General features: G+C 36.8%; 4 protein-coding genes across 10 annotated transcripts; 2 read left to right on the top strand and 2 right to left on the bottom strand.

Moving 5' to 3' along the window:
• Window positions 1-47,420: 47,420 nt before the first annotated feature.
• Window positions 47,421-113,430, bottom strand: Pank1 (pantothenate kinase 1). Its single transcript, XM_034637070.2, has 7 exons — window positions 112,669-113,430; window positions 76,820-77,172; window positions 66,272-66,525; window positions 61,025-61,201; window positions 60,412-60,535; window positions 55,377-55,502; window positions 47,421-48,877 (listed from the first exon to the last, which is right to left on the bottom strand). Exons 1-7 carry the CDS (start codon window positions 113,369-113,371, stop codon window positions 48,818-48,820), a joined length of 1,797 nt encoding a protein of 598 aa, XP_034492961.1. The 5' UTR covers window positions 113,372-113,430; the 3' UTR covers window positions 47,421-48,817.
• Kif20b (kinesin family member 20B) lies at window positions 112,229-234,879 on the top strand. 5 transcript variants are annotated; one of them, XM_071611100.1, is made up of 33 exons: window positions 112,229-112,501; window positions 138,494-138,623; window positions 174,709-174,856; window positions 177,536-177,622; window positions 177,707-177,823; window positions 178,608-178,746; window positions 179,401-179,585; window positions 183,167-183,203; window positions 183,910-184,137; window positions 185,184-185,295; window positions 186,679-186,750; window positions 186,838-186,984; window positions 187,651-187,813; window positions 188,352-188,639; window positions 191,593-191,732; window positions 193,507-193,645; window positions 194,604-194,832; window positions 196,012-196,043; window positions 197,127-197,277; window positions 201,705-202,944; window positions 203,261-203,399; window positions 204,299-204,418; window positions 206,024-206,084; window positions 213,252-213,377; window positions 214,726-214,853; window positions 216,132-216,287; window positions 220,554-220,730; window positions 222,882-222,992; window positions 224,813-225,010; window positions 227,074-227,178; window positions 227,621-227,759; window positions 233,195-233,337; window positions 234,637-234,879. In XM_071611100.1, exons 3-33 carry the CDS (start codon window positions 174,710-174,712, stop codon window positions 234,712-234,714), a joined length of 5,334 nt encoding a protein of 1,777 aa, XP_071467201.1. In that variant the 5' UTR covers window positions 112,229-112,501; window positions 138,494-138,623; window position 174,709; the 3' UTR covers window positions 234,715-234,879. The 5 variants fall into 5 exon arrangements, with proteins under 5 accessions (XP_071467201.1, XP_071467202.1, XP_071467203.1 ...); XM_071611102.1 differs by lacking the exon at window positions 112,229-112,501 and adding an exon at window positions 135,187-135,277; XM_071611101.1 differs by lacking the exon at window positions 138,494-138,623.
• LOC114096446 (ubiquitin) lies at window positions 129,574-129,943 on the top strand. The gene has a single exon (XM_027939954.2). It carries the CDS (start codon window positions 129,695-129,697, stop codon window positions 129,926-129,928), a length of 234 nt encoding a protein of 77 aa, XP_027795755.1. The 5' UTR covers window positions 129,574-129,694; the 3' UTR covers window positions 129,929-129,943.
• Window positions 157,448-172,939, bottom strand: Lipt2-as1 (LIPT2 antisense RNA 1). Of its 3 annotated transcripts, none has more exons than XM_027939943.2 (3): window positions 172,812-172,939; window positions 167,319-167,463; window positions 157,448-160,095 (listed from the first exon to the last, which is right to left on the bottom strand). In XM_027939943.2, exon 3 carries the CDS (start codon window positions 159,874-159,876, stop codon window positions 158,215-158,217), a length of 1,662 nt encoding a protein of 553 aa, XP_027795744.1. In that variant the 5' UTR covers window positions 159,877-160,095; window positions 167,319-167,463; window positions 172,812-172,939; the 3' UTR covers window positions 157,448-158,214. The 3 variants fall into 3 exon arrangements, with proteins under 3 accessions (XP_027795744.1, XP_071467200.1, XP_071467199.1); XM_071611099.1 differs by lacking the exon at window positions 172,812-172,939 and adding an exon at window positions 172,497-172,793; XM_071611098.1 differs by lacking the exon at window positions 172,812-172,939 and adding an exon at window positions 172,268-172,486.
• Window positions 234,880-237,511: the final 2,632 nt, after the last annotated feature.

Raw genomic sequence — 237,511 nt, 5'->3', positions numbered from 1 at the left:
ATAATATCGTTATGCCTTATGTTATCCAATAGAGAGGGATAGTCAGTTTAAATTGCTTTGTCTTAAATATTTTGACCGAACCCAATAGAATAAAGAACTTGCTTCTTTAATGTTAGGTTTTAAAACGCGTTTAACGGATATCCAAGATTTTAAAGGGAGCCAGGGTCGGAAAGATGAGACAACAGCATCCTCTTGTGTTCACCACTGGAACTTCCAACACCTTTATCTGATGGCCTGTGACCAGTCAATAACTAACTGCTTGGGGCACTAGGTTTGATGCAACACAGCAGAACACACAGGGGTCCTGCCATGTCGATACAGAAACTGTGAAATAAATCTGACCCAACGTTCCTATGTGTGTGTGTGTGTGTGTGTGTGTGTGTGTGTATATATATATATATATATATATATATATATATATATATATCAATCACAGTGAATCTCACCATCATGTGCAGTCACAAGACAATAATTTAAACGAAATTATAAATAAATAGCAGAAAGATCAGTAGAGTAGAGGGAAGGAAATGGGGTGGGAGGAAGGGAAGGGGGAAAAGTACTGGGGACTGAATTAGAACAAATTATATTCTATGCTTTTATAATGATATCAAAATGAATTCTATTGTCATGTATAACTAAAAAGAACCAATAATAATAATAAAAGGGCTGGGGATGTGACTCAGTGGTGGAGCATTTACTTAGCATATGCAAGGCCCTAGGTTCAAACCCCAGTACTGCCAAAACATGAAAAATAAAATACAATAAAATTAGCTATTCAAGCCATGAAAGGACACCCAAGAAACTTAAATGCTTTTTTTCTTTTCTCTAGCAGTACTGGCATTGAATCCAGAGGGCACTTAACCACTGATGCACATCCCCAGCCCTTTTTTAATATTTTATTTAGAGACAGCATCTCACTAAGTTGCTTGCAGCCTTGCTAAGTTGCTGAGGCTGGCTTTGAACTTGCGATCTCCTGCCTCAACCTTCCCTAGCCACTGAGGTTACAGGTGTACATCACCACACCATCACTTACTTTTTAAAAGGTAAGTGCTAGGGTGCACAGCCTTAAATGCACTTTACTAAGCAAAATTAGTCAATGAGAAAGTGCCACCTACTGTTTAAATCCAACTGTGCTGGTGTTCTGGAAGCAGCAAGCTGAGGAGATTGTAAATGATCAGATCAGTGATTACCAGGGCTTCAGGCAGGTATGGGCAGTGGGGAGAGATGAATAGGTGGAGCACAGGGCAATTTTAGGAAAAGAAAACTGTTATGTATGATACTGTAATGGTGGACACGTGATATTTTTTATTTATTTCAACCCACAGAATGTACAACACAGAGCATGAACCCTAATACAAACTTCAGACTTTGGGTGATAAGCACATGCTGATTTTGGTTTAACTGTAACAAATGTGCCTCTCTAGTGTAGGATGTTGATTGTGGGAGAGGATGTTGGAGGGGAGAGCATATGGGACTGTCTGTACTTCCTGGTTAATTTTGCTGTGAACCTAAAATATCCTTAAAAATGAAGTCTGTTGAGAAAGTCTGGTATTCAGATTCCAGCAGAATGCAATCTGAGGATTCTTGTGCTTGTTCATATTCCTTGTCATCCTGGGAACAGGAATATTCATAATAATAAAAGGCAGGTGACAGAAAATCCAAGTGATAAAGAAAAGCATGCTTTAGGAGGCTGTCATATTTGAAAAGGTATAAATAAGTAATTATTTCTGGAGAAGAGATTGAGAAAACTGTCTCATCTGATTTCAGACTTCAGAACAAACTAGCAATCCTAACAAATAAGCTGTCTGGATGAACAGAGAGCAAAGGTTGTAGAAATTTTCCAGGACTGCATAAGCCCACCAAACAAATATTTGCTGAACACCCAGATGAAAGGCACTGGAACTGAAGTAGTAAATAATATTATGGAGTTACAAGGAAGAATTTCATGCTCCTCTAACTTTGGATGTTTCCAAAAGGGTTTAAGAACTTATAATTCTCTGCAAGATCACGTGGCCATGGTGTTCTTACCAGAGCTCTTGCAGAGAACAATCTTTTTTTCAAAACCTCAACACCCTTAGGTCCCAACTTTCTAAAGCACAAGAAATAAAATCAAGAATTAATAAATGGTATGGATTCAAACTTAAAAGCTTCTTCTCAGCAAAAGAAACAATCAATGGGGTGAAGAGAGAGTCAACATTTTGGGAGCAAATTTTTGTCACACACACACACATCAGATAAAGCACTAATCTCCAGGATATATAAAGAACTAAAAAAATTTAACACCAGAAAAACAAACAACCCAATCAATAAATGAGCTAAGGAGCTAAGCAGATACTTCTCAGACAAAGAACAAATATGTGAAAAAATGTTCAACATCTCTAGTAATTAGAGAAATGAAAATCAAAACTACTCTAAGATTTCATCTCACGCCGGTAAGAATGGCAGTTATCAAGAATACAGACAACAATAAGTGTTGAAGAGGATGTGGGGGAAAAGGCACACTCATACATTGCTGGTGGCACTGAAAATTGGTGCAAACAATCTGGAAAGCAGTGTAGAGATTCCTTAGAAAACTTGGATTGGAACCACCATTTGACCCAGGAATCCCACTCCTCACCCTATACCTAAAGAACTTAAAATCAGCATACTATATTAATGCAGCCACATCGATGTTTATAGCAACTCAATTCACAAGAACTAAACTGTGAAAGCAACCTAAATGCCCTTCAATAGATGAATGGATAAAAAAACTGTGGTATATATACATAATGGAATATTACTCAGCATTAAAAGAGGACAAAATTATGGCACTTGCATAATTTACTTGCAGGTAAATGGATGTGGTAGGAGAATATCATGCTAAGCAAAGTAAGCCAATCCAAAAAAACCCCAAAGGCCGAATGGTCTCTCTGATAGGTGGTTGCTGATCCATAATGGAGGTGTGGGGGCTTGGGAAAAATGGAGGACCTTTGATTAGGCAGAGATGAGAAGAAGGGGGTATGGGGGCAGGAAAGATGGTGGATTGAGATGGACATTATTACCCTAGGTACATGTATGACTGCACATATGGTGAGACACTACATCATGTACAATCAGAGAAATGAAAAGTTGTGCTGCAATTGTATACAATGAATCAAAATGCATTCTGCTGTCATATATACCTAATTAAAATTAATTAATTAATTTAAAAAACCCTCAATACCCTGAATCCCATTCCACAAGACCGTCAAAGGATTGGTGTATGCAATTTTGCTTTGTCTATCATTTTAGAACTAGTCTATCTGGAAAATATTGATAATAATAGCTTGCATTTTCTGGAATATATACATTTGCAAAACACCTTTCTGCATTTTGCTAGTACCCACTCATTTGGTCTGCTTAATATTCACCCTATTGGGTGAATATTATTGTCTTCTTCAAATTCACAGATACAGTCATCTTGATCCTTGACAAAGATGTCAAAAACACATTGGAGAAAAATAGTCTTTTAAATAAATAGTGCTAGGAAAACAGGATATCCATAAATAGAAGAATGAAGTTAGATCCCTATCTCTCACCCTGAACAAAAAATCAATTCAAAGTAGATCAAAGACCTAGGAGTTAAATCAGAAACACTGCAACTGCTAGAATAAAACAGAGCCAACACTACATACCGGCACAGTCACTGATTGCCTTAATAAGACACCTCAAGCTCAAGAAAACTGGAAATCCGTAGATGGGACAGCATGAAAGTAAAAGACTTCACACAGAAAAGGAAATAAGAACATGAAAAAAGAGTCTACAAAATGGGAGAAAATCTTTGCCAGCTCCTCATCCAACAGATTAATATCCAGAATATATAAAGAACTCAAAAAACTTAACACCAAAAGAACAAACAACCCCGTCAAAAGTGGATAAATGAACTAAACAGCTATTTCTCAAAAGAAAAAATACAGATAAACAACAAATATATAATAAAGTGTCCAATATCCTTAGCAATCAGGGAAATGCAAATCAAAACTATACCAAGATTTCATCTCACCCCAGTTAGAATGGCAGGCATCAAATACAAATAATAATTGCTGGTGAGGAGGTGGGGACAAGGTACACTCATGCATTGTTAGTGGGACTGCAAATTGGTACAACCACTTTGAAAAGCAGTATGAGATTCCCCCAAAAGACTAGGAATCGGGGACTGGGGCTGTAGCTCAGAAGTAAAGCATTGACCTAGCCTGCCTGAAGGCCTGTGGTCAATCCCCAGCACCATGAATTAATAAATACCCTATGTCCATGTAGGATTATACCACAATGAACCCCAGTCATATATATATATATATATATATATATATATATATATATATATATATATATATATATATATAATTATTGATGGGAGATCAGTAGAGTTGAGCAAGAGGATGGGGGAGGGAGAAAGAGAGAAAGGAAAGGCACTGAGGAATAAGACTCAGCAAATTATGCACATGTGCAATGTGGCATAATGAATCCTACTATTAGGTATAATGATAATGCACCAAAAAAAATTATTGTCTCTTTTGAGGAGACAAAGCCCAGGTAATTATGTTACTAGGCATCAGCTCATGTGGGGGAAGCAGTCTGACCACTCTGTCTACCAACTCTAAATGACAATAACTAGCACTAGAGCTTCCAAAAATAGTTCTGTAAGTTGTTCATTAAGCAAGGTTGCTACCCAAGGAGGTGCTTGTGGATAGAAATCTGGTCCCCACCCAATCTGCCAAACTGGATCTGCAGGGCCTCATCTGCCCAGAGGTCTTTACCTTGTTATCCCAAAGTTGCCAGCTGAAGTCTTTGTGTGGATCATCTCATGTAATCCTGCCTATCCTGTTTTCAAGATCCCGTTACTTCCTACACATGCAAAGAGCTCTGTATTGCATATATTTTGGAAAATTCAGCACTTGAATTATTTGTAAACTTAGCTATGAACAACACCTGTCAAAAGATGATTACCTCTGGACTGGGGCTGTGGCTCAATGCTGTGGCCTAGCATTGTGAGGCACTGGGTTCGATTCTCAGCACCATATACAAATAAATAAAATAAAGGTCCATCAACAACTAAAAAATATTTTTTTTAAAAAAACGATTACCTCTTGGGCAACTTTAATTAAGCAGCTGTGTCAACTAACAGAGAATGTATAACTTTGTAACAGGCTGGTAAAATATCAAAACTTAAACTATCTTAAACTCATTTTAGTAGTAATATTTTTGTCTATTTAAGAATTCGGTGGATTTAAGAATTCATTTGCTGTATTTTTTTGAGGGCCACGTAAGAAGAATTTAATAAACAAGGAAACTGTTGTTACCCTAGAGCAAAACCTGGTCAACTGAGGGAGAAATACAGGAAATGGAATTTGCTTATTGTTTCACATTATATAATTTTTTTTGGAACCATAGATTGAACCCAGGAATATTCAACCAGTATTATTAATATTTTAATTAGAGACAGGGTCTCACTGAGTTGCTTAGAGCCTTGCTAAATTGCTGAGGCTGGCTTTGAATTTGCAATTCTCCTGCCTCAGCCTCCCAAGCCACTGGGATTACAGATGTATACCACCACGTCCAGAACATTATATACTTCTTTAAGGCTTATAACATGTCAAAATCCATATTGGGCATTAAAGGTACAAAGAGGCTGTGAACTATTGTCACCAGACAGAATAAATGTTCCTCATACCAAAATGTATTTTAGCTAAGTCAAGTAATATTGCTAGAATTTCTGCACAGAATCTTTTCAAAGCACCCTCTATGATAGTAGTCCCAGAGAGATCCTCAAAATGGAATTGCCTTTTAGATTGTTCAAATCCTTGATAACCCCTGGGCTTGATTGTATTGACTACCTTAATAGTTTAATACATAAATACCAACATGAGTGTGAATTTTTAAATACTCAAAGTTAACATAATGTTTCTCAGATTATAGTGCATTTCCATAGACATTATTTCATTTGAAACCCATCAGACTCAGAAAGAAAGATGTTACTTATTTTTATCCCTTTGTAGAGGATTAAGTAAACCCAAGAAGGTTGAATAAGTTGCCTAGGATCCTTTAGTTAATGAATAGAACCAGGTTTTCTAAATCAAGCCACATAGATTTCACAAGGACAAAACAAAATCCCCTATAATATTTTTTTATTCAAACCTTGACAGGAGTACTATTCATTGATGGTTGAATAAAAGATTTATGGTATAATAATTCTTTCAATATTAAAGAAATATTTTTAACACATCTGAAAAACATTACTTTCTAGAGACCACAGTTGCCTATAACCCACCTATAATAACTAGACCCATGGCATAGTGTATGATGGGGCACGAAAGAAGCCACAGTGGCTAGTTTTTTAGGTATGAGTCGGCTTTGCAATGAAAGCGGTTCTTGAATTGATAAAATTTCACTTTAGTTTGGTTAGTTTCACTAAGCAGCATAGGCAACAACCAGGAAATTTCCAGGAAAGTGATGCCATCTAGTGGTAAGATCAGGGCAGAGGCTATGTATCTTCAGGAGAAGGCAAAATGCTTAATTATTCAACCATGAAAATTAATGAATTACTGACACATGCTACAAATACAGGTGAACCTTGAAAGCATTGTGGTAAGTGAAAGAAGCAAGATGCAAAAATTTACATATTGTATGATTCCATTTACATGAAATATTCAGAATAGGTAAATCCATAGAGACAACACATTGATGCTTGCCCAGGCCTGGGGGAGTTGATGCTATTGGGTGCAAGGTTTCCTTTGAGTAATGAAAATGTTTTGGAATTAGATGTTCCAAATGTTCTAGATACTGTGAAAGTTGTAAATATACTAAATGCTACTACTACAGTGTTAGTTTTAAATGCAGTAAATGTGTGGAGCATATTAATTGGCAATATCTACATTTACACAAAACATTTTACATTTCTATTGTAAAAATATTTACAATAGAAAATATTTGTCCTATCATTTGTCCACTGAGGGAATGCCCTAGGTGCTACAAAAAGATGAAGATGTGAAAGCCAGTTTCCTTAGAATTTAGAGTTTAATAATGAAGCTTCATACATTAAATAAAAATACTAGAAGTTAGATCGTGCTAAAGGCACACAGGAGACCAGGGATACCACACTTCTCAGTAGGGGCCCAGGCAGGGTGATCTTGCAGGAAGAGTGTGAAGAATGTGGTTTCTGATCTGGAACTTGATGAGAACCACACATTGGGTACAGAACCTTGGCCTAAATTTAAAAGCCCCTCCAGCACAATGGTATGCAATTTGTTGCTTGCTTCAGCAGGGAAATCTGGCCATCAATACTCAAGAGCCCTAGGGGCTCCTGGCAAACATCTAGAAGTGAATTCCCATCATGCTGCTTTGACTGAGATCTAGGGGCCATCTGTGGAGTCCTTCCCCATACACAAGAATTCAAAATAAATCATGTAAGGTAGAGCATAACTCTTCACTCCTTCAGTGTGGACCACACATAGAGGCTTCCAAAGAGTATAGTATCAAAAAGGCATTAAAAAGGGAGAATCTACAGTGGAGAAACCTGACAAACACTACTTAAGCCAAGTGATCAAGATTAACATCTTCCCAGTTGTGATAGTCTGTGCCCTTGACATAATATGATTAAAATGGCACTTCAGATTGGCGTAGTGTTGTATGCCTGTAATCCCAGGTGCTTGGGAGACTGAGACAGGAGGATCACAAGTTTGAGGCCATCTTCAGCAACTTAGCAAGGTGTTAAGAAACTTGGTGAAACCCTGTATCAAAATAAAAATTTTTTTAAAAAAGGCTAGGTATGTGGCCCCAGTGGTTAATTGCCCCCTGGGTTCAATCTCCAATACCAAAGTGGGGAAACAAAAAAAGAATGGCACTTTCCCTCTGTGACCTTTCTCCCCAAATCCATAACCTCAACCTAATCATGAGAAAACATCAGACAAATCCCAGTTGAGAGACATTGTACAAACTGCTTGTCCAGTACTTCTCAAAACTGCCAAGGTCATCAAAAACAAGGAGAGTGTGTGAAGCTGTCACAACCAAAAGTCATCTAAGGAGACACAATGACTAAACAATATGATATCCTAGGTGGAATCCTGGAGCAGAAAAAGGTTACTAGGTAAAAATTATGGAAATCTAAATAAAATATGGACTTCAATTAATTGTAATGTACTAATGCTGGTTCATTGATTGTAGCAAATGTACCATGCTAATGATGTTAACGATAGGGAACACTAGCACAGTATAGATAGGAACTCTAGTCTGTTCACATTTTTCTCTGAATTTAAAACTGTTATATAAGAACATATTTTAAAATGTATTACAAGCCAGGTACAGTGGTGCAAGCCTATAAATCCAGCAACTCCGGAGGCTAAAGCAGGAGAATCACAAATTTGAGGCCAGTCAGTGCATATTAGTGAAGCCCTGTCTCAAAATTTAGAAAATTAAAGAAGAGCTGAGAATGCAGCTCAATGGTAGAGCAACCCTGCCCATTAATCTGGTAGATATTATCCTTGACCACACATTATAATCACTTGGGGAGATTTTTTAAAATATTGAAAACCTGGCCTCTCACCCTGAAAATTAATTGGCATCTCTTGCAGACAGGAACAAGAAATCTGCATCTTACAGGCCCTGCACCTGTTTCCTATGCTCACTAATAACTACCTCCTGGGCCAAAAGTTTAGGCAGACTCGATTGTCACTTGATGGAAGACATCAGGTGGACAAGACATGGATGATATAAGTTTCCTGTGCAGTGGGGAAACTACTGAATGCCAAATAGAAACAAAGTGCTTGAAAAATTAAATGATGTCTATTTTTACAATACAATGAAGTGTCTAGGTGAAATATTTGTCGGGTCCTTGGTATTGTAGTGGGTCCTCAGTGGGTCCTTAATTGGTATGTATTGTGTGGATGGGTCAATAAGTAAAAGAACAAATAAAAACATCATTAGTGAGTCCCTACAAAGTAAGGAAGGTATGACTAGAGGAAACATGCTTTTGTTCAAGACTGAGTACCTACTGTGCACCAGGACCTGAGCTACATCCTAGAGTCACTAATTTTCCAGTAAGAAATAGACAAATTATGACATTTGCAGGTAAATGGATGGAGTTGGAGAATACCATGCTAAGCGAAGTAAGCCAATCCCCAAAACTCAAAGGCCAAGTGTTCTCTCTGAGAAGTGGATGCTGATCCATAATGGGGGGGGGAGGGGGGAAGCATGGGAAAAATGGAGGAACTTTGGGCAAAGGGGAAGAAGGGGAGGGAAGGGGACATTGGAGCAGGAAAGATGGTGGAATGAAATGGACATCGTTACCCTAGGTAAATGTATGACTGTACATATGGTGCGATGCTACATCATGTAAAGAGAAATGAAAAATTGGGCTGCAATTGTGTTCAATAAATCAAAATGTATTCTGCTGTCATATATACCTAATTAAAATAAATAAAAAATAAATAGAAATAGACTCTTCGGTCTTTCACAGCTGAAGGTGGGGGAGGGGTGTGTGGGCAACATGCTTTTTGCCCTCCTGCATTTTTCTCTTTTTCCCCCTAATCTTTCCTAATGAGGAAAATGAATAGTCTTGGTGTGGGAATATGTGCCAATGCTGATTCTCCAAAGAGCCAGAAAATGAAGTAAGCATCCTAATGAGAGGACAGATCAGTGAGCCAGAAGAGGATGGAGGCATGAATCCTCACATCTGCCCTCCAGCCCTTGTGGACATTTGGCAGTTCACTCCCACTGTCCTGGACAGCTGTGCACCTCTCTGGAATCCTTACTTCTGAGGAAGCATTACAAACCTTCTGTGTATTCCACAAAGCACAGAGTCGAAATAAATTAGATTTAGGTCCCCCTTCAAATTTCCCAGCAGCAAAATTTTAGGAAAATTCAAATAGACTACTTCTGCTATTAATACATGGTGTTGGTATAGTCCTACCATCTGTGTTAAATTATGACTGCCATAACTGTTGCATATTTTTAAATAAATATTTGGAGAATATTCACGCCAAGATGAAAGTGTGTTAATCTCACATTCGTAAACCATATAATTCCAAGCTTAATATGTAACCCAAGTGTGAAGATTTTTTAAAAGGCTAGAAAGCCTTTTTAAAGTAGAAAGGAATGTAAAGATCAATTATATTTCCTCACCAAAGCCAGAAAAGTTTTCCCTTTATAATTATGCCAATTGACTTTCAAGTCAATGTGTGTTATTAATCACCTCCACAACCCTGACTTGATTTAAAATCAAACATGTGGTGTGGTCATATGATCAGAATGTTCTTTGCAGCCTCAGCCTTGTGTTGATTAAAATACCAACTTTAACTTTTTGGGGGGAGGAGGAGTACCAGGAATTGAACCTAGGGATGCTAGCCCTTTTTCATTTTTTAGTTTGAGACCCTGTCTCTAAGTTGGTTAGAGCCTTGCTAAGTTGCTGAGGCTGGCCTTGAACTTGCAATCTTCCTGCCTCAGCCTCCTAAGTTGCTAGGATTACAAGCGTGTGCCATTACAACTTTAACTTTTTGAAAGAGTGGTCTCTGTCTTCCATCAGAACCCCCAGGAAAGTCACGCTTGTTGAAAATAATAATGAGGGGGGGAAAAGAACCAAAAAAAAAATTATAATCACCATGTGATATTGATTCTCTGAAAGCAGAAAATGTACCCCCAAATTTCTTAACACCTCTGCTCAGTGAGTCTTGTGGGTGGCCAGCCCTTAGAACAGCCAGCTGTGACTTCCAATAACAAGGAGTCTTGATCCAAGTGATGTAATTAGTTCAAATGTCAAAATCCTTGGGGGATTTTGTATACCTCCTGTGGAGTCTTTTTTTAAGTGCAACAAAGAAGCAATAAGAGTCATAATTGCATGAAATATTACAATTAATAAAATCTTATTTTAAATAAAATGTTTATGGTTATTAATGATAAGATTTAAATAGCAATTAATGAACACATGTTGCAACTAAGTCCATGAAACAACTATATATACAAAGCTATATATATATATATATATTGCTTTATAATGAAACACTTCATATAGCTTAAGCCTCCAAATTTATGACCTTATACTTTCAGAATAATATAATCTATACATAGCAAAACCAAATATAGTGCTCTGACATTTTATAACTTCAGTTTCATCTCATTAAGTGGGGGAAAATGTGTCTCACCAAAGGGAGGAAAACTAACAGTTACATAGTAAAAGTTGAGAGCAATGTGCTCATTTTCTAATATTCAATATGTACAGGTCTTTCAAAGTAATATGGTCTCAAGATATAGGTATTATGTGCTAATAAACTTTGTAAAGCTTGCCTAAATATCTAGATGAGTAAGTGATTTTCAGTCATCTGGGAATTTTGACATTCCAGAGCCTGAAGAATTTAAAGCATGCTCTCTCTACACAGCTCATGGAGAGCACAACTTTAAAAAAAGAAAAAGAAAAAAAACAAGCAATGCTTTGCTATTACTTTTATGTTACAATTTGGGGAAAATATAAAAATCCTTCTTAAGATAATCAGTGGGCCCTGGATTCTAGGTTGGCAAAAATTTAGGACTACAAACAGGAGTTGGATCATAAGAGGTTATTAATTATGAATACTGGTTGAATTTAGTAGGCTTTTCATGCAATGGATATTAGCAAACAATGGGGTGCAGCTGCACTTCAGTCGTAAAGACCTTTATAAACATGATTTAGACAGCTGAGATTTTTTATCACAGAACTTTGTTTCTCTTGTTGTTAGGAAAATTTGAAGTTCCCTAGATAGAGAAGAACTGCATGATAGCAAGACAGTTACTATTTTCCTATACCTCCAAATAATTGTATAGTTGCCATTCAGTACAATGATATGTTGGAAGAAAGAGAATGTTTATATTTCTTTTCCAATTGTACTTAAAGTGTCTAGAGTGGTTATAGGGCACTTAAAAAATGCAGTGTTTGTTTTTTGTTTGTGTGTTTTTTGTTTGTTTGTTTGTTTTTTGAGCAATCAGAGTTGACAGCAACAGTAAGGTCAGGTTGACCTGGCAAATTTGTCTTTGTTACTTCATGTTTGAAGGGAGGAAAGTGAATCACCTGAGTGTCAGCATGTCAAGTAGAGTAACTGTCCCACCAAGACATTCCTTCTGCCCTGAAAACTAAATTCAGAATTGCCTCCTCATGCCAAAGGTGATATTAGAAAAATGTAGGAGGAGAATTGAAAACTAAAATTGGATTACAAAACTGTGTTTGCCAAATCAGTTTCAACACAAAGTAGGGGACACATTTGTCTCTATTGTTTTAAGAGGGAATAGTCATCATGCCTGCCGCAGATATGGTTGATTGGCACGTATATGGTGCAATCATTTTGAACACAGAGTTAGCAATTGGGTTGGGTTATTCCTTAGTGGATTATCACATAGACCTATTTTCCTACAACTGGGTATGACCTGCCAGAGACCCAGGAAGTTTTAAGTGTGGATATGTGCCGCAGTCTGGCTGGGCACAAATCACGAGCCACCACACAGCTTGTAGATTCAAACAGCAACTCTTTATTCCCGAACTCACACCAGCCGTCTACAATCACGTTCTGGGGAAATCCATGTTCTCTGCCCAAATTCACCTCCACTTTGCTTCTATCTCCAAAATATACTGTCTGAATCCCGTGAGAACTCAAGGGGAACTCAGGCAGCAAGATATGCCCTATTCCCAGCAGGAATAATCTTAAACCTTAAACCTGGAACCTAAACCGGGAATGCCCTAATCTGCCTTGGTCCTTGAGCAAGGTCACCTACATTCAATGTCACTGCAACATGGGGTACGCTGGCAAGGAAATTGTCATACCTACTTGGCTAATGGCTCCCAGCATCTCCCCCCTTCTGATTAATTAAACAACAAGCAATGTGGCTTAAGGACCGTGCCTGGTAGGTTGTCCAATTCAACATATGGTTCTTACCCGTCATCGGAAAACTGACCTTTAGGCGTCAGCCTCCTGTCTTAGGTTGATACCACTGCAATTGGATCATACCCATCACTGACTACCGGTCCAGCATACAGCCATTGGCCCCCAAATTTTAGACCATCACTAGCAGAAGGGAGGAGGATACAGAAATGCCACAACACCAAGCCAATTGACGGCTCCTTGGGAAAAACTGCATCACTGGTGACACCATCAGCAAAAATATGCCAGCATTACCACAATTCACTGCACCAAACGATAGTTACATAGTCTAGGCAAGTTCTGCAAGCAGTTCAAAGCAGAGGAATCTATCAATATGTCCATTTCCTCCCCAAATCCGTTTCCTCCCAAAGTAAGTTGACTCCTTGATTGAGCATTACTTGTTGAGTTATATTCATTGATGCATCAGTTTATACAGCTTACTGTGATAGCTATCATAGAAGCTGTAGTCTGGTTTTATCTTTGTCTTCACCGGCACTGGGATGGAGATAGGAATTCTGGCAATGATGCTAAAGAGACATTATCCTGAAAAGAATTATTAAATATAATGAAAAGGAAAGGTGAAAGTAAACAAACAGATCTGTTAACCTACTTTAAAAACAATCCTTAACAGCTGTTTACCTAATTTAAATTAAACCATTTAAATCACGTGAATAAAAAATAATAATAATAATAATTCGGATCCATTTTTTCATGAGCGCTCCTCATATAAGAAATATGGACATACGCACATACAGACATACAACACAAAACACAAGAGTGTACACAAACGTACAACACATAAGAAAATAGTAAAGGCCTTGTAGCTTTACCTAGGTGAAATCTCCATTGCAATGTTTAAAAACTTCACAGTTAAAAAATAAAACTGATCAGAAAAACATTAACCTAGGTTTGTATGAGCTCAAAAAATAAAAATAGAACCTTATGATGTGGAAAAATGCAATAATAAAATAGCTATTGAAAAAAGCATCCTGGTTAATCACTGTCGCAGATGTAAGAATGGCCAAGCTGGAGTTCTGGATATCAGCTGTTATGGATTTGAGTCAAATCATCTTCTTTTGGATCTGTAGAAATTGTTTTAGTTAATCTCTCTGGAATCCAAATCAGCTGCTGTTCTCCCTGTGGAAAAACACAAACAGACCCCCGACTCCAGACAATCACTGGGTCAGGAACTTTCCATTGTCCTGTTACTTTCCAAAGTACTTTAGGCTTATGTACATTTTTTGGATACATATGCCTTTCCGCAGCACTAAGTCCTGATGAATCCAAATTTTAAAAGTTTAGAGTAAAAAGGGTCATTTTAAGTTTATCTTTGGGGGATATATACCCCTTTCCAATTCCCTCTTTTTGCTTTAATAAGTATGTCTGTATCTAATAGTTGTCTTAGCTTTTTGCATTTTCTACCTGAAATACCTTACTTGAATCCTATTATCTTCTCATTTTTTTTAAGCAATGCCTTTAAGATTAACTAAGCTTCTTTCCTCCATCATGAAGGCATTTTAACCACCTTCAATTTAACCTTTTAAAGCCTTTTAATTATCATCTATACTGTACTTTTAAATGTACTTTTTCACCACCTACAACTTCACTCTTTTAAACAAGGCTTAGATTTTGTTTAAATCGCTTCAATGTTAGTTTACATGGCTGCCCTTCAACCAAAGGCTTTTTTTTTTTTTTTAAACTCCATTGAGAAGCTTTGTCTCAATCTGCCATGTACAAATACCTTTTTCTTCTTTCTTCCTTTCTCAAGCTTTTAAAGTAAGTCTAGTTTCCTCAAAATCTTTTTTAAATGGCATTTTACAACTTTTTACTTTACCACACAGAGATTATCTCATCTAGAAACATTTCTTTTTCTTTTAACCTTCCATATTACAATATATTCCCACATCTTGAATCTTTTTATATCTTTTTTAACTCTTAACCCTTTTTATAAATTTACATTCTGAAACAACTCTTATAAAAATTCTGATTTAGACAAATTACTCCACTTTAATAAGATGAAAGACTTTCATGTTTTTTATGATACTATAATACTATAATTGAAACCCAACTGAAAATTTTTCTACTCTTTGTATATAAATTACACATGATAGAATCTTAACACTTAGTAACCTTGTTTTAGCAAAGACACAGACCAAAGCAATATTAAACATTTTTCCATTTACCAATTTATGAAAACACACATAATGTTTAAATATATTACCTTATGGAACTTAATAAGTAAAGAGTATTTGATTTCATATTTAGTGGTTGATATTTTAACACTTTAGCTTTGTAAATTAATCAGATGTCTGTAAAAACCAAGATCTTAGACAAATGTAGTAAACAGAACTAGCCATCTTTTTCTTGAAGAAAAATCCTTCTACAGGATACCATGATGGTCCCATTGATATACTTAATAACTTGTCTTTAAAAAGCCATGGGCTACATTTTTGTATTGTATCAACATATGCCCTAACTGTTGTTGGTCTTACTGGGGTGCCTCCTTCCTCTAACAATTTCTCTTCCTCGGAGGCGAACAACTTCAAATCTTGAGTCAACCATTTTCCCCAGTTTGCCTGAGAAAGTTCTAAGAACAGGCAGCTCGAAACAAAAACAAAATAAATCAAAACAATAACACATTGTTTTTTGAATTGGTCACCCATTCTTTCGCTTTTCCTCAGGGGCGAGCAATTTCACTTACCTCCAGGCTTCAGAAGTTCCCCGCACGGGACGCCAAATGCCGCAGTCTGGCTGGGCACAAATGCCGCAGTCTGGCTGGGCACACAATCACGAGCCACCACACAGCTTGTAGATTCAAACAGCAACTCTTTATTCCCAAACTCACACCAGCCGTCTAAAATCACGTTCTGGGGAAATCCACGTTCTCTGCCCAAATTCACCTCCACTTTGCTTCTGTCTCCAAAATATACTGTCTGAATCCCGTGAGAACTCAAGGGGAACTCAGGCAGCGAGATACGCCCTATTCCCAGCAGGAATAATCTTAAACCTTAAACCTGGAACCTAAACCGGGAACGCCCTAATCTGCCTTGGTCCTTGAGCAAGGTCACCTACATTCAATGTCACTGCAACATGGGGTACACTGGCAAGGAAATTGTCATACCTACTTGGCTAATGGCTCCCAGCACTATGTAACTAGTGACTATCCTATTGCATAGTGTAGCTCTAGGTCATATCCCTTATTTCAGAATTCTTCTGAGAAACAGGGTGCATGCCCATAGGACCTGCAACTCAGGAGATGAAAGTGGCTAAAACTTAATCAAGGTCACACAGTTACTAGGGTCACATAGCTACTTATTGGAGAAGCTGGGATTCAAACATCTCTCAGAGTGACTTCAGATATAAAACTCTTAATATCCTAACATAGCTGTTGCTGTTATTACTTGCTTAATTCTTTCATTTCAGTCCCTCTAAAGGAATTCACTGGGGGCTTTAAACCTAATGCTTCACAGGGTAATAACCAACCGCCCTGGTTTGCCTGGACTAAGGAAGTTCCCAGAATGTAGAACATCCCAGGCACAACACTAATTAATTGTCAATTTTTTCTACCAGTTTGTGGCAGATAAATAGATAGGTTGACTCAACTCCATTTCAACCACTTACAATATGCTATATTGAATGCTAAAAGTGAGAAAGTAGATGACTTCATGTTCCCAACTTCCTTGCAGTTTGGATCTAGCTTTGCCAAACAGATGCACTTGTGCAGCATCTACAAGACCAGATTGAGGAGGAGACTGTGTTTCTGCTGCTTTATCTGACAGGTAGTACAGTAGCAACAGAGATCTAAGCATCCTGTCATTCATAGATTTAGAGAGACAAACAACAGGGCTTGCATTTTGCAGGGCAGTACACTAAGAGGGAACGGAAACTCTTCCACCCTTCCCTTTTTCCAGCTCTGTACTCCATACCTTGCCTATGCTTCTTTTCATCGGGCTGCTTATCTATATCCTTTAGAATATCCTTTATAATAAATGGATAAACATAAGTAAAGTGTTCCCCTGAGTTTTGTGAGACATTCTAGCAAATAATCAAACCTGAGGAACAGCTCAAGGGAACCCTAATTGGTTGGGCACAAGCACATGTAACAAGCTGGGACTTGTAGAATTGAATCCTTAACCTATGGAATCTGACATAACTCCAAGTGGACAGTGTCAAAATTGAATTGTAGATGTAAGACACCCAGTTGGTATCTAACAGATAGTTGCTTGGTATCTTTGTATGTTGCCGGGGGTATGGGGACTCCCACACATTTTGGTCACAGAAGTTGTCCTATATTGTGATAAGTATGAAAATAGAAAGGAGAAACAGTGTGTTTTTTCCCTTAAAAATAGTTTTAATTACATGCAGTTGATAAACCCCCACTATCAAGAAGGGACTTTTCCTGGACAAGGCAATTATATGAAAAATCTAAAAGTCCAGAATGCTAGAACTATGTTATAAGAACCTCCCTATCACTTCTATCATTTTTTTACTACCAGGGACTGTACCCCAAGGGCGCTTAACCACAGAGCTACATCCCCAACCATTTTTATTTTTTACTTTGAGATGGGGTCTCACTAAATTGCTTAGGGCCTTGCTAAGTCACTGAGGCTGGCCTTGAACCTGTGCTCCACCTACCTCAGCCTCCCAAATTGCTGAGATTACAGTTGTACACCACTACTCCCAGTCCAACTCTTACCATTCTTGAACAAATGTGCATACACCCTAATCACCAGCATTCTGAAAATACTAGAACTTTGATTATGGAAAAATGACTACACACACACACACACACACATACACACATATTGTACACACACTCATATTGTCTCTCTCTACCTCCTCTTCCCCTTTTCCATAAATTGGATCACTCTTTCAAATCTCCTTAGATGACAGGTCACATCTCAACTTCCAGGTACTAACATAAATATGATTTCCTATGTACTCCCACTACTTCTCCTTTTCCACTAATTGTCTCTCACATTATTTTATTTAATTGCTATGTCATTTAACACAACCTGTTTTTATTTATTTACTTTTTTATTGCTGTCTTTCCCTTCAGTCTCCTATCCCCTCCAAAGAATGTATGTCCCATGATGGCAGGAAACTTTTTTCCCTTGGTTATCAACGTAAGTCCAGTACTTGAACAGTGACTTGCATATGGTAGCATCAGCTAAAAATATTTGTTGAAAAAAGTTTTAAATAAATATTCAAAATAGAAATCAGAGCTAGATTTTTTTTTCTTTTCTTTCTTTCTTTTTTGTTGTGCTGGGGATGACTAGGAAATTCTTTTAAAAGATAAAGACTCTTTTGTAAACAAGAATATAATATGCTAGACTGCAAAAAGTTATCAGTAAAAATAAAACACCCCAGAAGCTGGGGCTATAGCTCAGTGGTAGAGTGCCTGCCTGGAATGTATGAGGCACTGGGTTTGATCCTCAGCACCAGATAAAAATAAATAAATAAAGATACTGTGTAGGGCCGGGGATGTGGCTCAAGCGGTAGCGTGCTCGCCTGGCATGCGTGCGGCCCGGGTTCGATCCTCAGCACCACATACGAACAAAGATGTTGTGTCTGCCAAGAACTAAAAAATAAATATTAAAAAAAAAAAAAGATATTGTGTCTATCTACAACCAAAAAAATATTTAAAAAAAATAAATAAAACACCCCAATAATCAGGCATTTGCAATCATGGTGTAAAATATACAGGTAATGGGAGAGGCACCACCTTCAGCAGAATTATGAACCATGTAGAAGTAAAGGAAAAACCAAAACTGTTCTCTCTGCTATCACATTCACAATCCAGAACCTTATGTGATCAGATGTGTTAGGCAGGATTCCCCACATGCTAGACAATTTTGTAGACACCAATTGGGTGGCCTACAATTCCATTCTGATGCTTTCTACCTGGAGATAACAGCAGGTTCCACAAGTTAAATAAGGACAGAATCCCACAAAACTGACTCCATGTCTGGGTCTTGCTAAATTACTTAGGGCCTCATGAAATTGCTAAGGATGGTCTTGAACTTGTGATCCTCCTGCCTTGGCATCCTGAGTTGCTGGGATTATAGGGGTTCACCACCAAGCCCGGCAATCTTTTAATTTGCTTATCACTTGGTTTTTCTGGTGATTGGTTCATGAGACCCCACCCTAAATCACCTCATTTGCGTAAACTCAGTTATGATCAGAAAAGGTCTGTTATTTATAACAGAAGACAATCCTCAAGAAATTTCAGGGTATTAGGAGCTCTGTGACAGGAACTGGGGACAAAGACCCAATATATTTTATATTATACCAAAACAGGCTCTGGGGCTATTCAGACTTGAGTTTGAATATCAGTGACACCATTTTCTTCCATGTGAACTTGAATAAGTTACTGAGCCTCCCTAATTTCCATATCTTTAACATGAGAATGATTATAATACTCAACTGACACAGCTACCTTGATTACAAAGATAACAGAGTGTGCCTAGTACAGTGAATGGTACATGAGGACTCAATAAATGTTAGATAATATGACAAAATTATGATTTTGCATACTTAAAATTATGCCCAAAACTTGGGGTAGCTTTAATTTTAGCCTATTGTAAAAAACAGAAAATCAGATGGTCCATTTTCACAATATAGTATTTAGCCTTAATCACCCTTTTAATGATAGCCCTTCCCCTTGCCAGTCCCAATTTTAAAATTAGTCAGTCATGTAGATTGCAACCTTGAGCTCCTCCTATCAGAGCAAGAGGCAGTGCTACTTAAGGATAAAAACAGGCAGACTGCCCATGCAAGTGTGCCTGCTTGCAAAACTTTGTTCAGGAGGGCATTCTTCTGTAAAAGTAAAGTTGGCCTTGCTGAGCTATTTGCGAGCACGTGTTTGATTATTTGCAGCAGTGCCCTGGTATTTCCAACACTATCAAATTTATAGATGGCTACATTTCAACCCCTTTTATATCATAATTAGTAAGTACTTAAAAATTGTTAGTGACTGACAGGAAGTTTGTTTGTGAGGGATTGAGTTTTATTCTTGCACACACAGTTGTTACTGGCAATTTTACCAAAGTTCTAGGCCAGGAGCCTGACTCTGATGATCCAACAAATCAGGTCTGGCAACTTTCCCCAAAAACCAAACAGAAAAGGTAATAGTGAGAAGAATGAAAGGAACTTTAACCGGTGTAGCTACAGAGCCCGTTTTCCAGGGTCTGACAATGACTTTAAAGTTTTATAGAAAGGGTAATGAAGACAATGGTAGGGGCTCCAGATAGCCAGAGGAATTGCACAGCCACCAAAGCAGATGATCTTCAGGCATCTCCATCATTATATCAAAATAGGACAGGCAGGGTCTTCTCTTTAAAAAGTTACCGTTCTCTGGGGGTTAGTTTCTACTCATCACGAGATGTTTATCCCATCATATCTTGGGCTTTTTGTTGTTGTTTTGTACTGGGAACTGAACCCAAAGACACTTTACCACTGAGCCATATCCTCAACTCTTTTTATTTTTTGAGATAGAGACTAAGTTGCTGGGGCTTGCTTTGAACTTGCGATCCTACTGCCTCAGTGCCCTGAGTCACTGGAATTAGAGACATGCACCACTGCACCTGGACAGACCTTGTTCATGTAATCACAGGTGACTCAGAATCAAGGAGACAGATGCAAAATGGAGGAAAAGATGCCAAGTCTTTAATCCTGCTTTTAGCCATCTATTGGACATTTATGAGCAAAAGTGAGGAGGAGTCTTAAGCCCTGTTACAGTAGTGACAGCTGCCAATGCTATTTTTGTCATCTCTGTTGATCAAAACAAACAGCAACAACAACAACAACAAAAAAAAAAAAAAACTAAAACAAACATAATTAGCAACCAGAGGATTTTAGGTATAAGCATTTGCAGAAATTAGTCCATCAGTAGAGAGAAAAGCAACCATAATGGAAAAATAGTAAAGAAAAAGGGATTACTCCTATGTGGTTAATTATTGTGAAAGGCTGTTTACAAGGGAAATTGCCCTAAATCCTCTCCAATGTTTCTTTCCAATGAAGAATTTTCCTTATATTTGATTTGTCCTATTGAGGGGGACAGGGTAAATTCATTCTTCAAATCAGCAAGTAGTCTATAAAATGCCTACTATATTATAATACAGATTGGACTGCAAAAATTCATTCTACATCCACACCAGCCATAGTTAATTTCTATTCAGTGTTCAAAACTCAGTTTAAATTTTAATTATAAAAATTTTAATTATAAAAATTGTAACAATTTACTTTTAATTTGTTTTTTAGGTGGGGGAGAATACTGGGGATTGAACTCAGTGGCACTCGACCACTGAGCCACATCCCCAGCCCTATTTTTTAATTTATTTTGAGACAGGGTCTCACTGGTTGCTTAGTACCTTGCTTTTGCTGAGGCTGGCTTTGAACTCAAGATCCTCCTGCTTCAGCCTCCCAAGCAGCTGGGATTACAGGAGCTCATCACTGTACCCAGCTAGCTTAAAAATCTTAATTGACTATTTTTTAGAGATGGGGGTGGGGTAGATGTTGGAAATAGTGTGTTGTCTCACTATGTTGCCAAGGCTTGGTCTTAAACTCCTAGGCTCAAGCAGTTCTTCTCTCTCAGCCTTCCAGGTAGTTAGGACTACATATTTATGTCACTATGACCAGAAATTCATTTTTGATTCTAGAATCAGGCAACACTTCATTCCATAAAATAGAATAGGTGTTTCAATGGATTAAACATAAGTTATTTTTTGTGGTTTATTTGGTGCTGAGGATTGAGCCCAGGGCCTCCCATTTGCTAAGCATACACTCTATTACGGAGTACACTTCCAACCCTAAGAAGTTGGTTTTATAGACCAAGAAGGGCTGAAAGAAGCAGAAAGAACAAAAAGCAGATTGGTTATTTCAAAGTTATTTTACTTATAAAGCAGGAACAGGGAAATTAAAGAATAGAAAAATAACTGTTGATTAACATCAGGTTATTTCAGGTTAGCTTTTTTTGTGTAAGCATTAAGGCAGAAGGAACTTCAGTATCTTGCAATGAAAACTGGCCTGTTTCCATTGGAAATTTGGCTTTATTTCCTAGGATTTCTGGGAAAGTCAGATAATAACTTAGTTTCTGTTTGGTAGTGTGAGACTTTAGCCTGGGTGACTCCATTTTTATTTTTAGTCTGGGTTATTGGGGTTAGTGTAAGATTTTAGTCCAAAATAATGGCCTCTTGTAATTTTTATTTAATGACATTTACCATTTTGCTTTTTGATGAATGTATGCTTAAGACCTGTCTTTTCTGTTATATAGATGAGGGCTAGGATTTGTTTTTTCTTGTTGCTCAATTCTGAAGAAAGGAAAAGTGAGAAGCTCTGATGGGTAGATGGGTCACCAGAACATCACTAAGACATTGCAGATTCACCACTGAAAGTATAGGTGATTGCCCCTAAAAGTACCTGCCCAGCAGCTAAAATGTAAACAACTTATGCATTCCTTCCCTAAATTTTCAATATAAAAATACTCTTAGCTCTAGGACTAGTGGATATATCTCCAGGTGCTTCATAGGCTTGCTGTCATCAGTTGTTGAAACTTGTCTTAGGACCTAGTCATTTTTCTGGCTAGCATCTGTACCACTCAGTAAATGCTTTTATTTCAGAGATCCCTTGGTCTCAAGAGTTTTGATTTAACAAAATTATGTCTTTGGGGGCGAGGGTGGGAGAGTATGGGAATAGAATCCAGGGCTTCATACTTGACAGACAAGTCTTTACTATCGAGCTACATTTCCAGACCTTTACAAAGAAAAAAAAAATATTTTAAGACTGGGTCTCACTGAGTTTTCCAGACTGACCTCAAATTTGAACTCCCCCTGCCTCAGCCTCCCAAGTACTTGGGATTATAGGCATGTAGCACTGTAGGCTGGTCAACTGATTATAGGCATGTAGCACCGAGGCTGGTCAACTGATTATAGGCATGAAGCACTGTGGCTGGTCAAAACTGTCTCGAGTGTACCCTTTCTCAGAACCTCACATTAGAGCTGATGTAGTTAAGTGAATAAAAACTTGAGCATGATATTGTTATCGGTGGTTGAGAATCAACCAGGGTATTGGTCTTTGGGTGTAATTGTCTAAGATTAGGCAATTACTCCCATGCAGACACTGAGGTATACAATGAGACAGAGACAACATTTATGGTAGGTTTATCATAAGGCAGGGAAAAGCAAAAGAAAGTGAGATTAAACACTGGAGATAAGAATGGGCAGATCTACAAAAAAAAAAAAAAAAAAAAAAAAAAAAAAAAAACCTACCCTAAAATGATTAGACCTTTTGTTTTTGTTAGGATAGTGGGTAGAAGCTTTCAGTAACTTGAAACCTTGGCCACTTTCTTTGGACCTAGTGTTTGTGTAACTGATGCTTGTTTGGGGGAAGTTTTACTCTAGTAATCTGTGAAAATCGAGGGCATGCACCGGTGTACTTGCATCACTTTCACCTTTCTGACTTAACACCATTGGCAGAGGTCACATTATGGTCAACTGACCCTTGGAACAGCTTCTGGGTGCATGAGCAACTCTGGGAACATGGTGTGTGCCTCTAAGTCTACAGGAGTTGTTTGTTGTGGAGCCTCTTTCTGGAATGCGGAAAGAACACTGGTACCTCTGGATTAATTCCTTGTCAAGAATCCTTTTAGATTTGCTTCCCTCTCCTGCCTTTTCTCATTCCTGCTGATCTCTAGCCAACTACCTATGCTAATAGTTTGTTCCTATTTCTTTGTTTTATTTTTGTTTTTACTTTTTTGTGGTGCTGGGGATTGCATCTTGTTTTTCTTTTTTTTTTTCACCTGGTTAAGGCTGGACATATTTGATTTTATTATAATTTATGCAAGTAACTAGAATTTCTAGAATGATCATGTGTAATGATGACCTAGTGGATGGGTTTTATCTGTGTTCTTCAGAAAATAACAGTAAGTTACAAATTTGGTTTCCAAATAATTAAAAACCAGGGTGTAGCTCAGTGATAGAGCACTAGCCTAGCATTAAGAGACCCTGGGTTCATCCCCAGCACTGCAGAAAAACAACAAACAAAACCAAATCCCAACTGCAAGCTTCTTAATCTACAGACATTTCCAAGAACCCCCACCCACAGAAGCCTTTCCCTGATAGCTCATTGGCCAGGCAACTCCTAAATCAATCACAGACTTGTGCTAATCAGGATTGTGCTTCTGAGTCTGGGAGGTCCACCTCCTCAGAAAGTTCTTCCACCCACACCAACAGAAAAAAGGAGAGGCCCCCCCCCCCCGCCCCCGCCAGTCAGGAAGAGGAAAACTTGCTTTCAAGACAACACCTGATGTGTCTGCCCGGCTTTCACTCTGCAGCCTCAATTGATTTACTTATACTAGGAGGGAACTGCATCCTTGTTTCCACCCACATTTCTTTAGCTCCAGTTTTTGTGCCTGGTACAGGGTTGAGTCCTGGAGATTGAACAATAGGAACTCCTACTTCTTCGCTCAAACTCTTAAGAGAAAGACACCTAGCTGGTCAAAAAGGATATATGTTGGCTGAGAAAGGGATTTAGTTTTTTGTTTGTTGATCCTTAAGAAGATAAGAAAAGAAGAAAAAAAAATATTGCACTGAAATATGGTAAGTGTTGAATTATACTGACATAGGCAGAGAGTGATATGGCTTTATCAAGAAATAAAAATAAGGCCAGGTACAGTGGCACACCCCTGTAATCCCAGCAGCTTGGGAGGTTGAGGCAGGAGGATCACAAATTCAAAGCCAGTCTCAGTTTAGCAAGGCCCTAAGCAATTTAGCAATACCCTGTCTCAAAAAATAAAAAGGGCTGGGGATGTGGCTCCGTGGTCAGTGCTCCTGGGTTCAATCTTTCATAACCACCCCCTAAAAAAAAAAAAAAAAAAGCAAGATAAAGAAAAATGGAGTCAGGAGGCATTGTTAAATCTGGTCTTAGATCCACGGCTGAAGCTTTGAACTGAAGCAGACACACCCACTCCCAGATGCAAACTGACTTTTGTACTGGGCCAAACCCCAGATTTCTGAAAAACATTGTTTATTAACTCTAGTGACCATCTGTATAATGGACCCCTGCCTGCAGTCTACCCAGAAACTGAGACTGTATCCTGTCCATTCCTTATAAAACAGCTTAACAGCTTAACTTTTGTCAGCACCAATCATAATTCCTGACTAGCAAGTGATGTAATTTCCAACCAACTTGAAAAAAGAGATGAGGATGTTGTTTGGTGGTAACACTACAAGTTATAAACAATATTTCATAAAACCTCAGAGCACTTATTCTGGGCAACTAGGATACATGCCTCCCCAGGTGGCCTCACTTTGGCTGGAATAAAATTCTTTGTTCCCACTTTTGGTGTGCTTCAACTTGAGTTTTAGGTTGACAGCTTATACCAGAGGGACACCCAACCCAACCGGGGTCTGAGTAACTCCAGTGGTATGAGAATCTACCCAGAAAGACCCTTACACTGAGTACTTAGGCTGAGTATTGATCAATGTGGACACAACCACACAGTACCTTTGAGGAACAGTAGTTTGTGCAGTTTCACAGAAGCATAGAGTATGAATGGGATGGCAGGAGATAAAGGCTGAGGCAGGCAGGTCATGAAGAACTCATTGCCATACTAAAGGGTTTGGATGTATTATGAATCGTAGGGCATCCAGAAGGAATTTAGTACAAGAATGTCATGATCAGATCTGTTTTTTAAAAAATATTTATTTATTAGTGGTGCCAGGGATTGAACCCAGGGTTTCATACAGCTGGGCAAGTACTCTACCACTGAGGTATATGCCTAGCCCGCAATAAAATTTTATTTATTTATTTATTCACTTATTTATACTGGGGATTGAAGGCAGGGGTGCTTTGCCACTGAGTCACATCCCCAGCCCCCCTTTTATTTCCAACAAAAATTTTAAAAGGAGGGTTGAAGATGTAGCTTGGTAACCACACTTGTCTAGCATGAATGCCTGGGTTAAAGCTCCAGAACTGTCAAAAATTTTAAAAGGAGCCAGGAGCAGTTCAAACTATTTGGGATGCTAAGGCAGGAGGATCACTTCAGCCCTGGGCAACAAAATGAGACCCCATTTCTTTAAAGAAAGAAGAAAAATTAAAAGGAAAAAAGTTATTCTTTTGGGGGAGAGTACTAGGGATTGAACCCAGGGGAGCTTTAACACAAAGCTATATCCCTAGTCCTTCTCATATTTTATTTTATTTTTTTGGTACTAAGGATTGAATTGAGGGGCACTTGACCACCGAACCACATCCCCAGCCCTTTTTTGTATTTATTTAGAGACAAAGTCTCATTGGGTTGCTTAGTTCCTCACTTTTTTTTTTTTTTTTTTTTTTGCTGAGGCTGGCTTTGAACTCACGATCCTTCCACCTTAGTCTCCCAAGCTGCTGGGATTACAGGCGTGCATCACAGCGCCCAGCCACTTCATATTTTATTTTGAGATAGAGTCTTGCTAAAATTCTGAGGCTGGCCTGGAACTTGCAATCCTCCTGCATCAGCCTCCCAAGTCACTTATAGATATGCACCATGGCACCTGGCTTCTAAATTTTTCTTCTGTACCGTTGATGTTGGAACATCAATGATATTTTCTGTCTCTCTAGTAAGTTGTAAGCCCTTTGAGGGTAGTAAAGACATATACTTTGTCTTTGTGTTCCCAGTATGTTTCAGTGCCAACAATTCATAAACACTTAAAATAGAAAATTGATGGATTAATGAGTGAAGGATGGAGAGAAGTGGATTGGATTTTCTCCTTCCTTATGTTCTTCCAAACATTATTTATTCCATGCCCCTCCTGGAGCTCATACCTCAAAGTTACCCTCTTACCTACCTCCCGTGGGCAAACTTGTGAGATGCCATCTGGCTTTCTCTTTATCACATTCAGGGTGTAATTGATCCAGGGCACCAGCTTGACAAGGGTAAGGGAAAGGACATGGGTGGAAGACGATCATAAGAGGTTATTAATTATGAATACTGGTTGAATTTAGTAGGCTTTTCATGCAATGGATATTAGCAAACAATGGGGTGCAGCTGCACTTCAGTCGTAAAGACCTTTATAAACATGATTTAGACAGCTGAGATTTTTTATCACAGAACTTTGTTTCTCTTGTTGTTAGGAAAATTTGAAGTTCCCTAGATAGAGAAGAACTGCATGATAGCAAGACAGTTACTATTTTCCTATACCTCCAAATAATTGTATAGTTGCCATTCAGTACAATGATATGTTGGAAGAAAGAGAATGTTTATATTTCTTTTCCAATTGTACTTAAAGTGTCTAGAGTGGTTATAGGGCACTTAAAAAATGCAGTGTTTGTTTTTTGTTTGTGTGTTTTTTGTTTGTTTGTTTGTTTTTTGAGCAATCAGAGTTGACAGCAACAGTAAGGTCAGGTTGACCTGGCAAATTTGTCTTTGTTACTTCATGTTTGAAGGGAGGAAAGTGAATCACCTGAGTGTCAGCATGTCAAGTAGAGTAACTGTCCCACCAAGACATTCCTTCTGCCCTGAAAACTAAATTCAGAATTGCCTCCTCATGCCAAAGGTGATATTAGAAAAATGTAGGAGGAGAATTGAAAACTAAAATTGGATTACAAAACTGTGTTTGCCAAATCAGTTTCAACACAAAGTAGGGGACACATTTGTCTCTATTGTTTTAAGAGGGAATAGTCATCATGCCTGCCGCAGATATGGTTGATTGGCACGTATATGGTGCAATCATTTTGAACACAGAGTTAGCAATTGGGTTGGGTTATTCCTTAGTGGATTATCACATAGACCTATTTTCCTACAACTGGGTATGACCTGCCAGAGACCCAGGAAGTTTTAAGTGTGGATATGTGCCGCAGTCTGGCTGGGCACAAATCACGAGCCACCACACAGCTTGTAGATTCAAACAGCAACTCTTTATTCCCGAACTCACACCAGCCGTCTACAATCACGTTCTGGGGAAATCCATGTTCTCTGCCCAAATTCACCTCCACTTTGCTTCTATCTCCAAAATATACTGTCTGAATCCCGTGAGAACTCAAGGGGAACTCAGGCAGCAAGATATGCCCTATTCCCAGCAGGAATAATCTTAAACCTTAAACCTGGAACCTAAACCGGGAATGCCCTAATCTGCCTTGGTCCTTGAGCAAGGTCACCTACATTCAATGTCACTGCAACATGGGGTACGCTGGCAAGGAAATTGTCATACCTACTTGGCTAATGGCTCCCAGCATCTCCCCCCTTCTGATTAATTAAACAACAAGCCAAGTAGATATGCATTTATTTTATTTATTTATTTTTTTTTTTTGGTGCTGGATGGAACCCAGGGACTTTTGCATGCTAGACTCTACCACCGAATTACACCCACAGTCCCTGGATACACTTTTAAATACTGATAGTAACATGACCTTTTAAGACAATGATTCTCATATTTTGAATATTTAAGTATTGTCTGGGGAGTTTTACAGAAAGCTTTCTGGGGCCCCACTCCTGAGATTCAGATTCAATAGATCTGGAAAAAGGCTCCCAAACAGGCATTTTATACAAATTCTCCAGGTTATTCAAAGGTATGTTAGCCTAAAACACATTTTAAGATACTCAGTAATACCAATATCTCCTGAGATAAAAAGCCATTGACATTGGAGATGTTCAGTTGACTTAAGCAATGAGAACATGAACTCTATTTAAAAATGAAAACTATCTTTGACCTACATTATCTCTAGGTACAAAAAAAATTAACAGGAATAAAAACAACTCAACTCTTTTTTAAACCATCTGGAAGGATTGATTTAGACAAGCGTGTCATAATACAAATTATAAGCAGGACAAGTTACTGAATGAAATGGGAAATACATATTTCAAATAATAATTGAGAAAATTGATTTTACAATCAACAATTATTCTATTTTTCAAAATAATTTCGGCATGGGTTTTCATAATTGATGCAAGTATTTCTTGTGGGATGAAACAGAATGTATATAATTTTAGCCACACAGAAGTTTAGTCAGTAAATTGATCTTTTGTTTATTTTATAAATACTTTGGTGTGCACAAGCCTATCATTAATGTTTATGTAGACTGTGGTGGGAATATGACAAGGGAGAAAAAGAAAGATAGCCAAGTGGAGAAATATTAACATTAATGGAATAACAATAGAGGAAGGCACTTGAGCTAAGACCTCAGACCAGCCAATATGACATTTTGAGCGTGGGCATGCATAAATTTCAAAGAATGCTAGAAGTGATTGTTATAGATTCACATTATTAGTTCTATATGCAATCCCTATTGGAGAATGGAGACAAATCTCTGGATCATTGGGTTACAAAGAAGACTTAATATCTTAATATGCTTATTTTTCCATAATACTTTTGTCTTTAGAACAAAGGTATCATGAAAACCACCACTAAATCAAAGCTAAAATGGGAAAGGAAAAGGCTCATATTAACATCATCATCTTTGGACACATAGATTTGGAAAAGTCTACCACTGCCATCTCATCTACAAATGTGGTGGGAGGACAAAATAACTGAAAATTGTGAAGAGGCTGCTAAGATGGGAAGGCACTCCTGCAAGTGTGCCTGGATCTTTTTTTTTTTTAGATATACATGACAGTATAGTGTATTTTGATAGACATACACGGAATATAACTTAGTCTAGTTCGGGTCCCATTCTTGTGGTTGTACACGATGTGGAGTTTCACTGGTCATGTATTCATATATGGACATAGGAAAGTTAGGTCAGATCCATTCTACAGTCTATCCTATACCCATCCCCCCATCTTCCCTTCATTCCCCTTTGTCTAAGAACTTCTATTCTCCCCCACCCCTTGTTTTGTGCTGGTATCCCCATAACAGAGAGAACATTCAGCCTTTGATTTTTCGGGATTGGCTTATTTCACTTAGCATGATGGTCTCCAGATCCATCCATTTGTTGGCAAAAGTCATGAAGTCATTTTGCCTGGATCTTATAAACTGAAAACTGAGCTTGAAGTTAGCATCACTATTGAGATCTCCCTGTCGTATCTGAGACCATGAAGTACTATGTGACTATCATTGATGCCCTAGGACTAGGAGGCTATCAAAAACATGATGAGAGACACCTCTCAGGCTGACTGTGCTGTCCTAATTATTGCTCTTTGTATTGGAGAATTTGAAGCTGCCACCTTCAAGAATGGGCAGACCCAGGAGCATGCCCTGGCTTACACACTGCCAACCAGTTAATCATTGGCATTAACAGAATGTATTCCACTGAGGCACCCAACAGCCAGAAGAGAAACAAAGAAGTCATTAAGGAAACCAGAACCTACATTAACCAAATTGGCCACAACCCTGACACAGTAGCATTTGTGCTGATTTCTGGTTGGAAGGGTGACCGAACAGCTGGCTTCAGTGCTCGGGTGATTATCCTGAACCATCCAAGCTAAATAAATCCATGCTGGCTATGCCCGCTACTAGATTGTTACACAATGTACATTGGTTGCAAGTTTATTGAAAGAAAAGATTCATTGCCATTCTGATAAGAAACTGGAAGATGGCCCTAAATTCTTGAAATCTTGTGATGCTGCCATCATTGATATGGCTTCAGACAAGCCCACATGTGGGGAGAGCGTCCCTCACTATTCTTCTGTAGGTTGTCTTGCTGTTTGTGATATGAGACAGACATTTCCTATGGATGCCATCAAAACAGTGGACAAAAAGACTGTTGGAGCTGGTAAGGCCACCAAGTCTGCCAAGACAGCTCAGAAGGCTACGTGAATATCAGTCCTAACATCTGCCACCCAAGTCTTACTCAGTGGTGGAAGAATTGTCTCAGGACTGCTTGCCTCAATTGGCCATTTAAGTTCCATAGTAAAAGAATGATAACAACATATCACAAAACCTTCAGAAGGAAAGGAGAATGTTTTGTGGATCATCGGGGTGGGGGGCATTTTTTAAGTGATTAGTTTTTAAAAACAGCATTTTTATTTTTTGCAATGTTAGGGATTGAATCCAAGGCCTTTTATACCAGGCTAAGTGCTCTACCACTGAACTATAACTCTGGCCCCTAAAATCCATACTTTTTAATGGAAAACAACTTGACTAAAAAATCTGTTGAAGCATTTTTGAGACCCATTAAAGCAAAGTTTAATGAAAAAAAAAAAAAAAGGTGATCTAGGCAGAGACCCGGATCTACAAGCACAACCTGACATGTCTATTACTTTAGTTAGACGACCAAAACCTCCACCGTACGCTTGCAACAGATCAACTAGAACAAAAAACATAATTAACTTAAACACCATCAGATTTAAAGATTTACACAATGTGCCCACAAAGACTTAGGATGAGATTGCTTAACCAAAAAGAAACATTCAGAACCCCAGTATAGAATGATTGTCATGGGACTTGATTTTCAAAAAAGTTTGTCTGAGAACCTGCACTTTTCTTCCCACAAATATCATAGTCAGAGGGTCATCCCTGGGTATATCACTTGTCTTCTCTTCTCTGAGGGGTGAGGGGCACCTGCATCCTGACTTTGAGTGTGTACAGTACACCTTTGGGATCCTTAAGTAAATCTGGGCTTGTGCCTTTCTTTGGCAATATCCTGAAATTCTTCTCAGTGGTGAAAGTCAAGAACACACCTAGGCCTTGTTATGATCCTATTCTCTTTGAAGGGATTTCCTTGGATCCTTATGCAGTGATGATAGAAGCTCTAATTTTCCCCAGAAAGCTATTTTGGGATTCCTGCTTATTGGCTCCTGATCATGACATGTCCTTTTTTTTTTTTTCTTTAAGAGAGAGAGAGAATTTTTTAATATTTATTTTTTAGTTTTCGGTGGATACAACATCTTTATTTTATTTTTAGTTATAGGTAGACACAATATTTTCATTTTTATTTTTATGTGGTACTGAGGATCAAACCCAGTCCCTCACGCATGGTAGGCAAGCTCTCTACCTCTGAGCCACAACCCCAGCCCCTTTATTTTATTTTTATGTGGTGCTGAGGATCGAATCCAGCGCCCCACGCATGCCAGGCGAACGAACTACCTCTTGAGCCACATCCCCAGCCCCATGATCTAACTTTTGATCTTTTCTCTTGTAAAATGAAGATGAGGGGTTGGGGTGTAACTCAAGGTAGAGCACCTGCTTAGCTTGCCTGAGGCACTGGGTTTGATCTCCAGGGTGGGAGTGAGACAGGGCATTGGCATAAGAATTTCTACCTCATTCATTATCTGGGTGAATTAAAGGAGGTTATATACATGGATCCAAGCATAGAAAAGGCTTAACCCATCGAAGCTGTCATTAATGTGAACTCTTTTTGGTGTGAACATCTTTTATTCCCATATGGTAACTTTGTAAAGGATAGGCTCAATGCCCACTTCTTGGAGGCGCAGAAGCTCAAGGTTGGGAAGGACATTAAAGGTCATCTCTAGTCCATGCCCTCCCCTCTCCATCCAGTGGCAGATCAGAACCTGTAAGAATTCAACACAGGCACCTTCTTTACTGACACCCTCTAAATGGCCGTTTGGCATTTATTTAGGGAATGTAAAAGCAGGACAATAGCGAAACACAGCGTTTCCCTTTCTCATACTTAGTAGCTTCACTATGGGAGAGACCTTTAGCAGAGTTTTGCAATTTACACCTCAGTGATCAAAATTAACTTCTCCTGAATTGAAATGTAAGACTCAGTCAATGCTTCCAAAGTCTCTTTTGCAGGATTGAATCAATGAGTAAAAACTAATTAATTTGAATAGCAGTTACTCAATAATTAACCCTCTCCATGAATTACTAAATCTCTTTGTCTTCAAGTTTGCATAGATGTGTGTTTAGAATTTGGTATCCAAAAACTATGCACCATATGGGTTTAAAAAAAATAGAGAAAATTCAAATCGTAATGCCATCTACCTTTTTTAAAGGGTGAATTTCTTATATCCAAGTGAGGCTATATCTTGGTAATCTCTTTCCCTATGGCCATTAAAAGAGATTATGCCACTGATGAAATCATCCTTAAAGAACAAGCTTTACAATGGACAAAGATCCCCAGGTTTGTTTTCACGGAAACAATCCTCATGTTTAATTAACAACCAGGGGAGACTGCCGTGAACAGCTGAGGTTAGAGGTGAACTGCAGAAACACAGGCTAAAGGACATCAAGAATTGTGCAATTAACTCAATGTTCAGGGCACAGTCAACACAACTCAATTGTTCTGGACAACCAAACCATTTTCTCTGCAGTTGCTGGAAGTTGTGTGGGTAGGATCTACAGATAATTGCCTCACTTTTCTATTTCATTTTGCCTGTCTAAACATTGCATAAATAGCTACTAGATAAATTCAATATTGATGTTGGCACATGAACTGCCAGTCAAAAAAGTGACTACTTATTTTAAAATTTATAAATCCAACATAAATAGTAATCAAACCCCAAAGGAGAAGGCCTAAAAATGTTCCTATTTAAAATTCACAGTAGCATTTAACTTACCTAATTTTAACCCACACACTTAAGGAATTTAATATAAAAATACTCTTGGAATACATTTAAAATAATGTGACATTTGACAAACTATTCAAGTATTAAATTTAAAAATATGATCTGCCTGAATTAGTTTAATATAAACTCTATATCCCTTACTTGTAGGATTAACTTGGGGTCTACAGGGGATATACCACAAACACATCATAAATGCTAGAAAAGCCGGCTATGAAATACATTTTTAATATATCAGGGTAAACAAACTTGAGTAGTTCGAAATAATTATTGTCAAACTTAAATTCTCTTTAAAACACGAGAATACATAGATGATCTGCCTCACATAATTCATAGGCATGTCATGGCAGTCAGATTGCATAAATTCTCTAGCTGCCAAACTTGGTTAATATAGCAACAAACGTCTTGTAACCAAGTGGGTGGGAGAAGAGAGAAAAGTTAATAAAAAACAAAACAAAACAATTATTTTAGTTACTTTACAACCTAAGAGAAAATTTAAAACTCTTCTTAAGCTATGACTGCAAAAATTTAAAAAGGAAATCCATTTGTTTAAACACACACACACACACACACACACACATACACATACACACAAAGAGGGCTGGGTTTGTGGCTCAATGGTAGAGTGCTCACCTACCATGTGTGAGGCCCTGGTTCGATCCTCAGCACCACATAAAAAATGAGTAAGTGAAATAGAGGTATTGTGTCCAACTACAACTAAAAAATAAATATTTAAAGCAAGAAAGCAAACAAACAACAACAACAAAAAAAAAAAAAAAACACAAAGAACCTTGCCAGGCTCAAAGGTGCCTGCCTGTAATCCCAGTGACTTTGAAGGCTGAGACAGGAGGATGGCAAGTTCTGAGGCCAACCTGGGCAATTTAGAAATTGCTAAGAAATTACTAAGAAACTTAGTAAGACCCTGTCTCAAAATGAAAAAGAAAAAGGGCTGAGGATATAGCTCAGTGATAAAGTACCCCTGGTATCAATCCCCAGTAAAGAAGAGAGAGAGAGAGAGAGAGAGAGAGAGAGAGAGAGAGAGAGAAAGAAAGAAAGAAACTATACAACTAGGCAACTAAGGCCGAGGTTATTTGAATTTATATCACATTGTCCTGTCAACCACACCAAATTTTGGCCACACAAGTTTAATAAAATGCACTTAGTGACTGAACATGTTGTGATAATTCAAGGAACGTCAGGGGAAAACAGGTGGAAGAGCAAAAGCAACAAGCAGAATATTTTACAAATTGAAAATGATACCAGTAAGATTGAAAAACAAAATTGACATATGTAATTTCACTTTTGTGCTATATTCAAAAGACTTTTACAGTCTTTTAATTTAGGTTGCCTTTTAAAAACTTTATTGAAATGTAATTGCCTCATATTAAATTAATCTATTTCAAGTGTACAACTTGATGGCTTTAAATTGAGTTATATAAACATCACCACAATCAATTTTAGAACATTTTCATCACCACAAAAAGAAACCTTATCCCCATTAGCAGCTACTCTTCCTTTATAGGAAACTCCTATCCCTAGGAAACCACTAATCTTTCTGTCCCTACAGGCTTGCCTGTTCTGCATATGACATATAAATGGGATCATGCAGCATGTGGTCTTTTGTGACTAGCTTTTCCCTTAGCACGTGCTTTCAAGTTTCGTGTGTCTTATATGTTGCAACAAATCACACTATTATGAACAACTGTAATGCACCACTAAAATGTGGGAAAAAATTAAAAATTTTCAAAAAAGTTTCATGTGTCTTATACTTTATTCCTTTTTATGGCAATATAATTTTACATTGTATGAGAATGCACATTTCATTTTATATTCATCAGTTAATGGACATTAATTTGTTTTCTAGTTATCATGAATCATTTTTTTTTCTAGAATATTTACAAATAAGTTGTGTGTGGATGTGTTTCCATTTGCCTTAAATGGATACCTGAGAGGAATTGCTGGATCATGTGGTAACTCTATAGTTAACCTTTTGAAGAACTTCCAAACTGTTTTCCAAAGCAATTATACCCTTTTAAAATCCCATCAGCAAGACACGAAGGCTCCAATTTCTCCACTCCTTTGTTAATATTATTATCTATTTTTTATTATACCCATGTTAATGGGTACAAAGTGATATGTCATTGTGATTTTTGATTTGCATTTCCCTAATAACCAAGATGTCAAGCATTTTTTCCAACCCCTAACCCCAGTGTTAACTAAGGTATAATTGACAAAAGTATAAATTCACAATGTACTATGGAATCCTTGTTATATGTATACATTATGAATGATTATTACAATAAAGCTAATTAACCTGTCACTTCCTAGTTGTGTGTGTGTGTGTGATGACAACATGTAAGATCTCTTGTAGCAGATTCCAAGTATACAATGCAGTATCATTAACTGTAGACCAGAGTGGTCATCAGATCTCCAGAATTTATTCATCCTGCATAACCAAAACCTTGTATCCTTTGAAAAATATATCCTCCATATTTCATTCACCAACTCCTTAGGTATCTTTTCATATAGTTCTCCTTTGTAAACTTTCTTAGGAGAAATGTCTGTTCACTTTACCACTGAACTACATTCCCAGCATTTTTTATTTTTATTTTTTTATTTTGAGACAGAATCTCACTAAGTTGCCAAGATTGGCCTCAAATTTTCAATTCTCCTTTGTCAGTCTCCAGAGTAGCTGGGGTTACAGGCATGTGCCACGTGCCTGGCCCTTTGCCCATTTTAAAATCATATTTGAATTCACTTTTGTGCATGGTGAGAGAAAGGGATTCAGTTTCATTTTGTTGCATATGGATTTCCAGTTTTCCCAGCACCATTTGTTGAAGATGCTATCCTTCCTCCATTGCATGCTTTTAGCCCTTTATCAAATATAAGATAGTTGTAGTTTTGTGGATTGGTTTCTGTGTCCTCTATTCTGTACCATTGGTCCACCCGCCTGTTTTGGTACCAGTACCATGCTGTTTTTGTTACTATTGCTCTGTAGTATAGTTTGAAGTCTGGTATCGCTATACCGCCTGATTCACACTTCCTGCTTAGCATTGTTTTTGCTATTCTGGGTCTTTTATTTTTCCATATGAATTTCATGATTGCTTTCTCTATCTCTACAAGAAATGCTTGATATCAAATCAGAGACGCGCCGTCTGATAGAAGAAAAAGTTGGCTACGATCTACAGTCGGTGTGGTCGGGCTCCAAATTCCTCAATAGGACACCCATAGCACAAAAGTTAATAACTAGAATCAACAAATGGGACTTACTCAAACTAAAAAGTTTTTTCTCAGCTAAAGAAACAATAAGAGAGGTAAATAGGGAGCCTACACCCTGGGAACAAATCTTTACTCCTCACACTTCAGATAGAGCCCTAATATCCAGAGTACACAAAGAACTCCAAAAATTAGACAATAAGAGAACAAACAACCCAATCAACAAATGGGCCAAGGACCTGAACAGACACTTCTCAGAGGAGGACATACAGTCAATCAACAAGTACATGAAAAAATGCTCAACATCTCTAGCTGTCAGAGAAATGCAAATCAAAACCACCCTAAGATACCATCTCACTCCAGTAAGATTGGCAGCCATTAGGAAGTCAAACAACAACAAGTGCTGGCGAGGATGTGGGGAAAAGGGTACACTTGTACATTGCTGGTGGGACTGCAAATTGGTGCAGCCAATTTGGAAAGCAGTATGGAGATTTCTTGGAAAGCTGGGAATGGAGCCACCATTTGACCCAGCTATTCCCCTTCTTGGTCTATTCCCTAAAGACCTAAAAAGAGCATGCTATAGGGACACTGCTACATCGATGTTCATAGCAGCACAGTTCACAATAGCAAGACTGTGGAACCAACCTAGATGCCCTTCAATAGACGAATGGATAAAAAAAATGTGGCATTTATACACAATGGAGTATTACTCTGCATTAAAAAATGACAAAATCATAGAATTTGCAGGGAAATGGATGGCATTAGAGCAGATTATGCTAAGTGAAGCTAGCCAATCCCTAAAAAACAAATGCCAAATGTCTTCTTTGATATAAGGAGAGTAACTAAGAACAGAGTAGGGACGAAGAGCAGGAGAAGAAGATTAACATTTAACAGGGATGAGAGGTGGGAGGGAAAGGGAGAGAGAAGGGAAATTGCATGGTAATGGAAGGAGACCCTCAGGGTTATACAGTGGAGGAGGTAGAGAGAGAGGAGGGGAGGGGAGGGGACAGGTGGGGAGGGGGGAGGGTGGAGGATGGGAAAGGCAGCGGAGCACAACAGACACTAGTATGGCAATTTGTAAATCAATGGATGTGTAACTGATGTGATTCTGCAATCTGTGTATGGGGTGAAGGTGGGAGTTCATAACCCACTTGAATCAAAGTGTGGAATATGATATGTCAAGAAATTTGTAATGTTTTGAACAACCCACAATAAAAAATTTAAAAAATAAAAAAAATAAATAAAATAAAATAAAATCATATTTGTCTTTTTATTATTGAGTTGTTTGTAGATTCTAGATACAGACCAAACACATGATATGCAAATATTTTCTCCCCTTCTGAAGTTAGTCTTTTCATTTTCTCGATGGTTTGCTTAGAAGAAGGAGGGATTTTGTGGGGCGGGTCCTGGGGATTAAACTCAGGGGCACTCAACCACTGAGCCACATCCCCAGCCCTATTTTGTATTTTATTTGGAGACAGAGTCTCACTGAGTTACTTAGTTTCTTACTGTTGCTGAGGTTAGTTTTGAACTCACAATCTTTCTGTCTCAGCCTCCCAAGCTGCTGGGATTATAGGTGTAGAAGCATGAGTTTTTAATTTTGATGAAGCCCATTTGATCTTTTTCCTTCATTTGTCATTTTTATTCTTGCTGTCACAACTAAGAAGACTGCCTGCACCCTAGTCATGAAGATTTACCTGTCTTTTTCTAATAGTTTTACAGTTTTTATTCTTACACTTATATCTGATACATGTTTAACATTTGCGTAAGGTGTAAGCAAGGAGTCCAACTTCATTCTTTTTCAGTTGTGCCAACCTCATTTGTTCCCCAAACTGTGTTCTCTCTATCAAACTATCTTGGTTGGCTTGTGGGAAAAATCAATTGCTGTAAGAGTAAACATTTATTTTAGGGCTCTTGATTCTATTCCATTGGACTTCATGTGTCTATCCTTGTCAGCGTTCCACTGTCTTGATGAGTGTAGCTTTGTAATATATTTTTAAATCAGGAAGGATGTATGAGTCCTCCAACTTTGTACTTTTTCAAGAGTGTTTTTTTGTTTTGTTATTCTGGTCTCTTGAGTTTCTATAAGAATCCTCTTCTCAATTTCTGCAATAAAAATAACAACAAAAAAGCATCTGGAATTTTGATGAGACTTGCAATGAATCCGTAGATCATTTGGGAGAAGTACTGCTATTTTTATATACTATTAAGTCTTTTGATCTCTGATCATGGGGTATCTTTCCATTTATTTAAGTCTTCTTGAATTTCTTTGAACAATCATGCTTTGTAGTTTTTAAGAATATAACTTTGACCAGATGTAGTTGGTGCACTCCTGTAATCCCAATGACTGGGGAGACTGAGGCAGGAGGATCTCAAGTTTGAGACCAACCTCAGCAACTTGGTGAGATCCTGTCTCAAAAAATAAAAAGGGCTGGGGATGTAGTTTAGTGGTAAAGTACAACTTCTGGGTTCAATCTTCAGTACAAATAAATAAATAAATAAAAGAATATAAGTTTGCATTTCTTTAATTCCTAAGTATTTTATTCTTTTTGTTGCTATTATAAATGCAATTGGTTTTATAATTTTTTTCAAATAGTTTATATTTGCTAGTTTATAGAAATACAGTTTATTCTTGTAAACTGCAACTTTGTTTTTTAAAATTCTAGTCATTTTTTTTTCTTTTTTAGTGGACTCCCTAGAATTTTCTATATGCAAGATCATGCCCTTTGAAAAGAGAAATAGCCTTACTTCCTTTTCAATCTGGGTGAATTTATTTCATTTTCTTGCCTAATATCACAGCTAGAACCTCCAGCATAATACTGACTAGAGGGACAAGAATGGATATGTTTTTCCTAGTCCTGATCTTTGCAGAAGAGCACTCAGTCTTTCATCATGGAAGAAGATGTGAGTTTTTTTCATACATGCCTTTTATCAGGTGGAGATGTTTCCTTCTATTCTCAGTTTGATGAGTGTGGTTGTTTCTTTAAATCATGAAAGTTTGGTGAATCTTTACAAATGCCTTTTCTGCCTCTTTTGATAGGGTCATGTGGCTTTTGTCTTTATTGATGTGATACTAAACTGGTTGAATGAAGCAAAAAAGATTGAGGGTGCAAAAAAGAGAAGAAAAAGGATACAAAAACCAGAGGAGCAATATAGGAAATCCAACATCCACAAACCAGTGGGCCCATCAAAATCACTCTTCATTTTGTTGCAGTGGTTTTATATTTAACATTTCCCTTTGATTCCTTATTAGAGTTTCCATCTCTCTACTTATTTTATCCAGCTGTTTCTACATGTTGTCTACTTTTTCCATCAGCACTCTTAATATGTAAATCATAATCACTTTATTTTCTTTCTTTCTTATTTATTTTATGGTGCTGGGGATTGAACCCAGGGTCACTCTACCACTGAATTATATCCTCAACCCTATTTATTTTTATTTGAAGCAGGGTCTCATTAAGCTGACCAAGATGAACTCAAACTTGTGATCCTCCTGCCTCAGGCTTCTAAGTAATTGAGATTACAGATGTGTGCCACTGCACCCAGGTGATCATACTTATTTTAAATTCAGCAGTTGGTAATTTTAAAATCTGTGTTATTCAATCTGGTTCTGGTGATTACATTATCTCTTCAAGCTATTTTTTTTTCTTGTCTTTTAGCAAGTCTTGTAATCTTTATTAAAAACTAGACCTGCCAGGCACTATGGTGCATGCCTGTAATCCCAGTGGCTCAGGAGGCTGAGGCAGGAGGCCCTGAGTTCAAAGCTAGTTTCAGCAATTTAGTGAGGCCCTAAGCAATTTAGCAAGACCCTGTCTCAAAATAAAACATAAAAAGAGCTGGGGATGTGGCTCAGTAGTTAAGTGTTCCTAGATTCAATCCCCATATAAAGAAAAAGAAAAAGAAAAAACTTAGATGTGATGTACTAATAAGAACAGAAGTAAAAAGACTTCAGGGTGAGTTAAGGTAACCTGGCGGCTAGGAGTTGGGCTGTGTTTAATGTTGCTATAGCTGTAAATGCCAGAGGTGACAAATTCTTCAAGTGTTTTTGACTCTGTTCCCTTGGGGAACCCAAACAACTTCTTTTAAATAGTCTTCACCTTTCAGTTCCTTCAGTTGCATTCCACTTTTATTTTACTGTAGCCCTGTTGATACGGTGGTAATATGCAGAGAGGGGAAAAAGTCAATACTGTTATGATTAAATCTCAGTCTTATAGTGGGCCTGTGTCCCCGGGTTGCAATCTTTTTTTTTTTAATTAGTTCATTATATATAATATTGGGGTTCATTTTGACATAATTATACAAGAATGGAATATAATTTACTCCGACTCAGTCCACAGTATTGGCTCTTTCCCTTTCTCTCTCCCTCACTCTGTTCCCTTTTCTCTACTCTACAGATCTTTCTTCTATTTACTTATAGTTTTTTTTTTTCTTCTTAACTAGTACATTCTGGATATACATAAAAGTGAAATTCAATGTGGTGAATTTCGTATATGTACATAGGAAAGTTTGGTTAGATTCATTCCACTTTTCCCATTCCTCTTCCTTCCCCCTCAATCCCCTTCCTCTACTCTACTGATTTCTATTTTCATGAGATTCCCTCCTTTTCTTTTCCCACACATGAGAGATTACATTTGACCTTTGACTTTCTGAACTTGGCTTGTTTTACTTAGCAAGAGTACTCCAGTTCCGTGCATTTACCAGCAAATGCCCAGGAGGCAATCTTCACAACGATTCTTAGCATTTCTTCTACCCCCTTAGATGAGTCAGAGAGGATAAAGAGCACTCAAGTTGGGTAATTGCCCCTCCCACAAGGGGAGATGTTTCTGATAAGTCCCTCCCCACCCCAGAAGAAACCTTTTTCTAGGACAACACTCAGACACATTTCAAAAGGAAACATTTTTTTTTTCCTTCCTTCTAGAGACTTGAAGGACTTTTTCTTGACTCTTCACCATAAGAACCTGATGGGGTTCCTGGAAGCATATCCCACGAAAGTTTGGGAGACCCTCTCCTAAGACAACAGCCTTCATGAGTTTCTCACTCAGTCTCCACCAATTCATCACAATTAGGGTGTAAATGCTCTACCCAAGATGTTTATATTTACCAAATATTTTAATGAATTTCCTTAAATTAGAATATTGAGTTACATAATTTGTAGTTTGAAGTCCTTAAGTATTAGCCATCATATAGCTTAAAAAACCTGCCTTTGGGTTAGAGATGTGGCTCAGAAGTGGAGCACTCACCTAGCATGCGTGAGGCACTGGGTTCGATCCTCAGCAGCATGTAAAATAAAGATATTGTGTCTACCTATAGCTAAAAAATAATAATTAAAAAATCTGCCTTTAAAATTATACTTATGGGCTGGGGTTGTGGCTCAGTGGTAGAGCACTTGCCTCACATGTGTGAGGCACTGGGTTGGATTCTCAGCATCACATATAAATAAATGAATAAAATAAAGGTCCATCAACAACTAAAAAAAAAAATTCAAAACTGTACTTGTATGTCTAATAATGCATATATTTATTCTAACTAGAGACTTTTTTAGAGCTTAAAAATTGTATTTCAAACTTTTTAACCAAATACTTTGTGATCATATATTATGCTTTAAAAAATAAATCAGTATGGGGGCTGGGGTTGTGGCTCAGTGGTAGAGCACTTTCCTAGTACATGCAAGAGCCTGGGTTCCATCCTCAGCACCACATATAAATAAATAAGTAGAATAAAGATACTGTGTTCAACTACAACTAAAAAATAAATATTAAAAAAATCAGTATGTAAAACACCAAAAAAATAAAATAAATGTCCTATCAGTTTTGGTAGGTAAACTGGTCTCAGCTGTGATTTTTTTTTTTTCTTTTTTTTGGTATTGCTTTATCTCTTCAAATTTCTGGGTGGTAGATTTCCATGCCACCTCAGTTCTCTGAAGAGTTCAAGAAAAGTCATTGATTTTCAGTTTGGCCAGCTTCTTTCTTATTGTAAAAATGGGAGTGATGAATTGATGAATTTCAATATTTTTACCTGTTGAAACCGAAATGGGAAATTGAAAAGTTTCTAAAAACTTCCAAAGGAAAGAAGAAAAATAGTTACATAAAAAGATTAGGAACCAGAATAACATTGGACTTTCTTATAACAATACTGGAAGCTTGGTAATAATAAGTTCATGTTTTCAGAATCACAAGGCAAAATAAATATTGTAAATTCTATACCTGCCAAACTGTCCATTGGGTATGAAGGTATAACAAAAATGTTTTTAGACATTTTTGGCATGCAGGTCTTCAACACATTTTTCCTCCATCATTTTACCCTTTCTGAGAAGACATTATGCTCAAAATGAAATGTAACAAGAAAAAAGAAAACTTGGCTACTCCTATTGTTCATAGTCTTATGCTATGATAATGAAAATTTGGGGGTGGGGATATAGCTTAGTGGTAGAGTGCTTGCCTAGTATGTAGGAGGCCCTGGATTGAATCTGATCACAATATAAACAAATTTTTTTTTTTAAAAAAAAGCTTAAAAAATTTAAATCTAAAAAGAAAATGACCTTTCTTTGTGGACTGGTTGAGAGCTACTTGTTTAAAAGATTAACTAAGTCTTCGTAATTGATTCTAGTTTAGAATATGTGGGTACCTGTTAAGAGTGAATAAAAAAGAAACAAATATTTAATGCAAATTATTTTTATTTTTGTATTGAAGGGACGAATGCTTGTAAACTAGCATTTTAAAGTTGATTTTAAAGGGCCCTTCATAAATGTTATACTGTATTGCCAGTAGACACCTTTCTGAAAATGGAATAAGTGAGCTCATTATGAGAAGAAATGCTGTGGCTTTGCTGGGGGGAAAAAAAGACTGACATGCATAGATTCAAAAAGTGCTTAAATTGTGCTCTTGAGTGAATCTGGCATCCAACAATGAAGATTCAAGTGAACAATTAAAATAATTATTTCATGAAATGAGTACCAAAAATAGATGTATTATGAAATTTATATCCTACTCAATTATAAATGTGTATGTGAACAAATGTTCTAACTAAAATAAAAAGAAAATGAATTATCTATCAAACTGTTTCCTAAAAACACCTTTCCTTTTCACTGGGGAGGTGGCAAGAATGAAAGCAAGGTGAACCTGTCATTCCTCAAAAACTGAGACCATGACTTAATCATATCTGCATCCAGCAACTGTCTGCCCAGGGAAGTCCCTCCTCTTCTATCATTTCACCTGTGTTATGATTTTGATATGAGGTGTTCTCCAAGAGCTCCTGTGTTAATGCAGGAATATCCTGAAGTGAGCTGATTAGGTTACACCTAACCAGTCCACCCTACTTTGAATGGACTAATCAAGTGGTTACTATAGGTAAGTGGGCATGACTGGAGGAAGTGGATCACTGGGAACATGCCATGGAAGGGTTCATCTTTCCTGTGGCCCTTCCCTCTCTCTCATTTTCTCTCTTTCTGTATCCTGCTGTCATGAACTAAGCAAATTTTCTCCACCAGGTCTTTCCCCGAGGGTGTTCTGCCTCCCCTTGGGCCCAGAGCAATAGAGTCAGCTAGCTAACCACAAACTGAACCTCTGAAACTGTGAGCCAAAATAAACTTTTCTTCCTCTAAATTGTTTTTATCAAGCATTTTGGTCACAATGATGGAAAACCTGACTAATACAACTGTTTCTTTTCTTTGTAGCACTAATGGCTTCCTGGTGTATTCGTGTTTTTTTTTTTGTTGTTGTTGTTGTTGTTTATATGTTTAAAGTCTCTCTCTGTCACCAGAACATAAGCCCAATGAAAATAGGAACCTAGTAAGTTGTCTTCTTTACAACCAAATGCTGCCTGAATGCTACTCAATGCTTCCATGTCATAGACATTCAGTAAATATCGAAAAAAAAAAGAAAATGAATGAGCACTTAATAGAACCATTAAACAATGTGCCATAATTAAATATTCTTCACAAATTTGGAGTTATCTTCTGATCACTGAGAGGATAATTATCTTCACTTTAACAATTCTTGCAAATGATAAGAATTTATGGTTGTCCCTGGTGTTGAAACTTTCCTGTTCACTGACTATGCTCATGCTGATTTTGTAGCTATGAGCAGTCTTCATCCTCTAGGAAATTCTCACATAACCTCAGTTACAAAGAAAACATGGTCCAGTGCAGCTACTGCATGAGGTATAGCTCAATAGGGGAAATAAACCTGATAACTAAATAGCGTTGTGTTCAAAATCACAATGCTTAGTTTACTCAGTTGCCTCAAGAGGATAATTTGTTCTATCATTTTGAAGTCAGAGTATTTCCATTTTCACTTTACTTGAAACCCTTTGATGGTTCCAAACTGACCACAGAAAAGTTTAATATCTTTAGCATGGAATACGAGTCCTTCAGCAGTTGGTCTGGTTTCCTCTCTCCCATAATCTGCTTTCTCCCTCATGAACAAGGTTCCAGCCAAAGCGTACCAGTCCCAGTTTCTTGAAGAAGCCAGGCTGTTTCTTCCTTCGGAGCTTTGCTTACCCGGCATCCTCTGCTTGGGAAGCCCTTCCCTCCTGTCCCACCTGATAGCCCCTATTCATTGGATAAGACTATGAAGTCTTTTCTAGCACCCTTCACAAGGAGAAGTCCTTGGACCATGCCCTCCTTCCAGTGCCACTCTCTACCTCACAGACTTCCTATAGGACTTGGCCCATGGCTACTCCTAAAACTCCATTTCCTACCACTCCTCCCATTTTTTTACCCTACACACTTGGCCTCCTTGCAGATCCTCCAAACTCCCATTCTCATTTTCTGTGAGTGAAAAACAAAACATTTCCCTGGTATTTACAGTGTGTTCCCAACTTGATTCAACTCTGATCAAAGGTCACCTCCTCTGAGAGGTTATGTTTAACCACATGAACCAAAGGAATTTCTCCCTTTCTCATTTTTCTCAGTAGTTATCCCCTCCCTATCTCTGTATCCTAGTTTACCTCTTTTTTCATAGTACTGACCTAACATTATATTATATATTGAGTAATATAAGTTCTGTGATTGTGGGTCTTCATTTTGTTTACTGCCATAAGTATTTGTGAATGAATGAATAAATGAATGCCACTTGTGGCTCATTATTATATGCTTTGGCTTAAGACTGCTGTCCTTCTCTCCTGGACAGCAGGTGTTATAATCTCTGTATGTAATCTCTTATGCTCTTGGTCTTCATCTTCTTCCTGGTACAGAGTAACTTCTATACTCCTTGTATATTAATAATAATAAAAGAATAATTCCCGACCAGGGAACTCTGAATCTATGTGTACTGCAGAAGCTACATCTCTTTATCTGAAATTCTTAGGTTTAGATACGTTTTCAAAAGTCAGAATCGGGGACTGGAGTTGTGGCTCAGTGGTAGAGCGCTTGCCTAGCATGCGTGAGGCACTGGGTTGGATCCCCAGCACCACATAAAAAAATTAAATAAAGGTATTATGTCCGTCTACAACTAAAAGAAATTTTTTAAAAAGTCAGAATAATTTATTACTTAATACCCCAAAAATGTAGGGTGAGTACCCTATAATCAAATACATTAATGCTCAGCAACAAAACGTGAAAAGTCCCATTACTTGGGATAAATAATGCTCAAATCAGTTTTTGCTACCAAGTTAGTTATCAAGGTAAATTTCTTTAAGTTTGGGATTTTGGAATTGTGAATGAGCATTGAGGATATGTACTGGTGTGTGGAGATCTGTAAAATAGCTCCACACTCAAATTAGCATCAACTTCCTCATCCCAGAAGGTGAGAAATCACTGATTTAATGCACTAGTGTAAAACATCTAAATATTTTTATTACTGCTAACATGAAAAAGCATTTATTGTGTGTTAACCCTTGTCCTCCTTCAATGTGGTTGTAAAACAATTACTTGTCCTATTTTTACAGGTGAGGAAACTAGGGAGGTTTAGCAACTTGCCTACACAGCTAGTAACTGGCCAAGCCGCATCCAAACCATATTATATGATAGCTGTCTCACAATAAAAAGTCACAGTCTGGGCCACCTGATCCACCTGATTTCACACAGCACAAGATGAAAATTCTTAGTTTTGCCAAATTTCTCTGTGGTGTTGACTCTAAGAAAATTTCTGTAATTCAAGTGAAATAGACTGGCTACATGTAGCCAACTGATATTTATATAATGAAATAATGTATTTCCTCAGATAAAACATGTTTTAAATGTTTGTAATGAGAGATCAAGTGATTTTAAATAATCAAAAGTACATATAGTCAGCTGGGCATGATGATCCACGCCTGTATTCCCCGCTAAGGCAGGGGGATTCTAAGTTGGACACCAGCCTCACATCTTAGCAAACTCCTCAACAACTTAGTGAGACCCTGCCTCAAAATAAAAAAATAAAAAGGACTAGAGACGTAGCTCAGTGGTAATGTGTTCCTGGGGTCAGCACCCAGTGCCCAAAACAAAACCAAAGTACATAGAGTCACACTAACTTGCCCTGATTTCCTTTGTAGAACCATGATCTGCAGATCCAAGGTCTGCTGTTTCCTGATAAGAGACCATGAAAGGCACTAATTTTAGATAATATCATTTTCAAGAATACCCACTCTTAGTTGCTTGAATTTTTGTAAGCCAGGCAAGAGCTGATAAAATGTATTTGTGATGAGCAAATTACAAACTCCTTTGGAATTACTGAATACAGCAGAAATAGTTTGGCATTAAGGAGTCAGTCAAGGAGTCAGTCGTATAAGGGGCTACAGCTTCAACTAAAGACACTTTTGGATCTTACCACACTCATTAAAGCCTCAAATTATGAAATGTAGAGCAAAAAAGTACAACACAGACTCATTTTACAGTACAAAGCAGATAATATGAATATGAAGATTAAGAATTGAAAATAACATATACACTAAAAACATCACAACAGAAATGGGTTTTATTTTAACCAGACAAGTGAATTTTTCAATTAGCATCAACTTCCTCAAGATTTGAAGATATCAAAATTAAAGGTGGCGCTCAAAGGTAGAAAAGGGAACATTATCATGGAGCAACTGCACTGCTCTTCAAAAATCCCTTTCATCGACAGGCTCGACCAAAAAGATCATAAGATCTCATGTGTTCTATGTACAAGACCCTCACTTGAAAGTTACCCATCAGTCTTAAAGGAATCTCTCAAAAAAGAAAAAAAAATATAGAGAGATCAGTATTATAAATTATTTTTTAATTTTAGAAACTGGGGTGAAAGTACAGTTTTCAGTTTAAAATATTAAAAATGAAAAAAATTAACATTATTATTTAAGATGTCTTGTTACAAAGCATCTAGGTACATAAACATACAAAACAGTTATTACTACCTGACATTCAATGCATGACTTCCCCTTCATGTGACAGTTCATCTGCTGGGAAGCTTTTCCCAATAAGTTCCAAACTTCATGCACAAGAATTACATGGATGAAGGCATTTCATCATAGGATAATTCAATTTAATAAAACACAGCAAAAAATAAATCCAGCGAATCACTATATTTATAAGGGATAAGATAAAATTGCATATCATTTTCAACTTTTGTCAGACTCATTAAATTCATTAACACATTTAAAGTCTTCTCCTCATGGGCACTTTTGAGAGCTTTGGATTGTGTGTTTTAACTTTGTATTGAGTTGGTCAGCACCTTGATTGATATGAACAATTACATTAAAGATAGATTGTGGGTAGGAGAGAGGGAGATCAGAGGATAACAAAAACAGGGGGAGGGACTCATGTTTTTCATAAGACATTCAAACAGAAAGGACCAAAAAAAAAAAAAAAAAAAAGCATACAAACAAAAAAAGTGTTCACAGTAAAACATGTCAGATTTGTAGTTTCATTTGAAACCAACAGCAAATCATGAAACGTCATGAAAAATATAAGTAAAGGTAAAATCTCCTAGAGTAATTACTAAATGAAGTTAAAATTACCACACCGATCAGTAAACCCCAGAAGAAAAATGAATAGCGCTTACATTTCAGGTCCTTCTAGACACCATACAATTTTTCAAAGTTAATGCATAAAATTGGTGGGTTTGGCCACACTGCACAAATTATTTTTTTAAAAAAAATACAGTATACAGAAAAAACTCTTATATTTCCCATTTTAAATCATAAGCTCAAAACCTAAGAGTCAAAGATCAGCTAGAAGAATTTTAGATTATTTACAAATCCAGCAGGTTCCTCTGCCATAATGGCTTGGCTTCCATCCACAGCGATTTTCTCCTTCTCCAGCAGTACCTTTCAGCTCTCTGTCCTCACAGGAGGCTGTTCCCTCTACTGCTCATTTCTACTGGTCATCGGTCATTTTGAACAGTTCCAACAATGCCCCAACAGCTCCAAAATAACCCTACAAAAATAAAGGAAAACTTCTGTAGGAATGTCTTGGAACCTTAGCCAAAGACCTCTTATTTTTCATAATTCTAGAAATGGTGCCCCTTATAGGAAAGAGAAAATTTTAAAACTGAATTCTTAAGCTGGAGATATAGCTCAGTGATAGATAGTGTGTCTAGCATGTGTAAGGCCATGGGTTCAATCCCCAGTACAGCAAAACGAACAAACATACATGGTGGAATAACAACAGCAACAACAATACATTTATTTGAATGACTACTTGCTTATATATATATATGTACTATACAGGTTAAATATATAAAGTGTTTAGAAAGATATCTGGCACAAGTTATGTGCTAAGTGCTGGATACTTCTAGTATTATAGCTGTATTTCATTTTAACCTTTGCCATGGCAAAATCTACATTATTATTTCAGATGAGAAAAGAAAGGTAATAAATTACCCTGTCAGGGTTATGTGACTTGAGGAAGGGCTCAACACCCACGTTTATCTGACATCAAATCTGTATCTCATGGAAGAAAACCCTAAATTTCCCTCAGAAAATTTGAGGAAGGCCCTTAAGTCAGCGGCAGCCTCATTTTGCCCATCTGTAAAACGTAAGCCCAAGCTCTGTGAAGATGAAAAGAAACTAAAAACACATTTTAGCAACTTTCATTTTAGCCTATTGAGCTGCTATATATAAAAGTCCCAAAGACAGGGTAGTTCAGAAACAATTGCAATTTATTTCTTAAGACTTCTGGAAGCTGGGAAGTCCATGATCAAGATGTCTGGCAAAATCAAAATCCCAACGGCATTTCTTGTAGAAATAGAGAAAGCAATCATGAAATTCATATGGAAAAATAAAAGACCCAGAATAGCAAAAACAATGCTAAGCAGGAAGTGTGAATCAGGCGGTATAGCGATACCAGACTTCAAACTATACTACAGAGCAATAGTAACAAAAACAGCATGGTTCTGGTACCAAAACAGGCGGGTGGACCAATGGTACAGAATAGAGGACACAGAAACCAATCCACAAAACTACAACTATCTTATATTTGATAAAGGGGCTAAAAGTATGCAATGGAGGAAGGATAGCATCTTCAACAAATGGTGCTGGGAAAACTGGAAATCCATATGCAACAAAATGAAACTGAATCCCTTTCTCTCGCCATGCACAAAAGTTAATTCAAAATGGATCAAGGAGCTTGATATCAAATCAGAGACACGGCGTCTGATAGAAGAAAAAGTTGGCTACGATCTACATACTGTGGGGTCGGGCTCCAAATTCCTCAATAGGACACCCATAGCACAAAAGTTAATAACTAGAATCAACAAATGGGACTTACTCAAACTAAAAAGTTTTTTCTCAGCTAAAGAAACAATAAGAGAGGTAAATAGGGAGCCTACACCCTGGGAACAAATCTTTACTCCTCACACTTCAGATAGAGCCCTAATATCCAGAGTATACAAAGAACTCCAAAAATTAGACAATAAGAGAACAAACAACCCAATCAACAAATGGGCCAAGGACCTGAACAGACACTTCTCAGAGGAGGACATACAATCAATCAACAAGTACATGAAAAAATGCTCACCATCTCTAGCAGTCAGAGAAATGCAAATCAAAACCACCCTAAGATACCATCTCACTCCAGTAAGATTGGCAGCCATTAGGAAGTCAAACAACAACAAGTGCTGGCGAGGATGTGGGGAAAAGGGTACACTTGTACATTGCTGGTGGGACTGCAAATTGGTGCAGCCAATTTGGAAAGCAGTATGGAGATTTCTTGGAAAGCTGGGAATGGAGCCACCATTTGACCCAGCTATTCCCCTTCTTGGTCTATTCCCTAAAGACCTAAAAAGAGCATGCTACAGGGACACTGCTACATCGATGTTCATAGCAGCTCAATTCACAATAGCAAGACTGTGGAACCAACCCAGATGCCCTTCAATAGACGAATGGATTAAAAAAATGTGGCATTTATACACAATGGAGTATTACTCTGCATTAAAAAATGACAAAATCATAGAATTTGCAGGGAAATGGATGGCATTAGAGCAGATTATGCTAAGTGAAGCTAGCCAATCCCTAAAAAACAAATGCCAAATGTCTTCTTTGATATAAGGAGAGTAACTAAGAACAGAGTAGGGACGAAGAGCATGAGAAGAAGATTAACATTAAACAGAGATGAGAGGTGGGAGGGAAAGGGAGAGAAAAGGGAAATTGCATGGAAATGGAAGGAGACCCTCAGGGTTATACAAAAGAACATACAAGAGGAAATGAGGGGAAAGGGAAAAATAATACAAGGGGGAGAAATGAAGGACAGTAGAGGGGGTAGAGAGAGAAGAGGGGAGGGGAGGGGAGGGGAGGGGGGATCGTAGAGGATAGGAAAGGCAGCAGAATACAACAGACACTAGTATGGCAATATGTAAATCAATGGATGTGTATTTGATGTGATTTTGCAATCTGTATATGGGCTAAAAATGGGAGTTCATAACCCACTTGAAGCAAAGTGTGAAATATTATATATCAAGAACTGTGTAATGTTTTGAACAACCAACAATAAAAAAAAAAAAAAAAAGATGTCTGGCGAGGGCCAGTTCTTCATAGACTGCTGTCTTTCTCATTGTAACCTCACATGGCCAAAGGTTGCAAGGCAGCTCTCTTGGGCCTTTCTTATAAGGATGCTAATCCTATTCATGAGAGCTCAACCCTTATGATCTAACCATTCTCCAAGGCCTACCTCCTAATACCATCCTCTGGAAGATTAGTGTTTTAACAGGTGAATTCGGTTTTTAGGGACAACACACAAATATTCAGTTTGGGTTGTTTTACAAAAATCTGGAGACTTCACCCTCTGGCATTTACCAGACTCTGCATTTACTGCTGAGATAGGTGCAAAGGTATCAGGACATGTCAGGGCCTTTGCTGCTGCTGCTTCCAGCTAAGTTTGATTGAGGCCTCACTAGGCACTAGAAATTATTCTAAGCATGTGAGGTGGATGTACTCATTCAATCATCACAGTAACTCTATGAGACAAATATTATTGTTTCATTTTGCAAATGTTAAAACAGAGGGAGAGATATCATAATCTAAGATCTCACAGTCAATAAAAGTTGTGCTCTGAACTGCTAGCTATACTACTTAAAGGATGTTCTACCATAACATTAGTTGAATGAAAGAGAAATTGAGTGAGTAAGGTCTCCTAACAGCAGGGCAAGAGACTAGAAAGCCACCAACTAAATCAGAGTCTCCCAAAAGTTGTCCCTCCATAATAGTTTCTGGTAAGGCTTGTCTAATCCAGAGTGAACTTAAGAATGTAGAAATTTTTCTAAGGAACACTTTTAAGCAGTTCACTAGCTGGAGAGTCTGAGTTATGATAAATGGTAATAAATCAAATCCACCATCCACAATGGTTTAGGATGGTTCAATGATACTGGTGACTGACTACATGAATTGAATGACTACTATAGAATTGAATTTTCCTAAAACGTTGGATCTGTTTTCTATCTTGCCACCAACTACCCGTTTGACCTTGGAGATGACTTCTTGTCCCTGCCAGCTTCTATGTCTTGTTCTCTACATTAAGGCAAGAAGATCTGGACATAAAGTTGCCGAATAAAGTACAGTTAAATGCCAGATAAAATAATCAAGCATCCTGCATTTTTTTAGGGCTAAATACGGCAACTGTATTAGAGCAGAACAGTAGTTTTCTTTATTTTCCTTTAAATTATGTTTTTTAAAAGCTGTGATGCTCCTCTATTTTTCAAACAAAACCTTACATCATGAAAACTTCATAAATAAGCAGAATCATAGAGTTGTTCTCTTTGGGGGGATGAAGGAATGAAGGTTCTGGGATCTTATTCTCCTTCAACCAAAACAAGCTACATAACTGGGTTTTAATCCTGCTGGAAGAAAGAAAGAAGGAAGGAAGGAAAGGACTTTCAGTATTAATTTCTATCATGGGAACCTATTTATATTTAAGTTCTTACTGTTGTATATACATTAAGAAAACAAAATATGGATGTAAAGATCTCTAAATAACTTCTAAATTTACCAGTAGCTTCTCAAATAAATAATTCAGTTTGGAAGATAAGAAAATGCCATTCATTACAACTGAAATTTACAATACTAGTTCTCAATATTTTTCTGCAGCAATATGCACAAGAGATTAGGTACTGCTTGTGATGAATACTAGCTCTATACAGCACTGGTTTTTAAAGGGGGATAGAACCAATGGGGAAAAGAAAAGAGGGCCCCCCACTTGATCTATGTTATGTAGACATGCCCTTATCAAAGATGCCTTGTATTAACTGGTGCTGTTTCTCATGTTAACAAGGTCACTATCATCCAGATGTGCTCACCTCTCAAGGCTGGTAGGCTCCTCTTAGTAGCCCAAGAATATCTGTTCTCACCAGTGAAGCTGCTTACTTGCCAAGAATCAGCTGTGTTTATCTCACAGTTGTTTTTAAGAGTTTCATTGTTTAGGTAACAATCTAATTATGACCATATAAACCAATAAAGTGCAAAATGATGATCAGTTTTATGAAAATTCAGCAAAGCTGAAAAAGGTAGTCACAAGCCATTGCTCTTTACTTAGGCGGATGCCACAACATGAAAGAGGAAAAAAACTAGAAGGATTCTACAACTTAACTGCTCCATAAGTATCTTTCTTGATCCACTTAAAAGAAACAAACTGAAAATCCAAGAAGTTACATACTTACAGAAAACAGTAGTGCCCTAATCACATAAACCATTCTCAAAAATGGAATTTTGGTCCTACACTGAAAGACTGGTAAGTAGATACACATTTATGCATTTTAAAATTAAAATAAAATGATTAGAGTAGGGAGATGCTTTTTTAAATGATAACCTATTTTAACTGACTTTAAAGTTTTTTTAAAACTGGGCATGTTAGTGCACACCTGTAATCCCAGCAACTTTGGAGATCGAAGCAGGAGGATCACAAGTTCTAGGTCAGTCTTGGCAACTTATTGAGCTCCTGTCTCAAAAGTGAAAAGGGCTATAGATGGAGCTCAGTGGTAGAGGGCCCCTGGCCCCAATCCCCACAATAATATAAATAAATAAGTAAGTAAATAAATAAATAAATAAATTTTATCAGTGATTGACAATTAGTAATTATATATATTTATGGGGTACAAAAGTGATATTATGACTTTTCAATTCAATGGGATGATTAAATCAAACTAACCAACATATCTGTTACCTCAAATACTTAGCCATTTTTTTTTGCAGTGAGAATATCTGAAATTTAGTCTCAAGACAATTTTGAAATACACAGTACACTGTTCACCACACTGTGCAGCAGATCTCAAAAAAGACTTACTTCTCCTATCTGATTTTGTACCCTATGACCATCATTTCCTCATTCTTGCCAACTCCCAGCCTCTGTAACCACCATTCTGCTTTCATGAGTTCAGTTCTTTAAGATTCTACCCATGCCAGGTGTGGTGGCACCCGCCTATAATCCCAGCCACTCAGGAGGTTGAAGCAGGAGGATCTTAAGTTCAAGGCCTGCCTCAGCAACTTAGCAAGGGCTTTAGCAACTAAATGAGACACCTTCTATAAATAAAATATAAAAAGGGGCTGGGAATGTGGCTCAGTGGTTAAGCACCCCTGGGTTCAATCCTTGTACCAAAAAAAGAAAAAAAGAAGAAGAAGAAAGAAAAAGATTCCACATGTAAGTGAGAACATGTGACATTTATTTTTCTGAGTTTGACCTATTTCATTTAGCATCTTGTTCTCCAATTTTATTCATGTTGTCACAAATGACAGAATTTCTTTTGTTTTTAAGGCTGAATAGTATTCCATTAGATATCATATTTTCTTTATCCATTCATGTGTTGCTGATGATGAACACTTAGATTGATTTCATTTCTTAGTTATTGTGAATAATCTGTAATAAACGTTGGCAGGTAGACAACTTTTCAATATCCTGATTTCAAATCTCTTTGGGTAAATACCCAGAAGCGGGATTGCTAAGTCCTAGGGTAGTTTCTGAGAAACATCCACAGTTTTCCACAATGGTTATATTAATCTACTTTTCCAGTGGCTTTTTTTTTTTTTTTTTTTTTAATTAACCAACTACCAGTCCTAATTATTAGATAAAAAGCTTCCATTTTCTGGCAAGCCTGCATAGTGACACATGCCTGGAACCCCAGCAACTCGGGAGCCTGAGACAAAAGGACCACGAATTTGAGGCCAACTTCAGCAATTTAGCAAGACTCACAATTTACAGAGACCCTGTCTCAAAGTGAAAAATAAAAAAGACTCGGAATGCAGCTCAGTGGTGAAGAGCCTCTGAGTTCAATCCTCAGCATCCTATCCCCTGCCCCCAAACTTTCTGTAGCTCTTTGTTATCCTTTGCATAAATGCAAAGTTTAAATTGGCAACATTCCTACTTGACCAGTTATAAAATGAAGAGACCCACTCATATGTTAGTCAACCTACACTCCATGTAGAACAATTCAGTCTGTGGAAGCTCAACCCACCTCATGTTCCAAAAACAGAGCCTTCAGTTGTCCTTTGGACCAAAAATCCATGGCATATGCTAGCAGCTTCATGGAGACCATATTGATTCTGAGAAAATTCCCAACAAACACAACTCTGTCAATATTCTGGAAAAAAAAATTGAAGACAAACAATTGAACCATGGCAGAAAAATACCATCAGCAAAGATCCCAATGTTCTGTATGTCGTTGTACAGAAGCTTGCACAGTGAACCATTTTGGTATCTCCAAAATGAAGCTGAGCAAACCTCACAGTGCACTCCGGAAGGATAGGAGGGGGAGATTTTAGTTGGATAAAGCAGAAACTGACATCAGGGTTGTTTGCAAGTGTTGTTAGATTGTGTTGGGTCTAACATGTGGTTCAGCTCCATATAATTAATATATATCATCATAACTGAAGTTCAAGTTTAGCTAAATTTTCTTGTGCATTTCTTAATTTCCTAAACTTCCAAGTATAAAATATAATTACAACCAACTCACAGAAGAAACGGCTATGGCATGGTAGATTCATCAAATGACTTTTGCTGTTTACTCTAGGCTGAACACTGGGGATATAAGAAGGACACAACACTCCATCTCTGCCCTCAGGATGTGTGGTGGTGGAATATCCTGTTTGGTCCACGTATGGGTTAAAACATGGTAACAAAAACTCCATTTATGGGGCTGGGGTCATGGCTCAGTGGTAGAGTGCTCGTCTAGTGTGTGTCAGAAACTGGGTTCGACACTTAGCACCCCATATAAACAAATGAATTAAATAAAGGTCCATTGACAACCAAAAAATATTTTTAAAAAACTCCATTTGTATTTTTTGTTATCATGGATATAGATTTGCATTCTAAACACACACTTAAGAATATTCCTTTCCTCTCCTGTCCATGCAGACATGCTTCAAATCCTGCAAGCTTCCCCTCCAGCTGTACTAGCAGCCCTTCCTACTTTCCCAGGTACTTCTTAAGCTTAAGACTGAGCCCAGCCTGTCTGCATGCAGAGGCTGCTCACCACTCACTCAGAAGAGTGCCAGTTGCTAGGACCACTTACATCAAAAGCAAGAGTCTTTGAAAGTGCCATTATTTTCTGCTCAGTCTATCAGGAGTAATCAAGGTCTGGGAGCATCGCCTTTTAACTGTCTTAAGTTTTAGCAATGCACATTTATGAAGCCATTAGCCACTGGAAATTTCCTATGGGTAGAGGGGTCAGGTAATTTTAATAAGTTTTTATTAAAAATAGAACTGTAGTCACAAACTATCCAGACTAAGAAGTGGAAAGGAAGACTCAAAGTAAGAAACTCAGTTTAAAAAAGAATTTGATTAAATTTAGAGCTCAAGGTAGGACTTGCTCAAAGTTGAGTACTGCATTACTCTGGGAGAAGCCAGAAGGAGTAGAAGTAGCATTAAAAGCTGATGAGAGGGCTGGGGTTGTGGCTCAGTGGCAGAGCTCTTGCCTAGTGTGCGTAAGGAACTGGGTTTGATTCTCAGCACCACGTAAGTAAATAAATAAAATAAAGGTCCATCAACAACTAAAAAAAAAAAAAAAAAAAAGCTGATGAGAGGGGCTGGGGTTGTGGCTCAGTGGCACAGCGCTTGCCTAGCACATATGAGGCACTGGGTTTGCTCATCAGCACCTCATAAAAATAAATAAATAAAATAAAGGTACTGTGTTCATCTACAACAACAACAACAACAAAAACCTGATGAGCACCAGGTGTGGTGGTGTATACCGGTAAGTCCAGCTACTTTTGGGGGTAAGGCAGGAGGATCACATGCTCAAGGCCAGTCTAGGCAATTTAGCAATACCTTATCTTAAAAAATAAAAAGAGTTGGGGATATAGCTCGGTGGAGTGCCCTTGGGTTCAATCCCCAGTATTTACAAAAAACAAAAACAAAACAAAACTGAGAAGCATTCCATGTTTCAAATATATTTCAGGTGATTAAAAGTTGCAAATGTCTGGGCTGTGGTTGTGGCTCAGTGGTACAGTGTTTCCCTAGCATGTGTGAGGCACTGGGTTCGATTTTTAGCACTACCTAAAAATCAACAAGTAAAATAAAGTATTGTGCCCAACTACAACAACAACAACAAAAAATTTAAAAAGATTTTTTTTAAAAGGAAAAAAATAAAGACATTAGAAGAAAGAATAAATTCTTTCTAGAAATAATATCGAAGTACAAGGGGTATAATACTAAGAATTCATTGAAAATTGATATATTTACTTTAAAATTTTTAAACACTTAATTCAGAGGAAAAACATCATCTCAAGCAAATCCAAATGGAAAGCAATAAATAGCAAAAATTTTAAGTACATGTCAAATAAAATGTATTTTTATCAAATAAAGAGGTCCTATGAACGAATAAGAAAAAAAACAACAATGTAATATAGAAATGGGTAAAGAAGCTTATACTTTTATGCTCTGCTTGGTGGGAATATAAATTAAAATCACTTTTATTAAGGGCACTTTGTAATATCTGTCAAAATTATAGTGAACATATCCTTTGACTCAGCAATTTCCCTTCTGGGAGTTTATCTGCCAGATATATTGACATATATGCAAAACGTGTGTGTATACAAATATGTGTGTATTCATAAATAAATACAGTGCAGGCTTTTCAGAGACTAGAAATAAAACAAATATCACTAGAAAAGTGACCAAATCAATAACTGCATATCAATATGTTAGGATGCTGTATAGTCATTAAAAATGAAAGTTTAAAATATATTGATATGAACAATCTCAAGATAGGTTATGTAAAAAAGCAAGAGGCAATATTTTCAGAGATCCACACTGAAGTACAGATAGACTGATACAATGGTTAGAATTTGCTTTCTGATATTCTAGCAAAAAAAAAAAAAAAAAAGAGAGAGAGAGAGAGAAGGAATTGAGAGGAGTAGAAGGAGAAAGAAAGAAAAATACATAAAGCATTGTGACAAAGTCCTGATAACTGCTGAGTCTGAGCTGTTGGACATGTGGAGGTTCTCTGAACTAGTCTCTTTATGCATGTTTACTAATTTTCATAATAAAAAGCTGAGAAATTAGGCAAGATGTAGAATACTATATAGAAAGTGAATTAATTGTATGGAATGTGATTATATCTTAGCAAAGCTGTTATTTTAAAAAAGAAGGTTATGTAGAGTTTGCTACCTTTGGAAGTATATATTTATTCAAAAACAAACAAAAACTAAAACAAAGGGCTGCCTCTATCTAGTGAGGTTCCTATTGAGTGATAGGGTAGAAATGGTAACTCACTTCCTTGTATGTTTATTCTGCTGTCTTATAAACACAAAATGCAGATGTTTATATTATCTATTCAAAAACAGAAATATGAAAGTTTAAAGTGGATGGAAAAGTATTTCACAGCATTCCAATCATCACAACAAAAACGTAAACATGGTGCCCCCATCCATGCAATGGCTGGAGTCAAGGATTCTCAAGTCAGTGAATCTAGAGAGCAAGACAAGGACAGAAGACTTAGTTACTGTGCTCACAGGGCAGTGGAACAATGCCGGTCACTGGTGTGTCCCCTGGGAACCAGCACTGAATGAACACCCTCTAATGGAGCCTTGGCCCCTAGGTAATGGTCAAGTGCCTTCATTCATTAAACTCCAACAGAAACATCCAGTTACTCAAACCAGTATACAACATGACTACATTTTCATGTAGTGAAAAATAAAATCTGTTTTCCTCCCTAAAGGGATTATGATACCTGTGAAGAGACCTGCTGGCTCACTTCAGCCAGAAGTGCAAGGCAGAGGCCGCTCCATGGCAAGTAGGGGAAAGGGCAGCTATTGCTCTATGTGGCAAGGGACATAACTGTGTACCTGACCTTCCAGAGCCTGTGAGTACTGCGAGCTACACACATATTAGTCGTGGGGCTTGTTTGGCTACTTGGATAAACACCCTTTCTAGGTTAATGCCAAAAAAATAACCTCTCTGTTACAATGAATCTCATGACCAAAGTGGACTTCAAAAGGGCATATCTCTGGAATACACTTTTATCTAATTATCAGCCTCCCACTTAATCCCCAAACTGAGGACTTCCAAAAAGTTATGACCTTGACCCATAAGTCAGCAAAATATGCTAGGAATGTTGTAAAGAAGGTGTCTCTTTTGTAATCCCAAAGCTCAAAGGCAAGGTTACCACCCACCCATAACAAAGAATGCCTCATATCCTGACGTTCCACTATTCAACAGGGAGGGGCCAGGAAGGGTTTCGAAGTATCTGTATTATTCTATTTCTTGATCTGGGTTGTGGCTATACAAGTTGTGTGTCTGTGAGAAAGTTCATCGAGCTGTACACTTAGAATTTGTGCCCTCTTCTGTGAGTATGTCATATAATTACATACAAACTCCGTTACTGATTTACTGTTACTATTTCTCCTATTACCTGTTCCACACCCCAACTTCTTTTTCTTGTCTTCCTGACAGACCTCGGTGAAAGAGAGAGTTGTTCTACTTTACAAATCTTGTATTTCAGAAAAGGGTTCCATTTTGCAGTGTTTCAAGACAATGTTAGTAAAGCTTTGTCTGTCACCAGCTCCACCCCTTCTTATGCCTGGGGCTCTGGCTAACCTCCACTGTAGCAAGCTCTCTGTGCTTTGATAGCCCTGTACAATGCTGCTTGAACTCCATGCCACAAGGCAACACTGTAAAGAAGCTGAAAGCAAAGAGAATATCGGACATTGCAAGTGGAAGCATTTTATCTGCAATTATTTGCAAGGATGCCCAAAGCTTTCGCTCACATTTCAATGAACACAGGGCCAAAATGATGGTTAGAGAGGCTGCGACATGGGTTGGAATTTTACCATGTTTCCACAGTTTGATGGTTTACCATTTGTCAGCTTGTGTCTGCTTAAAAATATAACACATACTCTTCCCCCTCCCCCAACACACACACCTCCTATTCTCTAAGGTGTAACTATATAATAAAAAGCAGATTTCCCAAGGATCTGCAGTTTCTTAAGAGTCAACAGTTATCACACTATGATAAGTAAAAACACATGGCTTTCCCCAGGTTAAGGCTTTACCTCATTCAGTGCACACATCCGAGCAATGGAGCCAATGTTGTTGGTGATGGTGACCAAGGTGGCCCGGGCGAGGTCTTCCTTGCTGATGGAATCTCGCTTTTCTTTACTCATCATGTTGCCAAAGCTATGTTGGAAATATTAGTGAGAGCGTTCAAAATCATCCTCAGGCAGGATCTGTGCTTCCACCAAGGCACTGTGGAAGGCTCTATGAATCTCTGTTCAAGCTCAATTTACCTGATTTTGCTATCATGGTTTACAAGCAGACAAGATTACAGTATGAATGGCTGGTTGCCCCTTTCTTAATAGGGACAAAGTTGAATGGCTATAATGTAGGGAAATTTTTTAATACCTCTAGATATCTGGACAAGAATGGAACAGAGATAACTGTTGCAGTTTTCCAGAACCTTCTTTCAAAGTTGCCTTATTTTAAGCACAAGCATCAAGGGCTAAACATCTCAGTGTTCATTAAGGACAGGAAATCAAGTGTGAGAACTGATATGATTGATATTTGCACCAGGCTGGTGGGCTGACATTTGAAAAAATAAATGAATGGCCAGGGTGGAGAGGCTGCCTCATGTATAGTCACTACTGCTCCTAGCTACTTAGTCTCTACCTTGATGCTACAGCAGATCCTTGAAGGCCAAATCGTTCATAGTCTCCTCCGTAAATGTCCTTCACCAGCTTATCAACATTGGTGCTGTCGCCTTTAGCTGCCATTTCCAGAGCTTCTTCAAAGGTCTCACAACCAGTCAGCAAGCAACATAGGCCTAGGAATGTTCCACCTCCAAGACTGAAGGAACAATAAGGTTTATTTTTAAATTTTACTTGAAGTTATGCCCATCCGAGTCCCCAACTACATCAAGACTATTAATATGGGTTAAGAAAAACAGAAGAAAAGCAAAGGGGCACTTTATTTGAAAACAAAAGGGCATTTAAAGAACTAGAGTACAAAAGAACTCTTGTAGATTGGGTCAGAAAAGAGGGCAGAGGCTAACATTAAACATAAGGGAAAACTTGCCCCTAAATTTGCGAACAAAACTAGAGAAAGACTCTCACTGATTTCTGTTGTGAGACCTTCAACCAGCCACTAACCTAAGCTCTTCATTCAGTCTTTCCACCTGTGAAATGGAACCTCTTCTAATTGGGTGGTCTGAAAGCAACAAATAACTGATATTTTAAAACCATATGAAGCTGAGTACAAACATTTTGAAAGAGAAATAGTGAATATATAATTCCCAACTAACTATGGAACTAAACTCTCGAATGACAAAACCGACCTAGGACTCAGCAGGAGCCATCAGCCTGAAGGCTCTCTTTCACCTGACATTGCTTCCCTAGCAAAGAAAATCTCATTCCACCTTCTTAGATCTATAGATCTATCTGATATTAAAGTTGTTTTCCCTGGTAGACTTTGGATATTTGGTTACTGATATTTTACTTATTACCCAAGGCTAAAAACCAGTCACAAAGGTCACAAAATCATTCCAATGCTTCAATTATGTTTTGAAAACTTTCAATCATTTGGGGAAACACTCCTCTAAGATAGTCTTTTTAGACAAAATTAGACACTAATTATAGTAGGAGAGGACAAACTCAAATGTGCATTAATATCAAAGTTACCTCCTGGAAAGAAAAGCAGATTCTGGGTAAAGCTACCATCAGGGAACTCCTAGCAGGAAAAGGAGTTCGTTTCTAAATGGTTAAGTCTAAGTTTTACTCTTCATTTATTATGTGAAAAAATAAACACGAGAGAGCTGCTTATATCAATTGGTTCAGAATCCCCCTCAAAGCCACTAGCTCTGGGAACCCAATTTATATTTTTGCACTAGCTTTTAATTCTAAGGAAAAAAATAAGTTAGCATTAAAGTTATTTATTTATTCATTTTTGGTACTGGGGATCAAATCTAGAGATGTTCTATCTATAAGCTGTATCTCCAACCTTTTTATGTGATTTTTTGAGACAGAGTTTTATTAAGTTGCTGAGGCTGGCCTCAACTTGAGACCTTCCTTCTTCCCTCAGCCTCCTGAGTTGCTGGGATTACAGGTATGTGCCAAGAGGCCTGGTTGGAGTTAAGGTTATTTTTACCTTAAATTTTAAAGAAGAAAATTCAAGGTTAATGACATTCACTGTCAATAACTGCTAACAAGAAGGTACAAGATTGAAGAATAGGCACATAGTTCTTTAAACTGCATCTAAAGCAAAACTGTGTAATATTCTTAAATTGTGATTCTTAAAAAAAAAAAAATGCAAGTTTGGAGAAATTATGGGTTCTTTTCCATGGAGAATAATGTAGCTAAGCACCACTAGTAGTAATAGAAATTTAGGACTTCCTCTAAGAGAGTGTGTCGTCATTTGCATATAATATGGTGTGTCATGCTATATTGTTGGTTTCAGCCTATCTTAGAAAGCTAGTGTGGGTATTTTGTCTTTGCTTTTTTTTTTTTTTTTTTTTTTTGTGATGCTCTGAAGTGAACCCAGGGCCTCAGGCATATCAGGCAAGTGATCTACCACTGAGCTACATCCCAGCCCTGCTACTGGTTAGGTTCTTGTTTGTTTCCGGTACCAGGGATTGAACCCAGGGATGCTTAACCACTGAGTCACATCCCAAGCCCTTTTTTGTTTTTCATTTTGATACAAGACCTCACTAAGTTGCTCAGGCTGGCTCTGAACTTGCAATTCTCCTGCCTCAGCCTCCCAAGCCACGGGGATTACAGGTGTGTGCTACCACGTCTGGCCACTGGTGTATTTTAATGAAATATTTTTCGGTTTGTGAGTCATCTGGACTTGTTTTGTTTTCTCCCTATATATTTTTAAAAAGAAGTTCTTTGCTCACATTTCTAGATTCTCACTACCTTTTGTCCTTAAGAATCTTTCTTCAAATATTAGGGATTCATTTTAATTAAGGCATTGAAAAACCTCCTCCAAATGTAGGCAACTGAAGACATTGGCTGACTTAGAAAGAAGGTAACTCATCAACGGATGTGTTGGTAAAAGTGAAAAAGGGCAAATACGACTGGAAAATGGCAGGTGACTCCAGATAAAGAGCTTAATGGGGAAAGCATGCATGCATTGGTACAGCTGGTACACTGCAGATAGGAGAGAAGAATGCACAGTCACAGAAGAGCCAAGAGTCTCCTAGCACTTTATTAATATCCTCAACCTGCTAACCATTATTTAATCAAGTGATTTCCTCCCTGACAATCAGATATACCTGTTTGTTCTGGCAGACGCACATTAAAATCATCAGTATATCAAAGACAAAAATATGTTGCTAGGAAAAGCCACCAAATACTATCATTATTCATAACAGTGCAAGATTTTTGGGAGAAGTAGAAGAAATCTTCAGTTACTCGTTTCAGTAACCAATTTGTTGATAATTTCAGAACACTGGTCATTAATGAGCATTAATGTTCATTACCCTTAAAACAGATTCCCAAATGATTAGATAAGATGTACTGCTACTTTTGCCAGTTTTTTAACATTCCTCTTTTAACAGGCTACACATTCTACCAAAATCAACTGTAAAGTACTATTTTTTTCCATTGACTTTCACACTAAACTTGGAGTTGTGTCACTAGAAAAAAATTGCTACTCAGTCTGGGAAAATTACACATAACCAAATTAATCAAGTTTAAAAGAAAAGTGATATCCCGAAATAAATGGCATGGTCTCTGAGAAATGTTTAATGGGAAAATAGAGTATGATACAATAACAAAAACCTAAAGTTACAGCTTTCAGTTCATAAGAAGAGTATTAAAATTTAAAGCTCAAACCATTTGTTTAGATCAGTGATTCCCAAAAGTATGTTCTACATACTGATATTCACTGCTAACTCAAATAGTTTATGTCTGGGGGTTTTGTGACTTGGACCAAAAGAAACCCTTGGCAGAACAACTCTGATGGAACAAGGATCAGAGACCTCACAAACATAAGGTTCCATTCCCCTCTTCCACTACATGTGGCAGCCCCTAAAAGGGCTCCTGTCCCTGAGCAGGTTCCTGTAGCACACTTCCAAAAACAGATTGAAGAGAGAGCTTACAGGGAAACTTGAACATCCAGACAGTGTATGTTGATATTTGCAGAACACTCATCTTTAATGGATATTTACCAATAACTAGAAGTTATAGGCACTGTTATATGTATAAGAGAAACCAACCATAATTAGCTCCTTAGCAGCTATTTGGGATGACTCAGAACCCTGGAGTCTGTAGACAATGTACCTGACATATAATTCATAAACTGTTAAGTGTTCATCAACTAAATTGTAAGCATCTGTAATTGTGGAAAATATTTAGTTTGTTCCTTGGACTAGCTGTATGGATTCAATTACTCTTTATAGGAAGAAGACTATAGTCGCTTAAAAATTATAACTTTATCAGATTACTCTCTAAGGTAAAACCAACTCAGCTGAAATATCCATGTGTTTGATATTCCTGACAGTACTAATGAGGCCATGAGGTAAATTTTGATCTTGTGTGACAGAACAAGCTTCTGTATTCTCTCAATGAAAAAATGTATACCTTGTAGCAACTGAGTGACAGACTCAAAACTATAGACCCAAGTAGGCTTCCGATGGGGGAAGGGGTTTGCAGGGTTCCTCAAAAGCAGCACTAATGACATTTGCGGCTTGATGATTTTTTGCTGTTGGGGGAGCTGCCCAATACAGTGTAGAATTTAGCATACCCCTGACCTCGATTCTACTAGATGTCAGTAGCATCCCACCTCCATTGATGACAACTAAAACATGCCTCCAGACATATCTAACACTGTCTGGAAGAAGCTAAAACTTCCGCTCTTCAGTGGGAAGCCATTGATTTATGCAGAGACATCATAACTCATGAAAGTACATTGGAAAAGCAGAGCCCCTCTCCTAATGGGTGAGTAGTACTGCTAAATTCCAGTGCTGGAAAAGTCTGTAAAAACAGTGTAAGCAGCAACAGCTTCCATGGCAGAAATGAAATGAGAATACTGAGACCCAGAGATTATACCTTCAATTATCAAAAACAAGGGTTTCAATACCATGCCCTGACACATGTTCTACAAGGCACTAGTTCTGTAAATTGTTCCTTAAAAATGAGTTCTGCTGTCCAATAAGTTGGAAGAATTCTTCTTACAAAATCAGTAAGGAAAACCTTTTTAACTTTGTTTATGTTGGGGTTTCTCAAAAATATTTGACAGGAGATCATTTCCCATGTTGAATCCTCATGAACATGAAGCTGAGCTCATCTGTCCTTCACAGGGCCTTGGGGTGGGGGTGTCCTAAAAAACAAGGCACCCTTACCATCTGTGGTTATAGGAGCTATTTTCCTGTCTACTACATTCCAAAATTCCCTGTGAGCTATACTGACTATTCTAGCTTTCAGCCAGAGTATATACCTGAAGTGGGGAGAAAAAATCTTTGTAAACATTGTTTTGTTTGCTGGTTAGAATGGCATATTATTTTAAGCAATTTGCACTGTGCTAGGCACCAATGAGTCCAACAGAAGGTTTCGCTGAAGTTTTCTCTGACCATAGCAAGTGCCCTTCTACCTGACTTCTATTGGGCTATTGTCCTTACTATTCCTTTAGCATTCAATACGTATCATCTTGTTGGCAATCTTCTGCTGGGCACAACCCTCTCCCCTCAATCTGACCACAATTTCCAGAAAGATAAAGAGTGGATTTTATTAACCTTTATAAAAATCACCCTTTCATTCCCTTAACATGTCACTCAATAAGTCCTTTTTGGTTGGCCAAGGAAGCCAAGACATTTCTTTTAAAAACAGATTCAATAAAAATAACCTTTTTATTACACAGTTCATTGAGGAAGAGACCTGGTGTTAAGCACAGAGAGGTTCTCCTAATGGAAAACATGTTTACCTGGTCCCTGTAACTCTTTTATAGTTGTCCTTGGAGTACACTGCTAGAATGCTGACACCTGAGCCCATGTTAACCAGCAACATAGGGTATGGGTTATCAAGGCAGTATGGCTTTTTTTGACACAATTCAGGATTTGTGGGGTTTTCAAAATAGTAACATTCTGGCTTGCCGTTGAAGCCGACGGAGTCGACGTAAAGCAGACCCTGAATGAGACAGTCCAGTTCATCCAGTTTATGGAGCTGCAGGTCAGCAATCTGAAAGAGAACAAAACCTTGTAAGATACCATGGACCACCTCGGGAGAAGCCCCAAAAGCTTAGCTGGATTTAAGATTGGGTCATTCACTTTAAAAGCAGGGGAACATCCTTGAAACAAGTTGTGAAACTTTGTTGATATTCAATCAGTCCCTTGGAAAAGCAGCTGTGCTAAAAGACAGGCACATGCCTGGAAAAGCATGTTTAGTGGGGTGAATGGTAGTCCCTGTCCATGAACCTGTGAATGTGGTTTGGAAAAACACTCTTTGCAGATGTAATTAAAGAGCTTGAAGAAATCATCCTAAATCATCTGGGTGGGCCAGTGACAAGAGCCCTTGTAAGGGACACACAGGAAAGATGTGAAAGACACACAGGACGAGGTCATGAGAAGATGAAGACAGGATTTGAGAGCTGCCACCAGACACTGGAAGAAGCAAGGCATGGAATCCCCCCAAGAGCCTCTGAAGGAGGTGCAGCCTCAAGAACTATGAGCAGGCTGTGATACAGTGGCACACACCTGTAATCCCAGCAACTTAGGAGGCCAAGGCACAAGGATCACAAGTTCAAAGCCAGCCTTGGCAACTTAGCAAGACCCTGTCTCAAAATAAAATAAAAGAGGCAGGGTCCAGCTCAGTGGTAGAGGGTCTCTGGCTTCAATTCCTATTACCACCAAAACAAAACAAAAACAAAAAATCCTATGAGAAAAAAAAAATCTAATATTTTAAATCACCAAGTTTGTGGTCATTTGTTAAGAAAGGCCATGGAAAATACATGCCATCAAGTGAGAACATTCAGAAAGTAATGAGAATCCTACACTTCCTTGCCTGAGAACTGGTGAAAATCTCCTGAGCTCACAAAGCAGAGCTACCCTTTTCCCAGACCTGGGCTCTGGAGTTAGAGAGATCTGACTTTGAATTCTTGCTCTAAAACTGACTTAGCTAAAGGATATAAGGTGAATTATTTGACTTCTCAGTCTCCTTACCTGTAAAATGGGAATAAAAATGTTGCTGTAAAGATAATATGATAATAATATATGTGATGTGTTTACCCAGGGGTTGGCACATACAAAGGGCTTATCAGCTGGAGTGGCCAGAGTGGCCTTTAATGTTCCTATAAGATAAAAACGCCTACTTTCTTAGGTATGGGGGGTGGGGTGGGGGATGGGAGGGGGTGTTAAGGACAACATGCTGACTGCGGACTAGTATTGGAAGCTAGTGGCCACTTTGCATCCTCAAAAGTTTAATTCATTATCCTTAAGAGTATACCACTGGCCCAGAGATTTGGGTTGATAATCATTTTCCATGGCCAGAAAAAAAATCAAACAAAAATTAGTGATTAACAATTGCCAACATGAAACTCTACGAAATTCTCACAAAAAAAAAAAAAAAAAACCCTGTAAGTAGGTATTTTTAACCTTATTACATAGTTAAGTTTCATGGTGCCTAAGTGACACAACTAGCAAATACCTACCAGTGACTCCCTGTTCTGTTGTCTTCATTGCCATAATGGATATTGTTTCTGGGGTCTGGAAACAACCTATACAAGAACTAGACTTAGATATTTTGCCAAAAAAGACATCATCTTCATTACAATAGTTAGCAAGAAGAAAACTTTTCACTTGGTGTCACTCATCTGAGATTTCTATTTAACAAAAATTGGCTGAATCTATACCTGCAAAGAACTAGAATAGGTTACCAGCAAGGTGGTAGATTATTCTGTTTTTTTTTTTTTTTTCTTTTTCCTGCAGTGCTAGAGATTAAACCCAGAACTATGCTAGTCAAATACTCTATCACTGAGCTACACCCCCAGACCCCGAAAGTATCCTTGATACATGGAAATAAAGATTCTAAATGACCACTGGTGATAAAGTAAATATAGCTCATAAATGGTTCCAAACATTTCATTTTTTTATCAAGTCAAATATTCGAATGAGATGCATATAATTACAGATATATTAAGAGGGCATTTCTATTGGTATAGAATTATCTGGAGCCCTGAAAGAGTATAGTGGGACACAACAGGGTAAATAATATCTCCTCTATTTTCCTCAAGTCCGCAGCCTTCCATTGTATTTACAACATTGGTCACAATCTGGCTGTTTTTTAGATTCCTCAGCACTTGGCTCAAAGGCCTGCCCCTAATCATTACTTAATAAACATATATTAAATGGATCAGGGAAAGTTATCACCTCATGGATCACTCCAAGCTGGAAAGTAGCTATTTCATCAGTCAGTCTGGGGACCATAGGCTAACCTGCTTAAAAATTAATCAGAGGTTCATCAACAATATTGACAGTCAAGCCCAGAACCAACATCATGAACACAGACAGAGTCCATCCAGCTGGACAGTTTGAAACTACATCGGGCAGAAAAAGAAAAGCCTGTCAAGGCAAATAATCTAAGCATATACAATGTCAATCTGAAAGGAAACTTTATTATCTCACCTTTCCCCTCAAAATCATTTTCAAATAAAGTGCTAGTAGCAAACATCTCTTCTATACATTTTACTGAGGGATGGATATATTCTGGAGCCTGAGGTCACACAGCCCTGTTTGTCTAATAGGAAACAGAAATATTAGTCACTTTCTTAGAGAACTATAGGAAAAAAGATGGGCTCCCAGCTTCAGGTAATGAGTCAAATTGCTACTTTACTTTTCAAATAGGCCATCTGAAATTCAAAACCAGGTGGGAATTAATCAGACTTTGCAGTTTGTTGGTAAACCTGAATTAATTTTGTGGAAGGCTTAAAACAGGCACTTAAGATTTCATCTAAGGAGAAACACTCTTTTTTTAAAAAAATATTTTTTTAGTTATACATGGGCACAATATCTTTATTTTGTTTTTTTATGTGGTGCTGAGGATCAAATCCAGGGTCTCACATGTGAGAGGCGAGTGCTCTACCGCTGAGCCACAACCCCAGCCCCAAGAAACACTCTTTCTAGGCAGTTTTCTTTATATTAGGAATCACAAACTCAAATACCTAAAGGAGGAAGTAAGAAAATAGAAGCTGAGCATGGTGGCACACCTCTGTAATCCCAGTGACTCAGGAAGCTGAGACAGGAGGATCGAAAGTTCAAAGGCAGCCTCAGCAATTTAGCTAGGCCCTAGGAAACTTAGTGAGACCCTGTCTCAAAACATAAAAAGTGCTGGGGATGTGGTTAAGTGCCTCTGGGTTCAATCCCTAGTACAAAAAATAAATAAATAAATAAAAAGAATGAGCGAAGCCCTGGTCTACATGGAAGTAACTGAGTAATGGGAACTGTGTCACCAAAACGATCTGCATGTATTTACAATTCACTTCCAGCTCATTGTTGCTATGTGGTAATGGGCCCCAGTGCTGCCAGATGACCCTATTTTGCAAGAACCAGAAATCCAGATTTTATGTGAAACCTTTTAATATTTAAATGTTGGTGGTAAATTTTATAGTTTTGTTTTCCTATTGCAGACCAACAAAACACACTGCTTTTAGTCCATATCACCAATTTTATATACAGTTGCTATGGCTTGGATGTTGTTTGTTCCCCAGGGATCTATGTGTTGGGAGCATGGTCTCCAGTGTGGTGATGTAGGAGTTGATGGACCCTTTAACAGGTGGGTGCTAAAAAAATAGAGGTGTGGCCTAGTGAGAGGTCTTAGGGTGCTATCCTAAGGAGGGGATACTTAGTCTCCTGGGGTGAGTTCTCATCAGAGCAAGTTGTTATAAAAGACTAAACCTGACCCTTGAGTTTCTCTCCTCTTTCGAAATATGACCTTCTCCATTTATCAGGTGGTGGTCTCCAGAACCTGTGTTTTGCTGTTTGACTTTCAGCCTCCAAAACTGCAGTCTACCTCTTTTCTTTATAAAGTTAGGCTGTCTTAGGTATTTTGTAATGGTAACGAAATACTTACTAATACAAGTGATGCATAGCTTAATGAGGAGTATGCATTCTAAGAAATACCTTGTTAGGTGATTTCATCATGAGCAAACATCATAAAATTATATAAACTAATATAGCTACAACATCCCTAAATGATAAAATCCATGGGACCACTTTCATATATGTGGTCTACTATTGAACAAAATGATCTTAAGAGGTCATAACTGTATATATTCCAATGTTTATCTTTATAATGGGACTTTACTGATGACAAATCTGAAATATCAGATCCAGTAAACATGTAGGTAAAGCTTCTACTAATTTGAACATAACCCTGTAACCAAGATTTGCTGATTTATGTTAACAACCAGCTTCCTGGGGAAAAAAGCCTTGGTTTGTAGCAATTACTAATTTCTGTGGTGTAATCACCCTCACCATGGCCAATTTCAAGCTTCTAACCTGCTGTCACAAACACAGAGTACAGAAGAGATGTCCACCAGTATATAAGTTTGAGAGGGGCTGGCAGGGGTTTTGTTTCTTTTAAGCCAGCAGGAGCAGGCTCCAGCTCCCCACTGCTTGTAACTCTTAGCTCTTTTAGAGAGTTCTGTGAATGCCCAAATTTGTAAGTCAAATTTAAATTACTATTCACAAACTTAAAAACAGCAAGCCTGCCCTAAGACTCAAATTCTATGTAAGGAACAGAAGCTAATTGAGAAGTGTATAGATCCCATCTGGAGGACTCTTATTACCTATTATTCAGATAAAATATGTCACTGGGGTCCAGCAGGTTAAGTGACCTACTTAGGATCCCAAAGCTAACAAGAGGAAGAGATAAGGTACAAAACACCTTCAAACTATGATTAGAAACTAACATTGTATAGTTAGTTACAGCAGGCTCTCAAACTTAACATGCAACAGAATCACTAGACGGTTTGTTAAAACACAGGTTGCTGGGCCACTCCCCTAGAATTTCTAATTGCATTTCTAGCCACATTCTAGGTGATACTGATGCTATTGGTGTTGGGACCACAATTTGAGAACGAGTGAGATAGGAGGAGGAGTACCATATTTGGCTGAAGAGCCTAGACTGAGTCCTTTACCAACCCAGGTACAGATGTTTAACCAAATTACATACTCTTCCTGATAGCATCTGTCCTAGTTAATGCACAGGGCTGTTTTTAAGAATCAAATGAGATGGTTGTGTGAAGCTGCTTTGGAAAATGTAAAGTACTACATATAATTACTATACATATGACAAGTAAAATAACTCAGCTCTTCTTATCTCAAGTTGAAATGCTTTTGGAAGCACCATTTCCAACCTGAAGACTTTTCTGAAGAGAGCATTCAAGAATTTCCTATATGTTAATATTAGAAAAAAACACTGATGCTAACACAGGCTTGATGAGGATATATTTATAAGAGGAACTACTTAGTGCTTTAACTCCATATGTCAAAACTAACTAAATAGTTAAATACACAAATAAATAAATCTGATCAAAAGAGGTTTCATAACTACTTCCTGAGAAAAGTTTGGATGTATCCAAATCTGTTTTATCATTCACCTGTAGTAGAGAACTGAATGACAAAATTGTGCTTCAGAAATGAGTGAAAAACAAAGCTGGATGCTACATTACACTTCCCAAGGTGTTTTGGCTGACATTGGCTCCATAAATCACACTGGAAGTGGAAGAAAAGGTTATCTTACTAAACCAAGAACTATCTGTACATAAAGAAAATAGTTGATTCTGAATTAAAACATACACTTAGGTTTCCTTTTCACAAAGAAGACCCAACAGAGACCTGAGAGATAGAGAGAGAGTGAGATGAATTTCAAACAGCAAGGGAGAAATATAACAAAACCTCAAGGTGACTTTTCTTCCCAATCTCAAGCATGAAAGGGGCATCTGTGGGTAGCAAGCCAGGAGGCAATGGTGAACGTCTACCAAACCTTATGATATAACCTCTTGCAATATCACAAATCAGTCCCTGGATTAGTAATGGGAACCAAGTATAAATGTGCTTGAATGGTCTATTTAAGATTCCACATATCCACAATTAGTCTACTTTCTCCTGATGATTTCTGCACCATTACCAACTTTTCCCTCATAGTTTCTGGCATAAGAACATTTTTAAAATTGAAAAACATGTGCCAGGCGTTGTGACACTTGCCTATAATCCCAATGACTAGGGAAGCAGAGGCAGTAGGCAGGAGGTAGGAGACAGGAGGATCACGAGTTCAGGCCAGTCTCAGTAACTCAGTGAGACCCTGTCTCAAAATAAAAGATAAAAAGGGCTGGAGATGTAGATGGGTGGCAAAGTGCCCCTGTGTTCGATCCCCAATCTGCCCCTCCAACAAAATTTAATGTTTTAAAAATTGAAAAACGTGATGAGAGCAATGCGAAAATCCTTTCCTCTATATTAAATTTACATCAACTAAATAAAATTGTTAATCTTATTTATTCAAAGGGTAGATCTTATTTTGCTTAAGTTTTTTCCAACTTCTCATTAATGTTAGCCATGGACTGAACAAAACTCACAATTATCTATTGTAATAAAGAGCTACGTGGGCAGAAGGGATGAATTTTTTCTACAAATACTTTGCTGGGTGTGTGTGTGTGTGTGTGTGTGTGTGTGTGTGTGTGTGTGTTACTGTGGATTGAATCCAGAGACTCATAAATGCAAGATAATCACTATACCACTGACCACATCACAGCCCTTTTTACTTTGAGACAGGGTCTTGCTAAATTGCTGAGGCTGGCCAGGAACAGAATCCTCCTCCCTGGGCCTCCTGAGTAGCTAGGATTGCAGAGGTGCCCCACTGTATCCCTCACACTGTTTTTTCTTGAGAATAATCTTGTTGAGATTAGGAAGTATGATGGTAGATAAAAATGTTAGAATTGGTAAATAAAATAGTCTTCTAGGTTTTTTAAAAAACAAAACCTATAGAGACAGACAGTGGGAATAAACACAAAATTAACCGAAATATACAATGTTCGGTGCACAACCATGCAGAATTCCCTACCTGGAGGGCCGTTTTTTAAAATAGTGGGATTCCTCATTGGATTATCAAATGTTTTAGACCATTTGAAGTTAGATTAAGTTTTTCTATTGTGTTCAATTTTGGTAAATCATTACTTTTGAAAACTAATTTTAGCCAGTTAGAAGTTTGCTTGTGACAGTGATTTTAAAATGTTAAAAAAAAGAAAGAAACTCTTTTTAAATGTTTAAAAAAAAAAAAAAGGAAGCTAATAAAGGAAAGAAAAGGAAGAACCAAATGCAGCTTTGTCCAGTTTAAAATATCCAACACAGGACTCTTTTTTATACATTTAAATTATATGAAGAATAATTACATTACCTAAGGATTTAAATATACTTACTATCAATAACCAGGATATAGTAATCATACCTGACAATTGCTAAACCATTAGTCGGCTGAACTAGGATACTACGGATTGAACCCAGCCTCTGTGCATTGTAGATAAACATACTATATCCCCAGTCTTGCTAAACATCTTTTATTTAGCTCTAATTACTCAGATGAATTTTAAAAATTCCTATCTGCAAAATTTTATTATACACCAAACAATGATTTTGTACAACAGGACTTTACAGGTATGCGTATGCACTGCCTTATTATTTGTTAAATTGTTTAATATATACAGAAGTATATATTGATCCTGTCCAACTTAGCGAGTATGTTTACACTGGGGATGTGGCTCAGTAGTAGAGCACTTGCCTAGCATTCAAGAAGGCCTGGCTTCCATTGTTGACACTGCAAGAAAATAAAAAATTTAAAAATAAGCATCTTCGGTTTTCCATCCTGGAAAGAAGAAGGTGAATATGACAACTAAGTATCTTAGCACTCATTTCTCTATCTGCTCAAAATGCTGTTCCCTAGATATCTGCCTGGCTTGCTCTATTACTTCTTCATATTTCTGTTACGACTTCACAGGACTCCATATCCTTCTGCCTTATTTCTCCCTTCATAGTACTTATTACCATTTGATATATTCTATATTCGTCTGTTTAATTATTGACTCCTTACTCCACCAGAATATAAGTTTGAGAGGAGCTGGCAGGGGTTTTGTTTTTCTCAGAATAGTACTTGGCATGTAGAAGAAGCACGATAAGTTACTTGTTGAATGAGTGAATGCTTAGGAAAGAGGATGGTAAAATCTATTTGTCCTCATAAACTTTGGAAGAATCTGGGCACATCACTTAGTGCATTGTCAAACAGGCTACGGGAGGACATCTGTCTTTCAATTCTGTCTTCATTTGGCCAGGACTGAGTGTGGAAACAGAAGGCAGCCCATGGAATTTTCTTTTAGGTGTATTCCCAGCCTGGCCATGCTATTTAGCAAATACTCCAGATTTGCTCCCTGCTCCAGACTATTCATTTGGCTCCAAAAGCTTCCCTGAAGGAAGATGTGACCTTTTTTCAGCTAAGAACCTTGAGAAACACATCTGTTCACAGCCAATATGTATTGAGAAACTTTCTCCCAGGACATACATTACCCTCAAGGAGGGAGGGAGGCATTGATAGAGGTTGCATAAGTCTACCAGGTCACTTTGGTTCACTTGAGGCTTTCTTATGGAGAGGGAAGATGGCGTGCCCTTGAGCAACCTAGGAGCTCATAGCACTTCCACCCACTTCTGAATCAGAATGGAGCCAAAGCCCCAGATGTCACCTAGAAGGCACAACTCTACTAGAGCCCCTTAAATGCCCATTAAGTTTTAGTTTCCTCATCCACATAAGTCTCTCTCATCTCCAGGTCACTTAACAACAATGCTATACTTCCTTCTCTCCAGAGGTCCCTTTTAATTCTGACATTCTAGAAACCCTCCCTCCCCTCTTTACCTTACTGCCTTTTTACAGATGTTGAAACTGAGACCCACAGGTAGGACACATCTCACCCAAGTCACCCAGCTGATTAAATGCAGAAGCAGGACTTTTTCCATTATGGACTCAATGCTTTTTCCATTATGGACTCAAATTTAGTTCTCATGTCAATGGACCTTAACCTTTTAAGTTTTCAAACTGTTTAGTCGTTAAGCCCCTTTAGAGGGAAAGATTTCATAGGTCATTTAAGTAAGCAGTGGTATTGAACATTACTGCTGGATAAGAAGTAAAAGTGTTACTTTTGAAGATATAAATAAAATTTTCATTTTTAGCCTTATTAAATACTATGAATAATGTCTTCAGGATTCACTAATGACAGACTTTATAGCAAGACTAGATTATATTAGTTCCATGACAAAATATGGTGGTTTGCACTACAGGTTTTGAGAAAATGTATTCTACAACTTCCCTCACTGATTTTTCAATATGATAAGATTAACTAAGCCTTTCTTTTTGTTCAATCCATTTTGTTTATCTAGTTCCCTTTATTTTCCAATATATCTCCACATCTACTATTGAACTTTGTTCTCACTTTACTCTGTGAGATGAGGCTAAACAATACAGCGACTATTGACTTGACAAGAAGGGGGAATTGGAAATGTGGATGTTAAGGAATTACTAAATAAATAAAAACTCTGGACTCCATGTTTCTTGTCTATAGCTTACTTTTAGCCACATCTGTCAAATTTAAATGACAGGTGCAGAGGAGGTATGTACTGCCTGTTGGGATACGACAGCATCATTCCTATGACGCAGAACTATAAGTCTTGAATAATATTCATTAATGAAGGAATTAACCTATAAACAATATTAATATAGCAACTTTTTTAAATAGCAACTTTATATATTATATAATGCTTATATAATATAAACAATAATATAATTCTCATAATTATAGAAAAATATAAAGATTTCACTTTTATTTGTGAGCAAAACTTCTGAATAACATTCATATAACAACAACAACAACAACAACAAAAGACACTTATATTGGGCTGGGGTTGTAGCTCAGTGGTAGAGTGCTTTCCTAGCACGCATGAGGCCTTGGGTTCGATCCTCAGTACCACATAAAGATAAATAAATAAAATAAAAGTATTGTGTCCATCTACAACTAAAAAAAAAAAAAAAGACATTTATAAAACAAATAGGTAGAAAAAAATAATAATTTTACTACGACTTATAGAAAGCCTTCCTGTGAGCTTCAGTTTATACATCTATAACACTGGTATTATGATTATGTAGTAAGAGTCTGTGGAAAATTCTGACATATGTATTTCAGAGGGGAATTTCTATCACCTTGTCTTTAGAATTCCCATACAACAGTAATAGTAACAGAAGAGATGATGACTAACATATATTAAGCATGTACTGTCAGGTACATATTATCTCATTTAATCCTTCTTGTAACAACTCTGTGAGGTGAAGGCACAGATTATGAAGTAAATTTGTCCGAGTTCCAAGGTTAGCAGTCTAGTTCTTAGGCACAAAATGTCACGACTGGACAAGCTTAGTTATTTTAACAAGGACAAGCACCACCTACCATTCTGAAGTCCTCTTCAAACTTGAAGGCCCCGCCTCCTGTGGCACAGAGAGTGGTGTGGAGGCTGGAGAAGTTCTTCTCGCTGCCCATCTGAATGAACCTGTGCATGGCACAGCTGGGGAAGCGGATGAAGTGCAGGTTCCCTTTGCGCCCACACATGGTCAGGTTTTTCAGTTCCAGGTGGACGTCTCGGATCCCAGTTTTCCCATAAGCAGTATTAGAAGTCAAATACTTCCGGATGCTCTTCAGGTTCTCCACTTCCTCTTGTTCCTCTTCGGCTGTAATATCCTTTGGTTCAAAGTAGACCAACTTAACCAGAGTTCCACCAATATCCATGCCGAACCATGGGAATGCTAGAAGACAAAGAGAAAGAGTCCTGCTGAATCCTATACATGAGAAAATTTTCAGTTTTTGAATATTTAATAAGAGAATGCATTTAACATTTGATTTTCTTGAATTTGACTATATGTGCCTAAAAAGGGGCATCAAGAGGAATTCACAATTGCAGAGGTATTCACGACTTCCCACACTCCACTAAGTGAGCAGGCTTTAGAATCAAGTGAGATGAGAAATAGGATTCTGGAGTTCCCTAAGACAGTTTCAGTTGGGCTTCTTGGGGCTTGAGTATCTCGCCAAACTGAATGCTATTTCAATATTTAGTGATTTTTTTTTGCACAGGGCTCTCAAATGTTATTTTATTAGAATTTTAGCCAAAGAAATTGATGTATTCCAATCTCAGAAGAGGAACTGATTTTGCTGGGTGTATCAAGAGAGGGAACATTGGTTTTTAATCCACATGGTGCCTTCATAGAGCACTTTTTAATGATTCATGTTTTGCATCCTGTAAAGATGTAACTCCACAATATACAGGAAGAAGGGGGAGAGAAAGCACACTATGAGAGATGATGGGCAGAGATCATCTGTAGGGTGACAGAATTCTTTTTTTTTTAATTTTTTTTTTTAGTTGTAGATGGACACAATACCATTATTTTTATCTGGTGCTGAGGACTGAACCCAATGCCTTCCACATGCAAAGTGAGCACTCTACCACTGAGCTACAACCCTAGCTCCAGTGGCCGAATTCTAAGAATAGCTTATGTTACATTTGATTTCTTTCTGCATTAGGCAGGGATGCTTTCTCCATTCCAAATAGTCTGCCCAGAAATTCTTAAGCCAAATGTGTCCAAATCACCTGGGAAAGCTTATAATATTCCATATCTGGTCTCCTCTCCCACAGATGCTAATTTAATTCAGCCATTGGTCCCAGGCATAAGAATATTTTTAAAATTCCCCAGTCATTCCAGTTGCAGAGTGGGAACTACTAAACCAGAAAAACCTTGGCCACTGACCGCCAGGTTCACATATAACCACATTTCCTGCCCAGATTGAAACAGAAAGGCATGCCTCTAGATGTATGAAAACTTAACCTACTTGAGATGTTTATCTGAGAGTAAATGAATCTCCATCACAATTATGTTTACTGCTGTTAAGAGAAAGGGCTGAGCTGCCTGAATAGGCTGATTTTAGTTAGAGACATTCTGGAAAATTAGTGCTATGCTGTCCAATGCTCTGCAGTGAACACAGAGCAAACCCAAATGGGAATCCAAGTGTTGGAGTCTCCCTTTTCATGTCCCTCAACAGAATCCATTAGCTAAACCTGAACTGTGATATTGAACCTGAATTTAAAGACTCAGTGAGTCTCGGGCTTCTTTCAAAATTTCCTTCATTTCAACCTTAGGGAACATCTATCCATATGAGCCCTTATCAAATTGTGCACATCACAACTGCCAAATTGTGCATATAACACATGGTAAGAAATAGGGCCTATACAAGGTCTTTTTTTCTAGGCTTCCCTGTTTCCCAGCTCTCTATTCAAGCAGGTTCAGGAAGATTATGTAGGGGAAACCATCCCTGCAAATAAAATCTCCCCTGTGCCTCACTGTTGCTATTTTAGTTATGATCCAAGCCAGCTGCACCATCCTTGGTGAGCAGTAACTCTAATATTATGGAGAAACAAAATTCCAAGTCCCTAAAAAATTAGGAGCAACAAATTCCACTGACAGGACCAGGTTAACAAATGTCCTAATATCTTTTCAGAAGTTTCTAAAGCAAATCCCGCATGGCTCACGGTAGGTCAAGAAACTTGCTTGTCCTAGTAGGAGATAATAGAAAACTGGAAATAGTACATTCCCATTAGTCATTTCAGCTCACAGATGAAGTTTGTTGCTCCATTCTCTAAAATTCATCATCAATGTGACTCAGAATAGGAGCAGCATCATGTTATAAGTCTTGAAATTCAGAACAACTGCATTTCAGGAGTAACTGCCAGAACCAGCTCACTGGAATGTCTTCCACCTCTTTGGATCTTAATTTCCTTATCTATGAAGGGAATGCATTGCATTAGAATGGCCTCCAGTTTCTTCCCTGCTACAAAATTTCTGTAAATTTTTTAAGAGATGCAAAAGAAAATCACAAGCACTCCCAATCATAAAGGCTACCCAGAGGTTGGACACAGTGGTATGTGCCTATGATCCCAGGAGCTTAGGGAGGCCCTAAGCAACTTGTTGAGATCCTGCCTCAAAAAAATTTTTAAAGGGCTGGGGATATGGTTCAGTGGTTAAATGCTCTTGGATTTAATCCCTGGTACTAAAAATTAATTAATTAATCAATCAATTAAAAGTTAACTAGAGTCTTTCTCAGCAGGGACAATGGAGACGTTCTATTGAATATTAACAGGTACCTAGGCTATGCACCCAGCACTGCAGCTGTAATCCATTCTTATCAGAGCAGGAAAGACACTTGCTACTTGGACAGAATGGGAGAAGGGTTTTCTCCAATATTTCTAAGATAACCATTTTGGAAAAATTCTGGCAATATTAACTAAAATTAAAAGTGCACATATTTTTGTAATCAAACTAACCCCCTTTCCTAGGCCATATTAAAACAACAACAACAACAACAACAAAACATTTCAGGAATTAAATGTAAGGATGTTCAAATATTAAGTATAAGAGCTGTCAAATTACCAAAGACAAAAAAAGGTATGGTCTTTACCAATAAAATGTATGACTTCTAAACTGTGGGATATTAGGCAACTGTTAGAACAATGAGCAAAATCTGTTCCGCTACTGGAAAAGATTCCCCCAATTTTCCACTAATGAGAAATGCAAGAGATGCCTGGACGAGGTATATGTTTGTATATGTGCGTGTTTTTCATTTGGTTTGACAAAAAAAAAAAAAAAAAAGGAGGGGAGAGAGAGGAAGGAGGAGGAAAAGGAGGAAAGAAGGACGATTCTTGGATGTTGATTATATGAGTCTCCAGAAAGTCTCTAGAAGGTCCCCAAGTTAGTAATGTGGACAGAGAGTTCAAGTTGTTAAGGTGGACAGGGAATAGCAGGCTGTGAGTGTGGAAGCTAGAGATCCCGGGGAGAGGAGGGGGAAATTCTATACTGTCATACAAGCAGAAATTTAAAAAAGAAAAAGAAAAAACCAGTAATAATGTAAAACAGAAGATATCTCAGCACTGTATAGACAAACCAAGCTATGTAAAACCTATATAAATAATCTAGTTCTACATCAGAAACCCAGTATTCCTCCAAGAGGAAGAGCCCTCACATACTCTTTTATTTGGTTGCCTCTTGCTAAGTACAGCAACTAAAAAGAGGTCTCACTCTTAAAAATACTGCAGTGGAAATCTAAACATTTTATAACTTATTTAGAACCTGGTTTCTTCTTCCTGCTTCACCGCCTGATCATTTTTGAGCCATTTCAAAGCATCTACTGGCAATGTAGGGAGGGGTGTGGAATTTTAAAAATTCAATTCAATATACATCAGCAGTCTAAGTTAAGGTAAGAGGGAACAAGGATTGGAATTCTTGTGTTAGTTTAAGTGGCAACAGAAATCACAAATTTTAGGGGATGAGGGATGTAGCTTAGTGCTCAGTGATAGAGCACTTGCCTATCATGTGTGAGGCCCTAGATTCAATCTCCAGCACTGAAAATGAAGAAAAAAAGAAAGCAAGAAAGGAAGAAACTGCTTTTCTTAACTTATGTTCATTCATTCACCCCCAGTACTGGGGATTAAACCTAGAGCCTCCCACATGGCAAGCAAGTGCTCTACCACTTAGCTCCATCTCCAGTCGTTTTTCTTTTCTTTTTCTTTTGAGCCAGAGTCTTGTTAGGTTACAGAGGATGTCCTTGAACTTGTGACCCTCCTGCCTCAGCCTTCTGAGGGGCTTGCATCATCATGCCTGGTTACCTAAGTTCATTTCTTACTTTCATGAAAAATATAAATGCTCTTCTACTCACATCATAATGTTTTTTCAGGTCACTGTCATATTTACATGTATAGTTCTATTCATCTTCCTGATATCATGATCTGCCTAATTAGAAGAGAAAGGGGAGGAAGAACATCTGAGCTCTTCCATCCATGATTCATGCTTGTTACAAACCCCAGGATATCCAGAGGCTTTGATCAATTCAGCTGAGCTACAGATAAGAGGCGCCTGTTCTTTTTGCCAGAAGGGATGCTGTTTCTAGACACAGAATGCTGATAATCACCCCTTACTCTTCCTTCCTAAACCAGATGTCATTTCTTTGCTTAATTTCCTGAATATTCATCAACAATATTCAGCAGGAAACCAGATTGAAACTTCACAAGACTTCCAGAAACAAGAGTTGAACAAAAATTACGGGAGCTCATTGTTTTGTAGTAAGCTCCTGCACTAGGCTCCAAGAGATCAGGTTAAAACAACATGGACAGATCCTGGGCTTAAACATGATCGTGTGCCTGAGGAACTTCCGCAAGCTATGGCCTAAACATGGAGGACTGAGGAACTTCCGGATCTTAGAGCCTAAACATGGATGCTTGAGGAACTTCCGGATCTGGGGGCCTAAACATGGACGTGCACCTGAGGAACTTCCAGATCCAGGGGCTTAAACATGGACATGCGCCTGAGGAACTTTCGGATGCTACAGCCTAAACATGGAGGACTGAGGAACTTCTGGATCCTAGAGCCTAAATAGGACACGCACCTGAGGAACTTCTGACCCTGGGGGCCTAAACATGGATGCCTGAGGAACTTCCGGATCCAGGGGCCTAAACATGGATGTGCACCTGACAAACTTCCGGATCCTGGGGCTTAAACATGGACGTGTGCCTGAGGAACTTCTGGATACAGGGTCCTAAACATGGACGTGCACCCGAAGAACTTCTGGATCCGGGGGCCTAAACATGGACGCCTGAAGCGCTTCTGGATCCAGGGTATTAAACGTGTAAGTGCACCTGAGGAATTTCCGGATGCTACGGCCTAAACATGGACACCTGAGGCACTTCCGGATCTGAGGGCCCAAAGATGGATGTGTACCTGAGGAACTTCCGGATCCAGGGGCCTAAACATGGACGCCTGAGGAACTTCCGAATCCTAGAGTCTCAACATGGATGTGCACCAAAGGAACTTCCGGGATTCTAGAGCCTAAACATGGACCCTAAACATGGCCCCTGAGGAACTTCCGGATCTGAGAGCCCAAAGATGGACGTGTACCTGAGGAACTTCCGGATCTGGGGGCCTAAACATGGACGCCTGAGGCAGTTCTGGATCCCAGAGACTAAACATAGATGCCTGAGGAACTTCTGGACCCGGGGCTTAAACATGGACGTGCACCCGAGGAACTTCCGGATCCGGGGGCTTAAATAGGGACGTGCACCTGAGGAACCTCCGAATCCGTGGGCCTAAACATGGACATCTGAGGAACTTCTGGATCCTAGAACCTAAACATGGACGTGCACCTGAGGCACTTCTGGATGCTAAGGCCTAAACATGGACGTGCGCCCGAGGAACTTCCAGATGCTACAGCCTAAACATGGATGTGCGCCCAAGGAACTTCCAGATCCGGGGGCCTAAACATGAACGTGTCCCTGGAACTTCTGGGTCCTTGTGCCTATAAAGGGCAGGGTGTGACTCTCAGAAGGGATGTGGCCGATGAAGGGGAGACGAGTATGGGGCCTGTTGGGAGGCAGACTGAGCTGCCGCACCCTGAACTTGAATGTGACGGTGGCCTCACTTCCTGGCCTTCCCCTGGGTGTCACTTCCTCCCCTTCCAGGTGGTGCCAGAGAGGAAGTGAGACCAGGCGCAGGGGCCAAACCCTGAGGAGGGACACCGTCTTTCTCCTCACTTAGCCAGGCGCCCTGTCTGGCTGGGAACGGAGACATCTTGAGACACTGGCTGCCTCCTGCATCCCTGCCCCAGGACCTCAGGGACCACAGGCGGGGACAGTCGTTGATTCTCCCCTGGCCTCTGACCCTCAGCTCCGGGGTCTGCCCAGGGAAAGCTCTGTCTCCCAGAGGGTCAGGGGGCCCCTGTGACTTGCTGCTCCTTACCCACCATCATCCTGAGCGAGAACAGGTCAGGACACCAGACGCTACTGAGAATGATATCTCCTAGATGGGCGGCTGGGGATTTTGCCTCTGTCCCCAGGCCTCAGACACCGGACGTTCCCCCCCACCCCAGAGACAGAAAATAACCCCACACTGCCCAAGACTTATTTTTAAGCTTTGGATTCTGAAATTTTCCTGCTGCCACCTTCTTTGTGAAGCCAGTTTTTCAACAGAGACAATATTCCAGGGGAAAAAAAAAACAAAGCATGGAGTCAATCAAACCAAGCTGACATATCTGGTCCTCCAAGAGAAATCTGGATTGGAAGGAGAATAGCCATTCTCAACTGGTGAAATAATGAAGTTCCCTTGTTCTTATTTTGTGTAAGCAAAATAAATAATCTGATGTTAATCATCAAATTATTTTTGATGAGTGCTTGGCTCATAGGAAAACTGATTCTGTTTTATGGAATGAAGTGTTACCTGATTTTAAAATTTAAAATAAAGCCAATTTGGATTGTTAAATTACACTGTCATAATACTGTTCTTTGATAGCAGAAATAAATAAACCTTTTTAAAAAAATACTGAGATTTGGGTGTCATCTGTCAGTGTAATAGAACCTCTCTGTTCTCACACTTGAAGACTTGAAGTGGAGTATGGCCACGGCTTAAGTCAGGCAGCAAGGGGGGGGGGGGAGATTTTGGAGACTGCTGTAACATTTGGTAAAACAATTGTCTTTGATAACTTAGGTGGCAGGTAGTGTACCTAAAGAATTAGCATATTCAATGAAAGAATTTGAAAGTCAAATATTAGTGGCTATTATTGGCCACTATTGGCTGCATTTCAAAAGTTGAGAGAGAATTAGCTCAGAAATAACTGACTGGTTTACAAACAAAGAGCAAAAGGCCTAATATCCATCAAGTCAGACTTGCAGGGTCAGAAAAAGTGCTACTTGTCTTTCCCAACAGATAAAACAATAACAACAACAAAAAAAAAAAAAAAATGGAGAAAGCCTTTGAGTGAAAGTCAATTAGCATTTAACACAGCTTTTACACTTTCATTCTGAAGGGCCAGAATCGGCTCTCAAACCCACTGTAAACCCTCTGAAGGGGTTAAGGTGTCTCCAAGTAAAAAGGCAGTTAAGGTTGTGGCTTCTCAGTTCAGTCTGAGAAACTAAAGGTGTAGCTCACCCCACAAAGCCAAACTGGTTCAAAGTATCATCCATTAAGTCAACAAGGAAAGGCATGGAAGCAAAAACACAAAGGCATACCGCAAATACCAGGAGAATACCTAGAAAAGAATCCATGGCTTCGCTATAGGCATGTGGAAATAACGGGGAACCAAATAGACAAGGTACCTACTTCCTTTGGAAAAGTTTGCCCTGCCAAGGAAACCTTGAGCCAGAGTCTAAAAATGCAGGGAGAACTGTTCAAGACCCAAAAGAACTCTAGAGCCCCGATACTCTAAATTAGGAAGCAGGAGAGAAAGCTGCTTAGCCTCTAAGAAGAGCATACCTTTGGGGTTCACTTGCCATCTAAAGACAAAATTACATCCATTTGGTTTTATTTTCTATCTCCCCACCCCTTGGGAATCAAACCCAAGGGCCTTAGACATACTAAGCACACATTCTATCCCCAGCCTGATTTTATTTTCTGTTCTAGAATTGAACAACACTGTTCACAAAATAGAATAAGTGTCCCTGCTGGGTGCAGTAGCCCATGCCTATAATCCCAGAGACTCAAGAGGCTAAGGCAGGAGGATCACAAGTTTAAGGCCAGCCTCAGCAACTTAAGAAGACCCTGTCTCAAAAATAAACAAACAAATAAATAAAAACAACAACACAGAAAGTGGTGGGGCTGCAGCTTGGTGGTAAAGTGTCCCTGAGTTCAATCCCTAATACCAAAACAAAATAATAAGTGTTTAAGTGGTCTGAGCAAATGAATTTGGATTTATAGACAGAGAAGCCAAAAAAAGCAAGAACAAAAAGTTGATTGTGCACTTCAAAGTTACTTTCCTTTTGCAAGGCAGGGACAGGGAGATAGAACAATAGAAAAATAACAGTTTAACATCAGGTTACTTCTGGTTATTTCTTTTGTGTAAGGACAAAGGCAGAGGAACTTCACTATTGTGCCTATTAAAATTGGCCTATTTGAGAAATTGGGCTGTTTGTTATCTCTCTAATCTTGATATCTTACAAAGCAATATAAAATTGCTTAGTTTCAGCTTGGTGATATCAAAGTGTTGTGTAATTCCATTTTGATTGTTAGCTGGGTCTGTTAGGGCTCAGTGTAGAGCTGAGTCCAAAATAATGGCCTTCCCTAATTTTTATTGAACAGATTTGATCAAGTAGGCTATTGGAAAAGGACCGACCTCCCAGAGTGGAGTTAAAGGCTGAAGAAAGAATGGACTGGGAGGCCCTCCCAGGGAGACTTGGGGTCCCAAAGCAACATTCTTTACCTACAAAAGAAAAAAAGGAACACAGAGGGATGGATTCCAGAACTGCTTTAGCATTTTAGAATGAGGACCAGTGACTGCTTGGTATCTCCCATTCACCACTTTCTGAATGGCAGTATATTATGGTTTGGATCTGGAATGTCCCTCAAAGACTCATATGTTGAAGGATTTGTCTTCAATGCAGCAATGCTCAGAGATAGGGCTTTGGGGAGATGATCAGATCATGAGGGTTCTGATTTCAACAATAATCCATTGATGCATTCATAATTAAATGGACTACTGAGAGGTGGTAGAAACTGTAAGAGGTGGGGCCTACTTGGAGTAAGTAGGTCACTGGGGGCATGTCCTAGAAGGGAATATATTGTCCTAGACACCTAAGAGAGTCCTGGACTCTCCCTCTCCTTTGCTTTCTGGCCACCAGGAGGTGAGTAAGCTCTGTTAGACCACACCCTCTCCACCAAGGTGTTCTGCCTTATCACACAGGCCAATAGCAATGAAGCTAGCCGACCATGGACTAAAACCTTTGAAACTTTGAGCCCAAATAAATCTTTTTTACTTTTATGTTGCTTTTCTCAGGTAGTTTGTCACAATGACAAAAGCTGACTAATATACCTTGTATATCAAATTTTCCAATCTTTGTTTTGCTGTATTAGTATATAGCCTGCATTGGGGGTGAAGGATAAAAAGCAGATAACTCTTCTTTTTTGTTCTATAGTCTCTAAATAAAGAGGAATCATATCCAGAGTTGACATAGAAATTACTTTGTATTATCCCTTAATTTAAAGCCTAAATTCGGCATCATCCAGAATCTGTGACCAGGTGGGATCTTGGGGTAGTCTCCTTTGGAGAATGTATCTCACCTACAAGAGAAGAATGTGCCAAATATTTGATCATCAGAAGCGAAAATTGTGTTAATCACTAGTGCTGCTGGCCAATATTTCCGGTCTCTTCCTTCCAGGCCCATGGGGTCAGGCTGCAACTCCTGGATATTTAATAACTGAGCTGGGCAGCATTCCTAATCTGGCTAGTGATATATGAATGGAAAGAATGTGTGTCATTTGTAGGCAAGAGCACTTCCAGCTGGATTCAGACCCGTTAAGACTCTGTCTTTGTTACCATAACCAACAAAATTTAAGCTAATGATTGCTCCATTATCTGGGTCTCAGAGTAAAGAAGATAAGCCATAGTGAACCTCCCGGTTGCACCTCAATGGATTTGTGTTGATATAAACCTTTGTTGTTTTAAGACACTGAGATTTCAAGGTTATTTGTTACTGTCAGATAAATTTGCTATTCTATTGCTCTAATAAAATACCTGAAATAATTAACTTATATAAAGAAAAGGTTTGTTTTGGCTCATGATTCCAGATATTCTTTTTTTTTTTTTAAACATATTTATTTATTTATTTTAGTTATTGGCAGACACAACATCTTTGTTGGTATGTGGTGCTGAGGATCGAACCCGGGCCGCACGCATGCCAGACGAGCGTGCTACCACTTGAGCCACATCCCCAGCCCCAGATTCCAGATATTCTAATCTAAGATCAGGTGGCGTCATTGCTTTGAATCTGTGGCAAAGCAGCACATCATGGTAGGAGTATGAGGTGGAACAAATCCGCTCACTTCATCAGCCAGGAAACAAACGGGAGAGATGGGGAAGATACTAGGGTCTTATAATCTCCTTTGAGGGTATACCCCCAATGATTTAAGGATCACCCACCCCAGGCTCCACTTCCTAACAGTTCTTACCTATTGGGCCACCCTCGGGATGAAAACTTTAACATGTGGACATGTTAAAAACTCTTATCCAAGTCATAGCACTTGGCTATCCTGAGTAATATATCTCGCATCAAAGTCTTTAGCTGTTTATTTCTCCAGAATCCTCTCTGCCCAACAGGAACAGATACAGGAGCTGTTATTACTACTGATAACACATGTGGTAGCTCAGTGTTAATAAAAAGGTATATAGGTCCTGTTATATTTATTTTTCTCTAAAACTTCCTCCAAAAGAAAACTGTCAATCTGGTAGTAGTTAAAACTGTAAAATTGAATCTGCATTTCAAAAATTGTGGCATCAATATTTGAATACTCTTTTGATTACATTGCTTTAAAACAAAGCCTGTTTCTTCAAGACTTTTTAGAATACTAGAATAGTTTCTGAGAGACATTTATGCTTCCTGCAGTAAATCTCAATAAAGAAATAAGCAAAGACACAGGGGTGGGGAGTGAGGGGAGAACCAGAAAACTTTTCCTCCAGTCACAGGAAAATTTTTTGTTTGTTTGTTTGTTTGTTTGTGTGTGTGTGTGGTGGTGATTGAACTCAGGTTCTTGTGCATGTGAGGCAAGCACTCTACCAACTGAGTTATATCCCCAGCCCCAGAAACAATTTTTTTTAATATTTCCCCTACTCCCAGGTTCTAGGGGTTGAACCCAGGGGTGCTTGACCTCTGAGCTACATTTCCAGCTCTTTTTATTTCTATTTTGAGACAGGGTCTTGCTAAATTGCTAAGCCTGGCTTTGAATTTATGATCCTCCTGCCTCAGCCTCCCAAGTAGCTGGGATTACATATAGGTACATGCCCCTGTACCTGGCCTCACAGAAACAATTGTAAAGAACTAAGAGAGTCTGCCATGAGAAAAATTGTTGTCCTCTTGATTTCACAGTGTAGAGGACTAAGTGTAAAATCTGAATTTCCTTATACCAGCCACAGAACATTAAGAAGTGTTCCTGGTGAGGAAAGATTTCCTAATGCCCACAGTGATGTGCAGCACAAGCACATTTCAGTCATCGAAGGACCACATGTATGACAGTGGTCCCATAAAATTACATGGCCATCTTAGTTTGTGAGTGCATTCTATGAGGTGCCCACAAGAACAAAATGGCTCAACACAGGCACAGAATGTATCCTGTCGTTAACCAAAGGGTGACTACATTTCTTCGTAAGTATAAACACTTGAGTGTTCAATTACTCCTTTGGGCACAGGTTTGACTCAACAACCTATTACTGCCATGGAGAGTAACAATTCTCTCAAGAATTAGCTAAGTTAGAATTAGCTATAATAATTGTGAATAGGAGCAACAGAATTGAAATTTCTTTCTCCACTGTTTATAAAGATTTGTTAAGCAAATTAGTATAAGGAAAATATATTTGAGTATTGTATAATCAAAAGAAAAAAATATTTTAAAGTACTTTTGAAGATGTTCTTACACTGTTAATAGTAATTATGTTCAAATTGCCTAAGGACTTCTACAGGTTAGAAAGACCTGTTTACTTACATCCAAGTGTGTCATAAAATTATATTTCTTCTAAAATTTCTTATCTTGAGCTGAGGATATAGGTCAATGATACAGCGGTTGCTAGCATGTGCGAGGCCCTGGGTTTGATTTCCAAACAGTAAAAAAGATTTTTTTCTTTTTCTTATCTTGGAAGGACAGTCTTCCTTTCACTATGTGTAAGTTTGGTTAACAGCATGATGTAATTATTTGTAGTATATACACAGAAATATTTAACTTTAGTAGGTAAAAGGAACCTTAGGTCAAGTTCAAACTCCTGTCTACAACTAAGAAAACTGAGACTTAGAAAGATCAAGGAATTGTCCAAGGTCAGTGACAGCAGATATCAGAATCAATTTACAGTTTCATGAACCAATGAGTTTCCCACTTTGCTCAGCCAATCTGAGCCAAATTATCTGTCACTTGCAACTGAGAGTATCCAACAGACAGAATCTGTGGGAACTTTTCTTATTTATTTACCAATCTATAAATGGAGTTACAGTAACCTGTTATAAAGTTCTGTCCCAAATACACACAAGCTCTCAAAAAAAACACACTTTTCACAGCAGAAAATGTAAGAGTTGAAAACCTGGGAACCATTTAAGGACTTTAAAGTGGTGAATGAAAAATTTAATGAAAGGGTTTCTGTTGCACTGTAAAGAAACCAGTAATTATTGCACATGGCGCAATCTGTTAAACATTAAATACTCCATGCAAAGAAATCAGCCATGGTTTTTTTCAAATTAATGCATACCAGATTTCCTTAGTTTGAATTTTAGTCATGTGGTAAAACCTAGAGCTGGCAGGAGTCCAAGCACTCACACACCTACCACTGTGAGTGAAACCTGGTGCTACCTTCCCCTGAGCTCTGTGAAAATACACACGAAAAAGCTCCAGATTCAGAGCCCCCTGGATATCTTGGTCCTTCTTTACCCTAAAGAAATAATTATGCATGTGTCCACATAATTTAGCTTAAAAATTGAAGTTTTACTTGTAATAATTATAAAACTAATATACAGTCCAACAATAAAAGGCTGAATAAACAAATGATTATTCACTAACATGAGACAACACATCACTATGAACATCTTTTTGTTGGACAGCTTTTCACAACATGAGAATGAATGTTCATGTGAAAAAGAACAGAGATTAAATGGTACATTTCACATGGAGACAGTTTTGTCTAAAAACCAAATTGCTATTTGGACAGAAAATATGACTGTAAACTTAAGGCCCAAATGTTTACAACTATTATCTCTGGATCATGGATTGGGAGTGGTTATTTTCTTCTTCTGGCTTTTTCTGATATTTTCATACAAGTTTTTACAATCAACACATTGAAGCTTTATAATTTTAAGTGAGATTAAACTCTCATTTAAAAGTTTCTCTGTAATGATGCAAAGGAAAAAGAAACTGTTTTAACTTTGCTTCAATGAGCACATAGCAGATCTGTGGTTTGCCCAGAAAAAACAACCCACCTGCCTCACCAGTGTCTTCTATTGCAACATCCTACCATATCTAACGTTGCCTATAATCTTAGCGACTCATGAGACTGAGGCAGGAGGATCGCAAGTTCAAGTCTAGCCTGAGCAACTAAGTAAGATCCTATCTCAAAATAAAAACTGGGTCTATAGTGGTAGAATGCTTGCCTAGCATGTGTGAAGCCCTGGATTTGATCCTCAGCGCTGCAAAAAAGTTAAAAATAAAAATTAATGAATAATATAAAGGGCTGACAAATGCAGCTTAGTGATACAGCATCCCTGGGTTTACTCCCCAGTACCCCCCAAATTACATAATTAACTAATTAATTAATTAATCGTAGGGAGTGGGGCCAGGGATAGAACTCAGTGGTTCAATACCTAGTAACCTCCCCAAAAAGAGGAAGAGTAGGGAAGCCTGCCCATCAAAAGCAAGTTGTTCAACAAGTTAGGCACTTGACAAAACAAAGATTCCTTCAGGTAGAAAAGGAATTCCTTCAGGTGGAAAAGGCTTGATTTGCCTTTGTTTTAGTCCTCTTTCAGTTGCTGTAACAAAATACCAGAGGTTGGGTGATTTATAAAATAAAAAGGTTCATCTTAGCTCATGGTTCTAGAAGCAAGGAAGTCCAAGAGGAGGGTACCAGCATCTTCTCAGTGTCTAGTGAGGACCTCATGCTATATCACATCATGGCAGAGTGTGCAAGGTGCCAAGTTAGCTCTGTAGTAACTGGTTCTCATAACAACCAATCCACTCTTAGAGAACTAACCCAGTCTCCGGAAAAAGACAATAATCTGTTCATGAGGACAATGCTCCCATGGGAGCATGACCTCATCATCTCCTATGGCCCCACTTTCCAGTACCATCACACTGACAATCAATTTCCAACATTGGTTTTAATGGGCAAGATCCATATGCAAACCATGGCACTTACCCGCATTACTATGAGGGGGAAAAAAAAAGCATATGCTAAACTTGGCAATTCAAACCACACTTAAAGGGGCACAGGCATGTGTGTGGGAAAGGCTACACATCCTTGTATGATAATAACCCTTCTTTTGCTGTCACAGTCCCAGACCCCGGCTTCCTCCCTCTCGCCCAGAGATAAGAACACAAGAGCTGATCATCTTTTCATATGCTACAGGGAAAAAAAGGATAGGAAGGATTTTTGTTTTAGAGCTTCTGATGCAAGTAGAAATATCATGTCAGCAAAGGAAAAAAAAAAGTAGAGTCTGGGTTTCACCTCTGCCACTCAAGGCCAATTTATCTATCAGCCACCATAGGCACAGTGCATGAAAATATTTCTTTGAAAATCAGAAGAAAAAATATAAATTTTTAAGTTGAAGAAAATGTAGCAATATGGACCAGGTGCAGGGTTGCATATCTTTAATTCTAGTTACTGGGGAGGCTAAGGCAGGAAAATGGTAGGTTCAAGGCCAGCCTCAGCAAGGCACTAAGCAACTTAGTGAGGCTCTGTCTCAAAATAGAAAATAGAAAGGGCTGGAGATGTGGCTCAATGATAAAGCATACCTGGTTCAATCCCCAACACCAATTAGAATTTTAGGGGTAGGAGGAGTATAATCAGTGGTAGAGCATTTGCCTAGCATGTTCAAGTCCCAGGGTTCAAGCTCCAGCACTGGGGAAAACAAAAAATACAGATCACTAGTCTCCTAGAGATTCTGACTCCATGGGACTGGAATGGTGCCCAGAAAAAAAAATTGAGCAGGAGCCTAGGGGAGGGGTGTGGGGAGACGCACTATAATTCTCACTGATTGAGTTCAGAACTACTATTATAGTTGAATCCAAATGAATGCTATAAATAGCTGGACCATGTCTTAAAATCTAGAAAAAGAAGTTTGAGCTATCCTTGCTTGCAAATGGGAGGGCAGAACTCGGGCTGACAGCTGAGGGCAACGCAAGGTAATGACCCAGCAGATACTCCTGTTCCCAGAATATATCTAACTGCTTATTAATGAAATTATTTATGGACAAGTTACACCATAAGTGCCACAGGTGATTTTCAAATTTTAAATACAGCATTTGCAGTTCTAAGTATCATTCCATGCATGATTAAACCCCATCACTATGATTTAGAAGGTCCACTTATAATTAAATTCCATCAATAAGCTCTTCTCTCCCAGTGACTGTCATTTTAAAGGTAGCATGCATTCCATTTTAACTCTGGCAACAGTGTTCATGTATTTAGGTCATGCACCCAGACATTCTTTGCTTTGCAACCCATATGGCTGACCTTGACACAGATAACCACATAAATCAAAACAAGAAACAGAAATACCAATATAAAAGCTATGTTTTAAGGTTATGATTGGAGGAAGAAAAAAAAAAGGAAGCAAAGGAAGCCATGAACTAAGAAGCAAAGGAAGCCATGTACTAAGGTGCCATTCTGGTAACACCAGTAAATGTATTCTTAGCATGGATCTGGGCCAGGAAGAAGCAGGGAAAAGATGGAGTCAGAGATGAAGGGGCCCAAAAATGTCAAACCCTAAAGATACAAAAACATACAATGGAGGAAAGAAAGCCTTTTAACAAATAAAGCTGGGAAAACTGGTTATCCATACGTAGAAAATTAAGGTTAGATCCCCATCTCTTACCCTGCAGAGAAGTCAACTCAGAAAGGATCAAAAGACCTAGGAATTAGGCCAGAAACTTGTCAGCTCCTAGAACAAAATGTAGGGTTGACACTCCATATAAGCATAGGCAATGACTTTCTCAAAAGGATTCCTAAAGCTCAGGAAATAATACCAAGGATCAACAAGTGGATGACATCAAACTAAAAAGCTTCTATCCAGCAAAGGAAACAAGTATGAATGTGAAGAGATAATCTTCAGAATGGGAGAATCTTTGCTAGCTATTCTTCATTCAGAAGATTACTATCTGGAATATATTAAAAACTCAGAAACTTTTAACACTGAAAAAAAAAAAACACTATCAAAAAATGGGCAAATGAACAAAACAGACAATTCTCAAATTAAGAAATACAAATGGCCAACAAATATATGAAAAAATGTTCAACATAATTAAGCAATTAGGGAAATGCAAATCAAAAATACACTGAGATTTCATCTCACTACAGTCAGAATGGCAGTCTGCAAGAATACAAACAATAATGAGAAGGGAGAGGAAATATGGAATAATTTTTTTTAAATCATGCTATATGCATATATAAATATACCACAGGAAATTTCACCTTTATGTGTAAGTAGAAAGAACTAATAAAAATAAATAAAGAGGGCTGGTGTTGTAACTCTGTGGCAGAGCGCTTGCCTAGCACATGTGAAACACTAGAGTTTGATCCTTAGCCCCACATAAAAATGGACAAATAAAATAAAGGCATGCTGTCCATCAATAGCTACAAAAAAATTTAAAATAAATAAATAGATGAGTGAAAGATCAGAGAGTAGAAGAAGGAGAATGGTTGGGGAAGGAGGAGAGAAAGGAAAAGTGGGGGAAAGTGAACTGAAATCAAATTCCAAATTCCAAGTGTGTATGAATGTGTCAAGATGAACCCAACTAGTATATATAGCTATAATGTTCCAATTTAAAAGAAAAAAGTCTTAAGTAAGATTTAAAAAAAAAAGAATACAAACAATAATAAATGCTGGAGAGGATATGGAGAAAAAGAAACATTTTTATATTACTGATGGGATTATAAATTTGTACAACCACTGTGGATATCAGTATGGAGGTTCCTCAAATCTAGAAATAGAAATACCACATAACCTTGATATACCACTCTTCGGTACTTCTCCTAAAGAATTAAAATCAGCATATTATATAATACATTCACACCTGTGTTTATAGCAGCACAATTCATAATAGCCAAATTACAGAACTAGACTAGGAAACGTCAATGTATGAACAGATAAAGAGAATGTTGTGTATAGGCCCAGCATGGTGATGCATGCCTGTAATCCCAAAGACTTGGGAGGCTGAGGCAAGAGGACTGAAAATTCAAGACTAACCTCAGTACTTCAAGACACCCTGTCTCAAAATAAAAAAACAAAAAGGGCTGGGATTGTAGTTCAATGGTAGAGCACCCCTGGGTTCAACCTTCAGTGTGGTGAAAAAATATATATGTGGTATATATGTTCAATGGAATTTTATTAAGCCATTAAAAAGAATCAAATTATGTTAATTGAAGGAAAATGGATGAAACTAGAGACCATTATGTTAAGCACAATAAGCCAAACCCAGGAAGTCAAGGGTCCTATGTTTTCTCTCATATGTGGAAGTTAGAGAGGAAAAAGGGAAAAAAGGAAAGTTAGGTCTCATGAAAATAAAAGGGAGATCAGTGGGCTAGAGGACAGAGACCAGGAGCAGGAAAGAGAGGTGGGAAAGGGTAAGTTCTGGGGAATTATATTGACCAAATTACATTATTATAAAGTGTGCATGTACGAATATATAACAAAAAATCCTACTATGATTTATAATCATAATGCATTGTTTTAGTCAGCTTTTTTTTTTTTTTTTTTTTTTTTTTGCTGCTGTGACTAAAAGGACCCACCCAGAACAATTATAGAGGAGGAACAATTTGAGAGCTCATGGTTTCAGAGGACTTTGTCCCTAGAAGGCCAGCTCCATTCCTAGGAGCTTGAGGTAAGGCAGAACACCATGGTAGAAGAGTGTGGCAGAGGGAAGCAGCTTAGCTTACATGGTGATCAGGAGACAGACATACAGAGATTCTACTGCCAGATACAAAATATACCCCAAAGCTATGCCCCTAATTCCTACCTCCCCCAGGCACACTCTACCACCTCAGTTACCATTCAGTTAATCCTTATGGGGGCAGGAGGAGGTTAACTCACTGATTGGGTTAAGATTCTCACAACCCAATCATTTCTCCTTTGTGCATTGTCTCATGTGAGGTTTTGGAAGACAATTCACATCCAAACCATAATAAGCATCAATAAAAAATAGGGGGCGGAAAAAACTGAAGAAATGTCAAACTCATGAGATTATAAGAGCTTTTTCTCTTCAGTGTCTTCCTCATGTCCCTGAGCAGCTCAGAGAGTACGCTTCTTTCCCAAGGTCCTGAAGCCTTTCCATGTCACCTTACAAGATAAACTGGAACAGAAAGGGGAGTGTCACTCCAGTGATACTTCTCCCCAGCACCCCTGCAGTCAAGCCCTCTGTGTCTTCTGCTCCAGGTCTTTAGGAGGGGAAATGTCAGGCAGATGAAATTTGACTCCCATCCCACAGTAATTTCTCAGGCTGTCCAGAAGAGGCATAAGGAAAACACAATTACAAACAACCATAATCATCACCCCTATTTCTCACCAGGAAGCTAGGGGTTCTGCCCAATCTAGAGATAATAGAAGATGAACATCTACCTTCTACATGGTCGTCAGCTTATCACACCATCTTGTTTATCAGAAATACAGTCCCTGGATGAAAAAAGAAGATTCCACAATTCTTGACCAGGTGTACTAAGGGACCCAACAACTATGCACCTTTGTGATTATCTCCAATGTTACCATTTCTGCAGCCAAAGCTGATCACAGTGTCCACCCAGGTACAGCTCCTCCAGCCTCCTAATACCCTGCAGTGGGGCTCAAGATGGTAATCTCATTACCTGCTTAAGCAAATCTCAGTTTAAACCACCAAGAGGTTTAGTTTTCTGTCTTGACAAGCCACCAGAGCATGCTTGCCTTCTCTAGGGATGCTATTGGCAATTTAATGCCGGGGAATAGTTAATTAAAGAGACTTTGGAGAGAATAGCATTGCTAGGTGGCACTACTAGACAAAACAGCAGATCTACCAGAAATGGCTTTGTTCATTTATTTCAGCCTGGACTATGCAAGACTGGTAAACTTTGAAGTAGAGCTGCGATGGTGGAGGAACTAAAGAAAGATGTGCCAAACCGCTTTCTCTTGATCTCCTTCTACTCCACTGATCTTCCTTATGTCTAAAATCAGCATAGTATAGGAATATAACCACATCAATGTTTACAACAGCACAATTCACAATAGTCAGATTATGGAACCAGTTCAGATGCATATCAATAGATGAGTGGATTAAAAAATGTGGTATACATACACAGCAGAGTTTTAATTAGCTATAAAGAAGAATGAAATTATGGAGTTTACCAGAAAATGGATGGAAATGGAGAATATCACACTAAGTGAAATAAGCCAGACTCAGAAAAATCAAGAGTTGAATGTTTTCCCTCATATGCAGAAGCTAGAGCAAAAATAAGGGGGGAAAAAAGGAGGATCATATTTAAAGATATAAGGAATGCATAAAGACATGAGGAATTTCAGTAGAGTAGAAGGAGATCAAGAGAGAGGGAGGAAGGACAGGAAAGGGGAGAATATGCAGAATCTATATAACAAAATCATGCTATGTCATATATAAATATAGGGAAATCTACCTTTTTGTATATGTATAAAGCATCAATAAAAAACAAACAAATGGGGCTGAGGTTGTGGCTCAGTGGTAGAGCGCTCGCCTAGCATGTGTGAGGCACTGGGTTTGATCCTCAGCCCCACATAAAAATAAAAACAAATAAAAATAAAAGGTATTGTGTCCAACTACAACTAAAAAAATATTTAAAAAACCAAACAAATAAATAAATGAATGAGAGAAAGGAAGATCAGTAAAGTAGAGGAAGGAGAATTGTGGAGGGAGGAAAAGAGGGAACGTGAAGGATAGGGTAATGGGACTGAAATGGAGGAAATCAAGTCAAATTGCATGTATGAGTTTGTCAGAATGAATCCAACTATTATGTTTAACTATAATACTTAAAAAAAAAAGAATGGTTAAGAAAGGAGTGAAGTTCATATCGCCCCAGAACCAAACACTACTTTATCAAAACAACCCTTTGATGTTTGCTAATGGCAGCTCTGTTTAGAACACCCTCTTAAGAACAGTAACCAACACAAAATCTGACGCTTTTTAGGCATTCAAGAAACTTAAAAGGTAGCTGCACATAAGAATCAAACTCACAAAAAGTTGAAAATTATAGGATGTTAGTGTTGGAGGGACATGGCCTACAATAAGCACCTAAGATGCTTAGTATCACTAGTCATTAAGGAAAAGTCAATAAAATCCCAATAAGATATCATTTCAAAATAATAGGATGGCTTTAATAAAAAGAAAAAGAAAACAACAAATTTTGTGAGGATGTAGAGGAAACAGGAATCCTTATATACCACTGGTGGGCATGCTCAAGAGTGCAATCACTTTGGAAAACAGTTTGGCAGGTCTGCCAGAGAAACACAGAACTATGTGACCCAGCAATTCCTCTACCAGGCATATGAAAATATACATCTACATAAACACATGTACCTGCATGTTCACAGCAACATTAGTCATAATAGCTGAAGGAGAAACAACCCAAATTCCCATCAATTGATGAATATGGATAAATAACATGTGATATGTCCATATAATGAAATATTATTTGGCAACAAAAAGAGACAAATTTCTGATACGTGCTATCACACCTATGAATCCTGAAAACACTATGCTAAGTGAAAGCAGCCAATCACAAAATACCACATATAAAATGTCCAGAAGAGTCAAAGCTATATAGACTAACGTGGCTGCCTAGGGATTGACGTTGCAGGAAGATAAGGGAAGTAACTGCTAATATATTTTTGGAGAGACAATGGAATGTTCTAAAATTGATTGTGGTAATAGTTGCACAACATTAAATATACTCAAAACCATGGTTTGTATACTTTAAATGGATTAATTGCATAGTATACGAATTACATCTCAATCTCTTCATTGTACAGGTTAATAAATTTTAAAATAGAAATGCCAAATTATAATAGTTTCTGAAGAAAATCTTCTCAAAATGCATGACCCAATTTCCCATGTTCTTAAACAAAATAGGTTGAACAATATTTAGTTCTTTCTGATGAATCAGAAACATATGAAAATTAATTATTGTGCCCACCACACACTGATGCCCTCAGGAACCATGTAAACTTGGGCTTCCCGGTCTGCTGTCGTTTGAGTATTCTTCTGTTTTTATTATAGCTTTCTCTGTCTTGTTTTTGGACTAAAGGTGTTAATTTCTTGCTATAGCATTACTGCAATGTGTCTCTCAAACAGTGTCCCACACTGTACGAATGCAGAGAAAGGAGAAAAGTAAGTCTCTTAAAAATGTGACTTTGGGAACTGGAGGTGTAGCTCAGTGGTAGAGAGTTTGCTTAGCAGGCACTAGACTCTGGAATTGATTCTCAATACCATTAAAAAAAAAAAAAAAAGTTACTTTGGTGAAGAGTAAACAGACTCCCAGGGGGAGCATGGAAGCATTCCCAAGTGTAAGAAGCCTGAGCATCTCTAGTTTCAATTACTTTCCAACACTGGTGTTGGAAGTATTGTTCAAGTGTTTGCTTCCTTCCAGCTCTCAGCTGCCTCTGAGTTATCACTGGTAAATTGCCAGATGTGATGGTCATTATGATTAGTAGTAAATGTTTTTCTACTAGAATAATTTATTGTTGTTGTTGTTCCAGGGATTAACCCAGAGGGAGTTAAACTGAGCCACATCGAGCCGTTTTTTAGAGACAAGGTCTCACTAAATTGCTTAGGGTCTCACTAAGTTGCTGAGGCTGGCTTTGAACTTACAATCCTCCTGCTTCATCCTCCCAAACCACTGGGGTTACAAGCATGCGCCACTGCTCCTGTCTTTTCAACTTTTAATAAAGGCACATCTAGTGGTAATATTTGATAGAGAAAAGATACTTTACTCATCTGGGACCCTTTAGTTTGAGGGCATAGTGTCCTCCCTTTTCTATCATTAAGAGAGATTTTTCAGACTCTGTAGCATTGGAATTTTTTTATTACTTTTTAATACTGAACCCCACATATGAAAGAGAGAGAAGTGACATCATTTTTGCACTTTTATTTTACAAATCATCATACATCCACGTAAAGTTAATTGTAAGAACAATAGTGGGGCTGGGGATGTGGCTCAAGCAGTAGCGCGCTCGCCTGGCATGCATGCGGCCTGGGTTCGATCCTCAGCACCACATACAAACAAAGATGTTGTGTCCGCCAATAACTAAAAATAAATAAATATTTAAAAAAAAAAGAACAACAGTGCTGTTTTGATCAACATAAAGGCTGGAAATCGTCATTTAGGGTTGAAAACAGCAGTTGCATGAACTTCAGCACCCATTTATTTTTGTGCTTTGTTGACTTTAATATCGAAAAAAGCCTGATTCAGCTAGGCAAAGTGGCACATGCCTGTAATCTCAGGAACCCAGGAAGCTGAGGCAGGAGAATTTTAAATTCAAAGCCAGCCTCGGCAATTTAGCGAGGTTTTTAGCAACTTAGCGAGACTGTCTCAAAATAAAAAATAAAAAGGGCTGGGGAATATGTCTCAGTGGTTAAGCGCCCCTGGGTTCAATCCTAGGTCAAAAAAAAAAAAAAAAAAAAAAAAAACCTGATTCATAGAGCAAATGCAAATCATAGGCTGTATTTTGAATATCTTTTCTTGCCATCTCAGGAAAAAAAATTGATTCAGTAGCTTGGATATATTTGCTGAAAATATTTCATGCAAGCTTAATATTACATATCTAATAACTCTTCACTTTGCTTGTGATAAATATAAAAACCAAACAAAAACCATTCAAATCTTTTAATAAGTACTAAAATGCTAAGAAAACATTAGTGAGGGCTTGACAGGTTACCCATTTATTTGTTATTACATAACTGACCTAACCCTGAGTTAAACAGGTTGCCAAGCAAATATGCCTACAGCTTGACTAAAATTTAATTGAGTCTGGTACACGTGTGTTGAAGTGGTACACTGGAGCTTGTGCAATTTTTTTGTGTACATGTACCTATAGGCCAAACTTTTAAAGAGTTCAGAGGGCTGGGGGTGTAGTTCAGTGTTAAAGCACTTGCCCACTATTTCTAAGCCCCTAGGTTCAATCTCTAGCATGACAAAAAGAGACCTCAGAGCCACAAATTTGCTAAAGAATGGTCTATTCATAGCAATTCAGAAGAAGCTTCTTCCAAGGCATACTTAAAACTGAGACTCACAAAGGTTAAAGGAACTCACCCAGAGCTGGGGATGGAACTCTGTGGTTAGAGTGCTTGCCTGGCATGCACAAAACCCTGGGTTCAATCCTCAGCACCACAATAGAACAAAACTGGGTATTAACAATGTCTCTAAATTATTGAAATATATTAAATAATATTCCTTCTGTCAAAAAAGGCAGGAATGTATAAAAATGGATTTGAAGTATATTTTCATACAACTGAAAAACCCAGTCTGGCATTTACACAGATAAGAATTCACTGATATTTAATTGGTTTGATCCCCAAGAATGTTTGATAAACAGACTGATCCTAAATAGACTCAAGATCTTTGTTCTTGTGCTTAACTTTGAAATAGGAGTTATCTTTCCAAAAATTGTCTGGTATTGTAAATTTCACAAATTTTACCACTACCCCTCCTATTACCCCCCAGTTTAGCTCTAAATCCAGAGACTCCAGATTCTGGGGCTTGAGCCTAGTCCTCAATCCTAATAGTATCTTGAAGAGACTAATAGTGTCTTTGCCTGCCCCACTGGCCCTACTGTAATGGCTTCAAAGGAAAGGAGGGGTGGAGCTCTTTTAAAATCTTCCTTCCTTCTATCCTTCCTTTCTGTACTGGGGACTGAACACAGGGCCTCACACATGCTCCGCAAGCACTCTTACTACTGATCTAAAACCCCATGCCTTTTATTTTATTTTGAAATAAATTCTCACTAAACTACTCAGAATTGGCTTCTATCTTGCCATTCTCCTGTTCCAGCCTCCAGAGAAGCTGGGATCAGAGGATGTATGTGCTACCACACCAGGCAATATTGTTCCTGATTTCTTAATGTCAGACAAAAACTACTTATTCCCTAACAATTAGAAGATATTATTTCTAGTCCAGTGATTTTGAGGTGATCCCAAAGCAGATTTTTTGCACAGGCTATTTCATTCCAAGAATGAGATTTGAAATCTCAATCCATGAGGAAATGGTTAAAAATTAGTTATATACAAACAACAATAGGTATTAGCAAACAAAGGGATTCTCTGGGGGCAACACGATCATCAAATTTTCATTTATTTGCCTACAAGTGAGCTGTAACAACTTCAATTTGTGTACATGTACCTACAGGCCAAACTTTTAAGAGTTCAGAGGGCTGGGGGGTGTAGTTCAGTGTTGCTAAAGAATGGTAGTTAGATAACTGAATTTATTCATTTATTCATCTAATTGTGCATTATTAAATACTATGATTTTAACCTAATGTAATACAGACACTTGTTTTAGCAAATAACAGATTATGGTTATATGTTTAAAGGGTCCATATTTTTTAGAAATACACACAAAAACATTGAATATTAAAGTGAGATGATTGCTGAGATTTACTTCAATATCATCCAGTTTGGAAAGAGAGGAGGTTGGGCATTTATGCTTTTCTTTTTCTTTTTTCAGTGCTGAGGATTGAACTCAGGGCCTTACGAGTGCTAGGCAAGTGCTGCACCACTGAGGTACATCCCCAGTCCACAAGGTTGGGCATTTTATAGAAGAAATACAATAAGATCAAACAAGATTTGATAATTAAAGAAGCTGAGTGGTGAGTACTTGGCAGTTCATTATACTATGTTCTCTAGTTTTGTTTAATGTTTAAAATTTACTTAAATGAAAAAAAAATTATAAAACCAAACACTCTCCAAATACTCATTCAGGACAGTGAAAAGACAAGTGGCACAGAATCAGTTATCTTTGAAGCAAAATTCAAACAGGTCTAAACTGGGGAAGTCCCTATTCTGCCTCCCAAATCTGTGTATGAAACCAGACAGACCAAGCTCCTTTCCTGCTTGGCGAGGACAAATTTTAACCTGCCTGGGCTGGGGATGTGGCTCAAGCGGTAGCGCGCTCGCCTGGCATGCGTGCGGCCCGGGTTCGATCCTCAGCACCACATACAAACAAAGATGTTGTGTCCGCCAAATACTAAAAATAAAAAAAAAAAAAATTTTAACCTGCCTAACCTAATAAGAAACGTAAAATAAAGATATTCTAACAACTCCACCCTGACATTTCAGCACCAATAAATAAATTATATATCACCCGAGAAAGATACAAGGCCCAATTGGCGCCAGATTTATATCTATTTATTTAAAGAAAAATTTTGGTGTTCCCCAAACCACAATAAACAAGTAGCTGAATTCAAGTCATTCACAGCAAGTGTGGTGAAAGCATGCCTGTAATCCCAGAGACTGGGGAGGCAGAGGCTGGAGGATCCCAAGTTCAAGGGCAGCTTCAGCAACTTAATGAGATCCTGTCTCAAAGTAAAAAATAAAAAGGACTGGAGATGTAGCTCCGTGGTAAAGAACCCCTGGTTTCAAGCCCCAGTACAAAGCAAAACAAAACAAAAAGACATGCATGTTATTTTTTCTCCTTTCTTTGGAACCGCTGTTGCATGTATAGCACGCTAATAATACCTGTTTGGTCTACCTACTGGTTAGTTCAGCGCTGAGCCCAACTATCTCTGGGGTAGGAATTTAAGAGGGAGAATGGGAGGCTGATAATACCCTGTCTCAAAATAAAAAATGAAAAGGGCTTTTTTGTGACTCAGTGGTTAAGTGCCCCCGGGTTCAGTCCCTAGTATCAAAAAAAAAAAAAAAAGTTTATCTAACTTCTCATCTTCTGGCATAGTCATACTTAGCAAAGGGCATGTTGTTGACCTTTCCTCCAATTCTCTACCTCAAATGCTTCAGTACTTCAGTTGGTATTACTTATGCCCTTTAGGACTTTTCTTTGTGCCTTTCTGTGAACCAGTCACTGTGTGCTGGTCACTGTTTAACAATTAGATCTCTGAAAATAAAACCCTTGGCTGTCTTGACCTCTGGAGATAGTCTGCATGATATTTATTCCTTGCTTTACCCTAAAGGCATCTCTCTTGAAGACACTGTCCCCTTTCTGTGTTGAATATTTATCTACTTTCCTAAATAAACTTCTGTGGATGCCTTTGGGGTTAAAAAGTAAAATAAAGCTTTGATTTTCAGTTGTTTGCTAACTTCCATGATGTAAATATACCTATCATAGCCAAAGATCTTGTTTATTTATTTATTTTTTTGGTACTGATGACAAAACCCAGGGTTGCTTTACCACTGAGTTACATCCCCCCACCCACTCCCCGTCCAAAGATCTTTTCTTAAAAAATTTTTTTGTAGTTATAGATGGAAAGAATGCCTTGATTTTAATTGTTTATTTTTATATGGTACTAAGGATCAAACCCAGTGCCTCACACATACTAGGTGAATGCTCTGCCAGTGAGCTACAACCCCAGCCCATCTTGAGTGCAGAGTTAGGAAAACTTCTATATGATCAGATCCCAGAGGCAGGAAAAACATCACTATAATTTGCCTAGGATAATTCCAGTATATGTCTGTGGTCCTGACATAATTAATTATGGTACCCCTATTACTATTAAAAAATGCTAATGAAATATTACATGGTGACCCCAAAGAATAAATCACATTTGGACCCTTTCTCATAGTGAACACTTTCTGCAAAAGGAAAAGGACCATCCAGACTTATACTACCTTTTTAGTATATAACATCCTAAATATATAACATCCATTTCATTTTTTTTTCATCAAACATAGGTAATAGTTGCGGACAGATATGGTGGTGTGTGTCTGTAATCCCAGCTACTTGGAGGTTAAGGCAAGAGGACCACTAGTTTGAGGACAGTCAAGACCTCATCTCAAAATAAATTAATTAAAATTTAAATTTAAAAAATATGGAGTTGGGTAAGTATGAATAGCAAACAGAATCAACTAACTCTCCCATGCAGTTTCTTGACTTCTGGAACTACTATGGCATCTGAGTAAAATCAAATTAGGCAACTGGCTTCAAGTTACACTCAGCTTAGAGTCATGTGAAACTGAATATCACATCCAGAGTCTAGCATGGTGCCTGGCCCAAAGGAGTAAAATCTCATTAGTTCCTATAGACCTCACAGGAATGATTAAATCTCAGAGTTCAAGGTCACCTAGGTCAATACTTCTTTGATCTCCTTTATAACAATCCCCAAAAGCCCTCTTCCAGTCTTGCTTTAAATCTTGCCAGCTATGTAATACAACTCCACATAGGGGAATCTAGCAGGAAAGTGTACCGGACTTGACTCTTCAGAGGGTAGGTTCCAGAGTTATGACAATACAGTTATCATTAAATATTTAATGTGCTGTCCTGTAAAAGATGGATAAGATATATTGTATCCTCAAGGAACAGAATTTACAGCAAGGCAGATCCATAGTATAAGGAAGAAAATCTAATGCCACCACCAATAAAAATGGCTAATGTTTATGAAGTACTTACATTTTGCTCCAACCCTCACTATACTGCTGATTCATATCAGACTTAAGGTCAACTAAATCCATCACTGCCTCTTTCACACCTAGACAACCTACCTGGGGCTATAAAGAAGTTGTTTGTATAGAAACTCCAGAGGTTTCCAAGTAACTGGCACTGCCCGGGCTGGCTACAGTTTACAGAGGTTCATGCAGGTCATCTGTTCTGAACCTCCCCTATCTAAAAAGTTTCTACAGCCTCAGATTCAGCAAAGGGTGAAGAAGGCCCACCTGCTAATACTAAAGACAATGGGCAGAAATATCCATCTCATTCATCATTGGCCAGAATGAAGATGGCAAGCCCATTTTTCCCAATCCCTAGAGAATAGGCTTAAAAGATGACCTAAGAATTAGATGCAGATGTTCTGAATTCTGAAGTCTTGTTCAATTCATGTGGCTCTTAGAGAGGAAAAGTGTTCATCTTTCTAATCCTTTTCATCTCTTGTGCATATTTGTCTCACTCCAGGGCTAAGATATCAGTCAAGATCAAAGGAAGACACTTCCTTTTTAAAAAAATAACTTTGTCCTGACACTACATTAGCAGACAAATAAATTACACATTCTTCTTATTGACTAAGTTGACTTGCAATGGGGTAATCCATGAATGTGACAACAAGATCAAGACACAGACCATATACCCAGCTTCTAGAAACATCAGCAGGCATTAGGGAAGCTTCCTTTCAGAAGGTATCTTGCTGCGCCCCTCCCCTGACTCAGGCAATGGCAAGGCCCTACTGAGGTGGATGGCGCAAGGCGTCCAGCCTCTGGAGGAGCGCAGTATGTTTCTGGGAATGGGCTGATTTGTTTTTGTATTCCTTTAATAAGTATAGTTGCAATTTCTCATATGACCATTATGTATGAAGGAAAAAACATGACTTTCCCAATTAATGCAACTACTTCTAAAGAATAGATCTGTTTGCTCTAAATGCAATGATTCAGCTGTGGAGTGTAAATTGTTAATGTCTAATGAAAAACTCCCTGTATTCCTGTCAAGGAAGTTTTTGAGAAATTAAATTAAAATCTAGAGAAGAAAAATTAATGTTAAGAAGACAGATTAGTGCTTGGTACTGGACAACTTGTTCTTGTTCCTGTGCACAATGGTTTGTGCTCTTACTCTTGTTTGATTAAAATTAATAACAAGTCAACCACTTGCCGTAACCATGGCACCGGTTCCAGTCAGTAAGTCAAGAAAGAATAGTCAAGGTATAGGCCAATAGTTTGGGACATTTCTAACTATTATTAAAAGTTAACTAAGCAGAAACAGCTCAAAGCAAAACGCAAACTGAAAGTACAAATGCTTGCTTATGCATAAGCCAAGATACATTCTTCTATTCTAATTGTAGCTACGTAATATTTTGTTTCTTTGAATAATGATTCCTGTTTTGTAACCACAAAGTACTGTGAGCCTGCCAAAATGAAAAGTATATATGATCAGCTTCACAAGTAAAGACTGGGATCAACACCTTCACTTTGGTGTCTGTGTTGTTTCTCCACCCCTCTTTCGCCGACTCCTCACCATCCATTCGTCTCCTGAGACCCCCTGTTGGAGCTGGTCTCCGACAGTATCTCACCTAAGGCCATAGTGCTAGTAAGTATTGAAATGAGAACTTGAATTCAGCTCTGATGGCTCCAAAGATCTTTCCACTGCAGAATGCTTACTTCCTGGGAACTCACCAGGATCCTACGCAGCAGAATCAAAACCCTGAGCCCTCAGTAAAATAATAGTACTCATCTCACAGGGTGCTAGGAATATTTGATAAAATAACCCATGTAAAGTGGTTGGTGCCTGTCACATAACAAGTTAAGTTCTCCTTCATATTGGTTGTTTTACTCCCCTAGACACATAGGTGAGCTCGTTGCCAAAGTTGTACAGATTGCATATATCTATCTTTTCAGAAATTTTCACAAACCAAATTTCCTATTCCCAACATAAGTAATAGTCTTATTGTGGTAGAAGTCAGCTGGCAGTGGAAATAGGCTTGAGTTTAAATTTGGGTCCTACTGGCCAGGTATGGTGGCGCAAGCCTACAATCCCAGTGACTGGGAGGCTGAGGCAGGAGGATCACAAGTTTCAGGCTAGCCTCAGCAACTTAAGCAATTTAGTAAGACCCATCTCAAAATAAAAAATAAAAGGGGCTAGGAATGTGGCTCAGTGGTTAGACATACCTGGGTTCAACCCCCAGTACCAAATAAATAAATAAATAAAATGAGAATACACACATGTGTTTGTTAAAGCACATTCAGAACAAGGGGCACTCAGCCATTGCTCAATAATAGTTACCCACATTACTCCCTGAATCAAAGCTGTTACTTTAAGGACCCACTGTTGTCATGAGTTTCCACCCTCTTTCCAAACTACAGAGATCATAATTTAATGTAACTGTCTCTAAAAATAACAGTCCCACCCTTTTGAATCATATGCTGCTCTCAAATACATTCCCAAGGAGAAAATACGCATACAAATGCACACACTCTTTCACACACATGCACACATGTGACTAACCAACTCTAAGCATCTAAAAGATGCCATGAATTAGGTAATGAGATACCAATCTTGACAGCTGCACTATCTAGAGAAAAGGTCTACTTAAAAATTCTGTACACCACACTGGGTACACCAAACAGTTTCCATAACTGATTCAGAATATTGTGATCCCAAGATGAACACTGTCTTTCATGTTAAAGCTAAAGCACATGTAATTGAATATATAAGTCAAACCCTGACCTATTTATGGTAATTTGTATTTTCACTCACACACACACACACACACACACACACACACACACACACACACAAATCCATGTACCACACACAAAATATTAAGAGTCAGACTGTTACAAAAACAAAAACCTGTCAGTTAAAACCAATACTTCTTTCTTTCCCTACTTATTCTGTCTCCAAAACTATGGTGGGCTTTGTTTTGCTCACTTGTTAAATATCCCATATGTTAAGAATTAAAGCATTACTTCCATCTTTGGTTATCAAACCAAATAAAATATGTTCTGTATTAATGTTGAAATTCACTTACAGGTCTTTTGGAGGAAAAGTGGTGTTCACGCGTTTAACAGAATCCTGATCTTTAAACACTTAGACACTGGACACCTGGGCCTTATACTCTTAATCCTTACTTCAAATGTACATTGTACCATTCATAATGTAATTGACAAACTTGAAAATCATTCTTTTGAATCCATGGGAGAATTGGTTCCAAGACTCCTCAGAGATACCAAAATTCTCGAACACTCAAATCCCTTAAATAAAATAGCACAGTATTTGCATATAAACTATGCACATTCTCTTGTATACTTTTATTTATTTATATTTATTTATTTTTTGCAGCACTCAGGATTGAACCCATGGGTACTCTACCACTGAACTACATCCCTAGCCATTTTTCAATTTTTATTTTGAGACAGGATCTCACTAAGTTGTGGAGACTGGCCTTGAACTTCCAATCTTCCTGCCTCAGTCTCCAGAGTAGCGGGGATCAAAGGTGTTCGCCAATGTATCTGGCTCATATACTTTAAATCAGCTCTAGATTATTTGTAATACCTAACACAAAGGAAATACTATATGAATAGTTTTTAGGCAGCATTGTTTAGGGAATAATGACAAGAGAAAAATCTGTACATGTTTAATGTAAATGCACTTTCTTTTCCAAATATTTTTGATCTAGAGTGGGTTAAATACATGGACCCAGACTCTCTGGGTCAAGTGTATTCACCTATCTTAGAAAATAATTTATTAGAAAGAGTTATGTACACCACCCCAAAAGCAAAGGCTGAATGTTTTCTGTGATGATCTGTAACCGGGATGGGGGCGGATCATGGGGGGAAGGGAGGAACTTTAGATAGGCTAAAGGGAAGGGAGGGGGAGTAGGAAAGATGATGGAATGCGATGGACATCATTAGTACATGTATGAAGACACGAATGGTGTAACTCTACTTTGTGTACAACCAGAGACGTGAAAAATTGTGTCTATATGTGTACTATGAATTGAAATGCATTCTGCTGCCATGTATAACAAATTAGAATAAATAAATATTTAAAAACCAAAAAAAAGAGTTATGTACAAAAATTGCTTTCTAATACAGTAAAATATTCCAAGTCTAATCAAGAATCAAAACCACAATGTTTGAACTAGTAATTCAAAAACTGGATGCATAACCAGGCATGGTGACACACACCTGTAATCTCAGCAACTTGGGAAGCTGAGGCAGGAGGATCACAAGTTTGAGGCCAGCCTCAGCAATTTAGTGAACTCCTGCGTCAAAATTTTAAAAAATAAATAGAAATAAAAAGGACGGGGAATGTGGTTCAATGCTAAAACACCCTTGGGTTTAATCCCTAATGGGGGGAAAATAGGAAAAGAAAAAAAAGTCAGTTTAAGGTTATATCTGCCAGCTCAATTGTCATGTTCTGTGGATTAAGGGTGGGCAGTACTTAGTGTGGTGATGGTGATGACAGCTGACATATATAAATAATGGCTACATTCCACACAGGAATCTAAATTCTTTACATATATTAGCTAGTTTTGTCCTCACATCAACTCCACAGTAGTAGTATTATCTCCACTTTATTAGTATTGAAACAAACATAAAGGTCAAGTAATGGGCTCTGATGATCAAGCTGAGTTTCAAATCCAAGTCCTTTAGGTGGCTGGTTTTATACTACACATTAGGAATTCACAGCATCGTTGTCAGACCGATCATAGCTTCAAAGTATTTGACACACGAACTGACCCATGAGTTGTTATTTAGGTATGCTTCAAAGAATCAATGCAAGAAGTAGACAAGGAATCTCCCTACTGATACTTTATGGAAACTCCATGGAAAGTCTTTTGCCAAAGTCAGCTGTAGAAATGGAAATAGTTATTTCAATGAGATGATGATGTCACTTGTACCATTTTTTTTCTGTGACATCAAATGCATATATTCACATACCTTTCTTTTGGGAGGGGTGCTGGAGATTGAACCCAGGGCCTCGTACATGCTAAACTTGTACTCTACCACTGAGCTATAACTTTAGCTTCCTAATCCAATTTTTAGATTACAGAATGGTGAATAGTTTGCACTGAGCAGTCAGGCTTCAATTTTTTAAATAATCTAAAAATATGGAATTGTTTTTCATTATTCCATTCATCATTTTCACGCCTGCAATATTTTAATGCATACTATTACAAATAGAAATACACCTATCCACACAAATATATCTTAATGCCTCTAGTTTGGATAGGGGCAGGCATTTCATGTAGTAAACTAGTAAGTAAAAATTAATTATTTAACCAGTTTGATGCTTTACCACCAGCATATTTTTAAAGTTCACATTTAAAGGACCCAACTATTTTTTGCAATAATTGTTCATGTAAAATTTGTCAGTTATCTGAAAATAGAAACATGCTTAAATCTAAATACATGCCTCTTTATCAAAGTACCAATTGATTGAACAATATTTCTTTTTTATAAAAAGATATATGAATGTTAATAGGCAAGGTAAAAAAAAAAATTAAACCAGTATTTGTTTGTTTGTTTCTTTTTTTTTCAGTACTGGGGATTGAACCCAGGGGCACATTCTATGACTGAGCTATATTGCAGCCTTTTTTTTATTTTACATTTTACAATATGGTATAAGTTTCTTAGGGCCTTGCTAAATTGCAAAGACTAGCCATGAACTTACAATCCTCCTGCCTCAGCCTCCAAGTCACTGGGATTACAAATATGTAAATCCAGTTTTAGAAGAAATATTGGTAGTAAAATGTGCAGATGTGATTCCCCTGAACCCTGTAAACTTTATTTTAGAGATGTTTGTTCAAATCTGAGAAAAGAAAACATGGTAGGATAATGAAAAGCCAATCTGATGAATCCTTTTAAAACTGTAAATAATTCTCATGGCTACTTAAAAGAATATTTTTATTTTTGTAAGAAATACACCAATTTAGTTTCTGACACGAAGCACACAGCAGCAAGTTATTATTTCTTGTGTATTAAAATAATTCCTATTGGTTTAAAGCACCAAGTTAAGGCTTAGGTTAGTTTTTTTGTCTACAAGCTATTATTTACTTGACCCAAAGAGTATAGGTGCATGTATTTAACCCATTCTAGAACAAAAATATTTGGAAAAGAAAGTGCATTTACATTAAACATGTACAGATTTTTTCTTGTCATACTTTAAATTCCTTAAAAATTATTTTAAGAGGTGTTGTATCCTCAAACACACCATTTGAGCTGGGTGCAGTGCACACACCTGTAATCCCAGCAATTGGAGAGTCTGGGAAGGCTGAGGCAGGAGGAATGAAAGTTCAAAGTCAGCCTCAAAAATTTAGCAAGGCCCTAAGCAATTTAGCTAGACTCTGTCTCAAAATGAAAAAATAAAATAATAAAAAGGGGTGAGAATGTAGCTCAGTAGGTTAATTGCCCTTGGGTTCAACCCCCACTACCCAAAACAAAAAAACATTAGAATTGATAATACTAAACAAAAACTCAATGCAGTTCTCTTTCATTATATTTTAGCTATTTTTTGTTGCAATCTCTATATTTGTAAACATAGATCAGAAAAATAACTAAAATGTGGTTTCAAAAGAAGTAAAACAGATTAATAAACGATAAGCAATCGATATTAAGTCCATAAAAAGAAATTCATTTTCTAACAAGGATCAAAAACAAAAGTAACGAAAAATCTAGGTGCAACATGCCTTTCTTACAACCACAACTAAAATTGCTGTGTGGTTTCAAAGCTCCACACAAAACTTTAACTTGCAACCTTAACATTTCAGATCTATAAAATACAAGCAATGGATTCACCTAAAGTCACGTTAAAAGACTTCCCAAAGTCTTGGAAACTTTAATTCAATGCAGAAAAGTTGAGTCAAAAGAAGACAATAAAAAATAAACCGCGAAAAGTGAAGGTGTTGTGCTGTTTACCAAATACCAAACTTTTACAGAAATCCAAAATCTACATAACAACTTTCCTATATCCAAAGAATAATCATGTACAAAAGATGAAAGTTTGAATGCAATCATTTACTTGCATGCATTCTACTTACTTTGCTTTCTGCCATTTATAAGCTTCATTAAAGACACAAAGAGGTAACAAGTTCAATGAGGTTCGGCTCAGATAAGAAAAAAGTCGTAAACTCGACCTACAAATTTACATCCCAGAACGTCCAGTGGGATAGGTACCCTTTACAAACTACCATTATATATACAAGTTACCGATTGTGAAATAACGCACTTCGGCTCTCTGCACTGTACATTACAATTATAAACCATAACTCTACCCACCTTCTTCCCAGAAAAAAAAAAAAATCCACCTGCAATCCTCATTGGTCCACATAGTTCCGGCCCACATGGTATCAGTGGGTGTGTCCCTCCCAACAGGCCCTCTTATTGGCTGTGAACAGTGTTTGATACGCTGTAATTTTGGGGGGAGGGGGTTGCTCAACTCCACCCCTCCAGACTTGAGCTCTCCAGTAGACCCAAGTTACTGGCGGTTACTCTGTGATTCAAAGGGCTAGCTGGTCGTCCGAGCTGCAATCCCAGAAAGATGAGCCCGCTCTATCCCCACTCCCGGACTCCACCAATTGCTCACAGGCGTGCAATTCCCAGGGGCCAATTAGAAGGGTGGGCAGTGCGTTCGCCTTTTATAGAGCAGTGACCTAAGGACCAGCTCAAGACCATGTCCAGTCGGCCCATTAAGCGGACAGGACCAAACAAGAAGCAGGCTCAATCAATGGTTGGTACCCCTGGGGAAAGAGTCATTCCCGAGCGTTCCCTCCGTGCAGTCCCTGGACCGCAGATGCTGGGGCGCACAGAGTGCACTGCGGTGCTTGCTCCCGCCGTTCCCGGTCCCAGCGCGCTGCGCCTACTTCGCGCTGATGCTCCCCTCCGGGCGGGACTTACGCGGCCTGTTCTTCCTCCCGGAGTCCATCCTCCTCCGCAGCCGGCATTTCTTGGCCGGAGAGTCATGCTGAGCAAGCAGCGGCTGTGGCTGGAGCTCCGACAGGAGCGGGAGGCGTGGGGGCGCCGCGTCGCCGCCGCCCGAGGGGCCCCAGCTGCAAACGAGCGGCGGCTGGACTGGAGGCGGGTGGAAGCCGTTGTGCAGCAGCCCGTTCACGAGGGCTGCGCTGATGCCCGCGGGGGCCCCTGGGGTGTGCGAGGCTGAGCGCTCCGGCTGCCCGCCGCGGTCGCCCATGCTCGGGGCTGGCGGGACAGCGCGCGGGCCCCGGCTCAAGCGGCCTCCCTGGAGGTCATTCTCGGTCGTCTTTATTTCCTCAGATCCTCCCTGCGGCTTCCGACTCAGCAGCCGCAGAGCCGGCGCCCGGGGATGGCGAGCCCAGCGCTCCTCCCCTCCTCCCGCTGACTCCCCCACCTCCTCCACGCCCTCCCCCTCGCGCGCCCGCCCTGCAGCGCCTGCCTGGAGCATGCTGGCCCTGGGCACGGAATCTGGGGTCTCCGTGCACCCCCAGCCGGGGCCCCAGCCGCCCACCTCCCCCTGATCCCTGGGCCGCTCGACTTCAAATGTAGCTTCCTCGCCTCCCAGACCTGTCCCTGTCACTGAGCATGCCCAGTCCTGCCCGCCACCGCCACCGCCGAGTTTCAACATGGGGAATGAAGTTCTCTGGGTTTGCAAAGAAGAGATGGGCGGATTGGGCTTTGTATGGCGAGCGAGCTAAAAGGGTACTGGGTGAGGTCGACGCGAGGGATTCAGCAGCTTCAGGAGGAATGTGGGAGGAAGCCAAATATTTGCAGAGGTTTCAGGTTTGCTAATTCTGTCCCCAGTGGGCTAGATACCTTTGCAAGGTCACTTATGTTGCCACTACCCAACCCCCTGCCGCGCGTGAGTGTGTGTGTGTGTGCGCGCGCGCCTGCGTTAGGTGACCAAACTACTCAAAGGCCTAAGGAAAGAGAACGATTATTTATAGAAAGGTAGGCAGACTTGGGGAGGAGTGAAATTTCTTTGCTGGCATACACAGACCAATACCATGTGGTCTCATGGAGTTAGTTGTCTAGCAAGGAGGAAAACTAGGAATACAGTCAGTGGAAGGACAAAACTGGGTAGGATTAACTGGTGCTGGAAGAGACCATGAAAACAGAAGCAATCCCAAGCTATAAAAAGCGCTTTCCTCACCCAGAAAGGACCTGAAGAGACAATGTCATGTTATTTATAGAATTAGGAGTTGTCTCTTGTTTTAAGAAGGGAAGGCAGCATTAAAGGGTCATCAACACCGTGAGTTTTGGAGTCAGCCCTGGGTTCCAGTTCCAACTCAACCACTGAGCAAACCCAGAGAGACTCATTGCTCAACTCACCTGGCAACAGGAAACTCAAGGGGGAATGCTCAGTAGGCAGGACAAATTTGGATGGAGAGGATCTTATGAAAATTATGTAATTCGAGGCCTTTGCTTTTGTATTTGTAATGTGGGACATTTGTGGGGAGATTTATCTAAAAGTGCCTGGTTCAATCTTGAAGCACAATAAATGCTCCAAAAACTGTTACATAAAAATTACAGGAGGTCATTGTTTTAAATTAACCTGCTGCATAGACCAGGCTGAATATCAAAATTGTGTTATTCATGTTAAAGTTCCAGGTCACCAAGCTGGAGCTAAGCTGTTTATCTATCCTTCCTAGGAATCTGGATTAGAGATAACAGTCATAGGCCCAGGATGTTTCTTTGTTGTTGTTTTGTTTTGCAATACTGGGGATTGAACCCAAGACCTGGCACATGCGAAGGAAGTGTTCTGCCACTGAGCTCCATCCCCAGCCCAACAAGCCAGTTTTAATTAGCAGTAATGAAGTGCCCTCTGCCTTAACCCTTATGCCAAATAAGTAACCTCATGTTGATTTATTAGTCATTATTGTAGTTTTTCTCTCTGTCCTTCTCTTATAAGAAAAATAACTGAAAGGAGCTATTTACTTTAGTTTTTGTTTCTGCTTTCTTCAAGCCCTCCTCTATAGAACCAACTTCCTTTGCCCTGCCTATTGGAACACTATTCTACTTTATGGAATGAAGTGTTACCCAATTCTGGAATTAAAAATAAATCATCAAATTGTTATGGTTTTGTCCTTTGACAATTATTACCTTTGTTTCACTTATTTCAGCAATTCACACTTCCTTTCAAGTGAGGGGAACAAATTATGCTCACAGCAATATTCATTGTGTGTAATATTCTTTGTCATTTGTACTTAATCTACAGAGGGCAGTTCCTTCCAGCAGACCTGGAATTGGAGAGTTACAACCATTGGGATACTACAGTGCTCTGGTCCATCCTCTTGGTTTTTGCTTGCTTGTTTTTGCTTTCAGATAAAGAAATCTCAACTCTCTCTGCTTCCCTGACCTCATACTATTTGAAGACAGAGAAATAAACCTAAGGGATCTAGCCCCTGCCTGCCTACCTCTCCTGCCTCATCCCAGGCTCTTCCTCCTTTCAGTTCCTTGAACATCTTCCATCTGCTGTTTCTATTGCCTGCAGTTATTTTCCTTCAGACATTTTTGTCTACTAGTCTCACCCCTTAGATCTCCATTTCCACCTCTCATATTCAGAGAATCTTCCCTGCCCTTTAGGACTCTAGGTTTTCCTGCTGTGCTTCCCCCCAACCCCTATATTCCCTGCATGCCTCCTTATCAGTTTATAACTATAAAATACATCCTATCACTCATTTGTAAATGGTAATAATAAGAGGACTACACTGAGCTAAAATAATGAAATGAATTAATATATGTAAAGTGCCTAGCACACTATAAGTGCTATGAAACAATTGAATTTTATTCTGTTGCTGTTTCCCCCTCCTGTAAGCTCCATTAAGGTAGATGATTCTTTTGTTCATCACTGAATCATTAGGAAGCTCTTGGTAATCATTTGTGATTGAGTCAGTGAATTAGGTGGTATTCCACCTAGGCTCCTTCTCACTTTCTACTGTAAATTTGCTAAACATCACTATTGCCACTTGTCAATATTTAAATACACAATTTTCAAATTTCCACATCATCAAACTGAGTCCTTTGAGAAGCAACTTAACACCAGAGATGCAAGTAGAAGCTTTAGCACTGTGGTACCTCCAAGGACATATTCTCTCCAGCTTGATTCACTGACATGGTGAGAAAGGCTTGAGCCAAGTGGCTCAGACCCAGGCAGGGCAGAAGTACTGGTACAGGGAACAGAACGTCTTCCACCCATGTCCTTTCCCTTACCCTTGTCAAGCTGGTGCCCTGGATCAATTACACCCTGAATGTGATAAAGAGAAAGCCAGATGGCATCTCACAAGTTTGCCCACGGGAGGTAGGTAAGAGGGTAACTTTGAGGTATGAGCTCCAGGAGGGGCATGGAATAAATAATGTTTGGAAGAACATAAGGAAGGAGAAAATCCAATCCACTTCTCTCCATCCTTCACTCATTAATCCATCAATTTTCTATTTTAAGTGTTTATGAATTGTTGGCACTGAAACATACTGGGAACACAAAGACAAAGTATATGTCTTTACTACCCTCAAAGGGCTTACAACTTACTAGAGAGACAGAAAATATCATTGATGTTCCAACATCAACGGTACAGAAGAAAAATTTAGAAGCCAGGTGCCGTGGTGCATATCTATAAGTGACTTGGGAGGCTGATGCAGGAGGATTGCAAGTTCCAGGCCAGCCTCAGAATTTTAGCAAGACTCTATCTCAAAATAAAATATGAAGTGGCTGGGCGCTGTGATGCACGCCTGTAATCCCAGCAGCTTGGGAGACTAAGGTGGAAGGATCGTGAGTTCAAAGCCAGCCTCAGCAAAAAAAAAAAGTGAGGAACTAAGCAACCCAATGAGACTTTGTCTCTAAATAAATACAAAAAAGGGCTGGGGATGTGGTTCGGTGGTCAAGTGCCCCTCAATTCAATCCTTAGTACCAAAAAAATAAAATAAAATATGAGAAGGACTAGGGATATAGCTTTGTGTTAAAGCTCCCCTGGGTTCAATCCCTAGTACTCTCCCCAAAAAGAATAACTTTTTTCCTTTTAATTTTTCTTCTTTCTTTAAAGAAATGGGGTCTCATTTTGTTGCCCAGGGCTGAAGTGATCCTCCTGCCTTAGCATCCCAAATAGTTTGAACTGCTCCTGGCTCCTTTTAAAATTTTTGACAGTTCTGGAGCTTTAACCCAGGCATTCATGCTAGACAAGTGTGGTTACCAAGCTACATCTTCAACCCTCCTTTTAAAATTTTTGTTGGAAATAAAAGGGGGGCTGGGGATGTGACTCAGTGGCAAAGCACCCCTGCCTTCAATCCCCAGTATAAATAAGTGAATAAATAAATAAATAAAATTTTATTGCGGGCTAGGCATATACCTCAGTGGTAGAGTACTTGCCCAGCTGTATGAAACCCTGGGTTCAATCCCTGGCACCACTAATAAATAAATATTTTTTAAAAAACAGATCTGATCATGACATTCTTGTACTAAATTCCTTCTGGATGCCCTACGATTCATAATACATCCAAACCCTTTAGTATGGCAATGAGTTCTTCATGACCTGCCTGCCTCAGCCTTTATCTCCTGCCATCCCATTCATACTCTATGCTTCTGTGAAACTGCACAAACTACTGTTCCTCAAAGGTACTGTGTGGTTGTGTCCACATTGATCAATACTCAGCCTAAGTACTCAGTGTAAGGGTCTTTCTGGGTAGATTCTCATACCACTGGAGTTACTCAGACCCCGGTTGGGTTGGGTGTCCCTCTGGTATAAGCTGTCAACCTAAAACTCAAGTTGAAGCACACCAAAAGTGGGAACAAAGAATTTTATTCCAGCCAAAGTGAGGCCACCTGGGGAGGCATGTATCCTAGTTGCCCAGAATAAGTGCTCTGAGGTTTTATGAAATATTGTTTATAACTTGTAGTGTTACCACCAAACAACATCCTCATCTCTTTTTTCAAGTTGGTTGGAAATTACATCACTTGCTAGTCAGGAATTATGATTGGTGCTGACAAAAGTTAAGCTGTTAAGCTGTTTTATAAGGAATGGACAGGATACAGTCTCAGTTTCTGGGTAGACTGCAGGCAGGGGTCCATTATACAGATGGTCACTAGAGTTAATAAACAATGTTTTTCAGAAATCTGGGGTTTGGCCCAGTACAAAAGTCAGTTTGCATCTGGGAGTGGGTGTGTCTGCTTCAGTTCAAAGCTTCAGCCGTGGATCTAAGACCAGATTTAACAATGCCTCCTGACTCCATTTTTCTTTATCTTGCTTTTTTTTTTTTTTTTTTAGGGGGTGGTTATGAAAGATTGAACCCAGGAGCACTGACCACGGAGCCACATCCCCAGCCCTTTTTATTTTTTGAGACAGGGTATTGCTAAATTGCTTAGGGCCTTGCTAAACTGAGACTGGCTTTGAATTTGTGATCCTCCTGCCTCAACCTCCCAAGCTGCTGGGATTACAGGGGTGTGCCACTGTACCTGGCCTTATTTTTATTTCTTGATAAAGCCATATCACTCTCTGCCTATGTCAGTATAATTCAACACTTACCATATTTCAGTGCAATATTTTTTTTCTTCTTTTCTTATCTTCTTAAGGATCAACAAACAAAAAACTAAATCCCTTTCTCAGCCAACATATATCCTTTTTGACCAGCTAGGTGTCTTTCTCTTAAGAGTTTGAGCGAAGAAGTAGGAGTTCCTATTGTTCAATCTCCAGGACTCAACCCTGTACCAGGCACAAAAACTGGAGCTAAAGAAATGTGGGTGGAAACAAGGATGCAGTTCCCTCCTAGTATAAGTAAATCAATTGAGGCTGCAGAGTGAAAGCCGGGCAGACACATCAGGTGTTGTCTTGAAAGCAAGTTTTCCTCTTCCTGACTGGTGGGGGCGGGGGGGGGGGGGGCTCTCCTTTTTTCTGTTGGTGTGGGTGGAAGAACTTTCTGAGGAGGTGGACCTCCCAGACTCAGAAGCACAATCCTGATTAGCACAAGTCTGTGATTGATTTAGGAGTTGCCTGGCCAATGAGCTATCAGGGAAAGGCTTCTGTGGGTGGGGGTTCTTGGAAATGTCTGTAGATTAAGAAGCTTGCAGTTGGGATTTGGTTTTGTTTGTTGTTTTTCTGCAGTGCTGGGGATGAACCCAGGGTCTCTTAATGCTAGGCTAGTGCTCTATCACTGAGCTACACCCTGGTTTTTAATTATTTAGAAACCAAATTTGTAACTTACTGTTATTTTCTGAAGAACACAGATAAAACCCATCCACTAGGTCATCATTACACATGATCATTCTAGAAATTCTAGTTACTTGCATAAATTATAATAAAATCAAATATGTCCAGCCTTAACCAGGTGAAAAAAAAAAAAGAAAAACAAGATGCAATCCCCAGCACCACAAAAAAGTAAAAACAAAAATAAAACAAAGAAATAGGAACAAACTATTAGCATAGGTAGTTGGCTAGAGATCAGCAGGAATGAGAAAAGGCAGGAGAGGGAAGCAAATCTAAAAGGATTCTTGACAAGGAATTAATCCAGAGGTACCAGTGTTCTTTCCGCATTCCAGAAAGAGGCTCCACAACAAACAACTCCTGTAGACTTAGAGGCACACACCATGTTCCCAGAGTTGCTCATGCATCCAGAAGCTGTTCCAAGGGTCAGTTGACCATAATGTGACCTCTGCCAATGGTGTTAAGTCAGAAAGGTGAAAGTGATGCAAGTACACCGGTGCATGCCCTCGATTTTCACAGATTACTAGAGTAAAACTTCCCCCAAACAAGCATCAGTTACACAAACACTAGGTCCAAAGAAAGTGGCCAAGGTTTCAAGTTACTGAAAGCTTCTACCCACTATCCTAACAAAAACAAAAGGTCTAATCATTTTAGGGTAGGTTTTTTTTTTTTTTTTGTAGATCTGCCCATTCTTATCTCCAGTGTTTAATCTCACTTTCTTTTGCTTTTCCCTGCCTTATGATAAACCTACCATAAATGTTGTCTCTGTCTCATTGTATACCTCAGTGTCTGCATGGGAGTAATTGCCTAATCTTAGACAATTACACCCAAAGACCAATACCCTGGTTGATTCTCAACCACCGATAACAATATCATGCTCAAGTTTTTATTCACTTAACTACATCAGCTCTAATGTGAGGTTCTGAGAAAGGGTACACTCGAGACAGTTTTGACCAGCCACAGTGCTTCATGCCTATAATCAGTTGACCAGCCACGGTGCTACATGCCTATAATCAGTTGACCAGCCTACAGTGCTACATGCCTATAATCCCAAGTACTTGGGAGGCTGAGGCAGGGGGAGTTCAAATTTGAGGTCAGTCTGGAAAACTCAGTGAGACCCAGTCTTAAAATATTTTTTTTTTCTTTGTAAAGGTCTGGAAATGTAGCTCGATAGTAAAGACTTGTCTGTCAAGTATGAAGCCCTGGATTCTATTCCCATACTCTCCCACCCTCGCCCCCAAAGACATAATTTTGTTAAATCAAAACTCTTGAGACCAAGGGATCTCTGAAATAAAAGCATTTACTGAGTGGTACAGATGCTAGCCAGAAAAATGACTAGGTCCTAAGACAAGTTTCAACAACTGATGACAGCAAGCCTATGAAGCACCTGGAGATATATCCACTAGTCCTAGAGCTAAGAGTATTTTTATATTGAAAATTTAGGGAAGGAATGCATAAGTTGTTTACATTTTAGCTGCTGGGCAGGTACTTTTAGGGGCAATCACCTATACTTTCAGTGGTGAATCTGCAATGTCTTAGTGATGTTCTGGTGACCCATCTACCCATCAGAGCTTCTCACTTTTCCTTTCTTCAGAATTGAGCAACAAGAAAAAACAAATCCTAGCCCTCATCTATATAACAGAAAAGACAGGTCTTAAGCATACATTCATCAAAAAGCAAAATGGTAAATGTCATTAAATAAAAATTACAAGAGGCCATTATTTTGGACTAAAATCTTACACTAACCCCAATAACCCAGACTAAAAATAAAAATGGAGTCACCCAGGCTAAAGTCTCACACTACCAAACAGAAACTAAGTTATTATCTGACTTTCCCAGAAATCCTAGGAAATAAAGCCAAATTTCCAATGGAAACAGGCCAGTTTTCATTGCAAGATACTGAAGTTCCTTCTGCCTTAATGCTTACACAAAAAAAGCTAACCTGAAATAACCTGATGTTAATCAACAGTTATTTTTCTATTCTTTAATTTCCCTGTTCCTGCTTTATAAGTAAAATAACTTTGAAATAACCAATCTGCTTTTTGTTCTTTCTGCTTCTTTCAGCCCTTCTTGGTCTATAAAACCAACTTCTTAGGGTTGGAAGTGTACTCCGTAATAGAGTGTATGCTTAGCAAATGGGAGGCCCTGGGCTCAATCCTCAGCACCAAATAAACCACAAAAAATAACTTATGTTTAATCCATTGAAACACCTATTCTATTTTATGGAATGAAGTGTTGCCTGATTCTAGAATCAAAAATGAATTTCTGGTCATAGTGACATAAATATGTAGTCCTAACTACCTGGAAGGCTGAGAGAGAAGAACTGCTTGAGCCTAGGAGTTTAAGACCAAGCCTTGGCAACATAGTGAGACAACACACTATTTCCAACATCTACCCCACCCCCATCTCTAAAAAATAGTCAATTAAGATTTTTAAGCTAGCTGGGTACAGTGATGAGCTCCTGTAATCCCAGCTGCTTGGGAGGCTGAAGCAGGAGGATCTTGAGTTCAAAGCCAGCCTCAGCAAAAGCAAGGTACTAAGCAACCAGTGAGACCCTGTCTCAAAATAAATTAAAAAATAGGGCTGGGGATGTGGCTCAGTGGTCGAGTGCCACTGAGTTCAATCCCCAGTATTCTCCCCCACCTAAAAAACAAATTAAAAGTAAATTGTTACAATTTTTATAATTAAAATTTTTATAATTAAAATTTAAACTGAGTTTTGAACACTGAATAGAAATTAACTATGGCTGGTGTGGATGTAGAATGAATTTTTGCAGTCCAATCTGTATTATAATATAGTAGGCATTTTATAGACTACTTGCTGATTTGAAGAATGAATTTACCCTGTCCCCCTCAATAGGACAAATCAAATATAAGGAAAATTCTTCATTGGAAAGAAACATTGGAGAGGATTTAGGGCAATTTCCCTTGTAAACAGCCTTTCACAATAATTAACCACATAGGAGTAATCCCTTTTTCTTTACTATTTTTCCATTATGGTTGCTTTTCTCTCTACTGATGGACTAATTTCTGCAAATGCTTATACCTAAAATCCTCTGGTTGCTAATTATGTTTGTTTTAGTTTTTTTTTTTTTTGTTGTTGTTGTTGTTGCTGTTTGTTTTGATCAACAGAGATGACAAAAATAGCATTGGCAGCTGTCACTACTGTAACAGGGCTTAAGACTCCTCCTCACTTTTGCTCATAAATGTCCAATAGATGGCTAAAAGCAGGATTAAAGACTTGGCATCTTTTCCTCCATTTTGCATCTGTCTCCTTGATTCTGAGTCACCTGTGATTACATGAACAAGGTCTGTCCAGGTGCAGTGGTGCATGTCTCTAATTCCAGTGACTCAGGGCACTGAGGCAGTAGGATCGCAAGTTCAAAGCAAGCCCCAGCAACTTAGTCTCTATCTCAAAAAATAAAAAGAGTTGAGGATATGGCTCAGTGGTAAAGTGTCTTTGGGTTCAGTTCCCAGTACAAAACAACAACAAAAAGCCCAAGATATGATGGGATAAACATCTCGTGATGAGTAGAAACTAACCCCCAGAGAACGGTAACTTTTTAAAGAGAAGACCCTGCCTGTCCTATTCTGATATAATGATGGAGATGCCTGAAGATCATCTGCTTTGGTGGCTGTGCAATTCCTCTGGCTATCTGGAGCCCCCACCATTGTCTTCATTACCCTTTCTATAAAACTTTAAAGTCATTGTCAGACCCTGGAAAACGGGCTCTGTAGCTACACCGGTTAAAGTTCCTTTCATTCTTCTCACTATTACCTTTTCTGTTTGGTTTTTGGGGAAAGTTGCCAGACCTGATTTGTTGGATCATCAGAGTCAGGCTCCTGGCCTAGAACTTTGGTAAAATTGCCAGTAACAACTGTGTGTGCAAGAATAAAACTCAATCCCTCACAAACAAACTTCCTGTCAGTCACTAACAATTTTTAAGTACTTACTAATTATGATATAAAAGGGGTTGAAATGTAGCCATCTATAAATTTGATAGTGTTGGAAATACCAGGGCACTGCTGCAAATAATCAAACACGTGCTCGCAAATAGCTCAGCAAGGCCAACTTTACTTTTACAGAAGAATGCCCTCCTGAACAAAGTTTTGCAAGCAGGCACACTTGCATGGGCAGTCTGCCTGTTTTTATCCTTAAGTAGCACTGCCTCTTGCTCTGATAGGAGGAGCTCAAGGTTGCAATCTACATGACTGACTAATTTTAAAATTGGGACTGGCAAGGGGAAGGGCTATCATTAAAAGGGCGATTAAGGCTAAATACTATATTGTGAAAATGGACCATCTGATTTTCTGTTTTTTACAATAGGCTAAAATTAAAGCTACCCCAAGTTTTGGGCATAATTTTAAGTATGCAAAATCATAATTTTGTCATATTATCTAACATTTATTGAGTCCTCATGTACCATTCACTGTACTAGGCACACTCTGTTATCTTTGTAATCAAGGTAGCTGTGTCAGTTGAGTATTATAATCATTCTCATGTTAAAGATATGGAAATTAGGGAGGCTCAGTAACTTATTCAAGTTCACATGGAAGAAAATGGTGTCACTGATATTCAAACTCAAGTCTGAATAGCCCCAGAACCTGTTTTGGTATAATATAAAATATATTGGGTCTTTGTCCCCAGTTCCTGTCACAGAGCTCCTAATACCCTGAAATTTCTTGAGGATTGTCTTCTGTTATAAATAACAGACCTTTTCTGATCATAACTGAGTTTACCCAAATGAGGTGATTTAGGGTGGGGTCTCATGAACCAATCACCAGAAAAACCAAGTGATAAGCAAATTAAAAGATTGCCGGGCTTGGTGGTGAACCCCTATAATCCCAGCAACTCAGGATGCCAAGGCAGGAGGATCACAAGTTCAAGACCATCCTTAGCAATTTCATGAGGCCCTAAGTAATTTAGCAAGACCCAGACATGGAGTCAGTTTTGTGGGATTCTGTCCTTATTTAACTTGTGGAACCTGCTGTTATCTCCAGGTAGAAAGCATCAGAACGGAATTGTAGGCCACCCAATTGGTGTCTACAAAATTGTCTAGCATGTGGGGAATCCTGCCTAACACATCTGATCACATAAGGTTCTGGATTGTGAATGTGATAGCAGAGAGAACAGTTTTGGTTTTTCCTTTACTTCTACATGTTTCATAATTCTGCTGAAGGTGGTGCCTCTCCCATTACCTGTATATTTTACACCATGATTGCAAATGCCTGATTATTGGGGTGTTTTATTTATTTTTTTAAAATATTTTTTTGGTTGTAGATAGACACAATATCTTTTTTTTTTAATATTTATTTTTTAGTTCTTGGCAGACACAACATCTTTGTTCGTATGTGGTGCTGAGGATCGAACCCGGGCCGCACGCATGCCAGGCGAGCACGCTACCGCTTGAGCCACATCCCCGGCCCTACACAGTATCTTTATTTATTTATTTTTATCTGGTGCTGAGGATCAAACCCAGTGCCTCATACGTTCCAGGCAGGCACTCTACCACTGAGCTATAGCCCCAGCTTCTGGGGTGTTTTATTTTTACTGATAACTTTTTGCAGTCTAGCATATTATATTCTTGTTTACAAAAGAGTCTTTATCTTTTAAAAGAATTTCCTAGTCATCCCCAGCACAACAAAAAAGAAAGAAAGAAAAGAAAAAAAAATCTAGCTCTGATTTCTATTTTGAATATTTATTTAAAACTTTTTTCAACAAATATTTTTAGCTGATGCTACCATATGCAAGTCACTGTTCAAGTACTGGACTTACGCTGATAACCAAGGGAAAAAAGTTTCCTGCCATCATGGGACATACATTCTTTGGAGGGGATAGGAGACTGAAGGGAAAGACAGCAATAAAAAAGTAAATAAATAAAAACAGGTTGTGTTAAATGACATAGCAATTAAATAAAATAATGTGAGAGACAATTAGTGGAAAAGGAGAAGTAGTGGGAGTACATAGGAAATCATATTTATGTTAGTACCTGGAAGTTGAGATATGACCTGTCATCTAAGGAGATTTGAAAGAGTGATCCAATTTATGGAAAAAGGGAAGAGGAGGTAGAGAGAGACAATATGAGTGTGTGTACAATATGTGTGTATGTGTGTGTGTGTGTGTGTGTAGTCATTTTTCCATAATCAAAGTTCTAGTATTTTCAGAATGCTGGTGATTAGGGTGTATGCACATTTGTTCAAGAATGATAAGAGTTGGACTGGGAGTAGTGGTGTACAACTGTAATCTCAGCAATTTGGGAGGCTGAGGTAGGTGGAGCACAGGTTCAAGGCCAGCCTCAGTGACTTAGCAAGGCCCTAAGCAATTTAGTGAGACCCCATCTCAAAGTAAAAAATAAAAATGGTTGGGGATGTAGCTCTGTGGTTAAGCGCCCTTGGGGTACAGTCCCTGATAGTAAAAAAATGATAGAAGTGATAGGGAGGTTCTTATAACATAGTTCTAGCATTCTGGACTTTTAGATTTGTCATATAATTGCCTTGTCCAGGAAAAGTCCCTTCTTGATAGTGGGGGTTTATCAACTGCATGTAATTAAAACTATTTTTAAGGGAAAAAACACACTGTTTCTCCTTTCTATTTTCATACTTATCACAATATAGGACAACTTCTGTGACCAAAATGTGTGGGAGTCCCCATACCCCCGGCAACATACAAAGATACCAAGCAACTATCTGTTAGATACCAACTGGGTGTCTTACATCTACAATTCAATTTTGACACTGTCCACTTGGAGTTATGTCAGATTCCATAGGTTAAGGATTCAATTCTACAAGTCCCAGCTTGTTACATGTGCTTGTGCCCAACCAATTAGGGTTCCCTTGAGCTGTTCCTCAGGTTTGATTATTTGCTAGAATGTCTCACAAAACTCAGGGGAACACTTTACTTATGTTTATCCATTTATTATAAAGGATATTCTAAAGGATATAGATAAGCAGCCCGATGAAAAGAAGCATAGGCAAGGTATGGAGTACAGAGCTGGAAAAAGGGAAGGGTGGAAGAGTTTCCGTGCCCTCTTAGTGTACTGCCCTGCAAAATGCAAGCCCTGTTGTTTGTCTCTCTAAATCTATGAATGACAGGATGCTTAGATCTCTGTTGCTACTGTACTACCTGTCAGATAAAGCAGCAGAAACACAGTCTCCTCCTCAATCTGGTCTTGTAGATGCTGCACAAGTGCATCTGTTTGGCAAAGCTAGATCCAAACTGCAAGGAAGTTGGGAACATGAAGTCATCTACTTTCTCACTTTTAGCATTCAATATAGCATATTGTAAGTGGTTGAAATGGAGTTGAGTCAACCTATCTATTTATCTGCCACAAACTGGTAGAAAAAATTGACAATTAATTAGTGTTGTGCCTGGGATGTTCTACATTCTGGGAACTTCCTTAGTCCAGGCAAACCAGGGCGGTTGGTTATTACCCTGTGAAGCATTAGGTTTAAAGCCCCCAGTGAATTCCTTTAGAGGGACTGAAATGAAAGAATTAAGCAAGTAATAACAGCAACAGCTATGTTAGGATATTAAGAGTTTTATATCTGAAGTCACTCTGAGAGATGTTTGAATCCCAGCTTCTCCAATAAGTAGCTATGTGACCCTAGTAACTGTGTGACCTTGATTAAGTTTTAGCCACTTTCATCTCCTGAGTTGCAGGTCCTATGGGCATGCACCCTGTTTCTCAGAAGAATTCTGAAATAAGGGATATGACCTAGAGCTACACTATGCAATAGGATAGTCACTAGTTACATAGTGCTGGGAGCCATTAGCCAAGTAGGTATGACAATTTCCTTGCCAGTGTACCCCATGTTGCAGTGACATTGAATGTAGGTGACCTTGCTCAAGGACCAAGGCAGATTAGGGCGTTCCCGGTTTAGGTTCCAGGTTTAAGGTTTAAGATTATTCCTGCTGGGAATAGGGCGTATCTTGCTGCCTGAGTTCCCCTTGAGTTCTCACGGGATTCAGACAGTATATTTTGGAGACAGAAGCAAAGTGGAGGTGAATTTGGGCAGAGAACGTGGATTTCCCCAGAACGTGATTGTAGACGGCTGGTGTGAGTTTGGGAATAAAGAGTTGCTGTTTGAATCTACAAGCTGTGTGGTGGCTCGTGATTGTGTGCCCAGCCAGACTGCGGCATTTGTGCCCAGCCAGACTGCGGCATTATAGGGCTTTTGAGCACTTAAAATGTAGCTAATATGGGGGGGCTGGGGTTGTGGCTCAGTGGTAGTGTGCTTGTCTAGCATGCATGAGGCACTGAGTTCGATTCTCAGCACCACATACAAATAAATAAATAAATGTCCATCAACTGCTGAAAGCCATAGCCAAGTAGGAATGACACATGGCATTTTTGGTTGAAAGGTGACACCAGCAAGCCATTGAGATGATAATGATTATGTTAAGATGTGCATTCAATTGGAGATTAGACCCCTGCTGTCCGCCTCTGCCTGACTTTGGAGCTCTCTCAGGGGACTCCCAGAGAGTTCCCATTGGTTGGGGAAGTGCAAGTGCGGTAGGAGGGAATTCCGGAGGAGGGATTTCCTGTTGGTGTAGTGTGTCCCCAGAGAAGGCCGCTGGCCTGCGAGAGAATTCCCGGGGAGCGCGGGTGGAGTGTGCTGGTGGAGTTCAGAAATAAAGTTTGTTCCTGCTTCAGTGGCTCGTGATTTGTGCCCAGCCAGACTGCGGCAATCAACAACTAAAAAATATTTTTAAAAATGTAGCTAATATAACTAAGGAACTAGATTTTTAAATTTCATCTAATTTTAATTTACATTTAAATTTAAATAATGTGTGGTTAGTAGTTACCATTTAGATGCTGTCTACCTCATTTATTTTATTTATTCAATAAATACCTACTGAATATCTTCTATGAGCATCCAGAGGTGTTGTGCTAGGAAAAACATCATGAAGCTTATAGTTCAGTGAGGCAGATACTCAAGTGAACAAACACAGTTAACTATAATTTATGGTTAGAAGTATAAGGGAAGCAAACAGGACAGTATCATATGGAATAACACATGGAACATTCTTTATATGGGCTTAAGAAGAAGCCTCTTTGGGGAGATGGTGAATGACTCAAACTGCATCCACTACTCTGGAAAATAGCTTCAATATATTAAAATGCACCAGATAAGTTTAAATCCATGAATTCTGGCCAGGGACATAAAAGTGTAAACTAGTCAAGTTATGTTTCAGAAAAATTTTGATTTTTCTAGCCAGATGTGGAGGTATACTCCTGTAATTCCAGAAACTTGGGAGGCTGAGGCTGGAGGATCTTAAGTTCAAGGCAAATTAGTGGAGACCTTGTCATAAAATAAAACTTAGAGCTCAATGGTAGAACACCCCAGGATTCAGTCTCCAGTAAACACACACACACACACACACACACAAATTATTTTTTCTGATAAAATGGGAACTAGTGAACCAATTTGGGGATACTCTCAATAGCCAAGGATGACACAACTGAGTATCAATAAAGATAATAGCTGCAATGTATTGAAGCACATCAAATAAGTTTAAGTCCATGAATTCATAAAGACTGTTTAATTTTTTCCACATTTTTATCAATGCATTATAGTTATACGTATTGTTACTGCTGTTACTTGCTTCCCCAATGTTGAAGAATAACACCAAAGAAGCACGCCAAGGCAAGGTCAGAGTAGAAATTAGAAGTTTATTAAAGGACAGCAGAAAAGACTTCTCCCAGAGGAAGAAGGGGACCCAAGAGGTGGAATCCAGTTGGCGGGCAAATGTGTTCCCCTTTTTATAGGTTTGGTGATGGAATGTGGGTTGGAAGGCCGAGGGGTGGGACACAGGTGGGCCAAAAAGTAATCTGGTCAGGAAGGACTTCTGAGTCAGCACCTTTTTGCTGGGGGCTGTTCATTAACATTTCTTTGAGGTGGACTTTGGCCTAGGGCCTTTTGGGACTTCATTAACATTCCATGAGTTGTCCTGTGTTTTCCCTGAGTCATTCTCCGCACGGCCTCCATTTTAGATTTCACTCGATATTAGACCCGATTTACCTAACTACACTGACTACCTAATTTTAAATCTGGCTTCAGTATGATGATATTTATTATTACATATTTGTACATGCACACAATATAACAATATAATTTGAGCAATATCCCTCCCAAGTATTTCCCCTTTCCCTCCCCCATCTTCCCACAAGATTTTTTTTTTGTGTGTGTGTAGGGGGGTAGTGTTGGTGATTGAACCCAAGGTTTCATGCATGGTAGGCAAGCCCTCTATACTAAGCGACATCCACAGCCCAAGATAATGTTTTTTAAAAAATTTATTTAGTTGTAGTGTTATGCTCGAATTCAGGACCCCCCAAAAGACCACCAGAGACCAAGATCGATGTAAACAGCAAAGAGGTGTTTATTGCGAGCTAGCTCGGTCCTCCGCGCACACACACACAGCAATTGGTGATGCTGAGAGGCCCCAGCCCAGGGTTTGCAGCAGTTTTATACATTCTTTGGAGAAGGCAGGGACACCCACATGCATCATAGCATCTCTTAGCAAATCATCACACACCGCGGGAAAATCAAATAACAACTCTAAAACATGATTAGCACATTCACTGGTGGGAACAAGTTGGGTAGGGGTGATTGGTTACTACAAGAGGGGGATTAGAGTGGCGAGTGGCTTTGTGGAGTGACGGTGTGCTGCTTTACGGCTGGATCGCGGTGACTGGTGGTTGGTGGCCTCTTCGCATTCGATAACAGGTACTGGCCTGAAGAGTTTTGGACCTGGTCAAAATGCAGATCTTTGTGAAGACCCTGACTGGCAAGATCATCACCCTGGAGGTGGAGCCCAGTGACACCATTGAGAATGTGAAGGCCAAGATCCAGGATAAAGAAGGCATCCCCCCTGACCAGCAGAGGCTCATCTTTGCAGGCAAGCAGTTGGAAGATGGCCGCACTCTTTCTGACTACAACATCCAGAAAGAGTCCACCCTGCACCTGGTCCTTCGTCTGAGGGGTGGCTGTTAATTCTTCTATCTGCATTCATGGTGCGCAGTTATAGTATTATGCTACACATAGCCATTTGCCCCAATATAAGTTTAGAAATTACCAGTTTCAGTAATAGCTGAACCTGTCCAAAATGTTAATAAAGTTTTGTTGCATGGTAGCAAAAAAAAAAAGATAAAAAAAGAGGGGGATTAGTTTGAACTGATTGGTTTAAGCCAAAAGGGGTGTATGTGCTGACTACATGGTTTCCCAACACGTTATCAACCACCATAAACTACTGAGAGGGTCATCTGGCATCCCAGGTATTTCCCTATCTCATGCTGATTGGTGGCTGCTAGGGGGCTGCTATGGATCCCCCACCTAGCCTGACTGAGTCAGGGACACCTGGCGCAGCAGATCTCTCCTGTTATTTGTAGATAAATAACTTAGCCCAGGGTGGGAACGTGCCTAGGAGTGCTCTGTGGGTCTTTCCAAGGACAAAGGTGATGTCCCTTCCTTGGACAGGCTTTGCTCTGAGGTAGAGGCTGGTTTTTCAGTAGATTAACACACAGTATCTTTATTTATTTTTATGTGGTGCTAAGGATCGAACCCCGTGCCTCACATATGCAAGACAAGTGCTTTACTACTGAGCTACAGCCCCAGCCCCAGATAATGTTTTTTTAAAAAATATTTTTTAGTTGTAGATGGACACAATATCTTTATTTTATCTTTTATGTGGTGCTAAGGATTGAACCCAGTGCCTCACATGTACAAGGCAAGTACTCTACCACTGAGGTATAGCCCCAAGTTTTTAAGTTTTGATTGGTTATTATTTGGGGATATTAGTGAATGGATTCACTATTTTGGAAATTGGTAAACTAGGGAAGGTATGAAGCACTTATCTTTCCTTTATTGTCTGTACCCATTATGTATTCTAGTAATAGGGGAAGAAAAGGACTAAATAATAATAATAATAATTTTTTTAAACCATGTTCACTGAAACAGGTGAAATACTCACAGGAACATTTTTTTATTTTTATTTTTTTATTAGTTGTTCAAAACATTACAAAGTTCTTGACATATCATACTTCATACATTTGATTAAAGCAGATTATGAACTCCCATTTTTACCCTATATACATATTGCAGATTCACATCGGTTACACATCCACTTTTTTACCTACTGCCATACTAGTTAGTGTATGTTGTATTCTGCTGCCTTTCCTATTCAAAAAAAAGTTTTGGGGGGCTGGGATGGTGGTTCAGTGGTACAGCGTTTGCCTAGCATGTGTGAGGCAATGGGTTCAATTCTCAGCACTGCATATAAATAAATTTTTTAAAAATTAAAAAAATAAAAATTCATTGACAACTATATATATATATATATATATATATATATAGATATATATAGATATATATATATATATAGATATAGATATAGATATATAGATATAGATAAAGTTTTGATACAAGTCAGCTCTACGTCTACACCTATTCATGCTTCAGTTCTCTCAGATTTGGAGATTATTCTGAGATTGTTCTTATCAAGGTCACTATGACTTTATGATTATAAATTGCAGTGTCTCCTTTATTGTTCTCATCTTATTCTGCTGCTCAACAATACAAGCTCATGTGGACTCTGTGAAACACTTTTCTCAACTTCTGTGACACCATTCTACCTGGTTTTCTTCACCTTTATGAGAATTTCCATCCTCAGTCTCCTTTCCTTTCTCACCATCATATGTAAATGATAATATTTCTCAAGATTGTTCCTGGGTCCTCTTTGCATTCATACATATTCATTTTCCTAGATGATTTCATTCATTGCAAGTTTTAAATGCAATACTGTATTATTCTGATAGCTCCCAAATGTATACCTACAGTTCAGGTCTCTCTTATCTCCAGGTACACACATCCAACAGCCCAATTGACATAGACATTGAAATATCCAACCAATATTTGAAGCTTACCTTTTCTGATTCTGCTTTGTTGCTAAAATAAGAAAACTAGAATCATCTTTGACTTTTTCTTTTTCTTACTGAATCTTCCAAATTTGTTTAATATTTTTTGTTAATTTCATTTCCAAAATAGGTCTCAAAACTGTCTATCTCTGGGGCTGAGAGTGCACCTCAGCGGTAGAGCATGTGCTTTGCATTCATGAAACCCTGGGTTCAATCCTCATCACCAAAAACAAAGTAAAACAAAAAACTGTTCATTTCTATTCATCTCCTATTGAATAGCTAGCTACTTACTTCTTGTCTGGTGTCTCCATGCTTAACCTGCTGTGCCTGCCCCAGTCCATTCTCTGTGTAGTAGCCAGAGTTGTCTTTGTAAACACAATTAAATCTATTCCTATCACCTGTCCACTTCACAACTGTCAGCAGTTTTTCATTATGTTCTGAATAAAATCCGAACAGCTTTCTGTGGACCACTGTGTCTTGAGCCTTTAAGTGCCTGCTTACACCTGCAACCTCATCTCACAGTAAGGTGTAAGCAGGTGTGATGTTCTAATCACATGGGCCTTCTGTGAAGTCCCCAATTCCTTCCTCTCCCAGGACTTTTGACTGTGGTGCCCCTCTGCCTTACTCTTCACCTAGATTGTTCCTTTCCATATTGCAGATTTTAGCTGAATCAGTTATGAATGGCCTTGCTTACAAATAAAAGAAGCCTCATCCAAGAGTGCCTTAAACACATGGAGGTTTGTTTGAATCTTATAACAAAATTTCCAGAAGTAGCCATCCTAGGGCTGCTGCAGTAGCTCTATGTTTATTGGCCTCACATGTCTTGCTGTCTGAGGTCATGAGAGGGATGCTGCATCTTACTGTAGAAGGGGAGAAAAGATGGGCAAAGATCACTTTTTACATTTTTATTATGCTTAATTTCAAATTAAAAAAAAATATATAAGAATACCAACAGCACTTCATGGATCCATGAAGTTATAGTAATTATCAACTGTAGCCACTCTTATTTTATCTATTACTAACCCCACAGCTCTCCCCTTTTCCTCATTATTTTGGAAGCAAATTCTACATATTCTGTCATTTTTCCTAAAGTGTTTCACCATGTATGTTTGTTGTTGTTGGTGGTGCTGGTGGGTTTTTTTGTTTGTTTTGTTTTTGAGATCAGGTCTTGCTATGTTGCCCAGGCTGGCTTCAAGCTCCTGGGATCAATCATTGTACTTGTCTCCCAAGTAGCTGGGACTACAGATACACACAGCCACCCCTGGCTCACTATTTCTAAAAGATATGACTCTTCCTTTTAAACACAATTACAATACTATTATCAGAAAAGATAATTTCTTAACATCAACAAATATCGTGTACTCAAATTTCCAAGTGACTCCTGAAAGTCTTTATTTATATATTTATTTATTTTTGTGCTGGAAATAAAATCCAAAAAGTCATATTCTTTGCAGTTTAAATTATCCAAATAAAATAATTTTTTAAATAAAAACTTTTTTTTCACCATACAATTCAGGTGAGCTGATGGAGGAATATAAAAGCAGTTAGAGGGAATGTCATAGGTCTCCTCCATTATGGAGACAATGCAGCACTATGGAAAAATGTTTGCAATGTGATATTATTAACTGGTGGAAGCAATTTGGTTGTGTGAGTATTATTTATGTCTAGAAACCAAGCAAAAACACTCAAAGATGAGGAGAGAACTAGAGACAAGAAATAAGAAGTTTGATTTCTTAGAATGTAAAGATAAAAGTGATATTTTCATGTTGTTTTAGCTCATTTACATTCTCTTATAATTTTGAGGAGAAAAATAATACACTAAGATTACAATGAGCTGGGCACAGTGGCATTTGACTCTAATTCTAGCTACTCAGGAGCCTGATGCACAAAGATCACAAGTTTGAGGCCAGCCTGGGCAATTTAGTGAGACCTTGTCTCAAAATAAAAAACAAAAGGATCTGGGCATGTAGTTCAGTGGTAATGTGTTTCTGGATTCAATCCTCATTTACACCCCCGCCCCCGCCCCCTCCGCAAAACAGCAACCACCACCACAACAAAACTCCTCTATAATGAAATATTGTGTTTGAAATTTTGCCTCAGTAAAGTTGACCCCCAAATAAAGGAATGGAATGGCAGGGAGATGATTTGGAAATATGTTAATACATATGATGATTTAGCAGCATATGATCTTTTCCACATACCAGTTATTGTTACATTATCTCATTAAAACAAGCAAAAAATATGATCATTCGAATAAGTCAGAAGATGAACACAAAGGCATTACTGTGTGTGGTTTGAAGAGCTGCAAGATGGCAGAGGCAGATTTGTCCCTCTGCAGTTTTCAAATGTTTAATCAAAATTGCTTACTAAGGTTGAAAGAGAAAGAAGCTAAACTTGTATATATATATGTCATATATGCACACAAAATAAAGATGTTTCCCCACATGCTAGCTCTTTCACAGCCTAGAATAAAAATGAAAACAGTGATAACTTAAATCACCAAACTAGAACAAGACCTCTAAAAGCAAGAAAAATTTAAAAACATCCCACTTTGATTATAATGTTATTTTAAGTTGCTCCAACATTTGAGCTTTGATTTTTCTTGGTGGAATGGTATACATTGCTTCCTGTTTTTACAGTTTCTGCTGGTCCTATACTTATATATGCTTAGAGTCTTTGCTTGTCCTCACCCTGTTCTGTGCAAAAAGGAGGGCTGGCTCCTACAGGCTATAACTTTAGCCAATGGGAAGCAATGGTAAGAGAATAACAGGGACTTTCTCTCCTTCCCTCCCTGCCTCGGATGACATCGCCAACAGCTGCTACCCCTCTTCTTGAGTCTCCAGCACCTACAGCATATGTATACCTTGATTTTTTTGTCCTAACTCCTGGGCTTTGATTACACTACCTTCTCCCTTTGTCTTGCCTACCTAAAGGTGGTGGTGGCTTCCTGCTGTCGCTAATGTTTGGGCTTTACCATCTTCTGATAATTTTTTGCATCCTATTCTCTCTCTTCTGAATATCCAGGGTGCTTTTCTTTTCTTTATTAGACCCAGAAAGATAGAGTGTTCATGATGTTAACTAACAATTGAGCCTAAGACCGTATCTAAGACCCAAAACAATTTTAAGGCTTTAATTGCTTATGTCAGTGGCATCCCTTTCTGGCCTACCACACCCACACATTTATATCTGACATACAATATTCCATTATGAGTGGGTATAATCATGTCAGAAATGCAACCCTTAGAAAATTAAAATTTACTTATCAAATAAGCTTGTCACCAACTTGTTTTTTTTTTTTTTTTTCTGTTCTCTCTACCATAAGAATCAGATAAAAACACCACTGGGACAGGAAAAAGACTATTATGCTCGAACAGAAGGATACAGTATATTGGGGACAGAAATATCAGGCCAACTCAAACAAAGGACAAAGGTATACAGCTCTTATGGTATCTTCAGGTAGACATCGTCCCTGTCTCTTGATGTCATCACATGTGGAGATGGGCCTTCGTTGCCCTGTGCCCTTTTACTTGTGCCTTTTCACTTGATGTGTGTCTCATTGCCATGTGAAGTCTCTTACCCAGGGTTTGATTTTTATAATGCTAACAAAGTAGAGGTAACAGCAGGTTACATTAGTGACTATTTTATACCCACCATTGCCCCTTACCATCTAGTCCTTGCTATCATTTGGGAAAGTTCCTAATTGGGTTTTGGAACATGACAGACCACTGACCTGCCCTCACTGGGTTTCATTTTAATGATCTTGTTTTTCTTGGCTCTGGCTTCTTGGTATCTTTGCTGACCACATAGTCTCTGCAGACTGAGCTGTCTTCCCAACCTCTCATTTCCTGTTGTGTCATCTTAATTTTATAACCTTGAACACTGCACTGGTCTACTTTTTAACTCCTAATTTTCTGGTATGTCTCTTATACTCCATAAGACTAGAGATAGCTTGGCTGTGTCATTTCCCCCTGAGAGATTTAATCCCTTAGTCCTAAGGGGTACTGTTTTTCATGGAGTGCCCCAATTGTCTTAGGCTGGCCTGTAATCACCTAACTGATGAAATAATTTATTTATACATCTGAAAACTCTTATAGTTAGCATTTATCATATAGTATTTAGCATATTAAATTTGTATGGTAAAGTTTTTTTAACACTAAGTTCTCTACCAAGTACAAAATTTTAATGACTTAATACAGGAAAAGTTTACCATTCACACACATCTTGTGGTCAGCTAGGAGTTTCTGTTCCCCACAATCCTTTAGGAACCTTAGGTGTAGACACTCAGCTATTAGATTAAGGGCAAAAGAAAGCATAGAGGATTGTGTAGCATGTTTTAGGGACTAAAGTGTCTTACGTCAACTCTACCCATATATCATTGACCAGAACTCAATTACATGGACCCTTATCTGAAATGTAGTTTAACTTAGTGCCTAGGAGGAAAAGTAAGTGAACTTGGAAAATACATAATTAGTCTCTGCTAGTTCCCACCAATAAATTTCCATTTCATTCTTCTCTTGGAGCTTTCTTACACAAAATATACTCCCCATCAAAATGCTCAAGAGATCATTCAAAGTTATTATATTCAGCTTAAAGCCCTGGTGATACCTAGTCATATATCTAATATAGAGGGGGTTCTTTTTGATTGAATAATTTATAAACTAAAAAGAAGAGCTCTCTAAATCCTTCTCCTTTTCCTTCTCTAAATATATAGTAATAAGCAGAGACTCTCTGGTGTCCCATTTGGAAAGGGAAAATGAAAGACACAAAGCCGACACTGGCCTAAAGCATAGTCAGGTAGGCCTTGTGAAATTCTCAGACCAGAAGACAATTAGACCACAAAATTCCTTGATTGGACCATTTCTGTTCATCACAGAAATTACTTTGTCCATTTTTCTGTGACCTTGGTTCTGCTCTTTGGGAATTCTCTTCATTGTTCATTATTTTTCATGGGCTTATCTGAAGAGGGTGATAAGAAGGCTTTCTTTTGGGATATGTAGATCTTGAAGTCTGCTTCCTGGTCTTGGGTTGTTGAGATTTCTTTTATGCCTTCACTAGTTCTCTGCTGCAGACTTTTGTTTTTTTGATATATGAATTCCTCAGAAACTTAATGGGCTTCTCATTGATTTCCTAACAGACAGTTCCTTTGCCACATACTACACCCCAAATTCTTTGTTGATATAGCTCTCAATCTTTTTCCCCCCCTTATCCTTATGCCTCTTTCAAGGGCTCACTAGTGGTAGCCAGTGTGATGCTGTCAGGATTGAGTGGGAAGGTCACAACTTTCATGAGATCTTTGCCATAAGGTGGTAATCTAGCAGATCTGTTTTTTGCTCAGTTTCATTGAAATGAAATTTCATTTCCTACTATTTGAGATCTAGAAATAGTCTACTTTATTTTCTTAAACTTTTAAAATTTTTTAGAAATAATCTACTTTAAAACACCACATTTATGTATTTTTTCTTTTTTCATTTCTTAAACTGCCAATACTTGATAGTCAATAGTAGCCAACATACATTAACAGTTTGGCTTTCTCAAACTGCTTCTCTTGGAGCTTATATAGTAGTAAGCATATGGCCTGCCTATTAAGTTACTATACATGAGGATTTTTGCCAAATGTTTTTGCCACTGTGTAGTTCTGACTGTCATTTTTTATGCTTCTGGAATCAGTTTCCTTTCTTCTCACAACTAAATTAGTGCCACTCATTTAAGGTTTTTGTTTTAGGAGCACTCTACTTCAAGGTTCCATTTGTGGTTTTAATCATGGCATTACTGCTAAAAATAACCTCCAAATCTCAGTGGCTTAATACAAAAAAACCACTATTGTTCTTACACTAATGTAGGGGAGAAGGTAGAGAGGGTGCTGTCTGTAGTCAAGCAGGGCCTAAGCTAACAGGGGCTCTATTATCTTTCATGCTCAACTCCCTGAGCATTAACAACATCTAAGCAAGTCAGCAGCTAGGAGAGGAAGAGCATGTTTTAGAAGCCAGGCCAATGAGTAGCATATCACTTCTGCACACATTTCATTTAGTAGAAGTCAATTATAGGGTACCACTCACCTCAGGGGAGAATGGGAAATTTAGTTCTATGCCTAAGAAGAAAATGAAATGTGTTTAATGAAAACCCAGCTTTATCTCTTCCACAGATACTATTTACTGGCTTGCTCAGCTCCCATTTTACCTTTCTTGTATATCTTTCTATATTTCCAAGGCTAGGAAGATGAAATTTATATTTGTTGGATTTCCTTGCAGCTAGAGTTTTGGGTGCTAATTTAGTTGTACTAATTTGGCTGTGCCAGTTGATTACACCCAAATGAGATCTGGGAGGAGGAAATGAGGCAAAGACTTTCTACATTGTGGCTGCTTTCTACTGGCACGCACACCATGAAAAGCAGATTTTTCTGCAGCAGCAACTTCTAGTGATCATTCTTCAGATTTCTGGATAAGAAGTTTTGCTACAGTCTGGATTTGAAATATTTCACAAATGTTCGCATGTCAAATGCTTGGTCCTCAGCCCAAGGTACTTTTGGGAGGTAGTGGAATTATTAGGAGGTGGGACTTAGTGGGAGGTCCCTAGGTCACTGGGGCCATGCCCCTGAAAGGGACTCTGGGACCCCATCTGCTTCCTCTTCTTCTCTTTTACTTTCCAGTCCTGAGGTGAATAGTTTTGTTCTGATACGCGGTTCCACCATGATGTGCGACCTCAGCATAGAACTAAAAGTAACAGGGACAACTGGTCATGAACTGAATAACTGGTTATGAACTGAATCTTCTAAAACTGTGAGTCAAAATAAATCATTTTCTTTATAATTTGATTATCTCAGGTATATTACAGTAAGAGCAAACTGATTAACAAAGTTGTAATAGGGCAGTTGCACTATTTAGCTCAGAGATAATGAGGTATTTTTAAATTTAGTTGTCTGGTCTTACATATAGAGCTTCCCCATATGGTTTGTTTTGCAGGGTTCTGGGATTGATTTCAGGAAACTCCACTGAAAGTTCAGTTCTTCAGTCCTTCTAATATAATACATTTTTCATTTTTCACTTTATTTTTAATCCATTCCTTTGTTTATATTAGTGCAATTAACATCTATGAATACATTTTGAAACCAATAAATAAGGGTTTCTAATGGGTTAAAGTATTTGGTGTTTGAAATCTCATTTTAACTGGTGTAACATCTTAACTGATTTCATCATTTGTTGATATGTTAAATAAAATCATGGACATTTTTTATTTATATTTGCATGTGAATCATGTGAATCATGATTCCATTTGAAAAAAATTATTCTTGAATGTTAGGGTCTGTAAACAAGTCAAGATGGCGCCTGGCATTTTGCAGAGGGAGTGGTTTGTGAAGTAACGCCAGCGAGCCATTAAGTGTGGAGATTCCTTATTGGTTGACTGCTGTATCTAGTTTATGTTAATTAGATAAGCTGTGTGGAATGTATATATACCCCTCCTGTCCTACAATAAATGGCTCCCACTCCTGCTGTCACTCGGCGGTAAGTGATGAAAAAAAGCTGCCCATCTATAGATAGGACGGGAGCAAATCTGCTCGTCCCTAGGCAGAGAGGGCGAGAGGAAAAATGGCCATTTTGAGAAAATGAAGAAGATTGATACAGTATGTTTGTGTCTTGTTTTGTCTTGAAATGTTGTATTGTCTTTATGATGAAAATATGGAAGGGGTGAGAAGTAAATTACTAAGGGAAGGAGGCACCCCAGTGGAACCAAGAATAGTTAGGGCATGTGTTGATAGAAGCCCAGGAACTCTAGTCAGAAAGAAGAAAGTTCAGAGGAGGAAGGATTATCAGGAAAAAAGTTGCAGCAAAAGGCTATTACTGAATACTTTTCGTTACCGGAGGGTGCATGAATCAGTGTGGCGGCTGCCACGTGCCGCGAGCTGGTCACGGCGCAGCAAGGACTTTCCAAGAGGCGGCAGCCGGCTCTTCCCCGCCCCCCCCCCCCCCCCAGGGAGCGGGATGCCATTTCGAGAGCCCAAATCCAAACCTGACCTGGAGGCACAGTCTCGCAGGCTCTTGCTCCCTGTACCCAGTGGCAGTTTGAGTCCAGAACACTCCCCGGACTCTCTCCGGGGCCATCTGGGGCTGCCCGGGACACTGCAGGCAGAAGGCGGCCCACGTCCCTGAAGTTTGATCGTTTCCAAGGCCAGTAACTACAATGGTTCTCCCACACCTGGAAGCTAGCTCCTGCCTTCGTCCCAGTGCCGGTGAGGACGACGATGGAAGAATTTCCAGTGTTGCTGAAAACCGGACGAGACTTCAGCTGAGAACCGGACGAGACTTCGGATCAAGCTAGCTGCCTGCAGAACTTACCTGGATTGTGATTTAAGCTAGCTGCCTGTGAATTTACCTGGACTGTGATTTACCTGGACTGTGAGTTAATCTATTGAGACACTGCCTTACCTGGACTGAGACAACAAACTGTAATCTACAACAAATTGTAACTCGATATCTTTGCAAATGGTGTCATTGCTGGTATAATTTTTCCAAGGGCTTCTTGCATGGAGCCATCAATTGGCTTGGTATTGTGGCATTTTGTATCCTCCTCTTCTGCTTGTAGCAGATTATTTATGGTCATTATTTAAATTAAACAGAAGGGGGAAAAAAAAAAGGTCCAAAAGCTGGACTGCGGCACTTGAACATAGTTGAGAGTGTTGTTATGATGACTAAATTAATCAATGCACATCAAATCTTTAGCCCAGTGCCTGGCACATAGTGCTCAATAATGGTAGCTCACTTTATAATGAAAAGGAAAAAGGCAGGGAAGAAGTGATTATGTTAGGTTACCATTTCAAGGGAGGTGAAGTTTCATTGATTTACCTATTCTGTCTATTCACTTTTCCTAGAAAGAAAACTCAGAGCTAACAGTTTTACAGATCAATAAAACAACAGTCAAAATTTTAACCACACAATATTCAGAATAAAAAAGTCTCATAAAAATCACCTAACTTCTTGCATCCCAAGGAGAATGCTAATACTTATTTCAATAGTTATTTAAAGGCTTGCTGATATAACATACATGAAGTATGAAAACTGTGAATGAGCTAGTGGGGTTGTTGTTCTGCATACAGATTAAGGAAGCATATATCAGTGTTTTTTCAAATTCTAAGCCTCTTTGTGTATAGCTAAAATGGCCAGGTGGGCCAGGCATAAGAAACCTGCAGTCCTATCCATCTGTATTTGTTTTAGATAGAGATCAAATACTTAACAAAAAGAAAATATTTTTCTATTATAAGAAAAATAATAGGAAAAAAAAAAAAAACCCTGTTGATAGCCGGTATGTTAGTCAGCTTTCTGTCACTATAATAAAATGCCTGAGATAATTAACTTATAAAAATAAAGATTTATTTTGGTTCATGGCTTTAGAGATTTCAGTCCATAACTGGGTAGACCCATTGCTTTTAGGTCTCTGGTAGGATGCTGGATAGCAATGGCAGGGAGCACAGGGCAGAGCAAACTATTCACCTCATGGCCAGGAAGTGAAAGAGAAAGGAAATGGAAGAGCTGGGAGTCTCACAGTCTTCTTCAAGGGCATGTCCTTTAACAACCTAAGAACTTCCCTCAAGGCCCTACCACTTAAAGGTTCTGCTAGTTCACAATTACACCACCCTGGGGACCAAAGCCTTTCCTCATGGACCCTTGGAGGACATTCAAAATCCAAGCATTTGAAAACAGATACTCTGGCATGGAATGGAATGGAATGGTACACTGAGAGAAGGGATCCTCAGTTCATTGTTGCCATCTAAGAATTCAGGACTAGAATTTAACGACTAGCAAGAAATCTCAATTATTATGTGATTGTGGGGCATGCAGTTCTTTGGTGGAAGGATGACTGTTGCATCTAAAAGCATTGTTTTAATTAATTTTCTAATTTATATATGACAGCAGAATGCATTACAATTCTTTTTACACATATAGAACACAGTTTTTCATATCTCTGGTTATATACAAAGTATATTCACACCAATTTGTGTCTTTATACATGTACTTTGGATGATGATGTCCATCACATTCCACCATCATTTCTAACTCATACGCTCTCCTTCCCCCTCATCCCTCTGCCCTATCTAGAGTTCATCTATTCCTCCCATGCTTCCCCTCCCTACACATGCTAAACAAGTTTTCTACAACTGAGCTATATATTCAACTACTAAATACTATTTTTATATTGAATTTATCTCAACTAGTCTCTCTCCTTGTCATCAGGCCTAAAATACTGGACACATTATATTTGTGTATACACACACACACGCACACACATGTGCATTTTCAATCTGATTTCTTTCCCATTTACCCAGTACAGCAGAAAAATACTGGGTGCTGGGGCACATAATTCTAGCTATTCAGGAAGCTGAGGCAGGAGGATTACAAATTTGAGGCCAGCCTGGGCAACTTAGTAAGACCTTGTCTTAAAAGAAAACAAAACAAAACAAAAGGGCTGGGGATGTTGCTTAGTATGTATGAGACCCTGGGTTCACTCCTCAATACTAAAAAAAAAAAAAAAAAAAAAAAAATCTTCCTAGGGAGATTATATAAAAGGCTTTAATTTAAAAAAAAAGAAGAAAAGGATTTTTTAACATACATAACTATACAAGTAACTGGGTCTTCTTTCTGCTGAAGATTGAACAATAACAACAATCATTATCATTATAATAATAATGGAAGCTAACACTTACTGAGTATTTACTATATGCCAGATACTGAAAAGTGCTACACATTCACTATAGCCTTCATAAATGCCATAAGGTAGGCTCCATAAAAAGGGAACTGATCCTCGGGGAAGTCAATCTATTTAAGATCACATACCAATATACATGAGAACCAATATATGCATTTGGAGCTGTCTGATTGCAAAACTCCTGCTCTTGGCAACCATACTATATTGTCAAATTGCAAGATGTCTATCACGTACTTCTGGGGATTCTTCTAGATTTTGTTCTTATCATTTGGCTAATACCATAGTAATACTTGTAGGTAATGATTGTTAAAATTAGTGGGACAAAATATGAGAAACAGGATATATGCATATTTTCAAGGTTTCTTTACACAAGATACTTATTAATTACAAAGAGTACAAATGTAAACTTTAGGGTGGAAAAATCTAGCATATACCACCATAACCAGTGATATTAACTTTGATTAATATCAAGTAATCAAAGTTGAATATCACTGGTTATAAGACATATTAAAGTCATGTGGTTCCTGAAATAATGCACAGCATCATTTCCATGGTATTCTTGTCAAAAATGCAGCGCCTGAATTTAACCATGAGAATAATCAGACACATTGAACTTGAAAGACATTTCACAAAACAATTGGCCAGTACTCTCAAAGTGTCAGTGTTATAAAAGATAAAGAAGGAACTAAGGGACTGTCTTAAATGTAATGTATGATCCTGAATTGGAACCAGGACCATAGAAAGAATATCAGTGTGATAATTAGTGAAGTCTGAGTAAAGTGTGTATATTAGTTAATAGCATGGTAGCAAGGTTAATTTCCTGGGTTCATAATCACTTTTTTTTTTTATACCGTGGATTGAACCCAGGGACACTTTACCACTGGATTACATACCAAGCTCTTTATTTTCATTTTGAAACTGGGTCTCACTAACTTGCTTAGGGACTCACCAAGTTGCTGAGGTTGACCTCAAACTTTCGATCTTCCTGCCTCAGCCTCTTGAGTTGCTGGGGTTACATTTGTGTTATCACTATAAGTGGCCATAATTGCATTATTTTTATGTAAGATGTGAATATTTGGGAAGCTGGATGAAGGATATATGAGAACCGTATCTTTTTGGCTCATGATTTTTTTGCATCTTTTTTGTAATTCTGAAATTGTTTCTAATGAAAAGTTAGACAAAACTTATTTCCCAGTTTGTTAAAGTTAACTTACAAATTAAAATTACGTCTGAATTTAAAACTAAATGGACTCAAGCAGAGATTCCTCAGAAAACTTGGAATGGAACCACCATTTGACCTAGCTATCCCACTCCTCAGTCTATACCCAAAGGACTTAAAATCAGCATACTATAGTGACATAGGATGTTCTTTTGTCCAGATAGTACCAGGTAAGAGGGGGTGGATATATTTGTATATTTATTATAAAAAAATTCAGGCAAATAAAAATGTTTCATGGTAACAAAATCAATGTGTTCTGACAGTTTACCATCATGGGGAAGTAAATTGTCTTGGAAGAGGCTTTTAAAAATAATGCACATATCCGGGCACAGTGGTGTATGCCTGTAATCCCAGCAGCTTGGGAGGCTGAGGCAGGAGGATCACAAGTTCAAAGGCAGCCTTAGCAACTTAGTGAGATCCTGTCTCAAAATAAAAAATTAAAAGGGCTGGGGATGTGACTCAGTGGTTAAGCATCCTTGGGTTTTAATCCTTGATATCAAATCAATCCAATCAATCAATCACATAGAAGAACTGTATAGGTTGGCAGTGGTCCTGCATTTCTCTCCATGTCCACCATGAGGTACAATCTATCTTCTTCCATATTAGATCTAGTCAGACTATCTCCTGGTAAGGCTTTCCTCATTCCTCTTTCAGCAACAGAATGGAAATCTTCTCACAGATTTTAAAAGCTCTTCATGGGCTGAGGGTGTAGCTCAGTGGCAGAGTGCTTACCTATCATGCAGGAGGCCCCAGGTTACACCCCCAATATAAAAACAAAACAAGTCCTGAGGAACAACATCCCCAGATTGGTTTTGAGAAGACCATATTGACCAGCCAATGTATGAAGAGAAAATGTAGTAGAAGCCTGTTGTTAGACCTCAGAGTTGTGAGATAAATGATTCTAAACTTCACCCAAAGTTTCCTGAATAGGAGAGCCTTGTATCAGATGGGATTAAAAGTAACAAAATTCAACTGTAACTATCTTAAACAATAGGTTTATAAACATGCTGTCTGGAGCTCAGAAGGGCTCCAGGACCAATGCTGTAAGGGCTTCATCCCATTTCTTTGATATTCTCTTGGTGTGGTTATCCTTTGTATAACAGCTTTATCTTTAGATTAAGGCTTTCACTATTAAGAAATGGCTTTCAACAGCAAACAGGGATACATTTATTTGTTCATGTTCTATAGGAAAACTTCTACCCAATCATACCATAGAAACATTTCCCTTCAGTCTGATTGGGTCAACTTAGGTTACATGGCCACTCCTCTACCAATAACACTCCCCAGAGGGAGGTAATGAACTGAATGCCTAAAGTCAGAGTTTCCAAACCATTCATTGGCTAGGATGGTGGGATTACCATGGATGGCTTAAAGTGGGCAAGATATATTCCCAAAGCTGGGTATGAGGTTGAATTCCTTTGAGTCAAGAGCCTTCTGAAGGAAGAGTGGACACCTAAAAAAAATAGGGTGTCTTCAGGGAAAAGAATGGGAACAATGGAAGCTGAGGAAATAAATTCCTGCCTTGAGTATAGAGTGTTAGTCCAACATGACTTCTATAAGAGGCTATTTTTTTGAAATCTTTATCATCTTTCTTTCTCTCTTTAAAATGAGTTCTATGTAGATTCCTTAAAAAGTTAAAAATGGTGGGCTGGGGTTGTAGCTCAGTGGTAGAGCGCTTGCCTTGTATGTGCGAGGTCCTTGGTTCAATCCTCAGCACCACATAAAAATAAATAAACAAAATAAATAAACTGTATTGGAAGAGGCTTTTAAAAATAATGCACATTATCGGGGCACAGTGGCGTATGCCTGTAATCCTAGCAGCTTGGGAGGCTTAGTTGTATTGTGTCCAACTACAACTAAAAAAAAAAAAAAAAAATTGAAAAAAAAGTTAAAAATAGAACCACCATATGATTAAGCAATTCCACTTCTGAGTATATGTCAAAAGAATTAAAAACAAGGTTCTTGAAGAGATATTTGCCCATCCATGTTCATCATAGCACTATTCACAAGAGGAAAGATTTAGAAATAGAACAAATGTCCCTCAGTAGGTGAATGGATAAACAAAATGTGAAATACATACACAATGGAATAGAACAAAAAGAAAGTCCATTCACATGCTACAATAAGTCTTGAAGACATTGTGCTAGGTGAAATAAGCCATTTATGAGAAGACAAATACTGCATGGGTGCACTTACATAAGGTACACCAGTCCCTCATTTGTGTGAGGGAAAACTCCCAGTGGATAGGTGAAACGACAGTACTTATTATGTTTGGATCTTAAATGTCTCACAAAGGCTCATGTGCTAACAGCTTGGGCACCAGTCTGTGGTGCTATTAGGAGGTGGGGTGGAGTCTACTAGAAGAAAGTTAGGAGGTAGGGTCTACTAGAAGAAAGTTAGGTCATTACGGGTCTGTCGTGCCCTTGAAGGGAATATTGGGACTGATGATTCTTTCTTCTCTTTCTCTGTTTTCTGGCTGCCATGAGGTGAACAGACACTCCTCGGCCATGTGCTCTTGTCATGATTTACTGTATTGCTACAGGAACAAAGTGACAGGGCCAAGTGGTCATGGACAGAAATTTCTGAAATTGAGTCAAAATAAATCCTTCTTCCTTTTAAGCTGATTTTCTCAGAAATTTGTCACAGCAACTAACATAATACTAAACCCTATACTATATAAACTGTTTATTCTATACATATAAGCACAAATTTAATGCCTTTTCCATTTTAAATAAGCATTTATCAAGTACTGTAGTTGTAACTTTTACAATTTGAGTTGTGACAGCAAAACTAGAATGAATATCCTTTTCCTTCTTTACAATTTCATACACAGACGGTTCATTCTTATCATAGATCTTAACCTCAGTATATGGTATTTTTTCTTTCCTTATTAAATCAAGAAATTTCACCTTTTTATTGAAAGGAAGCACTTTTTGGCTTTTCTTTGACATGCTGAAATTGCCAACATCACTACACTTACACTTTGGGGTCATTATTAAATAAAGGTTACTTGAACACAATCACAAATGATACCATAATAGTCAATCTGAAAATTGAGACAGCTACTAAGTGACTAATGGCAGGTAGCATGCAGAGTGTGGATATTCTGGACAAAGGGATGATCTATGTGCTCGGTACAAGGGAAAGATGACATAAGATTTCATCATGTTTCTCAGAATGGCACACAATGTAAAACTTATGCATTGTTAATTTCTGGAAGTTTCCATTTAGTAATTTTGGACTGTGGTTGACCTTGTATCATACTTTGGATCTGGAATACACTTCAAAGGTTCATGAGTTGAAGGCCTAGGCAGTCTCCAGTGCAGCAATGTTCATGAGGTTTTGAAAAATGACTGGATCATGAGGTCTCTGATGTCACCAGTAGAATAATCCACTTATGGGTTCATAATTGAATAGACTATTGGAAGGTGTTGGAAAGTGTAGGAGGTAGGGCCAAACTGGAGGAAGTAGGTCACTGAAGGCATGCTCAGAAAAGGTATATATTTTTTTCCCAGCCCCTTCCTTGTTCTCTCTCTCTGCCAAGATGTGGTCAGTAGTTTTTCTCCACCATATATTCTATCTCACCACAAACTCACAGCAATGGGGCCAATTGATTATAGGCCAAAATAAATCTTTCCTCCTGTAAAGTTGTTTTTCTCAAGTATTTTGAAATGAAAAGTTGAACCCACCTTAGGAAACTAAACCCTCAGAAAGTGAAACCGTGTATAAGGGTAAACTACAGAATGTAAAACAATTAATTTATAAAAATATAAAGTAGAATGATGATTACTGGGGGAAGCAGAAAAGGAGGGTGGTTTAATGGGTACAGTGTTTCTGATTTGCAAGATAAAAAAGTTCTGTATCTATTGTACAGCAATGTGAATATACTTTAAACATTAAAAAATGTTTAAGAGGGTAAAATTTATATTTAAAATCACAATGGATATTTTTAATTTAGAACAAATTAGTTATACTAGTTCCTTTGTAAATTCATTTTTAAACATAAAATGTTTCCAATAAGAAAGAAAAAAGATACATTAAAGAAATAAAACTCACTTCATATAATGCAAAAAGAAAAATTAGAAAAATAATGCCAAAACACTTAACAAGAAAGGGCTGTTTTTCTTATTTTATTATATAAAATATAGATAAAGGATACACGTACTTAAAACAGAGCATGGAAACATACATTTACTCCTAGATATTCTTCAGTAAAAGTAAGGGAAAGTTTAATTAGTTTGTTTTCTTATGTATTTATACAGACATCGCTTTCTTGTGTATCTGTACAGAAGATGTAAAATTAAGCATCACAAAAGACCATTACATAATTCTACCAATGCAGGTTGCATCTATGGTTCACAAGTATCTGAACAAAATCATTCTCTTTAATCACATTTCATTTAGTTTTAAAACCCACCTTGGGAAACTAAAGAAAAAATCATTTTCCTATTTTATCTTTAAAATTCCTAATATTTCTATAACTTCTTTTTTAAAATTTTTACTTAATCATTTCTAATGCTAGGGATTGAACCCAGGGCCTTGTACATGCTAGGCAAGGGTTCTACTACTGGGCTATATCCCCAGCCTTTTAATTAAATTTGATAATATGTCTAAGGTAGGTTTACTTTAAAACGAATCTCCTTTTTCAATTTTGTTGAAAATTGATTACTCAAAGATGTTTATCCTGTGGTATTCAGAAACTCTTAGCACCATCATATACTACAATGCCAGATGGAGAGGAAGGTACAGAAATCAGAAAATCCTCTGTTTCTGATAGGGAATTAGTTAAATGAATAATGAAGTTTCACAATAGTGTATTAGATAGTCATTAAAAAGGATTATGAAGAGTCAATTTTTAAAATGGAGGAAATTATTCTACAATTACTAAAAAGAAAGAGAGAATTCAATGAAAATACTGTTGATGGCTATATAAAAGAAATAGCAATAGTAACAATAGTGGGAATATTGGAACATACACATATATAAAATTTGTCTATATTTTATATAATAAAATAAGAATGTTAGTGGAAGTTTTTGGGTGGTAGATCTTCGGAAGAATTTTTCTTTCTATGTTCAATTTTTCTCTTCACATTTTATATGATATGTCTAAAGTATTTATTCAGATAAAAATGCACTGGGTAAACAAAATAATGTGGTTCAAAAGCCTGACTTATGAAAACTTGAACTTTTAAATCCGTTATTTTGGTTGTTCAGGGCTCATTCTACCTCCCCATTTATTTAAAAAAATTTTAATGTGTTTTTTACAGTTGAGTTAAATATAAAAATACTTTGGTAAACATAAAGATTTAACCAAAACTAAGTGACTCAGTTTTCTCAGTGGCTAAACTCCTCAGTAACTTAATAACTTAGTTTTCTCAGTGTCTAAACTCCTTAAATTTGAATAATCAAGTACATATTGATATTGCAAGGGATAAATTAATTTGAACAAATTGGAGTTGCTTGAAATAAAACTTAAAGAAAAACCTTCTACCTGGAAATGTGAAATTATTGTTGAAAAGAATATAATTTAAAAATCTTCTGAAAGTATAACCATGTAGAAAAGTCACTTCATTTTACCTCTCCCTTACATACTGGGTTTATTCCATTTTGATGCTCTTTAATAGTACTGTCATTTCATTTCTGGAAAGTACAATTTTACATAAGCATAAATCATGGGAAAGTTGTGAGGCGAAAATAATTTACATTCTGTCCTTGGGAAGTACTTCATTTATCTAGTGTAAGATGATGAAATGTCTTGCTATAGGTGAGTCAGTTGTGGGTTTGGATTGCAAACCCTGATAAGACTCAAATCCTTGGGTCTCACCCATTTGCCATCTCAATGAGTGGTCATTGGGCAGCTCACCTAGAATTTGCAGCTGCTGCTCTCCCTTGCCCAGAAGCATCTGTTCTGCAACAACTGGAGAATATTTCATGAATTTCTATTTTGAATGTGTGCATAGCTAGAAGAATGTTTTTGAATCCTAACTCTTGTTTCTTACTAGTGTTAGGAGGGCTTTGGATCAGTAACTGAAATTTTGTGGCAGGAAAATTTACTGAGATAATTATCCATATTCTGTACTCACCACCTCCTTTCTCAACATTAGATTTGGTATTTTCTTGCTGTAGATTTGTTTTTCTTTTTCTTTTCTTTTCTCTCTCTCTCTCTTTCTTTCATGGTGCTGGGGATAAAACCTAGAACTTCACACATGCTCAACATGTGCTCTACTAAGCTACACCCTCAGTCCCCATGTCTCAGGGTTTTTTTGTTTTTAATTTAAAATTTTTTGGGTATCAGGGATTGAACCCAGGGGCACTTAACCATTGAGTGACATCCCCAACTTTTAAATTTTTTTTTTTTTTAATTTTGAGACTGGGTCTTGTTAAGTTGCTTAGGGTCTTACTAAATTGCTTAGGCTGGCTGAAGCTGCTGAGATCCTCTTGCTCAGTCCTGAGTTGCTGGGATTATAGGCATGCACCACTGTAACTGGCTGAGTTTTTTTTTTTTCCTCCTCAAAACAAAAGAGAAAGTTCCATGAAGCAGTTATTATTATTATTATTATTATTATTATTATTATTATTAGTAGTAGTAGTAGTAGTACTAGTAGCAGTACCAGGGGTACAGGGCACTTGACGACTAAGCCACATCCCCAGCCCTATTTTGTATTTTATTTAGAGACAGGGTCTCGCTGAGTTGCTTAGCATCTCGCCATTGCTGAGGATGGCTTTGAACTCTTGATCCTCCTATCTCAGCCTTTGGAGCTGCTGGGATTACAGGCGTAGGCCACTGTGCCCAGCTATGAAGCAGTAATTATTTTGTAAAAGCTTAAAAACTCTGTTAGATTCCGCTAGCTATTCTGAAAAGAGGAGAAAGGGAACACATTGAGGGAAAGAAAGAAGAGACAAAAAAGTCTCTTACACTATAAAGTGAGTGCCAGGGATGAAAGAATTCATGAGGTTTTGAGTATCTTGGTGCAGTGGCTGGAGGAGGAAGCTGGTCCTCACAGAACATGGCTGTGTGGTGGAATGTCTCTTGAGGTTCTAAAGATATCGGGACTCCAACCTCTCAGAAGTTCCTGGCATCACAGGTCACACAGAAGCCACCGAGTGGTGCAATCTAGAGTATACTTTTTTTTTTTTGGCATTTAGCAGAGCTGTGCAGATGCAAGGAAGATGACAGGACAGTCCCCTCCAAGCTTTTCATCCTGGGCAAGACCCTCAAACCCGGAAAGCTCCTGATGATTGAGACATCATTTCCTCCATTCCAATGGGATCATGCCAGCACTTGGTTTTAATTAAATTTAAGGAAATGGACTATCAGAACATTTCTTACACATTTTAATTTGTGCTCATTCCTGCCTATCTTCTCTGAGCCACTACTTCCTTATTACATCCTGGAGATCAAAACGCTTGTCTCATGGGGTCATTGTGCAGATTAAGCAAGGTGATATTTTAAATGTCTGAGAGAGCACTTAGGTATATTTAGTAGTTACTCAGTTGCCATTTGTTCTTTAAATTTTTTATAAAAATTCTCTAATATGGGACCTTAAGAATGTAGCAGAAGTTGGTCTCAGGACTTAGGCAGGTCTAAGGTTGAGGGGGCAATGTTTTAATAGTAACAATAATGATTGCTGCAGCCAGGCACATAGGCATGTGCCTATCATGCCAGTTATTCTAGAGTCTAAAACAGAAGGATCACAAGTTTGAGGATAGCCCAGGCAATCTAGTGAGACCCTGCCGCAGTCTGGCTGGGCACAAAATCACGAGCCACTCAAGCAGGAACAAACTTTATTTCCAAAACTCCCGTAAATCCCACGCATGCGGCCTTCTCCCGGGACACACTACTCCAACAGGAAATCCCTCCTCCAGAATTCCCTCCTACCGCACTTCCCCAACCAATGGGAACTCTCCGGGAGTCCCGTGAGAGCTCCAAAGTAGCAGAGAGCTCCAAAGTAGCAGAGAGCTCCAAAGTAGCAGGCCGAGGCGGACAGCAGGTGTCTAATCTCCAATTGAATGCACATCTTAACATAATCATTATCATCTCAATGGCTTGCTGGCATCACCTTTCAACCAAAAATGCCATGTGTCATTCCTACTTGGCTATGGCTCTCAGAAAGACCCTATCTTAAATACACACACATACATATATATATAGCTACTATTTATTAAGAACCTATTAGAGGGGCTGGGGATGTGGCTCAAGTGGTAGCGCGCTCGTCTGCGTGTGGCCCGGGTTTGATCCTCAGCACCACATACAAACAAAGATGTTGTGTCCGCCAAAAACTAAAAAATATTAAAATTCTCTCTCTCTCTCTCTCTGTCTGTCTTTAAAAAAAAAAAGAACCTATTAGAGACTGGGAGGTATACCTCAGGGATAGAACACTTGCCTAGCATGTGTGAGGCCCTAGGTTTGATCTACAGCCAGGGAGAGGGGAAGGGCAGGAGATGGAGATAGAGATAGACACACACAAATACATCCCAGCAATTTGGGAGGCTGAATCAGGAGGACCGAAGTTCATGGTTAGCTTCAGTAACTTAAGCCAAGCCCTAAGCAACTTAGCAAGACCCTGTCTCAAAATAAAAAAATAAAAAGGGCTGGGTATGTGGCTTAGTGATTAAGCACCCCTGGGTTCAATCATGGTGCCAATAAATAAGTATATATATATAAGAAGAAAAATAAAAGAATCTACTAGGGACAGATATTCCTGAGCTCTGAGCTGCTAGTGATTTTCTAAACTATTCTGCAGAATTCTAGGATCCATGGAAGGTCTCAGGAACTGCAGTGAAGTGCAAAGAAGAGATCAAGCAATTCATGCTCAGGACTGCCTCCTCTGCTTCAGCCAGATTGCTTTGTTATTACCTGTTTACTACAGTAATCATTTGGATAATATTTTGTCTGAAAAGTAGTATCTTATTGGATCAAAACAAATTTATCTAGTTGCCATTTTCTCCTGATCCAAACCCTAACCCAAAGGAGATACTTGATAACCATGCTGATTTAACAAATTGAATTGCTTTAAATGGACCAGAAAATTTGGGGGAATTGATGAAAGACAGAATATAGAATTGGGGAAACAATGAAGGAAGGAACCACTACCCAAAACTTGCGAAGAGGGCACCTATAAATTGTGAGATAGGCTTCAGTATTGCTCTAAGCTTGAAGAAAATGGATATGGGGACCAGAAGGAAATCTCAAATCAACATTCACTGTGATTTTTCTTTTATATTTAGGCAGTTCTTCTCTTTGTTCTTCTACTGTGCTATGGAGTAAACTGCAAAAGCAATTTCAGTGAATGGTAACACCTAGATATTATAAGCAGGGAAATACCCAAGAGATTTGTGTACCTGCAAAGGAAGCAAGAGTTCCCATGTCCAGGTGTACTACTGAGCAACTCTGTCTGTAACCACAGGAAGAAAAACAAAACACATAGATAAGCATTCACAAACAAATAGGAAGCTGAGCAGGTAAGGGAAATGCAAACATTAAGGACACAACCAAGAACTACCAACTATAAGGAAAATCTAAGAGTTCTAGAAGGAGAGAATGGTGGGAGTAGGCCAGAGGAAATATTCAAATAACAGAATAAAATATCTTGTTGTCAATAAAAAGACTTCCAAAGGGCCTATGAATGCTACCTAGAAAAACAAATTTAAATAGAAATACAAATTCAAAAACCCCAGATCATAACTAGGCACTGGCAGGTAAAATTTTAGAAAACTAAGATGAAGGGTAAAATCCTAGTATTTATAAAACAAAATAAAACAAAAACCAGATTATTAACAAAGGAATGAAGGTTTTAAAAGGCATTCTAACAATATTTTCAAAGAAAAAGAATAAAATGAAGATAATTTTAGACATGTCCAGATTCAGAGTTAATGCCCACAGTCATCATTTAAAGAAAACAAAGAAATAGGATTATAGGAATTTTCACAAACTTGGGAGTGTAAGAGAGAAAACAAATATTATTTAAACCCAAACCATAGTTACATCTGATCTCCAAAGGTGGCAGTTGGAGATAATCTGAGACCATACAAAGTATGTTTCTTCTCAAATTTTCGTTCACTAATTTTTGCATCCATCAATATATCATATCTGGAGCAATTATGACTTTCTATTTCTATTAATCTAGCGTAGAATTATAATTCTACTTTAAGGAAGAGAATCCCCTACCCCACTTATTTATTTAGCCAGTTATTTATTTAAACTATATTAGGGATATATATTTTGCCATATGTATTATAATTCAATATGATCATTATTTTGTTGCTAAAATTGTTCAGTTTGGGCCATTCAGAGCTTCTTTATGTTGATTCTTGTGTATCTTAGAAAAGATTCACGTTAAGAAAGTAATTTTTTTCCTTCAGAAGATGTTTCAGACTTTTTTTTTTTTCTGGCTCTGTTGGGACCAATCACCCTTCTTTTTTGTGGGGTGGATAATGGGGATTGAACTCTGGGGCACTCGGCCACTGAGCCACATCCAGCCCTATTTTGCATTTTATTTAGAGGCAGGGTCTTACTCAGTTGCTTAGCACCTTGCTTTTGCTGAGGCTGCCTTTGAACTCACGATCTTCCTGTCTCAGCCTCCTGAGCCACTAGGATTACAGGCATGCGCCAAGGCACCCAGACCAATCAACCTTCTAAGAAACCCTGGTTCCTTTTATTGGAGAATGGTATTTAGAAATCAAATTTAGTGCCTGGTGAGCTTTTCACTACTGGTAAATTATTACTTTTTGGCTCTTTTGGTGAAGACAGATGCATGTATACTAACCTATGTGTATGTATACTAACACATCTATATTTCTGCATCTACCGTGTTTACATATTAAAAACGAGTTCATACTAATGCACTGGATTCTGATTCAACATCACAGGGTTCATTTTAGCTGATCTTTTTTAAAAATATATTTTTTTAGTTGTAGATGAACACAATACATTTATTTATTTTTATGTGGTGCTAAGGATCGAACCCAGTGCCTCGCATGTGCGAGGCAAGCACTCCATCACTGAGCCACAATCCCAGCCCCTTAGCTGAACTTTTTAAGACTATAATGTCTTAAGTCTTTAAGACATTAAGTCTTAATGTCTCTGGTTTATATCAGAGTAACCTCTCTATGACCAGTCTTTTAATAATGATTGAAATACAAATGGCTGGGGGCCGTGTGTGTGTGTGTGTGTGTGTGTGTAAAGGAAAGGGATCCCGTCTATGTCTGGAACAACATAATGCAGGATAAGGGTTAAGGATACAAGACTGTGAGATCACCTACGAACTGATTCAGCATAAGTAGAAGGTCCTAAATCAAAGGTGAGTGGGAAAAATATAAGATCCTCAGGAGGGGTACCTGGAACATATTTTTCCCTTCAACTTTCTTTACCAATGGCAGACTTCAACAGAGGATCACCACACACTGACCGACTGAGCCAGGACATGGTTCCGTTCTCAATCTTGTACTTTAGGCAGTCACTATTTATCTATTAGAATTCCCACTGTGGGGGCTGGGTTGTGGCTCAGCGGTAGAGTGCTCGCCTAGCACGGTCGGTACTCGGATTCGATTCTCAGCACCATATTAAAAAAAAATAAAGGCATTGTGTTGTGTCCATCAACAAAAAAGATTCTCTCTCTCTCTTAAAAAAATAAAATAAAATAAATAAGGGCTGGGGATGTGGCTCAAGCGTTAACGCGCTCGCTCGCCTGACATGCGCCGAGCGCCCTGGGTTCGACCCTCATCACCACATAAAAATAAAAAAATAAAGATGTTGTGTCCACCGAAAACTGAAAAATAAATATTAAAAATTCTCTCTCTCTCTCAAATAATAATAATAATAATAATAATAATAATAATAATTATTATTATTATTATTCCCATTGTGGATGATACTTATTCCTAGGTAAAGAAATGAACAGCTCAAGTAAAGCATATTATTTGGGAGAGGAATATTGTCTATCATTAGAATTTTGTAAAAAGAACAGAAAAAAGCCTGACATAACATAGTAAATGAGGTCCAAAAATTTGATATATAAGACCAATTCCTAGGGTCCAGCTCATGATATGAAATTAAGTATCTCTTGATGGTCATTTGTTTACTTTGGCTAAAATATCAATGGGTCTGTTTTTTAACCATTGCCTGAGATGGCCAGAGAAGCACAATAACATTAGGAATTTCCATTAGTTGGGACCCAGTTTGATTACTGATTCTATGAGATTGGAAAGCATACCGAGGACTCAAGGACCAGCTGCCACATCCCTGTTTACCAAGGTGGAGTTGTTGCTATTACCTTTCCTGTTGGGATTCTCTTTCCCTTCCTTCTCCTGCTTCTTTCTGTACAATTTGAGCTCACCCCAACTAAGTGGAGAATGGGAGCCAACTGCCAGTCAGGTTATCTAAAAGTTCTCATGATGGTGAGGGTTTACTATACCTTATGGGAGTAGCTAGTAGAGGGCAGGTACACAAGCTAATAGGAAATAAGAGGGGAAATTATGACTGGGGAATAGTGGGGAAAACAGAGAAGGCAGAGAGGATTCAGAGAAACAAGTCTCAGAAGCAAAAAGGATCGAATGTACAAATCTGTTTTTTGTCAGATCAAATACATCTGATGCTCATGATGTAGTAGTAACAAAAAGTAATCCTGAAAAAATACACACACACACACACACACACACACACAGAGGCAGCAACAACAAAAAATAAACAATATGTGAATACAGTTTGATTTCTAAGTTTGTAAATGTTTGTATTTTTAAAACATGTTACTATGCCTGCTTCTGTGAAGAGGTGAGGATAGAGAACAGGAATGAATGGACCTGCTTTCTGCCTAAGGCTTACTGTTTAACACAATAGATAGCTATGAAAGTAAATAAAAACTAAGAATGAATATCAATAGTTATAGGATTGGGGATAATTTTATTTCCTTCTTTAAAAACCACATTTTCCATTTTCTAGAATTCTTATGTATTTTTTTATAATAAAAGAAAAGTAATAAATTTTATATTTTAAATGAACAAATTCTATAAAGACCAGGCTATCTGGAATCAATTCACATTCATCAGGCTAAGAATACCCTTATTTATAGAATACAAATTTTATTTATTCTGTTATGTTCAAATTCTTATGATAGCTGAGGTTACACAAGGAGGGTTAAGAACCCTTGATCACAAGGGAGATTTAGTTCTTACTTATGTGGTGTTTGTGGCAGAGAGAGCTGAGGGAATGTTTAGCAGATAGAAATATTAATATTTCTTTGATGAATAAGAGAATACTAGAAGTGGATATATTTTATTTACATGAAATGTAGTTCAACATGGCATGACATGTTTTATCTTCTGATGTGGGAAACCCTTCCAACTCTGGATAAATATTAGGAGATACTCAAGTACCTATTATCAGCATATTGCCAAAGCTTCTCTTAGGGTGATAAAATTTGAGGAGTGCTTATCATTATTTATATTGGTTAAATTATTTAACTATTGTCAGAAAGGTCTTTTTTTCCCACACTTTTAAGGGTAGGATAATAAAATAATAGTAATAGCAACATCATTTAATGAGTATTTATTTTATACTAGGCACTTTACATTGATAATCTCATTGGATCTGCAAAACAAATCTCTTAAGGTTAAGTATTTCAGGCCCACAATCTCTTATCCAAAACTTTGGAGACCACATGTGTTTTGGAAATGAGATTTTTTTTTTTTTTTTTTTTTTTTTTGCAATTTAGAAAAAAATTGGTATTCTTTGGCATATAATACATATACTATATACTTTGTAATATACTAAGTGGGTATGAAATATATTAATATTTCTGTAAAGAAATGTATGAAGGGTTAGGGATACAGCAATGGTGGAGTGCTTGCCTAGTGAGTGTGAGGCCCTGTGTTCAATACCCAGCACCACTCACAGACACACAAAATTATACTAAGTGGAATAAAGACCATAAATAATAATAATATGATTTGTTTACATAAATAAATTAGTGAATTTATCAATAAGTGAATACACTTACTGGTAAATGAAATAAGAATAGACTACATACTTTAAGCTTCTAATTTCTTTAGTTCTGGTAAAACTTCTCACTTTAAAGGAATTTTTTTTTTTTTTTTTAAAGAGACAGTGAGAGAGAAAGAGAGAATTTTAATATTTATTTTTTAGTATTTGGCAGACACAACATCTTTGTTTGAATGTGGTGCTGAGGATCAAACCCGGGCCGCATGCATGCCAGGTGAGCGCGCTACCGCTTGAGCCACATCCCGAGCCCAAAGGAAATTTTTAAGTAAAAATTATATTCATACTGATGAAAACTAATATATAACACATATAAATGCAATAAATGTTCATCACTTCTGGTTCCTAGAGAATCTTGGAGAAAAAGTTACACCAATATTACCATTGTCTATAAAACCAGAGGGCAGCTAGACATAATGAGCCAGAAACAGGATTCTCAAGTGACATAGAAGAGAACTTTTTAAAAGGCCTTTTCCAGTGTCATCTGCCTCCTTAACACAGGTTTTTGTCTAAGCAATTTCTCTTTAATTGAGTAAATCGCCATGGTCTCTTGCTCACTGATGAATGCACATTGTTCAAGACCAGCAATTAACTGGTCACACATTTTCACCAGCTGTTCTATAGAGATTTTTTCACCTGTGTTCATGTCATCATCGTGACTGCTACTATCTTCATACTGATTTGTATTTACACCCATTTCAGCAAAATCCCCCTCGCTCAAAGGATGCACAACGGGTACATCATTATCAATGTTCAGTATTTCTTCAATGTCAGCTTCTTCTAACTTATTTACACTTTCAGCTGATAAACTTTTGGCATAAGTAATAAGTTTTGATATCATGATCTTCTCATTAGAATCTCTAAATCCTTCAAAATCCTCATCAGCAAGGTCATTTTCAAACATCATTGTAGCCCAAAGTCTGTGCCAAGCATTTGTTAATGTTGACTTATCAACATCATTCCATGCATTAGCAATTGCATAGATGGCATCCTTGAGACTAAATTCTTTAAGGAAGTCCTGGATTTTCAGGCCTCTGTTCACTGAAGCAAGCATGCTGTTTAAGAAAAAGTGTTTATATTTGCTCTTCATGGAGCGTAAAATTCCTTGGTCACAAGGCTGTATTACGGATGTCACATTCAGGGGAAGGAAGATGCTGAAAACATTACTTTTCACAAGAAGTTCTGGAGGGGGATGTGCTGAACAGTTGTCTAGGAACAGTAAAATTTTGCAATTGTCTTCTAGTCCGGCTTGCTTGCAATGAGCTCGTGCTGCTGGCACAAAGTGCTTATTGAACCAATCAGAAAAGATTTCTCTGGTTACTGATGCTTTTTTGTTTGCATAATAATGCACAGGTAAGCTGCCAGTACCTTTTAAACATTTTGGAGGTAGGCTTTTCCCAATCACTGCCAGTTTTATCTTATGTGTACCTGCAGCATTAGCACATCCAAGAACAGTTAACCTTTGCTTGGCATCCTTGAAATCTGTTGGTACCTTTTCATCGGCCATGATTAAGGTTTTTCTAGGAACATAGCACCAAAACAGAGCTGTTTCATCAGCATTGTAAATTTGTTCAGGGCTAAGGTTTCCATCAGATATTATCTTAGCAAATTCATCAATGTAATTTTCAGCTGTTTCATGATCCGCAGAAGCTTTTTCACCGCACATTTTAAGATATTTGATTCCATGACGCTTTTTAAATTTTTGCAGCCACCCTTCTGAATATTCACACTCACTTTCAATGTTCAGTTCTTCATGGTATATTCTAGCTTGTTTCATGACCAATAAACCAGTCAGGGGCATATCATTGCTTCTTTGTTGTCGAATCCATTCAATTAACACACGGTCAAGATCTTCATTTTTGGCCCTATGTAATGTTTTTCTGTTTTTCATTAGTTCTTGGTTATCACTGTCACTGTAAAATTTCAGCAATTTGTCTTTCTGTTTCTTTAAGTCATATATGGTGGTGGTCCCTACACCATATTCTTCTGTAAGACACCTTACAGACACACCAGCATCAAGCTTCTGTAATAACTCTACTTTCTGAGCTATTGATAAAGACAGATGCTTCCTTTTCTTCTTCTCACCATTATCCGTTGGTATATCTTTAACTCTTTTGGACATTTTCCAATGCTATTAATTCCCAAGTCACAAAACGTCAGCAAATAACAGAGGTATGTGTGTTGACTGGATATGAGTAGTGAGAAAATGGAGGCTTCATGTTTATCCACAGTTTGTTTTGTTGTCAAAGATTCCCAGTGCCAAACTCACAAAACACTTTTGAGTTTCAGCGTGTTTTCTGTTTTTGTCTTATTTTGGGATTGCAGAGTAGAGATTGTGGACCTGTATTAAAAATATCATTTTAATGATGAAAAGACTGAGGCTCAAACTAGGACCTTTTCAAGATTATGCAGCTATTCCTTGTCTGTTCTGCTTATATTCAGTCTCCCAAAATTTGACCACTTTACTGGAAAGAAGAATTTTTTGGGGGAGGGGGGAGGATACTGTCTATCAAAAAAATTTGAGTTGGGATATATTTTAGCAATTCTGTGACTGACATAGTTATTAGGTGAGCCCCACGCTGGATAACATGGACATGTCTTGGCAAGAAGAGGTTAGAGATCTTAAATTTAGTCTTTGAATACAGATTTTCGTTTTTGGACCGATTCATGTGGTTGGTACTTATCTGTTTGGTTATTTACTGCTCTACAATGAAGAAAAATGAAAGTAAAGTTCTTTTCAGTTAAATCTCCAGCACTCACATAAATTTGCACTAGTTATCCATTCATTTAAAAAGTTTTTTGTTTACTTGTTTTTAACTGTTCCATAAATTGTACACCCAGAATATGACTCAGAATTAATTTAAAACACATTTCAGACATTTTAATGAGATGTTTCCTTTAACTTAACACTCAGAATGTATTAGATATTTTTAATGACTTAGCTTTTGTGTCTTGGGTTTATTTCATGTACTACTTTAATAGTTCCTATAGGAAGGCCAGATGCTCTTCCTCATTCTCATTATCCTCATGTAATGCAAAAGCCTGAAGACTATTGATTCAGTCCTAAGTCTCCCTTTTCCCACTAGGTGCAAGAGCAGTCTTTTGGTCTGGGAAGTCCATGTAAGTCAAGCAAAGTTTCCATAAAATCACACAGAGTTTAAAACCCAGTAAACAAATATTAAAAAATGCATGAAATTCATTGAGAGAGGAAGAGATCATATTTCGTGGGGCTAGAACATTCATTTTACTTTTCTACATTGGTCTCTATTAGATTATAATAATAATTACTATTTATTTGGTACCTTCTGTCTTCCAGGTTGGCACTAGGCTAGCATTTAAGAAGTATCAGATTCAAAGAGTCAACCTACCCTTGTCTAGCATCACAAACTTCTAAGTGAAAGCCTAGAAATCACCTGTCTGACCATAACATCTTATTTATTTTTTCTCTTACTTCAACATACTTTAATTTTTCTTGAGAAAATGTTCTGTATTCCTACGTCTCCCTTCATTATAGTCCTTTTCCCCACTTTATTAAAGAAAGGCATATCCTCATTTATTTGAAATCTTCTTAGGTGCACTGTATCAAGGAATAAAAATCTCCTGGTTGCTCATTAAAGGAACAATTTGAATCATTGATTTGGGGGAAGCTTCCTTGAATAATTAATAAAAGCACATAAAACCCCTATGCTTATCTTTCTTATATATTTCTGTTGGTAAAGTTTTGCTTTAGAACTAAGGTATTCTGGCTTATGATTGGGTACTCTAAATTAGTCATAGTCTAAAGCAATGACTATGACTCTTGCTTTTTTGAACTAATGTCAAAGAATGCAATCTTTTGGAGAGAGATATCTTGATGTCAACAGCACAAACAGTTAAAAAAAATTAAAACCTTTTTAAAGGAAAGCAATTCTTTCTAGCTATTTTGAAAATACTCATCCTACAGTTTTGCCATTGGTTGCAAATAAAAGTACTTCAAAACAGCCTAAAAAGTAGTGATAACAATGCTGATTACCTTTTTACTGTACTTTTTAAAGAATACCAAATGGGCCCTGGTGAATATATGTAAAATTTTTATAAGATTTCTCTCATAAGGGATGGAGGTGTATTTCAGTGGTATAGTGCTTTCCTAGCATGTGTGAGGCCCTGAATTTGAACCCCAGGACCATTATAGAAAAAAGAAAAAAGGTCATGTTGTATGTTCTGTTACTAGCTAATAATAGGTACTTTGGCATGTCAATTAGTTTTTCATGGTCTTGAGTTCTATTTCCCTATAAAATGAGAAGACTGACCTAGATCATTTGTAGTCTCCGTTATATCCCTAATAGTCTATAACTCTGTAACTTAAGATTGATAAAATAGGGCTGGGGATGTGGCTCAAGCAGTAGCGTGCTCGCCTGGCATGTGTGCGGCCCGGGTTTGATCCTCAGCACCACATACAAACAAAGATATTGTGTCTGCCGAAAACTAAAAAAATAAATATTAAAAAAATTTCTCTCTCTCTCTTTAAAAAAAAGAAGATTGATAAAATATTTCCATTAATGACTGAAAACAAAAAATATTTAAAAATAACATTTTCCCCTTTTCTTCTCATTTTCCTTCTACCCTTCCTCCTATTCTTCCTTCTTTAATATTATGAAGGCCCTGTTTGCATATAGAAATGACTGTATTTTTTGGAGGTATTTACTGAAATTGGTCTCATTATTTTTCAATTACATCAATTCAATGGGTTTCCTTAACCAAAAATAATTAAATTAAATTCATGACATCATTATTTTACCTAGTAACTGAAATCTCAAAAACATATACTAAAGATAATATTATCTAAAATAAAAAGATCATGTTTGCATGATCTTACTTCTTATTTTTAAGAAAACTAGAATCTTGAAATAGCTCATCAGACATAAAACTCTGGAATAAGCAGATTTAACTGGTCTTTGTTGATTGCTAAAGAATATGTATGTGAGGTCCACTAGCACCACCTTGTGTTATTTCCAAACCAATATAACACATGATCTGTAAATAGTGCCATTTTTATTTTAAATAGTTTCATTTTGATAATTCCAAATGTAATATTCCACTGGGTCATATAATTTTTCATATTTGCAAAATTATGGGCAGTGAGGAAAGGTATTAAAATGTTAGCGGTATGCTTTTCTTTCTTGATCCCATCTTTGTCATCAGATGCTTCGGATTACAAAATCAAGATTGTTGTATGAGTGTTAAAATATACAAAAAAGAACAGTTAATATTCAATTGAATGACTTCCTAAAAAGGGCAAAGTAGAGCAGAGAACCCTGTGAAGAAATGGTTGCTGGCTAGCAGTATTCCATATGAGTGAATGTGTCATCTTTGGGTTGAGAAGCCACAGGTGCCAACATCATCACTGACAGGCGACTGTAGCCCCCTTTATGTAGCCACTTGGCTAATGCAGTAAATAATGTCTGCCTGTGCCCTAAGACTTTGGTAAGTTCACACCCAAACTGTTCTTTGTACCCTTATTAATACTCACAATTTTCTTCAAAACAATGTAGATTCCTTTACTACCAGAGAATGCCAAAGATTAAATAGAAATGAAAGCATCAGCTATGATAGTTAGAAGGATCTGGATGGTGGAAAACCCATTCTTAGTTACATGAATGTATCATACACATGCACATGTGTGTGTACATACTGGGGAAATACTAAATGAGGTACTGCTGAGGGCCATTGCTAAGTAAGAATGACGCATGGCATGACCCAGGTCATTTGCAGTGTCATTGCATGTAAAGTGACCTTGCTCAAGGACCAGGGCGGATCTGGGTTTAGGGCGGATTGGGATTTAGGGCGTTCCTGGTTTAGGGTTTAGGGCGGTTCCAGGTTTAAGGTGTACCCTGCTGGGAATAGGGCGTATCCTGCTGCCTCAGGTGCGACCACTCCTTGAGTTCCCGTTGAGTTCTCCTGGGATTCAGAGAGAGTATTTGGGATTTTGCCCAGAACGTGATTTGGGCCCAGAACGTGAATTCCCCCAGAACGTGTGTAGAGTGCGGTGTGAGTTCGGGAATAAAGAGTTGCTGTTTGAATCTACAAGGTGTGAGTGGCTCGTGATTTTGTGCCCAGCCAGCCTGCGGCAAGGTACCATGTACTCAAACAATAAACTTTTATTGAATACCTAATCAAAACGATAATCATTTTTAGCTCCTATTTTGAAACCAGACCCTGTGTTGTATACCAGGGATATATAGTTAGCTAACTTGTGAAATGCAAAGGAAAAGTTTTTGAAGGAAATTATTAGGGCTACTCTAGTGAACATACAAATGATAGGAGAGTGAAACAACCTCATTGCAGATATAAAGAAGGGTTTAATGGTATGGATAGTAGATCAACTAACTATAACACTCCCTTAAAATCAAAGCCTAATCCAGAGCAAGGATTAGGCTCCTCTCTCCAATTCCTTTAAGTATTAGGGAGGCAAGGAAGCTGCAGGGGAGTTTAAATCTAGCAGAAGCTGGCTCCTGAGGTTTAAGAAAAGACGCTGTATCCACAAAGTAAAAGTGCAAAGTAAAATAGCAAGTGCTGATGTTAAAGCTGCAGCAAGTAATCCAGAAAAATCTAGCTAAGATCACAGCTGAAGGGAATTACACTAAATGATAGATTCTCAATGTAAACAACACAGCCTTTACCTTGGAAGGTGCCATTTAGGACTTTTATAGCTAAAGAGAAGTCAATGCCTTTCTTCAAGGCTTCAAAGCACAAGCTGGCTCACTTGTTAGGGGCTAATGCAGCTGATTAATTTAAGTTGCAGCCAATACTCAACTATCATTCTGAGAATTCTAGTGACCTTAAGAATTAGACTAAGTCTACTCTGCCTGGTTGCTATTAATAGAATAATACAGTCTAGATGATAGCGCATCCATTTACAACCTTGTTTACTGAAAATTTTAAGCCCACTGTTGAGACTTATGGCAAAATCAACAATACCACATACATTTACACACACACCCATCTCCCAATATCAACCAACCAACAAAACATCTTTCCAGGAAGGAAGGAGGAGATTAAAAAAAAAATTTAAAAGTCCCTTTCCAAAGTACCTGATCACCCAAGAGCTCTGTTGGAGATGTACAGAATTATTGTTGTTTTCATGTTCATTCTGCAGGCCATGGATCAAAGAGTATTTCATGTGCTAAGTCTTACTACTTAAGAAACGCATTTTGTAAGACTACGGTTGTCATAGATAGAGATTTCTCTGAAGATCTGGGCAAAATAAATTGAAAACCTTCTAGAAAAGATTAATCATTCTAGTTGCCATTAAGAACATCCACGTTGGGCATGGTGGCACATGCCTAAAATCCCAAGTAGGAGACTGAGGTAAGAGGATTGCAAGTTTGAGACCAGCCTGGGTAACTTAGTAAGACCCTAACTCAAAATAAAATAAAAAGGATTGGGGATGAAGCTTAATAGAAGAGCACTTGGTTAGCACATGCAAAGCCCTGGTCCAAAACTCAGGGCTAGAAAAAGAAAATAAAGGACATTCCTGATTCTTGGGAGGTCCAAATATCAACCTTAACTTGGAAAGAGTAGACTCCAACCTTTATAAATGACTTTGAAGAGTTCAAGACTTCACTGGAAGAAGTGACTTAGAGATGTAGTAGAAATAGCAAAGAGAAATAGAATTAGAAGTGGAGCCTGAAAATATGGTTGAACTACTATAATTCTATGATAAAACTTTAATTTTTTCTTTGGTGCTGGGGATTGAATTCAGGGACACTTTACCACTGAGCTACATTCCTAGCACTTTTTATTTTTTAATTTGAGACAGATACTTGCTACAGTGCTGAGGTGGTCTTATACCTGTGATCCTCCTGCCTCAGCCTCCTGAATTGCTGGGATTATAGGAGTGCACCACTGTGCCTGGCTACAATAAAACTTCAAAAGAGGAGAAATTTTTTCTTATGGATAAGCAAAAAAGTGGTCTCTTGAGATGAAATTTACTCCTGGTACAGAAGATGTGAACATTATTGAAATGACAACTAAGGAATTAGAATATTACATAAATTTAGTTTTTAAAGTAGTGGCAGGGTTTGAGAAACGAAGTTCTATTATGGTGCTATTAAACATTTCATGCTTTAGAGAAATCTTTGGTGAAAGGAAGAGTCAATTGATGTGGCAAAATTCATTGATGTCTTATTTTAAGAAATTGCCACAACCATTCCATTTAGCAACCATCGCCCTGATTAATCAGCGGTCATCAACTCTGAGATGAGATCTTCCACCAGCAAAAAGATTAAATTGGTTGAATGCTCAGATGATTGTTGGTATTTTTTTTTTAGCAATAATGTATTTAAATTAAGGTATGTACATTTTTGAAAAGATAAAATGCTATTGCGCACTTACAATATAAACATAACTTTTTATTTTCTCTGTACTGAGGATTGAACCCAGGGGTACTTTACCACTGAACTACATCCTCAGTCCTGTTTATTTTTTGAGACAGGGTCTCACTAAATTGCTGAGGACCTTGCTAATTTGCTGAAACTGGCTTTGCTTTTTTTTTTTTAAAGAGAGAGAGAGAGAGAGAATTTTAATATTTATTTTTTTTTAGTTATCGGCGGACACAACATCTTTGTTTGTATGTGGTGCTGAGGATCGAACTTGCATGCCAGGCAAGCGGCTACCGCTTGAGCCACATCCCCAGCCCTGAAACTGGCTTTGAACTTACAATCTTCCTGCCTCAGTCTCCCTAACCACTGGAATTATAGGTGTGGACCATGGTGCCTGGCCTAAACATAACTTCTCTTTTTTATATGTTTTTTAGGTAGACACAATACCTTTATTTATTTTTATGTGGTGCTGAGGATCGAATCCAGTGCCTCACATGTGCTAGGTGAGTGCTGTACCACTGAGCCATAACCCCAGCCCCTAAACAACTTTTATATGCATTGGGAAACCAAAAAATCTGTGACTTGGTTTATGGTAAAATTCACTTTATTGTGGTCATCTGGAACTGAACCCACAATATCACCAGGTATGCCTTTATTAACAGTAGAAGCTATGACCAGGCTAGAAAATCAGCTTCATGTAATTTACCAATATTTTCTTTTTATGCTAATGTTTATTTCAAGGCCAAAGAAAGAATTCTCTGCAATAGGAATCTTCTCTTCTTGTTTTAGAAAATATATCAAAGTTATTTTAAAAAGTTGAAAGATTGACATAATTTACACCATTATTCATTTCATTCATTAATCAATTATTAATATTTTGCCACATTTGTTTTACTTTCTCCTTTAAGGCAGTATTGGGGATTGAAACTAGGGGTACTCTACTATTGAGATACATTCCAGTCCTTTTTTAAAAAAAATTTATTTTGAGATAGGGTCTCACCAAGTTGCTGAGGCTGGAGTCAAAACTTGCAATTCTCCTGCCTCAGTCTCCCTAGTCACTGAGATTAAAGGTGTGAGTCAACATTCCTGATTGTTTTTGTGTATTATTTTTGTCAAAAAATAAAACTTTTTCACCACATGAACTTTGTTTCTCTGGGAAAAACCTAGTGGTTGGTGCTGAAATGGAAAATGCAGCAAAGAATACCTCTGAAATCCGTCCTCTGTTTTGCATCTTCTCTGCCATTTCCCAAGTCCACATTATCATATCTTGCTGGGATGATGATAAAAGCCTTCTAACTGGTTCAACAGCATCCTCCTTGGCTGCTTCTATTCTTGTCTGGGAGAATAACCTTTTCAAAAGAGAGATGCAGACTGGATTGTACTGTGCTCATCATTAAAACAGTTTGGTAGCATTTTATACAATTGAAAAAGTAAGTTGGCTGAGTGGGTCTATTCTTAGCTTATCTCTTCAAATTCACTCCTTATCATTCTTCTCACAGTGTCCACATCAGCCTTCATTCACTGATTAACAAATATTTGCTTGGAATGTATTTATAGAGTCACTAAGGATACACCAGTGGCTGAGAGAAATGCAGTTCTTATATTTCTAGAACTTACACTTTAGGTAAAGGAGATAGAGTAACTGTAACTGTAAACGAAATCAGTAACTGTTAGTTGTAATAAGTAAAAACCTGCAAATAACAAAAAGGGCCTCTTGAGATAAAGCAGTCAGGAAAGTCTTCTCTTGGAAGGTAGTATTTTACATGCAATTCAAAGGAGAAAGAGAAGTGAGCCATCTAATGAATGGGAGAAGAGAAAATTCAGGTACAGAAAACAACCCTTGCAAAAGTTCTGCATGCTGGAAAAAACAGTCTTTGAAGTACACAGAGAAGATCAATTTACTACATAAAGTAAGAAGGAAGTAAAGGTGGTTGGGGCCTGATTGTGCAGGGCTTTGAAGGCCATGGTAAAGGTTAGAATTTTATCATCTTTTCTTATTTAAAAATCTCAAAAGTTATTTTAAAAAGTTGAAAGATTGACACAATCCTTACCATTATACTTTTCACCTAGACTCATCAATTAATATTTTTTATCAATTAATATTTTGCCACATTTACTTTCTATTTTGTTTGTGTGTGTGTGTGTGTTCTGTTGTTGTTCAAATATTTTTTCCTTCTTCATTTTTGGTGTTGGGGATTGAACCTAGGGGCACTTTCCAATTAAGCTACATCACCAGCTTTTATTTTTTAATTTTTAAAAAAAATTTTTAAATATTTATTTTGTAGTTTTCGGCGGACACAACATCTTTGTTTGTATGTGGTGCTGAGGATTCGAACCCGGGCTGCACGCATGCCAGGCGAGCGCGCTACCGCTTGAGCCACATCCCCAGCCCTATTTTTTAATTTTGAAACAGGGTTTCATCAAGTTGCTAAGGCTGGCCTTGAGTTTACAATCTTCCTGCCTCAGCCTCCTGAGTCATTAAAATTACAGATGAGCATCATCCCCCTGGCTTTTGTCAGATCTTTTGAAAGCAAGTTGTAGATACTGTGACACTTTGCTGCTAAATAAATCAACAAAAAAAGATTGTTGTACATTCAAAAAGCAAAGCCATTCTTCCACATAATTCCAAATTCATTGTAATACATGACTTAAAACTGATCCAATATCATGTAATATGTAGTCCATATTTAAATTTTCCCAATTGTCCATGAAATACATTTTGCAATTATTTTTAAAAGATATGTGAACCAATCCAGAGTTAGGTATTTTCTCCTAACTAAAACAATCTTCCACCCTGTTCTTCATGTCATGACATTTTGAAGAGCCTGTAATTGCTGGTGTATGATGTTTTACATTTGTTTGTTTGTTTATTATTGCTTCCTTATTAGATTCATGCCAAACATTTCTGGTACAAATATCCTCACTTGGTTAAGTTATGTCTAATAAATCTCTTCATTGCAAAATTGTCTTTCCACTTATAAGTAAGAAATAATCTGGGGTTGGGGTTGTGGCTCAGTGGTAGAGCGCTTGTCTAGCATGTGCAAGGCCCTGGGTTCCATCATCAGCACTACATTAAAATATATATATATTCTGTAGGGTCATTCTTTGGCAATAATCTTAATGTTTTGTTTCCCAAAAACCTTTCAGCCAATATGTATTATTTGTTGTTGTTTATACCAAGTAGAAAAACCAAACTCAAACTGTTTCTTCTACTTTGTGCTCAAAATATTGAACATTTCTGTGATCCCAAAGTGTGTAGGGATTTCTCATCACCAGTAAGCAAGCAAATAACTCTGCAGTGTACATTAGCTGGACAATCTCTAATTCATTTCTGACATGATCAAACAGGAAGTAGCATCAGATCCCTTAGGCTGAGGGCTCAGTCCCACAAACCTTCCCTTATTTCATTCAGTTATAAGTCTAGGTCTCTGGAACTTCTGACTGACCATTTACAATTGGTGTTTCCACAACTCCCTCGTCAGATTTGATGAATTTTGCTAAAGCAATACACAGAATTTAGGGCAACATTATACTTACATTTGCCAGTTTATCATAAAGGACATTTTAAAATATATGAATAACCAGCCAGATGAAAAGAAACATTGGGTGAGGTCTGGAAGGGTCCCAAGCTCAGGAAATTCTGACCCCATGGAATTGGGGTGTGGCACCCTCCTGGCTGGTGGATGAGATCTCATTCACCTCCTGAAAGCTTCCATTTGTTCAGCAGTCTAGAAGCTCTCTGAATCCTTTCCTTGTAGGTGTTTATGAAGCCTTCATTGCGTAGGCATAAAGCATGGACAACAGTGTAGAAATGTGATTATACAAAAAGGGTATGATCTAATGCTAATAGACAGAGTGGGAGAAATCCAGCAAGGTTTGTCTGTCCTGATTCTTCTTAGCTTCTCTGACCAACATTCCTTCTTTTGGGGCATTCCTCCTTCTGAAATAGAGGTCTTATGACTTATCATCAGACAGGGTAGGTCAGAGAATTTCTTTATGGCCAGCACCAAGACAGAAAGGTGTGGTAAAATTAAGGTTTCTAAGACCCATCTTGGGGAAAAGAAATTCTAGTTTTATGGCTTGCCTTGGGGAGAGAGTTATAAGTCAGGAACCATGGATGAAAACCATAATATACACATTTATACTATAATGCATATATACCAGTAATAAGGTTTAATTTATAAATTAGGTACACTAAGGGCTTAACAGTAACTAATAATAGGACAATTATAAAAATATATTATAATAAAAAAGTTATATGAATGTGGTTTGTTCTCTCAAAATACATTGTATTACATTCACATTTTTTGTGATGATGTGAGATGATATGATGCTTATATGAAGAGATGAAGTAAGGTGAACGACAGGCCTTGTGTTGCATTAGGTTACTACTGACATTCTGATGAGTATCTCTTGATTGAAATTAACCCTGGGTAACTGAAACTTAGAAAGCGAAACTGGAAATGGGGGACAACTGTACTCTTTTGTAACTTGTTTTTTTTTTTTTTTTGTCACTTATATCAGTATAAGTAATGTTTATTTCTAAAAAGTCATTGAAAGACTTTCAGCAAGGGGGTGATAACATCATTTGCATTTTGAGATTAGTTTGGTAGCTCTGTGATAGTGTGGGGAGGTATAGCACCTAAAGTAGGTGCTATAGTCCAAGTAGAGTTAGGCACTGGGCATGTGAGGCACTGGGTTCAATCCTCAGCTGAGGTCTTCTGCACAATGGAAAGATAAATGAACATGAGGACTCAAAGGTGATTCTTTTGTTTTTGTGTAACTGGGTAGATACATGGTGCTGTCATTTACTAAGATGGAGATTAGGGAGAAGAGGGTTTGGTAATGAAAAATTGATCTCACATTGAACATGTTAAGTTAGGGATATGTTACACATTCAATTAAGGATGTTAAATAAGTACTAGAATAATTCTTTCTAGTTGGATCTCTGAGGAGAGGCCTAGGGAGTATAAGGAATTCAGGTGCCAGAACTAGAGAGATGCTACTTAAATCCCTGGGTTCACAGGGTTGCAAGAAGAAAACTGTGGAGAAGCAAAAGAGGGCCTCAGGTTCTGAGGATTCGTAATTTAGAGGTTGGGTAGGAGAGATAGAAAAGGAGACTTAGATGGCTAGTGAGGTTAGTAATACAAAAAGAGAGTGGTAACCCAACACCAAATGAAGAGTGTTTTAAGGCTGAAACATTTAATTGTGTAGATGAAACATTCAACTGTGGAACACTGCTGGGAGTTGGAATAAGATGACAGAAAATCCACTTAATTTTCAGTTCCTCCTTTCCCTTGTGCCTGGAATGTTTGTTTCTTTTTCTTACTTAGTTAACTGCTAATGTTCCTTGGAGATCCAGATGAAATATTTGCTCAGGTTTCCCTGTGACAATCATATTGCTGTACGAATATTCCTTCTAATCAATCAAAACAGCTGTAATTTTTCAATTTTTTGTATCCACATTTGATTGTTTCTCCCATTAGAATGTAGGTCCCTTGAGGGTTAGTGTCAGTTTCCCTTCTCCACTGTCTCCACCCTCTACCATAGAGATTTTAAACAAATATTTCCCAAATAATAAATGTAGCAACTGGAGGGTTTAAGAACTAGGAATCAGTGACAACTAGCAAAAAGCATTGTGGGATATAATAGAAAGCTGGGATTCAGGGATAGACTTGCCTGAAAGAGCAATACAAAATACGATGTAGAACCCATTAGAGACTTAAATTCCAGCCTGGACAAAAAAAAAGTTTCTACTTTATCTCCCCTATTTTCTTCCATTTTACATCTACATTTATTTGTTCTTATTTCATCCTGGTTCTGCATCCTGTTCTCTACTTCAAGCTCAATTGGTTTACCTCAAATTTGACTATTTTGTGGGGAAAGAAGGAAAACTGAATAGAACAGTGGTAGGTGATGGGAGACCTATGACAATGGAAGAAAAATGGTAAGCTCATCAAATTATGTGTTTAAAAATGCTTTTAAGCAAGGAAAATAGTTGAAAATAAGACCATATATAAGAGTGTTTGTGTCCTGAAATTCTTCAGCTTAATTTAAATCTCCCTCCATCTGCCTTTAAGCCCATTACTTTAACATTGTGAACTTAAGTTTCCTCAGAATTTATAAAATGGGATGATTGATAATAGTACCTACCTCAAAGGGTTCTCAGGATCAGTGAGACAATCCATTTTATAAGTTTAGCACCACGATGGCACAAGTAAGCGCTCAATTTATGTTAGCAGTTATTTTTCTTTAAAATCAAGTAGAGTTAGGAGACAGCCTAAGTAGTAAATAGTTGTCGTATAAATGTAATAGTAGAGCACCGCACTCAAATAAAGAGGACCACTTTAACAGAAGCAGAGAAGGATGCACTGGCACTTACATTTTGGGCAATGCAAAGACCATGCCTATGATAAGACTAACAGCACAAAGCCTTGCAGCGGTAGCTGATTTAAACTCTCAAAAAAGCCAAAAAAATATTGAAAAAATAAAAGAAAGAAAATGCTTATAAAATGTGTTTGGTCCGTCAGGGCCGCTGTCTACAGATAGGCTAGTGCAGCTAGGGAAGTGACCCCTGGTTCCGACAAGAGGAGTCTTTTCCGGCCCCGAGGGGACAGGACCCGGAGGTGACTAGCCCGCCATTCTTCGGCCCGTCCCTGGGGAGCCGCAAGAATAAGTGCGGCGGCAGAGGCCTCACCTCCGGGCCTTCGCCACGTCTTTCTTGTCTCAAGGATGGAATCCAAGACCTGCGTTCCAGCCAACAGATAGTGATACCTATAGCGGCCACGAGGAGCCCCGAGGGAAGTCACATCCTGGGCTCCTGGCCGCCCACCAACCGGTCTCTGCCCATTGGTCGCCTCATGCTCCAAGTCCCGCCCTCAGATTTGAAAGCTTTTTCCGGGAGCCGCTGAATCCACAGCGCTGTCAGCGGCACTCTGGAGTGAGCTGCGGAAGCCCCGCCCACTCCCAGCGTTCAGTGCGGTGCTCTGGCCGCCATTGTTTGAATTTGAAAACCAAAACATCGCATTGCTGCTCGCAGGTCTGGCGTCTGGGCGATATTGTAGGTGAGAAGGTGACCTTGATAGGGGAGCCGAGGAGGAGTCTCCCACTGCTAGTGTAGCTGCGGGGAAACGGCTGTAGCATTGTTAGTATTTTCTGATGGGGCTCGTGACGCCCCTAAGTCAGGAACTGGTTGCAGAGCTTTGGGTCGCGGCGAGGGCTGAGCCATGCTTTGTGGTTTAGGGTTTAAACCTAGTTTCAGCTGAGCGGTGCAAGGCAATTTATTTTTCTCTCTTCCGGCCATTTTCCTCATCTGCTAAGAGGAGGTAATTAAAGTGTCTACTTAGGGCCGTTGTTAAGATTAAATGATAATGTGTAAAGTTGTTAGAAACGTTACTGGCACATAGTAAATTGATATTACTTCTTTGCAGTTAGCATTTTGTTGTTGTCAGTGTAGTTGCTTTTTTGTTGAGGAAAAGGCCTCTTGACAAACCAACTTTCCGGAATCCCTGAAGTGAGCAATTTGTTACGCAGGTGACGTGGTCTCTCTGGAGTTAGCTCAGAATGCCATACCAGCTGGATTGAACATGGCTAAAAAAATGTTTATTTGGGCTATATTTAAAGTAAATGGATGAGTACAAATTTGAATTGGACTTTAAAGCTAAGCTTCCCATGTTCTAAGTAGAAGAAATAAACAGCTGTGGATGCCCATTACTACCCTTTCCGGCCAGGAACCCTAATTCGTGATTCACTGGTGTAGATGTTTTATATTTTTATCACCGAACAGAGGCCTCACTTTCTCCTTGTGCAAGTAGTATATATTAGTAAACTTTTGAATGTTGACATTTTTTGCAGTTAAGGTTGCCTTTATGTTTACCTTTAAGTTTAGTGATCTAACGTTTAATTCGATTTTAATACTTTAAGGATGCATTATTTCATGTTCAGCTTAAGACTTGTGGTATGCCTGATATGTTTGTGTGCATGTATTTATTTATTGGGTCCTGGGGATGGAACCCAGAACAACATGCTGGTCAGGCAAGTACTGTATGATTGAGCCACAACCCCAACCCAGGTACTGTTTTAAATACATTAGCATACATTATTTAACTTTTTGTGCGCACTTTTAAGAATTAGACTGAAAATAAATTTTCCAGCTAATGGAGTTTAGCTCTTAAGTGCTAAAACAAAATATGTAACATTCTACAGAAGACACTAAAAAACTTAAAATAATAAAAGATTATAATTCACTGTATAATCTCTTTGCTATTTGATTTCTGAGAGGATTTTAGGCGGAGAGTTAAACTTTGATTTTCTTTTCTACAGATTATTCAAGAAATCTCTTTGGATGGATCTATCTATAGGCTGGGTGTTTGCTGTGTTCAATATTATTTGATTTAGAATCTGAAAATATAATTTGGTCCTTTGTCTTTTCCCTAGGTTATCTTGTTAGAAATGAAACACTTTAATGTTTTCCCTCTGTAAAATGTAGTTATTTGTGGGGAAGTAATTGGTTGTATTGTACACTTTTTAAATCCTGTGTCGCTTGCATGCTGACTTACTAAAGTTATCTAAAGAAGATACTGTTATTCTTGCAGAATGGAATCTAATTCGAATCAAGATGGAGTACCTAGACCGTCTTATGTTTTTAGTGTTGACCCAGTTGCAAGGCCTTCCGGAATAAATTTTGATGGCATTAAGCTTGATCTCTCTCATGAATTTTCTTTAGTTGCTTCAAACACTGAGGTAAGTACAAGTAAATATAAGAAAATATTATGTTGAGTATCATGATTCAGGGGAAATGAGTGCATGTGAGTAGAACAGAAATTGCCAGACTTTCTAGGTTTGAAGCAACCTTGTATTTTAGTAAGTTGTTCATGGAGACCTAAGTCTAAAAGAAATACATAAAAGTTTCTTTTCAAGTTAGGTCTTAACAACCTAATAAGTACCCTTCTTGCCCTAACCTGGTTACCATTTGAAAAAAAAATTGGGAAAAATGTTTTTAAAATTTCATTTTTTGATAATTTCACTTACAAATGGCATATTTGTCTCACTTTATTTTGATATTTGCTTTATTGTGTTGGTCTGCAACTGAATCTGCAATGTCTCTGAGGTATTCCTATATTGCGAGTAATTCTTTCTGTCTGTAAGAAACTGTCCGTATGGTTTCGAAATAAATCTTGAAATCAGGTAGTGTTAGCCCTCCAAATTTTTACTATATCAAGAGTTGTTGGGCTCTCTGTACTTTTCATTTCTATATTTTAAAATGATGAATTTGTCCATTTCTTTAAAAAAGCTTGCTGAACAAAAGAAAACTTGATTGAGATTGCATTGAATCAGTTTTGGAGGAAACTATCTTAACAATATTGACTCAACCAAACAATGAGCGAGGTGTATCTCCATTTAGTTTGGTCTCCTTTAATTTCTCTCATCAGTGTTTTGTAGTTTTTAGTGTATAGGTCTTTCACATTTCTTATTCCAATTTATCCACAAATATTTTGGAATTTTTGATACTATTGTGAATGGTGTTGCTTTCTTAAGATCAATTTGTAACTACCCAGTTTAGATAGAAAAACATTTGATTTTGCATATTGATTTGTGTCTTGCTGCATTGTTAAATTCATTTAATTTTTCTAGTAGCTTTTTTTTTTTTTTTTTTTTGAGAGAGAGAGAGAGAGAATCTTTTTTTGTAGATGGACACAACACAATGCCTTTATTTATTTATTTTTAATGTGGTGCTGAGAATCGAACCCGGGTCTCGTGCGCGCTAGGCGAGCGCTCTACCACTGAGTCACAATCCCAGCCCTCTAGTAGCTTTTTATTTGTCAGATTTTTGTAGGCCAATGTTCATGTTGTCTATGAGTAAACAATTTTATTTCTTGTCTCCCAGTTTGGATGTGTTTTCTTTCTTATTTATTTTTACTGATATCACGAGCTAGAACTATTCTAGTACAGTGTGAAGTAGAGTGATGAAGTAGAAATCTTTTGTCTTGTTACTCAGATTTAGTCTTTTACAAGTATGATGTTAGCTGTAGATTTTTTCTAAGTGTCTTTCTATTCTGCTTTGTTGAGACTTACATGCTGTTTGGATGTTGAATTTTTTCAAGTGCTTTTTATATCTTTAAAATTTCTCATTTTCTAACATGGTAATTTGTTCTAATTGATTTTTAAATGCTTAAACTGACATTATATTCCTAAGATAAACTATTCTTGGCTATAAGGTATTATCATGTTTTATGTACTGGGTAACATTTTGTTAGGGAAATTTTGCATCTATCTTTTTTGTTTTGTTTTGTTTTTGGTACCAGAGATTGAACTCAGGTGCACTTGACCCCTGAGCAACATTCCCAGGCCTTTTTGTATTTTATTTAGAGTCAGGGTCTCATTGAGTTGCTTTGCATCTCACATTTGCTGAGGCTGGCTTTGAACTTACGATCCTTTGCCTCAGCCTCCCAAGTCCCTGGGATTATAGGCATGCACCACTGCACTGGGCTGCATCTGTCTTAACATGGTATATTCTGTAATGTTTTCTGAAGATATCCTTATCAGATTATGGTATCGGGATATGTCAAACTCAGGATTAGTTGAGGTGTTTTCCTGTATTTTCTTAAAAAGTTTATGTATAATTTGTATGATTATTTCCTTAATGTTTTAGATAATTATTAATGAACTACCAGGATCTAGAGATTTGTGTATGTGTGTGGTGGTGGTAGTGGGGGGTGTGCAATTATTTTGTTTGGTAATGGATGAAATTTCTTCAATAGATTTAGTGTTATTTTGACTTTCTGGTTTTTATATTTGTTTTGGTAATTTTTTTTCAAATGATTGTCTTCTTTTTTAAAAAGGACATTTAAGAATGTCCTTTTAAAGACATTTCTTTTAAATTATTTTTGAAAATGAGGTAAGCTCATTTCTTCCTCAAGGAAAGCGAAGAGAATATTACATAGTAAAAAAATTCTGAATGATGGAATCCAACATTTATGTTAATAGAATATTCTGATTACTTGTGATTTATTCTAGGGTTCTATTTTCAATGACTTAGAGTCTTTGTATTAGACATAAAGTTTAGGGTTTTATAGAGAAAAGATTTTTTGCTAATTTAACACAAAAATAGAGGAGGTAGAAAAGAGTGAATCTTGTTTTCTTAAAAATAGATTTGTTGAGGGCTGGGAATATAGCTCAGTCGGTTAGAATGCTTGCCTCACATGCACAAGGCCCTGAATTCGATTTCCAGCACCACACACACACAAAAAGATTTGTTGTGTTTTATAAATAAAATGTAATAAACATTTAATATAGTGACTATTTGCTTGGAAACTATAATCTCAGATTATTCTTTAGCTGTCAATTTGCTAAAAAAAAAAAAGATGTTCTCAGAAAAGCTATATTCCCTATGTTTAAAATAATTATTTTGTTTTCCTTTAGGCAAACAGCTTGGAATCTAACGGTAGTCTTCAGGTTTGTCTTCGAATAAGACCATTCACACAGTCAGAAAAAGAACATGAGTCTGAGGTTTGTGTTGAATTTAACTGAATTTTACTTTCAGTAAATCGGAAAAATGCCATTGCTCTTATTTCTTGTGGATATGTGTTGTAGGGTTGTGTCCATGTTCTGGATTCACAGACCATCCTACTTAAAGATCCTCAAAGCTTCCTTGGCCGGTTAAGTGAGAAAAGCTCTGGGCAGATGGCTCAGAAATTCAGTTTTTCCAAGGTAAATGCCCTGTGAGAATGAAGGTTTTTCTTGGGGGGTGGGACAGAGCATAAAACTCATTAAACCCAGGGCCTTATTGATACAAAGCATACTCTGCACCACTTAGCTAATCCTCAGCTCCCACCCCCTGCTCTTTTTTTCTTAAAGAGAAACTTTAGCTTAGGTTAAGTAGCTATAACATATATGATAAACTATATGTTTTCTGACTATGAAACTTAGATCTTTGGTACTAGCAATTTTTCTTAAGAGTAGGACTCAAATTTTAGGTCTGTAAATATATAATTGGGAGTGAATAAATAAATAATATTCTCCAATATTCTTAATGAACTACTTTTTTTGCGGGGGATGGGTACTGGAGATTGAACCCAGAGGTAATTTACCACTAGGCTACGTATCCAACCCTTTTTATTTTAACACAGGTTCTCACCAAGTTGCTTAGGGCCTTGCTAAGTTGCTGAAGCTGGCCTCAAATTTGTAATCCTCCTGCCTTAGCCTCTCAAGCAGATGGGATTACAGGCAAGCATCACTGTTTGGCTTAAATTTTTTTTTTTTTTAAGTTGATTTACAGCAGTGTTCTTTATAAAACTAATGTGAAAACATGACTGGCTGAGTGGGTCAGATTTTTATCTCATTTGCTGATAGTAATTAAATGATCTATTTTATTTTGAGAATAAATCTTACAAAACCAATCTTTATAAATTTTAAACATGAAAAATAGGGTGGAACCCATTGCGAATATTAACATGAATTTTCTAAAAGAACTTTCTTAAAAATGCTGTCTTAGGTTTTTGGCCCTGAAACTTCACAGAAAGAATTCTTTCAGGGTTGTATTATGCAGCCAGCAAAAGACCTTTTGAAAGGACAGAGTCGGCTGATTTTTACTTATGGGCTAACCAATTCAGGAAAAACATATACATTTCAAGGTAAGTATTGCTTATTTTGGCTAGAAAGGAGGAAGTAATAACATTCAGTATTTTCATAACTATAGGTAGTTAATGTTTTTAACATCTAATTTATGTTTGCTCCGTAATTTAGTATTTGTAGTGCTGGGGATTGAATCCAGGGCCTCTTGTTTGCTAAGCAGGCAATCTACCATTGAGCTATATCCCCAACCCTCCATTTTTAATAGTAATAACATATTGACCATTTATTGCTGATGGCTTTTAATTCAGATTTATTTAATCACTTGTAAAACTGCTTTACTTATATGATAGAGAATAAAGCAATGGTAAAAATTCATAAAAAAGGATTGATATGATTTAGGGAATTAAGCCTGAATTACCAGTGAGACATTTAGCTTAATGTTTCATTTTGCTTTTATGCTTTATGAGTGATGGCAAATCTTAATATTATGGCTTGGTCTGAATGTAAAATTTCAGATTTTGCATTAGAATAGTATTCAATAAAAGGCTGTTAGTACAGTGAAGAACAAAATGATAGAAAACAGAGTAGTCCGTCAACTTTTCTCATTTTTGTTTAAATTGCTTATTGGTAGCATAAAGAGAGTTTTAGTAGTCTAGGAAAATTTCTTCTTTCCTACTAGTTTGAGAGAAAATAACACAAACATTCTTTTACAGGCACAGAAGAAAATGTTGGCTTTTTGCCTCGAACTTTGAATATATTATTTGATAGTCTTCAGGAAAGACTATATACCAAGATGAACATTAAACCACATAGATCCAGAGAATACTTACGGTTGTCACCAGACCAAGAGAAAGAAGAAGCTGCTATCAAAAGTGCATTACTTCGACAAATTAAAGAAGTATGGAATTATTTTAGTAGGCAAAATATGTAAATTATGACATAAAATCTTTCAGCTTTTTTGTGGTCATGGTGGGTTTTTCTTTTTTTGAGGGTGGGTACTGGGAATTGAACTTGGGGACACTCAACCACTGAGCCACATCCTCAGCCCTATTTTGTATTTTATTTAGAGACAGAGTCTCACTGAGTTGCTTAGCACCTTGCTTTTGCTGAGGCTGGCTTTGAACTCATGATCCTCCTGCCTCAGCCTCATGAGCTGCTGGGATTACAGATGTGTGCCACAGCGCCTGGCAGATATTTCTTTTTTAAGAAAAATATTTAGATATTCCTTGTAGAAATCTCTTCTACTTATTATATGTTGTGGTACTGGGAATTGAACTGAGGAGTACTCCATCCCTAACCCTATTTATTTTTTATTTTGAGATAGAATCTTGCTAAATTGCTGAGCTGGCCCCAAACTTGAGATCCTCCTGCTTTAGCCTCCCGAGTTACTGGGATTATAGGCGTGTGCCATTGTACACAATTCCCACTGTTTTTTTTTAAATATTCATTTATTTAATAAGTTTTTATTAAGGCACTTACTTGGTCCAGCAGTATTTTAATTTTTTTTTTTCTTTTGTACTGGGGATTGAACCCAGGGGTACTTTATCACTGAGCCTCATCTCCAGCCCTTTTTAAATTTATTATTTTGAGACAGGGTCTTGCTAAGTTGTTGAGGCTGGCTTTGAACTTTTGATCTTCCTGCCTCAGCCTCCCAAATTGCTGTGATTACAGGTGTGCACCACTGCACCCATCTCAACTGTTGAGGACAAATAGTACTGCCATCATGGAGGCTATGTTTTTTAGTTGTTATAGTTAAATACCTTATACTGGGTCATTTGTAAAGAATAAAGGGTTAGTGAGTCCACGTTTTGTAGAATGGAAGATTCAAGGTCAAGGGGCTGTATCTGGTGAGAGCCTTCTTGCTGGTGGAGATTTGGTAGAGTCTGGAGGTGATTGAAGGCATCACATGGTAAGAGGGATGTATCTACAGGGCAGAGCTAAACTGGCTTTTATGATAGATCCACTCTTAAGAAGATCTGTTAATCTATTGATCCATGAAAGGATTAATCCATATGAATTGTCATGGCCTAATTACCTGTTAAAGGCGTCACCTCTTAATACCTCAGAATGGGGGTTGAATTTCAACAGAATTTTAGTGGGAACATTTCAGACCATAGCAGAAATTAACAATAAATTAATAGAAAAGTAAAGATAAGATATGCCGCGAGAGGATGTTATTTTATATAAGGAGGTACCATATAAACTTAAAATTTTTTTTATAAAGTTATACTTTGCCGCCCCTGACCAGTGCAGGTAACTGAACTTAAGGTTGCTCATGTGAATTTCCTGGGACATCAAATAAAACACAGACATATACTTTACTTTTAAATCAAGCTTCAAGATGGCTCCTCCACTCTCGGCCTCTAGTTCCCTAAATGGGAGAGTGAGGAAAGTCATGAAGCACATTCAGAAGTGGGATTTTATTGGGAGGACCCTCATTCTTAGAATGTTCCACCCAAAAAAGGTCAGGAGGGGCAGGCTTACAAGGACAGGTGAGTGTAATTCGATTCAAGGGGTTGCAGGAAGGCACACCTATGTCTGAAGACACATTCTGCTACTTTGAGGATGGAGCAATATTAGGTCACTATGAAAGTGACTGTCAGAGCCTCTCCGATCATGGGAAGGAAAATGCCAGTCATTCAGCGAGACAGCCTCCCACAATACTTGTCTATTCTACTTGTACCTTCTGGTTTTTGTGTTATGTTTTCAGACGTCTATCCTGTTCATGGTTAAGAACTATTAGCAGTTTTTATAAAAATATTTTCAAAATATTAATGGAATTTTCTTCTTTGTTTTACTTAACCACTGATTCACATCACCAGCACCCCCACCCTTCTTTTTTTCTTAATGTTTTATTTTTGACATTGGGTCTTGCTAAGTTGCTTGGGGCCTCACTAGGTTGCTGAGGCTGGCTTTGAATTTGAGATTCCCCTGCCTCAGCCTCTTGAGCTGCTGGGATGTAGGTGTGTGCCACCATGCCCAGCTAAATTTTGTTCTTTAAAACATTAAGAGGAGAGCTAGTGATATAGCTTAGTGGTAAAGCACTTGCCTAGTATGTGCGAAGCCCTGGGTTCAATACTCAGCACTGCAAATACAAACAAACATTGAGAGGAGTCAGACAGTGGCCATGGTACATGCCTGTAGTCCGAGTTACTAGGGAGGCTGAGGCAGAGTCATCACTGGAGCCCAGAAGTTTGAGACCAGCCTGAACCTCTCTTAAATAAAAAAATAAAAAATAAAATTACAAAAAGCTGGTTTGGGGATATAGCTCAGCAGTAGAGTGCTTGCTTAGAGTACCTAAGGCAACATAAGAAAAAAATGACATTTAGAAATCAGATTTATTTTAAGGTAATAAAAAAATGTTTTGCTCAGTGGAATTCAGCGTTCGTTGTCCTTGAGTATGTCTCTGAAAGTAAAATAGTATTTTAATAAATTATGGAGGGTGGTGTATAATGCATGGATAATTTTAAAAAGAAAATTTAAATCAATAATAGTGAAAAATATTTCTCTAAAAAGTTATCCAGTTAAGGCAAATTTTTATTTTGTCCATGAAATGATTAAAATGTTGAATGAGATGAATTTTCATACATTAATTGTAAAATGTTTATAAAAAGCAATTTGGAACTGGGTGTATGTGGTGCACACGTGTAATACCAGCAACTCAGGAGGCTTAGACAGGAGGATTGCAAGTTCAAAGCTAGCCTCAGCAATGATGAGGCACTAAGCAATTCAGTGAGACCCTGTGTCTAAATAAAATACAACATAGGGTTGGGGATGTGGCTCAGTGGTCGAGGACCCCAAGTTTAATCCCTGGTATCGAAAGAAAAAGCAGCAATTTGGATGTACATTATGGGATTCCAGGCTTGTATAATTATATCAAAGTGGATTCTACTGTCATATATAACTAAAAAAAACTGATAATTCAGCACTGCCAAATTGCTTTTTGTTGTTTAAGAGCAGAACTTTATACAATTTCATTTAGCTGTATATTCTAAGAAAATAATTAGAATGTTTATTATAATATAATTAAAAATGTTTATTATAGTATTTTACCTGCAAAATTTTGTAAAACATCCAAATCCAAAATGTTTAATGATAAATAATAATTATTTTATATCTTTAGTTACACAGTTATCAAATGTTTATAAGTAATTTTTAGTTATAGTGAGAAAAAGTTTACTATATAATTTAAGTATGGGGAAAAAAGTAGAAGGGGGAATACATTTAAATATTAATAGTAGTAATTGTCTCTGGTCTACAGGGATTATACATTATGTTTTTTTATTACTTTTATTTAGTTTCTTAAATCTGTTGTATGACTGTATTATTTAAACTAGGAAAAAATTAATAAACACGTCACTGAACAAAGTGGATGAAAGGTTGTGGTTTGGTCAGTGACTTTTTGGGTAGGTAATTGATATCTTGGTTATTTAACCTTAACAAAAATTGCTTTTAAATTCTTAAATTTTTCTTTTTTAGGTTGCTATGCATAATGACAGTTATGATACTTCGTATGGTAAGATATTATTTCTAACCTACCTTTTGTTTTTTGATTATATGAAATACTCAAAATTTTAAGTTTTAAATCACTCCCAGTAATTTAATTGTTGACATAGCAATACCTGAAAAATGATAACTGAGTTATCAGGTACTATAAAGTTTGATTTAGATTAATTCTCATAGATATCCCTTTCACTGGCTCTAACTTTAATATTGACATCAAGAGATGCTCTGGGTTTTGTTTTTTCATTTAATTTCTCCCTTTTTTGTGGGAGAGGGTGTTACTTGGACCTAGGGGTACTTTACCATTGAGTTATTCTCTAGCTCCAGCTTTTTAATTTTGAATTGAGGTCTCTTTGAGTTGCTAAGGGGCTTGCCAAGTTGCTGAGGTGGCTTGAACTTGAGATCCTTCTGTCTCAGCTTCTTGAATCACTCAGATTATAGTTGTGTTTACTATACTGACTGCCTTTAATTTGTATTTGCTTCATTAGTATATTTTCGAAAACAAATGGAAGGATAAGAAACCAAAGTTATTCCAAATATTATTTATTCCTAACTCTGCTCCAAAAAATATTGAAAGTAGATGATCAAAAGATTAAGGATACTTATTTTTTCAAGTCCAGTAGTCATGATATGTTTTTTTTTTTTCCCTCAGTTTTAGTCAATGATTAATTTTGTGCTTATCTTTTTTTTTTTCCTCTTTTTTTTCTGTTATTTTGTAGGAAGTTTAACAAACTCTTTGAATGTCCCAGAGTTTGAAGAATCTGTGAGAGATTGTGAACAAGCTAGTTTGAATATGGATAATAACACAAAATTTTCTGTGTGGGTTTCTTTTTTTGAAATTTACAACGAATGTATTTATGACTTGTTTGTTCCTGTATCATCAAAGTTCCAAAAGAGAAAGATGTTACGACTTTCCCAAGATGTAAAGGGTTATTCTTTTATAAAAGGTATATTAATGAGTCTTTTTATTTTATTGCTCCATAGTTGTCTCCTAGGCTCTGTGATAACTACAGGAAAGCAAACAAAATTAGGAATTTTTCTTCTCATTATTACCGTTAAGAAAATAAGAGAATTTTGTGTTTTGGAAGTTTGTTTTGTTGTGTTTGATACACTTGAATGTAAAAAGGTCTAGATGTGTTTGCTTGAGTATCATTAATTGGGTTCTTAGTGATGGGAAAAGCTGGGTGTGTTTTTATCTTATTCTGTTACTTTGTAACATTGGCCAAATTTTGTAACTGATACCATAGTGACATTTTTCACATCTTTTAAAATCATTACAGTAACAAAGTCATATTAATAATATCATGACCCATGACTTCCATATGTGTATATATGCAGAATTCAGAAGTTTCATTAATTATGCTTAATCTTACTGCAGGTATGCCCTGTGATGTTTTCTGTGTTTTGTTTCATTTTTATAAAGTTCTGGTTATGATAAAAAATTTTTTTAATAGTTTTTAGTTGTAGTTGCCACAATACCTTTATTTTATTTATTTATTTTTATGTGGTGCTAAGGATCGAACCCAGGGCTTTGCACATGTTAGGCGACTGCTCTACTGCTGAGCCACAACCCCAACCCCAGCCCCAATGACAAAAAATTTTGATTGTATTATTCACTAATGAATTACAGTCTGTAATATTTCATGGCTATATAATTTGTAGGTTTCATCTGTACTGCTTTGTCTTTTTTTTTCCCCCTCTTGAGTGTCAAATTTAAGGAATTTACCTATTTTTAGTTTTTCCTTTGGCAGACTCTATTGAAGATCATTTACTTTGTATGTTTGTATAATTTAAATGATGTAATATTATAATCCTCTCTTCTGAAACATTTATCTTGAGGAATATGGAATAACTGAGTTGACTCAAAGTAGAATATATTGTTAGAAGAAAGATTTCATTATATGTCACTGGAAAAATACCTTCAAAGAGATCATACTATAGGACAGGTCCTGTGTTTTTATAAATTGCTATGTGTCCTCTTTATTTCTTAAAGATCTTCAGTGGATTCAAGTGTCTGATTCCAAAGAAGCATATAGACTTTTAAAACTGGGGATAAAGCAGCAGAGTGTTGCCTTCACAAAACTGAACAATGCTTCCAGTAGAAGGTAAGGAATAAATCCTATGGAGTAATCCTGAGGACTCATAGTATTCTGTGCTAATTTAAATACTGCTTATTTTAGATTAAATTGGGCATTAGGTTCTCTGATATGTTAAACTAATTCATAGGCATAAAAGACTTCAGTAGAGTGAAGAACACTAAACACAGAATATTATCAGTACTATATATTGTCTTAACATTAGATTCACTAATTTGAAGGAAGTGTAAAACATTTTTACTTCAAACAGGGTTTCTTATTTTTTTAAATATTTTATTAGTTGTTGTTGGGACTTTATTTATTTTTTTTTATGTGGTGCTGAGAATCGAACCCAGTATCTCACACATGCTAGGCAAGCACTCTACCACTAAGCCACAACCCCAGCCCTCTTTCTTTTTTTTAATATTTATTTTTTAGTTATAGTTGGACATAACACATTTATTTTATTATTTTTATGTGGTGCTGAGGATCAAACCCAGGGCCTCACATGTGCTAGGCGAGTGCTCTACCACTGAGCCAAACCCCAGCCTCCCCTCCCCCTTCCCCCCAACACAGGGTTTCTTTATCATTGAAATGACATTCTCAGTTCTCTTTAAATTTTGAGACAGCATCTTGCTAAGGGTCTCCCTAATTTATTGAGGCTGTCCTTGACTTGCAGATTTCTTTCCTTAGCCTCCCAAATCTTTTTACTCTTTCTTTATGTCAGTACCCTAGCTCATTTTTGGAGTAGCCTAGAATGGTGATCTTTTCTCTGTTTTTCCCACTTACCCTATGAATACTATATATACACTACATTAGGCTATGTTTCAAGGAGTTAAAGATGTTTTTGATGAAAGTGATAGGGGGTAGGAGACAAAGTAAAGACGTTTCAGAAGTGAGTTATTTAAAACAGATTTTTCTCTTAAGGGTAAAGACTTTGTCTTAAGAGCCATAGTCTCATACTCAGTTCTGGGGGGTTTGATATATGATTCAGATAAATCTGTATAAATTCAAATATGTTTGGCTTTAGCTATGTGTTTGAAGAATATTAGCTGAAAATATGTATAATATTTGAACTAATGTGATCTTTGCACAAGAAAATTGAGTATTATAAATTACTTCCTTAGTGGAAGTTGGAATGTCAAAGGAAGAGATTTGAGGGATTTAAAGCTAGGCAAAAGATAAGATGATTTTAGTGGATATATAAGTATGGAACACTGGGTGGACATAAATGGTAACTATTTGGAAAATGCCTGGTTGGACTATCATTAATACAAGAATATGAATAGAGGTCCATTTGCAATTCTTATCTCTCTTATTTAGACTGCAGAAATGGAAAGGTAATATTGGAAATATATTATTTGATTATTAAAAATGGAAAAATAATATTTGATCTTTGTATATTTCTTTTAGTCACAGCATATTTACTATTAGAATATTACAGATCGAAGACCCTGAAATGTCTCGTGTTATTCGAGTTAGTGAGTAAGTTGACATTCTTTAAATTGTAATTATTTTTAATTGTTTTGAAGAATTTTAAAGTAATCTTTTTTTTTTTTTTAATCAATTCAGATTGTCTTTGTGTGATCTTGCTGGTTCCGAACGAAGCATAAAGACACAGAATGAAGGTGAAAGGTTAAGAGAGACTGGGAACATAAATACTTCTTTATTGACTCTGGGAAAGTGTATTAATGTTTTGAAGAACAGTGAAAAGTCCAAGTAAGTGGTATTGAAATAGTATGTTAGGTATTATATTTAAACTCAACTTTGGTGTTTTAAGAAAGTACTATTTTAAAAATTGCTTCTTATTCATGCTTTATGATTAAAGTACTTAGAGATCTTCGATTTAAAAAATGATAGAAATAAAACAAATGTTAGTTGATGCCAGGGACTCATCAAGTAAACTCAGTATTTTTGATAGTAAATATTTACTAGCAGATACTTTTTAGATAGTAAGTTTTTCATGATGCTGGCTTGGCATCACTTTGCCACTTTGATCTTACTAATGCATTGTTTGTGTTCTACAAGATATGATAGATTTTTGCTTTAATTAGCATTTTCAGATGAGTCCATGGTAAATGAACCTTCACCATTTCTAGAAAAGAGTTTTATGACATCCATTGCAGGACTATATTGGAGGACATAACTCAGTTAAATGTGATTTTATTTACTTTTGGACTAGTTGACTATTGTTAGTACTCTTATTATTAATAGTATTTAAAGAAAACACAGAAGAACTATTACAGTATTACTGATGGAACTAATCACTGACCTAAAGTTTATATCCATGGTAGGTAGCTTAGTTATTTCTTTGTAAAATTTGTCAGAAACCTGACTTCAAGAGATTTATTTTAATTTATAATTTTTTTGAAAAAATTTCCATAGGTTTCAACAACATGTGCCATTCCGGGAAAGTAAACTGACCCACTATTTTCAAAGTTTTTTTAATGGTAAAGGGAAAATATGTATGATTGTCAATATCAGCCAGTGTTGTTTTGCCTATGATGAAACACTCAATGTATTGAAGTTCTCAGCTCTTGCACAAAAGGTAAATATATTCAGATTTTGCAAAATTTATGAAGCCATCTCTTACTATTGGAATATGAGCAATTTTCTTTGAAATAAATGTTTTGCATTTATTACTCTAAGCCTAGGAAATACTTGAAAGTAAAAATGTAAATATGTGAACCAGTATGAAGACATGAGAAAAGATTTATTAAAGTTGTCCCTATAAGAACTAAAATCACCTTTAGTAATAAGTATTAATTATAAGCATAAGTTAAAATTAATGAGTATTCTTGGAGTTAATTGTCTATTCTGCTATTCATCTGGTTCACTTAGTACTAGATAGTCAGAAAGGCTTTTGCTAGAAATACTGCGCAGATCTTAGAAAGGTAGATTTACCTGTAGTTTTCATGTGTAAGTAGATTTTTCTAAACAGAATCGTCATTTATGGATGCTGATTTCTTTTTATGTTTGCAGAGCTATAACATTTAAGTTGTCATTTGACTTAATTTATAAAATTAATTTTTAGTGGATAGTTCTTGCTTTTTTTCTTTTTAAAAGTCACATTGATATTTTAACAGGTTTGTGTTCCAGATGTTTTGAATTCTTCTCAAGAGAAATCTTTTGGACCCATCAAATCTTCCCAAGATGTATCATTAGATAAAAATTTAGATAATAAAATATCAAATGTAAAAAGAACCACCATTTCCTGGGACAATAGTCTAGAAGATCTGGTTGAAGATGAAGATTTACTTGAGGATCTAGAAAAAACTGAAGAAAAACAAAATGTTGAAACTGAACTTATTGATGAAGATTTAGATAAAACATTAGAGGAAGACAAGGCTCTCATTAGCCATGAGGAAAAAAGAGTATGTATTAAGAACTCATGCTTGGCTTGTTTTTCTGAAGTTAGTATTTAACAATTCTGAAGTCTCTTTTTCCCTTCCCTTTATTTATTTAGGTTCTTTTTTTTTTTTTTTTTAATTTGGTGCTGGGTATTGAACCCAGGAGTGCTTTACCACTGAGCTGTATCCTCACTCCAGTTTTTAATTTTTAATTTTGAGATGGGCTCAGGGGAGTGTTGGGTGTCTCCCTAAATTGGCTTCATGACCTTGAAATTGTGATGCTCCTTCCTCAGCTTCCTGAGTATCCGGGATTACAGTAGCTGGGAGTACAGGTGTGAGCCACCATGCTGGGCTTTTTTTTTTTTTTTTTTTTTTTGAGATGGGGTCTCTCTATGTTGCCCTGGCTGTGAACTCTTGGATTCAAATGATCCTTCTGCCTCAGCCGTACATGTATTTGGGTTTACAGGTGTGTGCCACTCTTGAATATTTCTCTTTCAGGAATACACTAAAATTTTTGTATCTCAATTTTACTTTTTGAAAAACTTCAAACCCATAGAAACACTGATGTAATAAATAATTATTACCTTTTACCTGGATTTGCCATTTGTTTTTAAGTATATAGATACACATTTTTTGTTTACTTATAGTTTCAAAATAAGATACATCCATAAAGATACCTTACAACTGAGCATTTCATTGTGGATTTCTGGAGAATGTAGACATTTTCCTCATGATGACAAGACCATTTTCCTACCCAAGAAATTTAACATTGAGGTGGTAAAATAATCTATCATACCATACATCTTGACATTTTTCCAGTGATATGAATGTGTCCTTTATAGCTCCTTTGTTTTTATCTATAACTTAAGTTAGAACATAACTTTTGAGTATTCCGTTCCTTTAGTCATTTCTAATCTAGCATTGACAATTGTTGGAAATTATTAAAACAATTTCTCTAAGTATATCTATTTGTGTAATTTTCTCTAATTCTTAACATTTTTTTCAGAGATGTTATTTATTGTTTTAAATAGTGAGGCAATGTGTGGTTATTTAAACATTTTAAAGTAGTATTACATTTATGACAGAATGTGATTAAAGAAAATTATGCATAAAGATCTCTAATCTGCTACTCATATGAATAGTGGTATACATTACTGTTTTGTAACCTGACTTTCTTCATTTAAAAATAAGTTGTGGGGAGGCTGGGGATATAGCTCAGTTGGTAGAGTGCTTGCCTTGCATGCATAGGCCCTGGGTTCAATCCCCAACACCACCCAAAAAAAAAAAAAAAAAGTGGGACTGGGGTTGTAGCTCAGTGGTAGAGCACTTGCCTAGCATGTGTGAGGCACTGGGTTCAATCCTTAGCACCACATAAAAATAAATAAAATAAAGATATTGTGTCCATCTGCAAGTAAAAAAACAAAAAAAGTTATGGCTGGGCTGGGGATATATCTCAGTGTTAGAGTGTTTATCTAACATGCTTGAGGCTTTGAGTTCAATTCTCAAAAACAAAAGTGGCTAGACGTGGTGGTCACACCTGTAATCCCAGTAACTTGGGAGGTTGAGACAGGAGGATCCCAAGTTTGTGGCCAGCGTGGGCAACTTACCAAGACCCTGTCTCAAAAAAAAAGGTGGGGAGGGAGCTGAGATATCTCTCAGTATTAAAAAAAAAAAAAAGCACCCGTGGGTTCAATCCCCAGTACCAAAAATAAAAATTGGAAAGTATAACCTACTAATATAGGCCATTATTACTACTAATAGTGTTTCTGTATGACAGTAGCATAATTGAATTAACCCTTCAAGTTTGGCTCTTGAATTGGGTTCACTTTTTTAAACAAAACTAAATTATTGCAAACACCAACAGTAGGATAAGTGTTGTGATAGCTAAAACACTGGGCTATATCATTATTTGTGATTATTTGTCATTAAAAGTGATTAGGAGTAGAATTTCAAAGTCAGTATGTCTGTAGCTTAAAGAGAATTACTTGATTAATTTGTTACTGAGAAAATTTAATCATAAACCTTAAAAGAGTATCAGGTGTTTTTCTGAATTCTGTAACTTATTTTATTTTTTTAATATTTATTTTTTAGTTTTAGGTGGATACAAAATTTTATTTTCATATGGTGCTGAGGATTGAACCCAGTGCCTCATGCACGCTAGGCAAGAATTCTACCACTGAGCCACAACCCTATCCCCTCTAACTTATTTTATTAATCCATACTTACTATGTTAAGTGTTGACTACTTTATTTGTTCACTGTCCATATTACATGATTATATGTATTTTCAAAGGCTACAGAGTTGTTACTTACATCTGGATAGTTTAAAAACCTAGGAAGATAATTATTTGTAACATTTTTTGTGTTTGAAAAGTGAGTATTTTTAGCAATTTCTTTGTTCTGTCTAGCACTTGGGCTTTAGACTTTGACAGAACACTTTTTATTTTTTATTTAAAAACTTTTTCCTTGATTTAAATTTTTAATTGGTGCATTATAAATATATGTAATGGTGCAATTAATTATTACATATTTGTACGTGTACACAATATAACAAACACATTTATTATAGATCTAGTCCTTTCCCTCCTGTGAAATGCTGATGATCTACCAAGCTCACAGAAGGTCATATGGATTAAATGAAATCAAATATGGAACTCTCCAAATTCCTGAAGGATAATAAATATTCAGATTTTATCTTGACTTTTTCTTTTAGTGCAGCTACACAGACATTTGAGTTATCATAAGTTTCTTTTTTTTTTTTCCATATATCTGTTTCTGAAATGCAGAGATGTCCACTTGATTTTTCAGACTAACGAATTCCTGCAAGTGTACAGTTTTCAGTGAGAATATTAGCACTATTAGAAGGATGTATATTTATAATTGACTAAATAAAACTAGTTTTATCTTTGAACATTTTGAAAGTTTTTCTCTTGATATGCTTATTCTTTTCTAAGAATTTTAATATTTAAATGTTTTAGAAACTTTTGGATTTAATAGAAGACTTGAAAAAAAGACTAATAAGTGAAAAAAAAGAAAAGCTAACAATGGAATTTAAAATTCGAGAAGAAGTTACTCAGGAGTTTACTCAATATTGGGCTCAACGGGAAGCTGACTTTAAGTAAGTTATTTTTTTTATGACTTAGCATAAAAGTGAAAATTTTATTTACTTGTTTAGTTTTTTTAAACGTATTTTCTTGTTTTATAATGGTTGTTTTCTGAGGTTTTTTTTTCCCCTGAACACCATGATTAGTAAACTTTATTTATTTTTTAAATTTATTTATTTATTTATTTTTTATTATTGGGGATTGAACCCAATGCCACTGAGCCAGATTTCCTAGCCATTTTTATTTTTTATTTTGAAACAGGTAGGTTCTCACTAAGTTGCTAAGGCTTGCTTTGCTGCTGGGATTACAGGCATGTGCCATTGCACCTGGCTAGTAAACTTTATTTGACTTATACATAACATAGGACAAATCACTGCAGAATACACACTCTTATCTGCACCTAAGTAAGTATCTAAGTATCAGTGAACTTCAAAGTACAGAGATAATGAAGAAATTTGTTTTGCTTTTAATGTTTAAAGATAGGATTTCATGATGAAAAGATAACTGGATTAGATTTAGATTAGCAGCAAACAGGAACTTTCAGTGGATATTTAAACTCATCTAGCTATGCTGTGAAACTTAAACATATGTATTAAACAATGAAAAGGCCTTAAATCAAGGAACTAATAAATCTCATGGAAGTTAGATTAAAAGATCATGTGAAGCCCAGAATGTGAGGAAGACTCTGTTACAAAGTTAAAAGTTGGTATTTTAAAAGGCTAATTAAATTGGTAATTCTTGGCAAGATTGATCAAGAGATAAAAAAGGTGTAAAAATGATCAATGTGAGGAATTTAAAATAAGCATCGTTAGAGATGTTATAGATATTAAGAGAATAAGTACAACTTTGTCAGTTTGAAAATTTAGACAAACTGTATAAATTCCTCAGAAAATATAACCCATTGAAAGATAATAGAGCATCTGAACAGTTCTAGACCTATAAAGAATATAAACCTATAAATTCAAACCTTCTCACAGAGAAATTATTAACCCAGATGGCTTTGCTAGTGAATATACTAATTGTTCCAGGAAGAATGAATACTGATTTTTATGGAAACTTTTCCAGTATATAGAAGATGTATTCATTGTATAAACATAGAATATTGATTTTATTTTATTTTTGTACATGAGATTGAACCAAAGGAGGTGAAGGATGTGTGTGTGGAGTTTTACCACTAAGCTACATCCCCAGCCCTATTTTTCTTTACTTTTTTTTTTTTTTTAAATTTTGAGATATAGGGTCTTACTAAGTTCCTGAGGGTCTATGCTAAATTGCTGAGGCTGGACTAGAACTTTTGATCCTCCTACATCAGCCTCCCGAGTCACTGGTATTATAGGATTGTGCCACCGTGGCCAGCCACAAAATCTTGCTTTTTAAAAATGGGAAAGCATAAAGTCATAGGCCAGTTTTTCTCATAGGAATAGATGTAAAAATACCTTAGTTTTCTTTACACAAGTTTCAAAACTGGTGTTACTAATTCCCACATGATTATTTAAATTTGCTTTTTAGCGGCTGGGGATGTGGCTCAAGCAGTAGCGCGCTCGTCTGGCATGCGTGCGGCCCGGGTTCGAATCCTCAGCACCACATACAAACAAAGATGTTGTGTCCGCTGAAAAACTAAAAATAAATATTAAAATTCTCTCTCTCTCTCTCTCTCTCTCTCTCTTTCTCTCTTAAAAAAAAATAAATAAATTTGCTTTTAATGTGTAATATACTTGACCTTAGAAATTTAAAGCATACAAAGTATTGCCTTTTTGTTTTTTAATGGGATTAATTTGTGTTATGAAGGGAAACACTCCTTCAAGAAAGAGAGCTATTAGAAGAAAATGCTGAATGTCGTTTGGCTATCTTCAAGGATTTGATTGGTAAATGTGATACCCAGGATGAACCAACGAATGGAGTTTGTGTTATGGAAGTTGAAACTAAAGTATGTTACTTGAAGTTTTTTAAAAATCTATTGAGGTTTTAGTGCCAAGATTTAGCAAACCACATCAGTGATGTGAACTGTTAATATAGTTTAGAATTAAAACAGTATTTGCTGTAATATAGCTTTATTATAGTTAGGCATGTTTTATTAGGAATGTAAGTACAGTACTTTATATTAGGTTTTGGACTAGGAAGAATCTATGTTCCATTTTATTACTTGAGTCATTGTATTGATTATCAGCAGATAAGAATGTTTTTTGTTTGATTTTGGAATACTCCTCAGGAAGGTGTAAGAGAAGCAACTAGGGATCATTGCTCTGATTAAAAAATATATATGTAAAAAATATATATATATGTAAAAAGGTTGACTTTCTTAGGTAACCACCATTCTCTACTTTTAAGGAAAATTTATCCTTTTCTTCTGCTTCCTCTGAAGCTGAAGTTGATCAAACATTTCCCTACTAACCTCCACTTAATTCAAGGGCCTGGAACAATGATGTCTATAGACTCTTATTTTCAAACCACTATATTATCAAACCACTATGTTAGACATGGTGGAATGGGGGTGGGTTGTGAGTTGTGAAAAATGAGGATTTGTTTCCTGGGTTATTCTAAAACAACATTTTGAAAAAGACTGATTTTGTAATTGAAATTACCTGAGTTAGGTAATCATAATTGTTTTATGTGTTATGCAGTTAATGACATTTTTATGAGGAAATATGTGTCATAAAAATGAATTATGGAACTCAAAGTTTTCATAATTGGTTGCTGTTTTTAAAACTAAGTCAACAACCAGAGATATGAAAAATTGTATGCTATATGTGTAAACAGAATTGTAATGCTTTCTGCTGTCATATAAATAAAAAAATAATTAAGAAAAAAAGACTAAGTCAAATAGTGCCACATGTAAAGGTGAAATCCAGTGTTAATGTTAGACATGTGGTTTTTGCTGTTTTTAGGAAGCACATAATTATGTAGGACTTGAAGATATTATTGATTCTCTTCGAGATGATGTCTCTGATATTAAGAAACAGGCTGAAATCGCTCACTTATACATTGCATCTCTTGCTGATCCCCAGGAAGCTATTGCTTGTTTGCAGCTAAAGTTTAATCAAGTTAACGCTGAATTAGCTGAAACCAAGGAAGAATTAATCAAAACCAAAGAAGAGCTAATAAAAAGAGAAAATGGTAAGTGGATGTATTTTATCCCTATTTAGACATTATAAATAAGTAAGTTAGTTAATATGCTATTTCTGCAGCTTATTTACCATAATAACCAAAAAAATTATTTGATGAAGGTAGCATATTTTAATATTTTTATCATTTGTATTGCCATGGTTCTAAAATGTGTTTTGCCTTCATTTATTTTTAGACTGATATTATTAGAAAAGACTTCTCGAAATAAATAAAAAAAATAACAACCTAAAACAAACAAAAATCCTGCCAAACAAAACCAAGTACTAGCTTATAAATGCATTAAGAAATCCCTTAGGAAATTGTAAATGTGTAGTGTAGAAGATTCTAGTATGGGCTTGCCACTTTGGAAAGAGTAACTGCTGTGGAGAAGTTTAAAAATAGTCTGTTAGATTGATGCTTTATTTCATCTTTGAAGGATTATATGTATTTACTATATATGTATGATGCTGCCATCTGAATTTTACTGGAGATCAAATACTCCACCTTTTTCTGTGTGAAACAAGATGGATAGGAGATTGCAGATCAGTGGTACATCTGCATTTTGACATGGACCAGAAAGAAACTTGCTCCTTTTCTCTTATGTTTTGCTATTTCTTTACTCTTTAGCATATGTTACTCAATTTTGCACTCAGGTTTGTGTGTGTGGGTTTTTTTTTTTTTTTTTTTGGAGTTGTAGATGGACAGAATGCCTTTATTTATTTTTATGTGGTGCTGAGGATGGAACCCAGTGCTTCACACATGCTAGTCAAGTGCTTTGCTGCTGAGCTACAGCCCCAGGTTTTTTGTTTTTTCTTTTTGTTTTACTGGAAATTGAACTCAGGGGTTTTCTACCACTGAGCTGCATCCTCAGTTCTTTTTTTATTTTGACACAGTTCTTGCTAAGTTGCAGAGGCTAGCCTTGAATTTTCAGTCCTCTTGTCTCAGTGTCCCAAGTTGCTGGGATTACTGGTGTGCACCACTGCACCTGGCTACACAAAGTTTTGAAAGTTGCTTTTTTGTTATATTATCCCCTTGTGGTTGAATTAGTAGATGAATATTGTTCCCTTTTAATGCTCTCAAAAATCTTTTCCTGAATATAGTACACCACCAACAGCTCATGTTTCACAGTTGTTTTTATTAATCTAGATTTTTTAAATGCTTAGATGTTTCAATATTCTTTATCTTTTTCAGAATTGGTTCAAGAACTTAAGACGTCTAATAAGGTAATATTTTAATCTTTGTCCTGATAAGAAGTTAATAAAGTAAATTAAAGACCATGAATTAGAACACCGTATGATTATTTTAAAAATAATTTTTAAAAACTAGTATATGTAGGTGACAAAAAAATGAAAAGTAGGTGCCTTCACCTTTCTGCTTCTCTTTAGTGTTGGTCAGTACAAAGTTATTTCAAATGTTCTAGAAGATTTATACACATGTAGAATTCACACAAATTTGTTCCTTTTAAAAAATTTACACAAATAGGATTATAGTTCTGTGTCTTTATTTCTTCCCTTAAAAGATAATCTTCAAATAATTCTATATTGCACAGATATCATTATTTCATTATGCATATGGTATTGATTAGATATATTTAAATTGTGTTTATTTTCTCTAAAATTACTAAACAAAATATAGGATAAAGCCTGACCAGTATACAGAATATGAATGAGGGTTACTCCTAGAGAGTCCTCTGCACCTTAGTGATTACAGATCACATATTCACCCTAGGTGGTTTAGGGTGGATTTGACTTTTATAGATACTCTTCCTTTTTCTGGATGAGTTGATATTGTACCCTTTTTCTGTCAGCCGTTTTAGGGAAGTATATTCTTTGCATAAAATACATAAAAACATAAGTGATCTAAAAGTGCAGTTTTAAAACTGTGTAGACTGTATCTTATCAGTATATACGGGCTAAAAGCTTAAGTTAAAATTATTTTTTCTGTGAGTTCTTCAAGTTAGGATAATAATACTTAAGAGGCTTTGGTTATAAAATAAAATAATTGTTGAGTTTCTAGAGTGAAAGTACAAGAAACAAACTTTTTCGGTGCTTTCATATTTTTCTTTTTACAGTACATTTTGAATGTGACTTTAGGGATGAGTGTTCTTAGCGTTCTCCAGTTTTCCCCAAATGTTACTCAATTGCCAGAGCCATTAGTTATTTTAGGATGAAACAAGAAATAATTTAAAAAGTGTTTCAATAAAATTGAAAATAAAATTTTTATGGCACACTCTTGACAGGTAAATTATGTAGTTTTAATATTATAGCTTTCTATGTGTGAAATAATTTTAATTAATTTTGCTTTAGGATGAGGCTGGTACATCTTTTTTAGTAAACAGTAAATCGACTTGTAATGAAGCAGTTGAAATGCCTAAGGACAGCATGGATAAAACCTATGTACAAAGAAAAAGATTAAATGAAAATCAGCTTCAACAAGATGAACCACCAGCAAAGAAAGGTATTGCTACTTTAAATGTCAGCAGGAGGCTTTTATGAAAGCTAATTTGTAAATCAGTAAATACAAAAGGTACAAATAGGAAATTTACTTGTCTAAAGAAAAACTTCAAGAAAATCTAAATATTATGAATTCTTACATTAACATGTTCTAAACTGTCTGGAGGATAGGTGTATATGTAAAGCTAAGTAAATGTTTTTTGATACTGTGCTTTTATCACTGTGTTTTGCATACCTGTAATTACTTTTTCTACTCTTTTTATAATATTAAAAATTACTTTCATAAGGATAGTACCTATTTCTCCACAAATCTCTTCATGTTGTTTTTTTTTCCTTTGCATTCTTTATTCATTTGGAGAAAATGATACTTGACAGTAAAACTTTGAGCTAAACATTGCCAAACAAATGTGCTTTACTAATGTGCTAGGAGACAGTTTGATGAAAAATAGTGAACAGTTGTTTTTAACAAAATGAGGCTATACTGCATAATTGTTATTGAATTTTGGAAGATAATTCTCAGTTGTTTTATGGGTAAGTATGAAGTGCTTATTCATAAGGACAAAAGACAGTATAAGGGAGGTTTGACTTGAAATCATCCTCTTTAAGAAAGCTTTGATTTGCAGTTGGTAGTTAAAACTAAATAGTGTATTTTTCATTTCTTTTCTTTCTTTTTTTTTTAGTTGTCAATGGACCTTTATTTTTTTACTTATTTATATGTGGTGCTGAGGATCAAACCCAGTCCCTCTCTGCCACGGAACTACAGCCCTAGCCCCTCATTTGTTTTCTTTATAATGAGCCCCCTTCTATTATCCTGTGTTATCTCAGCTGAGGCTAATGCAAATATTTTTCCCCTTCCTCTTTGAGGCTATAGAGGCAATGTAAATTATAATAAAACTTTGTCCAATGAACTTTTAAAATTAGTCTATATTAAAGAAAAGGAATTTTGGAATCCCATAATGGGATTATATGATTATAGCTGCCAAAGAACATTTAGACAATTGGGTGAACAAAAAAACATGAATTATATTTGAAAAATGAAAAATTAAAGTTATTTTTGGTGGATACATTGCTGAAAGTGAAACTGGGTAAATTCTTGGGTGTGACAGGGGGGTGAAATTTCTACATTATGCAGTGATTCTTAGCTGAGGGCATATTCTCACTCGGGCCAAAATAGTATCCTTTTCTTTTTGGTACTGGGAATTGAACCCAGAGGTGCTTAACCAGTGAGTCACATCATCAGCCCTTTTTATTTTTTGAGACTGGGTCTTGCTAAGTTGCTTAGGGCCACGCTAAGTTGCTGAAGCTGGCTTTCAACTTTCCACCCTCTTTCCTCAGCCTCCCATGTTGCTGGGATTGCAAGTGTGTGCCACTGGGCCCAGTTACAAATCAGTATATTTAGAGGGTTAGGGAATTTTAATTTATCAAAAAGAGTTATAGGATTAAAAAATCTTAAGAATAATTACATAAGATGCTTTCTTCCACTTTATATATATTATTTGAAAGTCCTCAGAAATGGTTATATGTTTTCTTTATTTTGCTAACAGCTTCAACTGTGGTTAGTGAATAGGAATATAGAACCTTATTTGCAGGTAGGATGGCAGATTTCAATTTACAAAGCATTTTATGATCTCAAAAGTGCTGCTGCCTCTATTGAACAGATTTTACATCCATGGGATGATGTCATCTATCAAATAGGGTGCACAAGACATAACTACCTGACATTTTGTATTTGACTCTTAAGGGACAATGACATGTAGTAGGGCTGCCAGATAGGTGCTTTGTAATGAAGCAACTGATGTTTAGATCTCAGATGTATTGGTGATTATCAGCTTCAAGAAATTTCCAGAAATAATGCCTAGAGTATTGATTCTCATAGTATTGCATATAAAAGATACCCCAGACTTATCAAATTATTATCTTTGGGATGTGGTCCCAGGAATCTGCATTTAATAAGCACCCTGTGTAATTCTTCTCAAACTAAAAATCACTATTATATATAAATGTTTAAAGAGAGGACCCTAATTTTTTTATTAATTTTTAAAATTTGTATATGACAGTGGAGTGCATTACAATTCATATTACACATATAGAGCACAATTTTCTTATCTCTGGTTGTTTACAAAGTATATTTTCACCAATTCATGTCTTCTTACACGTACTTTAAATAATGATGCCCATCACGTTCCACCATCATTTCTAACCCCATGCCCTCTCACTTCCCCTCCCACCCCTCTGCCCTGTCTAGAGTTCATCTATTTCTCCTATGCTCCTCATCCCTACCCCACAATGAATCAGCCTCCTTATATCAGAAAAAACATTTAGCATTTGAGGACCCTAAATTTGAAAACAAGAATGTAAATTAATATAACTGGGGGTATGTCAGATTTATGAATTTTTGTGTATATCTAGAACCAGAATAGGTTACTTGTTGTGAACATGTATTATAAAGATATATATTTATAAACATATTTATAAACATGTTTGTAAAGATATGTACATATTTATAAGGATATACCCAAACATTTATAAAGATTATTTTGGCAGAGTGATGTGTCTTAGAGATAGAAAAGAATATACATGTTGTAGTTAAAGTTCAAAAATATTTAGATTTATTATTTAGGATAAATCAGACACAGATCGTGTGCCATCAGGGAATTTTGGAGTCTAGTAGCTAAGAGAGACAAACATGTTTCAATAAAGTCTAAGGAGCTGAGATGCGTCGAATAATGGGTATATTTTCAGTATAATGAAAATACCCTCTTTCAATTCAATGGGCAGCTACCAAGTGAAAGTAAAAAGTTTGTTAACAAGGAGAATTTCAAGCCCTGTCTCCTTTATAAACTGCCTTTGCCCTTATGGATAAGCACCTCATGTGCTTACTGTTATATCTGGGACCTTTATGCATGAGGAATTTGACTCCTAGTTACTTAGTGAGGATATCATATAAAAATATAGGTGAATTCCACAGGTAAATGGTTAGTGAAGGTGTGAATGAAGATCAATACAATACAAAGTTGAATGACACAGCAATGTTGTAAAGAAAGTTTACATGTAAACATCAAACCATGAAGTGAAAAAAAATAAAAAGGAAGAGTTAAATTCTTGTCTGTTTTGAAATAAAATTCCTTGGATGTGAAACACTCATCCATCTGACCCTTATTATTACAACAGAAATAGTATGGAAGCATTAAAATATACAGATATAAACTTTTATGTCTAAAATTTATATAATAGAATTGAGTATTTTCTTTCAAAATTTAATCATAGAATCTATGAGAAAAATTTAAAAAAATATAATCAGGCAGTTTTGTGAGGTAGGTTTATTTGTCAAAATGAGTATAATGAAGTAAACTTCAGCTAGTAGCACATTTACTATGGGAAAAGTTTAACTATGCCAACTATAAATTTTGAACTTGTTGTATTTATATAACATTTACAAAAAGGTTTAGCATACATTGTATATTAATTCATTTAAAACTCTTAGCACTATTTTTAGAGTAAGTAGAGCAAACAGAGATATCCTTATTCTGGAAATGTGGATCATGAGCCTGAAAAACTTCTCATTTTTAATTAGCCAAATCCTTTTGTACAGATATTCAGGTTCTGTTAATAGCTAACTATATCCAAAGCACAGTGTTATAATCTCATTTGTTTTCTTGTTCTCCATAGTAACTCTGGGATAGGTGGATAGGTAGATAATATTTTCTTTCTTTTTTTTTTTTTTAAAGAGAGAGAGAGAGAATTTTAATATTTATTTTTTAGTTATCGGCGGATACAACATCTTTGTTTTGTATGTGGTGCTGAGGATCGAACCCGGGCCGCACGCATGCCAGGCAAGCACGCTACCGCTTGAGCCACATCGCCAGCCCCAATATTTTTATTTTATATTTGAGGAAATGGAAATAGGATTAAGCGTTTTATGGATGAGCTAGTGAACGATAAGCCTATGTTAAATGACTTCTGAGAATTTCAGCTGTTTCTCCATTGATTTAGTTATGAAAATTAAAGGTACTTAATTTGTAAATCACTAATATTATAAATTCCATGATATGATTGTACTTTATAACTTTAAAGTTCTTGGATGAAGATGTCTGCCTAGGGTGTCTCATTATGATCCCCTCTTCTCTGATAACGTAGTTTGTGGTATGAACTTTAAATAATAATGAAATTTATACAAGGTAAGTTGAAAAACTAATAATACTACTCAAGTAGCTATCATCAGTTTGCTATCCCTCTTTTGCTAACTCTGCTTTAACTTGTATAATTTTTATATAAATGGGTTTGTAGTAAATAATTTTTTTCTTTTTTTTAAATAGCTTATTTTGGTTTTTCATTAAAAGTTAACTTTCATATTCGAATATTGGCTTATATAGTAATATTTTAGTTTTATTAAAGTTTTCAAGATTAATAATAATATTCTTATTTTTAAAGGACCTATGCTTATTGCTTCAATTATCACTGAAGACCAAAAGAAAAGTGAAGAAATGCAACAGACCATTTCAGAAGATGGAAAAGGTATTAGAGTGTTACAAGAAAATAATGAAGAGCTGAAAACGCTTTTATTTACTATTCAGAATGAACTTAAAAATGAAAAGGAGGAAAAAGCAGAATTAAATAAACAGATTGTTAGTTTGCAGCAAGAACTTTCTTTTTCTGAAAAAAAGAGTTTAACTTTAAGTGTAGAAGTTCAACAAATTCAGTCAAATTATGAAAAAGCAATTGCTGAATTACAAATGCAGAAAGATATAAATCAAGAATTGGAGGAAAAGATCATGAAATTATCAAAGGAGATAGAAACTGCAACGAGGAACATCACAAACAATGTTTCACAAATAAAATTAATGCAAACAAAAATAGATAAACTACGTTCGCTTGATTCCATTTCCCAGATCTCAAACATAGATTTACTCAATCTCAGGGATCTTTCAAATGGTTCTCAGGAACATAATTTACCAAACACAGAGTTACACCTTTTAGATAATGAGTTTTGTGTAGATAAACAGGTTAAAGAATGTCCTATTCAGGAACTCAATAGGGAAAGCTCATTCCATTCCAGTATTGAAGCTATTTGGGAAGAATGTAAGGAGATAGTGAAGGCTTCATCCAAAAAAAGCCATCAGATTCAGGAATTGGAACAACAAGTTAAAGAATTACAGGCAGAAATAAAAGGCTATAAGGATGAAAACAATGAACTGAAAATGAAAGAGAGGAAGGAGAAGAATCAAGGTGATCTACTAAAAAAAAGAGAAAATCTTATAAAGCAGCTGAAAGAAGAACTGCAAGAAAAAAGTGTTAGTCTTGATGTTCAGGTACAGCTTGTAGTTGAAGGAAAGAGAGCACTTTCAGAACTTACACAAGATGTTGCTTGTTATGAAGCCAAAATAAAAGAACTTGAAACAATTGTAGAGACTCAGAAAGATGATTGTAGGCATTCAGCCAAGTTACAGCAAGACATTTTAGAAAAAGAATCTATCATCTCAAAGCTAGAAAGAAATCTAAAGGAATTTCAAGCAAATCTTCAAGATTCTATGAAAAACACCCAAGATTTAAGTGCAAAGGAAGTCAAGTTGAAAGAAGAAATTACCCAATTAACAAGTAATTTGCAAGATATGAAGCATTCACTTCAATTAAAGGAAGAAGAAAAAGAAACCATCAGTCAAGAAGCAGAAAAGTAAGTAAATCTTATTTAAACTGTTGAAAATTTTGCAAAGCATTTATTTTTCTATTAAACGGGCATAATTTCATCTAGTCAAATATGGTGTGTATGATGAATGAAGGACTCGAACTCTGTTCCTATAAACCTTTAGAAGCAAAAGTTATCTGTAAACATTGGCCTACTTAAAAAAATACTAATGAAATCCTGATTCATAATTTGTATATTCCAAATTTGTGAAGATAAGTAATTTTGTAAATATTATTACCAGTTCACATGATGATCCTAGGTGGTTAATGGTGTGTAACTATAGAAAAGTGATTGTGTTTTTTAGATTGAAAGAGGAGCTCTGTGCAAGCTCTGCTCTTACCCAGAATCTCAAAGCAGATCTTCAGAGGAAGGAAGAAGATCATGCTGAGCTGAAAGAGAAACTTACTGATGCCAAAAAGCAGATTGAGCAAGTACAGAAAGAGGTAGGTTATTTGAAAAGTTGTGTGGCTAATGATAAAGATCATTTCCCTTACCTAGAAAGTGTAGACACTAATTTTAGGATTTAACAGAACACTTTTTAACTTTAATTTTTCTTTAAATGATAACAGTTATTTCACAAAAGAAAATTTAACCAATTTAAACAAACTAGAAAAGGCCAAAATTAAGAAAACTATGTGCCTTATGTAGGATTAGAGTATTTTTTTCCTTTTAAGGACTGTTAAAATTGAATTCCTCCAAAAATTAAGAAGTAGCTTTTCTTTGCAGATGATATTATTTAGCAAAGTATGTAGTGCAGCTTTTATAATAACAAGTTTTTTATTACAATTTTATTATTCTAAATTAAAAATGTACAAAAATATATTTAGTGAGAAGAAAATCTTTCCCACTTCTCCCAGCACTTGTTTCTCTGCAAGTGTTGCTAATTACCTCTATCTATGCTTCTCCCTTCCTCCCTCTGTCATTTTTACCTTCTCCTTAAAAAATGGAAACATACTGATGCTTTTTCCACCTATTATACTATGTATAATAGTATACATTATTTTGCTGGGTGTGGTGGTACACGCCAGTAATCCCAGTGACTCAAGAGGCTGAGGCAGGAGGATCATGATTTCTAAGCCAGCTTCAACAACTTGGTGAGGCCCTTACTCAGTGAGACCCTGCCTTTAAAAAAAATACAAAAAGGGCTGAGGATGTGACTTGGTGGTTAAGTGCCCATGAGTTCAATCCTTGGTACCTTAAAAAAAAAATAATAGTATACATTATTTTATTATTATCTATATGCATTTTTAGAGGACATGAATTTTGAACCAGTGGCTGTGAATTTAACAAAAAGCAACAGTTGAAAAAGTATTAAGTATGTTTTATAAACATTACTTTGTAGGTATCTATAATGCGTGATGAGGACAAATTACTGAGGAGTAAAATTAATGAACTGGAGAAAAAGAAAAACCAGTGTTCTCAGCAAATAGATCTGAAACAGCGAACCATTCAGCAACTTCAGGTAACATTTTTATTTTTAATGATGAATTAAATACTTTCTGTTGGTATATTTTATTGTCTAATTAACTATGTAAGTTCATTTTTAATAATAAATTCTGTCTTGAGTTTTTTTTTTATTCTGATGATTAGACTCAGTTCTTTGCACATGCTAGGCAAGTGTTCTTTTCTAAAATTAAAAAATAATTTTTTGTTTTACTTAAATAAGTCAATAGTGACTTGCTTCTTACAAATATGATATGGAAAAGAAAAAGTAGCAACTTTATAGTGGAGAAACCTAGCAAGATACCACCTTAAACCAAGTGTTCAAGTGTAACAACCATTAGTATTAAGTCATATTGATGCATGTACTTCCTGATATCGCTGTGATGAGAGTGCACATCCCTTCCGTGGCAATCTTCCCCCAAAATGATAACCTCTGTCTATTTATTCAAGAGAAAACACCTTATATACCCAAGTCAAGGATGTCGTACATAATACTTACGTATTATAAAGTATCAAGGTCATTAAAAAAAAAGGAAAGACTGAGGAACTATCATAGATTGAAGGAGATCAAGGAGATATGATGACTGAATGCAGTATTATATCTTGAGGGGGATCCTAGAATAGAAAAAAGATACCAGTGAAAAATTGGTGAATTGTGGTGAAGGTTGTAGTATAATTAATAATATTATACCAATGTTAATTTCTTGATTTTTGATAAATGTATCAGGTGTTGTAACATTGGGAGAAGCTGAGTGAAGGTCATACAACACATTTCCCTGCTACCTGAAAATTTTTTGTAAATCTAAAAATAATTAAAAATAAAACAGAAGTATTATAACAAATTTTTTCAAAAAGACACTTGAAAAGCAAAATTCCTTTATTGTAAATGGTTCTATTTTGCTTGGTATCAATTACGATAGGCAATAATTAAAGAAACAAAGATTTGCTGATTCCTTTCATTTTTGCTTTTAAATGAAGCATGCTAATGAATAGTCAGGTATAAACATGTTTTTAATTCTTAGTATAATCTTAATATAGCTGTTTATTCTTTTATAATAGGGCTAAGATGTGCAGATTTTATGATTCTGCCCAAGACTTTATAAAGTTAGGAGATAGTGATAAAATTAGATGAGACTGGAATGAAGTTTGGATTACCTGACAGATTAGAATTATAGGATTCCAGTTTTTATAATTTAATCTTGCTTCCTAAGACTCCTATTGCTTTTTCCAAATCTTGCACCTAGATATTGCACCTAGGCTCTTTCCTTCATTTTGAGTTTACTGCTGGTGAACTTTATTTATAATGGTTTTCTTGCTTCTTTTATTAAGTACATAGTGGCTTTCTATTTGTTCATTTCTGCATTTTGTAATGTGAGAAAACATTTACCTAGAATATTGAACAAGTTGACTGGGTCATAAATTAAAAGTATATAGTGTTTTTGTGTGTTTTCCAATTATCCTTTTCACTCTACTTTTTTTTTTTTTTTTTTTTTTTTTTGAGATTGGCATTCAACTGTACAGGAGACTGATTTTAGACTTAATTTTGATCCCTGTTTTTAAGATCCACTATTAAATATTGTTAAGGATTGAAGTTATGTTTATTTTATATTCTTTCATTTTGTAGGAGCAGTTAAATAATCAAAAGGTGGAAGAAGCTCTACAACAATATGAGAGAATGTGCAAAGGTCAGGAATAAATTTCTATTTCCAATACTAAAATAACTGCAAAATAGATAGTTACAATAGCAATGACTAAGATTTTCCTTTGAAGTTTATTCTTTTAGTGGACTGAGGATGTAGCTCAATGGGTAGAGCCCAGGCTTAGCATATGTGAGGCCCTAGTTTCGATTGCCAGAAAAAAAAAAAAATTAAGTTTATTCTCAGAAGAATTGAAGACTAAAACAATAAGCAATATTCAGTCAATGCAACATTAGTTTCTTGGTAATGACTAGTGTTTTGTGAAAAATAAAGTCATTTAAAGTTACATAGTTTACAATGATTATAATAGTCTATAGACAAAATTGTGAGAATATATATCAGATAAAATAACCTTTAAAATTAAAATTTATAATTTTAAAGAGTTTTTAAAAATGATACCATTTTAGATTCAAATCATAGTTGCTGAATTATACTTTTTTTCTTCAATTGTATTGCTTTGTTTTGAAATAAAAATTTTATAAATTTTATAAACATTTCTGATATTAAAATTACACAGATTTCTTCTTTGCTACATCACTCATTCCTTAACTTTTTAGTTGTATGAGTGATAGAACTGAAATTTAAAGGTAGATTGGCTTCACTCGCCTCAAGACACTTATCATTAATCCATGCTGTTTATACTTGGTCAACAAAATAGAAGGAGTACAACCAGATTATTATTTATTTAGATGAGATATCCATTGATGTGGTAAATATGGCTGTGAAAATATGTCTCTGCACACAGTCTGTTTTTATCTTTCCTGTATCTTTGTCCCTAAATATACCCTATTTCTGTAAAATTGTCTTTTTCGCGGTGGGGGGGGGGTTAGGGAATACTGTGGATTGAACCTAGGGGTACTCACTATACCACTGAACTACATCACCATTCCTTTTAATTTTTATTTTAACACAGGGTTTCCTGAAGTTGCTGAGAGTCATGCTAAGTTGCCAAGGCTGGCCTGTGTTAGCCTCCCAAGTTGCTCAGATTGTAGGCATGTGCCACCACATGCAATATATTTCCATATTTTAGGATTCCCCTTTATTTTAGCTCCTTGTCATTGTTAGCAATTGTGGATAGATTTTAGCTATCCTGAAAATGTTCCTTGGACCAGGGTGCCTATAATTTTTATTGTATTTATATTTTTCGTTTCTGCCAAATACTGAGAAATGTTTCATAAGCCCACAGTGACTACTATATGACTGCTCATCTTTTCCAAGTTCTTGTAGCTTGCTCCCAAGTCACTTATAACCTTCATACTTTCAAATCTGTTAGCTTTTTTCAATCCCTACTTGGCTTCTTATGTTATTTTGATGTTATTTTTCCACCTTCCATTTCCTCATTTTCATTTTAATAAGTATGGTATGTGAGTATAATATAAAGGTACTATGTAATTCCCCCTCTTTTGAAAGTCTCTAGCTTTACCTTTTGTGATCTATTCTTTGCTAGATACCTACCTCTCTTTCAGAATGAGTCACACTACTCTGGCAACTTTCCTGATAAATGCATTATCTTTTTTTAAATTTATTTTTTATTTTTTTTGTGGTGCTGTGCATCTAGCCAGGTCATCACATATGCTAGGCTAATGCCCTAAAACTGAGCTGCATCCCGAGCCCATATCATCTTCTTTCTTCCCTTTATTTTCTCGCTTGATTTACTCCTAGGACTTTGGTTATATAGGAGACATTATCCTACAAAGAATGAAACAAAAATGGCATCTTTAGATCATAAGGCTTTCCCTAACTTCTAAATTTCTATTTAAATACTGAATGCCTTTCATTTTGCTATCTTCTTAAATTATTTTTTTTAAGTTAAGATATAGTACATATGTCATAAATTTACTCTTTAAAATTATATACCCTTTAAAAAGTTTAATGGACCATAGTGTATTCACAAGGTTGTTCAGCTAGTACCACTAATTCCAGAACATTTTGTTATTCCAAACACAAACTCTATATCACTAATCATTCTTCCTTGATACCTTCCCTCCAACCCCTGTCAGTTACAAATCTACTTTTCATTTTTTTTTGGATTTGCCTATTGCAGAGATTGTATGTTAAGGGGATTCATATAATATATATCTTTTTGTGTTTGACTTCTTTAATTTAGCATAATGTTTTTAATTTTCATCCATGTCATGTGTCATCCCTTTTTATGGATGAATAAATATTTCATTTTATGGATAAGCCACATTTTATTTATGCATCAGTTCATGGACATTTAGATTGTTTCTACGTACAAGTTTTAGAGTAAAACTATGTGCAAGTTTATGTGCATGTTTTCAGTTCTCTTTGGGATGTTGTATGCCTACTGAGGGTAACTGCTGGGTCACGTGATAACTTTGAGGAATTGCCAAACTGCTTTTTTTTTTCCCCCTAGTTGTAGATAGACACATTACCTTTATTTATTTTTATTGTGGTGCTGAGGATCAAACCCAGTACCTGACATGTGCTAGATAAGTACTCTACCACTGAGCTACAACCCCAGCCCACCAAATTGCTTTTTTTCAACAAGCTGCATCATTTTACATTTCTACCAGCAAAAGGTGAGGGTTCCAGTTATTATCACTAGTACTTTTTTATTTTAGAAATATTATTGCCAATTATATTAGTTTCATAAGCTTCTCTAACAAAGTACCACAAACTGGATGGCTTAAAACAGAAATTTGTTTTTTCTCAGTAACAGGCCAGAAGTACATGTATTAATAGGACTATGTTCTGTCTGAAGAGTCTAGGAAGGGCTCCTTTCTTGTCCTTTCTAGCTTTTGATAGATGGTGGCAATTCTGGGTATTCTTTGACTTGTAGCAGCATGATTCCAATCTCTGCCTCTTGTCTTCACATGGTATCTTCCCTCTGTATATATCTGTGTCTTCTCTCCATTGGTTCTACCAAATTTTCATCTTATAAGCACACCATTTGTGTTGGATTTAGGGCCCATCCAAATCTACTATGCGCTCATTCTTTATTTGATTGTATCTGCAAAACTCCTATTTCCAAATAAAATCATATTCATCTATTCATAATTGTGGACATGAATTTTGGGGATGCTTTTTAGCCTGATGTTCTAGTAGGTATAAAGTGGTATATCATGGTTTTAATTTGCATTTCCCTATGATATTGACTATTTTTTTATTTTTAGAGTAATTCACATTTTTAAATTGGGTTTTTTGGCTGGGCATGGTGGTGCATACCTGTAATCTCATCAGCTCGGGAGGCTGAGGCAGAAGGATAGCTAGTTCAAAGCCAGCCTCAACAAAAGCAAGGCTGTAAGCAACTCAGTGAAACCCTGTCTCTAAATAAAATACAAAATAGGTGTGGGGGGTGTGGCTCAGAGGTCAAGAGCCTGAGTTCTATCTCTGGTAACAACAACAAAAAAATTGATTATTTGTGCATTTGTTATGGAGTTGTAAGAATGCTTTGTGTATTTTGAATACTAGACCTTTATCAGATAAATGATATGCTAATGTTTCTCCTGTTCTGGAGTGACTCTTTTGGGATTGGAAAGGGTTCTTATAAATGCTAAGCAAATGCTTTATCATTGAGTTCCACCTGCTGCCCTTTTTTGATAGTGTTCTTCAGTGCACAAACATTTTCCAAAATTTTGATGAAGTCCAATTTATCTACATTCTTTTAGTTACTTGTGCAGTCAAAATGGTGTCATGTCTAAGAAACCAGTCTTCTGTGTACTCTTTTATAGAAAGAGTACTTTTATAGAAAAATATTCTTTTAACTGTTATATTTAAGTCTTTGGCCCATTTAGAGTTAATGTATTTGAGTATAATGTTGTATATTATGTGAGGTAGGTTTCCAACCTCATTATTTTGTATATGGATAGTCAGTTGTTCCAGCCTTATTTATTGAAAAAACTGTAATTTCCCTGGTTACATTATCTCTACTGCTTTGTGGAAAATAAGTGGTTTATAAATGTTTATTTCCAGGCCTTCTGAGCCACATCCCCAGCCCTACTTTGTATTTTATTTAGAGACTGGGTCTCACTGTTGCCTTGCTTTTGCTGAGGCTGGCTTTGAACTTGCGATCCTCCTGCCTCAGCTTCCCGAGCTGCAGGGATTATAGGCGTGCGCCACTGTGCCTGGCACTTTCCAGGCTTTCATTACTATTCCATTGATCTATATGTCTGTCCTTATGCTTGTGTTTTACCTTATCGTTACAGTGGTTTTGTAGTAAATTTTGAAATTGGGAAGTCTGAATTCTCCCACCTTTTAAAGATGTCTTTGTTGATTTGGGGTGTATTGCATTTCCACATGAATTGTAGGTCTGCCTGTAAATTTACCAAAAAAAGCCATTTAGAATTTTAGAGGGGATTATGCTGTCTGTAGATCTAATTGGTGAGATTAGTATTTAACCATATTAATCATGCATAAGGGATGTCTTTTCATTTAAGTTATAATTTCTTTTGATGATGGTCTTTAGTTTTCAGTATATAAATTTTGAACATCTGTCTGTTGAGAATGGGTTTTTAAAAAAACTTTACCTACATTCTCATTTTTTTAAAAAAAATGGAATTGTTAATACCAGTTTTGGATTATTCACTGCTAGTGCATAAATTGTATTTAATTATATCAGTCTTATATTATGTGACTGCTGACCTGGTTTGTGGATGCTAACAAAATGTATGTATATTCGGGTTATTTGTATGTGTGTGTTTCTTTGGGTTTTCTATCTGTAGGTCATGTCTTCTACAAATAGAAATAGTTTTATTTCTTAATTTCTAATCTATTTGCCTTATGTCTTTTTCTTGCATGCTTTCTCTGGCTAAACTCTGTAGAACACTGTTGACAAGAGGTGGTAAGAACAGACATGCTTGTCCTCTTCCTGATATTCGGGGAGAGTTTACATTCTTATTTTTATAATGTTAGGTATGAGTTTTTACAGATTTCTTTTATCAGGTTGAGAGAATTCCCTTCTATTCTTACTTTGTTGAATGTTTTTATCATGAAAGATTGTTGGATTTTGTCAGATTTTTTTATGTTTGTTTAGATGATTGCTGTAGTTTTGTTTTGTACCAATACATTGCATTTTGTTGATTAGTTTTATATATTGAGCTAAACTTAAATCCTGGGATAAATCCTATGAGATTATGGTATAGAATGGTTTTATATCTTGCTAGATTCAGTTTGCTATTATTCTGTTGAAAAATTTTTCATCAGTATTCATAAGGGATTTTGGCTGATAGCTTTCTTTTCTTGTGCTGAGTCTGGTTTTAGGATCCAAAAGTTGAATTCTGCTTGTTGTATCTTAACCTTCTGAATATCAGTTGCCACTACTGATCTCTTCTGTTTCCATTGCTTGGACCAGGGAATTAGTATATGGTAGTTCTCTAATCAAATCTTTTCTACCTAATTTTGAACATAAAGTTTTATTGGAACATAGGAACACACATTTTTCTTTATATTAGCTATGACTATATTCATGCTATATGGTAGAGGTAAATAGTTGGGACAGACTTTAAAATGGTTATTCTTTGAATTTTCACAGAAAATTGTTTTGCCCACTCATTTAAATAATCTTATTGTTTACCCTTACACTCAGATAACAGTATCTAAATTCTGTTACTTTCTCCCAGTGGCTTCTCAGTTTTGTCCTATCCCATTGCAGGTCTTACATCAAATATACTTTCTCATATAACCATACAGCTAGGTTAAAATTTTCTAAAATTCTTCTTTCATGTGTCATGTTTCTATTAAATGCTTTCATTCAGTTTATATTGCCCACACAATAAACTTTCACCCTCTAGCCTGACATTCCATCATACCTTTTTCTAGCCTAATACTGTATAATCTTTCTATTCTATCCAGACTAATTTGTTTTGTTCTCCAACTTGCCCTGTTTTGTTTTCCAACTTGCCTTTATTCCTGTGAGAAAGAAAGGAAATGAAAGATCATATTTCCTTTGGAAATTTTTTATCTCAAGCAAAAGACACCAAGAATGCAGGGTTTTTTTTCGGGGGGGGGGGAACCTTTATTCATATAATCACACACAGATCTATTTTATTCTTTTTTTTAATCACCTCTTTAAACCACATTCCTTTTTTTTTAAGACACAGTACCTTTATTTTATTTATTTATTTATTTTTATGTGGTGCTGAGGATCGAACCCAGTGCCTCTCAACGTGTGCTAGGCGAGCACTCTACTAATGAGCCCCAGCTCCAACTTCATATACTTCATATTGTTTTAAGTTTGCTTTATGTACACTTTGAGGGAGGTGTTCCTTGGGTTTATCTAATTTAAAGCAGCCTCAGGTTGAATTGTACATTTCTAGCTTATCACCTCTGACATCAGCACTAGTTCTTTGAAATGAGTCCTGTGCTGTGCCATCATCAGAGGCAACAAACTGATCTTTCCTCTTTTTCTGTTTCTTGCAGACAGTGTTAACATAGAAATTCACCCACCCCCCCCCCCCCCCCAGTACCAGGGATTGAACCCAGGGCACTTAACCACTAAGCCATATCCCCCGCCCTTTTTATTTTCATGTGGGGCCTTGCTAAGTTGCTGAGACTGGCTCTAAATTTGCAATCCTCTTGCCTCAGCCTCACAAGATGCTGGGATTACAGGCATGCACCACTTCGAGCCAGTGACTTAAAATAGAATTCTTTATAAGTCATTACTGTAATAGTTTTTCAAGGACCAGAAACAATTTTGGCAAGGCTAGTAGCACTTTCATTCCTGAGAAATTGGTTTTAAAAATACTAGACATAAATATTTGATTTTGAATAGTTTTCTAGAAAAAGTAACTACTTGAGATAAGATTTTTTTTAAAAAAGGTCAAATTGGGATTGAGTCTTTTTTAATTTTAGAAGGTAAAGATTTTAGTTTTGGCTTGAGAATATTAATGCTAAAAATAAGTGTCTTGCCAAATAAAATTTCTTCTAGATTCTTATGATTCGTGTTTATTAATAGTAACCTTTTTTTATTGGCAATTGCTAATTTTATCTGAAAAGATTTCTTTTCCATTCATCTATTTTGCAGTCATTTTGGTCTGTAAATCAGTTGTATTACCTCTAGTATTGTAGGCAGAGGATATTGCTGTGAACAAGATAAAGCTTCTGAGTATATGGAACTTTTATTTATTATAGTTGATAAAAGTATTTTAATTTTAGAAAATGTTAATTTGTAAAATATTTTTCTTAAATATGTAGATTTAAATGTTAAAGAGAAAATGATTAAAGACATGAGAATGACACTAGAAGAACAAGAACAGACTCAAGTAGAACAAGATCAAGTGCTCGAAGCTAAATTAAAGGAAGTTGAATGGCTGGCCACAGGTAAATCAAAACAGTCTTTGAGTTTCTTAATTTTTTTAGATTTCTTCCCATTTTAAAGTAATATGGAATTTATAATAATTTATAGTGGGAAATGGTGTGTTCTTTGAATGCCCTACTGCTTGTCATTTCTACTGTGATGAAAATCACTTTAAGTAAAATTGTATATAGTAAAGAAGGAATAATGACACTCTGTAATAACTTAGGAGTTTTAAGTTGCAAGTAACTTGCATTGTCCCTATGTGTTAAAAATAAGACTAGGCTTTCAACTGAATTTCACATTTATCAAGCTTTTAGCATTATCTTATACATCTCATAAATACTCAAGAGTATTATTGCTTTCAACATAAGATAAGTATGTACAAAAATATAACACTTATTAATAATTAAACGGTGTATGATTCTTGCAGAAAAGGCAAGAAATTTATTTATTTTGTTTTTATGTATTTTGTGGTGCTAGAGATCAAATCCAGGCCTTTGGGCATGCTGAACATATGTTCTTCCACTTAGTCTTCAAGAAATTTAGAATGAGGAAATAACCTATGCCATTTTATGTATGACCTTGGCAAGATACTTATCCTGTTTTAATTGTCATCCTCTGTAAAATGCTGCTGCTGATCATATATACCATATATATACTTATTATGATTAAAGGAGATGATCAATGTAAGAGCACTTTGTAAACCCTAAAACAATATATTTGTGGATGAAGTGATGATGATGATGATGATTACGATGATTACATTCCACTTCATAGTTTCTTAGCCACTTTCAGAGTCCTGGCTTTCTTTTCTTTTCTTTTTTGAGAACTACTTAAAACATAATTAATAGTAAAGTGAATTTATACTGTATACATTGAACATCAGTCATTTAATTTCTGAGAAGTCCCTGTAGTTTCTTTTCACTAAGAAGTCAGAAAGAACTCTTTAAAAGTTCAACTGTTAGAGAGGGTGAGGTTGTTGGCTCAGTGGTAGAGCGCTTGCCTACCATGTGTGAGGCACTCGGTTTGATACTCAACACCACATATAAATAAATAAAATAAAGATCCATTGAAAATTTTAAAAATACTTAAAAAAAATATTAAAAACAATTTCAACTGTTAGAAATAGTCTCAGTTTTACTGGCAAATGAGATTGATCAAATTATATTATGTCCATGTTTGAATGTCACAATGAAGCCAACTGTTATGTATAATATAATGTACTAGTAAAACCATTAAAAATAGTCTCAGTTTCATCTTGGTGTATATTTTTGGACTCTGCTGTTTTTTATCTATATCCCATGCCACATATTATCTCTACATGGTATATCTTTTTTATGTTTTTAAAATAATTTTGTGCCTTCAAATCAGAATTGGAAAAATGGAAGGAAAAGTGCAAAGACCTGGAAACCAAAAGTAATAAAAAGTCAAATAAAGAATTTGAGAATGATCCAGATATACTTAATAAAAAGCTCAGTAATCTTCAAGATGAATTACAGGTATGATTTCTATCTGTCTCTTCATTAATATTTCCAATAAGAAGTATTCAGTGTTTTATATTTTATAATTAATCCTGATATGTGTGAAATAATATTGGGGAAATATTAATGTGTGTGTGTGTGTGTAAATAAAATTTTCAGTGCATGTTAAAATAACATGGGGGAAAACATTTTAAGATAGAAGTGCATTAATTAAAATGCAGTTATTAGATCCTCAATTTTGTATTTTATGCATTTAATTTTTAAGTCATCATTTCTAATATTTTTGTTTCTATTTTTCTACTTCTTAAGTTTCTTACGCAGAAAATACTGCTATGGAGAAGGATCAGCAGAATTATTTTGATTACGACTAATCTTTTCAAAGTGTAATTATTAAACCAGAATAGACTTGTGTATCTGAACACTGGCATACATATGAAACCATACTAAATAGTGGATATACTAAATAGTATTTATGTATGTTTTTCTTTTTTAGCTTTAACATGCTGCATGTAGAAAACAACATGAGGGAACATTTTTTTCCCCATGGGAGTTAATGAATTGTATATGCTATTATGAAAAATACTACATCTACCATATTAAGATATTTATAGTGAAAAGTATTGGTGTATTTTGCATAATTCTGAGATGTAAGCCCATGTCTTAGTTTATAAACTTTCTAATCTTGGAATGGACTGTCATAGTTTGTCTACTCCTATGGTTTTAGGTACTTTTAAAGTGATGATTTTTTTGTTTGTTTGTTTCAAATGGAGTTTACTTAGAGTTTGAATGTAAAATATTAGATGCCTGAGAACCTAGATGATCTGTTGAAACCAATTTGAGAATTACTGATCTGTAATCTCTGTCTAGCTATTCTGCATGTTCCTTTAATGAAAGTCCTATTATACAAGATATTCTTTATTTGGCTCCTATACCAATAATATTTTATATTCAGAACTGTACAATTAGAGGTGACCACTACAAAATGCCCCCCTTGAATTTAGGATGACTTGAGTAATTGTAACTCTTTCAGAAATTTAAATGATTTCTTATTAAGCTCACTGATAAAATCTGTAAGTGCAGTTTATAGCAAAATAAATTTTATAAAGGAAAATACATCATCTAATATTTCTTTTTATAATCTACAATAATTCTGATCTTGTCATTAAATAAAAATAATTGTTTTATAATTTTTAAAAAGGTTACAAAGTGATGGGTTGCATGAAAATGTTATAAAACCAGATAGTATTACTGACAACTCAAGCATGTGATAATAACTTATACTATATATATTTACAGGAATCTGAGCAGAAATATAAAGATGATAGAAAGAAATGGTTAGAAGAAAAAATGATGCTTATCACTCAAGTCAAAGAAGCTGAGAGTCTACGAAACAAAGACATGAAAAAATATGCTGAAGATAGGGAGCGTTATTTAAAGCAACAAAAGGAAGTGGTTGGTAACAATTATGTTTTTGGTGCATTTCGTCAGCTTTCTTTTATATGGTTTGTTATATTTATTCCTGGGATTTTTTGCTAGAATCTCTGTGGTTGACTTCTTTTTTATTTTTTATTTTTTCTTAAGGAAAATTTTGATTTTGTAAGATAACTTTTCTGTTTATCTTGACATTAACTTATGTTCCTCTCCCAAACCTTCTTTGGTACTAATTGTTGAACCCAGAGGTGCTCTACCACTGAAATACATCCCCAGCCCATTTTATTTTTTATTCTGGTAGTGTCTCAGTAAGTTTCCCAAGCTGGTCTCAAACTAAGGATTCTCCTGCCTCATCCTCCTGAGTTGTTGGGATCAAAGGCCTGTACCACCATGGCTGGCTTCACTTACGTTCTTGTTCTAACTGTCCTCAGTTCATTTAGCAAATTGGGAAATTGTCTCTCAATATGTAGATACTGAATTTAAAAATCTCTTCCTTTTGGACTGCTGCAGTTTTCCCTACAGTATTTTAAACTTTGAGCATTTTGAACTGCAGATTCTAATGTGAGTGTATTTCACTTCAAAAGTCAATTTTAACAAGGCTTTGTAAAAAGTTAATAGTTTCTAGAATATAGGTAGAAAGGATGTTTAGTTTTTCATTGGCTAATTGTAGCTCTGTGATTCCATCTTAGCCTGTTTGTGTTTTTTTTTTTTTTCTTTTTTTACTCTTCCTGTTTTAATTGTCAGACTGTTTGACACACAGTCAGAAAAAAGAAGAGTCATCAAACATATTTAAATAAAAAAGTAGTTTTATTAATCATAATAGTAACTTGGCAGTGTCATATTGTTATCTGTTGGTCTTTTCTCTGCTTATGATAAAACTTGACTGAAGCTAAACTTTTCTATGAAAAGAAGACTTCGTTTGACCCAGGGCTGAAGTGGAAAGGGAACACAAAGCAGTGCACTGACTGCACTGACTCAGTCCCTGGGCCCAAGAGCATAGGTAGAAAAGCAAAGCAAAAGTGCAGCAGCATCCCTCAAGCCCTCAATGGTAGATTTGTAGACAGATTACATTTAATTGTGTATCATATATAGTCTCCAAAAAACAGAAGCCATTTTTCAGAAAGGACTTGTTTGAAGTATTTGTCTTTCTGAAGGCATGGGGCCTCTTCTTGAGTTTTTCTCTTTTGTGTTTTTTGGTGAAAATAAACTTCATTTGGTCCTATTAACATTAAATTTTTATTTTGAAATCCATATTTGCAGAAAAGTTAAAAAGAATTTCTGATATCTTACATAATAATACAATCATCAGAACCAACAAATTTATCTTTATAATTCTGTTAACTAAATTATATTCCATATTTGAAATTTACTGGTTTCTAATTACTATCTTTTTGGGTTCAGGATCTAATCCAGACTACTACATTATATTTAATTGTCATATTTCTGTAGAATATCAGCATTTTTATTTTTTTCATGAGAAATCTGAGACTAATGCTTGCCATTACTGTATCTCTGAGATGGTCATATGTTTCATTTCATGTACTAAATCCATGTGATTGGAAGTATTTCTAGGAATCTGTTGGGCAGCTTCCTGTACTGTAACAAATATTGAGATAATCAGCTTATAAAGATAACAGGTCTATTTTCTGCTCTTAGTTGAGAGCTTTCAGTCCAAGATCTGTTGGCTTGTTGCTTTGGGTCTGTGGTGTAACATCATGATGGGAGGGAACATGTGACTGGAAAACCTTTCACCCTAATGGTGGGGAAGTGAAAAAAGGAGGAAGAGACTATGGTCCCACAATCCTCTTCAAGAGTTTATCCTAATGACCTATAATCTCCTAGTAGGCTCCACCTCTTGAAGATTCCACCACTTTCTAACAGCGTGAATCTGGAGACCAAGTTTTCAACACATGGGCCTTTAGTTTTAGATCCAAACTATTAGCAAAGAAATATTGGGTTGAACAGAATTCTGCTGCTACAGAGGTTGCTTCTGATTCTTTGTTGCTGTCCTACAGCTCAGTCAAACTTACCATTAATAAGTGACAAGAAGTAAAATCAAAACTATAAGTTGTCAAAGGCTATTTTTCCTAGCAAATGGTACCTTGGGCAATAATGTACATAGAAAAATCCATTTGGAGTTTTCTTTTTCTTTTTTGTTTTTTTGAGACAGGGTCTCATTATGTTGCCTGGGCTGGCCTCAGTCTTTTGAGTTCAAGCAGTTCTGCTTCAGTCTCCTAAAGCTGGAAACTGTAGGTTTTCCACTGTGCCTAGCTCTTTGGATTTTTGGTCTTAGGGAAAGTTGTTTGCTTCTTTCTCCCATTTTCTTTATAACCATATTTAGGTTGTGTATGTGCCATTTAAGGATTACATTTTTGATTTTTAAAATTGATTGTAACATATAAGACAGAAAGTAAACAAAACATACATATAATTCAGTGAATTATTATAAAGCCAGCACCCATTTAATACCCATTTCAAGAAATAGAATATTTCCAGCATCTCAGAGGCTGTCTCTTCTGCCTCTTTGTCAGTGAGAATAATCATTCTGTCTTTTAATGCTATATTTCAGTTCTGTTCATTTTGAATTTTGTATAAATGGTCAGATATGAATACATTGTGTCTTGTTTTTTTTTTTTTTTCATTTGGAATGACATTTGAGTGAATCATTCATGTTGCATTTTTACTGCTGATTGTTTCAGTATATGAATATACCACCATTTATTTGTTTTAATGTTGAAGATATTTGTATTGTTTTCTGATTTTGGCATTAAGAGTATCTTGGTGCACATGTGCATATACTTCTGTTGCATATGTATATAAAATAGAATTGCTGAATGAGAGAGTATGTATATATGTGAAACTAGTGGATTTCTGGCCTGATTTTCAATATAATTGTATCCATTGTACTCAACTAGTATTGCAGTTCTGTATGTTCCCACCAACACAAAATACTGTCAATCTTTTTTTTAATGGTTTTAATATGCTTTTTTCCTGATTAGTAGTAAGATTTAAATTATTTCATTTGTTTATTGACTTTGCTTTTACAAGTCCCCTTGCCTGGTTTTCTGTTGGATTGCCTAATTTTTTCTTGTTGATTTGTAGGAGTTCTTTATATTTTTCTGGATAGACATCTAGGTAATGTGTTGTAAGGGCCTTCTTTTAGTGCTTTTTCATGCTCTTACTCTATGTTTTTTATCAGAAGTTCTAGAATTCATTGTAGTTAATTTTCCAATTTTTTCCTTTATGAATCTCAAGGACATGAAGATGTTCACTTTTATCATTTCTTGAAAGCTTTGTGTGAGATAGGAGTCATTACCAATTGACCTGGTAGTACTAAACAACTGTTTCCCACTGCTCTTCTATTTTTGCCATAAATCTTATGTCCAAGGATTGATTTTTATATATAGTATATAAGATTAGAGTTGGTTATATTTTATTTGATTATGCAGGTCTTCCTGTATCCTTTGTTAAAAGACCATTGTTTCAATGTTGCTTTCTTTGACACTTAAGTAGAATGTCAGTTGACCTTATGTTTGTGGACCCTCTTTTCTCTTTTATTGATTTTTCTGTCCATCCTTATGGCATTATCAGACTGTCTTTATTACAGTAGGCTTGAAATGACAGTTGATTGCTTCCTCTTTGTTTTTCCTTTTCGAAGTAATTTTGACTGTTCTATATCAGTATTGTCATTTAACTTAGAATCAGCTCTTTTATTTCTGCACACATGTGCATCCAGCTTGTTTTGATTGAAACTACCTTGACTCTTTGGACTTATTTGGGGAGAGAAATGACATCTTAACAACATTGAGTGTTTTGATCCTTAAACATAGATTTACTCTCCATTTATTTAGATGTTCTTTGATCTGTTTTAGCAGTGCTTTATAGTTTTTCATGTTGAGGTTTTGTACATATTTTCTCAATTTATTAGTATTTCATGATTTTTTGAACCCATTGTAAATGAAGCATTTTTTATTGTTTGTTGCTATTGGATTTGTCATTTGTTTCACTGTAATTTTGTCCTCTCTTTCCTAAATATTGGTAGAAATACTGGTATCAGATTATAGGCTATATCTACAATTGTTTATTGAAAGAAATGTCCAATAAACAAATTTCTTTGAGGATGGAATAGGGATAATTATAATGTGGACATTAAATGTATTTTGTTTTCTAGGTAAATATTTTATCTACACTTCACTACAAATTTTGTTATCTATTTTGTTGCTTTCAGAGTGTCATTTTAGATTCATTATGTAGTTTAGTTCAATATTTTCTCTATTTATTGTTTAGGAAATACTGACAGCACAGCTGGCTGAGAAAAATAGTGACCTTCAAAAGTGGAGAGAAGAACGGGATCAACTGGTTGCAGCTTTAGAAATACAGCTGAAAGCACTGATCTCCAGTAACATACAGAAGGATAATGAAATTGAACAGTTAAAAAAGATCACACCAGTAGTTTCTGAAATAGTCAGTAGATTATTGTTCTTTCTTCTTTTTTTTCCTCTACATGTTTCATTGATGTACTGTAGTTGTACATGTTGATGGGATTTAGAATCTTGTTCTTTCCATGCCTTTTTTGAACATAGAAAAAAATTTTAAATAATTGATTATCCTCAATTAATTAATACAGTAGACCAGAGAAAAATCAGAGTTTGAAAAAATCTGGATATTTCTCATGAATTTTGAGTTTTCAGAGTTTATCAGTATGATTGATTTGTCCAGGCTTGAGGTGTGGCACTTTCTCTAAAGTTTTGTTTATATTTCCCATGTAGAATAATTAGAAAATCAACAATTTGTGATTTTGTCACTAATTTATCTTTAAAATATGGAAATATGATTTACCATGAATATTTGGGCCTATCCATGATACAAATTATTTTGAAAGTAAGCACAATGATGGTAGCACATTATGAGTTTTTTAAGCAGTTACTTGTAATAATATGTTGGGGGTAGGAATCCTGAAATGAAGAGGATTGCCTTTCATAATGGGGAAAGCAACTAGCATGCACTGGCTTCCACTGTAGTAAGAACTCTGATAATTGTTTTGCAGTGCTACATCCCAGTAAATGGAATCAGGGTTCATCTGAAGTTAGTCTTTCTGCACTTAAATATCTTCTGCTCAAAATCCTTAAGCAATAAGGGAAAAATGTGAGAGCGAGAAGAGAGAGACATCAAAAGTCTTAATAATTCTGAGAGAAATACTGTCCCTTTAAAAAGTAGTAGTATCACGTTATATAAATAACACAGACTTGAAAGTCAAAAACTACTGGGTATCATTACTGTTATTATTGTTTTGGTACCTTTGGGGAAAACTATTTAACAGTCTAAATCTTATCTAAAACAGTTTATAACAATGTCTCCCTAATAGAGTTATTAAATTAATTGAAAGCATTATAAAATTTTATCACAGTTCTTGCTACAGTGGAAGTCAATACATGCTGGTTGCTTTCCCTAATTATGAATTAAAGAGAATCTTTATTATTTGGTAGTAGTGGATAAATGACATAAAAGATGTGTTTGATTTTTTTTTTTTTTAAGCTTTGATGGATGTGATGATAACATATACATTGGAACTTACCAAGTTTAAAAATCTGATATTTTTTTATAGATCACTTAAACAGGGTTTAGGAATTGAACCTCCTTTGTGGGAAAATGGGATGAGAAGTGTCCTCCAAGAAAATATTTAGGTATTGTTATGGCCTGAAAACCTTAATTATCATGGTGTTAGGTTATCACTATGGCCTTAAAGCCTGAAAGCCATAATAAGTAAATCTTTTCTTGTTGAACACTCTCTATCTAATTTTCCCATAAGATAGGTTCTATTCCTAAAGTCTACTGAAGTGATCACATTCCCAAAGAGACTCTATTTTTCAAAATTGTGTTATCAAAAATAATTAAGATGTTTAAATTACAATTCAGTACAGATCATGGTTATGTCATTTAATATGTCTAGATCTTTGTTTCTTCACATGGAAAGTAGGAATAATGATTCTTACCATACCTAACTAGAAAGGTGCCATGAAAGTAAAATGAGAGAGTGCACATGAAACATTTTGGAAGATGAAAGTAATCTTACAAATTTGTCCTTAGACTAGACTCAGAAATGACTAGAGAGTTGATGAGCCTTTTCTGAATCTCTGAGGGTGACAGAGGTAGAAGGAAGGTTAGGTAGTCATTGATATCTTTACTTTTTTTCACTGTTTGGTCCATGCAAATCTTAATTTTATATATATTCTTATTTCTTGGGGGAGATTATTATTTTTTGGCTGGGAATTGAATCCAGGGTCTCATACATACTAGATGAATGCTCTACCACTGAACTATATCCCCAGCCTTTTTTTCTTTTTGTATTTGAAATAGGGTTTCATTAAGTTGCCCAGGCTGGCCTAGAACTTGGGATCCTTCAGCCTCGGTCTCTGAGAAGCTGGGATTAAAGGCTTGTGCCACCATGTCCATCAGTTTTTATATTCTTTATGTTAGCTGTTTTATGTATTTTCAGGTTAAAATGACATTTTAAAAAACTTTTTATTCTCGTTAGTTATGCATGAAGTAGAAGGTATTTTGACATATTATACGTACATAGAGTATAATGACTTCTTTAATATTTCCTTATTTTAGAAAAAACAAAGCATAGATATCAAACCCAGACATATTACTTCAGTGGATACCGACGGAGTTGAAAATGAACCTCAGTCAACAAGTTTTGAAATTTCCAGGAATGCAGTAGAGGTGAGTATTCAGTAACAAGGTTTTCTTTTTGTTCTCTTTATCTACCATTAGTCACTTTATAACACTTCCATGTAAATGTAATCAATACTTGCAGATACCTTGCTTCATAATTACCTGTATGTGTATGGGTCTGTGTGAAGGAAAACTAGAGGTTTATCTTTTGGTAGATTAGATCCCCAGATGATGCTAATCTCCTTAAAAATAGTAGATCTGTTAATACACACAAACTTAATGATCAGAAATAGAAAATCCTACAACTGATAAAGTAGGGGTGATTATTTGTTCTCATTAGAAGTTCCTTTAGTAAGCATTGTATTAAATAGTATGTTTTTGGGGAATTGTGTCCACATAATAACTTTGTTACCAGCCTTTAATACTCACATTAATTTTCCTTAATGTGTATTGGGTTGAGACTTCTAGAAGCGAATTACTGAATAACATAGAGATTCTCAGATTGGATATGAAATAGATAAAAATTCTTTGTCATTTCATTTTTGATGATAAAACTACTTTTTAAGTTTATTTTTAAACTAATTTATTCAGAGCGTTCAGTGTTTGGAAGTTTGCTAAGCACTGAGGCTATACACACAATGGGCTAAGTGTTGTAATAGAAAGTGAACTCTGCAAGTAACTTTGCAGAAGATGCAGTGTATTTGCCTGGTGGATTGTGGAAGTGGGCTAGAGACCTTAATGGTGAGTAGAGGCTTACTAAGCAAATGAGAAGAGAAAGGCATTTTATTTTAATCTAGGAAAATAGCATGAATCATTCTTTCCTTGACAGTTCTTGATAGAGTTTCAAATAATTTGTATTGCTCTTAGGGATTAATACAAATCAAAAAGTTTGTGCAAATGATCTAGAAATCTTGATTACATGGGCAATCACATATAATAGAACATTTTTTTGTCCATAAATTTATATGTGTTATCTAAACCTCCTGGTTCCAATTTCCTATTAATGATTCCAGAAGTTATTGTATATTTCATAATTTTTGGGGAACCCTATTGTCATGTTCTTTTGTGTACTTTTTTTGCCTTCATGAAATCAACATGCTCAGTTAGGCTGAGAGCCCAAACATGCATAGCTGGCAGTTGATTTTGGGAGTTCTGCTGAACTTATATGAGACCTCTGCCTATATATAGCCTGAGCTTTTCACAACACAGTGGCTATATTCTAGTTTGGATTTTGAGGAGGGAAAATGTCCTGGAAGTTAGTGATCCAAGAGGACGGGATGGAGGTTAGAATTCTTGTTATCATTGACTGTAGACAACTGTATATTATTTCTACCATATTTTATTTGCCACAGAGAGCATTAACGACAGCACCGATTCAAGAGGAGAATGAGAGCTTTCCTTTTTCAATGAGAAGAGTAGCAAAGAATTTGTAGCCAGCTTTAAGTCTTCCATTATTAGGGTGCTTGTTAAAAATTCTGGACTTTCCTCAGAGATTTTTGACTAAGTAGGTTTGTGGTAAGGGCCTATACTCTTTAAAATGAAGTCTCCAGGTAATTCTTATAATCATGCAAGTTTGGAGAATGCTGATTTCTAAGTTTCCCTCAATTTTTTATTGATTCTAGGAATTGAACCCAGAGCCTCATGCATGCTAAGCATACACTCTACTACCGAGCTAGACCCCCAGCTCCACTTTCTTCCAATTTTACCATTCCATGTGTAAATCTAGTAGTGTTGATGATAACTCAGTCTTATCCTCTCTGTGACCCAGCATACTTTTTATTTTCTTTATTAGGCATTTAAGAGAATTTTGTGGCTTGTAAATTCATATTCTGAAATAAATTATTTTTTCCTTTTTAATTTTATTGTAGGATGGATCTGTAGTTCTTGACTCTTGTGAAGTGTCAACAGAAAACGAACAGAGTACTCGATTTCCAAAACCTGAGCTAGAGATTCAATTTACACCTTTACAGCCAAACAAAATGGCAGTAAAACACCCTGGTTGTACTACACCAGTGACAGTTAAGATTTCTAAGGCCCGGAAAAGGAAGAGTAATGAAATGGAGGAGGTAAGTATTTAATTGATGAGTAAATTTAATAGCAAATCTTATTGTTTGTATAGTTAAGCTCTGCTATACTGCCTTTCTGTTTGTAAGGAGATCAAATCATAATTTTAAGGCATATTTTCGACCCTTTAAGAGTAAAAATACAAACTTCCTCCTTGTTTTCATTTAAACTGTAATAGGTCACAAGATGGTGGATTTTATTGGAGACTGGTTTCCATATACTTGTCTCTTTGAAACTAATCACTTTCCTTCCAGAGAAAGAGGAAAGGAATGATAATGAAATTAGAGAAGCAACTTGTCTTTGTCATTTAACTAAAATGTTAGGTCTCCATGGTCTTAGCAAGTTTTGAAGGAGAAAATTTTTTCCCATCAACTAGTATTAAAATTTGGATGTCAATAAAGTAATAGGCTAAAACTATTTACTTTTTCTTACTACAGCTTCTGAATGGTAGGGCTGTCAAACTTTTTTTTTTTTTTTTTTTTACCTCTTAATTCATGTAGATCTGGTGAGTCACATAAACTTTCTCATCCTCAATTTCCTCCTTTTTGAAATAATATATTAATGAATTTAGAATGCTTAGCTTTTGCTCAGCATTTGGTAGATATAAATAAAGGGTAAACATTTTCTTTTAAAGTAATTTGTTTTACATTTAAACTAATTATAAAACTCTAGCAACATTACTTTTCGCTGATTTTGTTTAACTCCATTAAAGAATAGTATATTTCCAAGCTGATGAAAGAGCAGGTAGTATTAACCATATTATTGAGGCCCTCTATTAGGTAATAAATTTGCCAAGTTTATATTATTCGGTGTAGTTTTGCTGCTACACATATAATACCTTTAGTGTTTGTGTAGCATCATTATCTGTGTTAAATTGATTTTTCTTGGGTCCATTTGCCGTCCCCACCAAGGGGAAAAAAAAAATTGAGTGTAGTATTTGAAGGATAAAATATATAAGTCTGTTCACTTTATTGTTTGTATATATCCTTTGCATGTGTTTCAGAAAAGATTTTCAGATAGTTTTAGATACATCATGTAGAAACTTTAATTTTTTTAACTGATGATGCTATATCTTCACTGCTGTAATAAATTGACTGTATGCATTCTTGTGAAAAATCATTTGTACACAGCAGTATTCTAATCCAGTAAAGACTGCAAAGCTCTTTATTGAATACTCTGGATGTAGTGTCCTACCCTTTTAGTCTTTGTTTATTTGCTTCTTGTGATTACTTTTTGTCTGTCTCCTTTCATGAAGACAGCTTCTTATGACTCTTATGCCTCCTACTTTGTAACTTGGATTTTTTATGCTTAATCATGATTTTTCCTCTGCTTCTCTCTACCCTCCACCCTCCTGCTTATTTTCCTTGGTATTACTAGGATGTAAAACAGTTAAATTCAGTGAATATACCTATAAAAGGATTTCGTCCTTTGTGAAGTAGTGTAGGGGAAACAAAGGGTAACATTCCATGCCTATTTAGTAAGAAAGAAAAATTTTAATAATTCTCAATTTCCATATTTTACCTGTGTGAAGTTTGTTTTGCTTTTGATGTTGACAGATTTCAGTGAGAGGTCTTAAACATAGATGCTTGTATGATTTGGGAATGGGGAAAAGCTAGATATAACTTGACTATACTTTATTTTAAAAATGAGATTCAAATGAAACTTGTTAACTCTTCTAGGTATATCATTTAGCTTGGGTAACTTCATTATTTATGATGTATATGAAAAATTCATATCTGCAGTCAGAGTTTGTCAACCTTAGCACAGTTGACATTTTGGGCTAGACACTTAAATATTTGTTGTGGGGATAGCCTTCAAATTGCAGGGGTGTTTAGCAGTGTCCTTGGCTTCTGCCCACTAGTTGTCATTATCATTATCTTCCTCCCTTGCAAAGACAACCCAAACTATCTTCATATTTAGCTAGTGTCCCCTGAGGTCAAAACTGACCCCAGATAAGAACCACAGTTTTAAGTGATAAAATGGCATTTTATAGATTTTCTCTTTTGAGCTAGACAAAGAATATACTGTCAAGAAATTAACTAATGCTAAAATGTATTATTTTTAGGACTTGGTGAAATCTGAGAATAAGAAGAATTCTACACCCAGAACTAATTCTAATAAGTTCCCTATTTCAGAGCATAGAAATTCTTCTGTCAAAAAGGATCAAGAGGTTTGTCTTTTAATTTGTATAAAATTGGCCATTTCTGTCATTTGCATTTAGAAAATAGAAGCTGGAAATTAAGAAGTCAAGTTCTGATTAGTAATTATCCAGAGATTCTGTGTGTCCAATTGTAACTCATTTATCTTCAGCTTGGAATGTGACCTTTAGCATTTGGCCATCAGCAGGTAGTCCTGCAGTGCCTCACTTCTGACTCAACTCTCTAGCTAGCAAATTCATTTTTCTGTTCTTTGGCCCTTTCACCCTTCTCCTGTGCACTTAATCCCAAGTTCCTTATCCAAGAATTCATAACTTCTCTAATTTAACTGTGGCTATAACTGTTTCCTTATAACATTTTTTTATCTACAATAAGAAAAAATGTCTGTTTATTAGGTTTTAACTGTTTCCTTATAACATTTTTTATCTACAATAAGAAAAAATGTCTGTTTATTAGGTTTCCACACGTCCATCATCTAAAAAGACATATTCTTTACGGAGTCATGCATTAAACTTGGCCACTAAGAAAAAAGAAGGTACACTACAGAAATTTGGAGACTTTTTACAACATTCTCCAACAATTCTTCAATCAAAAGGTTTGTAGAAAATTAAATGACCCTTCCTGTTAGATTCAACGCTGTCTGATATCTTATTGGTATACTGACTCAAAACCTGTTTTATTCAGTGAATATTATGCTTTAAACAGATAGACACTGTAGGAAGAAACATAAAAGGATGTTGTACCTAGATATTCACTATGTATTGGAAGAGAAAGGGTTATATCTAACTAGTTGTTCTAGATAGAGCAGGCTGCTTAATATAATAGTGGTCCAAGCAAAGTGGCATGATGGTATCGGAGGGGAGAAAACTATTCTGATAAGGCGGTTTGGGAAGATTTTTTTTTTTTGGAGGAAATGGGTATTGACATGTTAGCAGGATAACACCCCTTAGAGATAATTACTATTAGTATTATTGTGTATATCCTTTGTGTGTGTTTGTGTGGCCTATACCTGTGTAAGCATTTGCTGTCCAAATGTAATATGCCAGGAATATTTCTTTTAGTATCTGTTGAATTCACAAAAATCACACACATAATGCTTTTTTCCTTTATAGTGTAATGCGGACATGTTAATACCTATGTATATATTAAGATCATATGCTGCGCACACATACACGGACACATATACATATGCACATCAACTACAGAGAACTGTTTTTACACAGGTAGGGGACTAGAAGTGTATAGAGAATGTTCTTGCAGTTTCAGAAAGCAATCTGTATCTGGCATGTAGAATGTGGAGGAACCATTGGTGGTGGGTAGGGGTGTGGGTTTTTGTGTGATCACTTGGATGAATTAGAGATCAGAAATGAAGAATAGGGGAGAAAAAGGAGCCAGAGGCAGGGGGACAATTGAGTTGAGTCTAATAGGTTGTGTGAAAATACTTTCTGTGAAAATTTTATTCTAGAGTTTTCTAAATTTTCTTGGTTCAGTGCCCTTAGTCTCAATAAGTATTTTTGTTTTGCTCCTACACCCAATAACTTAATAGCCTCATCCAGTAGATTTAAGGCCAAAAAAAACAGTAAAAATTCAGCTTCTGAAAATCTAGTTTGTACAGATATGTCATTATCAAAATAAATGTAATGTGATACCATTTTGAAACCTTAAATCACCTTAAACTATTGAAGATCACTGCTTTCTTAAAGATTGAAAATATTCTAAGGTGCTTTTTAAATTTACTATAGCTTTAGTGCATAGTTTAGAGTTTTGGACCTTTCAAACTCTTAAGAAATACTTTTTTTTTTTTTCAAAATGTATAATTTGAGCATAGGAAATATCTGGAAGGATAAATAGCAAACTGTTAAACATTTAAATTTGGAGAGGAGGGACTTCTTATTAGAAGATTGTGTTTTATTTAAGTTATATTGACTATCATATGTTAAAAAGGAATATGTTTTCAAGAGAGTACTTGATTGACTTGATTCTTCCACAGTTTTCTTATTAATATAGCTGGCATGAATTTTTTTAAGTTATTTCTAAGAATATAAGATATTTCTATTTTGGATTGTAACTACAATACATACCTGTGGTGGTGGGTCACTTGGAAATATAGAAAAAAAAGGAAAAAAAAATCCTGCTTCTCTGATAACCTCTACTAACCCATTAGTCAGAATCTCTGGTCTTCTAGCTTTTATGACTAGCTCATCTTCTATCCATTCAGTACATGATAGCCAGAGTGATCTTTTCATTGCTCTGTTTTATGTTACTCCTTTGATTTCTCAATTCTTCTGCATGACCTGATTTATGACCCTCTCTCCATCTTATCTCCTGTTATTCTATGGTTGATGATTAGCCAGCTTCAATCATATCAACTTCTGACTTCCTAGAATATGCCAGCCACTTCTCTTACCTGTGATCATTGCATTCTTTTGCATCTTCTTTTGTTTGCTTTTATCCGGCACACACCATAACTGCTCTCACCATAACTGCTTCCTCATCCTTTAACTCAGAGCTGATGCTGTGAGAAGGAAGGAAGATCCCTTTCACTAAACCTCCTCATCACTGGCTTCACTCAGTCTTCATTACTCAATCCTATTTTTTTCTGTCTTAGCACTTATTTCCTTATTATCTTATTTTCTTATTATCCTTGTGGAGTATAAGCTCCACAAGGACAAAATGTTTAATTCATAATGTCAGCACTTGGTATAGTGGCTTGCACACAATAGGAGTTTGGCTCCAGGCCAAAATCATATGTGTGATTTTGTTTTCATGCCCAGTCAGGTGCAATCACAAAGACCTGGTAGATCTCCTGAGAGAAAACTTCCTTTCCTGTTCAAGAACTGGTGTACAGGGCTGGGGATGTGGCTCAAGCGGTAGCGCGCTCGCCTGGCATGCGTGCGGCCCGGGTTTGATCCTCAGCACCACATACAAACAAAGATGTTGTGCCCGCCGATAACTAAAAAATAAATATTAAAAAAAATTAAAAAAGAACTGGTGTACATTCAGTGCTTTATAGTCTCAAAAGGGAGTGACTGTCAAGGATTCAGGACCTGGCTAGCCATGCTATTATATACACCTGCATTCCTAGCCTCAGTGCCTCCTTAGAGAGCCTTTTCCCTGGGGCTTCTTAAGGTGCCTCTGCCAAACAACTTCTTATGGAGGGAGAAGGGATGCCAACTTGAAGAACTTTTCTGCATTGTGACTCAGTACTTCTTCACTTATATCTCCCTACCCTAAGCTTCTAGCCCTAAGGTACATGAAACTGCAAGCGCCTTTTGTTTGGGACTCTCTGCACAGTCCAGTGACCCTGGCTTCTGTGCTGATCCACCTGACCTGACCGGTGGATGGTAGGAGATGGTGTTTTCTGAGATCTAACCTCTTGCTTATATTATTGTGACAACTGGTTAAAGGCTCGGATCATTTTAGCTTCTTAATGGCTACTCTGATACCTGAAACTCATTTCTTTCAGGCTTATCTCAACTCTCGTAAGTGCAGCTTGGCCCCTGATAAATAGACTCTTCATTAAGTGTATTTTCTTAAACATTTTATTTATATATGGATATACATACATATATATATAAACATATATCTGATATATGTATAAGGATTTTATTTTTGGGGATTCTCCCACATGGAAATATGTTTTCTAATGAAATCAGTATATTTGTCTATTAACAACACAGCCAGTGTACAAAGTGGGAAATTAAAAAAATCCCTCTTTTACTTCCTAGAAGAAATCAGCTATTAACAGTTTTGTTTCTATCCATGTGTGTGTGTGTGTATTTAAGTTAAGGTTTTACAGTTGTACATTATTTGTACTGAGTGTTCATTGTGTACATCTTTATGCATTATCTATTGAACTAAATCCACCACTTTATTTATTTATTTTTTAGTTAAAAATGAGAGTAGAATGTATTTTGACATACATACATGTAGTATAACTTTCCATTCTTGTGGTTGTACATGATGTTACACTAGTCTTGTATTCCTATATGAACATAGGAAAGTTATATCTGATTTATTCTATTCTCTTTCCCATTCCATTTCCCCTTTCTTCTCCCCTGTCCAATCTAGTGAACCTCTATCCTCCCTCCTATCTTGCCTATCTTGAGTCAGCATCCACATATCAGAGAGAACATTGGCTTTTGGTTTTTTGGGACTGGCTTAGTCCACTTAGCATGATAGTCTCCATTTCCATTCATTTACTGATAAATGCCTTAATTTTATTCTTCTTTATGGCTGAATAATATTCCACTGTATATATGTACCACATTTTCTTTACCCATTCATTTATCAAAGGGTACCTAGGGTTGGTTCCACAGCTTAGCTATTGTGAATTAAGCTCCTATAAACACTGATGTGGCTGCATCACTATCATATACTGATTTTTAAATGGTTTGGGTATATACCAAGGAGTGGGATGGGTCAAATGGTGGTTTCATTCCAGGTTTTCTGAGGAATCTCCATATGCTTTCCAGGGTGGTTGCACCAATTTGCAGTCCCACCAACAATGTATAAGTATACCTTTTCTCCCACATTCTTGCCAACATTTATTGTTACTTGAATTCTTGATAATTGCCATTATGACTAAAGTGAGATGAAATCTCTGTATAGTTTTAATTTGCATTTCTGTAATTGCTTGAGATGTTAAACATTTTTTCATATATTTGTTGACCATTTGTATTTCTTCTTTGAAGTGCCTGTTCGGTTTCTTTGCCCATTTATTTAATGGGTTATTTGTTTAATTAGTGTTAAGTTTTTTGAGTTCTTTGTATATCCTGGAGATTAATGCTATATCTGAAGTGCAAGTGGCAAAGATTTTTTCCCATTCTGTAGGGTCTTTCTTTAGGTTCTTGGTTATTTCCTTTGATGTGGAGAAGTTTTTTAGTTTGATACCATCCCATTTGTTGATTCTTGGTTTTACTGCTTGTGCTTTAGGAATTTGGTTCGTAAGCCAACATAGTAGAGATTTGGGCCTACATTTTCTTCTAGTAGGCACAGGGTCTGTATTCTAATGCCTAGGTTCTTGATCAACTTAGAGTTGAGTTTTGTGCAGAAATAGGGGTTTAATTTAATTACTGCATACTTATTTCCAGTTTTCCTAGGACCATTTGTTGAAGAGGCTATCTTTTTTCCAATGTATGTTTATGTCACCTTTGTCTAGTATGAGATAACTGTATTTGTGTGGGTTTGTCTCTGTGTCTTTTCTTCTGTTCCATTGGTCTTCATTGTCTGTTTTGGTGCCAATATCATACTGTTTTTATTCCTATAGCTTTGTTGTTAAATTTGAGGTCTTGTATTGTGATGCTTCCTGCTTCACTTTTCTTGCTGTTGATTGCTTTGACTATTCTGGGCCTCTGATTTTTCCAAACGAATTTCATGACTACTTTTCATATTTCTATGAAGTATGTCATTGGAAACTTAGTAAGAATTGCATTAAATCTGCATAGCACTTTTGATAGTATGGCCATTTTGATAATGTTAATTCTGTCTATCCAAGAACATGGGAGATCTTTCCATCTTCTAAGGTCTTCAATTTCTTTCTTTAATGTTCTGCAGTTTTCATTGTAGAGACCTTTCATCTCTTTTGTTAGATTGACTCTCAAATATTTTATTTTCTTTGAGGTTATTGTGAATGGGATACTTTGCCTAATTTCTCTTTTGGTTGATTCATCACTGGCGTAGAGGAACGCAATTGATTTATGGGTGTTAATTTTATATCTGGCTACTTTGCCAAATTAATGAATTCTAGAAGTTTTCTGGCCTTAATGCTACATACGATTCTGCTTTCTAGTTTAACATGGCATAAATCTTTTCCAAATCATTGATGGAAAAAATGAGTTTTATTGATACATTATAATTTACAGAGCTTTCCACCTGAACATTATTCATATATTATTTATTTATTTGCACTCCCCCATTACTGATGATCATTATTTGTTTCTGAAGCATTTAACTTTTTTCTTAATCAGTTATCTCTTCATGTCCTTTCATCATTCATATTTTGCATTGTTTTCATTTTAATTTGTATAGCAAAGAAGATAATTGAAACAATGAGCTCTTCAAAGGTCTCAAATGTAGAAGCAATTAAAGAAAATGTGTCTCAACCAAAAAAAGCCAAACGGAAATTGTACACAAATGAAATTTCATCTCCTATTGATATATCTGGCCAAGTGGTAAGCTAGTATTTCAATTTTCATCAATGTAAAACTAAAACTGTTCATGGTCATTTTAATTTTGAAGTATTCATTACAATTCAAATTTTTGATTGATTTGAATTTCTATCCTTTAGATCCCAGATCATTTAAAACATTTTACTTTTGATCAGATTATATACTTTTGATCAGATATTCCTATTATAACCTTATAGGAATTAAATATAAATGCTGTATTACTGTATGTAAGTGCCATTCATTTGCATTTGAAACCTCATCCAAGGAATATATTTTCATCAATAGAATTATCACTATTTAGTAATTTATTAGCCTTTAACATCTGTTTTTCTTTGTTATGTTTATCATCAGAATTGCACACATCTGGGTCCAAGTATGCTTGGTAAAAATATAGAATTGACATTTAGCCATTTCCTCCCACCTTCTTTTTTAAGCCTTCTAGACTTTATTAAGAAGAGATGGGAGTTGTCACCCTGACTCTGTGACTCATTCTCCTCATTCAGAACAGTCTGTGCTCTACATGGAAGGTTCTAATTTTCTGTCATGCTTACATTTGCTTAGTGGATGAAAGTGAAGGTTGAAAAATAATTAAAGGAAAAAACTTCAACAGGAAATGGCCAAGAAAAATTAGGAGAGTTGTTTTTTTTTTTTGCAATAGTAGCTATCAGATATGAGATTGACACTCAAAAGCAAGTGGTAAAGAATTAGGGTTAATTAGGACATGCTGTTCAAAGCACTATTCTCTTAGTCACTTTTTCCCATCTGTCTTATTAGTACATAATTTCCTTCCTTGGCTGAATATTATTTCTTTCCTTAGTTGCAGTATTATGTGCTTTCTACTTTTTAAGTTATATGTTGCTGTGAAAGGTCATTTTATAAAATTGATTTGAGGCTTTTATCTCTAAATATGATAATTATTTCCAGAGGCACAAAACAAAGTAGAAAAAAATTTTTTTCCAACTACAGTTTTTAATCTAAAAACACACTTATTTATCTAAAATTCTAAAGGTTCAATTAGATTCTATCATTTGTTTACATGATTATAGTACTGATAAAACTGAGATAGTAAGACGTTATCTTTGAATTCAATACGGATTGTAGGTTATTTTAATCCTGGAATTAGCTAGCATTGAATGAATCTTTTACAAAATATTCTGCATGTGTTTTTATAGAAGATGGAATACCTATAGTCTAAGAGGACAAAAAGACTCATGTTGTTATTATGTCAATAATTAAGCACATAAGCACATATATTCTTATTTTTGCCTATAAGTTTTGAAAAGCTCAAATTGTTAATTTCAGATTTTGATGGACCAGAAAGTGAAGGAAAGTGATCACCAGATTCTCAAACGACGACTTCGAACAAGAACAGCCAAATAAATCACTTTTGGAGAGTGTTTTAATTTTATATTCATAATCATTGTAATTTGCATCTTGGCTTTCTAAAAATATTTTATATATTATGATGCATTAAATCTCTGCATAGAGATTTGTTTTATATATAGTGTGATTTTTAATTCAATAAATAATCAGTTTACCTGTGTACTTTTTAAATCTTCTTTTTAATCTATATATTCCCTGTTATCTCAGGCATTAGATACTAGGAAAGCAGCTATTATTTATGTTTTTCTTATTTTATTTTTATTATTTATTTGTTTTAATTAATTACACATGATGGTACAATGATCTTGACATATCATACATTTGAATCAGATGGGATATAATTTCTCATTTTTCTGAATGTACAGGTTGCAGAATTACATTGGTCATGCAGTCACGTATATACCTGCAGCAATAATAATGTTTTGTTGTTTTTTTTTTCTTTTTTGGTGGGGAATACTGGGGATTGAATTCAGGGGTGCTTAACTACTGAGCCACATCCCAGCCCTATTTTGTATTTTATTTAGAGACGGGTCTCACTGAGTTGTTTAGTGCCTCACTGTTGCTGAGACTGGCTTTGAATTCATGATCCTCCTGTCTCAGCCTTCTGGGCCTTTGGGATTATAGGCGTGTGCCACTGCGCCCAGCTCATGTTTATTTTTCTGCATGTGCTGATATAAGTCAGGTTTGGGGCTTACTTGTGTTTTTAGTGTTTTGTGAGTTTGTTTTTACTTTGTTGGCATGTACAGGTGATTTTATATATCTGTTTGGATTATAATTAGGAGTTAGGGAAAAGCATATATGGGTTTTTTCTTTGCCAAAAGAAAAGATCTAAAGTCTTTAATTAGAAAAAAATATTTTTAATTAAAAAAAATCTAATAATGTTTGCTTCCTGATTTTTTCCAGGACACAGAAAATTGTAAGTAAAAATTAGAAAGGAAGAAAAGATAGCATCTAGGAGCCAAAATAGTGATGGTTGGGGGACAATAAAAAGAATTTTAGACCTGGACCTTAGAAATAGTCTTCGTTTAAGAGATGAGAAAACTAAGGCACATGAAGTTTACTCATGCTAATTAGATCATATAACTAAGGTTTAGTAAACTAATAATTAAAAATACCAAAAAAAAAAAAAAAAAAAAAAAAAAAAAAAGGACACTAAAACAGTAGCTAGAACTAAGCTCAAGATATTTTGCCACCTGGGGCTTTTAATCAAAAAGCATACATTCGTCTAAATTCTTAAAGGTTTCATTACATTTTAGCATTGCTTACCAGATGACACTGAATAAGAAAAGTTATATGGTGTTTTGTTTATATGGCATGTTATTTTTCCATCAAAATAGTTATATTAAAACTTAAACTCTTGGGGCTGGGATTGTGGCTCAGTAGTAGAGCGCTTGCCTGGCATGTGCAAGGCCCTGGGTTTGATCCTCAGCACCATGTATAAATAAAGAAATGTGTGCAACTAAAACTAAAAAATAAATAAATATAAAAAAAAATACTTCTAGGCATCAAAATGTTTTCATTGTGTATTATGGAAAAAATATTTAATATTCATTATTCATTTCATATTTGTGTGTTTTCTTACTAAAATTATAACCTCAAAATCAGTACTCATAGCACACGTGTGGTCATTTGTGGAAATCTTCAGAGTGGCAAAAATTTTGAGTTAACCAACATGCACATTTGCAACTAAAATTGAACAAAGCAGCACTCTGCCTTCTTGTCTCAGCCCTCACACTGTAAATGAATTTCCATTCTATATCCAGAATACAGATTAAAATCTAGCCTTAACAATCATCTAGGGAGTTAAGAGTTTGGAGGGTGAGTCCTGGCAAAAGGGCTCAGGATACACCCTGGGCTTTCTATAGATGCACACTAACAACATAAAACCAAGCCTGCATAAATTGAATGTAACCAGCCAGTAATCAAAATGCTTGTTGGGAACAAAACTAAACAAAACAACAACTGTAAAATATAGTGTAGATCTCTGCAACATATCTTTTATGCATGTTATGTGGTAAAAAATTACTAAATATGGAAAGAAACAGGAAAATGTGTCCCATGGAAACAATACTTTACATGACTTAAATACTGAATTTTGCAAAAATGTTAAAGCAGATATTATGCATATGTTGGAGGATTTAAAGGACGTGTCACCTTAATAAAGAATCCCAGCAGCAAAGGGAAAATATGAAGAAAAAAACAAATGGAATTGTTCCTACAGAAGGGTCAAATAGCTGAAATGAAAATCCACTGGATACATTTATAACAGATTAGAGATGTCAGAAGAAAGTGTAGTAAACTTGAAGACAGATCAGTTTAAATTACAAAATCTGAAGGGCGGAAGGACCCAATAACCAGAGCCTCAGTGTCATGTGGAACAGTGCCCAAAGGATTAATAACAGAGGTAGTTTGAGATCCAGAAGGATGAAAGCATGAAAATAGAGCAGTGGGGAAAAAAAAGACATTTGAAGAAAAAAATGGCCCCAAAGTTTTCAACTCTTATGCAGAAATAATGACTTAGAAGCTCTGCAGATTACAACTGGGGTAAATCCAAATAAAGTTACGCATAGAAAGATTGTTACACTGCTAAAAATCAACCATAAAGAGAAAATCTTGAAAGCAACATGAAAAATATCAACACATTGCATATAAACAAAAGATAACATAGCTTAACTGTGGATCCATTCAGAGAAATGCTTCATTAGGCCATTTTGTTATTGTATGAACATCAAATTACTGATATAAACCTAGATGGCATAGGTCAGTCATTTAACATGGCCTCAGTGTAGTCAAG

The sequence above is a fragment of the Marmota flaviventris genome, chromosome 4, assembly GCF_047511675.1.
Source record: "Marmota flaviventris isolate mMarFla1 chromosome 4, mMarFla1.hap1, whole genome shotgun sequence".
Taxonomy (NCBI): domain Eukaryota; kingdom Metazoa; phylum Chordata; class Mammalia; order Rodentia; family Sciuridae; genus Marmota; species Marmota flaviventris.
The sequence above is the reverse complement of the archived record's forward strand: the minus strand, read 5'-3'. Positions and strand labels throughout refer to the sequence as shown.

Excerpts from the sequence above, each read along its gene's own strand:
- Pank1 (XM_034637070.2), bottom strand. The coding sequence starts at position 113,371 with ATGTTGAAACTCGGCGGTGGCGGTGGCGGGCAGGACTGGGCATGCTCA. Across the intron at positions 77,173-112,668 it reads CGGGAGGAAGAACAGGCCGC|CATTCCCATGGTTCGGCATG; the intron begins GTAAGTCCCGCC and ends TTTGTCTTCTAG. Across the intron at positions 55,503-60,411 it reads GGATGTGTGCACTGAATGAG|AATATTGACAGAGTTGTGTT; the intron begins GTAAAGCCTTAA and ends TTTTTTTTCCAG.
- Lipt2-as1 (XM_027939943.2), bottom strand. The coding sequence starts at position 159,876 with ATGTCCAAAAGAGTTAAAGATATACCAACGGATAATGGTGAGAAGAAG.
- LOC114096446 (XM_027939954.2), top strand. The coding sequence starts at position 129,695 with ATGCAGATCTTTGTGAAGACCCTGACTGGCAAGATCATCACCCTGGAG.
- Kif20b (XM_071611101.1), top strand. The coding sequence starts at position 174,710 with ATGGAATCTAATTCGAATCAAGATGGAGTACCTAGACCGTCTTATGTT. Across the intron at positions 193,646-194,603 it reads TTATGGAAGTTGAAACTAAA|GAAGCACATAATTATGTAGG; the intron begins GTATGTTACTTG and ends TGCTGTTTTTAG. Across the intron at positions 213,378-214,725 it reads AGTTGAATGGCTGGCCACAG|AATTGGAAAAATGGAAGGAA; the intron begins GTAAATCAAAAC and ends CCTTCAAATCAG.